General features: G+C 40.1%; 18 protein-coding genes across 29 annotated transcripts; 10 read left to right on the top strand and 8 right to left on the bottom strand.

The window, feature by feature from the left end:
- Positions 1–2,672: 2,672 nt before the first annotated feature.
- Positions 2,673–8,474, top strand: bloc1s4 (biogenesis of lysosomal organelles complex-1, subunit 4, cappuccino). The gene is made up of 5 exons (XM_085346532.1): positions 2,673–3,022; positions 4,677–4,748; positions 4,845–4,946; positions 6,458–6,592; positions 7,535–8,474. The coding sequence occupies exons 1-5, from the start codon at positions 2,681–2,683 to the stop codon at positions 7,631–7,633; spliced, it is 750 nt and encodes a 249-aa protein (XP_085202658.1). The 5' UTR covers positions 2,673–2,680; the 3' UTR covers positions 7,634–8,474.
- Positions 8,475–8,742: 268 nt separating this feature from the next.
- On the top strand, positions 8,743–11,588 carry LOC146609702 (nuclear transport factor 2-like). The gene is made up of 5 exons (XM_085346246.1): positions 8,743–8,808; positions 10,137–10,257; positions 10,349–10,420; positions 10,590–10,688; positions 11,472–11,588. Exons 2-5 carry the CDS (start codon positions 10,153–10,155, stop codon positions 11,586–11,588), a joined length of 393 nt encoding a protein of 130 aa, XP_085202372.1. The 5' UTR covers positions 8,743–8,808; positions 10,137–10,152.
- A 401-nt stretch (positions 11,589–11,989) lies between these two features.
- On the top strand, positions 11,990–17,606 carry rrm2b (ribonucleotide reductase M2 b). The gene is made up of 9 exons (XM_085345928.1): positions 11,990–12,101; positions 12,656–12,820; positions 13,009–13,125; positions 13,425–13,558; positions 14,680–14,774; positions 14,897–15,030; positions 16,050–16,154; positions 16,583–16,696; positions 16,795–17,606. The coding sequence occupies exons 1-9, from the start codon at positions 12,069–12,071 to the stop codon at positions 16,945–16,947; spliced, it is 1,050 nt and encodes a 349-aa protein (XP_085202054.1). The 5' UTR covers positions 11,990–12,068; the 3' UTR covers positions 16,948–17,606.
- Positions 17,607–18,839: 1,233 nt separating this feature from the next.
- Positions 18,840–27,333, top strand: mtdha (metadherin a). Of its 2 annotated transcripts, none has more exons than XM_085346035.1 (12): positions 18,840–19,254; positions 20,136–20,234; positions 20,488–20,599; positions 20,826–20,987; positions 21,246–21,308; positions 21,534–21,707; positions 22,634–22,711; positions 23,097–23,168; positions 23,263–23,390; positions 23,493–23,603; positions 23,688–23,787; positions 24,680–27,333. In XM_085346035.1, the coding sequence occupies exons 1-12, from the start codon at positions 18,880–18,882 to the stop codon at positions 24,745–24,747; spliced, it is 1,542 nt and encodes a 513-aa protein (XP_085202161.1). In that variant the 5' UTR covers positions 18,840–18,879; the 3' UTR covers positions 24,748–27,333. The 2 variants fall into 2 exon arrangements, with proteins under 2 accessions (XP_085202161.1, XP_085202160.1); XM_085346034.1 differs by having other exon boundaries at positions 22,628–22,711.
- A 5,428-nt stretch (positions 27,334–32,761) lies between these two features.
- laptm4b (lysosomal protein transmembrane 4 beta) lies at positions 32,762–42,814 on the top strand. The gene is made up of 7 exons (XM_085346452.1): positions 32,762–32,857; positions 34,155–34,272; positions 37,266–37,339; positions 37,434–37,556; positions 37,800–37,898; positions 39,528–39,623; positions 42,740–42,814. Exons 1-7 carry the CDS (start codon positions 32,765–32,767, stop codon positions 42,812–42,814), a joined length of 678 nt encoding a protein of 225 aa, XP_085202578.1. The 5' UTR covers positions 32,762–32,764.
- Positions 42,815–50,026: 7,212 nt separating this feature from the next.
- Positions 50,027–53,012, bottom strand: rpl30 (ribosomal protein L30). The gene is made up of 5 exons (XM_085346216.1): positions 52,954–53,012; positions 52,789–52,837; positions 52,186–52,331; positions 50,904–51,034; positions 50,027–50,112 (listed from the first exon to the last, which is right to left on the bottom strand). Exons 2-5 carry the CDS (start codon positions 52,807–52,809, stop codon positions 50,060–50,062), a joined length of 351 nt encoding a protein of 116 aa, XP_085202342.1. The 5' UTR covers positions 52,810–52,837; positions 52,954–53,012; the 3' UTR covers positions 50,027–50,059.
- Positions 53,013–55,664: 2,652 nt separating this feature from the next.
- On the top strand, positions 55,665–62,198 carry LOC146609697 (uncharacterized). The gene is made up of 4 exons (XM_085346141.1): positions 55,665–55,767; positions 58,368–58,646; positions 62,033–62,086; positions 62,185–62,198. Exons 1-4 carry the CDS (start codon positions 55,677–55,679, stop codon positions 62,196–62,198), a joined length of 438 nt encoding a protein of 145 aa, XP_085202267.1. The 5' UTR covers positions 55,665–55,676.
- Positions 62,199–63,371: 1,173 nt separating this feature from the next.
- Positions 63,372–82,043, bottom strand: rida (reactive intermediate imine deaminase A). Of its 5 annotated transcripts, none has more exons than XM_085345811.1 (6): positions 81,873–82,043; positions 81,029–81,134; positions 80,873–80,927; positions 80,717–80,785; positions 64,442–64,497; positions 63,372–63,523 (listed from the first exon to the last, which is right to left on the bottom strand). In XM_085345811.1, the coding sequence occupies exons 1-6, from the start codon at positions 81,935–81,937 to the stop codon at positions 63,437–63,439; spliced, it is 438 nt and encodes a 145-aa protein (XP_085201937.1). In that variant the 5' UTR covers positions 81,938–82,043; the 3' UTR covers positions 63,372–63,436. The 5 variants fall into 5 exon arrangements, with proteins under 5 accessions (XP_085201937.1, XP_085201941.1, XP_085201942.1 ...); XM_085345815.1 differs by having other exon boundaries at positions 81,029–81,130; positions 81,873–81,933; XM_085345816.1 differs by lacking the exon at positions 81,873–82,043 and adding an exon at positions 81,647–81,706 and having other exon boundaries at positions 81,029–81,130.
- On the bottom strand, positions 67,592–69,489 carry LOC146609696 (uncharacterized). The gene is made up of 4 exons (XM_085346791.1): positions 69,400–69,489; positions 69,141–69,231; positions 68,420–68,507; positions 67,592–67,741 (listed from the first exon to the last, which is right to left on the bottom strand). The coding sequence occupies exons 1-4, from the start codon at positions 69,401–69,403 to the stop codon at positions 67,592–67,594; spliced, it is 333 nt and encodes a 110-aa protein (XP_085202917.1). The 5' UTR covers positions 69,404–69,489.
- Positions 82,044–83,510: 1,467 nt separating the features above from the next.
- Positions 83,511–90,598, bottom strand: stk3 (serine/threonine kinase 3 (STE20 homolog, yeast)). Its single transcript, XM_085346901.1, has 11 exons — positions 90,479–90,598; positions 88,057–88,137; positions 87,803–87,931; positions 87,252–87,366; positions 86,770–86,934; positions 86,458–86,625; positions 86,225–86,362; positions 85,773–85,898; positions 85,478–85,679; positions 85,184–85,374; positions 83,511–85,055 (listed from the first exon to the last, which is right to left on the bottom strand). The coding sequence occupies exons 1-11, from the start codon at positions 90,499–90,501 to the stop codon at positions 84,897–84,899; spliced, it is 1,497 nt and encodes a 498-aa protein (XP_085203027.1). The 5' UTR covers positions 90,502–90,598; the 3' UTR covers positions 83,511–84,896.
- Positions 90,599–90,893: 295 nt separating this feature from the next.
- On the top strand, positions 90,894–93,167 carry polr2k (RNA polymerase II, I and III subunit K). The gene is made up of 4 exons (XM_085346903.1): positions 90,894–90,955; positions 91,157–91,225; positions 92,478–92,570; positions 92,753–93,167. The coding sequence occupies exons 2-4, from the start codon at positions 91,165–91,167 to the stop codon at positions 92,773–92,775; spliced, it is 177 nt and encodes a 58-aa protein (XP_085203029.1). The 5' UTR covers positions 90,894–90,955; positions 91,157–91,164; the 3' UTR covers positions 92,776–93,167.
- Positions 93,168–95,656: 2,489 nt separating this feature from the next.
- On the top strand, positions 95,657–104,510 carry spag1a (sperm associated antigen 1a). The gene is made up of 8 exons (XM_085346140.1): positions 95,657–96,011; positions 97,110–97,209; positions 98,293–98,445; positions 98,633–98,790; positions 102,684–102,825; positions 103,594–103,720; positions 103,831–103,968; positions 104,331–104,510. Exons 1-8 carry the CDS (start codon positions 95,657–95,659, stop codon positions 104,508–104,510), a joined length of 1,353 nt encoding a protein of 450 aa, XP_085202266.1.
- A 2,851-nt stretch (positions 104,511–107,361) lies between these two features.
- Positions 107,362–135,625, bottom strand: rnf19a (ring finger protein 19A, RBR E3 ubiquitin protein ligase). The gene is made up of 10 exons (XM_085346242.1): positions 135,503–135,625; positions 117,339–118,215; positions 113,584–113,792; positions 113,285–113,429; positions 112,994–113,156; positions 112,589–112,703; positions 112,256–112,414; positions 111,273–111,492; positions 110,527–110,670; positions 107,362–110,402 (listed from the first exon to the last, which is right to left on the bottom strand). Exons 2-10 carry the CDS (start codon positions 117,944–117,946, stop codon positions 109,616–109,618), a joined length of 2,550 nt encoding a protein of 849 aa, XP_085202368.1. The 5' UTR covers positions 117,947–118,215; positions 135,503–135,625; the 3' UTR covers positions 107,362–109,615.
- A 3,040-nt stretch (positions 135,626–138,665) lies between these two features.
- On the top strand, positions 138,666–156,788 carry ptpn2b (protein tyrosine phosphatase non-receptor type 2b). Of its 4 annotated transcripts, none has more exons than XR_014905063.1 (11): positions 138,666–138,871; positions 139,402–139,492; positions 139,581–139,681; positions 144,307–144,405; positions 146,187–146,324; positions 146,942–147,151; positions 148,872–149,033; positions 150,548–150,744; positions 151,378–151,473; positions 152,258–152,433; positions 155,895–156,788. XR_014905063.1 is itself a non-coding variant. In XM_085346373.1 (10 exons), the coding sequence occupies exons 1-10, from the start codon at positions 138,785–138,787 to the stop codon at positions 155,914–155,916; spliced, it is 1,203 nt and encodes a 400-aa protein (XP_085202499.1). In that variant the 5' UTR covers positions 138,666–138,784; the 3' UTR covers positions 155,917–156,788. The 4 variants fall into 4 exon arrangements, 2 of the variants coding, with proteins under 2 accessions (XP_085202499.1, XP_085202498.1); XR_014905062.1 differs by having other exon boundaries at positions 150,548–150,753; XM_085346373.1 differs by lacking the exon at positions 152,258–152,433.
- Positions 156,789–158,875: 2,087 nt separating this feature from the next.
- On the bottom strand, positions 158,876–161,657 carry psmg2 (proteasome (prosome, macropain) assembly chaperone 2). The gene is made up of 7 exons (XM_085346450.1): positions 161,470–161,657; positions 160,503–160,674; positions 160,150–160,208; positions 159,928–160,046; positions 159,667–159,846; positions 159,311–159,431; positions 158,876–159,211 (listed from the first exon to the last, which is right to left on the bottom strand). Exons 1-7 carry the CDS (start codon positions 161,524–161,526, stop codon positions 159,131–159,133), a joined length of 789 nt encoding a protein of 262 aa, XP_085202576.1. The 5' UTR covers positions 161,527–161,657; the 3' UTR covers positions 158,876–159,130.
- A 3,406-nt stretch (positions 161,658–165,063) lies between these two features.
- Positions 165,064–179,393, bottom strand: LOC146609688 (uncharacterized). Of its 3 annotated transcripts, none has more exons than XM_085346610.1 (7): positions 179,225–179,393; positions 178,972–179,093; positions 168,473–168,851; positions 168,207–168,378; positions 167,083–167,261; positions 166,912–167,008; positions 165,064–165,876 (listed from the first exon to the last, which is right to left on the bottom strand). In XM_085346610.1, exons 2-7 carry the CDS (start codon positions 179,086–179,088, stop codon positions 165,720–165,722), a joined length of 1,101 nt encoding a protein of 366 aa, XP_085202736.1. In that variant the 5' UTR covers positions 179,089–179,093; positions 179,225–179,393; the 3' UTR covers positions 165,064–165,719. The 3 variants fall into 3 exon arrangements, with proteins under 3 accessions (XP_085202736.1, XP_085202737.1, XP_085202735.1); XM_085346611.1 differs by having other exon boundaries at positions 178,978–179,093; XM_085346609.1 differs by lacking the exons at positions 178,972–179,093; positions 179,225–179,393 and having other exon boundaries at positions 168,473–169,815.
- Positions 179,394–195,344: 15,951 nt separating this feature from the next.
- On the top strand, positions 195,345–216,996 carry LOC146609687 (neurocalcin-delta B). 2 transcript variants are annotated; one of them, XM_085345798.1, is made up of 4 exons: positions 195,345–195,495; positions 210,932–211,362; positions 213,179–213,284; positions 214,808–216,996. In XM_085345798.1, exons 2-4 carry the CDS (start codon positions 210,985–210,987, stop codon positions 214,900–214,902), a joined length of 579 nt encoding a protein of 192 aa, XP_085201924.1. In that variant the 5' UTR covers positions 195,345–195,495; positions 210,932–210,984; the 3' UTR covers positions 214,903–216,996. The 2 variants fall into 2 exon arrangements, with proteins under 2 accessions (XP_085201924.1, XP_085201923.1); XM_085345797.1 differs by having other exon boundaries at positions 210,929–211,362.
- Positions 216,997–220,176: 3,180 nt separating this feature from the next.
- grhl2b (grainyhead-like transcription factor 2b) lies at positions 220,177–239,381 on the bottom strand. The gene is made up of 16 exons (XM_085345930.1): positions 239,362–239,381; positions 237,506–237,677; positions 236,901–236,968; positions 235,189–235,561; positions 234,522–234,580; positions 234,227–234,383; positions 233,337–233,448; positions 229,468–229,562; positions 225,686–225,844; positions 224,769–224,826; positions 224,453–224,592; positions 221,588–221,625; positions 221,358–221,449; positions 220,575–220,660; positions 220,381–220,445; positions 220,177–220,291 (listed from the first exon to the last, which is right to left on the bottom strand). The coding sequence occupies exons 1-16, from the start codon at positions 239,379–239,381 to the stop codon at positions 220,177–220,179; spliced, it is 1,809 nt and encodes a 602-aa protein (XP_085202056.1).
- Between the last annotated feature and the right edge of the window lie 7,695 nt (positions 239,382–247,076).

The following is a 247,076-nucleotide window of genomic DNA, read 5'->3' as shown; positions in this document are numbered from 1 at the left end:
CCTAGGCTTTTAGAAAGCAGTAGTCAGGCTGAAGGAGAAGATAAGAAATTAAGGTCTTGTTTCACAAAATAATTCACTTTAGACATCACAAAGTCAAGATGTAGACTATCTGAAGGTTGAATTCCTTGAGTCGGGCACAGCTTTATCATCATTTTGCTTTTGGCTACAGCCTCTGCTTCCAACCTAGATATGCAACTGGAATGCATGTCAGAGACCCTCCGGCAGCAAACATCTTTCACTTCTCTGCTAATGAATATTTTCCTCCTGTGTTTGTTCAGGGTGCCACACTGCTCATACATCTAATAGATCCTTCACACCCAACTAGTCAGCACTGTCAGTCAGCAGACTGTGGGTTTAGCCGGAGACCTGAAATCCTAACTGTCACGCAATCAGTCTTCACTATCTGTGTCCTTTTATCAGAGTCAGCCGAGGAAGGGCAGTTACAGTTAGAAACAGTTATGTTATGTTCCCCACATGTGATACAGATGTTCAGCTGATAGAATATAGGATTCAAGCGCACACCGATTAAAGCCGACAAACTCAAAATAAACAGACGTGGCCGCCTTAATGCTTTCTTGGACATGAACACGTCCAACTGAAGATCTGAGGTTCAGAGGGAATTATTGGAAACGTCTGCACAAGCCTGACGGATTTGACAGGTAATCCTTTTCATTGGATACTTTGTATGCTAAAACGTGTTAAACCCCTTTGATCATAGGCAGGTTTTTTTTTCTGCATACAAAACATGTTGACCTGCGTCAGACATCTGAACTCCCCCAAGTCCCCATGCCGTATTTCACTCTGCCACATGCTGGTCGACACTGGAATAACACGTACTGAAATGTTAAAAGTTACTGTTGTATTTTATCAGACCAGACAATCTTTTTTTTTTTTTTTCTATTGCAAGAGTCCTTAGTGCTTGTTGGAAAAAAAACCTACAGCACTTTCCACAACATAAATATTTAATCTTTTCCCAAAAGTAAACTACACTTGCCTCTTTTCAATGCTCTCGGTGTCAAATCATACAAGTTCATCCATGTAGAAATCGATTTTAGAAATTATTTGCTAACAGGGGTGTCACATCTGATTATGCTTATGCTTCTCACTGGCTACCCAACTGCCACCGATGCCCCTCCCAAAAATGGTGGCACATACAGGAGGTCGGTGGTCCGATCCCCAGCTCCTGCATCCGTATGTTAAAGTGTCCTTGGGAAAGATAAATACATACATACCATATGAGTTTGCATGTGTATGAAAGAGTTAAAGATGTGTCTGTGGATGTGCAGCTTCCAGTGTATGTTTATGTAGAGGGGAGAAGACTTGGATGGTAAGACAAAATTATAAGTTCTCACAGTGGATTAGTAGATAGTTGTGATCACTGCTGTGAAATTCAACTTAGGGTTCAGTATTGTGTGATTAATCTTACTAACTTGATAGCGGAGCACCACAGTGGTGCATCAGCACACAGGTTTAAACCTGTCCAAAGACCCCGTCAGGTTAATTGGGGATTCTAATTGGCTGTTGGTGTGATGATAAATGGTTATCTGCCTTTCTGTGTTAGCCTGTACCCAGCTTTTCACCCAATTTTAATGTTATGTCCAGTTTAGGCAGTTTAGATTAGGCTACCCAAACCAACTTGGCGACCTACAGAAAATACTCTAAGAGTAAAAGTATGAATTTTGCACTCTACCAGAAAAAGGTGAAAAAGCTTAATGCCCTCATCTCAAATCTGGCAGCAGGACAATGATCCAAAACACACCAGCAAGCCCCCCTCTGAATGGCTTACAAAGAAAAACAAAAAAACAAAACAAAATTAAGCTTTTGGAGTGGCCAAATCAAAGTCTGGACTTAAATCAGATTTTGATGCTATGGTATGACCTTAATAAGAGTGGGCCAAAATACTTTCACAGAGATGTGTAAGACTCGCTGCCACTTAGCACTAAGGCTTGATTGCAGTTCTTGCTGCCAAGAATAGCACAACCAGTTATTAGGTTTAGGGGAGATTCCTTTTTCACACAGGGTCAGGTAGCTTTTTTTCCTTAATAAATGTAATCATAATTTTAAAACTCCCTTATTTTATTCACTTTGGATATCTTTTTCTAATATTAACATTTATTTGATAATCTGAAATGTTTAAGGGTGACAAATATGCAATAACAAAAAACCCAACAACAACAACTAAGAAATCAGGAAAGGGGCAAATACTTTTTCATTGCACTATAACAAATCTCATTGCAGTTATCTCTTTTTACTTGAAGTGTTCAAGTTGTAAGTTTGCCTTAATAGTTAAAAGCACTAAAATTTAAGAGTAAAACCTCTAAAATTGATCCAGTGGTTGGAATTCTGTTGTAAAACTGCCGTGTCCTAAGATGAAAATGATGGGAAATAAACTGAAAAACTTTGACATTTTTAAAACTCAAGTGGCTAATGGAATTTATTAATTTTGATGCATGAATCCAAAGGGGCAGACATGCAAATAAATGGCGCTTGTATCCACCATTGAGAATGTATTCCATTATATTCTATTTATTTATATTGTATTTTTCTTTATTTACATTTTCCGTTTTCTGCTGCACTAAAAACACCTTTGTCCCTTACGAGCTTCCGTCCATTGTGCGACACACGTGATCTAGTCATTTGACAAGGCAAAACACGGCAGTAGATCAGAAAGACAAGCGACATGGACCATCAACGGGTTGACAGGGTGGGCCTGCTGTCTCCCCTGGAGGAGTCCAGCGCTGAGATCAGCACAGACAGCGGAATCGTCTCTCAGAGTGCGAGCAGTTTGTCGATGGTGAGCGAAATCCTCAGCAGCGGGACGGTGTCGCAGAGCCCCAGCTTTGGAGCAGCGGCGGGGGCAGGAGTAGCAGGAGCAGCTAACGTTATTTCTCAAAGCCCGAGCCTCGATGAAGCTGCAGAGCCCGGGACAACCGACAAGCACGACCCAGAGCAGGACGACGAGGAGCTGAGGCACACCGCGCTCAGCTACTCCTCCTACATCAGGGCGACAGCAGGAGACGAGGTGCGTGCTGTTATATCAGCAGCTAAGCTATGTTTAGCTCTTTGTTTATGATTTGACTGTCAGTACCGCAGCAGCCCTACACAGTCTTCCTGTAAACGAAGTGTTCCACTTTCATTTTGAGTAACAAATAAATTGGTTTACATCGTCTCCATTAAGGACTATATGTCTTATTCTACCTAGCATTTTCTTATACAACAAGAACGTTCCGTTACAAGAAAGTTTCACGTTACTTTTGTCAGTAACTAGGACGGTGTTGGCAATGGCAGTTGCTAGGCGACACGAAAGTAGTGATAGGATTGGCTTTCCTCTTACATCAGCTGGCCTGTAAAGATGTATTGCAGAGGATTATGTCGGAAGTCCCAAATTAGGCCAACTAATTTCAAAAACAGGTACAAAGTAGAAAGAATTGTGTTTTAAATGCTCTACGAGTGCACTGGCGTAGTGCGGTCCACCAGCACCACATACTAAGACAGTGGCCCACATTTTACTGGGTTTAATGAGTCTCACAAGAAATATGCAGCCCCAAAAAGACACGTACCTGCACGGACTCTACTCAAACCAAAAAATTATAGGCTGTCAGAACAGCAGCTGGAGTAACAATTTAGCCCCTGATGAACTTTGATAGAAAAAGGGGAAATACCAGTATAAGTAGACTTTCGCAAACATTGAAGCTTACTTTTTAAATTGCATTAACGTCGAATCTGGCCTTCACATGACTTATGCCTCACCATTAACCGACAGGAAGTATGCTCTCGGGAGAAAGGGGATGAAAGTCAATGAAATCAAGACAGAATACATGTGTGTGAATGAGAGAGAAAGTGTAAATGTGAAGCTGCAAGGAGCAGAGATAGTGAAGGTGGATGAGTTTAAATATCTGGAGTCAACCATCCAAAGCGATGGACAGGGCACAAGTGAGGTGAGGAAGAGAGTATGGGGGAAGTAGATAGAGACAAGTGTCAAGAGGATAGCAGCAAAAGTAAAAGAAGATTTGCGAGGTGCTGCTATGATTTATGGTTTGTTCAGTTTGCCTCTGACCCAAAAAAAAAGACAGATGACAGAGTTGAAGATGTTCAGATTTTCACTGGGATTGAGCAGAATGGACAAGTGTTTCAGAGGGACAGCGCAGGTTGAGGAATTTAGTAGTAAAGTTTGAAGGGCTAGAGTTTGAGATGTGTAGAGATGGGATAGAGGATATATTGGACAAAGGATGCTGAATATGGAGGTGCCAGGCAGGAGGAAAACCACAAAGATGATTCGCTGCTGCCAGAATGATTGCTAGAGCATCTGATGGCAGGAAAAGTTTCTGAAAAGTCATATATTTACAAGCTTTTAATTCTAACTCGAAGGGCTTGAATCTGGGTGACGGTGCGATTAACTGCTGTTAAGGTCAAAACTGGGTTGTGGGATTTTTCATGTCACTTCAAAAGTCAGAAGAATGGCCTGAGAACTGATTCAAGCCCAAGCCATGTGACTTGAGTCTTAAGTGGATATGCGTGATACAAGGCATGTTACAGAGAAGCTGAAGAAGGAGCACAAAGGCTGCTGTGTTTTGGCCATGCAGTCTAAACGTATTGAAGCTTGTGTGTGGGCAGCATACCTATGACATATTTCACACACTCTGGGACCCTTACTTTAAAATCATTGTCTTATATAGATCCTGTGCTTGGAGAAAAGCTTGGAAGAGATGCTGACAAGAGTGGATGAGTTTGTTGGAATGCTGGATATGGTAAGCTCAGTCAGAATATAAAAGTGTGTCTTACATCTCATGTTTTAGATTACGCGGATAATTTGCTTCTGATATTCTGTCTTGTTTTGTCTACAGATCCGTAACGATACCTCGCAGATAGTGAATGAAAACCTACCTCAAATCCAGCAGAAGTCTGATGAAATGAGACAGATATACAGAAGAATTGATAAGCTGGAGGTAAAGCGACTGTTTCATACGGTTCATTTTGTTTTGTATAAAATATTCATTTGCCGCTTTTATAATGCACACGGATTCCTCAGAGAGGCATCCTGCCAAACTGCAAGCGGCATTAACAACTCTAATATGAAATGCGTGATTGTGAGTTGATGTATATTGATTTGTGTGCAGTGTTTTTATTCATAATTAAATACAGAAAGTATCATCCTCACAAATGGAGACCCTGAGCCACTTGTTTGTTTTTCTATTTCCTCTATTTATTCATTCGTGTACCGAAAAGGTAGAAGTATTAGTTCCTGTTCCTCATGTAAAAGCTTACCATGCATTCAAATGTCTGGTAATCTACCAGCAAAGGGGACCTTATTTGAAAAAACTGTTTATTTGAGTTCATACTCACGATTTCTTCAGCTGAATGTCATTAAATGTCTTCATCAGGTAACTTGTGATGAGACAAAAATAAAATTTACTTCATGATAAACAGTCATGTGAAATTTTTCAGAGGAACTTATGCAGTTCTGTGAAAAACTAGGTGCATCCCATAATTCAGCAACTTGTAGAACCACCTTTAGCAGAAATAACTTGAAGTAATAATTTTCTGTATGACTTTATCAGTTTGCAGCCATTCATTTATGCACAGCTCTCTAAGGTCCCGTCACAGCATTTCAATCGGTTTGATGTCTAGACTTTGTTTGGGCCATTGCAGCACCTTAATTCTTTTCTTTTTCAGCCTTTCTGTTGTAGATTTGCTGCTGTGCTTGGGATCATTGATCATTGTTGCATGACCCAGTTTCAGCCAAGCTTTAGCTGTCAAACAGGTGGCCTCACATTTGACTCTAGAGTACTTTCGAATATCCAACTTTGCAAACCTAAGGTGAACTTTCAGGGACGTCCACTCCTGAGAAGGTTGTGTTGACTCACACTTCGGTGTTACAGTCCAGCAAACTGCCAAACTGCTTTTACAGAGGTGCTCACACTTGCTGATGATCAGTTAATCAAGTGCATTTTATCACCTGACAGCTACTTGGGCTCATAATTCCTATTGAAGCGATAACGGTGTTCTTATGCTCATTGTTCAGCCCTTATCTCAGGTGGTGCACGCCAAGTTTAAGTTTGTAAGTTTTTCATAGAAGTGGATAGAGTGCTGTGTAAACTTCCTTTTTCACATGACTGTATATTAACTGCATAAACCTTTTTATATTAAGAAATTATCTATCACAATCTATAGTTAAAATTAAAGACACATTTGTTTTTGTTTTTCATTGCAAAATATGATTAATATTTCCTGATTTGTAATAAAGAGTCAGACTGGACTACAATTATTTGTGGAGCCAAGGTCGGCATCTGCATGTCTGCTTCATAACGTAACAGTCCATCATTGGTGTAACAGCACAGTCATTTTTGACTGGGGACAAAGCGTAGCTGTGTCAGCTGTCTTTTCTGTCTGCCAACCACAGGTAAATTGAATATTGTAACTTTTGTAGTGAATCTTAAATATGCTGTTGTGTCTGCAGGCCTTTGTAAAGATGGTGGGAGCCAATGTCAGCGCAATGGAGGAGCAGGTCACACAGGCAGAGGGAGAGCTAGGAACACTACCGGGTGCTTTCAAGAAGATCCTCCGCACAATGACTGTCCCAGGCTTCTTAAACGTAAGAGCCAATTTCTGCACTTGTGAATTATAAATTTTCTCCACTATCCACTGAGTTTGGTGTTTGCAGGATTAAACAAAAACTTATTATTTAGAAGGTTCCCAAACTAGTTCAGCTGTGGGCTGCCCACTCTTACTGTAGCAATGTACTGTAATAATCGGTTGCAGTCCAGAGCTTTTGCTGCTACTTGTAACAACCAGTACTTTTCACAATGTTTAAATTAATATCATACTTTATTTGGTTGTACTTTTCCACTGGAATGAAGCAAAGGGAGTGAGGTTTGTCTTCATAGCTTTTCTGTTACAAAGAAGAAGGAGAAGTCGAAAAATGCTTATGGATTAAAAAAAAAAATCTCCCAAAAGACCCATAGCTGTGCATCAAATGCATCTATCCCGAGATGCATTTGATGCATTTAGCCAGGATCCCAAATGCTGCTGATGGCTAAAACCACATGCCCTGCCCACTTTCTCCACATTGGGTCTAAATGGGATAGAATGAAATAGATTTGGGGAAATATTAGGTGCTCTCCTTTTAGACAGTGAAATATCTGCTGAGCCATTTATTGCCTCTGAAAAAGAAAAAAATTGACTGCCTCCACCACGATCATGGAGGAAACTGGCGATCTGCCGTTAGTGACCTCAGTTGCATCCACACAGAATTTGATTTGCTCAACGTTTGTTGTTTGTCCAGAGATTGGGATCAAGGCCACCCAGGTCATTTGTAGTCACTATCCAGACTTCATTGAGATCATTATGAGTAAAGGTTCAGATTTCATAAAAACAAAAACACCCACAGTGTTTTTATTTATATGTCTGATTAAGATTGATGGTGTTCAAGAACAGCATCATGCCTGCGGAGTCAGTGTTCTTTTTAAGGTTTCCCCCAGCAGTTGTAACCACACTTCATTTATTAGGTTTTTAACTTTTGTCTCTTTGCTTTCAGAAACCAGCCAGTCCAAGACGACCAGCACCACATCAGCGTCAAGAAGTCCCCAGCGTGTTTCGGACAGATGATTATTTCACGTCACAGCCGGAACAGTGACGCGCTTGAACGTTCAAAACATAACTCGGTTCTAACCTCAGAGGCCTGTTGGGCCAAACTGCACAGATGACTTTTACTGCCACCTATTGCAAGGAGGATCTATTGGTGCAGTGGCTTCAACAAAGCAATAGCAGCCTTTCTGAACAAGTCACTGGAAGTCAAGTGGGTGCAGACAATCTGTGCTCCTGAAAGTCCTTTCCCTGGCAGCAACAAACACTGAACTGTAGCAAAATTATTTTTAAAGTGCCTGAATGGGTCTTTGGTTTTGTTTTCACTAATGGTGAAGAAAATGTAAGATGTTAAATTTGTGGCAAGTCAGGAGGACAAAGTCGTCCCACTCGCCTGTAGAGCACTGTATAGAAGGTACAATAAGATCTTCAAATAATACACAGAGAAATAACCCAGCTTTGTTTTTATGACTTACATTCCTGTTGATAGTGTTTGTAAAGACCTGCACGCTGTTATGAACTGAGCTGTATTTCTTTGTCTCTTCTACACCCCCACCCGCCGAGCAATACTGATCTTATCCTGTTAAGCATTTAACGTCTTCCATTTCAAAGTATTCACTTTATTTCGAGCCTTATCTTACTGCCTCTCTCTGACACGAGGCTACGTCTTTGATTGCACCTTTTAGGAAAAAAAGCACATTATAGATTAGTTGTCACTTGCTGATTATGTTTTGTGCCAGTGATGAAGCTGCAGTCTAAATAGGAAGAAGAGGAACTTTGGACCTCATCATGGAGAGGGGAGCAACAGTACCTAACAGATTAATGCAGTGCGGCCCCTTTCTTGCAAAGTTTAGCCAATAATGGTCACAGCTTCAGCTCTGGTTCTTTGATTACTTGCCAAATTAGATATTAAAAATGTTTAATTTTACATGTATGTATTTGGTTTACGATTTTGAGATAATCATTAAAAAATATTTGAGACAAGCTCGTTTCTGTTTCATGTATGCGATCCTGAGTTTTAGTGTTTTAGAGGGTGGGACTCGGTGAGCAGGAAAAGCTCCTGACGGAGAACTGCGAGGCTCTCTCATTGGGCGGCTTGTGCTGACGTCACGCGTTAGTCACAAGTCGGAGGAAGCGGGAACTCCGGTCGCCTCGTTTTGACTCGTTTCCCCACGCCGAAACGTCTGCTGCTGGAAAAAAAAAAAGCAAGCAAAAATAGCGGACAAGGTAAAGTACTTTTTGAGTCAAGTGTCTAATGAAGATGACGGGTTACTGAGGCCTTTGTTGACACGAGTTTAATGAGGTTAATGTGGAGACAAAGGTTTTAAAAACAGTTCTCGGTAAAGGCAGCAGAGGCTAGCCAAAACTTTGAGACCGCAGCTTGGGTTTCTGGTTAACAAACGGCAGGATTGCGACAGCTCCGATTTATATTCTGCTTAATCCCGACTGCGTTAACTAATCTCAACTAGTCTGAAAATACCTGGACAGCAACTTGGTTAACTCCCAATAGACTTGAATCTGCTTCTCTTGCTATAGTCGCTGCAGCTGGTTGAAACTTTAGCACGAAGAAACCACACCACTTAAAGAAGCAGGCCTCATTTTCCCCCCAGCTGTGCAGTCACATCTGTATCCTTCAGCACGAGAGGCAACCCATTGTTTTTTCATTTAAAATATGAGTGGGGCTCTTTTCTTTTTTCTTTTTTGTAAAAGCATGCCTCTTTTAAGCTGTCCTTCTGATGTACTCATCTGTAATCCTGCTCACTCCCACTGAAAATCTTAACATCTTCCGCTCAGACTCCTGTCTTTCTGTCAGCAGGTCTCACTATCATCTTGTAAACCTTCCCTTTCACTTTTTCTTCTATGTTTATGTCACAAGTCACCCCTGACACTCATCTACATCCTGCCTGCAGTCCTTCGCAGTGGTTGAAAATAAAGTTTATTTAAGATGATAATATTTTCTTTTTTTTTTTTAAATCTCCAAAGTCGGGAAGTTGCTTTGTTACAGCAGCTTAAACTTAGGTTAAACACAACACACGTAACAAAATGGCATAAGAAATTGTGTGTAAATCAATAAAATATGAGTCCTATTCTGGAAATGTTGGGACACTGTGTAAAATGTGAACACAAACAAAATGCAAACAGTGATTTCCAAACCGCATAAGGCTGTATTTTATTCACAATTGCAATTTTATGTACCCTTTTCTTAACAATGGCACTTTTTTTCTGAGTTTAAACATTAAATATGTTTTATTGTGTTCCTTTTATGTATAAGTTTTTTGCGATTGAGGTTGTAAAATACAGTGACAAACATCTGAAGTAATCCTGTCTGTAATAATATAAATACATTAAATGCAGGGTTAAATTAGACAGTACCTTTGTTGGCAATTTCAAAAGGCTGTCCATTAAGATAGTCATTTAACTGGCCCTTCATTTTTACATACATATTTTGTTTAAGTCACATTAGACACCAGAAAAGTCTTATTTAAGTGTAAATAATAAACACAAGTTTCTTCTCATTTCTTGACTTATTTTACTTAGCTTGTCTTCTTTTACAGATCCAAAGCTGCAAACATGGCCTGTGAGAAAGAAATTTGGCAAAAGATTGGAGAGGGCTTTGTCCAGGAGTATTACAACCAGTTTGACAATACCAATAGGATGGGACTGGGTAACCTTTATGTAAGCTTTCCAGATGTCTATTCAGTTCCATCATGCTGGATGTTAAAAATATTTTGAGCCTATAGTTATGAAAGAAAAAATGTTTCTGCAGTCTCCTGATGCCTGTCTGACGTGGGAAGGATCACCTTTTCAGGGGAGAGAAGCTATAACTGGCAAACTAGTAGTAAGTATCTTGTTTTAGCAGGTTGTTGGTCCGGCATGCACAAAGAAACTCCATAAATGCTGCTTCTAATCCAGGTTATGTTGTGTCTGTGAATTTATTAATAATATTTTTACGCCTCTCCTTTCATCAGCACATCAGTCTAAACAATAATATTGTTCACAATTCACAGAACTTGCCTTTCAAGCGCATTAAGCACATCATCACAGAACAGGACTTCCAGCCCACAGTAGACAGCTGTATCCTCATCATGGTGTTTGGACAGCTACAGGTATTCTATGATTCTTCACATTTTATTTTATGTTTTTTATTCATCTGGCTGAAGGACTGATGAGCTTACACCATGTCAAGGCATCTGCAGTAAAATCACTTCTCCGACTACAGTTTTGGTCAGAATTTATTCAAATGTACACAAAATGTTCTCACTAATGGGTCTTTTTACCCAATTTGTGCTCAGTCAGAAAAGATGAGGAGGAACAAATATCAGTGGCATTGTGTATATCATGTGACCTTGTTCACCCCAAAAAACAAACAAAAAAAATAACATTTACATTTTATTCTAAAATCATCATTCAGACCTGCAGGTGTCATTGTTTTGAGTGTTGGGATCCAATACTACTCTCTCTGAGAAAGCAGCTTTTGTAGATTGCCCCCTTGTGGTTGGAAGAGTTACATTTTTAAATCCAGTGAAATGCAGGGTGGCAGGGAAGTTTTATGTTTATTTTCATGATAGTCTGGCTGTGGCAGGCTGCACTTTCCCAGTACAAATGACTGTTTCACTTTCTGAAGAGCATGTAGATAAATGATGTGTTGCAGTTCATTAAGTGTTTGATAGAGAACTTCTTACCAGTGTGTGTGGGTCTGCTGTTTTTACTCTGTATGTTAACTCTGAACAACATGTATGGCTTCTACATTACAATACAATGTGCTTTATTATCATTACTGCAGTGTTTTTAGAGTCCTAATGAGTTATGCTGATGTGATTTAAGTTTATATTCCTGCCAACATTACAGTTTTAGTTTTTCACGATTTTGCTGTTAATTATTTCCAACAGGTAGATGATGATCCACCGATGGCCTTCCATCAAGTGTTTATGCTGAAATCCCAAAACTGTGCGTGGGCATGCACGAATGATGTGTTTCGACTGGGGATACACAACATACCAGTGTAGTGATTTGGATTAGTAGGTTCACATTCACTTGTATCCAGTTCTGAATTCACACTGCGGTGTCATGCTGCCACTTCTAGAAAGATATTCCACATTTTTTTGGTGTTTACAATGCATGTATTAATAACATTTCTATTCAAATAAAGAATTTATTACTCTAAACTACAGTTTTGTCTTGCCTTCCTGTAACAAATAGCTTTTTTTTAGTTTAATCTCTTTACTCATAGGTGTTGCTTGATGTCTAATAGTGCAAGTGAGATGAGTAGGTAAAAATCACGGTATTAGTCATTTTCGGAAGTTTTATCGTGCTACCCGTACCACGTGTTGTTTTAAAGGTGAACTTCTTAGTATTTCCGCTAGGGGCGCTATACCCCCGTATGTGGGGATTTAAAGTGTCAAATCAACAGAGCTACAACTACGTCCGCAGGGTTATGGCACCGAGTACAAGCTAGCTAAATAAAAAACCCAAATCCAGTCCTCAGAATGACTCCGACGGTGAAAAAGTCATCTTCTCAGGTACTGGAGCTCATTACTATCGGCCTGAAGCACAGCTAGCTTAAACGTTTATTGTTACTGTGTGTATCGAGGACGTCGGTTGTGTAACTGTAGGTTTGTAGCTGTGTAGTAACCTTATCCTTTATTGAAACATGGGGAGCTAAAGCCTTTGTAGCTTCGGAAAAGCATATTTTTAGCTAAATGTGACAAATAATAGGGTTTACGGCAAGTTTTAGCTGTGAAAGTGCTTTCCTGCTCGTGTTAGCTGTCAGTCACGGTGTTTGAGGTTAAGGAAATAACGACTATAAATAAATAAATCAACTAAAGCGTTTAAAATGTGTATGGAAGGCGACCAAAAATATCTTGCTTTATTCATTTATGTTTTTCAAGTGGACACGTTAATGTTATGTCCTTTGTTTTGTAAAGAGTTAACGCGCAAGCGCAGTGCTCCGTGTTGTAAGTAAAGGGACAATCCGTAAAACGAGTTGTGTGGAGCGAGAGAAACAGCGACTAGGAGTCAAAAATGCAACAAAAACGAGACAGACACCAAACTAAATGTAAAGGATTGTTTGCAGAACGGCTTCAGAGAAGATGATACAGCCTGCCAGAATGGCTTGGAGACGGAGGAAGAACCTCTGCTCCGAGAGAACCCCAGGCGGTTTGTCATTTTTCCCATCCAGTACCGAGACATCTGGAAGATGTACAAACAGGCCCAGGCCTCTTTCTGGACCGTGGAGGAGGTGGGTACTGTACTTTGAGTGGTTTACTGAGTGATCTTAGGAAGAAAATATTGAATGCAACAATGTCTAACCATCAGGTTTTGACAGTTGCTGCTGCTGCTACTTTCCACTGTGCACATATTGATATCCACACATGAAATGAAGGAACTGAAACAGGTGTGCTTTTGATGGTTTTTTTTTTTTTTTAGGTCGATCTATCCAAAGACTTGGCACACTGGGACCGTTTGAAGGCAGAGGAAAAACACTTCATCTCCCACATCTTAGCCTTCTTTGCTGCCAGCGACGGTATCGTCAATGAGAACCTGGTGAGACTAGTTTGCAGGCCTCTAAAGAAATTTCAAGAATATATATTTTGCATGTAGATTGAGAACAAGCTCATTTGATGCATTGGCAGCTGAACTGCAAAATTAATGAAACTGATATTACTAGAAGCCCTCAAAAATGAAGTCACACATCAAGAATGGCTATCAAAAGATAACCGTACTTGATGCGTTAACATAAATGCAGATGGCACTCTAAATTTTTTTTTTTTTTACTTGGTGTGGTTCAAGTGTTTTGTGGGACTTGCACGCTTCATCGCAAATGTTTTTAATCTACACAACAGGTGCAGAGGTTCAGCCAGGAGGTGCAGGTCCCTGAAGCGCGATCCTTCTACAGCTTTCAGATCCTCATAGAGACTGTCCACTCAGAGATGTACAGTATGCTCATCAACACTTACATTAGGGACCTGAAGGAGAGGTCAGTTACTCGTGGTGGCTCTGTTTTATTTATTTTTTATTTTAGCAAGTCGGAAAATAGTTTTTGTGTCGTGTTTATGTTGTAATGAAAGTATGAATCCTTAACCCGCTTCTGTATGAGTTGCTTTTGTAAACTTTCTGGAGATTTACAACAAACTGTAGCACCTGGGGTTTAAATACAGTAGACCTAAAATTTCAACGCAGAGTGTGTTGTTTACAGAACAAAAAGAGGAAGTTGAGGAAGTTAATACACAGCCTGTCAGATTTTATTCAGCAAAGTCCAGCAAATCATCATTTACCCAGCTTTATTTTTTCATAATGGATGATAAAACTTGAATCCTATCACATTCTGCTTATAAATATTATTCATGTAGCACCATGAAAGCATGCATTAAAGATGCCTTGTAATTAATCTTTGATTGTAAAGTCAGTCTCACCTAGTAAGAATGTTTTACATCTGTTTTAAAAAGTCTTGTTTGGCAGCATTTATTTATTATATTTCAAGACATGTAAGCAGTTCAACAGGAAATGCTTCCAGAATATATTCAGACTGCAGCCTTGTCTCACTGACAGATTAAAAGCTGATAAATAGTTCACTGCATGTTCAGAGAGTCTAAAGACGTAAACGTAGGCAAATGAGTGCTCTCCAGTTTGTGCTTTGAATGAGGAAACTAAATAGTTTGTCAGACAGCTGTGTCAGGCCCAGCAGGAGGGAAAGGGTCAGAGAAAGGCAACTACCTGGTGACTGATCCACTGTTTAAGTTACCTTTATTAGGTGTTCAGAGTTTTCACTGAGCCTGGTTTCTGGAACAGACTCCTGCACCTGTTTGTCACAGGTTAAGTCGAGACCGTTCTGCGGTAACTGCCGTTGTTTTCCCAGCTGCAGCAACTTTGATGTGCCTTCAAACAACAAACGTCACTCATCAACAGACTGTTTACAGATGCTTTTAAGTCTAAACACTCAGCAAACTCCATGAGTCTTGTTGCATTATTTTTACCCTGTTCCTGAGTGTCTTTGATTAAAGACAAACAAAATAAACTATTCCCTACATATTGTTACTACAGTATAATTACACATTAAAAAGTCTTTAGTTCATGTGTTTTCATGTTTGTGTGTTTTAGGGACTATTTGTTTAATGCCATTCAGACCATGCCTTGTGTGAAACGGAAGGCAGACTGGGCCCTCCAGTGGATAAACGACAGCAAATCCACATTTGGTAAGGGAGAAACAAAACTTGACAAAAACACGACAACTGAAAACTAAATATAACATCAAACTGTCCTAGAAGGAACCTCGTGTTTGATCACTTAACAGTCATTTTTGACGTTTGTGCCCCAGGGGAGCGGATTGTGGCTTTTGCAGCTGTGGAAGGCATCTTCTTCTCTGGTTCATTTGCTGCTATCTACTGGCTGAAGAAGAGGGGGTTAATGCCTGGCCTTAGCTACTCCAACGAGCTCATTAGCAGGGACGAGGTGAGACTAATTCACGCACAAAAATATGTGTTCTGATGTGTTGAAAGTATCCCTGAGTTGTGAGCGAATCAGACATACTTGTGGGTAAGAGAAGCAGCTCATATTTAAAATGGAGGTGTGGCATCTATGTAATTATTCCTTTCCAAATGACAGCGTAGCACAGAGTGTTTTCCATCTAGCTTTGTCTGTTGTCAGTCTTATGTGACTAAATGAGTAGATGCACATAATGACCATAAGTTTGAACTGCTGTGGAAAACCTTCAGAAATAGAAACAGTATGTCTGCCCTTACCTGCATTGTCATGCTTATAACTGGTATGACTCCTTAACTTTGTGCAGCAGCCTCAGCGGCCAAATTCATAAGAGCTGTATAATTCATATATGCTGTAAAGACAACATTGGTCTTTAAAAATAAGTCAAATGATAAGAATAAACATGAAAGATTAAACAGCAATCATAAACACCAATATACTGTCAAAGCTGGCAGCAGAGTCATGACTGCACATTCACCTCGCTCTTTGGAAAATGCCCTCAGACAGATATTTCCCTGTTATAGCAAACACTGTACAACAGCAGCTCTGCACTGGCTGTTTTGAGAGTCAGATTTTCAAAATATCTTATTGTTATAAAAAATCAAGAGCCTCATATCAACTAACTAGTTAATATAACAAGTTTTTGGTCATTTATGCTGACTGTATGGTGGCAGACTCTGAAAACACTGCTTTTACATCTTGCTGACACCCGGTTTTCTTTCACTCAGCATTCACTGTGTTGAAACTAATCATCACCCTATTAATTAACAATTACAAAATAGTAGTTGTTGGACATGCAGTTCTCTTACAATTCACCAGGGGGTGCTGTATCAACCATGACCATCATTGTTCTTCCTTGAGATCAAGCTGATGTAATAAATGCTGTTGTGTAAACACAAGTCTCCTAAAATAAACCTGGGACTAAGTACACCATGAATACACATTTTTTCAGATCAGCTGTTCTGACATGTTTTTTTGTTCTTTGCTAGGGTCTGCATTGCAACTTTGCCTGCCTGCTGTATAGCTACCTGGTGAAAAAGCCATCAGAGGAGAGAGTCAGAGACATCATCACCAAAGCTGTTAGCATCGAACAGGTCAGCTAATGCTACACATTACATACATTATATGCTTGCTTGTTAAATGCTATTCACCTCATATTCCTGTTCATTTTGTCTGCACTAACTCACATTGCAGTGGATCAGTTGTAGCTTTACAGCAGGGGTGGGGGAACTCCAGGCCTCAAGGGCCGGTGTCCTGTAGGTTTTAAATGTGTCCAACACAGCTGATTTAAATGGCTAAATTACCTTCTTAGCATGTCTTGCAGTTCTCAGGAGGCCTGGTAATGAGCTAATCATTTGATTCAGGTGTGTTGATCCAGGGTGATATCTAAAACCTGCAGGACACCGGCCCTTGAGGCCTGGAGTTTCCCACCGCTGCTTTACAGCATGACATTCTGAAGCAATAAAATCTTAATAGGTCGTACCAGTGCTATAAGTCACTAATCGTTATTATTCATATACAGGAGTTTCTCACAGAGGCCCTGCCAGTAGATCTCATAGGAATCAACAGTTGCCTCATGAAGCAGTACATCGAGTTTGTGGCTGACCGGCTTCTCACTGATCTCGGACTGACCAAGGTAATGCTAATAATCATTCGTTCAAAACCCTCTGCACACCGGAATGGGTGAAATTAAACCTATTTTTGTCTTTTTTCCTCATTTTTTTTTAATCCAAGGTTTACCAAGCTGAAAATCCATTTGACTTCATGGAGTCTATCTCACTCGAGGGGAAAACCAACTTCTTTGAGAAACGGGTGGCAGAGTATCAAAGATTCGGAGTCATGTCGAGCATGATGGACGGTGAATTCACACTAGACGCAGACTTCTAAAAACTGACATGGCATGTTACTGTAAATTTGTTACATTCGGTCAACCTATTTATTTATTTCCATACAGTTATTATACAACAGAGGTTTTCAAGTCTTACTGTAATACTGATACAGTGCTACGAAGTGAAGGCTGTACTCTTTTTTTGTTGTTATTGTTTTTTGGGATGTTTTTTTTGTTTTGTATTAGAGATGGAGAATTATTTAGCAACCAGTACAGTTTATAAGTAGAATGGGTGAGCATCAACATTTTGCCATCATGATAAAATAATGAGGGAGGTGACATAAATAGTATTTCTTTCCTCACTGAGCATTGTGGATAATAAAAACACAGAATATATTTTTACTTTTCTGCTTCGTGTTGCTTGTTTCTATGGCAAATTGCTTTAATATTTTCTAACTTTTAAAATACAATAAAAAATGTTTTGCCAAATATGTGTAGGTGTTGTAAATGAATGCAAGAGGTAAATGTTTGTACAGCTGAGAACCAACAACAGCCTTATTCTCAAATGTAGGTGACAAGAAATAAATGTGATGTGGGTCATTTTATGATTGGTGGACAATGTGGGCTTCAAAAATTCAAAAAGGACTCTTTATTTTCTAAATTTCTTTTATGCATGTAAGAAGAACAAATAATAAACCATCCAAAAAAAATTATTTCAGCTCAGGCATCAAAGCTACACTTTTTATGCAATACTTTGGTTGCTGTATGCTGTGACATGAAAAAGTGGATTTTATAAATATTGTTTTAGAAATTATTAACCTTTAAATTAAAGATAATCACCGTCATACTAAATATTCATACAGTTTCATTCATTTAAACAACTTTCAGAACCTACCTTTTTTTGTAATTTTAGTATTTATCTTTGAGTGTTTGTTGAATACATTTTTTTGTACACTTTTCAGAAAATAATTGAAACTATGCTACAAAGGCAATAGATTACTCCCTTGTGAGCTAAGAAAAACATTTATGGTTATTTTATTCAAATTATAAAGCACCAGGGTTAATATTAGAGTAACAGTGTTGCACAAGATAACATGGATGAATGGATTTTTTTTTAATTCACAGATTATGACATAAGTCTAACTCAAACAAAATACTCAGGACCACGGGTGTATTGTTTAATAATATTCGGTATGTTGTTAACATGTTTGTACAGTAATGTTTTATATGTGCACTCACGGGATTTCGAGCAGCTGGGTTGCAAATCAGTGCTAATATTAGTGTTCTCTCAGAAATAAAACGTGAGCTGTGTAATGTAATAACGCATGAAAGTGAAGGGTAAATGCAGTTAAATGAAATAAAAGAAAGAAATTTCAAAAAATTAATTTGTTGTCTTTTTGTAATGTGGGTTAAACTGGTTAGAGTGACACAATCTAGACATAAAGATCGGATAAACACAAAATTTGTCAAAGATTTAGTGTTTTTGGAGTTAACACCTGACTGGATTGTGTCACTTCTTTTTCGTCTCACTGTTTTATCTCTTTCTTTTAAGGCTTAACAATTACAAGAGTCTATCAACACAAAGCAGAAAAAGTGGGTTGTAACTGATTTTAGTTGTTATATTTTTAAGTTGTTATTTTGTATTTTTAAATAATTGTTTGGAACCACTTTTTCAACAACTACGTGTACATTTAACCTCAGGACAGGTGTCATTTATATAGCATATGTGTTTTAGTATTTTGTGCATGGGTAATTTTCAAATTCATGGGTAAGACAGAAAAGCTCCTGTTCTTACAGAGCGGCTCGTGTAAGTGCATGATGCTGTCCTGGACAAACCTGTGAGTGTGAGCTTTTTAATACTGAGCAGATGTAGTATTGATATGCTGCTGTTTGTAGCCTTGATGTTAACAGTCAGATTAGATTAGCCACTCCTCCGTTAGCACGGGCGCTGGAAATGATAGCTACAGCTAGTGTATGCGCAATTTTGAAAGATGGCTGGAGACTTGCGAGGTCTTGCGCTGGAGAAAGCCGAGCTGCTTTCCAGCCACTTGAAGGAGCTGCTGTCTTCGGGACAGGGATATGTTCGGGCTCGATTCGGGGTTGACTTGGGTCTGAAGCCCGAGCTGTACCCGACGTGGGTCATCCTGTCCACGGCCGCGGCGGGTCTTCTGCTGCTGATCAGTCTGTCGTGGGCCGCTGTTTGCGGCGGGCTGCTCGCCGGGAAAAAGCGAGGATCCCCGGTCACACACGGCAGCAGCAGGAGCAGCAGCAGCGGCGGCGGCGGTGAGCCCCTCAAGGCCGGTTTCGCTAAAACTGCCAAACCAGAAGAGCAGAAGAAGAAGAACAAAAAGAAAACGGTAGAAAAGGTACCGCAGGCAGCCTTTACTTTTTTTTTTTTTAAACTAACTTTATTTAAAGTAAACAAGTTTACATATAAAATGCACATACACATACAATTACATATACAAAACCATGAGCACATACAAAAGGGAGAAACAAGGAGGAAAATCTAGCATCTGAGTCCACACAACGTTCAGCAGCCTTTACCGAGCCGTCTAATCACAGCGAGTCAGTCACAACACGCGCGGGTGTTCATTTAAGTCCTTAACCTAAGTGCTCCCTCTGCAAAACAGTTCAGTTAGACACTTATTTTATTATTTTATTAACAAAAGCGGTTAAGTTTGGCGTTAGCTAGCCAGCTAGCTACCTGGCATGTATGAATTGACGGTCGTATAGCTCGTCGTATACTTTGTTTACACAGCACAAATTAGGCCATCTAGGGACAATTCCACGACCCACTTACAAGTGACAAAAATAAACCCGTAATCTAACTGCATATGGATGAAGGTAGGGTATTTTATTAAGAAAGGGAAGGTGTTATCGGTGTTTGCAACCACCTGATACTCCTGTTTAGCTAGCTAGTTTATACGTCATCGTTAGCCACCTGAAGCTTCAACTTTCGCTTTGATGAGTGAAAATGGTTTTAAAGACGTCCGCAACCCAGGCGCGCTTCTTTGAAGCTCGTATTTAGAAAGCGATAATCTGTTTAACCTGTTAAATATAACTTTTAAAACAAGCTAACAGACAATAAGTGTGTTATTAACCAGTCATATAAGGCTTAATAATTTAGTGTTGACGCAAAAACTGTCGTTTTTATTTTAAGTAAGTTGATATTTTCTTTAGCACTCCCTGTTTTTCTGGGTTGTCATGCTGTATGTTTCTTATCTGTGTCTTTTCACCCCTCCAGAAGTCTCAGTCCAATGGGCAGCCAGTGACTGTGGCTCAAGAGGAAGTTAAAGTGGCTGAGGCAGTTTCTAAGCTGCCAGCACAGATCAAAACTGAGAAGGTATGATCAAAATTAAGGAAATGTGAAACCAGTGGTGGGCAGAGTAGGCGCAGCATTTCCCTGAATTGCTCAGTTTTGTTGATGTTTTGCAAGATAGTTTTATTACTGGTGACATACTGCTAAAACTCCACTTCTGTGCAGTGAAAAAATACATTTGGAGACTACTGTTGGGATGATAAATAATAAAAGACATTAAGTGCAGTAAAGTTGTTATTATGAGGTAACTTGATTGTTCTTTTATTTCTGTCCACAGAAACCGGAGGTGCAAGCCCCGGTGCAGGTGAAGAAGAACAAGAAGAAGAACAAGACAGATGTGAAACCAGTTCAGCTTTTGTCTTCAAACGATGGGAAGGAACCTGATGACGGTACAGCTCAACCGTTGAGGCGGAAATGTCACAATAGCTTCTCATTTTCAAAAGGACATTTTAATATTATGCAGAATGTGCTTCTCATGCATGTCCTGTCATTCTGATTGCAGCCAGACTCTTTAAAATATAGTAATGAGCAAATATCCTTCATAGTCCGATATATACCACATTCCCTTAGAATGTCGTGTTATTTTTGGGGTGCATGTATGTGTGTGTCATCCAGGTGTGTGGGAGACAAAAGTCAGTAACCGAGAAAAGAGGCAGCAGCGCAGGAAGGAAAAGGGTCCTGAGGACTCTGGCGGTTCAGGAAGTGTGGAAGCATCAAAAACGCACGTGGAGGCAACTGTACCAGCAGCAGTTAACAAGAGGAACAGAGGAAACCATGGTATTCATGTAGAAGGAATTCACTATGTTTAAATATAGTCACCACCCACTCTTTTAGCTACACCTGTTGAGGTGCTCATTAACACAAGTATCTAATGAGCCAGTCACATTGCAGCAACTAAGTGCATTAAGGCAAATGTATTTTATTCTAAAATGACAGAAGAAGGTAGCATATTCAGTATGCAATTTTGATATATAGTCTACCCGCATTATCACACAGTATTATGTGGTAATAACCCTGTTTCCAACCCTGTTTCAGAGTCTTTTCATTCAAGAACCACTGGAAAGGGAGATACAGCCAGTGAAGCCGTTAAAGACAAAGGTAAACCATTTTTTTATGAGGCTCTCTTAAACGTGAACTTATTCAGAGTTTTAAGGTATCACAGAGGTGATTTTCAAGCTGCTCAGTCCAGTGAAATTTCAATATTGCTCGTAAGTGTTGTTTTCTTGTCAGTGAACTGGTCTGAACTCCCCTCCTGTGACATATTTTGAACAAAACTGTTACTGAGGGACTCTGATGGTCTTTCCTGTTTGCATGTTCCCTCAGTTTCCTCCAGCTGGAGGAAGGAACCTTCGGTCAATGGTGGAGGCTGGAATGATATGTCCTTGAAGATCCCAGGTCAGATGAGCACTATGGAGGGAAACAAGTGGAGTGCTATCTCAGCAGCTACACATTACAGGGGCCAGCCAGAACCCCAGCCGTGGGCTCAGGAGTCACAAGGTACCATCTAGATCTGAGTAAACCTTTTTACACCACAAATGTAGATATTAATAGTTTGTATGACATAAGAGATTCTAGACTGAACATACTGGAGGAGATTTCTCTCTACACGAAACATTAGAGCTGATAATGAAATGAAATGACCTTTGCCCCTTTTCCACTAGTGCAGATTCTGGTGGTCAATCTAGCATCAGTTTCAGCAGAAGAGAGAATAAAACCAGGTCGAAAAGCTGGCGCAGGCATAGCAGTTTAAACTCAGTGGCTGTGAGAGACCCTACTGCAAGAAACTCATCAATAATTGGCAGATGTAGCCCACAAATCCTCTAAATTCTATGTAAAGATCATTTCTTAATGCTTTCCAAGTGTGGGCTAGTTCTCAGAAGACACTGAGACAGAACTGGCTTTGTCACAGCACTGGCACCACTGACATAAGGTCAGGGTGTAGTGAAAATAAAGACAGTCTGTTAATGAAATTATAACCTGAGCTAACATTTAGTAAGCAGCTATGACAGCAGGTTAAATCTTTGAAAATTTAAACTTGAGTTAACTGCTGCCTCAACAAGGGCAGCCCAAGTAATAACCCGGCTTGTCCTGATGGATTATTGTCAGACAAACCTTGTGGATGTCAAGCTCACTGTAAGCCTGCCAAGGTAAACACAGTGCATTTATCATGAAACTGAGCAGGATGTTTGGTAAAACTAGAGTAGACCTTTCTTTGTGTATAATGTGATTTTGATTTATTTAGTTATTTTATCTCCAGGAGACTGGATTTCATGCTGTGAGGTGTTCAAGAAAACGTGCCAGTGGAAAAAAGACAAGATACTCCAGCCTCATATTAGAAACCATGCTGTTAACGTTTAATCTCCGCTGCAGTTTGTTTGCATTCCACCAGCATAACCTGTCTTTCTGTGTGCTGTCAGCAACAGCGTGGAGTGGCATTGATGGCCGGATAAAGCCTGACCTCAGCCCAGTGTCCTTCTCCATGCTGGGACTAAACACCACAGGTTTGTCACCCAGTCACACACCAGACCTTTCAGCTGTGTCCACACTGGAAGCGAGTCGGTGACACTCGGGAAAATAAGTGCTGCTGCCAGCACAGAGTGGGCGGGACCCAGGATAAGGCTTGCAAATGACGGAACTGAAGTGACTAACAATGAAAGCTCGTGATGCCGTTGATTGGCATGTGACCTGGCAGTAAATACATTACAGGGTTACCAAGGCAACTAGATACAGAAATGTCTGCAAGCAACCAGCCATCAGCTTCAAGGCGATTAATCGCTTCCAGTGTGGATGCTTATTGATTGATTGATAATTGTCATGGCTAGATTAATGAGTCTACGTCCCTCATTAAAATAAATAAATTAACAAATAACCTTCTGTCTCATACAGATCCAATTTCAAATTCAGTGGATCTGCAGTGGGCAAGCCGCCCTAAGGTTAATGATGAATGGTCAGGATTCAGTAAGTAGCTATGCATCAAATCCTCCTAAAAAGATTCTTCAGGTTTTTACCATCTAACTATCTTCCATCTGTATTGTGTGATTTGTTTTTTTAGATGGGATGGCAGCAGCAGATCCCAGCTCTGACTGGAATGCCCCAGTGGAGCATTGGGGAAACTATGAAGAGCCCCCCGTGTTGGTGACACCAGCTCCTGTGCAGAAAGAACAGCCTGTCCCCAATAAGGTTTTTGTTTTGTTTTGTTTTGTTTTAATTCTGGCTTCTTACTGTATTGTTTCTATTATAGGCTTCACATAAATTGATCTGTATGTCTTATTGTTGCGTCAGGTGTTGGAGGATGAGAGGGACACAGAGGATCCGTCCGGCGGAGAAGCCAAATCGAAAAAGAAGAGGAAAAAGAAGAAGAAAACAGAAGAGGAGGCTGCATCTGACGCTCAGGTAATAAACCAAACCAAGCTGATAAAATCAGGTCTTCAAGTGAATATTTAACCTGTTGTAATATAATCATTTCTTGGGTTGTAGACGGTGAGCACGGCGCACGTAGTCAACACAATACCCAAACCCCAAGAGCTTCCTGCACTGCCCTCCAAAAGGCAGAATGCCAGCATAACCTCCACTCAGAGTAGGTTTCAACATCTCTGACTCCAAATCTGTGTTCACTGTGTTGTAATCATTTCTAAGAGCGGCTTGTTTAGGTTTCATTTAAACACAAGTCACTATCTGTGGGTATATACCCAAGGTCATTATTTCATAGTTATCACGTGACATGCCCACCTGGCGGGCAAAAGCAGTACTGCGGTCCTTTGCCCTCCAGCCATCCATTGAACATCTTTCAGTTTCACTTAGCTAAAATCCCAGAGAGTTGCTGTTCTATCGGATGCACTAATCAGTACTTCTTTACAGCTGCCAGAAGGGCGGCACCAACTTGTCAACACACCTCTCCTAACCCTGCCTTACAGGCCAACCCTGCTTTCCCACAGCAACCCAGACTGACAGTGGCAGCTCATTTAAACTTTAGGAGAGATTTAGCTTACATTGGAAAGACACTTGGTCAACTTTACTATAATGACACGTCGTTAATGTGACAAATTAATAATACTGAAATTTTTCTGGCCCAACACTGTAAAAGTCCCAAGTTAAGAAAATGTAAGATTTAACTTTGGTTGACTTTTTTTTGAAGAAAAAAATCTAAGACCGTTTCTGTTTTACTCTGTCCAGCTCTTCTTGTAATTACGGTAGGGTTATTTTAGCAGCCTGTGCAGCCTTTTCCTTTGTCTCTACATTAATGAATGTACTCACACAGGAAACATGCAGACCAGCTGAGTGTATTGTTAGTCATCCCACATGATGCTGTTCAGTCAATCAGATCATTTATTCAGAGCACGTGTGAAAACCGAATAATACACATTGTTGAAACACTGTTGAATTTACTTTTGTTTGAGGAAATGTTCTGTAACTGGATGCCCTTAAATTTCAATTGAAAAACTTTTTTTTTTTCTTTCATCTCCGTGCAGAGAGGTCAGAGCAGATTGCGGAGCCTCCGAAGTTCTCCCAGAAGAAAAAGGTCCGAAGGGAGACATGAATTCACCTCACAGGTCCAGACAAAGCATATGCAAATGATTGTTAAACGTGTCACATGCAATAATTACCAGGTACACAGTTCAGAGATCAGTTTCACAAACAAAAAAGTAAACAGGTGGAAGGTATCACCTGCTTGGCGAAATTCAGAGATGAAATGTAGTCCTATGGACTGAAAACTTAACTAATTTGCACTATTTGCTATACTGCAAACAGAGTGGAGTTTGGGGTGAGGTGGGCTTTTAGTGGAGGTACATATTTAATGACAGCAAAGGTGTTTTGTTTTGAGACTTTATTTGCCCCCTCTGAGAGTGTATGTAATTGTTAACCCCAAAAAATAAAACGGGTTTTAAATTTTTATTTCTTTTGTGATTTTTTTTTTTTCTTTTCTGTTTTTTACCAGAACACCACACTTTTTGGTTCCACACAGTGTTGCACTTTGTTTTGATTTCTGTGCAGCAGCCCCCTATGAGTTATTGAAAGGTTATGGAGCAGAGAAATATACCTATCTCACTCACATGCCCATATGTACACTGACAGATTAAGATACTCCTGCTCTTTATACTGGGTTTGATGTGACATCCGTCATTAAGAGCTGTAAGGGTGTTCAGGTGACTACTACCATTAGACACATTGATTGGTACTGATGGGTGCTACAGGACAGTGATGTAGCTGCAAAATGATATAGGCACTTGGCAACTTTGCTTTTATATAGGAATACAACCAGGTGAAAACCAGCCTAGTCAAGTCCTATACTGGAAAGAGTTGTGTCATCGCCATCAGTGCAGACTGACTTGGATTAATTGCAACATCATTCTAAAACCTTCAGCAATCTGTCTGAGAATAATGATGTTTGTTTGAAGACACATTTGCGAATGAAAGTGGTCGCCCAGAGGCTGAGGGTGTTCCATGCTCAACTTCTGGGCGACCAGTTGGTCACCACAACTACTTGCAGTCGTTACCAACATAAATATTAAATAAATCCAATCACCAGGCAACCCTAAAAAGAGGCTGCTGTCCTGTTTTTTTACTCTTGCGTGACTGAACCACAACTCACGGCTCTGTCAGCATACATATGGCATGTGAGTATTGTTTTGAGATAGGTTTGTGTATTCTTTTGTCTAATATTTCTGTCATTTGAGTGAAAACACTCTGCTGTAGGGTGTGTAGTTTGTGCTTTTAATGACTGAATGAGTGGCAGCTGTGGTCAATGTCAGTTACACTGGTGTGAAAGGCATCTTAGCCATAGAAGCACAGCCATTACTGTCCAACTCCTAACTGTACACCTGTCTAACTGTATGCACAAAACCCAGCTTTGCTACAAATAAATGAAAACACTTCTGTCTGAGCTTCAGGGTGTCAGAAGGGAAATGTTGGGAGGCTGAAAGTTAGTAAATGATATGATATATAGTCTTTTTGAATGACAGATTGGATTTTTGATATTAAACAACTGATTCTGGATCCCCATTGGAGACTTAACTGTACATCTAGGCTGCAGTAACTGATATGAACCACCGGGAGGCACTGTATTGTGAAGTTACTAGTGGGATTAAACTATACTGCAGTAGGACTACAAATGTGTAATCCCTGTACTTTTATAAACAATATCGCCCTGAGTATGTCTGTCTTTTATCTGACTGGATTGTATTTAGATTTTTTTCCATACCTAATGATCACTTCTGAACTCTTGTGATTTTTTTTTTAAACATTTCTTCCACTTTTGTGCTAGAAAAAGCCATGCCATATGTACAGATTGTAAGGGCTTTTTCCAGTTCTGTAATTGCACTGTGCAAAAGGCTGTATTTGGTTCCTTTTGATTTTGAAGAAATGTTTTTATCATCTTTTGCATATTGTGAACTATTTTAATCTTTTTAGTTTGGACCTTTGTTCCAAGATGTGTGATGGGCTAAATGTTTTTGACCTAAACTGAGAATGAGGATATACTTAGAGATATGACGTGGAGCAGCTTTAACTCCACATCTATTTGATTTTAAACAAGACACACACACACATACATACACTCACAGAATTACAGACATATATAAAAGGAATTTAATTCCATTGCCTTAACTTGTAGTTGTATAGAAAGTGCATTGGAGTCCTTTTTATAGTTTCCATCCAGTTGCAAGTTTTGGTGTCAGAATTTGATTTAATTTTGCATGACTTTGATAATAGAATGAGATAAAGTGATCAAACTTTTGCTTTAAATGTTAGTACTTGGTCCACTCATAGTACCACTCAGTATCTATACTGTAATAGCTTTCTGTATGGAGACGAATTGCAGCTTTCATGTGGGCATCCAGTTTAAGGGGACATTACCATGTTTTTGTGAGATGTAGTGCATCAAGGCGTCGATCAGCTGATGGTGGTAGTTGTTGGTAGACCTGGTAGATTGCAGAGGATAAAGTGATATGTCACTGTGGTTTCAGGTGCCCTTTTGTTAAATTTTTACTGATGAATATGATGATGACTCAATCAACGTATTTATATACTTGTCTCTAGGAAATGTTTTTTTGTGAAGGGTTTTGTTTAATGAGGAGATAAAAATGAAATTTCTATGTTTGTTTGGTAAAGATGAAAATTAAATGAGAAGTGCTTGTATCACATTGTCATGGAAATGTTTTTTTTCCCTTCCCTTCATATCGTGAAGAAGGTTTTTGGTGTTATTAACTCTTTTAAAAAGATTCTCCTAACATGAGATTCTCATGTGAAGTGTATTGTTGATTTGATCGATTACCTGTGCCTTAAACAGCTGCTTTGCCACTTTTCTTTAATATGTAAAAATTAACCAAATGCGAAAACATACCATCCCTGGCCACTTTATTAGGTACACCTGTTTAACTCCTCATTAACACTATCTGATCAACTAGTCACATGGCGGTAACTCATTTACACATGTTGGAATGGTCAAGATGAGATGTCAAAGTTCAAAATGAGTATCAGAATGGGGAAGAAAGGTGACTTTGAACGTGACATGGTTGGTGGTGCCAACCAACTATTCTAGGGTTTACAGAAGATGGTTCAAAAAAAGAGAAAATATTCAGTTAGCAGGCCAGAGAAAGACAGGCTCAAATAACCACATTATGACCAAGGTATGCAGAAGAGCTTCGCCTCAAATCTCACAGCAGATGAGCTACAGCAGCAGAAGACCATGCGAGGTGCCACTCCAGTCAGCTAACCAAAATAACCAGGGTCACCAAAATTGAACCAAAAAACACTGCCTGATTTAATAAGTCTCAATTTCTGCTACGGCTTTCAGATAGTGGTGTCAGAATTTCATGTAAACAACATGAAATAATGGATCCATCCTGCCTTGTATCAATTGTTGAGCTGGTGATGGTGTAGTGGTGTGGGATATGTTTTCTTGGTATACTTTGGGCGCTTTAGTACCAACTGAGCATAATTTAAATGCCACAATTACCTGAGTATTGTTGCTGACCATGTTGAGTCCTTATCTCAAACATATAGAGAGCACCTTTGAGGCATAGTGGAAAGATGGAGTCACATCATGGATGTGCAGCCACAAAATCTGCAGCCACTGCTATCATGTCAATAGGGAGCAAAATATCTGTGCAATGTTTCCAGCACCTTGTTGAATCTATGCAATAAAGAATTAAGACTGTACAGGAGACAAAAGAGGGTCGCACCCAGGACTACCAAGGTGCACCTATTGAAGTGACCAGTGAGTGTATGGCATCATGAAAGAAGTCTATTGTATGATTCCATAAAACAGTTTGCATGGTTACCAGGAGGCTTGCCTTAAATTTATCTTCCACATTTAGCCAGGATAGCTGTTTATGCTTCTTGTAAACATTTGTACAGCAAGAATAATGAAGAGCTGGCTGCTCTGTTCAATGCAATTTCAGGGTTTTATTTTGGAGGGGGTTTTAAGATGTTTTTTAAAAAGCACTTGACCAGATGATCAGCCAGTAGCATGCTCCAGATCTGATATATATATATGAACTATATAGTATTATTAATTTGCAGCCTTTTAGTAATGCCTTGCAAGTCCAACACATAAATTTTCCTTACTACTAATTTAGGTGATGCATATGTTGCATCATCAACATGCATACTTTTTTGACATTATCTTCAAAATACTTTTCAAAAAATTGAAAATAAAAGTAGCCCTTAACTACTGCCTTGTGGAACACCGCAAGCTTTCTTTTATAAAAACTGCCTTTAAAAAGCACTCACTCTGCCAGAGAGCTAAACTTTTATCCAAGTGCAGACTTTGAGAAATGTCATATTTCATATTAGCAGTTAATAGTTTATATACTGCTATATGTAGCCTATACAGATGGTAGTCAGTGACACTGAAACATAGAAATAGTATTACTAATAGTGCCATGTTAACCATCAAGTATGGAATGGCTAAATCAATAAGTAATGTTCAATGGTACCATTACTCTGTTTACTGTTGTTAACAGTTGTTAACAGTTCCCTGTTGTTCGTATTTTCTTTCTAATGTAGTTTGTTTGCCGTCAAAGTAATCCCAATTCTGGCATGATTAAAGTGAGGACTCACTGCTTGCTACAGTACAAATCTGTGTCACTAGTCAGGACTCTGTCAGACCCTGGCTACAGTGACCCTCTTGCGGCCAAAACACTGCATCCGTCAATGTGGTTAGGCAGTCGCGTGGCACGCTCACAGAGCCTGACCTCCTTCGCTTCATCTCTCTCCATCCTTTATCTCTCAGTTCATTTAGGATTTGCCGGCTTTTAATCTCTCACAATCTCTGGCTCACTGTCCATTCGCATTCACTTCAGTGGACCATCATGGTTTTTCCCCATTCTTCCCTTTTTTGGGGGGATTGTTGTGGGGTTTTTTCTTCTTTTTTGTGTGTGTGTATGAGAGGCAGATGTATTAATAGAGAAGGTCACTCTGTAATGGATGGTACTGTGGTTGCTAAAAGCCTTGCTATGAAAAGCATTTGCTAATGCTGCTTTAAAAAAAATCTATCCCTGTGTCTGAAATGCAGAGGTCTGATTCAGCTACAAACTGAAACAAGAACATAGCAACTTGCTCATCTATTCTAAAAAAGAATAGACAGTTGGACCGTTCCTTTGTATAATAAAACTTCCGACACACTCACAATTAATATGGAAAATCTATTCAGCCTGGAAAATGGGACCATGACTTTGAGATTTTGTCTTATTCCAGCATGTCTGATCGGTGTTAAGTCATGGCAGCAGAAGAGGAAAATCCCCTAATGTGCCGATGATGCTGTCCACCCACTGGAGCTTAGCAGAGCTGTGGTCACTGGCCCATCTGTCAGGCTTGGTCTGTGATGTTTGCACAGACAGAGACAAAATGGCACAAGATTAACTGGAGTTTCATGCTCTTAACATTACAAAAAGCACATCAATCTATAGGTTTTTGAGGCTTTTGTTTAAGCAAGAAAAAAATGGTGCAATGAAATTATCTCTTTTGTTTTCAGTGTTAAGCATATGGTGTCAAAAAAGAGGGCCGTGACGGTCTCTCTTGACCTGTTGTTCCTTTTTCTGAACACAATGCTTTTTTGATTAAACAGATTTAGTTAGAAATTTATATATTGAAACCTGAAATAATGAAAAAATATTTAAAAAAACAACAAAAAAAAAAACAAATCAGTGATGAATCAGTAATGTTTTTGGCATAGCCACACTTTTTTTTTTTTAACTTTTTTTTTTAAATGGTCGTGAGCAATAGGCTTTCTGATGGTTTTTCAAAGTTTTTATTTGGACATTGGGTGCATTTTCTCTTTAAGTCCATTCCTTGTACCTGACCATGTTCAGAGGAATGTTCTTTGTTTGTTAATTTACTTAACACTGACCTATGAATCATTTAAACACAAAAAGGCACATAACTCAAGGGATGAACCTGAGCTGTCTACACATAACATCTTACCAAAGAAATAAATTTGAATTGTATCTGTTGATTGTACTCTTTTACTAGCAGTATTACTGTAATACTAGCAGTCTGTCGTAAAAAACATCATTTATCATCAATAAAAAAACAACTCAGTTTGACATTTAATAGTGAAGGGAAACGGGGACAAATGGCTGAGGTATGCCAAAAAAAAAAAAAAATCTGCAATCACAGATCCTGTGGTGAATCCATATTTGAAATATCTGATTTAAATCAGTCATGGATTGGCCTTCCCAAAGCTCAACATTATTGAAGCAGTGTGGGACAAAAAAAGGTAACAAAAGGTAAGAAAAGGTAGAAGAGCTTTAACCCTCTGATGCATGAATTATGAAAGCCTTGGTCAAGATTTTTTTCTTAAGTGCTTTTATTCTTCTCAGGACATGAAAAAAAATGTTCAACTCTTTTTTCCCCAAAAATATGTTTTTTTATAAAGTTATAAACTTGTCCACTCCAGTGGACTACATGCGCCTGAGCACTTAGCATGAAATACTGTGAATTTACTATAAAAATTAATTACCTTGTGTTCTATTGTAAATATACAAACACTTGTTTGCTTGTATCCTTTGAAAAACATCTCAGCAATTTTTTTGGAACTTTCAACTCATAAGGCCCCAATGTTTAGACGTAAATAACAAAACCAATCAACAGTCCTAGCTGTGAATCCTACACCTGAATATGGCAAACTATCTCCAACAAGAGCAACATTTTTGAGTCTACACAGTTCTATAACGATGCAGGACAGTATTACCAAGCCCTTAGTAGCATGCTGGAAGAAAACACAAACTGACATCTTAGTCTCTGCATCTCCAAACACTTCTGTGTTCATCACACCTAGGCTGTCCGTAGTTCCTATGTCTCTGTTCTGCTCTGGCAGCCACTCTCATCATCACTGGACTTATCAATGAAATCATCATCACTGGAGCTGGATGGAATTTCCTGGACTATTCTGTACACTGCCTTATTCTTTGCTGCATTTGAAGTCTACAAAATATGATAAAATAATTATTATAGTAACTCAAACTACAGCTGATCTGCACAGAAATATACATTTTAAATGAGTAGCTTATAAATGTAACAATTATATGCTTACTTATAACCAAAACAGTCCCAAAAAACAGTGAGACAATTTATGACTTATGTTAAAAAAATATAGTGGGTAATGCATGATGTCCACTACAGTGGACACATGGTTAATCGTAGTTTTCTACATATTAGACATAACAATTTCTTATTCCAAACAGATAATATCCTTCCCTAGATGTTACTGCATATCATCATATTTTTTTTACCTGTTGGGCTCTTTTAGCATAGAAGGATTGACAGGATATGCCAGCAGTGGTCGGCAGGGGTGACAGTTTGCCTGCCATCTTTGATTCAGAGGAAATTTACTTGCAGTTGCACTAACTGAACACTGAATTGACCTCAATGGAGCATGGCAGCAGAGAGCACTCTAGAGGCTAATATGCAGTTCCACCATAGAAACCAATGCATTAAAGAGATATGTACGTTTTAGTAGCTGTCCACTCCAGTGACCACTATGCATCAGAGGGTTAAAAGGCCTTCAGGAAGCCTGGAGAACTATTACTAAAGACTACTTAAAGACATGAAAAGAAGGTTTACCTAAGAGAGTTCATGGCTGTGTTGAAGAATATAGGTGGCTGTTCTAAATATTGACTTTTAAGGTCGTTGAACTGTTGAATTGTTTTGTTCTTATTTTTAATGCTGAGCTTTTTCTACTTTTTTTCTATTACTTAACGTTTTGGTTGTTTTAACAAAGGAAATAAAATTAAGCTATATGTGTCGTGGAAGATAAAACTGGACAAACAAAGAGCTGCTGAAACATTTCGTGATTATGAAGCGTTTGCATCCCGGCCAAAAAAAAAAAATCCTCCCGTGGTCACGTGACTCCGGGTGAGCCAGATTAACGGCTCTCTGTTTCTGTGTTTCCCACTTGCTGAAACATCTCCTCAAACAGACGCTGGATGTGGCGGCGGTCCTAGCAACGAAGACGTTATCTTTCCCACCTTTTTTCGGTTATCGTAGCCTTGACTAGTCAGTTGTTTTCGACGGCATTCATGAAATAACCTGAAATTCAGTGTGTGGACAAAAAGATGATTTCGCCGTGGGACCGGTGGTACTCGACGAGCTGCTGCCTCTGCTGCCATGTACGAACAGGCACCATTATTTTGGGAATATGGTATATGGTAAGTCCTTTTTTTTCATCTCACGTCAGGTCCCAGACGTGAATGAATATGGCTGAATATGTGGGACAAATTCTAAAAATATTTAATAAATATCGAGTCATGTTAATTAGACAGCTAACTCCATCTGTTTTCCATGTTTTTCACTTATGTTAAAAACAGGGTGCCAGCGTATGAAATAATTAAAAAATGTTAGCAAAATAACCTTTAGCATCTGTTGGGGGGTTTTTTGTTGTTTTTTGGCTATATAAGCATATAAACAAAGTGTCTAACAAATTCGTTTCTTTTTTATTTTTGTGTTTCCTCCTAAAATAATCCTAAGATTACAGTTTTAGGCTGTTGATGCCTCCTTTTCCATCTCTACACATGTTTACCCAGTTAAATATAGTTTGTCTCCGATATTTCCCACCCGAAAGGATAACTTAAAGTCATAAACATAGTTCGGTAAGACTGGTGAAATCCCCGATCTTCATAAGCCTCCCTTATTTTGAGCTACTACCGATCAACAAGGCCATAAAAAGCAACAAAAACCTCCATGAGATGTGTTCACATGAGGTGAAAGTGGTGACATAAGACCGATGAGCTTGTTCTCCCAGTCCTATGGTTTTCTGTTGTATTGAATTCCAGTATGTTGTATTGAAGCTGCTCAGCAGTACATCAATACCACTTTCCTTAAATTATCCATAACATTAGAGCTCTAACAATCAGTGATGATTATGAGGAAAGAGGGGAGAAAGCAGTTTAGATATATTGCCTTGTTTTCTATTGTCTGGCAATTGTCAAACTGGTCACCAATCTTTTTGAACACCTGTCTCCTAAATATATCTGCACCTTGTCCTACCTCTAAATGATACCTCATTCAGGACAGATAAATAGATATTTAATTGATCCAAAAAGGGAAATTATTGTGTTACAGGAGCAGGATAAAGAATAATCAATAGTACAGTCTACAATAAATAAACAATAAATAAGTCCCATAGATCCGTAGGGAGGACTTTATAGTGTGAGGTAGAGGTAGTGCAAATATTTTTATATATACAAAGGTGATTACAAAATAAAAAATGAGGTTAAATTAAAGAAAAGATTTTTTAAAAACTGATATTGTGCAAGAGAGTAGTGCAAGTTGCATTAATAAATAATACAAGAAGGTGTAAGAGGAAAACAAGAGTTATTTTATAGTTGCCTGACTCGCTCAGTGCATCTTAACTTATCATTACTAATCAGCTGTCACATTATCTGAGTTATATTACTAACTGCACGTTTTTGTTCAACTGTAATATCGATTCTCCTGTCCTCACAGCTCATCAATGCGGTGGTCTTACTTATCCTGCTGTCAGCTCTTAATGACCCAGTTCAGTACCGCTACCACCTTACCAGCTCCGAGCTGGGAACTGACATCGACGTCATGGACGATGCGAGTAAGTTGCAGCTAATCCTCCCGTTATTAAAAGATAAATGTCCTCAACGAAGCATTCAGACTGTAGAAAGTCAACCCATGCCTTGTTTTAGCTCTTCCAGTTTAAGGATTTACTGTTGTGAAGTGATTGGCTTTGTGTTTGGGGCTGTTGATTATATAAAACAAGACAATTTTCTGATATTTTATCCACAAGGGAACTGATTGATTAATTTATTAGTGGATATATAGGAGATTTAAAAAAAAAAAAGTTGGTTGCAACTTTAAATCAAACATTTCTGGTTGTTCTAGATGTACCACTGAATATTAGAAGTGAATGTTAGGGCCTGTTCTTGTGCTTCAGAGATTGGATTTCACTGATTGGATTTCTTGCTGTCAGCCATATCCAGAAAGGGTAGAACCAAAAACGCTTGTGTGGATTTTTACTTTTTCTCATTCAGAATGAGCCTGTAGAGAGTGATTATGCATGTATTGGTTTATGTGTAGAAAAGCTAATGTGTCTGTCTCTCATTATTTAACAGACTGGAAATAGCCAAACTAATGTGATGTATCAGCAAATAAAAAAAGCAGGCACAGATGTTTATTTGTTGTGTAAATTTTGCGTTGACTAAATTTTGGAAAACAGTGTGATGAAGAGCTGAAAGACTTTGAAATTGTCTGTATTTGCTCCTGTTGAAAAATAAGAACAAGATAGAATAGAAATATCCTTTTTTGTCCCTCAATGGGGAAATTCACATATTCCAGCAGCAAAGTAACAGACAGATGGAGCATGCAGAGCCATACAAAAGTGAAGAATATAGCATTAAAAAAGAAGAAGACTGTACAGAGCAAATTTACAACATAAGAAAAAATGAATGCTATACATTTATTAAAAATAGCATACTCAGGTTCAAAGAAATATGCAGCTGAGAAGGATAATTTTTTACAAAGACGTATAAAAAGTGCTGTATATTTGTGCTTAAAAACAACAAGGATAGACTATATCAGTATTGACATTGACCCAGAATTTCATATTTTGTGTCTGTAGGAATTTCCTGTGATTTCTGACCAAGTAAAAGATGGTTGGTTAGTGGCTAACTAAGTTATACTATAAAGGAATAGAAAGGAAAACCCGTGTGGTGTTTACTTTACTCAATTCCTCTCCTTCCATGAGAGATTCAACTGAAAATGTTACCTGAGAAGCTAGATGGCAGCGCTAGAAGCAAGTCATTTTTCGGTAGTTTTACGCATATAATTAAACATTTATTTCTGCAAAGTTGAAGCCAAGAATGATTATGATCAGTCGATGCTGAAGATGTATCAGCAGCATCAGTTTCGTAGCTCATTAACAGTAGTATATGAATGTATGCTGGTGTTCGTTAAAAATCAACTGTCATGTCCATGCAACTCCACGTGTTTCTGCAGCTGTAGCATCATCTGTCCTTTCTGCCAACCACTTCGTTTCTGAGAACGCTGCTCTCAGCACAGACATAGCTGAGTAAGCTGGGCACCGTAGAGAACAAATCAGCGTGCATGTGTATTTTCAGTGCTTCCCCTCCAGCAGCTATCATCATCACAGTCGCCTCTGGAGCACCACAGATACTGTCAGCGGCTACTCTGATTAAAAATGACTGCTCTAATTCTCTTTCGGATTAAAACGGTCATCTTGACAGAGTCTCCTCTCACAAAGCTTATGTGGCACTGGTTAGAGTGGTAGTCTGTTTATGTATGCGTGTATTGTTTATTGTTTATATGCAGTATGTAAGAACCTCTGTGTCTGTGTTGCTTAAAAGCATGTCTTCTGTTCCTGGGTGTTACCAGGGTGAAGCTTGTGAAGTTATGGAATAATAACTAATATAGTTCACTGTCAGTACAAGCACTTATTAGTCAGTATAGCGTCTCCCAGTAGTGATCTGGGATCCTTCTTACACACCATCACATACACACAGATATCCTGGTTCGGCCACATGTTAGCGATGTTTGTTGAGAGCTACACTGATAGCGACTAGTGTTGCATCGGGATTCTCACAGCTGTAATGTGAACGTGAGAAGGACAACTCTTGCATAATGATACCCACATGTTGATCGTGTTGTGTGATGTAGATACTAGCATGTGATCTGTGGTGTTTGGAGTCATGCTTGGTATTGAAAGGTGTACTTGTTCTCTTGTTTGTTGAGTTGGCTTCAGGTAGCAGGAAAAGTGAACAGGAGTCTGGCTACGTTGATAGTGCACCGGAAGACTGATAATTAACATTGATCTGTATTATTGGATATCAGAAATATTTTCTTTTGTAAAACATTTACCGTGACAACATTTCATGACATGAATATATGTTAATCTAAAAAATTCCAGCACACCTCAGCAGAAAAGCCTTCACCCCAAATGGATTTCACGGAAACAACCTGGAAAAGGTGTAGGAGTCTATAAGAGTGTTAACACATAAATATTTCTTTTTAACCTGTAATATTACTCACAATTGAATTTATTCCTAGCAACCCAAATTAATATTAAATGCAGCGATGTTTTTAATTTTTTTTTAAAGTCTCCCAGCTACATTTTGGTGTGATGCCAGATATTCATTTATAATTTATAAATGTATAAATATGACTTTTTTACCTGTCACTGTTTTCTATGGTCAATTTTAAAGGATTGCAGTGTGGATAGTTTACTTTAATGAGGCCACAGGGTAATTAACGTTGCCTATTAATTGCAGGATTTATTGTGGGAGCAAAACAAGTCATCAAAAACTCCTACAGATAAAAACGAACTCTGATTAGCTGGTCTAATCTAGTCCTACAAAAATCAAACAAAGCTAATCTGCCCCTTTCAACACAGTGTGTATAGTTCAAACAGAAAATTTTCATATATTTTCTAACCATTATACCATCAGAGCTTAATTGTAAAGTAGATCAGTCACTGATCTGATCACCAATGAGTACAATGTCAATGTCTTTCAGAGAAAGCATTAAAGGTGACATGTTCTCATGCCATTGCTTTGTATGTTTATCTTTCCTCAGATATCTGCATAGCCACTGCAATATCCCTACTCATGATTCTTATATGTGGCATGGCGACATACGGTGCTTACAAGGTGAGCGAACAAAAGCAAATGACATTCAAGCACAAATCTGAACTTGGGAAAACTAACCGAGTGTTTTTATCTGATCTGAATCTCTCCTCTATAGCAACACGCTGCTTGGATCATTCCATTCTTCTGCTACCAAATATTTGACTTTGCCCTTAATACACTGGTAGCCATTAGTGTGGTGGTTTACCCCAACACGGTGCAGGACTATCTCCAGCAGCTGGTGAGGACTGTTTCATTCCAACTAAAATATCCACCTCAACAGCTGTCTTCATCTTAATGGGAATTTAAGATGCTTAGTTATTAGCTTAGGTGCTAATATACTGAGTAACTGAGATTTTTTATTTTATTTTATATTTCTTTATTTATGTTTTGAAGGGCCAGTTGTGTGTTTTAGGTCCAACATTTCTCTTTGCTTTTTACATTTGACTTATTTCATCTTCTCCTGTCCCACTTTCCCTTCTAGCCGGGGACATTTCCATACAAAGAGGATATCATGTCCACCAACAACATGTGCCTAGTCTTTGCAGTCCTCCTCTTCATCGGCTGCATCCTGTCCTTCAAGGTAAGGATAAATATTCTAGCATAGCTTGCTTTTGTATCTCGTATAAAACTGTACAAATACACAGAAAACAAATACTCCAGAACACTCACTGAGTATTTGTTCACTCTGGAAACATCCTTTTTTTTTTTTTTTTTTATCATTTGTTCCTCACATTGTAGTGTAATTAAGGCAATTAAGTCTCACACTGTGCTCATCTCATAGCTGAATCAACCATATGGCATGTTTAATGAATGTGCTATTGTAAATGCTCCTCTTGAGCTCATCACACAGTCAGAGAGCAGCGGGTCAGGGACAGCAGGAAACCAACTCCCATCAAACAAATTCTCCTTTAATGCTTGGATGATTTTCCAGGCGGAGCGATGCTCTGGGGCTCTTGGACGAGATGGGGCATGAAGTTGCAGTCATCTGTACAATCAAATCAAGTTGTTTCCCTTCTAAGCTGAGATTAGAAGTGTTCTCGGCAGATATCCAAAGCCGGAGCTGGAATTTTATGACAGGAAGCAGCCACTGGAAGACACACTAGTGGACTCGCAGGCAAAAGAGTTATAAATGTCATGTCTTAGAATCTTGAGCTTTCAGTGTGTGGGATAGCCTGGCTGCTTATTCCCTGAAAAAGTCTGCTTTAAAAAGAGCTTATAGATCTGTGCCGTTTGCCAAGAAAAATGGATTGAAGCTCATTTATATTAATGGGTTGAATGTGCAGTATGTATGAGCTGCTGCCTTCTATGTAGATCATATGTGAGTCTGCTGGAAAGACGCCAGATGTGAGTCCTCAAGGACACATTCAGCTGTCAGAACATAGCAAACACTTGCTAAAGTCCCTGCTAAAGCCAACATCCTCCACTTGACTGCATTTGGCATAAATGTCACAGGCAGGAAGAGGAAAAGCTGGAGGGAGAAAGGAGCTGAAGATGAAGCAGCAGAGGAAATGTGAATGGATGAATGTTTCTGTGACTAAAGAGAGAGAGAGAGAAGAGGCATACAAAGTAAAAGGACAAGATAGTTAACTGCAGATTTTGCCAGGCCACTGTGCAACTACTCATTATTTTCCTCATAAACAAACAAAAAAATATTGAATAGTGAGCAGAGAAAAAATGATAAACAAAAACCCAATAAACATCCTCGAGGAGTAGAGCTAGCTGTGCTGTCAGCATTTTAAATATATGTAGATTGCTGCTTTCTTTGAGGAGGTCAGCTCAGAAGATGCTAAAGTAATTGGCTATGCTCTGCTTGGCTTTCTTGTTAGTTGCTCTTACTGCTGGCAGAGGACTCAGCAGGCTGCTCACATACACACACACACACACACACACACACACACACACACATACACAATGGAACTCCTTTTCCTTTGCCAAGCTGAACAAACCTCAGTGCAGGCAAAGGCTCAGAGAAGCTTTTGGTCAAATGTTAGAGGCACATCCAGGAAAATGTCCAAACATAAAACTGTCTTAATTTTTAACAGCTGAATTGAATCACCATGTGTCACCAGTCTGTAACAGCAATATGATGCATCTCTGCCATCGTCATGCCTAATGTTGATAAATGGATGAGATCACAGCAAGCAGCATCTGTAATGATGAAGAGTGTTTCTAAAGGTCATTGTGTGTTTGCTCTCACCTCCTGTGACAGGCCTACCTGATCGGCTGTGTGTGGAACTGCTACAGATATGTGAGCGGCAGGGGCACCACGGAGGTCCTGGTTTATGTCACCACAAACGACACCACGGTGAGTCCGCTTAGCCACCCACCAGCGTCTCACCTCAAGGACACACTAACAGTCCTTCTGCTGTCAGAACTTCATTTTATTGCATTTGCACAGCATTGATTTTTACACTTTGGTTTGAAAGCTCTCTGTTCATTATATTAGCAAAAATGTACACTTAGAAAAGTCACTTTCATCTCGTTGTATGACACATTAACTTCACTAAAATATATCAAATTCTAGTCTCGACAATAATCAGGGATTATTTAGCTGCAATAAAAATACAAACTCTTCACAGAAGAGCATTTTAGAAGTTTTTCATAAATTCAGAATGAAAAAAATCAAAGAACTCTAAGTCGCTTTGATTTAAATACATAAACAAAATAATAATATGGACAAAATAATGTTTATAGATTGGTTACTGGTCATAGATTTTAAAGTGTAACTGTTTAACCTCAGATTTAGATGTTTTCTTCAGTGTCTGTGTTATTTCAGTTAAATTATCTATTAAAAAGAATGCAGAAAGCAAAGTGATCCATTCATAAGTGAACTTATTGTCTCTTAAAATGTTTTTGCTGGCTGTACATGAAGCCAACTTACAGTAGCACCAAAGTGAACGTTAAAAATGTTTCTTTAAATACGGCAGTAGTCATTTTTGTTGGATAAATTTGCCTTTTTCAAAGATGAAGCTGGTATGTGTTGAGCATAAAATCTTGTAGAGTCCAACTTTTTATATAAATACATAATTACTATATAGTAAGGTTTAACCAGTGAGGCGCTATTATATTGAGAAATGAAAGTGATTAAGAGCCTTCTGGTTAAAATGTATAAATTGTCTACATGTGTCACATTATGTACTTAAGTTGCATTGCAGGTTATACAGTGGCTAGTAATTGTACTTAAATTCTTTAATGTTAGTTTATGCTGTATATAGTCAGTGATGGGACACTGTATCGTAGACCCTGTAGGTTGTCCTGAGGTGTGATTGGCTAGCTTTTTAGAGTTAGGTATAGTCCACTCCACATGCTCCCCCTCAGCGATCACTCACAAGGTTTTTGAAAGGCTTTACCATAGTCACGGTTTCCATTTGTCCGTTTGTAATCCTCCAGGATGATACACAAGACATTAATCTGTCTCACAGCCGCTGTCGTCTCAGTACGCAGCACTTCATCTGTCACTTTGTCCTTGTGCCGCCATGGCCCTGCTGCACGCTGCTGACGTTTTTCACCTTGTGAAACAGACTGCACACCCGGCAGCTAATCCAGCAGGGGCTGAAGTCATATTGTGTATCATATGGCCTTTTAGCAACTATCAGATACGTGCCAGTCACTCTCTCCACTGTCAAGTGTGTTTATTTCAGTGTAATTAAATTAGAAGATTAAGAAAACAAGCAAATACTTAATCTAGAATTATACTGACTCTTAGATATATTCGAAGAAAAAAGAAAATAATTTAGCAGGTAAATGTAGAGTCACTGCCTTGATATTAGACTTCTTTATGTCCCCAGAAACGCACATGCAAATGTGAAGTAGGTCAAGGTCAACACAGAGAGACACGTACAGAGATTCCTTCATTTATTATTTATAAAATCAGTGAAAATCCTGTGAAAATCACAGTGAATGTATGAATATACCTAAACATCTAATTAAATACAAGAAACAAATCTAAAAAGAAACACTCTAGTTGGCTAATGTAAACCAAAACATCTCTCTGTGTATATATAAATGTATTAATTTATCATTGTGTATATAGTTGAATAAATGTAAAAAAAATCCAAAAAATTCAAATATTTATTCAGAATATTTATTTTTCTTTAAAAGAAAGACTTGAAAGCTGAAAAACCTGAAGGCTGCCGCATAAGCATTGTGAATTTCAATAAGAGAGCTATGTGACAACAAATGGTTTAAGTTCAACAAATATTTGTGTCACATAAAGAGGTTAAAATAGCTTTCGTTGGCCTTAATAATGATGTGGATTTATCGCTGTGTTTCCTGTGTCCACACACAGCTGAATGGAGCATTGCGTCTATTTTTACTGTTATGGAGCTGGAGGTGTGTCTAAATGGCTTTTTACAAGCACCAACATCAAGTACCCAGCTGTTTATCTGCAGTGCTTTTATATAAATGCCATTAAAATGCACAAGGGTCGTTTCTCTCTCTCTTTCTCTGGGATTTTTTTCTGTCCCTTCTCTTTATATGCCTCTGTCCTTCCCCTTCTCCTGGACATGTTACATAATTGTCTGCTTGTCTGCTTTATTTCAAACCCTCTCTGTGATATGTTTGCCGGCCATCCCTGGCTGTTTCACAGTTCCATCCCCTCGGAGCGTATTCTTTTTTTTTTCTCACACTTTCACTGAATTAGCAGCAGTACTGGTTTTATAACACCATTTACAGAGAAGGAGCTCTGATAGAGAGAGGAGTGCAGCCTGGCCTGTAAAGCAGGGCCCTGTGTGTGTGTTTGTGTGTTTTTCCTCTTTCCTCTACAAACTGTACAATATGAAATATTTACAGTACATTTTAAATGTAAACTGCTTTAATTGTTTGTAGCTTCATTTGACTACAATGAAGCTCTTTGTCTATTAACAACAGCATAAACACAGCATCCCATGGACCAGTTGTTCACATTTTTGGCCCCCTGCTGTCAGTAAATGGGTACAACATGTAGGCTCTGGACAGTACCAGCACATCGCTTTCAGGCTCTGGTCACACAGCCTTAGAGACCATTAGCAACCGCCTAACAATCACCAGTTGCCAGGGAAAAAATGAGTATTTGTCAACTGGTTGCTAGATGTTGCTGGCAGTCGCAGTGAAATCAGCTGCTAAAGCTCAACTGACACAGGCTCTAGACACTGGTCAGTGATCCCCTGGTGCCCACTGCTTGCTAGGGAAAAATATGTATTCCCCACTGGCTGGTGAGTGGTTTTGTGAGGCTTCATTCTGTATTTATTGTTCAGAGAGAAGTCTATACTGCCCTGAAAACTCTTTGCATGGGTCACCTAGCATTTAGGTGGTCGCTCACAGTTTGTATGGATGTTGCCAACTTGTGTGTAAGCACTTGCCAAGTGGAAGTGAAAGCAAAGAGTGCCAGCATGTTTTTAAGTGATTATTTGGAACTCAGCTACTTTTGTTTTCTTACTTCAGGTTCTGCTGCCACCATACGAGGAAGCTGTTGCCATCCCACCAAAGGAGCCTCCCCCACAGTATATGGAGGCATGAGATATACCCTCACTGCTGGATTATGTACCCCAATCCTCCGACCACATCTCCTTACAGCAGTAGGACTCCAATGCTGGCTGCATCGTGTTGGAAAAACAATGTCTTAGATGCTGGTCCAGCTTGGATTCCTGCCAACTTTAGAGTAAATTAGGCCGACCTGAGCCAGTATTGCCATAAACTCTACTCCCCTCCTCCACCACCACCCTCCCGGTTGTTGTGACATATGCCCCCTCTTCTCATCCCCTTTGTCCTCTTCCAAGGACAGCATCACATCAGCTTTCAGACTACAACCCCACCGCCAACGCTAATTCAGCCAATCCTCTGGGTAGCTGCTGTTCCTTGGAAGTGACTCCTGCACGCCTTGATCACCTGACTTAATGTGCACTTTTCTTCACGTGAAAAGTGCAACGGTTTGGCCACCAACTGTTAACCCACATTACTGTGAACCTCCTTTGCAGTGTTTTGTCTAGAAACAAACTACCTGAATAGAGACAAAGCAACAAAAATAGCGAGAAGGAAACTTACATTATTAGTTATACAAAAGCACTTTTTTCAGAAATTGAAAAATTTCCTTAGTTGAATGTAAATTTTGTAAGATGTTTTTGTATCACAGTAAAAACTGAGAGAAATCACACGAATACTAAAAGGATCTCCTGTTCTTATAAAATATCTCCGGCGTGCTGATGTTGCTCGTCCTGCTGGGAAAGTGTTTCAAGAAAGGTTTTGCGACCGCTAATTACTCGTCTTCCTTTTGTATCCACAGTATGTGAACCCATAACCCATCAACTGGCCGCGTAAACCCGTTCGCACCGTTGATTTAAATCCCAGTATTCCATTTTGCCTTCCTCGCCGCCTCCTTCGTATGTTCAAAATTGAAAAGGTTTGTGATAATCCAGTGAAGACCTTAGCACAAACCTGACACACATTCAAAAACCCAATACACAGAAACGTGTGTGAGTAATGATAATGATAAATATGTGGAAATGTTCCCATCTGTCTCGTGTTGTGGTCGAGTTTTGGCTGCAACAGCATCGACTGCGTCTTTGTTTGTTTTTTGTACATGGATCATGGTGTGTGAGCTGATCTTTTTAGTTGAGCTAACTTAGCTGGGCTGAGGGCATTTCCTATAAATATTCTGTGACATGCTGCTGCACATGCAGATTCTATGTGTGTGTTTACATTTTTATGTGCGCTTGCCTGCGTGTGACATTATCATGTAACTCCTAGGTCATGTATGTGTCGTAACATGTAGTTTTCCCATGCGGCGATGAGATGTTTCCTGCGTTGGTGACTTTCTTGAAATGAAAACATTGGATGGGACTCTAAAGCAGTAGTTCAGCATAATAACACAAAATCAGTATACATTATATGACGCTAGTTAAACAGTGCAAATGCTTGTCCTTTGTCAAGAACCGTTTAGGAAAACAGTCAGTAGACAGTATATAATGTATTTAATCAGTTTACATGGATTACATTTTATTATTCAGTCTATGCAACAGTGCATTCACCAACTTGTTAGGCTTGGAAATACAGATGTGGTCAGAAGTTTGCATCTACTTAGAATGGCCTGGTACTTTTGGGCTTTTAATGATTTCTTTGAACTCTTCTTTATCTGGGGTGGAATGATTGCACAACATACATCTTTAGTTACTTTAAAAATACAAGAACTAGATGCACAATTTATCTTGAATTTTCTCATAGCCTCGGATGTATACATGCAGCATTAGTATTTGGTTAAATGTCTCTTAGCAAGTGGTACCTCAACTAGACGCTTTTGTTAGACAACAGTAAGCCTCTGGCATAATTCTGGCTGGATATTTGACCACTCTTCTTGGCAGGAAAATTAATTTAAATTGGTTGGTTTCCTGGTATGGAACCGACTTTTAAATGTAGTCCATAGATTTCCAATAGGGTTGGGGTCAGAGCTGTGGGAAGGCCATTCCATAAGCTTAAGGTTGTCCTGCTCTATCCATGTGTGTTTAGGGTCATTGCCCTGTTGGAACAACCCAACTGTGTGACAATTTTAACTTTGTTCTTGTTTCTAATGTCTCTGTAAAGCACTTTGAATCACCTTGTTGTTGAATTGTGCTATACAAATAAACTTGCCTTGCCTTGCCTTGCCTTGTGCAAATCTACAATTCTCCTTACAGCTTTACGGAGTTAAGCTGTATAATCATTCTTCCCTGGAAAAACAACAGCTCAAATATATCATTATAAAAGCCAAAACTTAACCTAACATTCATGTTCAAGATGAGTGTGTGTAAACGTCTGACCACAGCTGTATGTGCACCATGAAGTAGTTTTGTTCTATTTGATACTAATACTGTAGTCCACAGTGTAGCCATGTGTCAGCCCCTCTGTCCTCATCCTTGTTTGTGTGAATTATGGCCTCTGCTTCTGCAAATCCAACAAAGCTGAACATGAAATTGCACTTTAAACTCAGTGTGCGCTCACTGAAAACTGCTGTATCTGTGGTTGTTTTTGTGTTTTCCATCTTTGTTGTGTGATCTGTCTGCAAAGTTGCAGAGGTGAACATTTTCATGAGTCTGGAGAATTTCTGCTAAGTTTTGCAGGCTTTAATGCTTGGACAGTGTCTGGACCAGTGGATGGCTGATGGCTCTTTTTTATTAGTCACTATGAGACTGTTCTCCTCTGTTTTCTTGTTGGATCTGCATGAGCTCACGTCTTTAATTCTGAATAATAAAAAAGCTAAAACATCTAGTCCGTGCTGAATTTGAGTCTGTTTTCGAGGGGGAAATTATTTATAGAGGAGCTGTTATGCTTTAACTTAATTTCTTCTTTTTCCAGGAAGTGTTGATTGGTTTTCACCTAAAGTAAAAGCACCACAGAAAGCACTTTTACAACCAAAAATGTATAATAATAGAGATATCAGGCTCTAAATAGTTTAAACAGGGTCCCCAGCCTAAGTCAAATAGTACCCTATGCCATCCTCCAATACCCAGCTTATGCTCACTAACCTCTTGTAGTAAGATGCTCTTCCCTTCGGCAAACAGGCTCTTACTTGTTAGTACGTTATTGTTACTCATCTAGCAGGAAACCCTAGAATGAGAAACATTAGTCCATCTCTAGTTTCAAACCTAATATCTTCATTCTGATAATACATCAGACCAATACCTGTGCAGTTTATCATGTGACCTGATACAATGAGTATCATCATACCTACCGGTACATTCAGCCACGTTGGTGAGAGACAGGGATTGAAATTAAATTAAACATCTTAAGATTCTCCTTACTTTCATATTTTCTGTCAGACATACATTTGTAGAAGCTTTTTTCACAGTTGTGCATAATGAGCTCACCCTGTTTGAAAATAATCTCTGCATTGGGTTTTAAACTGTTTCTCTCTCCTCTTGGCTCTGATTGATGTCAGTGGCCATCTGTTTACAGAGAGCAGCCAATCAGAATAAAGTTGGCTTTAATGGGAGGAGCCGAATGGAAGGAGCTCAAACTAGTTTTATATACTGTGATGAATGGGAGCCCAGTGTAACGGGCTTCTTTTTTTTTTTTTTTTGTGAGGTGGGAGTCCATTTAACATGCTGATACAGAAAATTATCAAACCGGTGCTTTTCCTAAGGCATTTTTTTTGGGAATCACTGCAGCAAGTAATAAACTGAATCATATATCCCAGCTGATTTCTAGCCTCGTGTTTCTATTATTGGATTCCAAAAATAAAAACATGGAGCTGAAACTGAACATAGCCAGCTAATTTAAAGAAATACTGTTATCTAAATAAAGTGTGGAATATGTCTTTTTATGTCTGTGTCTGAGCTTTTTTCAAACTTAGCCAGCATTTTTTCTCCTCATACTTCAGCAGCAGCTCTAAACCTTTAAGCAGCCTTGTTTTGAGACTACTGGGAGGAAAAAGGTCCTCAGAGCAACTGTGTACAAACAAGCTGGCAGATGAGAGCGGATTTAAAATGCTTCATAATGGTGGCCGGCATTACCTTGGGTCTGACGGTGCGATCCCAGACAGACAAGCTCACCTACTTTCTGCCACTGGGACGCTGACAGAAAATAAACTGGGTCACATTCTGTCCCTCTTCTTGCTGAACTGCTTGTCCAGGGCAGGGCTGCAGCACTGACATCTGATTCAAAAGGACTCTTTGAAAAGGGACACAATAGCCAGAAAGGGTTTGTTTGTTTTTTTGTGTGTGGGGGTTTTTTGTTGTTTTTTTAAAAAATATTTTTCTTCAACATCTGGCAGAAGGATTTGTACAGAATGACTATCCTGAAATTCTTCACCAAAATGTTTTTCAGGATTATTTTAACCAGATAAAACAAGTAAAGATAGATTTACTGAATTAGATACAAAAGAGAGACCTAAAATAGCTCTGTATGTGCAACCAGACAATGAGGGAAGTGTAATGGACAAAGATCCCAGTAAATGTCCACTCAGATTTAGAGTAAGTGATGCTTTTTACCACTGAAAAGTAATCAGTATAACATACAGGGCCTGCCAATGTGACGCAAAGAACTTTATTTCAGTTAAAAAGTGACATCCCAGAAAAACAAAAACTCATGTTGATGCCCCCAAAGTTACGCCGATGTCCTTTGATATCGTCCTCATTTCACACAAGGCACCTGCTTCATTAGAATGATATTACCAGAAATTATTTCATTCAGTTTAATTGGGAAATGAGAAAATGGCTTAGAGAAACAATGAGTGGAAGAAAACTGGGCCAAAGCACTCGATGGATGATGGACAGCTTGTATCTCTCTGGGTCATTGGGCAGGTGCAGCAAACTTACTGTTACAGCATCTAAGAGATTAATTTATTATATCATTGGTATCTTTCAGCAGGTTTTCAGGCACTGCACTCAGCCCACATGCTCAAAACATTCAAATTTGCACTAAATAGTACATCAAACACATTTTCCCAATGCACGTCCATTCTAAGTTCATGTATGCATTTATAACTGATGTCACCAGTTTGATTATAGCTTTAAATTGGTCTCATGGTATACACAGCAGTAAAAACAAATAGTTATTTCAGTAATTTGATTAAACATGTGAAAGATCACAGTCCCATATTTCCCACAGTAAGTAAATGTATTTTAAAGCACCTTTTAAAAGACAAACTGTGACGTGCTTTATATCAGATAAAACCAACAAAATAAAATGAATGAATGAACTAACCTTATGAATAAAATAAAGTTCACTATCAGTAACATCATAGCACCCACCCAGCTGAATAGAAACTCTGTCATGCTAGCTAGTACACAGTATGAGTTATTGTAACTAACTGTAAAAAGTTGGCACAATGAAAATAAACTACACCTAAACTTAGACTGCAGGTTATAACTTCTCACCTGAAGTTCAGTTCACCTGACACTCGGACCGGCGGCTGCCTCGGGTCTCTCCTCCTCCTGCCTCCCCTTTCCCTCATCTACCCGCTGGCATCTGTGGAAGCTCCACCATAGCCACCACCAAACAACGGAGTTATTTTTACACATCTGCCAGCATCTGGCCAATCCACCACCTTTCACTGTTTATACCCCCGCCCCCCAAAAAAAACAAAACCCCAAAACAAGCAAACAACAAAAAAAAGACCATTGGCCATTAAAAATGAAAAATCGCCAGTCCAGCCATGCTGCTTTGTGAACGAGTCCACTAAGATTACAGGTCACAGATTGATCTCCACAACTGTAAAGGTTTTGTCTCCATTAGATGTAGGGATTGATAACAAACCGCGTGCCATTAGAGCCCTCTTGCTCGCTGATGCTCACCATTCAGAGTGCTAGAGGTCAAAACCAGACCTGTGAATTGAATTCTGATTTTAATGGGGAGCCTTGATCAGCAGAGGTGTGATGTCTCAGTCCTCAGTGAAACCCATGGATGTCTCACTTTGAAAGGCATCTTTACTAGTCTGCTGCATTCAAGGCTCGAACCAGAGCCAGTTTTTATTAAGCCCTGGCTGCTGGGGATGTAAGATATGTGTGGGGGTTACCAGCATTTTTAAAATTATTATGATCAATGCTAAACACATATGGTGATGTTAAAGTTTAAAATCACTAAGTTGGTCCATGCACATTTCCATTGTTTTAAGAAAGATTTGGATACTTTGTTAAAATCTCATTTTTAATGTGCCGTTTTCTAAAAATAGGTCTATGGGAGATAAACCCAGTGTGCTCAGAGCCTTAAGATCACATCACATGGTCATCCTCAGATTGTTTTCTCTGCTCCTCAGGCAAACTTTTCTTTATTCTGTCATATGTAAGGCCCCCTGTCTATCTGCCATTGCTCTGAATTGTTCATGTTTCCCTGAGTGGTTCTCTCTCAGATGAAATCCTGAGAGCAGGCTTCTCCTTTTTAATACAACTGATGCAACTGCTACAATTTAGGGCACCAAAAAAATAAAAAAGGCCCGAGTCAGCCTCAGTCTGACGTGCATCAGCAGTTAAACATGAAAGGATTAATCAGCTTTATCCACCCACGCTACCAAACTGCCCTTCAGCAAGGCATCCGCTACAGCAGAGGATTTTTGTGGCCACGCCGTGACCTCTGTAGAAGTAAAAAGCTACACAGAAACTCCACAGCCTCATGGATTGGTTAACACCAGTTATGCGTTTCAGTGACTGCCGGGAGCCCTACTACATGTGAACTCACAGCATACAAGACTTGTCCAACACACTGACGTTACACAAGCGCTGAGAAATGATGCTGCTCATCACCTACACTTGTTCATGCCGGTTAAAATCTCCAGATGAGTTACATAAAAGATTACATCGACAATATTAATCTGAGGCTTTTAAAGAGTGACTGACAACCAGGAGGCTAAATTTATTAAGTCTGCATTTAGAGAAGGGGTTTATTTTAAAAATCAAGTCAGCTATGTTTACAAGAGACCTGCACCACTTTGTTTTTGGTTCTAGCATTGAAGATCCAGAGGACATCAACTTTATGTGTAACAAATGTAGCCAACACCTTTTAAAGCTTTTAATGCCTGTGACTGAAGTGTCCTTACTCAAATACAGTCACAGTGCAGCACACAGTCATCCCGAAGCTTTATGTAAGTGACGGGGAAACAAAATAAAATGGCATAATTTTGACTGTGTGATAAATGGTCAGATCCTGGTGGTTTATGAGGTGACAATCCTATGAAGAAAGACCTCTTTAAACAGCTTCCTGTAACTGTCTACACAGGAGAGAAAAGGCTACAGCAATCAGAAATGAAAAGACAGCAGCTTCTTTCTGTTAACACCAACTTTATTTATAACAACAAATCTACTGAGCAGGCTGCTGCTGTTCCGGCATGCTCCTGATGATGTCAGAATCGCCTGAAGAGGAAAAGAGGAGCAGAGTCAGAGTCACTGCCACATATACAAAGACGCACACTTATACCGCCTGAAGAAATGCTGCATGTCTTTAAATGCCCCACACAAATAAAACAATAATGACACTGTGAGGATAAATGTTGCCACTGGAAGATCTCTATATAAACTGACTGTAAAGTGCTGGCAGTTCAACTAAAAGCTCTGACTAGCATTCATCTAGCAAACCACTAGTCCTGAGTGGGACTAGTGACAGCATCTGCCTCTAACAGGCTCAAGAGAGGAGGGGGGGGTGTCAATCTACTCCCCAGGGAAGTCCACCATATCAGTGTCAGATCTGTCACTTTTGAGATATTTACTGTCATTTTAAAGCTTGTTTTGAATGTTATGTTGATTCATGGATTATGGTCATTTGTCCCAGTGGCTTTTCAAACTAAGAACAGGGTGCTAAAACAAAGACCTAAAAACAATCATTCCCTCCTGGCTACTCTCCATATTATGTGTTAAATGCTGTCCCTCTAGTACTTGTTAACTAAGATAGTTACATCTGGAACGTTTAATATCTCCTAGGGAACTAAAATATTGTTTTGGCTGAAATTCTTTTAGATTTATGTTTGTGAACTCGCCGCCCACAAATCAATTTAACTTGCAGGCAGTGATGCACACCAGCTGGTGCCTCAAACATCCCACTGGGCTTTTTTAACACTTTCTCCCACAGCGTATATAACATCTAATTCCTGTGGAGGTTAAGAAGTGGTTCAGTGAAGATAGGTTTCACAACAAAAATGAGTACTCACCAGGGTCGATGATAGCCAGTGTGCACACCCTGTAGTATTTGCCGCAGGCTGTGCCCAACTCGATGTTGTTTCCACTGTAGTGGTGGACACCAGTCTTGGCCAGCATAGCATAGTATTCAATCTCAGATTTCCTGGACAGGTAATAAAGGTAAATGTGAGCCAAACGCACATGTGGTCAAATACTGCAACAAAGGGTAAAGCTGACACAAGACAATTTAAAATATAAAGAAACAAGTGCAGATAAGTACAGCCATAGATCCTTCTAACACTTGATTATACTGACTGTAGAGAAGTTTCTGCACATTGTTTTTTTGAGTTAACCACTTTATAATCAACATTTAGATGAAATTTGTTAAAATTGTAATGAATATCTCAGCATCTTCTACAAATCAATATTGGAGACAATTAGTGTACAATAAATAGCAGAGATCCCAAACTTTTCTGAATTATGACTGGCATCTGCTAGCTGTATCACATGAGTATGATTACATCAAACATGTAGCTGTCCTTACCTACTGAAAATTAAGTTTACACATGTATACTTTTGTGCCTCTGCACTAAAAGACAGCGCAACAAGTACAACCTTCCAACCTGCACAGAAATTACAAGGATGGGACCAACTATCTGATAGACCACCTGCCTCACGCCTGCATCCAAGCAACGTACGTTAAACCAAACACACACAAACGGAAAACGTATCACCACCTTCACAGGAAGATAATAGATATGAAAATCCAAACAACTGGGGTGTATAATTTCTAAATAACCTCTCCATGTGTGACGATGTTTGTGTAAAATTTTGTTCAGAGTGGCAATGGAGGCAGGGTACATACAGACATATATACATACACTATGATCAATGCAGTAAGATTTAGAGAAAGTGTTGATAATTGGTCATTTACTTTGCAGGTACACAGATTCTTACTATTGAAAATTAGTTGAACTATTTATGTTTTTGCTCATTATTACGCCATCTTTGAACATTTAGCCTGAATAATACTGATGTGAAACAACAAACAATAGAAACATTCACTGGTGAATGTCGTCTTATTCACTAGCACATATGTAGCAGCTCAATAAGGTAATACCAATTTATGTTTGCATCAGTGCCCTCCCATTAATTAACCTCACTTCACTTAAATTTTTTTTTTAAATAATAAAGAAATAAAGAATTCCTTTTATTGTTAAACTTGTCATAGTTCTTTGTAGCACACTGAATCCCTTTCAATTCCTTAGCTAAAATAGTGTATAGAAAAATATATTTAGGAAAGTCTTAATATACCTGAGAGCTGGGCAGTTGTTGGCCAGGATAACCAACTTGGCTTTTCCCTGACGGATCATCTTCTGGGACTGTTTGTAGCCCAGGACGTATTTTCCGCTTTTCATCACCAGCTGGAGACGGGAGTTGATGGACTCCATAGACTTTTTCTGAACACAGACACACACATATATCAAAATCTGAAGTCGGTGACAGTACAGGAGCTACACACCTCTCACACTCCACTACATATCGAATATAATAAATATGATAACTATAATAGGACACATAAAAAGCGCACACATTTAAACATGTTTTAACTTTATATTAAAGGGGGAAGGGTCCACGTTGCTGTCGTCATTTTCTATTAGATTTTATGAATTAGCATTAGCTCTACTGCCGGTACAGTTAAACATGAACTAAACGGGCGGCCACTAATAAACACTGTCATAACAATCAAGTATTTCATAAGATTTAAAGCAGCAAAAAATCAACACTAAGTGACACTGAGTAGAAATATCAAGTTTTAAGCGGAGTACTACAGCGCTAGCTAGCAGGCCCCGGCAGTTACACGTCTCCACGTGAAGCCTGGCCGTGCAGTAGCGCGTGCACTCCGGCCTCGCTCACCGTCTTCTTTGCGGCCACCATGTTTGCGGTTTAGTCCGGACCGGCCAACCTGCGGGCAGAAGGAGGATAGCAGAGGACTGTCGTTAAAGAGTGGGTCACAGCAAAATGTGAAAATGTGGCGAAAATCATATTTATTTTATAAATAAAACTCGGAGCTCGTCTTACTGTGAGTTAACTCCAATATGGCCTCAGAGAGAAAGGAAGTCCCATGGTGCACTGCGCTCGTATCACTTCGGCGAGCATGCGCAGAACAGGACTGGGCAGGCGGCTAAGGGTCGTTTTCAGATACTTCTGCAGTGAGATATATAGTGGACAAACGCGTCTATTTGAAACATTTTACTTAGCCTTTTACTAAAAAATTAATTAATTAAACAATATGTTATAGCTAAACTTAAGCAAATCTGTGGTGTTTTACATTAAAAAAATGTGTATTATGGTAGTCTTTAGTATGCCTAAATATTAAAAGCAATACATAAATGGATTCATGCAACTAAATGTCATTTGCATAATATAATAAATAATAACTCAGAAGATTAACTATTTTTAATCAGTGTTAAAAAGCGATGTGTTGTTTAAAGATTGTACTTTACCACTTCCGAACGGTTGTGCTTTTATTTTGAAATTCGCTGCAGCGATCTAACTGAGTCCTCTTCACCCAGTGTCCTACTTTTAATGTAATTAGGCTGCTTTAAGTCGATTTTTAGTATCAAATCAATCATCGATTATTAGTTTGGTTTGTTATGAATATTTTCTATACTTCTGACAATCAAATGGTGAATGGAATCTTTTTAACTCCGTAATTTGCCTCGAGTTCATTGAGTTCAGTGCCATCTTCATGTTTAAAAACTAAATGCTGACATTGCTCCCCCAACTCTGGAATAGCTTGCCACACCTCATAAGAACTTCAACAATTTAAAAAATTAAATCGGCTCTTAAGACCAACATATCTGATCCCATCTGCCGGTGGATCACTGACTTCCTGACGGACAGGAAGCAGCACGTGAGGCTGGGGAAGAATGTCTCGGACTCCCGGACCATCAGCACCGGCTCCCCTCAGGGCTGTGTTCTTTCTCCTCTGCTCTTCTCCCTGTACACCAACTGCTGCACCTCCACCCACCAGTCTGTCAAGCTAATCAAGTTCGCAGATGACACCACCGTCATTGGGCTCATCTCTGACGGGGATGAGTCTGCCTACAGGAGGGAGGTTGAACGTCTGGTGTCCTGGTGCAGCCACAACAACCTGGTGCTGAATGCCCAGAAGACAGTGGAGATTATTGTGGACTTCAGGAAGCACACAGCCCCACTCCCCCCCATCATCCTGACTGACACCCCCATCACCTCTGTGGACTCATTCCGCTTCCTGGGTACCACCATCACCCAGGACCTGAAGTGGGAGCCCACCATCACCTCCGTCATCAAGAAAGCCCAGCAGAGGATGTACTTCCTGAGGCAGCTGAAGAAATTCAACCTGCCAACACGGACGATGATGCAATTCTACACTGCAATCATCGAGTCCATCCTCACCTCCTCCATCACCGTGTGGTACGCTGGAGCCACTATCAGGGACAAACAGAGACTGCAGCGTGTTGTGCGCTCTGCTGAGAAGGTGATTGGCTGCAGACTCCCATCTCTGCAGGACCTGTACACCTCCAGGACACTGCGGCGTGCAGCCCGGATCTCAGCTGACCCTTCTCACCCTGGACACAGTCTGTTTGACCTGCTCCCCTCAGGCAGGAGGCTCCGGTCCATTCGCACCAGAACCTCTCGCCACAAGAACAGTTTCTTCCCCTCTGCTGTTGGACACATGAACAATAACCACATGACTGTCCCCGCCACTCACACATGACCCTACGCTGTGTCACTGCATCATCTCATGTCTGGCACTGATCACCACCTGCACTCATGTATATATCCTTCTACGTAGCACTCTTAATCCTTATTCTCATGTATATATCTCATGTATATCTCATGCACATATCTCTTTCTACATAGCACTTTAATTCTTATTGTTTGCACTGAAGCACCGCAGCAAATTCCTAATGTTGTAAACCTCAACATCTGGCAATAAACCCATTCTGATTCTGATTCTGATTCTGATTCTGATATTTTCAGTTGCTTTTGGTCAAGTCTGAGGTCCCGCGTGGATTGGTCACACAAATGTTTTCTATTATTTTGACTGTTTTTATATATATATGTTTTTTGTTATTATTTTTTAATTATCCATTTTATTATGTTGTCTGTTTATGCAAATGTAATTATACAATTAGGCTCTTGAGACCTGAATTACAGATGTGTGCGCCTGTTAAGCATTTTGGGTCAAAGACCGTCTGCTATATAATTAAAATGATCATGACTTAAATTCTAATATTACAGTTAAGCAAGCTAATTAATATAAAAAATGACAAACTCAAGGCTAAATTAAATATTTTGTAAGCTATACCAGCATTAGGGCTATTTACTATTGATGTTTGCTCAGTGGCACGTCGGCAGTAGAGCTATTTGTTGGTGTGGCGAGAGCGTCGCGCTTCACTTTCCCCGCCCCAAGAGGTGGCCTTTGCGCTCTGACTGAATAATGTATTTTCGTCCCTGAGCCAGCCTCAGGGAAACAGCCTAAGTTACAGTACACAACAAAAGCCAACATTTCACCTGCGTGCCCAACTGGAGACCTGCAACCACAACACAACAACCTGAAGTCGTTTACTGCAGGAAATGTGCGTAATTACGCACGGAACTGAAGGAATTTAGCGACCAGACGGTGCGTTTAGGCTGTCCTCCGAGGGTTTCTCATTTTACAGAAGCGATATATATGCACGACGTCATCAGTGCAGGCACAGTCAGTCCTCACCTCTTAACTTTGAGCTCACAGTCCTCTGTGTGCACAGGGCAGGATGGGATGCTCCACCAGTACCCAAACTTCAGCGGTAGATACGACTCGACCAAGCGCTAAGCTCGAGGAGAGCAACGGAGCCAGCACTACAGGTGAGACAAAGAAAGAAAAAAACAAAAAGAACAAAAAACATTTATACTTGTAAAGTATATGATATTAAATAAAGGTAGTGAGATTTCTGAAAACATAAACATCTGTCCAGTCGGGAGATATGTGCCATTCACTGCAAGTATCTTGCAAGTGGACAAATTTGATATTGTTTTATTTTGTCACAGTAAATATGTGAGAGTTTGACTGGAAACAAAGCTCTCATCCAAAAAAAAAACGACATCATATAGTTAAAAAATAACTTTGCATCTGTTTCTAAACTTACTTTCTATTGAATTCAGATTTGTTATTCAAAAAGGGTTTGATTAACAAATTTATATGGTTATTTTCATTCAGTCAACACAGTAAATAACTTTCTAACATGCTGGTAGGAATGTTGCATCATCCCTTTAATTATACTGAAGTGAGCACTGTTCTGATAAGGACTTGGTCTAAATGCAAATGTACAGCATCTGATGTCTTTATTTTTAATGAGGCAGAGCTCCACTGTGACAGGATGGGAAAGTTTATTGTCATTATTTAACGGTGGTTCCTGGCTCTGTCCTCTCTTCGAGAGAGACGGGGGCACGAAAGCAGATTTAGTGACAGTCTACAGTTTCATTAGGAAATGGAGAAGCCACTCTGGACGCTCCTTTGTTGTAGTAGGTCAGCGATGGCCCCGGCTGTGGTGCGTTTCAAGATTAAAAAAAATATGTTCAATTTTTTTTAAGTGTCATTTTTTACAAAACTTTTGATGCATTTGAATGGTGGAAATGTGAGTGTGCAGTTCTGCAGGCTTAAGCATTGTTTGACATAAGTGAAAGAAAAACTGGTAAAAGATTCACTAAGTGAGACCACCTCTGAGCAAGTGTCTCTTTGCACTCATTACAGGCTGCTTACTGCCCTGAAAGCATGGAGACACATACACAGAAGTCAGTACTTTCATGGACTTAGCTGATAAACCACTGACCCTGTTAAAGTGACAAGGAGAAATTTGCTTAATAAGTATGTGAGTAAATTTCCCAGCAGCATGGAATTAAACAGCTCATTCCTGTTTGTGACTCCCGCCTGTGCTCTGGAAATAGTGTCTTAGAGGTCACATGGAAATCCATCAGGATGTTTTCTTAAGTTTGCATGTGCCTGACTCGTTTCACTGAAAGTCACTTGTCACTCCCAACAGAGGAGGAGGAGGAAAAGTTTGTTGATTTAAAGACAAGTTATTTCAGTGCAGACAGACATGGCAAAAAACGAACAGAGGATCTAGTCTAGAATTAGGCTTGATCAGTTTATCCATCTACATCCAGGATATATTTGTATTGTTACTTGTTACAGTTATTTGATATCTCTCTTGCTGCATTGAGCATGTGTATGACAAAAGAATTTCCCTCGGGATAAATAAAGTTCTTTTTATCTTATCTTATCTTATCTTTTACATGCAGTCTATGTGGGCTTTATTGGTCCCCTTAAATCAGCAGCCTTCATTCAACTTTTCCAATTATGACCCAAAATCACAAAGACAGCATGTAGAATAATGTTTTCTGAAGTTTTATGTTGTCGTCACTGCTCCTTCGTGACACCTGTTTCAAGAAGTAATTTGCTTCTTCGCCAAGCTTCGAGGAGCTTTGAGAATATTAAAAGTTGAGAGTTAAGACTTTTGTGATCCATGCAAATACCTGCAATGCAAATTCTTCCGAAAAAAGTCAACAGGGAAGTGATGCACCCTGTCACGCAGCAACCTGTTTATAGAACTGTGCTGTTTGAGTATTTAAGTGTTTATTAACCTCAGTAATAGAAACATTAACTTCCTGTCAGGCTCCTTTTATGTGTGAGCATTGGTTCTTCGTGCTGTGTTTTGTTTTTTTTGCTTTTTATACTTTAGCCCTGTGTTTTAGAAGCAGTGCATGGATTCTCAGCTCTTCCTGCTTCCATGGTTTGCATTCAAACATTCACAGTCAAAAATAAATAGAATTAGTTATCCACTGTTGGATGATGTTAATAGAATATTTGTGGCCTAACATGGGCCGGTCACAGATGAACTCTTCCCTCTGGTTTTGGATAAGTGACCTGTGATGCCATCATGGAGGGAAAACAAGCAAAAAATAAACTGAGGCAAAGGAAACACAATATTGATCCTACCAGAGTATCACTCAGGAATGCTTGTTCTTAGCAGATATGCTTCGTTTTTTAGATCTCTATATTCCACCGTGTCCTCAAATGACTTCTTTTGAATTGGTAAATTAAACTTAACTCAAGGTCCACTGATTTCAACGATCTGTGAGGTGAAACAGAAAGCTTTATATGACCCTGGTGTCAAACTGTGCTATACGAGGCTGTGGCTCACAGTCACTGCTCGGGACTTTCACTCTTATTGTACATATATGATATAAACAGAGTTTTTTGTCAACATTGTATCATATTTTCACTAATATTGATAATATAAATACCTTATAATATGTCTGGCTTTAAGTGAAAGCCATTATTACTGTGTTTAAACTATATATCTACTGTAATCTATATTGCAGCTGTAATCTATAAAACTAGCTGTTCATATTATCCAAATAAACGGCCTGAATGAATGTTTGCTCATGCTTTTTTCTGCTAACAGGAGCGGCCAATGAAAATGGGAATGTAGCTGAGGACAGTGAAACTATTCCAGACCAGACACCTGCTGAGGGAAGCGATGCCAAGCCTGGAGATGAGCCTGCTGAAGAGCCTGCCGTGACAGCCGCGTCTGCAGACACCACAGCTGCAACTCCACCAGCAGCAGAAGAGTCTCAGGATGCAGCCAGCAGCCCGCCCGCTGAGACTTCAGCAGCAGCAGGAGACAGCACCGCTGAGACAGCAGCAAGCTCCTCAGAGGCTGAAGCTCCTGCCCCAGAGCCAGGTAGGCGGGAGTCACAAACAGGAATGAGGTTAAATACTCACAAAAGGCCTTTTACTACATATATTCTTAGAATCTGTAATGTTTTAATGTTTTATTTTGAATTCTTCTGCACATGACAACACCACTGTATCTTCAGTCTGAGCTTATAAACATGCACATTATAAATGCTCGTTGTAATTCATGCAAAGGTGAACATTTATGGGAATCGCTGCTCACATCCTCGTGAAACGTATCAGGCAGACAAGGACAAGAACCTGTGTGTGCGTGCATAAGTTGGGTTACTTAAAATGACACTTCAGAACATTTGGAGTGGAAGATTTTCTCTCTTGACACCTCTTGAACAAGTTACCACAGTAGTCGCATAATTAATGTGTCCAAACAAGTGATGGATAAAATGTACAACAGTAACCTGAGCGGTGCTATTCCACCTCAACATGGGATGCCGCAGTACAAAGGTACGTAATGTCTCTTCCGTTTTTAGTTCCTCCGCAACTGTAGTAACTACGCAGTATCCAACAACACACTGGCATGACTTTGGCCTCTAATGAACACACCGGGGTGGCCACAAGAATGCGTTTCCAGGTCACACCTATGATCAGTACCTATTAAAGGATCTGTCTGCATATTGCACAAGCTTAACTGATCAGGTTAAATTTTCGTATGAATTCTTTTAATTACACGCTTTTGTGTAGTCGTGGATTAGACTACTTGTTGAAGTTTCACTGACTGAAACACACACAAAGCGTGATGTTGTTGAGGGTTTACCTTGTAAAATGTAACATTTATTAAAACCTGGCAGCTGTCACTAAAGGGATTTGACATTTTGATAGAGGATAAAAAATAGCTGATAGCTTTTGTTTGGCCAAAAGCATTGAGGATATTTGTGTGATTTAAACTTGGAAATAAAGCATTTGTTGTGTTTGCTTTGCCTCCCAGCCCTCTGCTGTGAGTAGGACTCTAAATTAGAAATTTCTGCTGTAACTTCCAAGACAGCACCTCAGCAGGCTCTTCAGACCTGCATTGTGATAATAGCTCTGCATGCCTGTCCGCCAGCGATCATCTATACATGGAAGCGCTCTGTAGGAAGCTGCATGACAAGAGCAGCATTGCACTCACTGCTATCACAAAGTTACTTAGTGATGCAAATGACGAGCAGGTAGCAAATGATGATGAGGTCAACTTCATTTTCCTCTTTGTCTGATGCAAAGTGTTCATTGCAGTAAAGCGGGCCGAGCAGGGTGGCAGGTTAAACATCAAACACCAAACTTTTTAGAGGTTTTAGCTTCTATGAGACTCGATGCTGCTGTAGTGGGCGAAATTAAGTGAATGTTGCTTATTTATAAAAATGTATTCTTGTGTCTTCAGTCTAAGATCTGTGATGATTCTTGGAGTAATTTTTAGCCACAAAATAGAAGCATGAATGCCCATGTCTCAGAGCAATGCTGAAAAACTGTTTTATGCATGTGCTACTTTCAGACTTGACTATTGGATTTCCTTTTCCTTATCAGGTTTTCCTAAAATTTCCCTGAAAAGCCTCCAGTTGATCCAAAACACTGCAGTGAGAGCGCTAACAGGGACTAGAAATAGAGAGCATGTTTTTCCCATATTGGCTTTTTTTCACTGGCTCCCTTTTTAATCCAGACTTGAATTTAAAACCTGTCTCCTCACATGCAAAATCATGAATAATCAGGCCCCATCAAATGTTAAAGACCTCACTTTGTTCTCCGCCTGCTGGCTTACTTGTGTTTAATAGAGTTTCCTAGAGCTGTCAGGGTTTAGGAGACAGATAGTCGCTCTACTTTTAAAATTAATTTTAAAAATTTCCCTTGTGATAAAGTTTATTCTTAGACTTACATTCATAGTCCTAGACTATAGTGATATTTTTACAATTCAGATTGTCTAAACACTCTGACGGTAACTGGAAAGAGAGACAATATTAGCGTCTCCAGATCCAAAGCACTGATTGCTTAGTCCCCATCATGACTATAGACCTCATACAGCCATATTATCCCAACAGAGCACTTTGCTCTCAGACTGTAGGCTTCCTAGAGTTTCCAAAAGTGGAATAAAAATTGTACAAAAAATATTCATGAAGTAATGCTACCATAAAATCTTCATGGATGTGTCTCACAGATTAACTGTTCATCATTTAATCATTATAGTTAGAAAATCATGATCTTCACCCCCTGCGCCATCCAACTTCACTCACTTTGAGTTCAAATATGGCCACAGCCCTGTGTAGAGATGCTGGATGGAGCATGTGTTTGTGTTGCCAACACTTTGTTGTCACTGTGGTATCATTAAGATGCAATCTGAGTCCACATAGAAACTAGAGCGTTCCAACACATATAGGGCTTCCACCAGCGACGAGCGATGTCGGGACGGCTGAGCCTCCACGCCTCCATTTCACAGCCAGTGGAGAGAGAGGATCGAGTGTCACATAAGCAGAGCTGACAGAGCGGCTCGTCCACTTCTGACGCAGCTACAGGTTGTTTTTAAGGAACGACTTGCTGGAAATCTGCTATTCCTAGTTCTGCAATATAAGTTTTAACACCTTCAGATTAAAGGTGTTTGCATGGAGATTAATTTCCTTTTCTGTTTGGGAGGGAGGCTTTAGTTCAAGTTCATGCAAAATCTGCACTTCAGACTACAACAATACTTTGGGAGTGTGCTGTAACACAGTCAGATGTTTTGTTTGTTTGCATGCAAACATGCTAACACTTCAACTCGGTTCTGGTTATTGTGTTCATTATGCTGCAAGCTGGAAATCTGACAGGATTAGAGTGCTAAAACATTTGAAAGGGGGTGATTTATGTTCACAGTTTTTCTAGCTCTATGTTTATATTTTTAACTCTAAACTACAATAGCTTAGCACGTCTTAGTCTGTCGCAAGGTCAGTTACTACATGTCTTCCTCCCAGTTTTCCTTTCTTCTTTCCACTGTCCAGTCAAAATATGGGCTTTAAATAAATATATTTTAAAAATGTAATCATAAGGCAACCGAGAATGCTGGCAGCAAGTATCCTAACAGTCCATCGAGCTGTTTCACATTTCTGACTTGGTGAAAGAGACAAAATACCTCAAACCTGGAAAAATACACTCATCTTTGTTCTTCTGCTTGAGCCCACCACACCTGGACAGGTGGCCAGTCTGTCATAGGGCTAATAAACCTCACATAACATAACCTGATACCTTAAACAAACTGATCTAAAATGTGTGTGTGTGGTGCAGTAACACTGGGGACAAGTGTTTTCAGGAGAGTTTGTACCAGCTGTGTGGACAGAGGAGGACAGTAGTGTTTGGTCAGCACCTAAAGGCCAAAATAAGAAGAACACAGCTTAAATATGACGGCTTGTTCGTGTCTTAATTTGCTGTCTTTCTAAACAGAAAAAGGGGATGCCGGAGCGACTGACTCAGAGCCCAAAACAGACGAGACACCTGGTGAGCATCCCGGCAGCTTCCTCTTTATGTCACATGATCCACAAATTGGTATTTGAACTCTTCCAATATGCGTCCTCCTCTCTGCGTTTCTTTTCCAGCTCCCAGTGAGTGACGTGCGACATGACCGACTGCACAGAGGAGTTTATCTGCACGCATGAGTGAAAGTATGTCCGTGTGTGTGTGTGTGTGTGTGTGTGTATGAGAAAGAAAGACATTGTCTTGTTGCCAAGATCCAGACCCCGTGGAAACCACTTTGAGTCCGGGTGCTCAGTCACCACTGTGCCTTCTTCCTCCTCCTGGATGTCTGCAGTCTCTCCTCTTTGACTGTGAATAGAGTTCAACAGCACTTAGGTTTCTTTATCTGTAACAGGTAGTAAACAGCTGAGAGAAGCTTAGAGTACTATTTATTATCTGTAATGAAATAGCACCATAAACTGTATGTCCTTAACTTATTCTTGAAACCTAAGAGTTTGTTTCTGTGAAAACGAAAGCCAAAGTATATTAGATATTAGAAGATATTATATTTCTTTTTTGGGGGGTGAGGGGTAGCTAGCTTTGATTTTATTATCATATTTAAAGTAGGCGTAAATCTAAGAGGGTTTTTTCCTGATGTGTCATGATTTTTAGTATTCCCAAAAATCTGTAATTAGCAATAAGCTGTTGAAAAATTAAAAAGATCTTAAAATAAAACCGAGTACACATATTCTCTGTGTTTTAATTCGATGCAGGATGAAAGCAAACATGTCACACTGTGATACAGCATTTTTTTTTTTTTTTTAATGAGTGAAATTATCAAACCAGAAGCCAAGAGGAGGTTCAGATGATGTTGGGGCTTTTCCATCTGAGTGTCCAGTCCCACTGGATCCCTACTCTTTGTTTAATGAGCAGCCTCTGAGGTGTTAACAACTGAATGTGTGGACATCTATGAATGTCCACACAGTCTCCAACATTTCTGTGGACTTTGTTTACTTATAATTTTGGGTGTAATGAAAAAAACGCGTCAAATTTTTCCAGCAAAATTCCCTCCGCAACGGCGAATTCGTTGTACTGTGTTGTATTTCACACATACTAACCCATCCCTTCTCTGTTATGGTCAGTTCAGCTTCCCATTTCTTTTTAAGGTAAAAGGTTGTATCCTGTCTATCTTCTTCTAATGATCTGTAGAAGATGGAAATTGCTTTGAATTGTTCATAGCAATTGTTTACTAGTTACAACTCAATGTTGCTCTGTTGTAAATTTAAATATTGAAAGACTGAAAAAGACTTTGGTGAAATTCAGCGTGGCTCTTCAGGTGTTCTCTGGAAATACAATCAGGCTTCCACACTGAATCTATAATGACACTTGGTGGTGCTACAGCTTGTTAATGATGTGGCCGGCTAGTCTGGAGTCAGAGAGAGGACCGAGAACAACAATTGCCTCAATTTCCACCAGCCCACCCTGAGGAGAAAAGGAGGAGACGCAGATTGAGGCAAAATATGAAATGATAATATTGTCCAAAGATGAACACACACAGTCATTCAAAATCCCCCGCAAAAGGTTTTTGTACAAATCTCTGTAGTCCTATGAAAAACCAAGTGATCCCCATGACTCTGTAATTGTAGATCCACCTTTAGCAGCAATAACTTGAATTTGGCCTTGTTCTTTTTTCCAGCATTGCTTCAGTTCATTGAAGTTTGCAGGTATTTGTTTATATACAGCTCTCTTAAAGTCAGACTGATAGGCAGCATTATTTGCTTCTATAAGATCATTACAAATGTCCCTGCTTGGCATTTTGATAACACACAGCTGAATGATCCAAACCAGCAAACCGCCAAAACTTCTGCTTTTACAAAGGTGTTCACACTTGCTGATCATCAGATAATCCAGTGCATTTGATGATCAGCACCTGTCTGCTATTTACCCTCTGCATTCTCTGAATTCAGCTTCTCTGAAACTGTGAGGATGTGCTTTTTCCCCGCACAGCTGTTTCCCTGGCGTTTAATGTAAATTTAACCCAAACTGAACAAACAGTGGAAAAACAGGACTGAACATGAGGAAAATACGAGTTTAGCTTATACAATTTGACCGAATCCAAAAACGGCATTTGCAGTACATTTACTCATTTGTCCAAATAGCAGCAGAGTCTCCGCTGTGTGACAGTGTAAGCAAATTAAGTCCGGAAAACATGATTAATAGTTTAATTTGTGGTTTAAAATAAAATGCAAATCCCTCCTTTTTCAACCTTTCCGTTTCTGATCAGCATAAAAATGAAATTCATGACATCATCCATATGTGCACAGTAGCAGTGACTTTAAAGTGGGTGTGACATAATGTAATACAATGCTAAAGGTGTGTAAAGCTGTGGTTAACACTCACTCTGGGGAGAGCAGCGACTTGGTAGGCAGCTCTGGCAGGAAAGTTACTGCTGAAAACTGGGGAGGGAAAACATTTTCATTAGATTTGCATGCATTTGCAGAACCACGGTGAAGTTATTCACTTCCATCAGTGAACCCATCTATGAATCTCAATTTGAATGGTTCATTTCAGCTTCTAATAATATGAAAGGCTTTATTTATGAGTGGTTAGATTATTTACCCATGTATTATAGATAAGCAATAAAACAACAAGCACAGGTGCTTTGCAGCTGCTGAGAAGAAAGTTCCTTTGGCTGGTGTATAGCAGCAGCTGAGGATGGCTAACACACACACACACACACACACACACACACACACACACACAACCTGGAAAGGCACTTTTTTTTCTTAACTTAAGATTTATTACTCATTATTAAAGCTTAAATGCAATTTACAATAAGCAAAACCAGCATCTACGGCTTAAGACATTTTAAAACAAGGCAATAATGCGCTGCCAGTATTGCAGCTGCATTTAGTGGGGGGTCAGCCATTATTCATTTATACACCAGCTTTCACTTATAGAAGGAGTTATAGTTGTGTGAAGGTTCACTCTGTACACGTGCTCTTAACCGGATGTCCTTTAAACCAGTGTTTATAAAGCCTGACTTTAGAGGATCAAAGTTTTAGTGAAACGTCTCCTCACCAGGGTCAGGGAAAGTAACCTGCCTGTGGTTTAGGTGGCAGTGCGAGAGAGAAAGGTGGGAGTTAACATCCATTGCAGCAATGCCTGCTGGGAGAGGTTCGGTTACACTTGTGTGCCTGCACAGTGGTGTCTATTTACAGCTCTCTGGGTGCCGGAGCTTCCATTACACCTGACTGTTATGATCGGCGAGGAGGATGTCATCAGGAAGAATTACACACTTTTAAAATTTTATTTAAAATATGCACTCACTGGCCACTTTATTAGGCACATCTTTTCAACCGCTTGTTAATGCAAATATCAAAATCAGCCCATCAGCAACTGAACTTAGGGATGTAGACACGATCGAGACGACCTGCTGAAGTTCACACTGAGCTTTCACAAACTGCTTTTCCACCAAGGTATGCTGAAGAGGATCTCTGAACCTGGGCTACAGCAGCAGAAGACCACACTCTGGGTGTCAGTCAGTCAAAAACAGGAAACTAAAGCTAGGACTTGCACCAGCTCACGAACATCCTGCCTTATATGATTAAGGCTTCTGCTGCTAGTGTTGGTGTAATGGTTTGGGGGGGAAATGTCTGTGAAGGTTCTCAGTCATCCGGGTCATCGTAGTCAAAGGAGCTTGCAAAGAAAAGCGTCTGGACTTCTTTAAGTTGCTTGAAGACGTTTCACCTATCATCCAAGAAGCTTCTTCAGTTCGGTTTGGGGGGAATTTTCTTGGCTTGCTTTGGGCCTTTTTAGTGCAAAGTGGCCACAGGATATTGTTTTTTTCCTCCATTAGATCACTGATAGGCTCCAGATAATTTTATTATATGTATTAGGGACAGTAACAGCATATTAGTATTCCTGTAACACACGCCGGGCTTCATAAATAGGAATGTGTAAACATGTCCACAAATAAAAACAATTTGAGGTGAGTTTCAGTTTATTCCTCTGATCATTTAAAAGTCCTCTGAAAGAATCATTCATCATCTGTTTTACTTCCTCATTCCACAAACTCTGGGAGACATTAACTGACTTCCTCAAAGGTCCTTAAGCAGGCCACACACACACAGAGGAGGGAATTCACTTCCTCACTTTTAAGAGCAGCCTCCTTAATCATAGCCTCATTACCATAGTAACGCACCAGGACGCAGAACAACCCACCGATCTATCTAAAACACTCAGCACTCTGTAATTCAGCAGAAAGTCTCACACTGACCTGAAAATGGACCACAATGAGCTCTTATATAATTTAAATAGAATAACTGGCCACTGATTTGAGGAAAGCTCTGACCATCTTGGCTCAAAGCTGCCCCCTTGTGGCTACTTTCATGAAGAAGTGCATGCAGCGCAGTTTTTTAAGGCTTCATTAAGACTCCAAATTAATAAAGAGGCTTTTTTAACTACCACGTGACAGCATGAAATAAAGGGAAATCCTGCCATGTGTGTGAGACCTGTATGCAAGGCCAGCTGTCATAAGAAAGCAGACCACAAATCTACTACACATGTTCATTCATAAATTCCTATAACATCTCTATTTTTCTGGCTTGGATCCTCAACCCGTTGATAGGCAGCTCTGAACACCACATCCAGAACACCTTGGATTTTGTTGAGAAGGTGAGAGATGTCATTATGGAGGCAGATGAAACAATGGTCTTGTACAATGTTACATCTCTCTTCACTTGCATCCCAGTCATGGAGGCGTTGGAGGTAGTTCGTAAGAGATTACAGGATGATTCCAACCTCAACAACAGGAACACTCTCAGCATCGACCAAGTGTGTTTGCTTTTGGAACAATGGGTCAGTTCCACAGGCAGAAACATGGGTGTGCCATGGGTTCCCCAGTTTCACTCATTGTGGCCAATTTGTACATGGAAAAGGTGGAAAAGAGGGCTTTGTTTTCCTACCATGGAAACACCACCAAGTCATTGGTTCAGGTATGTGGATGACACCTGGGTGAAAATCAAATCTCAGGACGTACATCAATTCACGCCATCACATTAACTCGGGAGTCACACAGAAAATGTATGCTTGACGACTCACCGCCAGTCCCTGTAGAACTCCCGGTCTCCAAACTGCAGCAGCTCTGCCACAAAGTTCAGAGAGGAATGTCAAAACCAACAGAAGAATATATTAGATGGATAGAAACCTGGGAGGAGGCAGCCAGGGGGAGGATTAGAAAAGGAGAGAGGAAAAGGTGTCTAGGTTGGTAAGGTTGAACTACTGTTGCTTAACAAATGTAACTCTTGAGACAGTATAAATCTCACTTCAAAAATGTTAAAACAATACAAAAAACAACAGGCAACAACACCAGAATCAAGGGATTAAGTCAAGTATTTAATTTAGAACAAGTCTGACGTATAAATGAAAAAGTCTCTGATGTGCAGTCTTGATACTCACAGCTTTCAGCAGCTGCTCCACCATCCTAGAAAGATCAATTTCCTTTAAGAAGTAACAAATAAAAGGATACCTTTTCTTTATAAGCCAAATCTAAATATGTTTGAAGGCCGCTCCAGTTTCAGGCAAATATTTCTTGACTCTTGCTTTATTCCTGGAGCCACTGTGAGTGATGCAGTTAGTGTCTCTGTGTTTACACACCTGGAACAGTTTCATTGAGTTCTGAACACTTGGGATCCTCCACTGGAAGACACAGACTTAGGTCAATTTTTTTTGCTGAGTATATTTTTCACAATATACTCAAAGAAGTAAAATGTTCTAACTCGGCATATCACAATTTCAGATTTTCACTAAAGAATCTTAGAGAATGACAGATACACAATATTCAACTACAAAAAACAAACTATAAGTCAAATCTAAATATATTTATTGCAGGCAGCATTTTGAGGCTCAAAGGTTTCAGCATGTGGTAATGAAGCAGAATGGCAACGGCTATACGGGGCATATAGGAGACATTGGTGTTAACTGCTGACCCGTTGGACTGTGCCACAATTGCACCTCAAAAAACACAGGCAGAGGAATAAGGACAGCAATTTAAATTTCAAGTATCATTTAATTTTAATTTGTTCATTATGGTGTATTAAAATGAATCCACAGTGATATAACTACAGATCCAACTTTGATCCATGATCAATTGAAATAGCTCCAGCTTACAAACACAAGGAGTTGTACATGTTAGTATGCCACCACTAGATGGCAGTACAGTGAGTATTGAGGCAGAAGGAAAGACTAACAAGGACTGTCCAGACCTGTAAGATTTAGCTGAATGAGGGTCTTACTTTCTAAATCTTATGCAGTTTTGGAAGCCACGCTGGTGTACATTTTCATTTCTGCGTGGACATGTACTGAGGTTTAACTCACCAGCATGACAACACACCAGTTGAGGATCCCTATGTAGTTGCTGTAGCCGCTGGCTGAGCTCAAGAGAGACTCCTGTAGATCTTGACATCTGCAGAGAAGCACACAGTCGGAACGTTCACCGATGAATTTTAGAATATAATCAAACGATATCCACTCTTTCCTGTCTCACTCTTTTACAGTATCCTATCTCTGGTTTTGCCTTCTTTCTGTTTCTGGTGTTTATTTTCCTTCCCCTGAGCCTGCAGCCGATCTCTTTCACCTGTTCATTCTTTTTATACATTCAAACACTAATACAGACACAGTCGGGGCTTTAAGTCCATGGTTTAAAACAGATGTGAAAGAAAAATCATGATTATTGCATAAATGTCTTTTTGCCTTTACAGAACATTAACAGAAAAGTTTGTATTTCTTTCTAACTTAAAGTCTTAGAAGACAGGAGCAGCCAGACAATTTTCACACGTTTGTATCTTGTTTAAACACCCTCAAAGTTCAAACCTTCCTAGAAAAATAGGTGCAGTATTATAGAATGAAAACAAAGATCAAACCCTGTTTTCAGGTCCAGAACATGGGAATAGAACAGCTGCGAGATAATTCAACATCAATGGTAGCTTACGGAAGTAGAGGAAGCAAGAAGAATGAATTGAGTAAAGTTTGATTTGTCTGACTGTTTTCTTTCACTTAGTGTGCCTTATAATGGTCCGAAAAATACGGTAACTTCTACCTTCTTTTAGTATGTCCAGAAGTCCAACTTTTTGTGCTATGGTTACCATCTTCCTCTGCCTTTTGGGTTGTTGTGTTTGCTGGGGAGAAAACTTACAAACATACAGTACAGCACTTCAGAGTCACACTGGTAACAATCAAAGATTTATGTAAATTTGACAAGCTGAACGTATTCTGTACTGTATCACAAAATCATGAGGATGTGTGCTAGTCTTCCAGCACCACACAGTATTGAGGAGCAAATATCAGTCAGTGTATACCCATGATAGAGCGCAGTCCTGTCTCGGCCACATTAAACCAGTCAAAATACCAAACGAGGCCAACAGTGGCTCAATAAAGCCATTCTCCACAAGGACTTTCCATGAAGTTCGTCTTGGATCGCCAAGCGAAGAAGAATCAAACCAGCCAAGAGCAGATGAAGTGGATGAAGGTGAAGCAGGGCAGCACGGAGGCGAAAAGAGCGAGGGCAGTGAGGCGAAAAGAGATGAGAACAAGGTTCTCAAAAAGTAGATGACTGATGAGGTTATGTTCTGGTTTTCTTTGTCAGGCAGGAAGGAGCCCAGCGGGCGATGGTAGGTCATCACAGTGAAGGCGATAGCCAAGGCCGAGCCGACGGCTTTTAGAACTGAGGGAGAACGAGAGGCAGAGTTAGAACAAGAAAAGAGAAATGTTGTGAAGTGTGACACTCCACATAAAGCCAAACCAGCAGACTTTTAATGTATCATAACTTTGGCATATTTACAGAAATTTTAGGTTCATGTTGTGAATATATTGACCATTGAAGTACAAAAAACATGAAGAGAAAATGATCTAAATAACCTAGCCTAATGGTTGTGTGATGTATCAGTGAATAAAAATATCAACTGTAAACATAATTAACTGGCACATAGGTGTGGAAACTGACTGAAATTGTCTGTGGAGATTAACAGTAATTTTAAAAAAGAGCTATGGGCTAAGATATTTAGATCATTTTCTCCTTCTTTGTGTTGGTAAAATGATCAGGGGAGCTACTGGAATTTTGCTTGACCACGTTTTTAAGAGAAGCCATAGTTACCTGTTCTTTCATAATATAGTCTGTTTCAGTTTAAGCGTTGTTTTCAATAAATTGTATGCTCAAAAAAAGCTTTATCTCAATCCCATTGCTTCTTGTTGCATGTTGAAGCTCTACTTGGAATCTTGTTAAGATAAAACCATGTTAAATATATATTGGTTTGCCAAGTGATCTTAAACGTTTGATAGGGGCTGTACACTGGCATTCAATTCTCTGTATAGAGAACACCGGTTAGCTAATGGTGTCGTCCAGTAGCCTAGCACTAGCAAAAAAACAGGAAGCCAAAAGATAAATTCATGTATGAAATCCAAATAAAATATGTATAATGCTTACCGTCTATTAAAAAATGTAATATAAGATTAGAATAGTGTTTATTTGTCTGCTTATTTATAAGGAACTCCATTAGCTTCCACAACAGTGGTTGCTAGTCTTCCTCGGGACTAAACCATCAAATACAATCAATTAAAATATTACACAATAAAGTGGATGCAAAATATCCACAATTTGGCTCTTACATCCACAGTGAGAGTTTACAGTTTTTAAAATAGAAGCATATAAATATCAATAACACTGAGGCAAAACACACCAATAATGTTGTTTAGATATTCTACTTTCCATGTTCCAGATCCCCAGAATTGATATTTTCACCGAATGGTCTTTTCTGTCTGCCAGTGTGTCATGCAGATTTCAAGATTAATAAGCTCTGACACTCAACCTGACAAAGTGTGAATTTGCCAAGGCCACTGTAACATACTTGAGCAGGGAAGTGGGACGTGGTCAGGTGCGGCCCCTTAGCGCCAAAGTGGTGGCGATTAATGAATATCCCACACCTAAATAAAGGACTTGAACTGTGCAGATTCCTGGTAGGTTATTACAGGAACTTCTGCAAAAACTTCTCCTCCATAGTCCAGCCATTAACTGATCTACTTAGTCCAAAAGTGGATTTTATATGAAAGTGCAAAATTCCTCCTCTGCCACACTCCTGGCTGTAATCTAAAGCACAGCGTTAACATAACTTTATGGCAGTTCAGGTACTACCATAAACAAGGTATAGCGTCACATCAGCAGTGACAACATCAGTGACATCGCTTCACGTCCTTTATAAGATTTTTTTTCCTGATGTGTCATGATTTTTAGTATTCCCCAAAATCCGTAATTAGTAATAAGCTGTTGAAAAATAAAAAGATCACCTTAAAAAAACCTAGTACACATATTCTCTGTGTTTTAATTTGATGCAGGATGAAAGCAAACATGTCACACTGATGTGTTACAGCATTTTTCTTTTTTTAAATGAGTGAAGTTATCAAACCAGAAGCCAAGAGGCTTGATGTTGTGTCCAGTCCTACTGGATCCCTACTGTCTGTTTAACGAGCAGGCTGTGAAGTGTTAACAACTCAATGTTGCTCTTTTTTTTGGCACCTGTTAGATGTTTAGTAATGATGCTGGATTCGTGATTCCTTGCAAGCTTTGTTTACTATGTAACTGAGAGACATTAGATGCAAGCAGCTTGACTCCCGGGGGCGGGTCTAGCGTTAGACGTTTTCTCACTGGCTGCGTGCGCAGAGTATTACTTTGAACAGGAATAGGAAACAAGCATTAATGAACAATACTAATCAGATGTTCTACAGCACCTGAAACATTTGAACAAGCTAAACAAACACTGGATGACTGAATAAAATTAGCACTAAATCTGGTACTTGAACACAGTGAAATCTCTTCATTTCTAACATATTTATGGCTGCGATGAACACGCAGCGCTCTGAAAATGGGCTTAGGTTAAATTTAGAAGAGGGATGAATTAAAAACAAAAAAAAAACAAAAACATATTTCAAATTAATGTATGAATTTAACTGAAAAATTCTGAGAGCCTGTGGGCGGGACCTATTTTCAATGGGCGGGACCTATTTTCAAACATCAAAGCAAAGAGAATCAGGCCATGACATCACAGTCACCAAAATTCTATAAATAGGGGTGAAACAGCACACTGGTCAAGCACGTTTCTTACTTACAGTCACGAGCGATTCACTAGACGAACTTTTGTTCTGCTACAGCCAACTTCAAACCCTGATTGACATCTGAATATCGAATTCACATCTGAATATCGAATTCACATTTGAATATCTTATTTAGTGTAACACGCTAAATTTGTTTCAAAGTTAAATATCAAAAATGAGCAATCAGGAAGGAAAACCAGAATTTGTCTTCACTCTGCCAAAGAGTGCACTCGACAACCTCATGCTGGTTAGGAAAGCCTTGCAAAACTCTCTGACTGAAAACAAACTTTTAAAAGAGGGTGAAAGTAGAGCCAGACAGCAAATCAAACAGATGATGACTCAAATTTCAAACATGCGCACCAAGCTGGAGCTGTATGAGAACCAAGCTGCAGGAGTCACTGACGAATCAGTGTCGCGCAAACCGCAGGTGAGCAGCGCCACCAAAGAAAAAGAGGAACAGACGTGTTCAGATCAGGAAAAGGTCAGCAACCTTGACCTTGAGATGAACCGTCTGAAAGAGCAGCTTCAGCAGAGGGACAACGAAATCCTGATGCTGAAACAGGAGAAGGACACTCTGTCTGCCAAGTTCACGCAGCTCCAGAAACATGAAAGAAATCTGAAAGAAACTATGTGGAATGCTCTGTGGAAAGAACAAACACTGAGAGAGAATCTGGAGCAGGAGAAAAAAGTCCTGGAGGAACAAATTAAGAAACTCCTGGAAGAACAGAAAGTGGTGAATGACACAAAAGAAGAAGTCAAAGAGGCCATCACAAAATGTCAGGATGCAGAGAAAGAACAGAAAGAACTGGAGGAGGACAAGAAAGCTCTGCAGCCACAGAGTGAGGACTCCAGCGAGATTAAAGAAAGTCAGGCAGAGACAAACATACCAGAAATGCAGACAGAACTGGACACGCAGAGAAAAGAATTAGTAGAGTCTCAGACTGAAACACAGGAGACGGCAACCCCACAGTCGTCCTCATCTGATTGTCTGAGTGGGGAAAAGTTGTGTGTCAACAAAGTGATTGAGTTGGTGGTTTCACAGGCCATAGAACAAGTCTCCACTAAATACAAGCTCTTCACAGAGCGCCTCACTGCTGACTGCATCAGCGATCGCCTGATTGAAAAAATTTGGCCTGAAATTGAGCTGAAACATTTGGATCTATCCCCCAAATGTCTGAAAAACATAGACAAGGCCATTCTCAAGGATCTTTGCAAAAGACACAACTGCAAGGGAAAACATCTGATTTTCAATCTGAGGGAACAGCTTGATAGTATTACTGTCCCAACCTTCACCAAACACCTGTTGGCATTACCAACAAGAGTACTTAGTGTCTCTAAAAACAGGGAAGAGTACCAGGAGGCTGTGAAAAATGTCACCAAAGATCTGGTAATGCACGCTATGAAGGGAGAAAATGAGGCAGCTACATGGAATGCAGGAACATCAGAGTTTATTGTACAGAGGCTTTCCCACAAGATCTGGAACAAAATTTTGTCCAAAAGCTACAAAATGTCCATGGAAAACATTGAACAACTCGGCCTGAAAGTATCCAATGATCTCCGTGAAAAGTGGCCTTCTCCAATACTGTTAATGAGGTCAAGCAACCCAGTGGTTGACGAAGCAGTCGTCAGCATATTCAAAAAACATGCCAAGCTGAGGAGTCAAAATGTCATCTTGAGGGTTTTCTCATGTGCACGTTAAAATTGAACTGAAACGTGCACGTGATTATGTTACAAAACTCTTAAACTGGCGTCAAATATTCTTTTAATTCAGCAACCTAAATTACATTTTAAAACCCCAACTTCCTTCCCTCATCACTAACTGGCCGAGGCAGATGGCCACCCCCATCTCAGAGCCTGGTTCTGCCGGAGGTTTCTCTCTTTTAAAAGTGAGTTTTTCCTTCCCACTGTCGCCAATGTGCTTGCTCTAGGGGGTTAGTTTTTGTGAATTATTGTAGGGTCTTCACCTTACAATATAAAGCACCATGAGGGAAGTGTTGTTGGGGCTTGGCGCTGTTTCTTATCTCAAAATGTCCAATTACAACAGGACATTTTACGTTAAGAAACAGCGTCAAACCACAAATTAAAATAAAAAAATAAAATAAAAAAAAAACAACTGTGACTTTGTGCTTTGTTTCATTTGCTGTAAATTTGCTAAGAATGTAATATAAGATTAGAATAGTGTTTATCTGTCTGCTTATTTATAAGGAACTCCATTAGCTTCCACAACAGTGGTTGCTAGTCTTCCTGGGGCCTAAGCCATCAAATACAATCAATTAAAATATTACACAATAAAGTGGATGCAAAATATCCACAATTTGGCTCTTACATCCACAGTGAGAGTTTACAGTTTTTAAAATAGAAGCATATAAATATCAATAACACTGAGGCAAAACACACCAATAATGTTGTTTAGATATTCTACTTTCCATGTTCCAGATCCCCAGAATTGATATTTTCACCGAATGGTCTTTTCTGTCTGCCAGTGTGTCATGCAGATTTCAAGATTAATAAGCTCTGACACTCAACCTGACAAAGTGTGAATTTGCCAAGGCCACTGTAACATACTTGAGCAGGGAAGTGGGACGTGGTCAGGTGCGGCCCCTTAGCGCCAAAGTGGTGGCGATTAATGAATATCCCACACCTAAATAAAGGACTTGAACTGTGCAGATTCCTGGGAATGGTAGGTTATTACAGGAACTTCTGCAAAAACTTCTCCTCCATAGTCCAGCCATTAACTGATCTACTTAGTCCAAAAGTGGATTTTATATGAAAGTGCAAAATTCCTCCTCTGCCACACTCCTGGCTGTAATCTAAAGCACAGCGTTAACATAACTTTATGGCAGTTCAGGTACTACCATAAACAAGGTATAGCGTCACATCAGCAGTGACAACATCAGTGACATCGCTTCACGTCCTTTATAAGATTTTTTTTCCTGATGTGTCATGATTTTTAGTATTCCCCAAAATCCGTAATTAGTAATAAGCTGTTGAAAAATAAAAAGATCACCTTAAAAAAAACCTAGTACACATATTCTCTGTGTTTTAATTTGATGCAGGATGAAAGCAAACATGTCACACTGATGTGTTACAGCATTTTTCTTTTTTTAAATGAGTGAAGTTATCAAACCAGAAGCCAAGAGGCTTGATGTTGTGTCCAGTCCTACTGGATCCCTACTGTCTGTTTAACGAGCAGGCTGTGAAGTGTTAACAACTCAATGTTGCTCTTTTTTTTTGGCACCTGTTAGATGTTTAGTAATGATGCTGGATTCGTGATTCCTTGCAAGCTTTGTTTACTATGTAACTGAGAGACATTAGATGCAAGCAGCTTGACTCCCGGGGGCGGGTCTAGCGTTAGACGTTTTCTCACTGGCTGCGTGCGCAGAGTATTACTTTGAACAGGAATAGGAAACAAGCATTAATGAACAATACTAATCAGATGTTCTACAGCACCTGAAACATTTGAACAAGCTAAACAAACACTGGATGACTGAATAAAATTAGCACTAAATCTGGTACTTGAACACAGTGAAATCTCTTCATTTCTAACATATTTATGGCTGCGATGAACACGCAGCGCTCTGAAAATGGGCTTAGGTTAAATTTAGAAGAGGGATGAATTAAAATTTAAAAATAAACAAAAACACATTTCAAATTAATGTATGAATTTAACTGACAAATTCTGAGAGCCTGTGGGCGGGATCTATTTTCAATGGGCGGGACCTATTTTCAAACATCAAAGCAAAGAGAATCAGGCCATGACATCACAGTCACCAAAATTCTATAAATAGGGGTGAAACAGCACACTGGTCAAGCACGTTTCTTACTTACAGTCACGAGCGATTCACCAGACGAACTTTTGTTCTGCTACAGCCAACTTCAAACCCTGATTGACATCTGAATATCGAATTCACATCTGAATATCGAATTCACATTTGAATATCTTATTTAGTGTAACACGCTAAATTTGTTTCAAAGTTAAATATCAAAAATGAGCAATCAGGAAGGAAAACCAGAATTTGTCTTCACTCTGCCAAAGAGTGCACTCGACAACCTCATGCTGGTTAGGAAAGCCTTGCAAAACTCTCTGACTGAAAACAAACTTTTAAAAGAGGGTGAAAGTAGAGCCAGACAGCAAATCAAACAGATGATGACTCAAATTTCAAACATGCGCACCAAGCTGGAGCTGTATGAGAACCAAGCTGCAGGAGTCACTGACGAATCAGTGTCGCGCAAACCGCAGGTGAGCAGCGCCACCAAAGAAAAAGAGGAACAGACGTGTTCAGATCAGGAAAAGGTCAGCAACCTTGACCTTGAGATGAACCGTCTGAAAGAGCAGCTTCAGCAGAGGGACAACGAAATCCTGATGCTGAAACAGGAGAAGGACACTCTGTCTGCCAAGTTCACGCAGCTCCAGAAACATGAAAGAGATCTGAAAGAAACTATGTGGAATGCTCTGTGGAAAGAACAAACACTGAGAGAGAATCTGGAGCAGGAGAAAAAAGTCCTGGAGGAACAAATTAAGAAACTCCTGGAAGAACAGAAAGTGGTGAATGACACAAAAGAAGAAGTCAAAGAGGCCATCACAAAATGTCAGGATGCAGAGAAAGAACAGAAAGAACTGGAGGAGGACAAGAAAGCTCTGCAGCCACAGAGTGAGGACTCCAGCGAGATTAAAGAAAGTCAGGCAGAGACAAACATACCAGAAATGCAGACAGAACTGGACACGCAGAGAAAAGAATTAGTAGAGTCTCAGACTGAAACACAGGAGACGGCAACCCCACAGTCGTCCTCATCTGATTGTCTGAGTGGGGAAAAGTTGTGTGTCAACAAAGTGATTGAGTTGGTGGTTTCACAGGCCATAGAACAAGTCTCCACTAAATACAAGCTCTTCACAGAGCGCCTCACTGCTGACTGCATCAGCGATCGCCTGATTGAAAAAATTTGGCCTGAAATTGAGCTGAAACATTTGGATCTATCCCCCAAATGTCTGAAAAACATAGACAAGGCCATTCTCAAGGATCTTTGCAAAAGACACAACTGCAAGGGAAAACATCTGATTTTCAATCTGAGGGAACAGCTTGATAGTATTACTGTCCCAACCTTCACCAAACACCTGTTGGCATTACCAACAAGAGTACTTAGTGTCTCTAAAAACAGGGAAGAGTACCAGGAGGCTGTGAAAAATGTCACCAAAGATCTGGTAATGCACGCTATGAAGGGAGAAAATGAGGCAGCTACATGGAATGCAGGAACATCAGAGTTTATTGTACAGAGGCTTTCCCACAAGATCTGGAACAAAATTTTGTCCAAAAGCTACAAAATGTCCATGGAAAACATTGAACAACTCGGCCTGAAAGTATCCAATGATCTCCGTGAAAAGTGGCCTTCTCCAATACTGTTAATGAGGTCAAGCAACCCAGTGGTTGACGAAGCGGTCGTCAGCATATTCAAAAAACATGCCAAGCTGAGCAGCCAAAATGTCATCTTGAGGGTTTTCTCATGTGCACGTTAAAATCGAACTGAAACGTGCACGTGATTATGTTACAAAACTCTTAAACTGGCGTCAAATATTCTTTTAATTCAGCAACCTAAATTACATTTTAAAACCCCAACTTCCTTCCCTCATCACTAACTGGCCGAGGCAGATGGCCACCCCCATCTCAGAGCCTGGTTCTGCCGGAGGTTTCTCTCTTTTAAAAGTGAGTTTTTCCTTCCCACTGTCGCCAATGTGCTTGCTCTAGGGGGTTAGTTTTTGTGAATTATTGTAGGGTCTTCACCTTACAATATAAAGCACCATGAGGGAAGTGTTGTTGGGGCTTGGCGCTGTTTCTTATCTCAAAATGTCCAATTACAACAGGACATTTTACGTTAAGAAACAGCGTCAAACCACAAATTAAAATAAAAAAATAAAATAAAATAAAACAACTGTGACTTTGTGCTTTGTTTCATTTGCTGTAAATTTGCTAAGAATGTAATATAAGATTAGAATAGTGTTTATCTGTCTGCTTATTTATAAGGAACTCCATTAGCTTCCACAACAGTGGTTGCTAGTCTTCCTGGGGCCTAAGCCATCAAATACAATCAATTAAAATATTACACAATAAAGTGGATGCAAAATATCCACAATTTGGCTCTTACATCCACAGTGAGAGTTTACAGTTTTTAAAATAGAAGCATATAAATATCAATAACACTGAGGCAAAACACACCAATAATGTTGTTTAGATATTCTACTTTCCATGTTCCAGATCCCCAGAATTGATATTTTCACCGAATGGTCTTTTCTGTCTGCCAGTGTGTCATGCAGATTTCAAGATTAATAAGCGCTGACACTCAACCTGACAAAGTGTGAATTTGCCAAGGCCACTGTAACATACTTGAGCAGGGAAGTGGGACGTGGTCAGGTGCGGCCCCTTAGCGCCAAAGTGGTGGCGATTAATGAATATCCCACACCTAAATAAAGGACTTGAACTGTGCAGATTCCTGGGAATGGTAGGTTATTACAGGAACTTCTGCAAAAACTTCTCCTCCATAGTCCAGCCATTAACTGATCTACTTAGTCCAAAAGTGGATTTTATATGAAAGTGCAAAATTCCTCCTCTGCCACACTCCTGGCTGTAATCTAAAGCACAGCGTTAACATAACTTTATGGCAGTTCAGGTACTACCATAAACAAGGTATAGCGTCACATCAGCAGTGACAACATCAGTGACATCGCTTCACGTCCTTTATAAGATTTTTTTTTCCTGATGTGTCATGATTTTTAGTATTCCCCAAAATCCGTAATTAGTAATAAGCTGTTGAAAAATAAAAAGATCACCTTAAAAAAACCTAGTACACATATTCTCTGTGTTTTAATTTGATGCAGGATGAAAGCAAACATGTCACACTGATGTGTTACAGCATTTTTCTTTTTTTAAATGAGTGAAGTTATCAAACCAGAAGCCAAGAGGCTTGATGTTGTGTCCACTCCTACTGGATCCCTACTGTCTGTTTAACGAGCAGGCTGTGAAGTGTTAACAACTCAATGTTGCTCTGAATTTAAATCTTGAAAGACTGAAAAAGACTTTGGTGAAATTCGTGGCTCTTCAGGTGTTCTCTGGAAATACAATCAAGCTTCCACAGTGAATCTATAATGATAATAATTGGTGGCGCTACAGCTTGTTAGTAATGCAGCCGGGTAGTCAGGAGTCGGAGAGAGGACCGAGAACAGCGATCGCCTCAATTTCCACCAGCCCACCCTGAGGAGAAAAGGAGGAGACGCAGATTGAAGAAATGACTGCAGAGGCGAAATATTAAATTATAATAGTGTCCAAAAATGAACACACGCACACAGTCATTCAAAAAACCCCTGCAAAAAGCTTTTATACACATCTCTGCAGTCCCATGAAAAACCAAGTGATCCCCATAATTCTGTAGCTTGTAGATCCAACTTTAGCAGCAATAACTTGAATTTGGCCAAAAGCAGCATTTACACTACATTTACTCATTTGTCCAAATATCAGCAGAGTCTCCGCTGTGTGACAGTGTAAGCAAATTAAGTCCGGAAAACATGATTAATAGTTTAATTTGTGGTTTAAAATAAAATGCAAATCCCTCCTTTTTCAACCTTTCTGTTTCCAATCAGCATAAAAATGAAATTCATGACATCATCCATATGTGCACAGTAGCAGTGACTTTAAAGTGGGTGTGACATAATGTAATACAGTGCTAAAGGTGTGTGAAGCTGTGGTTAACACTCACTCTGGGGAGAGCAGCGACTTGGTAGGCAGCTCTGGCAGGAAAGTTACTGCTGAAAACTGGGGAGGGAAAACATTTTCATTAGATTTGCATGCATTTGCAGAACCACGGTGAAGTTATTCACTTCCATCAGTGAACCCAACTATGAATCTCAATTTGAATGGTTCATTTCAGCTTCTAATAATATGAAAGGCTTTATTTATGAGTGGTTAGATTATTTACCCATGTATTATAGATAAGCAATAAAACAACAAGCACAGGTGCTTTGCAGCTGCTGGGTAGAAAGTTCCTTTGTCTGGTGTATAGCAGCGGCTGAGGATGGTAACACACACAGACAACCTGGAAAGGCATATTTTTGCCTTAACTTAAGTTTTAAACCAATTTTTATAAACCAGTAAAGGCTGAGTTTAAAGGATCAAAACAGAGTTTTAATGAAACATCTTCCTTCCTTCCTTTCACCACGGTCAGGGAAAGTAACCTGCCTGTGGTTTCGGTGGCAGTGCGAGGGAGAAAGATGGGAGTAAATGCCTAGTGCAGCACTGCCTGCTGGGAAAGGTTGGGTTACAGTTGTGTGCCTGCACTGTGGTGTCTATTTACAACTCTCTGGGTGCTGGAGCTTCCATTACACCTGACTGTTATGATCAGCGAGGAGGATGTGAGTAGAAGGCTGCTGTCGAGCAGCAGACAAAAAGCTAAGTGAGCGCATCGGTCAGGTGACTCCTAAACTTGTCACACTGTCATTTTCCCTGCTAGTGTGGTCAAAATGAAAGGAACAATATAGTGCTGGCTTACATGTCTTGTAGACCTCATTGACGTTGTTGAAGTCATTTATATCTGCGAGTAACACAGTAGTCTTCACCACTGAAATGAAAGGGTTTATGTGCTCTGAAAGCTCGTGTTTAAATTTCAGAACATGTGAAACATACGAGGAGAAGCTCAGTTTCTCACCGTTGCTGTAATCGCAGCCGGCAGCTTTAAGGATCTCCCCAATATTGATGAGTGCCTGAAGGACACGATGGGAAAGATTTGTTCGTATTTTAGGAATCTGTTGTGGATGCAACTTCTGCTGTAGCTGATCTAAACACTGGCAGAAGTGAGTTTCACCTGTTTGGCCTGAGCCTGCACTCCTCCATCTACCAGCTTCCCGGAGGCGACGTCCATCCCCAGCTGACCGGAGATGTACATGGTTCTGTCCACGATCACCGCCTGGCTGAGGACGACACACACACACGTTTCTTTCTCAGGATGATGTTTCAGCAGGAGAAAGTGAAACAAAAGGCCAACAGTTCCAAGAAAATATTTCCTCACACCATTGCACCACCAGGCTGAATCACCGATACAAGGCACTTCCACTTTCCACACTTTCATGTTGTTTTTGCCGAATTTTTTTTTTCTTTCTTTATTCAAATCAGGCAACAAAGTATATATCTCATTTACATTGACATAGTTTTTTTTTCTTTTTTCCCCTTTTCCCTTCCCCTCCCCTCTTTTCCCCCTTCCCTTTTGCCGAATTTTGATCGAATGTTAAAGCATAAATCAAGACCAGGATACATTTTTCCAATCTTCTGTCCGGTTTGGTGAGCCTGTGTAAACTAGAGCCTCAGTTTCCTGTTGCTGGTTGACAGGAGTGACATCCACCAAATAAATGATAAACCACGTGAACTTCGATCGAGTTATGATGGATTTAGAACAAGTCCCAGCACTTTCTTCGGGACACCTTACCTGTATATTCCCTGCCTCACAGGAGCTTTTGGTGTGTAGATGATTTGGCGACGAATTGAAGCCATTATAAGCCAGCTGCTTGTCGACCTTACTCGGTTTCCTGCTATGCTGGGGCCCCTTTGCCCCACTGAGAAACTTTTAACTTTGGTTCTCTCTGTGAGTTCACTGAACTGTAAGACCAGGCCCTGATCAAACATCGGACTGTCCTTGTGCTCCCACGTCTCACCTGTATGGGCCGATGGCAGCCGGGGCCGACGCAGTGTTAACGATCCTTCTGTTGAGCGCAGACATGCTTCCCAGATTTCTTCAACTTGCTGCCAACCTTTCCGAAGAGCTGTGATTAATGCAACTGTGCAAGAAAAGCTGCAGAAAAAGAAGGAACACTGTTTCCGTAAAGTCTACCGTACCGCACTGAATAGAGGAGCAGCAGGCGCGCTTATAGCTATAAAAAGGCGTTAAATATAAAATGAAATGCGCCCTTGGCAGAAGAGTTACGGTGAAGGGCGTCAAAGCTGCCTTTATGAAGGCAAAGATCAGCGGTACTGCCCGAAGTTTTGATATCGATCCGAAACCAAGTAAATACAGGGTCGATAACGAGAGCCAGTGGGTCATGATTTATGCAATTAATCAGATTTAATTCACCACTAAATCACAGCGATTTTTATTTTCCACATTAGTTAACACAAAACATACTATTCAGCTTTTCATGGGAATTTTTTTCATATTTTTTGGCATCCAGGAATGTAAATGTACCTGTCTCTCTGTGCTAGAGGCTAAGAATAAAGCAGATGTGACAGTCAACACAAAAACTTTCATGCACTTTTCATAGTGTGTGTTTGTTGTATTTTTTTTTTCAATTCCAAAAAAAGTAACACAAGTCTACATAATGAAATCAGAGTATCTAATCATGTCATGTTGGTATTAATCCATCCACATCTAAAGATTAGACCAAAGCCAGCTCTGGTTAACTATAAGTGACTTTTATTACTTTTTCAACATTTTTGAAACTTTATTAAAGTATTACAAACAGAACATAATAAATTAAATGCTTACATTCCACTCTACACCCTTCAATCTTTACATAAACCGAATAAGTGAAGTAAATGAAGACAAAAATCATAATGATATAGCAAAAGGTGGCTTTAGGTAACTGTACATATTACAGCCAGTTCTAAAGAAACAAAACAAAATCATAAAAAACCCCAAAACAAACTATTGGACTTTTCAGTGTTCAATAGTTTTTAATTAAAGCAAAATTAAAGGAAGCCCACATTTTCTTCTTAAACATTACTCTTTCCTTATACAACAGCATTCTACTACAGAGCAAAATTAAGTATAAACATGCATAGTCCAACCACATTTACATGACCAAGGGCCAAAATATTAACAGCCAAATCAGCCACAATATTTAAACCAGTGTCACGAAAAGAAAAGAAAGCAGAGCGGTTAATAAATAAAGTGAATGCTTGTGTGAACTGCAGGCTTAATTCATGAAGGGTTTCCATCTGCTTCACCTACAAAACACATTCATATGTAACAGCAACCAGCAGATTCACTGCACGTTTTTAACATTAAGACAGGATGAATTCATTCATTCACAGGGTCATTATTAGCGCTTAAAAAGTAACACATACTTTAGCAGAAGAGCTGAATTAGAGCCAGAAGCCAGATACATAGACAAAAACAAAAAATGTAGTAACCATTCAACAAGCTTAATGATTTTTGGGAGTAAAAACCTACAAATTCTTTCCTTCTTTTCATTTTTTGATTAAATTCCTTTGAATTTGGTTATTAAAGTGGTCCAACAAGCATATGCAGCGTGTGGGAAATTTTACAGCTGACTTCATTTATGATAAGAAAGGAAAACATTCCTCACTTATTAAAAATACAGGGGAAAAAGCCTTCATGTTCACATAAAAGAAGCCAAAGCTTGTGTCCCAAAACCCACAAAGCACATTTTTTGTCTTTTTCTCCCCTTCAAATATCAGGAAACAGAAAGCACTCTCACTGATAGCTGAAAAAAGCTGCAGGGTAAAAAAAAGAAAAAAAAGAAAAAGAAAACTTGAACCAATGGAGGAAAAATTATCATCTAAAAATAAAAAGAACAAGTAGAAATCACGTGTGTGGCTGATGTAGCGGCTCTGGTTTTAAGTACAACCGTTACGTCTTTCGAGTCTTTTTTTCTCAACCTGATGTGTTTTTCCTAAATTGGAAAACAGCAATTAAACCATTTATGCAATAATTCAGGGTCTGGCCTCGTCACTCAGCTCTCTTAATGCTGCCTCAAGTCAATCAGTCAAAGTGGAACAATCAAAAGAAATCAAAGTTATCTAAACGTAAACATTTAAAGAATGCTGTGCAGTGTTTAGGAATGACTTTCACCTTTTCCCCCTATTTGGAAATTACGTTTGTTTAACGTTTCAGGGTGTTGAGGATGAAGAGCAGTGAGGGAGTGTCGTGTGTGTTTACGAGGCACTAAAAGATGCTTCAGATCTGCCACTATAGACTGTGCACTGGGTGTATAAGGAAACCCAGAACGTCATACCTGAAAAACACCTAATTTAAATAAAAGATAATGCAGACTAAAGAGAAGCTGGTCCACAAAATAGCTGAAAATATGCGCAATCTGTTCTTTGACATTCACTGGATTTTTCTAAGCTTTCAATAGTCTCTCGTCCAACTCTTCTCCAGCTGAGGAAACAAACGTGACCATCCAAAGACTCGGTCGTTTTACTACATTGCTTATGTTGAAAAATCAGGTTTCAAATATTTTAAGGCAACTTCATCATCAACATCACCTCGATTGTCTTTGGTCATGGATGAACCTCCACAGCTTTTGTCGCAGGTATTTCCAAACTAGGCTCTATGTTTTATTTACAGTGAAGGTAAAAAGTCTCGGGGAGGTGGGGGGTGGGGGTAATGCCATTGACCTCGCTCGCTGCTCCTGCTGAAGAAAAGGCTTTTTGCTGATTAAAGAGGAAATTCTTTGTGTGACTCTCAGATGTGTTACAGCCACAGCTTGGTTCTCCTTTTTCTTTTTTTGGAAGGGTGTGGATTCCCAGAACCAAACAGACATCATCCAGTAAAGGAAGCATCTTACTTCACTTAGAGGTCAGCTAACAGGCGGCCAGAACAGCAGAGGGCATCCAATGAGATTGTTTTGGTTCCCCCGAAATCACTGGACAGAATTTGTTGTTTACCGTGGCTTAGGGAAATCCAGATTAGAGGAGGACAGGGTCAGAAGGGGCATTTAGAAGTTCTGTTGTCGTCTCTTCTTGGCATCCATTGCATCCAGGATGGGCTGCCTTTTGGCAGTGTAGCGCTGCCTGAGCTCCTCAATCTCCCGCTCCATCATGGGATCCAAGGCAGTCAGGCGTAACTGCAGCTCCTCAAAGTCCAGGTTCTTCAACTGAGAGGCAACACAGACAAACAACAGACGGAAAAAATGAGTCACAACACTCAGAGCTGCTTCTGTTTTGCTGCTGTAAACATTTCCACAATGAATAACACTACAACAGAGTCACGGATGACACTCACAAAGTCAAAGTCTCCGTCCTGAGGCACCTTCCAGTTGTCAGGGAAGACGTTTTTGGACTGGATATGGTAGCCTTGCTGCTCCTGTGCCTGGTTGTGGTTGTAGCTCTCCTGCTGCTGGCCCGCCTTGTTGTCCTGCTTGTCGAAGTAATCCATGAAGGAAGGACGAATCGGCTGCTGGGGGGTGGCATGTCCTGTGGAGGAGGAAATGGGTTAAACTCGAAGGTAACAAAATAAACTTTCTGGACAGAATATTTTGGAGACAGTCTCATTCAGGCAGACATCATATCCGCTCACTTCTCATCGATCCCTGGTCTTCCTCCTCGTCTTCATCGTCACTGTTGATGACCATAGTGCCAAGGTCTGACTCAAGCATAGTGCTGCCGTGCTCAATCATTGTCTGCGCCCCGTCGCTCATAGTGCTGGTGGCGCGCATGGTTCCGGCGCCCTCTGAGCCCGACTTAACCATAGTGTGAGAATCCACCTCAGTCTCTTCCTCCTGGATGGAATAAAGAACAGAGTTAAGACATGCAGCATTACATCTGAGGTTTCTTCACCCCAGACCTTTCTGTGAATAAATCACCACACGCACCGAGTTGTCATCCTCCTCTTCCAGCTCTCTCTGCTGCTCCTGCTGCCTCTTGGCTTTCATCTCCATGGCTTCAGTTATCAGGTCTCTCAGGATCGTAACTGGCTTGGCCTGGCTGATGAATGGATGCTGGAGATTCACAAGACCAAAAAGATAAAAGTTATATGAACTATATTTTACATGCAAATGTATTTCCATACGAGTATATCCACCCAGCATCATGTGTTACACCCTCTGATGTTTCTATGTGCCTGAGGCGGCATTAAATTTTCCATATTTACAAATCTCCAGGGTATCTGGGGAAGACTATTTGCTCTATTTTATACGTTTGCTTTCATCTTGTATCAGTTATTTGAACAGGGAAGGACACTAAGAGCAACTTAGTGTCCTTCCCTGTTCAAATAACATAATAATAGTAGTAATCCATGTATGTGGTGGCGAGGTCATCTTCTTACCTGTAGCAGCTGTGTGGCCGTCGCTCTCTGCTCCGGGTTCTTCACTAAACACTTCTTGACAAAGTCTGTAAACTCGTCTGACCAGAGCTCCGGCTTCCTGAATGTTGGAGGAGGGTTGGTCGGGATCATAAAGATTGCCTGCAGAAACACGATAACAGGATTAGGGTGGATTAAAAAAGAGGATAAAAGTTTTTCACAACACATTTAAAACAAGAACAAATGTTTCCACTCACTCTCATTGGATGAATGTCTGCATAAGGAGGTTTACCCTCTGCCATCTCTATGGATGTGATGCCCAGGGACCAGATGTCAGCTACACAGTTGTAGCCGATCTCCTGAATTACCTCGGGTGCCATCCAGAATGGAGTACCGATCACAGTGTTTCTCTTTGCCATGGTGTCCTACAGAGTGGGAATATATATTACCCCCAGACTTTTAGAGCATGACAGGACCAAGCGAGAACTCCTCAGAAGCAAATTACAAACAGTATCATGCTGGCAAACATTACTTCATCTTATCACTACTGACATATGCTGCAATTTTACCGTCAGCTGTCCAGCAACTCCAAAGTCTGCCAGTTTGGCGTGTCCCTCTGTGTTAAGAAGGATGTTTCCTGCTTTGATGTCCCGATGGATCTTCCTCATGAAGTGAAGATACTCGAGTCCCTTCAGCGTCGACTTAAGGATGGTTGCAATTTCATCTTCTGTCAGCTGAGAGATTGAAGATTAAAAACCAAACATGAACAAACAGACCATTAACTGCTGCACTTGTCTGTAGTTTTTTTTTTAATCATTAGTTCGCTGAGTTCAGTTAAAGACAAGGTCAACCTGGAGATCTTTTCACTTTTAAGTCGTAATAAATACTGCACTTTGAATTGAAACTTTATCAAAAAATATTTTCTTCCTGACACAAAAACTAGTGAATTAAAGCCACCATTGTAGTCGTTACTGACAACAGGTCAAAGGCACTTTTAAATAAAGTTTTAGCGCAGTTGCACACGTCGCTGCGGCTCAGCGTAGACACCCACCGTCTTGTTGCGCAGTCTGATGATGTCAGAGACAGAGCCAGCGCCGCAGTACTCCATCACAATCCACAGGTCTGTGTTCTTGAAGTAGCTGCCATAGTATTTCACCACATAGGGGCTGGGGAGGAAACGCAACATGGAGTGGTTATCAAAGGAGAAGATATAGAGCAGAAGTGAGAAAAAAAATCTCATGGATCCAGACACGAGAGAGCTACATGGGCTATGATGATGATGTCATACTTCCTCCTTTATTATCTCTGTAAAATGTCTTTTGAGGCTTTTCCTGGCTCAGAATGGACCTTTGAGAGAAGGCTGGCTAAGTGCAACTGGTCTGCGTACAGTTAACACTAACAGGCTCTTATCTAATTAAACAGAACTGTGCAATTCCCTGTTATTTAGGGCAGATGATAAGCAAAAATGTATTCTGAGTCTGCAAATAAACAATGATTTTCTCTCAAACCACTTTACTGGATGCCACATTTTTTATATTGAGGAAAAACCTTGCTTTCAAGGGCAAAAATGGGCGTATGGTATGAGACATACTGCTGTCCCACCTGTCACACTGCTGCATGATGGAGATCTCTTTGATGATTTCCTGCAGATCTGACTCCACAGGCACCTGCTTGATTGCCACCACCTGGCCGGACTCCTTATGAATGGCTTTAAACACGCTGCCATAGGAACTAAAAACACACACAAAGCTTAAAGTCACATGTATGGCTGCAGTACTTTATTACAACTGACAGCGCTTAAAAAACGATTTATTATGCAATGGTCAGCTGTAAAAATGGAAGTTAAGACTTCTTACCCTTCACCGAGTTTCTCGAGAACATCAAACACTTCCTCTGGCTGTTTCGTCAAACTATCTTCACTCAGCTTTTTCAGCTTACTGTAAAAAGGGAATAAGACAGCAATATAAAAGTGAAAGCAATGATAAGTGGAAAAGGCAAATCTAAACATTACAAAACAGGAGACACGGCATCGTTTCAGCATCTGTAAATAAATGAACGGCTGTGGGTGATTTTTAGTCTGGACATAAATGTCAAACACACTGAGACTGCAACCTGTTATTATTTCTGTTTGCTGTCATTTAAAGATATTTTTAGGCTTGTGTATCGGTGCTTTCAAACACCAGAATATGAGGTAATACTTCTTCACAGATAAAAAAAAAAAAAAAATCAGCACCGCAGCCAAACAGGAATAAGTCATTATTAGTTAAGTTCAAAGTGATCGACAAAAAAAGTTATTGTGAAAGTGAAAACACAACCCAGCATGCACTGTTCACTATTTTCTGACTTGATCAAAAATATTATCACGTGCAATACGAGACTAAAGGAGGTTGTTTCCCCCTGAGCAACGCAAGCTTCAATAAGGTTCCTCAGTCTGGCTCTAGTGAATAAATCAAACACAATGAATCAATGATTCAGTCATTTAAAAATGATCCTACATGAGCTCTGACTAAGACAACAAACAGATTGTGTGTGTTTTTCCTTTAAAAGGGTATTTCTATACTACCCCTTAGAAAAGTTTGCACTATATGAAGCTGGAAAGGCCCTCACATCCTGCTGTTCCTGTTAATTTCCACTAAGCAGAACAGAAACGTTCAAGTATGGTGTCCTCAAAGTCTTTCAGAGAAGCTTTTTACTGAAGGTGAGAGGAGCTGAAAACATTGCCGTTTTTTCTTGAATCCAAAATAAAAAAAACTTATTCAGTCTGAATTTCACATAGTGTTTTATAACTATTTCAATACCTATTATTATATTTATTATAATAATTATTAATATTATCATCATCATCACTTATTTTGCTCAAATATTTATTTTTGTAGACTCATTCTTTAATTTCATTGTACATTTATGAATGTTATAGTAAACTTTTAAGCACTATTTACTTTATATTTGTATTGTCTTTATATTACGCACACTTAATTTTATTTTTGTCAATGATTTCCAAAGCAGTTCTAATTTCTTTTGATTTTGTTATCATTCATTTAAAAATTTTTACTATTCTATTATAATCATGTTATTTAAGATAAAATGTTTTTATTGCTAGTTAGTATCTCTGATTATGTTAACTACACACACATAGCTTAAATAGGAAATCTTTCCTACCAAACTCTGTCAACCTAAATGTTTAATAATATTACTTTATTATTATTATTATTATTGTTATTATTCATCCTTTATAGTGTTGTAACAAAAGGGTTGCTCATGGAATGGAATAAATAAATATTTCTCATCTGCACATCTGAACATGTGTGATCTCATAATTTAAAAATAGTACAGCAATCATACAAAGACTTCAGATCTGTCGCCTTGTGGTTAAAAAGCTATTCAGTAAAATTAACTTGCATTGTCTTTTTTTGAGCCTGTGAACTCATGAACCACCACAGAACAGAAACCAACTAAGTAATCAGTAACGTGTAATACTGGTTTGTCTTCAGGAATCGTGCCAAAAAATACCGTGTTCGACATTTAAACAGTTCTAAATGATGGCCTGTGATCTATCAAGCATATATCTCTTATAAAGGATTTCAAGTCACTCTGAGCAAGCAGTAGAAGCTGCAATCAGTATTTGGCAAAGTGGCTTTTATATATCTTTTATTTATTTGGATAACATTTTTTTACTGACATTCAAAATGTATTTTTTTTTTAATAGAGATCACGCAAAGAGGCAAGCCAAAACATGGAGGACCTTTAACTTTTACAAGGACATTTTACGTGTCCAAGAAAGTCAATAACAATAACGCAGACTCATAAAAAGAGATCACGTCTTTACTATATATATATGTCTAACCCCTTCATAAAGCCTAATAACTAAAGCCTGTTTACAAATACAGTCAACAATATTAGACATAAAAAGACACAGTAATTCAATTTTTGCAGGACACTCGGGAAGCTAGAGACTGATTCAGTGCGATCATTCATGCGATTGAATGATATTTCAAGTGCAAATCTAACCACTGAACAAAACACTCTTACAGAGACTTGGGAACATAAAACGACCACATCATTAGCCAAATCTATTAGACACTCAATTGAGGGCTCAGGAAAGAGCGCCTCTGTGTGAGGAACGGTCTGTACATTCGTGAACAGAACTGAAAGTTTGAGAGAAGACTGGCAACGATAAGTTAGCTTAGCATCAGCTAGCTCGGCGACATCCACCGAGCGTTAGCTGTTCGGCTAGCTCGTTAATAATAGCATTTTTAGCGTAGTCAAATTAACACAAACCTTTTGGGCGCAGACGTCTCCATGATGTACGACTTCAAAACTAAAAAGAAAACACACTAATAGGGACTCGTGGCACTTTTGGGACCAGCAGTCAGGACGAGAACATTGTCGACTGAATCGTTGTTGTCAAAAACTAAAGCAGCGCCAGCTGAGGGATCGTCAGATGACGGTGTTACGGCCTCAACGCAGCGCCCCCTGCTGGAGCGGAGTACAAACAAAACGGCTTAAAATACTCTCCTTAGAAACATTGAATAATTTGTATCAATTAAACAACTGAAACTTGTGAATAAAATGTTACTGATAATAGAGCTGTTCACAAAAATACAATTGCTTTCTCTGGTCTCTTTCAAAGACATCGTCCGACCAATCACAAGCGACTTTGCTGTGAGGTGCACGACTGTTCTACGCATGTGCAGGCAGGAGCCTTGTGGAGTATGAAAAGAGAGGTAAACAGCTAACAGCTAACGTGTTTAAACGGTGAGAAACCTTGTTATTATCTTTCCATCCTGTGTACTCCGTATCTGTTAGGTTTATGCAGCGTTTTTAGATACTTTAAAGATATTTGTTGTTTGCTCTAAATACCGGTTGGGTTGTTTTAGTCTGTTTTCGGGCAGTACCATGCTGTTTCTGGTAGCATGTTGTTAACAGTTATCTCTCTGTCTCTATTTTTTTGTTAAGAATCAGAAATGGATACGCAGAAAGATCTACAGCCGCCCAAGCAGCAGCCTATGATCTACATATGTGGAGGTATGTTACAACGTTTACTTTAGTAATACCACCGCTGGTAATGCAAACAGTACGATTTTACCTGCTCTAATGCAAACCTTTCATCACTGCCATCACGGCTGCTTCTCCTCTGGATGTTTTTCTTACATTACACCGCATAGACCTTACATATTGTTCATAATGTTGTTCCTTCATAGTAACAATTCTCTCATAATAAGTTGACAAATAATAAATTACAGCTCAATTTAGAGTGTATAACTAGCCTCTCCGACATTAATAAATTAAGGATTAATCCGTAGTTAATGCTTCAGAGATCGCTAAGAGTGTATTTTTCCAGGTATTACAACACTAGTTTTTAGAGAAAACCGTCTAGCACACTATATCATGTCCTGTTTTACCTAATACATGAAAATTCGCATAACTACCGTCTGTAATTATAAATATGAGTTCAGTATTGGTACTAATTAACACTTGGAGCCCAAAACTTGCCTATTGTAAACCGGTCTGTGCATTCAAAGCTGTGATACCTGGCATGTGTGGAATTTCCGTTCACTGAAATTACATCTCAGGTGCCTTTATAGCCTCATGACCCCTACTCCTTTTCTAATCTCTGTTTTAATCATAGTTAGCTTGGGATAAGTTGATTGTATTGTTCTGTATGTATGTATGATGATTTTCTTTTTCTTTTTTTTACCTTGTGGGTATTTGTGCTTCCAGGTGCAAAACACAAGTACTAACTGAGAGTTACATGATGTTCTTGTGTTTGAATAGTGTCTTTACTACTTAATCCACTGTGGTGGAGACATCTGGAGGACATAACATACACATTAGGCTCACTAGATGTTTACAGTGGGAAATATTAAACCTCCTTTACAGTCTGATACAATGTTACTATTTTGGAACCAATAATAATTATTTCACCATGATTACGTAATGTTGGTCATCTTGCATCTGGAAAAAGAACCACCCTGATTTTAGTTCTAATAAGTTTTTTGGCAAGGTGTAAAAACTCAGTAACAATCTGAATGAACTGAAATGAATACATCTTACACATTATGGACTAAATGTTGGGCCACACCTCTTTGAATTCAGAGGCGTGCGCTAAGTGAATAAAAGTTACCAACACTCTGCTGACTCAGTAGCTGCATAGGTCCAAACTTTCTCTGTCATTAACATCAGCAGAAAAACTATGTGAGGGGGTGTTGCCCGCTGCTCTGCTCTGCTCAAACTGAACTTGACCACATAACACCATGTTTTCTCTCGTCACTTGCAGAATGTCACACCGAGAACGAAATCAAAGCCCGCGATCCGATCAGATGCAGAGAGTGTGGCTACAGGATCATGTACAAGAAGAGAACAAAGAGATGTATCCTTTTGACTTTGTGTGCATGAAGACAACTTGTGAAAACATTAAAAATGACCAGTTGACTTGTTTATTTCAGATGTGAGTCTTTTTGCTAAAGAGTGTTCAAATATTTTGATTTTGATTGATATTTTATGAATTGGTTGCTACGTTTGCTGTGGATTTCCTTGACTCTCTGATTTCAGTGGTTGTATTCGATGCCCGATGAAGAAGAGGAGAGGAGCAGTTTTGACTCTGTTTACTGTTTGTAGTGTGGGATCATGTAAATAAATAGACCTGGCTTCAGATTTGTGAACTACTCATTTTATTCTCGGTCTAAACAATACATTTGCTTGTCAAAAATGTATGAAAGTTTGTTTTGGTTTATTAAATAATAACTATTTTAACTGGTCAAGACTGTTTTTTCCCAGTTTTTCTAACTGATGAGCTGATTTAATTACCGGTAGTAGCATCTCCATGACGACAGGAAAATTTGTGTTTCAGCTCTTGTAGACTTTTCTATATTCATGTAGTCACGTGTAATTGGTCTGTTGCTATGAGATGTTTGCAGCTTTTCGACCCCTGAAATGGACTCTGCCTTTCAGAATAACAAAATGCAGCAGGGGGAAGTAACCTGATTTTGTGTAATGCAAACTGTTTTTTTGGCCTTTTTCATAGTAATAAAGATTAAATGAGACTGCGATGTTTTCTTCCCCTCACCCCCAAAGGTTTTTTTTTTATTGACTTTGACTGTAGGATGGTTATTGGTACCAGACAGGCTGATCTACCAGGATTTTCCCACAGCCATCTCCCAAAGAGAAAAAATATCCAGTGAGTGGCGGTTCTCTAGGTGAAATTGCATCATTGACGCCAGAGAGGATTGGACAGAGTTTTGAGACGATTAAAAAAACAAAAGAAAGAAAAAAGCAACAGTAACTCAAATGACAACTGCTTACAAGCGACTTATTCGGAAGAGCGTATCTGAATGCACAACGTAAAACCCTGAAGGAGACCGGCTACAGCTACAGAAGACCGCATTGGGTCCCTCAGTTTCCTGTCCACAAAGAACAGGAAACATACTGGCTCACCAAAATTGCACAATAGAAGAAGAATTAAAGAGTTAAGGTAACTGATTGCAAAAGGGGGACCAACCTGTCACGATCCTGGGTCTTATGACCCAGTGTTTTGAGTTTTAGTTCATTTTGATGTTTATAGTATGTTTAAGCTCATTAGGTCTCCTATGTTCATTTGCTTATTAGTTCCCCCATGTGTTTCCAACCCATGTTAAGTCTCCCCTGCTCTTCATGTGTTTCATGTCTGTGTCTTACATTGTCAAGTTCTGGTTGTCATGTCTGCGTCTCATTATGTTTCCTATTTTATTTTGAAGAGATCTTGTGTTTTTATATTATGGTTTATGTTTTGAGTCCTTTGTTGTACTGTTTCTTGTTTCCATAGGTCTGTTATGGTTATCATAGGTTTAGTTCTTTGGCTTTGTCATATGGCTTCCCTGTGTTCCATGTTATGTCCACTGTGATGTTTTGTACCATGTTTCAGGTTCCTATGTTCTGTCTCCCCAGTTGCTGTTAAGTTTGCATGTTTAGAATTCAGTCAGTGTGTTTCCTGTTTTACTTTGAAGGTCCATGTCTCATGTGAGTATTTCTAGTTTTGCTTCCCTTGTCTCGTCCAGCCTGATTACTCCCAGCTGTGCTCTCCTTCTGTCTCATTCCCTCGTTATCCCTCTGTGTATTTAAGCCCTGTGTTTCTCTTTGTCAGTGTCGTAGTCTCCCTCATGCTGTGTGTGATTCTCCCCGAGTCTCCTGGTATACTTTATGATTAGCTTTCCCAGTTTAGTTTTGTATTGCCTGTGTTCTATTTTTCCAGCAATTAAAGCTGTGCTTTTGAGTTCAAGTTCTGTCCCCGTGAGTTTGCGTTTGGGTCCTCTCCTGCCTGCCACACAGCCGAAACATGACACAACCCAGTACAAGCAAGGTGTACTTAAATGTCCATTGAGTGTATTTTTGATCTAAAGCAGCACTATGATAGCTTTAACTTCTTTAAATTACACTGTTTCCCCAAGTTTAGCTTTTAAGTTGATTTAAATCTAAATCTGTTTTTTTTGTTCATTTAGTCCCTTAATATCTGCATGGCAACTTTTTAGTTTGGCTTACCACAAAGATTTCAAACTGTTGCGCTCTCTCTACTCAAAGGTGCAAAAAGGTGCATATTACACAAATAAGACACAACAAATAATAGATAATAACAAAAAACTAAAATGATGTGTTTCATTAAGATGAGATACCAAATCAAATAGCAAACAAAGCCTTCACTGGGATCATTACTTGCACTTGGGTTTAGCAGCTATTTCATTTCAAACTTCCATCTTTAAAAGATTCTAATAAAACATTTGTGTGAACCTGTGATTTGATGTAATTACATGCCAAAATGTTGACCAATAGAAAATAAGCCTGATTTAATTTCCCGGTGCTGGACAGAGAGCTGCTTCCAGCTAAGATGCTGCTGAGAGAGTTATGAACAACGTGTTCTCATCAACAAAGTAATTACTTTGCTGAACTACCCTTTAGGTGACAAACAGGACTGGATTCAATGATTGTTTTCATTACTGGACTGAGTTTTCCATCAACAAAATGTAATTTTACATGATTAATATTCTGTTTGTTTGCTGTTGATCAGATTTGCAGCTCACTCCAATTATCCTAAGAGTAATTAAACATTTATATCTTTCCACTGTGTCAAAATGTTGCCTGTCAGTTACTTCTTCTCCAGTAATACAGCGTAAATCATGTATAATCGAAATTATAATGGTTTTTTTTCTTACAATTTGATGAATTAAAGCATCAAAGTGTCTCGCATGTGTGTGTCTGGTCCAGGTTTCCTCTGCTCTGAAGTCTAAACTGAGGCTCTCCCTTCAGAGCTGTCCTACTGCAGCACTGCATCGCTGTGGCACTCCCCCCTCCCCCTCGCTGACATCACATCTGACGCCTCATGTCGGGGGTGTGTCCAGCAGAAATCCCCCATCCAGGCTCAGATGTAGCTGCGGCTCTGAGAGAGGTAGAGGCAGAGTTTGAGCACACTGCAGAGGAATTGCAGCTATGGGGAACGCGCAGGAGAAACCTCCGGGCGGCGGAGGAGGGGCAGCGAGCGCGGATCAGGCCACAGCAGGGAGTGGGACACGAAGCGGGGGTGGAAGCAGCGGGGGAAAGCCTCACATGGCTCCACAGAAGGGGGCGGTCAATGGCACTCAGAGAGAAAACAGCCCTGCTGGTGGGCAAGAGAAGAAGGAGGACAGCCCTGCAGTGGACACAAGTTACCTGGATGCTCCCGCCGGGGCCCTACCTCCTCACCTGGCCCGGCTCAAGAATGAAGGGAACCATCTCTTCAAACACGGACAGTTTGGAGACGCCTTGGAGAAGTACACCCAGGCCATTGAGGGATGTGCTGAAGCAGGTGGGGGGTGACATGAGCGGTTTCTTTTCTCTTACACAGCATGTGATCCTGGGATAAACAAATCTGATTATAGCCACGATACTATAGCATAGTTAGAGGAGCTTTATCTAACTGCTAATTTCTTGATTCATTGATTAAACCATGTATAGTTTTAGAAAATAACAGTAATTTTGCTACCAGAAAGTTATTTCTTGTTTATTTTCATCCTTGGATTCCTTGGAGTAGCTTTTCCACCTCTGTGACTCAGTGTAGAGTCGCCAAAAACAGCAGATGGGTGTCACAGAGCCTGAGAGACACCCTCTCGTAGCATCTGTGACTTAGCCCTGGTAAGGGTATCACAAACAAGTTGACTCAGTGTCACCTGGTTCCACAATCCAACGTATCCCGTGTCAGTTTTGAATGCATTATACCACTGTTTTTCCAGTCAGCCTGCAGGATGACTTCAGGTCACTTCACTTTTTAGCATGAAGCAGAGACACAAGGCGTCTCTGCACCGGTGATTTGTGATTGCAGTGGAGTGTTGGCACAAGACAAGTTGCTGTCGATGGAAGTCGTGTGCTGATGCATGGGGCTTTTACGTGAGGCTCAATGCCACGCTGCACAGAGAGCACTCAGCTGACTTTTACTCTTGTAGCTGGCAAGTGTGAAGGCTTTTTCTGCACTTGCACTGTAGCCAGATTCCAAACGTTTAGACTTGATTAATCATAGACTTCAATCAGAAAGCTGGTGAGAACAGTGTATGATAATGATGATGCGCTGTGGGTTGTGGAAGCTGTACATAAGACTGATGCTCTCCCAGCGGTTATGAAACTGCACTAGAGTGGAAAGGACAGTGGAGAAAATGACTCTACCGAGGGATCTCTTAACACAGCCTTTTATCTGTCTGCCTTTCACCCCTTCAGCGTTTCTGGACACTTGCAATTGAACTGCTTCACTTCTCTTGATTTCGCTTCTCTCTCGAGCACTTTAGGCCACAAAGTCTAAAGAACTGCTGGTAATATGGATGTGTAGCATGGCCTTACACCTGCTTTTCAGATCACAAGATGACGTAAATGAATCTGGTCTTTCAGAAATGTGATTATGGTTGTCCCCTTGCAGGCATTGATAGTCCAGAGGACCTGTGTATTCTCTACTCCAACAGAGCAGCCTGTTACCTGAAGGAGGGAAACAGCACAGACTGCATACAGGACTGCAACAAGTACGTGACTAGTGTCGGTTTTATTACTGGTTATAACTTCCAGGTTTGAGAGATGAATCCACAGATCTGACATCACACCCCAAAACACTGTCAGATCACAGACTGTATTTAAAAGATGGCCAGAACCAGAACCGTTCTGGTGTCATGGTCGTAACCATCTTGTGGAGTGCTAAGTTTATGTGTGATTTTATTTGAGAGATAGCTGGTTTGAAAAGGCTCTGAATGCCACAAACAATTGTTGCCACTTTAATTTTCCCAAAGTGGCAACAATTACAGCCTGATTGGAACATCTACTCTTACCAGTACCAGCTTATAAAGAGAGAAACGCATAGATAGAGATTGGGCTAAAGAGATCAGCCAAGAAAACTTATGAATAACTTATTAAAGGGGGACTTTTTGTGCTTTTTTGTCTTATACTCACTATTTTAACAGAGTCAAAAGTGGGAGACACAGCAGGAACAAATCAGGGATAATGAGACAAGAGAATATGAATTAGATACAAAGCACAAAAGACAAAAGACCACCAAAACGAAGCAGGAAATAAGATACCGACAAAGGCTCGAACATGTGAAGTTAACAGTGAAAGACAAGAGACAGAGACAAGACTGGAGGGACACAGTGGGATTAACAAAAGGGAACCAATAAACCTTAAGTCATCTACAAGCAAGCAAAGAACTATAGGGACAAATAAAAAAGCTCATATTAAATAAACCATTAACAGAAGACCGTGAAGAATACTGAACTAGAACAAAATCATTTCTCAAAACTAGAGGAAGTCATGAACCTGCAAAACTCAAAAGCTGACATTACCCAGTTGGGGACACGTGGGCTGTGTTTTATTTAAATTCAATATTATTTACATGAAAACTGAATGACAAGCTGCTTTTCCACACCCTGATTGTAACTGTTTTCTCTGTAACTGTGGAACACAGCATGTAGATCATCCACAGTGATGCAGTTTTGGATCCAGCAGCTTCCTGCTTTTTGTTTCTTTGCTCTAAAGGCTGCGACAGCCTGTCGGTCAAATATTCATTCACATGTTCAGATCCCTCGGTCTCCGCCTCTCCTCTCTGATCCTCTTAGGGCTTTGGAGCTGCAGCCCTATTCCTTGAAGCCTCTGTTGCGTCGAGCCATGGCCTATGAGTCACTGGAGCACTACAGAAAGGCCTACGTGGATTATAAGACCGTCCTGCAGTTAGACACAGGGATACAGGCGGCTCACGACAGCATCCACAGGTCAGCTGAACACAAAAATCCAAACACGGGAAACTTCAGCCGCTTCATGTGCTGGTGCATGTTTAGTCAGATTTTACGTAACACCAAGTCGTCTCAGTCATTTCAGTTTCCCTTTGGGTCCCTGCGCGAGTCTTGCTAATGCGAAACACTTTGCGATACTAGTTTCAGTCTCTTTGTTCTCTGACAGGCTCACAAAGATGCTGATTGAGCAGGATGGGCCCGAGTGGAGACAGAAGCTTCCAGAGATTCCCGTCGTCCCCCTGTCTGTGCAGTTGCAACACCGAGAGAAACCAATCAGCATCGAGCAGGCCCAGGCCAGGGCCGCCAGAGCAGCCCAGGAGGAAGGTGAGGAACAACCATTCCTGTGGGTTTAAGTGGTTAAATGTGATGAGCACATCTGATGCAAACAAAGAAGCCTTTTAAAGAAATCCAGATTTTCTTGACTAAAGACAGTTCTTTGGGTGATTTCATTCACGTAGCATTTTTAAAAGAAACAGTAAATAATTGAACAATAAAGCAGCAGCAGAAGTCAGTGAGCAGAATCAGCGTGCAAATGCTGAGTAGTGGTGAAGGTGCTCCAGCTGAGAGACTCTGTGTGTGTGTGTGTGTGTGTTTGTCTGGGTGTACTATCAATAATGCAAAGTAAAGACGATCCACACAGACTATAGTGCTGCTGTAATGGAACAATCCAGGTCAAGTTTCCTCTGCGCTCGAACTGCTCACAAGAACCAGGAGACTCCAAATGTGCCATAAATGCAAATATATGTAAATAGTTTTGGAGCAGTATAAGGCTGTAAAACTCACAACAACACTAACAGATAAATCTGTTTACTTGTACTTGTCTAATGAAAAACTCCAAACACACGATCTAACACATACAAAGCTGAATGAATATGAAGCCAGAAACAGAAGGAGACAGGAAGTGATCGAAGTTGTAAGTGTTAAAAGCAACATGTGTGCTGCTTAAATTTGTCACAGCAAATACGCAGCACTGTTAATCACTACCTCCTACAGTAATGCATTTTGTTCCATCATACTGAGGAGGAATGACGCCATGCCAACAATAAGAAATGTAAGACAGCATCTTAAGTTATTATAAACTGTGGTAAAATAAAGTTGTGGCCAGAAGTTCACATCTGCTCATTATGAGCAAGAATGTGGTGGTAACTTTGAGGTTTTAATGAGTTAATTGAACGTTTCTTTTTCCAGGGTGGAATGATTGTACTGCACATATCATAATGTCTTTAAAAGATAAGGATTGGGTGATTGGATTGGTTTGAATTTATTTTGAATTTTCTCTGATCCAAACAAGGTCAGCAGTATATATACATACAGCCCCATTAATATGTGGTTACATGTCCTTTAGCAAGTTGCACCTTGACAAGATGTCTTTGGTAGCCATCAGCAAGCTTCTGGAATAATTCTGGGTAGATATTTGAGTGATTGTAATGGCAGAAAACTTAATTTAAATTAGTTGGTTTTCTGGCTCAGAACCAGCTTTGACGTGTATTACACAAAGTTTCAGCGGGGTTGAAGTTTAATGTTAGCCTGCTTTATCCATTCATAATGGGAACGGGATCATTGTCCTGTTGGAACATGCAAATGTGTTCAGGTTTCAAACATCCAACTGTTGTGGTGAAGTTGAAGAATTTGGAGGTAGTCCTCCTTCTTCATTTTTCCATCCAACAATACCATTGGCAGCAAAACAGCCTCATAGCATGATGCTACCACCACCATGCTTGACAGCTAGTGCAGTCTTCTTAGGCTTGAAAGCCTCACCTTTACTCCTCCAAACATACTTCTTACCATTGAGGCCAAATAGTTTAATATTTGTCTCATCTGACCATTAAACTTTTCTCCAGAAGGAGTTTGCAAATTTGAAGGTGTCGATTTTGGAGCAGAGGCTTCTTTTGTGATCAGCACCATCTCAGTGTGTGGTGTAAAACTGACTTCACTGGACAGTGATGCTGGTGTCCCAGTAGCTTCCAGTTCATGGCTTGAGCCTTGTTGGTTCCTGAACATTCAAATCAATTTCCTCTCATATGAGGGTGACAGTTTGGGTCTTCTTCCGGACATTAGCAAAGTTGTGACACATCTGAATAACTTGTACTTATGTAAAATTGGACTGATGATCTTAGAATCTGCAGTTGTTTGTGTACATCTACAATTCTCTAATACAACAAGTCAATCTGAGTGTCTCAAATGTTCAATTCATTCATTCATAAACTCACGTTTGTGTTGTTTCTGTCTTCATGTTGATTTCCCCAAAACAGGAAATAAAACCGCAAACACGCAACACAAAACAACACCAAACTGTGCTCCTTAATAAAAGAGTTAAAATGAATTAAAATTCTGACAATTATAATTTTATCCGTTAAAACAATTAGACTTAATGAAGCCTCGAGTTCATTAATATGTTAATATGCCTTTAATTGCAACAACACAAGTTAAATGAGCATTGCATTTATTAGTTGAGCTAGCGTTAGTGGCGATGATTAAAGCTATTGCTCTCTCGGCATTTGCAAACACAGCTGTGTTATCCGCCAGAGGAAATTACATATCTATTGATGCTTGGATTGAAAAGAATTAAACACAACCTCTACAGCAAGCTAGCATCAAAATAACCCTGTAATCAAAGATTGCACAAGCTTGTGTTATTATTCTCCCACAGCCCCGAAACCTCCTAACCTGCCACTACGCTTCAGCGCCGGTGCCAGCGCGTCTGTTTTGACTGTGTTATTGGTAATGTTATTAGATTGTATCTGTTAAATTATCTCCTTACAGCTTGACTCCCAGCTTGTATCAGCTTCAGAGGTGATTGATCTCAAATACTCATGCTCCACATATCAATTTAGTTTCCCAGCAACAGAGCACTGAGTGGTTTGTGGTATCGACGGACGTCTCAGCTAAAGGAAAAAAATAAGCTTTCAGCACCGAGCTGCTTCAGAAAGCATGCAGGCCTTTTCACTTTGTGCTTTGGTTCAATTGTAAATGGATGAAAGTAGAATTTTCTTGGTAGAGAAAAATTAAAAAGAGTTTCAAAAGCTGGTTCAGGCTTTTTAATTCAGTAGTTTTATAGTGCTTTGGGCCTGAATGCTTTCTAAAGTAACTCTGTCTGAACACTTTATTAGTTATACTTTGTTATTACTGGGTTGGACCTCCTGAACTGTTGATATAAGGTGGGATTGATTCAATGCTTTCATGTATTTTTTCCAAATTCTGACCCTGACATGTGAATGTTGCAGCAATAATCATTACTCATCAGACCAGACAGCATTTCTCCAGTCTGTCGTCCAATTTAGGTGAGCCAGTATGAACTGTAGCTTCAGTTTCCTGTTTTTAGCTGACAGGAGGTGTGCTCTTCTGTTTCTGAGGCCCGTCTGCTTCAGGTTCCTCATTTGTTGTGCATTTAGAGATGCTCGTCTGCATGACTTGGTTGAGACAAGTGGTTATCTGAGTTACTGTTCCCTTCCTTTCAGCCTGAAGCATTCTCCTCTGACTTCTGACATCAACAGGCATTTTCTCCAGAGAACTTTGGCTCAGTAGATGTTTTCTCTGTTTTCTTTGACCATTGTCCAAAAACTCTAGAGATGTTTGTGGGGGGAAATCCCAGCTGGCCAACAGTTTCAGAAATACTCAGACAGAAAATCACTCACATCACCTTTGTTTTCTGTATCGAATCTTAATTTGAATTTCAGCAGGCCGTCTTGACCACATCTAAATACCTAAATGCACTGAGTTGCTGCCATGTGATTGGCTGATTAGATAATTTTGTTAAAGAGAAGTTGAACAGGTGTACCTAATCCAGAGGCTAGTGAGTGTATATTACTTTTAATGCCTGCTGAGCTCGTTTTTTCGAGAGTTGGCAGTAGTAGCTGTGTCATTTGATTAATGTTATCTTTTTGTGTACCTGTGAGTCTGTGTTTATGTTTAAGTACCGCTGCGTGTGTCTTTTCCACAACTCATTAGCCGCATTGGCTTTTTCAGCACAGCCGATCGCTAACTAAGGAGGAGTTGACTCATCTCCGCTGGTCCACAGAGACTGCTGCCGACAGGCTGGATTTATTAAGGCCTGAAACGGTGTGAAGAAATTGTAGAAGAGGCTTGTTGAAAGACAAACCATTCAGTACAGTCTGCCCCAGATCTGTCTAACCAATCAATAACTTGCACTGAAGAAAATGAACTCTTTATGAAGTTATCTTTTTCAGTTGGAAAAAAAAACATTTTTCTGCCAACAGCCAGAAGAAAAGAAGCCCACTTCACTTTGCTTAAACAGGAAGGCAACAGTCTGGTCAAGAAAGGCCACTTCCAGGAGGCCCTGGAGAAGTACAGTGAATGTCTCGCCATAAAACCTGACGAATGTGCGCTCCACACAAACAGGTATAAAAAAACAACCCAAACAGACGCTAGAATTGACTGGTCTTTGCAACAAGAGCGCCTGAATTACTTTACAAAAGAAACACTGTTTGAAAGGTGGGTAGTTTGATCGCCACCCCCCAAAAAATAACAGAATAGCTGCCTACATCAAGTAAGAAGCTTCAGCTCAAATATTGTGTAAAAATCCGCTGAAATAATGCCAGTTTCTCTACTCTTGCAGCAAAGGCTTAAATGAGAGTCGTTCTTCACCTTCACATTCCCCCAGTTGCTCGTCAGTGTCACAAGTTTTCAATGAAATTGCATGTTTTGATCTTACTTTGTCAGCACAGAAAAATGGCCTCTCGCGGTAGGGAGCTAATTCTCCATTTACAGGTAGACAGGGGGAACAGTAGAGGGCACCATATGACCACCTGGCATGTCAAATCTGATGCACTGCCAGTTGTTGCTCTGGATAAAGCCCCATGAAGGTGTATCGGTATATTTGAAAGGAATTTCAGATGAAATATTGTGTTGCAAACATGAAAGCCTAAACTGCTGGACACATGTGGATTCCCTGTAAATATTACATCCTGCAAAAATCTCTATATTAACAAGATATTGTGCGAAATGTTGGGGAAAATGCATCTGTCCCTACTCTTCTACAGTGCATATTTTGAAGATTTTTCATTTGTATTTGAAACAGTGTGGAGTAATCTAACCATGCGTAGCCTGATCCTCATACTGATCATCACTGACAGAGACCGTCTGACAAATCCTTTACTTCTCCTCCAGAGCCATCTGTCTCCTGAAACTGAATCGGTTCGAAGAGGCCCGGCAGGACTGCGATTCGGCGCTGCAGCTGGAGCCGAACAACAAGAAAGCCTTCTACAGACGAGCCCTGGCTTTTAAAGGTTTACAGGTGCCGGCACGCCCCCTCATAAACCTCTTCCTTGTCATTTTAAGATAATGCGTTGGATTTTTCTTCCCCCTCCCATTCCTGATTTCTCTGTATGAATGACTATCCTCTAGGACTACCTTTCAGCTAGCAGTGACCTCCAGGAAGTCCTCCGACTGGACCCAAACGTCCGGGAGGCGGAGCAGGAGCTCGAGGTGGTGACGGGCTTGCTGAGACAGAGCCTGATGGACAACACCGTGCACACACCAAGGGTAAAACAAGTTCATCATGTCGCCTTAAGCCCCTCAATTACTAGATTTAATTTTCATTGTAGTTGTCATTATGCAACACAAGGTTATAAAACTATACTGGAAGTTCAGTCCCTTTATGCAAGGAGGAGAGGTAGTGAAGGTGGGTGAGATTAAATACCTGGGGTGAACTGTCCAAAGCAAGGCTGCAGGCAGAGTGGAGCGGGTGGAGATGAGTGTCAGAGGAGGGTGTTTTGGGAGATTTAACCTTTTTAACTTGCTTTCTTATGCTTCTTTTCCTTTAAAGGTGATAGCGGCACATTTGCCTCTTTCATTTTACTTGTTAATAAAAACCTTTGCTTTATTCGTTTGCCTACTTGTCTCAGTTTTTCAATCTGGACATGCTTCGTTATTTTCCTCACATCCCTCGGACTGTTAGGGAACGTGACAAGGAGCAACAGCAAAAGGGAGGTTTAGATGATTTGGAGACAGTGGCAATGGCAGGAAGTGGAGCTCGAGGTGATGATAAGCTATTCATTGCGAGTGACCACAATGAACAGGATTAGAAAGAGTAGAGTGCATCAGAGGGACAGCTCAGGCTGAGCGGGTTGGAGACAAAGTTTGAATGGTGAGGCTGAGATGTTTTGGACATCTCCAGAGGAGGGATAGTGGATATATTGGATAAAAGATGTTGAATATGGAGCTTTCAGGCAGGATGAAAAGAGAAAGACCACAAAGGAGGTTCAAGGATGTAGCGAAGCAGGACGTCCAGAGGGCTGGTAGGACAGAGGAGGATGCTAGAGACAGGGTGAGATGGAGGCAGGTGATCTGCTGTGGTGAACCCTGAAGGAAACAAACTAAAGAAGAAGAAGAGTGTGGAGGATTAATTTGACGGTTTTGAAACCTGAAGAAAGAAACTGTTCTGCTGGTACGGCAGCTGATACTTGGTAAACAAGTATGGGATGCTTTAATCACTGTAGTTGACAAGCCTCCAGGTCTGGATCCAGACATATCCCATATGTGTTTGTAACGTCTCCAATTAGTTAGGAACATGGCTTTACCACTTTATTATCTCCAGATAAGGCTTCAAGTATGTTACAAACTATTAAGACAAACAAAACCTCATAGAAAAGGCTAACCTTTGATGATTTCCTGCAGGTTTGATGTCTCCTGCTGGTTCACATGTGGAGACAGGTGTGGACACTTACCATACTGCTGCAGGACTTTTAAAGCAATCGGCTACAGCAAATAAGCAGCGTAGAAATGCAAATGACTATTTTTGAACTCCTGGGACGAGAACCGTGGACGACCAGCTTTTCAGCTCTGCTTCATCTGCAATGTGTGCGAACCACACGTAACTCCTGAGTACACAATCTTACATAACGGTAAGCTTTATTTAAAGAGGCTAATGTCAAGGTACTTGTGACCCGCTCGCACTATAAATCATTCACGTTATGATGTAATGTCCAGTTTCATGTAACAGGCTCCAGAGCACTCTTACTTGTTAAAGAGTGTTGAGAGAGGGGAAAGAGAGTGCGTATCAAGCGTGCCTTACTGAGATTTTTACCACAGTTAGGATGAAATGCGCCAAGATTAAATGTTTAATTTTGATTGCGTTTTTTTTAATCTGCTTTGAAAGGAATGGATCAGTGCAGTGCAGGCAGTGTGTGTTTGTGTGTTGCACAGCAAGATATGAAAGCTTCAGCTATTTTATTCCAAAGCGTTTGTTATTGTTTACATGTAGTGTGATAAGAGCTGCTATTAATTTAAATAAGAAGCCAACAACATCACATAAACTATCATCACTATTAGTGTTGGGAAGTGCCCTAAAAGGCACTAACGTGAATTTAAGCTTCACCGGTTAGATTAGCTTAAAAAAAAGTCTGAGGTCAGCACTTTAGAGTGGACCCATGATGCTTTTCTTTATTTCATGCCTGATAAATGCTGCTGGAATTTCATATTACCACTGTTTCAAAAAATTACATCATCTTTTATAAAGTAATCATTGTGTTGTGTTTAACACTAGCGCTGAGCTGATGTCAGCTCGGAATACCCTTCCTTATATGGTCAATCAGCTCTAGCTATGTCTGAATAAGGAGGCGGAGCTAACAAGCACTGGGTTCTGTTTAGAAGCAAGTCGAAGGGCAGCCAATCAGAATTTGGGCTTATAGTGAGGGGGAGGGGGGGGCCTTAAAGAAACAGAAACTAAAAAGACTTGTTTCAGACAGACGATAAAAGACCAATAAGATACATAACGGTCACTTAACTGCAAATCAAATAATGTTGAATAAAAATTTTGAGTGAGTGGGACATGAACTAAAAGTCCCTTTTAAGCGACTTTTAGTTCACGTACCTCTCTGGGTTTAAATATCGCCCTGCTTAGGTTAGTGTTACAGTTTACAGAACAATGCACTGTACTGTAGCTCAGTAATTAATGTAATTAATGACTGTTTTGTTTTTGTGTAGGTATATAGTAGTTAAATTAAAGCTAATGTCCGCATGTCTGTGCCCTTATTGCTGCAACAAGACCCCCGATAAGGCTCTGATTAAACACCCAGATATATTTATCAAAAACTGTCATATTACAAGAAAATTATTTATTACAGTGATACAAATGTACTTTATTTAAGTAAAAACATCAATAACTCGTTTGTTTGAGTTGGGAGCCTAGCCTATAAGAGAAAGCAGCAATGCTTGCAAATTGAAAGCTTGTTTCCACCAATTTTGGGGGGGGGGGGGGGGGGGGCGAGAAGCTCTGAATAAAAACAAAAAAAAAACTTCATATATCTCAATTATTTACCTGTTATCTCACCCCCCCCCCCCCCCCCCCTCCCCAGTTTCAAGTAATTAATTGAGTTAATAGGACTTAAACGAAAATTTTGACTAATGTACCGTAAATTTTCTTTGGCAGAAAAGGCTTCCATGGAAAGTCATTTTTCAGCTTCCACCCTCAGGCTTGTCATTCTCCCACATTTCAGCCTGCGTTTGTGTGCAGGCTGAAATGTACTTTTACACACGTTTGAAAAGGACAAATTAGATGCTTACCAAGCTTTGCAAACATAATTTATCACCTCTGTCAACTCTCCACAGGAGCAGAAGCTTTTGAAATCACCCACATCCGCTATGTATTTCTTTAAAATGTAGCAAACTGTGCCACAGTTTATTTTGCAAGTATAAAAATATTAGGTTAGTTTTTTCCAGTCTTGTTTTCCTTTGTGTTGTAAAAATAAAAGGCTTATCTTAAAAAAAAAAAAAAATCTTGATGTAAAGCTTCATTCATGAATGTAAAAGCATGTACTGTATGTAAATAGACTGAATGCAAATGTAAATAAACTGCTACAAGAATGCATTAATGTGCCTGTGTTTTTTCAAATTGAAACACGAATAAATGAACACAAAACGATCACAGCAAGCTTGATTGTGAAGTTTATTAAACGATATGCATTTGCATGCACATTATAAAGCAAATAATTAGGTAATACATACTTTTTAAAATATCATAAGCTTATCTGACCCAATTAGAAAACACACCTGCCACTCGTCTCCAAATAATAAAACCTCGGAGGATCTATTTGACTCTGAAGTTGTATCATTTTCAGCAGCAGGTAGGTTACAAAACGGAGGGAATAACCTGCAGCTAGAGGCTTGTGAGGTTTACCAAAACATTTTATTTATTTATTTATTTTTAGCAGATAGCCAGCTCACCACGAGCTGCCTGACGTCACAGAGGAGCAATCTGTGGTCGGGCTGAAAATGTGCTCCAGCTGCTGAAAGCTACCGTAGCCTGTAGTGTCACTGTGCTCACGATACTCATGATGCCGACTGCTTTGGATTAAAGGGATCTTATTGCCAACTTGTGCATGACATAAACTTTAAAAACTTTGGCTACTTCAGGGGAATATTAAAAACAAATAATCCTAACAACGATTTAAATTCAGATAAACATTTTGGTTGTGAGTACTGGGTTTAATCCAATATTTTATTGCTCTGATTTTCAATTTCTACGCACTAAAGTAGATTGCTTAAAAAATTATTCTGTCACTGTTGACGTGTCCACTGCAGCGGCCTGAGAGCGGCTCTTTGGTAGTTAACACCAGCTACTGCGACAGTCCGCATTAGCATTCTGGGAATGGTGTTTATCAAGTTTTGGTGCATTTTATGTGGCAAATATAATAACTATCAAATTGTTTTTACATTTATCATTTGATGAAACACACAGAGAACAAAAACAAAACACAATAAAACCCCTCCCCCTCCCCCGAAAGGCACTGTAGGTTCAATAATTATAAAATTATCTGCATTAATCATTTGCAAGGTCTTCAGAAACATCACAAGAACATGTTGTAGTTAAAATACACCCAAAGCTCTGAATAAAAAATAGCTTTTTGATTTATATGAGGGGAAAACAATTTAACATTACTACTGTACATTCGCTACTGAATACTGATTAAGATTTATGTGCTCGGATAAACTTCTGACTGCAACTTGCTGCGGTGTGCCTGACACGCTTGTTCTTACTGCGTGGGTACTTCTAGTAGTTCTAGTTTTAAAACAAGTCTGAAATGCTTGTTGAAATGTTGGGATCTGCTTTGTTTTGTTTACAAGGAACAGCTTAAAAATCCCTTTTCTTAAATACGCCGCACGATTCAATTCAAAGCTTGCAGTGAAGGTTTTTATATCTGCACAGGTGCAACCAAAACAACAACAAATAAAAAAGGAGAGCTCAAGGGATGAGTATTTGAGTATTTCTGATATCACAGTTCCCACCCGCTTATAATAAACAGTTGGACCCAACACAGGGCTTCAACATTAAAACCAACTTTCCCAAAATGGAAAATAAAATAAGCAAACACATGACAGGAATCACGTTTTAAACAAAAAGCAAAGATAATATTTTTCTTATATATGATTGCAGACCATAAAATCTGCGGGTGAATAGCTGGTCCCTCTAAAGTGTAAATGCTTGGCAGACGCCTCCACGCTCCTCTCCGACTCCTCTCCGGCGTTTCTCGCTGCCATTTAAAGAATTCACAGAAAGAGCTGGTGGTGGACCACAGCGGGGACACATCCCTCTGGTTTTTGCTCGTTTTTTTTTTTTCTTTTTTGCTAATGTGCTCAAGGAGAAGTTGGTGTGGATTTTTTTTCTTTATAGCAGCTCAGTTTTGTCAAGACATTTTATTTGCTCTTATCCGGCTTTTTCAGTTCTGCTTCTTTTCTTATTTGGGGAGGGAAAGGGTCAAATCTGGTTTGTGGGATTTGGAAAACCCACCAGGACTGAAAAGAGTTTGCAGATCATCATGAAAGCTGGACCTTCTGCACCACCTGATAACTTGCTTTACACACCTGTCCCCGTACATGCAACTCTACTTACTATAGGCCTTGAAGCACTGCTGGGTGCTTTAACATCTCGCTTAGATGTCACACATCTGGTCATGTTCTTGTTGCTCCTGAAATCCATCCCTCTCTCTCCATCTCTGACTTAAACCTCAACCCTGACATTCAGATATTTCTAAAAATATATATATATAATTAATTTATAGCCTTAATCCTGATCACCAGCTTCCCAAGATGCATGGAGGGTAGGGACGGTGCCTGCGTTTAACAGTGGCACTGGGTGATAAGGCTAACTGAGCTTGCTGTGTTTGTGCAGTATCATGCCTGAAGAGCTCCTTTAGATGTCCGTTTGTATACAGCGTTTTCTCGTTTGGTTTACAGGCTGCACAGCGCTGCAAATGGTCTCCTTCAAGCTCTCATCCTTCTCTGGCTCTGTGTCACCAACACTCTCCTCGCTGATGTACAGAAACGTCCCGCTACTTCCCTCTTTTGGCGAAGCAGGTGGAGATGAAGACAGCAGGCGGCAGGTGAAGGCTGAGTGGCTAATCTGAGGCGGGAAGTGCTCCAGGCGGTCGTGTTCCACCTCTGGCATGGGCGTGATGGTGACGTCACTGAAGGCGCTGATGGGATTATGAGGGTGGGCGTCCATCGGGGGAGAGCAGGGTGCAGGAGCCGGTCTCGAGGTCTCGGGGTCTGAGCAGCTGAGCTCAGATGAGAAGTGGCTACAGTGCGACTCAGCCACAGAAGGAAGGCTGCCGCTCAGGGACGGAGAATCGAACTCTGAGGAATTAGTGCTGCGCTGCTCCAGAAGCTGAGTGTCCATGTCTGTTTGGATCTCGTTAACTTTTGCCTCTCCTTTGCTGATGCTGCTGGCTTTTTTCCAACGCTTGCCCTTGCTCGTTTTGACCCCAGAGGTGGAGGCATCCTTTGACCACGGCGGGCAGGGGCAGGAGTGGTTGGCTTGCTGAGCACAGCGACAGGTGGAGGGACACGAGCACGTAGCTCCTTTCAGGCCAGCAGAGCTGCTACTACAGCTGGCTTCATCCAGGCTGCTGCTGGCGCTTCCGTGTCTCACCTTCTCCTGCTTAGACTCCACGTCTGCCTGCACCTCCAGACTGTTGTCTCTGCAAAATCAAATCACCTACATTTAACTTATTGGATCATAGGGCAGCTGCCTACAAGTCTAACAAATCTAGGTCACCAAATTCCTACTAGAACAAGGAGGATGTGTATAATCTGAGTGCTGACCTTTCCAGAGACATGTAGGCGTTGAGGATGGACCCCGCCATGGCTTTTGTGCTTGCGTTGTCGCTCATTGTCCCCAGACTGACTGTGGCAGACTCCCCACTAAGGCTGCAGCGTTCCTTCTGGACGTCGGCCTGGACTTCCATCCTGGAAAAGTAAAAGCAGTCAAAACAACTAGAAAGTCCAGTTGACAAGTGAACAACAAGCCCATCGATGTAGTTTCAGTCCTAAAACATTTAACACTGATAAAATGGTCTAAGGAGCTTGGAAAGCTCTAAGCTACACAGACACTGATAACATTGTGCGACTGCACCATTTGCCACTCACATAGAAGTGCAAAATTTCTACGATGAAGAGAAAATAATACAAAGAAAAAGAAAAAAAAAGACTAACATGCTTTTTTCTTTTAAGTGATGAAAGTAAAGAATGACGTCTCATAGCTTTTATTTTGAGTGCACTGCTGAGTTAAAGAAAGGAGTTAAGGAAATTTAGGAAGTTAAGGGTTAATTTTAATTCATCTGTCTGTTTTCTTAACCCCTTATATTCAATTTAGGGTCACGAGAAGGGGAGCTGAACCCTATCACAGCTTTCATCAGCTGTCAGCGAGAAGTGGAGTCCATTAACAGGGCCAACAGACACCCATTCACAAGTACGACCAATTTAGAATAGCTATTGGATTTTCCCTCAGACAGTGTTCTGTTTGGGCTCATCTGGGCGTGCTTATCACACAATCAGTCCAGTCCATTTACCGGTTGTAGCAGCTGCCCGAGAGGCTTCCGGTGATGCTGGTCCCAGCGAGGGCTGTGGTGCTGGCATTGTCACTCATGTTATCCCGCTGGGTGGAACTTACGCCGCAGCGCTCCATGTTGCTTCCGCTCACACTGAGGCTCAGGCCCGTCAGACCACCAACACTCGCACCATCGCCGAGGCTGGCGTTGTTGAGGCGAGTCTCCGCTACTGAGGTTGTGTCTGACCAGAGAAAAGGGGGACACAGTGTGAGCTTTTATTAGGCTACAGAATAGTTTGATGGACAAAACTAAAGCAACAATGTGGCTTTCTGATATAGTATTACTGTATCCTGTGACTATAAATGCCCAAAGAAGTGAAACTAATACAAATGGAGCATGGTCAGTAACGTCAAAGTGGACACACATAAGTAATAAACTCAGGAGTGAACTTGGTATGACTTTACCATGCATCCTGGAACAACACATCATTAAATTCTCATTGGAATCAAAAGGACATCATCACGTCTCACACCTTATGTTTCTGAAAAGGTCAAAGTCTTCGCTGTCATCTGTACTAATAATTATGACTTTCATTGATGACAGAAGCTGCAAGAAAACAACACGTCTCGCCGTCACGCAGAGCCCCTAGTTCATCACAATTGCTGATATCGTGCCAGTCATTTCACACAGTCACACGCCCTGAATACTTTTCTGCATCTTCCATCAACAGCCCTTTGAGTAATGAATGTCATGCGCATAAAAACAAAGGCATGGCCAGATGTAAGAGTAATGACTGGTATGCATTCCTAACCGTGAGAACAAACTCATACAGTAATCTTTTCTATCAACCCTGTTAAATATTTAACCTGAAAATTGACCTAAGCTAAATGCAGAGCACCATGGTGCTTAAAACAACATTTTTAATTATTCATTAACGGATCATTATTGTCTGAACTGTGACTTTAAGTTCTTCCCATAGCCTGTGTACAGTATAAGACTCTCACCTGTGGCTGCAGCACCGTTGCCTATGTTGTCATTTTCATCGTCAAACTCAATTCGCACTCCTTTCCCATTGCCGGCAGAGACTCCACAACCTCCGCTCCGGCACAGGGAGATCGGGACAACACCGTAGACGTACGCAAGCATGATGGGAACGCCAATTCCTAAATAACACAACATGAACAAAAATTATTATGACTGACACTTAGGTAAGGTAAGCAGATTAACTAAGAAAATACTGGTGGGCGAAACATGTTTAAACTCAGTGTGTTGGTACAAGCAAGGCACAATATGAAGGCACAGATGGTGAAACAAAACAAAAAGACATTTTTCCTCACCAACAGTGACCGCGGCAACCACAGGAGACACGATCACAGACAACGTCACGCCGCCAGCTATCACCAGGTTCCTCTTGTGTTTGGAGATGTCTTTGCCTTCATAGCGAGTATGAATCTGATGGGAATAATTGTTCAGTATGATTTAACTTCACACGCTTTGCAGTAAAGCCACAAATGATGAACACACACCTCCTTTTGTCCCCACATCTCAAGGCTGACATTTGACAAACTTGTTACATGCAAGATACTGTACTAGGAACACAAAACTGGTACAAAAAAAAAAAAACAAAACAAAAAAAACAGGCATAACACAACCTCTCTGTACTAATCTGCAAGATCTTCACCACTTCTCACTTCTCTGAATACACACATTTTGTACCCCTGTTGCCTGCTGGGAGCTCTCACCTTTCTGCCCACATAGACAGGGATGCCAATGATCATTGCAGGGATGGCGATGCCAGCAATAAGGGCGATACCCACAGGAGCACCCACCAATGTGCCAAGCTGCCACAGGATCTTCTTCTTTCTGCTCCACGGCTTCTTCCCCCAGAAGGTGCAGCCCGATGGACTGGGAGGAGACAAGAGAGATCAAATAGTTTCACAGGGCTAAGACAAAAAGAGAGCTGTAAATATTAAGCTGTAAATATTAAAGGAAACCTAAAAAATAAGAAAAGCATAGGGCGGAGGAAGTCTTACCTTAAATAGTGCAGATCAGAGATCTCCTTCATGCAAAGCCAACAGAACTCACAGCCGCAGACGGCGCAGGTCATGTGATTGCAGCTTCCATCGTTCATCTTGATGATGTAGGCTGCACAGCGAGGGCATGGTTTGATGTCATCACCTGGTGCAGAATAAAACAGACTGAATATTGTGCTTAAAATGATAAAGCTTCTGTGCACTGTGAATTTATCACAAGTGTCCTTTAATGTGTAATGCCAAAGAACAGGTCAGGTTAATCTGAGAGCTTTGTATGGTAGCACCTATCTGTGGGCTACCTGCAGCGCCGCTCTCCTGGCTGTAGCTGAGTGAGGACGACCTGAAACTCCTCAGCCGGAAGTGTTGGGCCCTTTGCTGCCGTGCGGTGTCGCACGTCTGGTTGGGATGCCACAGCTGTTTGCAGTGGTAGCAGAACTCTGTCCCGCAGCCCTCACGCCCGCAGGTGATCTTTGGGCAGCTGGCACATCCAAATGCAATGACTGCATAACTAAAAAGAGAAATGATGGTAAATAAAATTTGGTGAGACAGAATGGACTTGCCGCTACAGGTATAATCAAATCTGGAGGATGGCATATCACCATAGCAACCTACATCAGTCATCACAGTGGCTTATTAGAGGGCTTTTTTTGTGGCAGGAATGTTTCTTTTTATAAATGAGCACATAAAACTTGACAAAGTGACACCATAAAAGCCCGTTGCTGCAGCAGTCATTTATATCCCATCACAACTGCTGCTTTAAATAACCTGCTTTTATATCAGTGACAAGAATATTATGAATGGTAGTGACTGTTTCCCCCGAGCTTGCTGACTCAAAGCCCCCCTCGTGTCCCTCCAGGGGTGAGACATGGGGGATGGTTTCTGTGTTAGATACCGCAGCAGATATGACAGCTTCATTTAAACTCAGAGGCATTCAGGATCCTGCATGATGGTTATCACGGGGACGTGAGGAAAAGCAAAAACAGTGCGACAGCAAGCAGCTTGTAAGGAACTCTTAGTTGCTCCACTCAAACCCTGATCATCTTCCACATTTCTAAATGTGATTGTGTGAGGAGAACATGGAGGACGAGCCTCTTGCTCAGTTTAGGATGAATTCCCAAGAAAAAAAGACAAAAAAAAAAAAACTCAAATTAAACAGACGCTGCAGCACCGTCTGACGTACACAGCTGTGAGTCAAGATCTTTGTTAACATGAGATGAGCATTTAATCTAATATAGCCGTTAACATCAGCTGACAGCAAGGGAGCAACAGCAACTGCAGCTGGAAACTTAAAGAGGCACGCTATTTGGTGGGAATCAATGGGATTTATAAGTTAGCGAATGAAGCAAAATGATAAGTTTGGAAGACAAGTTAGTCATACTAAACCCTTAAGGCTAACCTTACAAAAGGTAGATTAGAGTTATCTTAAATGCAAAGTTATATAATTACATCTAACATTTCTTCAAGGTCAGTGGAGGAAGGAGGAAGTTAAAAAAGAAATACAAAAAAATAGAAGCAGTAGAGTAAATATATAAAACTATTCATCACATGTCAAGTTTCTGATGAAAGAAATGAAAGTGAATGTAAGCATTAACAGATAAACTCTGTTATCCTCTTATTGACACATTTGACAAGCAGCAGTAGAGGCTGAATGTGAACATGTACTTAAACAAAACAGCCAGTCTGCACAGTTTCTAGACAGTCTACACTAACACCTTGGTGAGGTGAACCGATGGCACGTTGTAAAAAGTGGTAAAATATTGCCAAATGGCCTTTTGGTATTATCCCCATCTTGTTTTCCTCACATACATTTTACTGTCAGACCATAATTCAACCAGTTTTAACTGGTAGTGTAACACCTACAGTGATATACTTGGGCTCAACTTTTAAAAGAAACCCCAAGCTTGCCCAAAATAGAAAAACTGTTTCGGTTATGCTTGCATGTAACTAAATAGGACACCATCCGAAACTGAGCAAAACTTCACTGCATAAAGATGATTCAGCTGTTTATTTAAGGAATAATGAGGACTCAAATTTGACAAACTTCACAGTTGAGCTGACCAACAGAGCCCAGTAATTTGCACAATTATACAACAATAAAGACTGAGAGCATTAACCAGCGAGGAGAGTGGCAGCAAGCCAGAGTCGAGCTGTTTGTAGCTGAGTTGCAACAAACTCATGAAAGAGCCATTATTCCAGCAGACAAGGGTCAGCACTGTTGATGCAAGACGATCATGAGAGTGAGTGAAGGGTGAAACCATTTCTGAAGCAGACAACAACAGAGCTGAACTGATCATGGCTGACTGGAGCAAAAATATAAAAAAACAAAGCAAAACTTGGCTGCAAAACGAGGCAACACTATTTCAAGATGCAAAACAACCATCCAACTAAAGAGAATCTTAAAAGCAAGACAGCCATCCGTGAGGCTGTTCACTGGCCTCTGTGTTAAAGCGTAACCACTTCTTTGACGTTTAAGAGTTTTCTGGCAGACTGCAGGCATTTTCTCAGGCGTGTCTTCTGTGCCTCTGAGTGTGTGCATGCTATTATTCTCACATAGCTGCATGCTTTCCCTCGAGTGTGTATTAGTCAAGTGTAGGCAAAAAAAACAACAAAATAGTGCAGCCAGCACCTGGAGCAAAACCAAATACACACTGATGTAAGGGTACATTAGCAGTACACGTATGCTGTGTGCATGGAGGCAGTCACGGCCTAATGGTGCAATGAGAAGCAAGAGACGTATGGAGGTCAGTTCAGGACCCTGTGAGCAAACTATTGAGTCCCTCCCGGCTCGAAACATACAAGACCCTGAACTGACCTTAACCCAGTACTGCCTCTGACATATAAGAGAGAGAGAGAAAAAGAAAGATTTCCAACTGCAAGAAACAGCAGTTTATTAACATTTTTAGGAGGTTTGCAGAGCTCGTTTTTACCCCAAACCAGCAACTTGCAATACTTGCAAATTTTTTCCAACTTTAATAATTGAAATAGGGTTTTTGTTTTGTCTTTTTTCATTCAGCTTATAACTTGTTATTTTAGGTTAAATAACTTTTCGCCTTATTTTAAGATTATTATCACTGAAGGGTGTGTTATGCTTTCCTTTATTTTCTGTCACATGATGCTGAATGTTTATACTAAAACACTGCCATAATTTCAGATAATCTGGTCCGCGTATATAAAAACCTTTATACTACTCAAAATGCTTGTTGTGTGGTGGGTCTTCTAGTCTGATGTCAGCTGATCATGAATTTCCTTATATGGTCATTTAAGGCACAGCTACACTGATGGGAGGCGGTGCTTAGAAGCACAAGGTTACAAGCTAGCCAAGTACAGCCAATCAGGAGAAAGAAGGACTTAATTGTACAGAAGCTAAAACGGCGTGTTATTGGCCAGTAGAGGACATACAGTGCACAGGCCAGTGAAGAACAAGTAAAATACACCTGATCCAACCATAAATTAGTTCATGTATTGTTCAGACTGTTATACATGCTCCTTCATTTGTGGCTATATACTGAATATTTGCTCATTTACAACCTATTTGCAGTCTGAACACAGCGGGCATCATCATAAACTGACTGCTCGCTGCTTTTGACTGACAGAATAAATGCGGCTATTATTGCTACGAGTTATTTTTAGCCGAGACATCAATGCAGAAGCTGGAGTAAACTTCACAGGGTCAGATTACAGTCTTGAAATTTCCTTGATCTTCTGCCTTAGTGTGTTATTTTAGGAGTTGGGCACTGGTTTAATCAAAGTTACAGAAGATCAGGCACATCTCAGGTAATTAAAACTAAGATTTTGGCCCATATGAATTTGCAGGTTTTTCAGGATAATATCACAGGCTTAAAATTTTGGAAGCTGTCTGAAATTTACACGTGCCTTGTTGTAATTAGTGCTGCAAATCTCAACTTTCCTTCCTACTCTTCAGTTACATTTGAATGTAAATCTAAAAGCCTCCATTTCCCAAGTTTTTGCCTTGTGTATTATGTTTGAACTACACCAACTAGTCCTGTGTGTTATTCACTCAGGGGCCATCTAATCCCTCAGCTGTGGTTCTTACCCGCAGTCAGGGGCTGGGCACCAGCGGCAGTCAGGTTCAGCCACCAGCCACCTCCTCAGCATGAACTCCTCGTACTTGTCCATGAGGGCTCGGTCTCCCAGGATCATCCTGATGTCGTGGGGGTTGAAGCGCTCAGCACACTCGGGGCAGCTGATGTTGACTCGTGACTCTGAGATCTCGATGCGCAGATACTGTCGCAAGCAGTCTGCGCAGGAGCGGTGGTGGCAGGTCATGATGTCTGGGAAGTGATCGCGTGCGTGGCGCAGTAGGCACAAAGGGCACTCCAGCAGCTCTGACGAAGACCCTGGCACTGAAGAAGTTGACGCTACATCTAATGGAGAGTTGGTTGCAGTTTTATCCTGCAAAGTCTCTACCTGTGCAGTTTCGAGGCTGACGACACCATCCACCCCAACTTCAGCTTGCAGAGCCTTCGCCTTGCGCTTGGGGTCACGTTCGGGCCGGCGTCGGCGCCCAAAGATTGCATGGAGAGAAAGACGGCGCTTCTTGGGAGTCTTTCTAACTGTGGGGAGGCTAACAGAGGAGCCAGCAGAGTGAAGATCTCGCTCTGAGCCTGTGCTGCCATGATGCTGCTGGTGCAGGCTGCTCATCACGCCAAACTGGGCGCCACTGGTGCTGTGACCAGCAATTACCACATTGGGATCGGGGATTAGAGATGGTACGGAGAAGGAAGACGGAAAGAGGGACTAGGGTTTAAGGAAGATGCTCAGGAAATAGACTGCTATCTAGGACATGGTGGCAGGAACCTGATTTAGGAGGTGTGCAGGTGTGTGAGATGATCTGCCCTTGTTTTAAGTCACACCAGTTTAAGGGGTTCCTTTATGGCCAAGATGAACAAGTTCAGATGTAGGCCACAAACCTGAGGAAAAAAGAGAGAGAGGAAAATATCAGGTGCTGTGCTGAAGTCAAATGCATTAATTTTTAATTATCTGCTGCAAAAACAGAACCACTTGGCTGCAAAACGAGGCAACGCTATTTCAAGATGCAAAACAACCATCCAACTAAAGAGAATCTTAAAAGCAAGACAGCCATCCGTGAGGCTGTTCACTGGCCTCTGTGTTAAAGCGTAACCACTTCTTTGACGTTTAAGAGTTTTCTGGCAGACTGCAGGCATTTTCTCAGGCGTGTCTTCTGTGCCTCTGAGTGTGTGCATGCTATTATTCTCACATAGCTGCATGCTTTCCCTCGAGTGTGTATTAGTCAAGTGTAGGCAAAACAAGACAAATCCTGCGTTTCCACCATAGATCTCAAAAGCAGCCACAGCTGTGCCTGTAGTTCTCTGCAGCCTCACCTAGCCTTAAGTACTTTCACTGCTTGTTTGCACAACTTAAGCATAAGCTCTTCACCTGTAAAAGCAGCGTGAAAACGCACTTGTGGTGGATGTGAAGGGTTTAAGGGTCAAAATAACAGGCATAACAGAGGCGAGTCTTAAATTTCATTGACTAATCCAATCTAGCAAATGAGATCAAAAATGCTTCATGAAGTTCTTTTAATCCTAACCACCTTCCACCTGACCTGGCCTATTTTTATCCAATCCATCCAACACAAAATTTACCATGATTGTTTTGCTTTCAGCAAAATATGCACGCTCTTCTAAACACAATTTTGTTTCCACACCTTTATCTTCTCGCAGTATTTAAAAAAAAAATACATGAATAAATAAATAAATAAATAAACAGAATTACAGAAATCAACGCTTTCCAAGTTTGCCCTCACTTGACATGTCCTATATAACTGTGCTCATGTTTGTATAACTGTGCTCATGTTTGTATCATGAATTGCAAAGTATTTTAAAAACCCTAAAGCAATATAAAGGACAAAAGGGATTTCTACTGGCTGCTGCAGGCTGCAAACTTGTGTTTGCCATTAGGGACTAATTTCAGGAAAATTCCAGCGGGAGCCAAAAGGTGACTAATTAACAAGCCTGTTGCAAATCTAAACTGGGACAAAGCAACCATATGCACTCTCGTAACCTACAAACCTCAGTCTGACTGGCTGCTGTTTTTCCACCTTTAAGTACCATGGCATGTAGGCCGAAGTCAGCATCAACTACTTTAATGTTGGGGAAGGCTAAAAAGAAAAAAGTCTTTAGTTGCAGAGCCTGAAACCAGATTCAGTTCGGCACCTAATAATAACATACACTCAACTAAATTAATGTAACATTTTAACACTTTCAGTGAATCTGGTTAGTGGTTTGATCACGAGCTTGAAGCATTTTAAAAAGGCCATTAAAAGATTATAAATGCAATAAAATTCAGAAATGCGGTCTTTCAGGTGCTCACACTCAGCTCTGACTGACAACACCCAATAAAATCTGCAAACATCCAAAAAAAAAAAAAAAAAAAAAAAAAAAAAAAAAAAAAAAAAAGATGCTTGGATCAAATGACTCTTGATCCCAAACTGCCATTTTTATCTCCCAGTTTAGCAGCAGGCAGGTTCAAAAAAAAAAAAAAAAAAAAAAAAAAAAAACAACTCAAATGCATCCCAGTAGCCTTTTGATGCTGACTGAAACTAAATTCGGCTGACTTTTTGCACATCTACAAGCTCTAAATACAGCCAGTAGTCTGCAGACAGTGTCACGGCATAAGAGTCCCATCTCTTCAGAGACAAATATCCTGAAACGCACGTATGAACATGACAGATGTATGCAATACACTGGCAAACGCACATCTGACAACACATAATGTATTAAACCAGATGCAGGACTGTATCTGTATTACTGTTGGGACAAAACTGATAAGTACCTACCATTAGCATATGCCCTCATACCTAATGGCTACAATGTAAATGTTATTATAATATAAAAGACTTTAATTATGGTTAATAGCTGCCAGTTTTATTTACACAGCCCTTCACCTGCAGTTAGATGCTCCTTGCACATTCCCAGTTGTGTCATTAACATAATGAATAATGTAAATAAGGATAACCCTTAGTGCATAAACGTTCATATATATTAATGATAAGCTGCTCCTTCTCACACACACAGCAAGGGGGAAGTTACTTTGATGTTTCCGTTGTTGGGAAGCTTTTACTGCATTACTGTAATATAAAGTGTTGCCATCAACTCAATGAATAGTATTTTATTTCACTTATCTCTTGGCAGCTCTACATATGTGTGTGTGCGTGTGTGTGTGTGTGCGCGTGTGTGTGTGTGCATGCGTGTGTGTTGAAGAGGAGAAACTATGACCGTAAATGACAGCAGTATGCCGCAGTCTAAAGACATAAAAATCTAACAGATAAACACCAATAAATATTTAACTGTTCATTGTTTTTATCTGAAGTCTGTTGCCATTTGTTAGTTTAATAAGTAGAGTTATATATGTTTATCTGATGTACAAGTTTATTACACCAATCAAGAGACTGGCTGGCAACCCTTTGGCAACCTCCGGTCATTAGGGAAAAATGTGTAGTGGTTGCTGGAGCTTGCTGGGTGAAATTGGCTGCAAAGAGGGTGCTGCCTCTGGTTATTGCTTTGGTTGCTCGCACATTGCTGTGGTCACCTGCAGTTTGCATGAAAGATGTCAACTTATCTGCAGACACCCACAAGCTAAACAAGGTGTGGTAGTGAGACAAAACGTTTACTTTCAAAGTAAAAGTTGTGCCCTCCCACTGAAACCAACATGTATCAAAAACAGTGCAACTTTTACTTTAAGTTTAACTGTAGCCTTTACTGGTTTGCAATGCACTCTTCAGAGTTTCACTATTGCTTGGTGAATATTTCCCAGATGGGACTGCTCTCCAGGCCTACATAAATGGGGCTTTAGTAACTTAGTATTTACTTACTAATAATTACTAACTTTTGACTCATGACTGGTGGTTGCCAACTGGTCTCTAGACCTGTGTGACTGAAGCCTTCAGTTTACGTGCACATCAGCTGTACTGATGTGTGAAATCCCCCACAAACGATAGTTTTCTCAGCACTAAAATCCACACAACAATATTTGTGTAATGGTGGGCTCAATCTTTTCACTGAAATCCATGTGGAATCATCAAGATTTGGTATAAAATAACCGGTCTCAACAAATTCATCACTGGAGCCTTTAGAAATAGAAATGTTGAATTGGTCCAGCCTTAAATGTTAACAACTGTTGTCATCATATGACACAAAATATAGAAGTATTTCTTTCTGTTTTAACCACTTGGTTGAGGTCAATAATTAAACTTTATATTTGTTAAGTACAGCACTTCAGGTTGCTAGGAAGAAATTACAACAGACAGTGTGCAGAAGACTAGACGTTTCCAGCAGACATTTTTTCTTGACTTTACCTCATAAGTATTTTTAATGTTACGTTAAGCTGTGCATTTAACTGTCACATAAAGATAAAGGAGAAAAAGCGTGCCAACCATAATTGCATCTTATTAGGCTGTAGCATTGCAGCCAAAGAATGAAAGTTGTAAAGAAGAATACACCTTAACTGGTGACTCCATTTTTTTTTTTAACTTTCTTTAAATAAGAGATTCTGCATTTGAAATTTAAACTATGAAAAGCTGCTGTGTGCAAGGTGACACATGCACAGTGTGTCACTGACTAACAAAAGCAGTAAATCTTCCATATATAGGGCTTTGGAGCGTGATGTCACGGGGGTGGGCGTGGAAAGGATTTTGGCCCGATCCGCCATTTTGGGGGTCTAGCGCAAGTGAAAAGGGAGCGAAGGCACACACAACAGCCATGGTTCGTATTTGCTGTGTGGTCGGCTGCAATGTTCGATCGCACGACCAGCAAGAAAATAAGCTTGAAAAGGGTTTATCTTTTCATTCTTTCCCAACCTGGAAGCAACATGAGGCAGCTCGTGTATCGATGTTAGCAAACGAAGGCGTCCAGCCTGGATAGCAGCTGTGAGACGAGCTCCAGTTCTCTTCCATCTCCAAATATCTGTTGGTGCTCCAGACAGTTTCATTCCGGTAAGTTCTAAATATGTTCATATCACTCTTTATAGCCTATTAGTTTCATTTTCAATGCACTCTGAGCTCATAGCAAATTAGAACAAACATCCTACTGAGTGATTTTGCAGAACTACCGTCTATTTATAGAGTTGCTAATTATTTGGCATTATTGCAGCAAACCAGCCTATGAAATGGATGAAACATCGTGACTGGGTCCCAGCGCTACACGAGGGACCTGCTTCAAACAAACCACCATGCCAATCAGATTACTTCTTCCATGTGAGGGTGAAGAGGTGACCCTCCTGGATAAGATGGTGAAGGTTTGCTGCGTTTGGTGAACAGTGTGATAATAAAACCAGGGAAGAATGAAACCTGCTCCTGTTAAATGTTCTTAAGTCTTGTGCTGTTATTTTTTCAAAAGATACAGTAAATAAAGTAATGTTAGTAGTGGGTGATATCATGTAAACACTCATGATTTTGTGTAAACATTTTGTCATTTGTAAACTGTAAATGATATGGATTTTACACTGTTACTGATGTGATGCTCTATAAGGTGGTTTTAATAAAATAAAAAAAGAGGCAAAAATTAGTTTGTTTCTTTATTCAACTTTTGAACAGTGGGACTCAGTCAGTACATATTCAGTAAATGCAAATTATTTACACGGCAGTGCACTACAGGCATACATCTAGACTCCTCCACAGTAGCAGGTGGGATTTTCCTTTTTTGAGGACGGCTTCTTTTACCTGTCACTACGGATGGTCTGTTTATGTTTTGATCAAGAGCCTTTTTTTGGGCAGCTGAAGAGGAGAAGTCTATCTTATGGCCAACCTCTGGCTGTATCTTGGTCACATTACCCAGCAAAACCCAGTAAGCAGGTTCATCTGTAACAGTCCTTGTGCCACGATCAAGACTGTTGCTTCTACTTTAAACAGAAGAGCAGCGACATGGCTGCAGTTCTCTGCGACTCCGGCCATACAGCTGCAGTGGGCGACTTCAACCTTCCCTGTGATGCTCACAGTGACCCATGGCTGCAATGCTGGTTCATTCAGTCTTTGAGAGTGCAGCACCTGAAACACACACAGACAAAGTTCATTTAAAGACAAGAACTAATGAGCCATGGCCGACATAAATGTGTTTTATCTACTTTATCATAAATGTAACAAAGTGTTTAGAAAGTTAGCACATACATGTGATTTTTCATTTCTTTATGTGTCCATCGCTGCATGTTAGTGTAAATCTGTCTGTTCTCTGTCAGAAACCTGCCTGCAGAGAATGAACCTAAAGTATGTAATGCAAGGATGTCATCACTTTAGAGATGGGGAAAGCATAAAGTGACAATTATGAATCACTTAATATGATAAGGAGATTCTGCAGGTCATTAATCAATGTATAAAACTAAAATAAAATGTATTTTTAGTGACACAGGATACAAACATGGAAGCAAGATGTATAATTAGGATTATTTATAATAAATATGAATAAATTAGTGCAATTTCTTTAACCATAAAGAATAACTAAATCCTTCAGGACAATGTCACATCAATGCACTGAACTCACTGTTATCCCTCTAACAGCCTCCACATGTTCTCACTGTAATTTCCCCTCATGAATGAATTTATGCTGCACTAATGTGAATGTTTGCAGGGAAATCAAACGCATTTCACACGCAGTACTCGAGCTGACTTACCTTTGTTTGAATGACGACTTGTACGCGCTGACTCCACAGACAAGGTACGAAAATATGTCAGGCTACGTCAGTAGCGCTAGGTGTTCGGGGTTTCTACTCCACGGCTGTATTTCATACGGGTCCACATTTCCAATGCACGCTATTTTCTGCAAGTACCGCTGCTTCGCCTCTGGACGCAATCGGTCTCTATACAGTTCACTCTCTTTTGAGCTGCTTTTAAGCATCTTTCTTGTAGTCGTCGTTCCAACACAGTGTGTTTTTTTGATTCGTAGACCCCGAAAATGGCGCTGCGCTCCCACAATGCATTGCGGCGTGACGTCAACTCCAAAGCCCTATTAGACTAGGGACCCTGAAGGCAAGTTATCATACAGCAGGCGAACCGCAACATGGGAAGCACAAGTGTAGGTGATGCCTGAATCCTGCAGTCCTACATTATAACACAATGTAATGACACACCAGGCGAAGTAACCAAGACATGGAGCAAGAGGAAATTTTTACCAAGACAGAAGAGCAATTTCAAGCAAACCACAAGTCAACGTGAAATTACACCCTCAGGCATAATTAAACTGGAAAATCCTTCCTCTTCTATGTGCCAAGCCTGAGCGGGACTTTCCATGTGACTTAGGTCAGTATGCACGATTGTGCGAGCACACGCACATGCATGTATTCAGGTTTTGTGGCTCAGGGGCAATCACATGCAAGCGAGGCTTACACACTGGGATGGTGTCCCAGTTCTTGAGACAACCTCAGGGTAAAAATCCTATTGAGATAGAATAAATGCTTTCAGTCTTCAGTCAACTCTTAAAGGAAATCGCCAAGTTCGCATCAGCTCATGCAGTGTTATGACTACCATCGTGAGATGATTTAATCCCATGGTTTTCAAATGAAGATGCAGGTCAGTGTAAGGCCACATAGTTGCCTTTCATTTGGAGCCACACTATAATTTGTGTGTCAAAATGAAGAAGGGGAAATAGCAGTAAAAAGTGTCACTTGGCGTTACCGCGGTAATGGTTTTAACACGTAAAGCTCTTGAGACCAGAGCAATAACATGTTGGCTGCTGAGCTGCAATAAAGGAAATAAATCCAGGTTTCTCTTGCCTGTAATTTTGCAAAGAGACAATTAGGTGCACAGCCAAACTGCAATGGAACATTTTACGCTGTTGCCCTGTGAGTGCATGCTGGCACATCAAGCCTCAATTTCATAAATACTTTTGGTCATTTTTGAACTATTGATAAGTTATAAACAGAACCCCTGGCCCTCGCCCAAACAAACATCCTTTTCCAACCATTTCCAGTACCATCATTACAAAGTGTTTCTTCCACTTCCAAAGGTAAACAAGTCCATCAGCTTAAAAAAAAGCATCTAACAGTCAACATGTCGCTGATGATGATTCCATTCATTTAATACCATGTGCTGACCCGAAAAATCACCCTGATCTATTCAGCGGTAAGGTCACACCAGTGGAACGCTTCATCCCCTCGAATCCAATCAAAATGTCACCACTGGTTTTACAGACATGTGGACAAGCTCTAATCTAATGTACATATTAACTGATATTAAATGTTTTCCATATGATATAATATTTTTATTCCAAAAGTAGCTCTTAAACTCAGATAAAGTGAAAACAACAGGACACATATCAACCTCACCAGAGACCCAATGATACAATATTATCACATTTAACACACAGCAGAATATGAATTTTAGACTGAATTTTGATATTAGCATTGGAATAATATTTTCATGTATTGCAAGTTATCACCTTTTATCAACTTCAATTTATGTCCTTGGAGTTAAAGTTTGTCATTATCTGTGTTATGTAATAAGAAAGTCCAGCGTCTCTTGTGTCTCTTTCTTCAGTAGCTCTTATTGCTGTAATATTGCTTTGTGAAAAAGACAGAATGACAAACGGCTTCACTAATAACAGTCATAAGCATTGCCTGCGCCTGACAAACCGAAGTGTTTGTATTACAGTCTGGACTACTGTAGTACTGCAGGTATTTTGAATGTGACACACTTGACTTATAGATTTTGGGTCATAAGCTGCTTATACAGACTTGGACTGCACTGATTCAATATTTGAATCCAATATCAGACTCACGAAACTAGATCAGATATCAGTGACAATGAAACAATCCACAGGACAACCCTTTCTAGGTAGTTAGTACGACACTTTCTCTGCATTTCAGTATAAGCCTTGCTCAGAACCCATATGGAAAAGATATATATAAATCTTATAAAGTTTGTATCTGTCTTGTATGAAATTTGTATGAAAAGCATACAAGAGTGAAAACACATATAAGATCCCTTGAAAAATTATATAATGAAACTTGTATGTTTTGTATACTTACTAAAAAAATATATGAAAGTAATGAGAAAGTGCCACTTTCATGAGTAATCACATATAAGTTTTTACTATTTCTTTTCCATATGGGAAGTTTTTACTGCACTTACAGTAACATAACTTATTGCTGTCAACTTGATTTATTTATTATTCCACTTGGTCACATGAGTGCCGCTCAACAAGCTGTATACTACATACAAGAAGAGCCATAATGCTTTATTTATGACACCATGATCTGTTTGTGTAGATAACAAAAGAAAAGGGAAAAAAAAAAACATGAGATGTGGACTGGTACATATATAGCACGGTTCTACTCAATTTGGGCACTCAAAGAGCTTTCTGCTACAAGCCTCATTCACCAAATCTCACACACATTCATACTATACTAGGGCTGCTCAATTAATCAAATTTTAATCACGATTACGATCTGGGCTTTCAACGATCATTATGACTGAGCCGATTATTAGCCCCTCCCTCATTTATCCGCGACACCTTAAAGGCCAGTCCGTGAAAATATTGTCGGGCATAAACCGGTCCGTGGCGCAAAAAAGGTTGGAGACCGCTGATTAAGAGGACCCGAGGGAAGCTCGGAAAGCTAAGCAGAAGTTATTTGGAGAGGAGAGTGACTGCCGTTGGTTGAAAAGAGAGGTTAAAAAAAAAAAAAAAAAAAAACTTCAGTGGTGTTGCACACTATTTTATATTATTTTTTAAAGTCATTGTTAACCCTTTAAATCCGGTCAGAGCAGCATGCTCCGTTTTGTGTAACTACTTTTAAATCCCTGTAGAATCTGAACCACGTAAGCTAGCGCAATAATTTGTTTTGCATATGAAACCGGGGGAGTTGTACTTACAACTTATGCCATCAGCTTGTCCTCGGTCACGGTTTCCTTCCACATATAGCTTTGCAAAAATTGCATAAAAAGCGCTTGCAGGAACAAAAACATAATATTCCAGAAACACGCTTTGCCGATCCGATCAGCTGTTCGTAACACTTCCCACAGTTAAACAGACGTCAGCGCGAACTGTCTCATGTCTGCCATTTCCTGGCCGAAACCGGAAGTGACGTCATTTTCGCGGAAATGTAGTTTTTTACTTGTAGACCTTAAAAACCTCTACTGGTCATGTTTGACTTTTCTGAATAGTTTCTGGGATGCTTAGAACTCGAATTGCACTGCTGGAAATAGTTTATTTTGATGCACCTGCTGTTTTCTTTGCAAATTTGCATCATAGGATTGTTTTTTTTGTTTTACCTGCAGTGTATATAAAAATTGGTGTATCTCCAAAATAAAACTATGAAGACACTCAAAATAAATTTCCTGTTGTTGTAAACTATTTTTTGCAACTTTTTTGTATTTAAAGTTTTGAAGGATAAGCCTCTTAAATTTCTCCAAGTAGAAATATATGTAAAAAAACAAAACAAAAACGATTTTCAATTTTTTTGTAGTTTATTGCACTTTTTTGCAATTAATGTAGTTACTATGGACTTAATGCATACATATTATTAAAATATGGGCTATAACAGTTATTTAGCAACTTGAAATGCTCCCACAAATGGCACTACAACATGTAAAAAAATAATATAAGCTCTGGCGGACTTGGTTCTATAGTAGGTCTTAAAGGGTTAAATAAATATCGTCAAATAATCGCGATCTCAATTTCAGTGAAAATAATCGTGATTATCATTTTTGCCATAATCGAGCAGCCCTATACTATACTACACTATACTCTACTGTATCTAAGCACTTATACCCAACATTCGGATACACTCACACACCAACATTTTGCTCAAGGGTAAATGGGCAGGATGTGCCAGGGATCGATGCACCGATCTTCCAATTGGTAGAGGACGCGCTCTACGACCTGCGTAACAGCCCCCACCTCAAAGATTTAAAAATAAATAAATACATACAGCATGAAAAGCGCAGACAGTGGACAATGCTGATGGACCAACAACTGGACAAGCGACAGACCGGTTGTACCACATAGTTTTGACACACTGCAGGTGAATGGGCAGTTCAAAGCTGCCCACAAACTGCCTGCTCACTGCCATCGTTGAACCATAATTACCCCAAACGAGGTGCACTCAGACTCAGAGAGGAATTTTGTCACTTATTTTACTAATAAATAACAATTTAGCTAATATTTGGGGCACATAAATCTGTAATGTTTGCTGATGGACAGCACACTAGACACTCTAATAGAAATACTGTGTTGATTAAACTGGCATTTATATATCTGTTTCACTGAGTGCCTAGCTGAATTCTCTCACCTCCCAACCCAGAGTCACACACCCTTCATAATGAACCAGAAAACATTTGTTTTGTGCCTTGGGAATCTAGGCTAACATAATTACGGTCCTGTACTTTAAACAGCTAAGCTGTCAACCCAGATGTGGCATTTCCTGTATCATGAATTGGCCAGTTTTTGTTTTTATAATCTACTTTTTCTATTTTTGAACCGAACCCAGTCCGTCACATTTCGGCTCTCATCATCTGACGCCCGTCTCATGTTGATTTAAAATAGTTTGCACTTGACTATGGGTGCTTTTTTGGTAATGTGATAGCATTATGAGGAAAACCTTTGGCGGTGAGTTTGGTGAGTCTATATTTAGGTAAAGATGATGCAAGCTCCCTGGGATATTGATAAAAATACTTTTACCATCCCAGACTGGAAATAAGTGGCTCTGAATGTTCCTCAGAAAAGTGTTTATCACGTACGCCAACTTCTGGTTACATTCTAGCTTGAGGACAGATTTCCTGATCATGACAATGCATTCAAAGTTCATGGCGTGGGGCCAGGGGACAGCCCAGAGACTAGATGACAAACGCTATAGAAAATCTATTTTTTGTTTTACATAGCTGTGTTTACATATCACACCAAGAAGAAATAATTTAACTTTTGTACAGCTGTCACTGCTTCTATCCACGGGATCAGACGCATGGAAGCAAATTCAAACTGGTTATTGTTCAATTTCCCCGCACTCATAAGGTGTAGGCCAACTTTCTCTCAGCTGGACATCGAAATAAACCTGAAGGGTAATGACTCTATTGAGCCCATTATTTGCCAGACAAATATAATAATAATAATGTCTGACATTAAACAGAGAGTGGGGACAGGCTGTACATGAGCGAATGCCTCTGATGCTGCACTATTTACTAAACAGAGTCACAGGCAACAGGGCGAGGTACTTTTCCACTGTATCTGCTACACAGTGATGAGACAACAGCTTCTTTTGAAGTGCAATGATTGCGTAGCAAAACTCTATCATGTCATTATGACATTCATCTTCATGTATCACCATGGAGACAGCAGGGAAATATGACTTTCTACCACCTAGGACAGGAAGTGCTGATATCATTTTCCTATTTCACAAAGGGATATCTATTCATCTCTGTGAGCTTCAAACAAAGATAAACGAGAAAAATGAACCATTTAAATTTCACAAGTCAAGACACAAAACAAAAGACATAACTATTTGCAAAGCTACATTATAAACAAACTTTTCTTTAAGCTCTACATGCCAACACATTGTAATATAAACACAGTAAATAATAAGGCTGTGTTATAAAGAATGGACATTAGACACTGAGTGAGCTCTGCTTCATCCAACCATAAACGGGAAATAATGAACCCAACCACGGAGCTGTTGTGCATCGAGCTTTGCGTCAGCACGGTTAATGCCATATACCGACTGAAATCTTAAGCATTTCCAAACAGAGCTGAGAGCAAATTTCTCTCTGCAGCACAGCAGGGTTGTGAACTCTGCCATCATAACCACAGGGTTGTTGAAGAACTTTCCAGGCCTAAACTCCCCTCTGATCAGGCTTATGGTTAATTTACAGTGCTATGGTTGTGTCTCTTTGTGGAGGTATTGGTCTACAGAGAGCCTCTGGAGAGGGGTTTTCACCCTTAGCAAGCATGCCCTCGTCCAGTCCTCCATTAAGCATCAGGGAAATATGTATTTTAAAGACGTTAAAAGGTTTGTGTTAAAAGCCTGAACGAACAGAACCAAATAAAGTTTTAAAAGTAATAAAATAAAGAAATAACCAAGTAAATCTTGTAACCTAACAACATTTACTTTAGTTGGATGTTGACAATGCCCATCTTTGGCTTTATGCCGCTGCTTTTCATTTCACACAAACAAAACTGAAATTATGCCTGCCAGAGCCTGCCATGTAGCCAACGCCGCTGTCAGCATTTATACTTATGCATGGTTTGCCCGCACTGCCGCCAAAACACTGGTTAGCAGTGGGATATCTCTACTCGAGGTGATCCTTTCTCTTCCAGTCAATTAGAAAAATGGCAGAAGAAGAAACAATGCAATCAATCAAAAGGATATAAATACCATCACGAATGCCAAGTTGCTTGGTGATTTCTATCCAGATGCTCTGAAAATTCAAGTGTTAACTTCCAATAACGTTTGTGAAATTTGTGGTTACTTTCACAACTGACTGGCTATGGCAATGCACGTCTGTGTCACTGGATGCTGTGTACACTTCAGTTTCCAACATGACATATACTCCAAAGTAGGGCTGCCACGATTAGTCAACTAGTTCCGATTACGTCGACTATTAAAATCGTCGACGACTAATTTAATAGTCGACGCGTCGTTTGAAGCTTTGTAAGATCCCAAAAGACGCAGGAATAAGTAGTAGAATTTAAGAGTGTAATAACGGACTGAAACAGAAGATGGCAGCACTGCATGTACAAGGATGCAAGCTGCCGTTAAACCCCGAAGAAGAAGAAGCTGTGTCCCAGAATTCATAGCGCGGCCCAACGCATTTGTCAACAATGGCGGCAGCTAGTTAGTTTTAATATTACTCTTATTATTCTTTCTGGGTCACAAAATAAACATTTAACATGTTTTCAGGCGAGAATGTAGCTGTGTAAACCTCAAATATCTGCTCAGTTTATCAGGACACCACATATTTTCAAAAGCGCTCCGACGTTTTCTGAGACGTCTGTTACCCACCAGCTCGATAGCTAGCCGGGGTTCAAGGCTCACTCGAGCCTGTGAGAACACCGGACTCCCGGCAAATCGTTTTCAAACCCACCGCCGTCTTTCGCTACTCAGGTTAAACATTTAATATAAGTCACTTAGATAACTTAAAAATGTTATTGTTTGGCTTTTTTTTTTTATATTTTATTTGTTCCTGAGTAAATCGGTTTGGCTGAGAAATAAAGTTATAGTTTTTACACAGCTGAATAAACGTCAAGCAGACAACTGATTATCAGAAGTATGAGATACTCGAGAGTATACTCCGGTGTCCTGTTATATTTTAGATAGCAAGGAGCAGACGGCTGAGTTTATTAAACTCCACCGAAACAATCTGGAGATGTCATTAAAATTTAATAAACTATCATCTTGTCTTTATTTTTAGTTAGCGCATACCTTAAACACTTCAAGCTGTAAGCTAATGATAGTTATATAAGAGCAGATGCATGCTGGTGCAATAAACTGTATGTTTTACGTCCAATGGATGCATGATCTGATTATTCGACTAATCGTAGAAATAATCGGTGACTAGTCGACTGTCAAAATAATCGTTTGTGGCAGCCCTACTCCAAAGTAACCACATTATCAGATAGATACAGACACATATGAGCTACGACAGACGCGAAATGTTCAGCGAGCAGATTTTTCAAGAGATCACTGTAACAAACGTGATACTTGCATTCAGTTTTAGTCTCCAGTTAACAAAGAAACCAATTCGCGTTTTGTACCTCACTCCTTAGCTGGTGTTTGAGGGCTAGTGGACATTTGATGCTCTGACTGCCTAAGTAACTCTCTAATCTATCAGCCTGTCACATGTCAATCAATTATATCCATACCATCTCTTAGTTTGGACGGGGACACACCACCTTTACGTGGCCAGCTGTTATTTCACTGGTTGTCACCTGAAATCGCTGAATATCATTATCCGCGTCATTTCTGGTTGCTGCTAGTCACATCCTGTGTCGCCGCCCCTTTAATTCTCAAATATGAAACCGCAGTTAAATATCACCCAGGTCTTTATTTTAGAAAGTACCTAAAATATTTTACAGTGCTCAAAACTGACACAGTGGTGTTTGACTTATGCAAATATTTAACAAGAAAACAGCTGTTATACTTAGCAACCAGAGAGGAAAAAGAAATACAAACTTTAAAATAAACCTACTTCAAATGAATGGCAGTGTTCTTCTATAGTTGAGTCACACTCTCTTAGGAAATACAGCATATTTACTAGATGCAAGTCATGTTCTTCCCTTTCTTTGCTGATGCATTACCATCATTACGGGTCAGTGGATTTGTATAAAGCCATTGGCAGGACATGTATTGTGCCACAATGTGACCATGATTGGAAGCAGAAAGGAAACTTTTCAAGGGAAAAATAATAACTATATAAATAAGAGAAAAAAAAACCTCCTTGTGCTGAATTCACTAGACCGGTGATGCTTTCCTAAAGTGTTTGGCATACGTAGGTCGATATTTAGGATTCCAATTTTTGGTCCACTGTTAGTTACTAATTTATAGTTCAATAATGACTTGTTGTCTGAAATCGAGTTATTCATTCAGTCTTAACTGTCCTGCTCTTCTTCCTCCAAGAATACCACAGAAGCTCATGTACCCTCTAAATCATCTGAGTTAACAGCAAAGTTGGTGATGAAGACATAATGCCAGCCTGATGTAAACATTACAAAGCCAAAGTCTTACAGCAAGTGAAAGGGCAAACACAGATGTCATGAATGATGTCAAGAGATTCCCAGGAACGAAAGTCATATTTTTTGGGGGCCAACACTCATTACTTTAGGGCAGAACAGGAGACATTAGGGGAATCCACTCCTTCAGTTCTCCACATTGTGCATCTCATCATCAATACATAACATAACAGTCCCTCCACTGTCCGCTAAAGACTTTTCACTATAAACAGCAGGAAGCAGATTGGTGAATTTATGGGGGGCAGGGGACAGCACTAGCTATTTCTGTTCTACAATGAAGGAGGAAAGAAACCCCCATAAACAACGACTCACAATTCACCAGCAGAGATGAGGCTCACTGTGCAATATATGCCATGGACACACTGATTTCACAGCCTCTAAATTTATTTGGCTGAAATTCTACTGCCAAAGTCTACTAAAGCTACAGTAGAAGGGATATAACAGAACTAAGCTGAAGATTAAAATATGTCCTGCTTTAAGACCAGGATGAGTTTTATGCACATTTACTACGATATTCTTCAGAAGTCTATTTTATGTTATCTGGATTCCTGGTTACATAATCATAAACACAAAGATAAAGCTGTAATATAACCTATTACTGTTCCCACATAACAAAAGACTCACATTTTAATCATTTGTCACAAGCAGAAAACCCTAAAAACCCTATTAACCCTATTTGACAGTAAAAAAAAAAAAAGATGTTTAAATATTCTCTGTCAGTTCCCAGCACATACTTATTTGCTAGTTCATTCAACAAGCCACAGAAAAAGTCAACATACGTGTATCATTCTAATAAGATAAGAGGGAATACTGCAATAGAGCAAATGTTGCTTCAGCTCAAGGGTCTTCTGTGGCTCGGCCACAGGTTACTAATAAAATAAAATAAAACCAAGAAGCTTTGAAGGAGTTTCATTTCAGCAGATTTGACAATTTGAGACTAGTCATCAGCTGAAACCAGTTCTTGTTTTCTGTCCCCAAACTTGGTTAGCTGCAAATAAAAGTTAAATGTATTATATCATAAAAGTACAAGAAGAACATTTTAACCTACTTTTTAGAAACCACCAATACACCTGTCAAGGGTTTTACCTAGCTAAGAATGTACTTTTTATTAAAGGCAAGGCAGGCGAGGACACAATGAGTCGGTGTTACCTTACCTGACAGAAACCTAAGGTGTTCTGATCATGTAATAAGGAAAAATGCAAATCATGCTTGAGTAAATAAAGTTCTCTGATGAATTTCCACGAGGGGCTGACCTCTATTAGTCATCTCTTTATTTATTTATACATTTTTTAAAAACAGATTTTCTCATCCGAAAATAGCAGGTGCATAAGATATGTGTAATATTTCTTTTAAAACAAATTCCTAGTTTCAAGAGATGTAAACAATAACATATATTTATGTGTAACATGGCAGTAGTACTACAGCAACAAAAAAGCTGACTAACCAAGTCACTTGTGCCGCTGAAAGAATAGTAAAGTTTGAGTTTCTACATTAAAACACCGAACTGACCAAGTTTTCCTAAAGCTACAGCACAAATGGTTTGGTTCTGTGTACAAATCCCAAATCTGGAATTAATTCTGTTCAAGTGAAATGCTACAGGGGATCAAGAGCAAGCAAAAGCACCGTGACTCACTGACGGAAAGCCCCAGTGAAGATGCCCTGAATTTATTTAACATGCATGCTTTAAAAGTCAGCACCGCCATCGAGGAAGGACTGAGCAACTGATATGCTACTACTAATTAAAACAGTGATACAAAGCGACAGCAGTAAACAATGTACAGAAGTATCTGTATTGAGATCATAATGTAATAGTTAAATTGATTTTACATGCAGGTTACTTAGTGTAAAATCATTAACCTTCCCCCACAACCCCCAAAACAGAGAAGTAAACCGTCTTCACTTATAGATATATATACATACATACACACATACATACATGTATACTATATATGTATACATATATATTAGCCTAAATGTCTAACAAAACACAAAAGCAGAAGAACTTTGGCTAAAGTTGCATATTTTCCGAAAGTTCAACTGTGGCCACGGCTTTTAGAGCCCTAAACTAAAAGCTGGAAAGACCCAGCTCTGTCAACTTATTTTAAAAGTAGTAAAAACGTTCATGCATGAGATACCTTACTCGTCGTGTGGAGCTCAGCGCAGAAACGATCTAATATTGTTTACAATTTCCACTTGGCTAACCAGGGTTAGCCTGCTAGCTACGGGTGGCTAGTGACTTAACTTTAATCGCCCAAAGAGTTGCTGAGCAGCTGAGCCGAAGCCAAATGCTCACTCACTAACAAAGACTTCAAGTGGGTGGTTTATATAAGCACCCCTTCGCGCTCGTAAACCTTTATTTGGTGTCGGATAAAGGTTTCTGTCGACCACCACTTTAACAAGGAAATTTTACAAGCTAACAAAGCTAAAAAAAAAGAAAAAAAAAATTGCTAGCATCCCAGCAGCCTCGAAGAGAAGGAAGTTCTGATCTTACAAAAGCTCAGCTGGTTCGAGCTACGAGGTGAAAACTTACCGTCGTACAACCTCCCCCTGATTTTCCTTTACTTCACAGCTGAAGTGTACACCGTTGTCTCCATTTCGCAGGAAGCAGTACCTGAAAATGTGTAGCAGCAGAAAAAACCTGGCAGGACAGCCGAGGTACATTCCCCGAGTCTGATTACCGCGGTCAAGTTAAACACCAAAATAAAACAACATTCAAACTTCCGATATGTAATATGATAATTTCACAATAAATGCTTTTCACGATAAAGGCTTTTCTAATAAGCGGTGGAAGAACCGATGTAAAGCAATATATATATATATATATATATATATATATATATACATACATACATACATACATACATACATACATACATACATACACATGCAGCTGCTCCTCTGCACATGTCCAAACTATCTCAGTCTACCGTAAGTGTCCACACCTGTCTCTATATGTGATCCAGCAGGGGATATCAAACCTACAGGGAATGATCAAACGTTAGCCTTTTCTTTGGGGTTTTGTTTGTCTCAATAATTCACTACCTTTACTCCTTGCAGCTTCACTGTCTCACTCTCATTCACACACATAAATGGAAGTGAGAACACTTACATCCTCGTTCAAATCTTTAGCAATTCAGTTTCTTCTTGTTTTCTAAAGTCTACAATTTCTAATAGCTTTTTAATAGGTTGCAGCAGAGTAGGACAAACTGCATTCTGCATTATGTTCGACACACAATACAAAAAAGTGCATGACATAAACATTTGTGGCACTATATGTCATACAAAATTATTGATGATTATCTTTCAAATGAAAGTGTTATTTAATTTGGATGAATATTGTATTTGTTTGTTTGGGGTTGTTTTGTTTGTTTGTTTTTGCAGTGTCTGTCTACCATTTAATGTGTGTATCTTATCTCTCCCAAATTGTCTAAAGTTTCTTTAATTTGTAAAACTTACAAATGGCAGAAGATGACACTTTTATCTTGTCAGATGCTTTTTAAATAAGCTGCCATCTAAAAATAAAGAATTTTGTTTAAAAAGGCTAAACATATTAAGAATTTGGATTAATTTGTGCTAAAATGTTATTTTCTGATAAGCTCTTATGAGTAAAATAACATATTATTTGCAAATCCAAATAAAATCACCTGGACAATTTTACCACCTTTAACATTTTACTCTTACTTTTTTACCTACTTTTACTTTTCCCGGACGAAGCTTTTATTTGTGAAATAACTCACTGAGTTAGAAAACTTCTTCCTTGTTGCAGCTGATGACTTGACACGTTGACCATGCCTGTGTTTACGTAGCAGAGGAAACACTGTCCCCCTGCGGACATTGCTGAGTAGTTTTGTAACACACCCACAACTCCAGCATTCAACTTCTTTTTATGAGTCATCCTAATCGAAAAATAACACTGACTGTATTTTTGCCATGACCACTAACAAGTCTTAACCCAAATATTTAGTGGTCGACTACACGGAGAACACTTTTATGTGTCTGGTCTCAACACCAGGACTTTCCTTTACATCTGCTGTACTGTGGGGGAAAAAGAAAGAAAGAAGGGAACGTCACTGTAATAGTAGTTTTTTAAAAATGTTGTCTTAAGAACAACTTTCTTCTTCTCAAAGCAAGCTGATATTTGTTAGTTGTTGATAAGTAACATGTCTTAACATGACCATGACTGCCCAACTTTAAAAAGTTCACTAAAGTTTGTGACGGTGTGCAGACGGTGTACATCACAGTAACTATATAAATTGAAATTCTGTGGTCCTCTATCTGATCCTTCATTCCCTCAGAAACAAACAAACAAAAAGCCAGTTGAACCATTAGCTTTGACAAACCTGCTACAGGTGAAAAGGGAAATGTGAACCTCTGTAACATTAGAAATGCTTCATTTGACCCCTTTGCTTACTTTGACTAACAAGAATCAGGTTACCCAAGTGTACTTTGTCCTCCTGGGAGTTTTGTTTTATTTAACAGAAACTTGTAATTGTTGTGTTGTTTTTGTTTTCTGTCATTGGTGTAATATATGAAGAAAAATAACTCTGCTGTAATAACTCATTGCTAAAACGCCATTCATTAGTACTCCTTTTGCCTTCAAAGTTACCTTCATTTTCTTTGGCCTAGATCCAACAAGGTGCTGAAAACATTCCTCAGAGTGTTTGATCCATATTGACAAAATATTATATTATTAATTCTCCCATTCCAACACTTCCCAAAGGTGCTCTATTGGATTGGGATCTGGTGACTGTGGAGGCCATTTGAGTACAGTGAACTCACTGTGATGTTCAACAAACCAGTTTGAGCTTTGTGACATGGTATGCTATCATGTTGGAAGCAGCAATCAAATGATGGGTACCCTGTGCTCATACAGGGATCATTAGCAAAAACATTCAGATAGGCTGTGGTCTTTAAGCAGTACTTAGTTAGTAGTAAAGGGTCCATAGTGTGCAAAACAATATCCCCACCCCATTACACTATGACCAGTTATAGTCTAAATGCACTAAGTTGCTGCCATGTAATTGTATTATTAGATATTTTCTTTAATTAGCAGTTCAGCCGACATATTTGCTTAAATGAAAATGACTTTATGCTGAAACTTTAAAAATGTATTGCTTTCTAAAAGTGTGGACACTGTTATTTTCCAATTACATAATGTAATAACAATGTATCTATGTCAAAGATACATTTGCTTTTTGAATCATTGTTAAAATGTTTTAGTTTTAAATACTTTAATAAATACCCCCCCCCCCGGCCCCCCAAGCAATCTTTATTTGCCTGCCAGGCTTTTAATTTATTTGATAGAGGTAATAAAACGGATTATTTGCCATCAGAGCAATAGATACTGAATGAAGCTTTAGTGGCATAGAGATATTCTAATAATTTACAAAATACTAATGTAAAACACACACACACACGTACACACAACAGACAACTTATAAAAGGGAGCATGGTTAAAAAAAAAAAAAGCTTAAAAAAATGCGCACCAGTGCATTTTTAATATGAAATTAGATAGAACTCCGTGGATGTATACTGTAAACTAGTCCTTCAGACAAAGTTTTCTTGGAGTTTGACATCTTGTTTGTTCGCTAAACATCTTTGATGCATTTGATTCGTTAACCGCTGGAGGGACCTCTGTGGCGCATGCGCACCTTTCTCACTTTTGGATGACAACTGCGGCAGAGAGATAACGGACAAACACTCAGCGAGAGCTCCGCGGCGAGGGCAAGGGTTCACTGTTCGGGTAAAGGTTTCTCTGTCCTAAATAAAGTAATGAGGTAGAAAGTCAAAAAGTTAACCAACCCAACCGGCTATGGAACAGATTGGCACGGCTACGGTGAAGATGGACCAGAAGTTTGAGGAGATAGATTCAGAGGGCCGGTGGCAGAAACTCTACTCAGTAAGTCTGTTAGCATAGCAACCGCAAAGCTAACGCGGATTGTGAGTACTTAAAGCGCGCATTTATTGGAGTAAAACTAACAGTCCGGAATGCATTTACTATAAAGTTATAACCGTCTTTCCTAAATAATTTCCTTTGTAGCTCATTTTCATGATTTGCGTTATTTTTAGAAGTCGCTGACATACTTTACTTTTAATGTTACCGAAAGCTTAGTCAATGTCATAAGCCCGTGCATATGGTTGAAGCGATTAGCTACATTACATAGCTACGGACTTGTTTACACTGTTAAATCCGCTCTATCTCGGGAAGATCCTGCTCTTAGTTCATATGTAATGACTGCCGAAAGTTACCGCGTGTGTTTACGAGTAAACCAACTGGTTTTCTGATTGCTCTCATGTGATAATATATGCCTAGTGAAAATGCTCAGAGAGGGGCGGAACTGAAAATGTAACCGCTTGAATTTGGTACACGTAGTGATTTGTTTCATTACTTTTTCTTTTGTGTCGCTAAACCTTACTCCCGCTGTCCAGGAAATCAGGAACCAGTCCCACGAGTGTTCCTACAAAGTGGCAAAGTATCCGGAGAATCGCAACAGAAACAGATATCGGGATGTCAGTCCATGTAGGTAAACATTTGTATAAAGGCCAGACTGTTTACCTATCAATTCACAGCCCATGCCCAAATAACATTTCCCTTATCCCACTTGCAGTCGATCACAGTCGGGTGAAGCTGAAGAACACAGAGAATGACTACATCAATGCAAGTCTGGTAGTGAATGAGGAAGCCCAGAGGAGTTACATCCTGACTCAGGCAAGTCCAAGGAGTTCTACACCATGGTTAACCCTCTGAGGTCTAAGTCATTATATGTGCTATCTCCTAACCCTAATCCTGCCCCACAAATGGTGCTTGGAATTTTATCAAACTAAAGCAAATACCTGAATCCCAAATATCTGTTGAGATGTTCAAAATATAACGCTGAATGTGATTCAGAACACGTTTTGCTTTTGTATGTACTATTTTACGTAGTTTAACAGTATCATTAGCGCATCATAAAGTGTTTAATAAGCTTCCACAACATGGGTCCACAAGATAGACAACATAATCATGGTTATTTTGTTGGCTTCAATCTGTTTTTGTGCAGTAGGACTTAGATGCCTCAAACTAAAACATACTTTACTGCTCTGTCATGTTTTTAGTTTGAAGTCTGCGCTTTTGACACAAGTTGAAACCTTAGACTCGGTGAGGATAAGGTTAAGATGCTAGGTCATCTTAAATCGGTCATGTAGTTTGGACACCAGAGTGTTAAGGATCTTGCTTTTAGGTCCATATAGTCCATTATTTATTAACACTGACTGATTATTTAGGCCCTAAAATATCTCTCTATATACACTTTTAGTTCTGTAATATTTATATGAATGTGACTTTTCCCCCCAGTTCTTATCAAACTGTGTACATGTGGCTAGTTTGCATAATAGTTTCTGCATATGCCCTTCTTCTCCTCATAATTATTTATTATGTTAACCTGTGTACAATTACCACCCGGTTTGTTATTTAACCTCAGCCTCCAATTTCTAAAAATCCACAAAACCCAAACTAAAAGAGCTCAAAATAAATAAAGCAGGTTGGATGTTTCATTTGCTGTTAGACAGAGTTATTTGCATGTGGAAATAGACATAACACGGCACAGCAAATCCCTGAGCTGAGTAACTCAATCTGTTATCACAAGAAAACGAACTTCCAGGTGAGAATTTGACTAAGGGCGACCTGTTTAGAGATATCGACTCACACTTTTACCCCCATTCTCACATCAAAGAAGAAGCAAAGAGTTAAAGTCTGCATTAAAGTGGGAACATTAGGATTTTTTTTGTAATATTCAGGTTACTGGCTTGACTTGGCAGACGTGAATAGACCTGTTTGTAAGAGGTTATTAATGAGACTTACCTCTGAATGTAACCTAACCCTGTTTGACAAACAGAAACTGAAGTGGTCCTTCTTGCTTCCAGCGCCTCCTGAGACCAAAGCTCTTGTTCAGAATACAATTTTAATTTCTCCTAGTTATTTTGGATTAATTGGACCTGACAGTATAAAAACTAAGCATCACCAAACAAAGTTGTTTTTTCTTCTTATGGGGACACTTGGTTTGTTTTACACCATAAGACAATACAGTTACCAGTGTTTGACCCTTTAATCCCCAATTACTGTGGCTGTAAAACTACAAAATAATTCTGATCTTTGAGCTGGCATTTGAATTTTCTCTCTATCCCAAAATGTTTGATGAGTTATGGTAATGTGAAGCACACATGGTAAAACCTAGGCAGAGCTGATTTCCCTGTCTGTATTCAGACTACAGTACCTTGTAGATACTACTGTGTTGCCATGATACATCAAATATTGCCATAAAGTTGGTTTTCTCTATCTTCCGGATCAGTTTGAATTTTGTCTGTAGGACAAACAGTGACAGAATTACAGTCAGTTAAAGAGTGGCTGTGAAATGGACTGGCCGCTGAGCCGATGGTATATAAAGGGTGAACTTTATTGAGCAGAGTGAAGTATAAGGTGCATTATAGCTAAAAAAGTAAACCCCCCCATATGAGGAAAGCTGGTCATAGGAAGTTCCATAATGATCCATATGTGCTTATTCAAATCCTTTACACACATGGCACACCTGTGGCGGCTTCATTTATTATTTTAGCTCAGTTGTTCCTGATATGGAGATTAGCAGTCAGAAGTAGACAGTTAATCAAAATCCACATTGTTGTTACTGAGGCAGCTGAGCTATCATATGTCTGGTTGCACAGGTTCTGAGGTCCATTACACAGATTTAAAAATACTTCTTAGTAATTCTGTTCCTTTTACTAATTCAGACATGTTTTTGTTGTTAGTTTTATTGTTTAGTTTAATTTGCTTTGCTCATCCAGCCAAAGGACCGTGTCTAATGCCACAGCAAGTTCTTGTGAACTGTGGCCGTCTCTAACACAGTTCACAAGAACCACTATTCCTCTGAGTTTTTGTCATATTTTAGTGAAATAAAATATGCGCGTGGTGATTATCTAATAGCTCTTCACTTAAACTGTGCTGAAAGTCAAGGTCACATTTTTTTGTGAGTTGTAAAGGATTGTGACGGATGAGCTACTGTGTCATTGACGTTATGGCCAATTTAAATTCAACGTCATGAAAGTCCAGTAGTGCTTATTGTATCAATATTGTGCTAATAGATGTTTACCAACACTGTCATGACCTCTCTCATCCTTTATATTTAAATTCAGGACTTTGTATTAGCATGGCAGTTTGTATAAGATATTAATATAACACTAAGATATGGTATATATTAATTATACTCGGTGTGGTCAGTATATCTTCTGTGGTTGTGTGTTTGCTAGTAACTCAAAGAACAAGATATGGCAAAAGACATCCTGAAAACTGTGGAAATATATTTAGTTACATCATAAGCTGTGGATATTACACATGAACTGAAGCTTTCGTGTTTAAAAACAATCGCTGAAATACAGAGATGCTTTTGGAAGCAGCACGTCTCATCCAGCTTGCAGGCTGGCTGCCAGGGTTGCTGCTTGTCGGATAATGATGTCTAAATCTCTCTACCACCGGTTGTAATTGCAGTTTTGTTGAAAATATTTCCTTATATCACTAACTCTGTCAGTGATTTTTTTTTAGCCTTTACTAATTAAATCAGAATGACTGCAACAACATATTATATAATGACATTAAGATAAAAGTCATTTGAAACCTAAGAAATACCACAAGTTTGTGAAGCGAGAGAAGAGAGGTAGGCTAGAAGCTGTGAAACACTCACGTTAACAGAGTTTTATTTATCAGAAGGAACACTGATCTTTTATTGCTTCTTGAAAAGAATTAAAGGGTGTTTTCACATAATTAGCCTTTGAAATTCTTTTTATTGCTACGTTATCTGGCGTGACTAATAGTTGTTGACATTTTGAGGACACAGTTATTACAAATATCAGCTGAAATTCTCTCTTTAAGAGTCAGGAATTCATGCCACAAGAGTTGTGGTGATCATGTGACGGGTTTCAGTTGGTGCAAAACGTTGTATGAAACCAAAACCTTTACCATTGGTTCTTAACCAGACGTGCATTCTTCCTACACAGATTTGAATATTTTCAAGTCTTCAGGAAATGAAAGGACAAATGACTTCAACGGTCATCACCACAGTTAAACAGCCCAGGCTGATAAGACTCTTTATTTATGATTCTGCTCACCATGCACTGACTGCTACCTCGCTAATTTAAAGCTACTGAGCGTTTTCACGATTAAACACGACAACCCTGTATCGCGTGTTTCTCACTTCAGTAACAGATTGTAAAGAGTTGGGCCGGAGGATATTTTTGAGATGTTGACTAACAACATTTTTTAGTCTAGTCTTACACACTTGAGTTCTGTCAGTCATCCATAACATCCAGTGGGTTATTTTTTTTCACACTTTTTGTTTTCTTGTATTGCTTCTTTGGAGATGAGTCATCTGTGGTTTGTTAAAATGTTACAGCATCCCACTAGTCTGATCAGAGTCAGCTGAAAGTAGTTACACAAAGCAATCATTACACATTTAAAACTATAACCAAAATTGCAGCAGTTACTTTCCACATCAATAAATGTGATGATGATTTTTTTTTTAAACTTTTAATCCTTTAATTTTCTTTCTTTTTAATCCCGTATGTTATGTTTTCTTGGCTGTGATGATGGGCTTCTCTGTGGCTGACGACTGAAGACCGCGTAAAATGTTCCTCAGCATAACTCCAGAGAAATGGCTCGTGAGGTCAAGTTAATTCCTGTAGCACATTTAAAAACAAAGTGCTGTAAAATTATCAACAGAGTTTGAAAAAAAGGCATCATAAATTGAAACTCATTATGATTGAAATGCTGAAGAATAAAAAAGAGTTTTCAAAGAGTTTTGAATGTGTCTAATGTTGGAGAGGTCCTGATGTGAAGGAGCAGGGTTTTTTTAATATCAAAGAAATGAGCCGGTCATCTTGATGTTTAAGCACTTGTATTTTTTATTTCTGTTTAGCAGGAATGCAGCAGAGACTACTGACTACTGTACCTCTGTCTTATGTATTCTGAACATAAAGGCAGACTTTTAAGAGACTCATGAAAGACCTTTGACATTTTGATGGTTTTCAGCCCACCAATAATTTACTCAGCTCAGCCACATGGTAACCTTTAGCAGTTTTGATCTTTAACTCTTGCTGTCATGCGGCAAATCTCTGCGGCATGCTGACCATAAGATTAGAGACCAACCTCTGTGTGTTGCATGGCTAATATATTGAGTGGATCTGATGTTATTGTTCAAAGCATAGACATCACATGAATTTGTTTTGTGGACCTCCCACTCTTCCAGCTGTGTAACTGATTGAAGCGTTTGTTTGTTTTTCTGTTTATTTATTTATTTATTTTGTCCACAGGGCCCCCTCAGGAACACCTGTGGTCACTTTTGGCTCATGATCTGGGAGCAAAAGACCAAAGCAGTCATCATGCTCAACAGAGTCATAGAGAAAGGCTCGGTGAGTGTAGAGTACAGCAGATACAGATTACACTCTCTGGTATGACTTCTGTTATTCGACTGTGTGCACCCACACACAGAAATTTGCAGAAATATCAAATAGACCACAGAAAAACTTGTCAAGAGATCGACTGTTTTATCTTCAGCCACACACACACACACGCACACTTACTTGCTTGCTGGTAGTGTGAAATAATTTAAGCACTTTTTAGTGCTCATATTAAACTTTTTAAATGGTCAGATGTCAAGTAACACACCACATTTACATCCACGATGAAATATCCAATAATCATGACTGCATCCATGGATCCAATGACGTTTTCCTAAGAACTTCACAGCGAGGTCTCACAGTGTTTCGGTTTGATGTGTATTTGCAAAGGGTTCAATTTTCCCTCGTCTCATCACAACAGTAGAGAAATTCCCACATCCAAGTCTTGACTTGACTTCAGTTGTTAATTACTTTTAAGCTGGCCCAGGCCCACACTCTCTGGTAAATATTTTCATTCAAATCCTTCACTAAGCTTTAAGTAATCCTGTTAATAAACAGGGAAACAAACAAATGGACAGACCTAAGCATCACGTGACCTCCTTGGCAACAAAAAGCCAACATTTGGTAAAAAGAGGCAGTCGGTGATGGCGATGGATAATCTCAACCCCCCAACTGAGGCCTCACAGACAGCTGTTTACTCAACAGGGTCGGTTCCTTACACATCTTAGTATCGTCCTTTTCTGTAGCGATTTTAAATCTGGCTGAAAATGCAATCTTTTGTTTTTATTTTCCAAACCAGCATTCCTGAGATGTCACAATGTGATATTAAGCCCCTTTTTTTCATAATCACAACATTATCTGATAACAGCTCTACTGTGTTTTTTTTGCCTATACTGGCATGAAACCTGAAGGAATTTGTTTTTCTTACAACACTGGCCGACAGACCTCGCAAGGATGGCTTAAGTTGTCTTTTTCGACACGCTCGTGTTACTCTGCACACACTGAAACAATAACCTGGCATCCTTATATTTACACACTGCAAAAGCCATTTTGGAAAAGCTCCATTTGAGTGGGAGAAATGTGTTTTTGTGTTTTTGTTTGTTTGTTTTTTGTCTGGATGCAGAGCTGCAACATGAAACGTGAAAAAATGTGGGTTTATAAATTTTAGAGGCTTAATCTGTATGTACTCTCGCCCTCCTCCTGTCAGCAGGATTACTGGAATTCAGTGTTTTGACAGTGTGTTCACACACAGATGTATTGAGTGGATCTGGGATGCAGCCAAACCTCTCAACTCCTCTAACTCCAGTGATCCTGCAATGTTCAGATTAAACACGCACACTAAAAGTCTGTCGTGCAGAGCAGCTGTGACCTCTCTGTTTCTCCGTAAAGCAGCTGAAGTGGATCCTGCTGGGTCATGAGATTCACTCTGTGCCGGTTTTCTTTGAAATGAAAGATACAGAGCACCTAATCAACAGATATTTTTAAACTCACAAGGATCTTCTCTGTAGATTGGCAAAGTTGAGTGATAAACTTAGACTTGCTGAATTGGAATTGAACAAGGCTTTACATTTGGCAGGGACTAACTGACATAAACGTCTACAGGAAGGAAGTACACAAATACTTTTTTTTACGCAGAGTTATACATGTTTTGTGTCATGTGACGTTAGCGTCAGTGTCACCGGGTAGAATTAAGAAGATATTTGACCGCAATGTGTGTAAAGTTATTATTCAGCGTCCCTGAATAGCCGCTTCTACTTCTCCTTTTAATGTGTGTGTTTCCTCTCATGTGATAGGAAAAGTGTGCCCAGTACTGGCCCACAGCAGAGGAAAGGGAGATGGCCTTCAGAGACACACGCTTCTTGGTCACACTGCTGTCAGAAGACACCAAGTCTTACTACACCACCAGAAGGCTGGAGCTGCAGAACATTCAAGTAGGCCACAGCATTACTCAGTGTGGGGAATTACCAGCAAAAGGTGGCGAAGGAGAAGTAAAATTTAGAGGTTTCACACCAAAGATTTGCCCTTATTCACTAATGACACATATTATTATTATGTTTTGTTTTTTTATCAGATTTTTACGAAGCTTTTCTCCCACGCAAACAAAGGTTTTGCAGTGTGGAGGTGGGAAGATGTCGATGGAAAATGTAAATGAGGTGCAAACGATGCAAGAGAGCAGTCTGATACGTTTTAAATAAATGGCAAATGCACAAAGTACAGCGTAAAATCAAATCATTTAATTTTGAGTTTCTGTAATCCTCCAGCTACTTGTTTCATCATATTTAAAATGAGCGCCAAAAGGAGCGTTCTTAATGGAAATTTACAGCCAAGTTTATTTTGCTGGATTGGTGTTTTTTCAGGAGCAGGTTTATTCAACAAAAAGAAACTGAAAGTGTTGTTGCTGACTTGTTTGCCAAGTCCAGTTCTTAAACTGAAGTAACCTCCAGTTACCCCAGTCAGCACTGATAAAGACAACTGAAAGTGTAAATACACATAGAGCAAAGTTTTAGAGTTTAACTGCTAGTGAGCCCTGCTTTATCTCCTTTCACAGACAGGGGAGAAAAGGGAGCTCTACCACTTTCATTACACAACGTGGCCCGATTTTGGTGTCCCCGAGTCCCCGGCTTCCTTCCTAAACTTCCTCTTTAAGGTGCGGGAATCTGGAGCACTGGGCACAGATCAAGGACCAGCTGTGGTGCACTGTAGCGCTGGAATCGGACGCTCAGGGACGTTTTCACTAGTTGACACATGCCTGGTCCTGGTAAGTCCTGGGTCTTTGTTCTACGCAAGCTCCGACTGAATGCGTTTCATGTATTTTTGCTACCTCCACCAAGGAGATTATTTTTGTAGTAGTGTTTGCGTGTGTGTCATTCTGCCTGTAAGCACAATAGCTTGAAAAGCTTTGAATGAATTTTGATAAAACTTTGTAGGGGTGTAGAGTGGGGTCATGTTAATGGTCCATTAAAATTTGGCTTACATCCACCAATGTCTTCAGGGTCAACATATTGATTTAATGGTCGAAAATTACTAAAAAAGCTTTATAACTTAGAAGCTACAAGTCTTAGAAGCTTGCAGTGTATTGTCAACATATAGAAAGTATGGTATATAGAAAGATTTATCATATCATGCCACATTTGACCTCTGATCTTTCCTTCACAGTCAACAGATTGAGCTAAAGGTCAAAGAGATAATAATGCTATATAGAGATATTTTAAAATGTGTTTCTTACTGCCATTGTTTGTATTGACAACATAGAGGCAGTGCTATATGGGGATTCTAAGTATATGGTTACTTTGGACCTCTGTCCTCTTCTTCAAGGTGAAATAAGGTCAAACCGCCATAAAAGATCTTTTGTGTTTAAAACTCTCCTTAAATTCTGCTGCCTTTGTTTGTATTGGCAACATTTAAGAAATGAAACTGATACATGGGGATTTTAAAAATCACTTTATAGTTTGGATCGAAGTTTAATTGTGTCAGGTTTGACTTTTGACCTCACTTTTACATTTCACATATGCCTTTCCTTCGAGTTGACCTCAGAATCTGTTATTTTCAATGTACTACACATTTTCTTATTTACGTTGAAAAAGGACAAAGAAAACAAAAACAAAATGAATATATACAAAATACAATACTGTTCTCTTAAATGTAAATACTGCCCAGAGGGTGCGCTGCCCTGGGTGAGGTTTGCCCTCTTTGACCTGTGCTTATTTTAAAGATTAACACACAAGTTATTATTTGACATTTGTATGTGCACTTTATGTTAAGAAATGGCATGAGCTCAGTAACTTTCGTAATGAATCTATTGGCGCTTAAATATGAAAATAATTGTGTTTGAATGTCTGACTGACGCACCTTAAGCACATAGATATAAGAGAAAAAATGCCGAAAAAATAAAAGTGAAGTACATTTACGTTTATCCCACACTCCAAATACAACACAGTTTTGCATTTTGAGAAAACGCAGTGTAAGGGTACAAAAATATTTTTAAAACTTCTACACTGAAATTATGGCTGTCTTTGCTTGCCCTTCCTCCTAAAAGAGCACAGTAAGGTGTAGCTTTAGAGGCAGGTTTTGATAGTTTATATAACATCCTGGAAATAAAGCCTGTTGGGAAATGTCAGAAAGCTCCTTTTTCCTCTAAACCAGCTGGCAAGCTGTCACTGTGTTTGTGTTTCATTGACAGAATCTGGCAGGCTTCCAGAGTGATAATGTTGTACTGTAGTTAACCATTCACTGTCCTTATTTTATGTGAGAGTTTACTCACTATAGCCTTCCAAAACAGACAGTGCTTTGAATAAATACAGGATTAACTTAAAAATACAGACTCAAACATTCAGGTTATTTACAAGTTTATGCTGTAGATGAAAAAATAATGGAGATTAAATTGATTTGGATTTCCCTTTGAAAACATGGGTTAACATAAAGAGATTTGGGATTTCCTTCTGGTTAATGGAAATGTGTATTATTGCTGTATCTTCTAGATGGACAAGAGGAAAGACCCCTCATCAGTAGACATCAAAAGCATCCTGCTGAACATGAGGAAATACCGAATGGGCCTGATTCAGACTCCTGATCAGCTGCGATTCTCATACATGGCTGTCCTTGAAGGGGCAAAGTTTATCATGGGAGACTCATCTGTACAGGTAGCTGTTCCAGACAGGAATAAAAAAATAAAAAACAATTAGGTGACTTTCTTTCTCAATCCGTTGTTCGTGTGTAAATTTGGAGGCCTGTGTGTAGTCCCACTTTTTTAGCAGGAGTTATTTTTTTCTGAAAAAGATTTAGAATCAGCAGACTGCGAAATATTTTCATATTTTACTGGGGGCTTACTTTGTGAATTAGTCAAAGAGAGATGGTGGAATATTTGGGGATTGGAAAGCCAGGCTGACAACTTGAGATCTGAAGGCTCAAACAAAGTATTATAATAAGCCCAGTGTGAATTACAATGCAAGAAAATGATAACTAAAACATTGGTATTCTGTTCTTCCATTTAAACTCAGACTGTGTGTTGAGTCTGAGCTTTTCTAGGACACATAGATAAACACAAGTATAGCAGTAAATATAAATCAAACGCATGGTATCTGTTTACTTTATATGGAAGGAATATTATTTATCTACAAAATCCCCAAGTTGTAAATCAAGGGAACTATATTTGTCAGTAAGGGAGCCACATTATGGCCACACTGATTTGGTTGGTGTGCATCACTATGATCCTGCTGGGTGCAATGTGTTCCCAAGAAAATTATTGCTTTTTGCTTCCTGCGCACTTGTTGAAGTAGTAAACATAAATTTTTTGTTGCGCAAAAGGGCGAGTGTGCAATTGTAAAGCGCAAACTGCGTCCAGGATGGAAACAATTGTATTATACTGCTAATACAATATATGCTAATACAATACAACTTTGACTCTTTGCAAACATCTGCACAGACAGCATGCAAATGCTAAGCTAGGCAAGACTCAGAGTGATGTTAAAGCTGAGTGCATGCAGTCCTCAGCCCAGCACCCAGAGCCTGATCTTCAACACGTAACAAAGGAAGTGTTGAGCAGTCAGACTATACCCTCCATTACTCCCTGTTGATGTTTCTACAGTAGAATCACCATGGCGATTGCCATGTAACGTGTAGTGTAACTAATTACTCCCTCGAGGGAGTAGTTAACTAACAATAAATGTGTAATACATTACCCCAACACTGCTACAAACCGAATACAAAGTCAACTTTTAGTCTTTACTTACAAAATAACTGTTTCCGTCTTTGCTCTCTGTCTTCAGCAATTATTGTGGAGATGAAGACAAGAGCAGACAAGGACACAGCAGTAATGTATTCAGAGCTAATAGGTTTAGAAGACTGCGATACACACTACCAAATTCTTCTTAAAATTTAGGTTTTGTTTTCTTTTGAGAGTCCTAAAAGGTAGACAGATTTTACATTGTATTGTCTTTGAATCCTTATCCTTGAAAAATGCTATCTGAGACAGTCCTTTACATGCAGCACCAGGCGCTCTGCGTTGTATTTACGTATTTAACCTCATAAACCTAACCTGCTCTATATACTTTTGTTGCACAATGTCATTTTACAGAGTGGAAACACACAGAATGTTTTGTCACTGGAAAAAAGTACTGCTGTTCCCATCCTGTTTGCTGTCAATCTTTCCGTGTAGAATCAATGGCGGGAATTATCCAAGGAAGATCAGGAGCCGCTATCAGAGTCTCCCCCTGCACCTCAGCCACAGGCCAGGTGTCCGACGGAGCGGCACAATGGCAGCCAGCAGGAGGACGGAGGGGACTACAGACAGGACGGCAAAGCGCCTGCACAGTCTCCCTGCAAGGAGCAGGAGCTCGATGGCAGCACAGCACAGTCAGTACAGTGAGTCTGATAAACAAAAAGCGTGTGTAGATTATCAGCCAATAATCAGCTGATTGACCTATTACTGGTTCAACTTCTAACAAAGTATGAATGTCAGAGTGAGGATAGATGTAAAGTGAATCCGATGAAACCCATAAAAAATAGAAGAAAAAATTAAACTGGGATTAAAAAACCAAACAAAACAATGAAATTAACTGAAATGACACTTTGTACTTAAATTTTAAATGGCAAACTTAGAGGAAACATCTTTAGTTTTAGACTTTTTCAGTTTGGTCACATTTGTCAGCACAGCCGATTGTCATTATAAAGTGTGTTTTAAAACTGGTCTGACTTCTTTATTCTATCCCAGGCAATTACTTCCCACATTATAATAACTGAAAATACTGAAACTTACACTGATTCTAATGAGAACCAAACTGAAATGAGAAAATCCACTCTGGAAACAAATCTGAGAAAAACTAGAATCTATAAAACCAGGAGTAAAAACTGATGACAAAATGTTAAACTATACCGTCTCTGTTTGGTGTCATTTGGACTTGGCTACAGGCTACATGTGTAAAAAAAAAATTAAATGTACCGTTGTTACTAAACAACTGTTTACCTGCGTTCCTCCTTTCTACGCAGAAAACGACGCAGGGAAGACAGCATCTCCAAATCGAGCACAGCCAAGACACCCCAAAGCAAGTCCAGGACAAATGACTCTGAGAGGAAGAGAAAAAGGTGATTAAAGTTTTGGTTTAAACCACTTTTTACTCTCTTTTTTGTTTTTTATAGTCAAATCATCAAGTTGGTGTTCTCTGGGATGATTTTTCATGCACCATGTCAGTACCTGCTGAAATTTGGACTGCCAAGCGTTACATATGTGTGTAAAAAATAATCAACGTGGGCAAATTTAGGTAGTCCATTGGGGTTAATTACCCCAATGGAAGTCAGGTACACCACTGTGTTGTATTTAATAAATGGCTTTAGCAGTAAGCGAGGTGTTAAAATGCATAAATTGAGGCATCGAATGATTTTGCACTCTCTTAGGTCTTTATTTTCTTGTAGACAGCGGAGAAGAATTTTTATTTGACCACTGTTACGATGTCAAATACAAGAGGATACAAGTCATTTTTCAGCTACACTTTAATTTACTTTAAGGGATACACAGGCTTTCCCAGTGTGTGACTTAAACCTCTAATAGCAGAAGTTACCCCAAGTCGGTCTTGAAACTTCATTTTTTTTAGCTTTTATAATTTTCTGTTTCTGTTTCTCATAATTCTTATGCATCGACTCCTCTAGCCTAGCCAGCTGACACACAGCTTACGTTCTCATGAAGGCACAGGTTGACACCTTATTTCTGATGACAGTGCACCTCAAGAGAAAAAAAAAACTGCTTCTCACTGAATCACTTCTGAGAAGGCAGCCTTTGTTGTGTGACATGTCAGCGTTGTTCCAGTAATACAGGCAAAACTGCGCCATTTCTGTGAAGATCTTACACTGTTGTTGTGGTTCTCCTGGACAGTTTGGGCTGCATTTGCTGCACATGACAAGAGCTCGGCTGTCCGGCGGGGGGCGGTGTATCTTTACCCCCCTCTGAGGCAGCAACGACAACCACGGAGAGCGCGTTTAACGGACGAAATTTACCCGCAGCTTTAAAAAAACAAACAAAAGAAAGAACACCCACTCTTGTACATGGAGGTCTGTGTGTTTGCGTGTGTGCAGGTGTGTGTATGTAAGTGTGTATTGCTGTGTTTTCTCTTGGGGTTTTGTTCTTCCTTTGATGATTTGCTTGGCTCTTGTGGTTTTGGAGTTGTTAATTTTGGCTGCACTCTAGCATGCTGCGCGAGTGTGAGTACATTTGTGGTTGTTGGTTTTCGAAACTCTGAAATGTCAGGTTCGGTTGGAACAATGCAAAATGCTAATTATTATTATGCATCATATATTTGAATTTGCCGTCAGCGTTTTATCTCTGCAGTAAACCCTGTCAAGAAAGTGGGCGTACGAAAGATTAATCAACAACCTCTGCTTTGAAAATAAAAGTCATGCAAGGAAGGAGGCCTGGAAAGAGAAGGCAGAAGCATAGATTGTCCCTTGGCAGTTATAGAAAAATACATCAGTGATTGGACCTTTGATGAAGCCCTCCATCCTGCCGTTCTGACAAATGAGGAGTGGGTCTGACTGAAAACCCAGCTGAGTCTACTGATGGTCAAACGCCCACAGCTTCAGTTTTAAAATCTTGATACCTGTGCTCCAGCGGAAATCCACTCGGTGTTTTGTCAGTCGATGTATTTCTGAAATATTCGGTTGTTGTAAGCAGCTGAAAGTGCGCCTCTATGGATCAAACGCCACATCAAGATGCAGTCAGCGCTAACTTTTGAAAAATCAGCAGTCTTAGCTGCTCACAGCAGTTTGCTTTCTGTTTTCACAAAGCTCATTTTAAGCTATTTGCTGGCTAACACACAAAATAAGCAGCACTGCCAAAGTAGCAGTGAAACACCAGAAAAGCTTTTTTTTTTAAAAAGGCTCTGGTTCCAGATGTGAATTTCCCCATTCATTTTCTCTATTTACTTTTCCTAAAATCCTCATACTGAGAGTTTTAGGCCTTGATCAAAGCCAAACAACCCATGAGGTAAAGCATGACCATAAAAATCTTTGTTTGGGATCACAAAATTAAAGGAAAACAAAAGAAAAAAGGTGCATTACTGGGTACACAATTAATGGTGAAGAAATTACTCGTCCCAATAGTGCAAAACCTAATCAAACTGAATTCTTTTCATTTCTGTATTGCTGTAAAATAATAGTGTTGTGTGTGTGTGTGTGTGTGTGTGTGTGTGTATATATATATATATATATATATATATATATATATATATATATATATATATATATATATATATATATATATATATATATATATATATATATATATATATATATGTCTGTGTGTGTGTGTGTGTGTGTGTGTGTGTTTGTGTTTAGTAAAGGATAGTGTAGTTGTGTGTATGGTACAGTTCTTTGTTCCCGATTGCAGTGACAGCTCTTGCAGTTTCTGAACTTTCTTCCCACTAAGCAATCTGCAGATTTAAACATTGCCACGGTAACACCAGCCTCCACCAATCACAGACGTTGCCGATTCAATTTAAGATTGTGGGTAGGCTAGTTTTGTTTTTTTGGTTTTATGGCCCATAATCAAAAATCCTCCTGGAGAACATGAATGGGATTTTTACTTCTGGAACCTCACCTGTGTCATTGTAACATTTGTGAGAGGAAGCAGCCAGAAGTGCATCTCAAACACACAAATCAAAGAGTTCAAAGATATATTGATGTATTTTCAGGATGATAATTAAAAAACAGTCTAAAGAGTACACAGCTGATTGCAGCTGCCTGTGGCTCTGCTAAGGCGTACCCTGATTTGTGATCCTTTTTCTTCTAACTTAATGCAGACAGTAAAATATATTAAAATAATCTTGTTGAATTCGGAAAGCCTCCCTAAACAGTTGCCCCCCACATAGAAAGAATGCAGGTTTAAAGAACATCTGCTTTGGCTTAACTTTTTAAAATAATGAGTGGATATGTCTGGATTTGCTGCATGTTTTTTCTATCTTGAGGACTTTATTGTGTCTGTTTTCCTAGTGGATTTGTGTATTGTGAAGTGCATCAATTGTGTTTTGGACTTTATAAAGTTTGAATATTAAATCAGCAGCTTTTCTTACTTAAACAGGCTGGAAGATCAAAAACACTTCCTGTTGCTCAACTAACAACTAATTTTTAGATCCTTTTCTTTTCTTTTCTTTTTTCTTTGCTTGTGTGTCTGGAAATAGTTGAAGTGCCTGTAAGTTACGTAAAGCGCTTCAGTGTTTACTTCTATCCAACCAACAGTCCCAGACCTCAAAACGGAAGAGGCTGAAACTACACACATGTAGTTTGATGTGTTATTAAAGCAGTCAGAGTTAATGTAAGTGTAATTTCAGGCCCGACTCCAGCTCTACAGCAGTCATCTACGTTCTTCATTTTAGCACTGATCATTAGATCTAATGGAGAGGGCAACTTTTGCTTTACTTTACAAAAATATTGAACATTTCTCTGAGATGTGGGGAAAAGCTTGGCTGTATCCGTAACATACCATTGTTGGTTGTGATTACACTACGTCTTTACCCTTGCACGTTGGAACTGGAGGAGCTGGTTTGGTAGCTCACTTTGACTCTATGACTACATACTACAGTTGTGTGCAGGGCTTTTCCTGCCTAGAGGAATTTCTGGCACCCTCCAGAAAGTGCAATAAAAATCACTGCCATTGTTTGTTGAAATAGAATCTACTCGAGCATGATAGACTTGAATTAACACAGACTCCTTACCTTTACTGTACTCTGGGTGCGGCTGGGTACTACACTGTAGCATTTCTGTATACCTGAACTTCAGTAGTGTGTTGGTAACGTTCCCCACAGAAGCACAGATTCATACAGTACCACAGCCAAGTGTACGCATCATCAGCAGCACAGGGCAAACCACACCAGCAGTCGAAACACGAGCAACTTCAGCAGCTGGATACTGTTGGCGGTTGGCCTTTTAAAACAAACACTGGGCACTGAAATATCATATTGGTATCTAAAGTCTTTCACATGCAAGGCAATGCAAAGCTAGTCCTAAAAGCAAAGAACGAAACAGGGATGTCTTTGGACGCTTTAAAATAACGAAACATTTTCGTGTTTCAGCTGAAAGCTTCTGAACCACTCGGGGGTTTTCCTGGCTCTCATTGAGCCTTTGGAGGGTACATAAATATGATTGGTTGAGACAAAGACCTCAAGTTACAAAAGGTTACTATGGTATTGCTGGCCATAAACAAATAAACAGTTGTGGTGATCTTTTTCTTTTGGGGGGGATTTTTGTATGCAGGAAACCCCCTGTGAGTGTGACGAGTTTTATTAAGCATAACAGCTGCTTTTGCTGCTCTGATAGTCGGTCTGATGTTGATGTGATCAAAGTGATCTTTAGATTCCTGCTTTCTGCGGTTTCATCACGGCAGCTCGGCCAAGCCTAAGATACTAACGGGATTTTTCGTAGCACGGCTTCCTTTGATCACTCTTAAGCTTCACTGACCGACAGAAAAAAGTTTTTTTGAGTTTAACAGGAACTTATTTTTCTTTATTTTCTTTTCACAGGGCGAAAACCAGCGACTACTAACCACCTCCACCTGTAGCCACAACTCTGGCAGCAAAGCCAACATCGGCAGGGAACTCCAGCTCTCTCCCAATCTTCCTCACCTCCATGTCCTCAGCTAGCGCTCCTTTTCCTTTTCATTGCTTGTGTGTCTTTTTTTTTCCTTGCATACCGGCCTATCATCATTAGTTAGAGCCAACGTTTCTGTTTCTTCTACCATCAGGAACACATCACGTCCACCTCCGGCTCACCTTTCCGATCTCTCATCCTCATTGTTTACAGTGGACACTTTGACATTCGTTTAAAGACAAGCACACCAGCGCTTTACCCCTCTGGCCACACCTCAACCTTAAACTGTCAATGCTGCTTCCGGAGTCAAAAGATTTGTTTTTTCTTTCTCTCGCTCTCTTTTTTGGCATTAATAATATTATTTTGCAGCTTTCTCATTCTTTTACGCTCATTTACATTCATGAAATTCAGACTGAAAATAGGGGCTATGCATTGCCAATTTGTAATGCTGTTTATATGTGTATTTTTGGAAAAGGGTAAAAAACATTTTTTCAGAGGCAAAAGTAAAAAATGTTCTATTTTTTATAATAAATTACTTGAAGTTTTTCAGGTGATGTGGGGCCGGCTGAATGAAACACACTGTCTCGCTCCCATGTGAGAAATTCAGTGACATGTAATGTTTCCATGATGTACATAGTGTTCTTCTTTTTTTTTTTAAGAGAGATGTGTACAAAATGACATATTTTTGCTTGTAAAGGAAACCCTGAATACCAAAAGAAGAAGAAAAAAGGACGAAAGCTTATGTTACACACCTGGATAAAGTAGAAAGCTGATTTAAAGCTGACTTGTTCTCCTTTTGAAACAAATTGTCTTAAGTTTGTTTTTGTTTTTTAGAGTGTAATCTGTAATTAAAACTGGTATCATCTAGTTTACATACAAACTGTTCTTCTGTGGTTATTTATCTACAAACCTGTTGGTTTGGTGCTATATTAATTAAATATAACAATAATAATAATAATATTAAAACAATAATATATGTCTTCTTTTGGATGAAAAGAAGTTGGATAAATTGGAAGAATTAGTATTTGGTTAGCTAAAATTATCAGTTGTAAGCTAAACGAAGATTACAAAGACACATAACCATCCATAAAATTATATTTAGTCATTTTTTAAATGTAATTTTATGATGATTTGGTGTTCAAGATGTAAAACTAAACATTTTTAGTAGCAGGAGGATAGATTTTTGTCAGTTTTTCCTTTAGTTTTCATACTAAGCTAAACTAGCAGTATGTAGGTTGTTGCCCACAGTGGTTGTAAATGCTGAGACCCAGTAAATATAGTAAGAGCTATACAACAGAAAAAACCCAGTTTAAAATAGTTGTGTTTGTCCATGAACAATTTATTGTGTTCAAATTTTATTCTATGTTGTATTTTGTTGGTTTACTTCCGTGGCATCTTATAATCTTCTATCTAATTTCAGGATGTGAGAGAATCCTAAAATTTAGGATAAGAAATATTGTCAGTATTAAAATATTTGAATTAAAAACCTGAATTAAAACTATATAGAAAACAAAATGCAGCTTCTTGCTTAAGAAATGGGACGACTAATAAAAACAAGACTTGGAAGTGGGCGTGGTCAGCACCAGAAGCAGTCTGAACTGCTGATGACAGGACAGTTTTGACTGTCTCATTGTTGCAGCAGATTCATCAGACCAGGAAATATACTTCCAAATTTATTCTATTGTTTAGTTTTGAAGCCTCAGTTTCCTGTTCTTGGCTGACTGGAGTGGCACCCAGCGTGGTTTGCACTTCTGCATATCTCATTTGTAACCAGTAATTCTGAGTTACTACTGATTTCCTGTCAGCTCAAAGCAGTCCTCTGCTTCTCCTCTGACACCAACAAGGTATCCAGAAAATCACTGGATATTTTATCCTTTTCAGACCATTCTCTGGAAACTCTGGAGATGGCTATGTGGGAAACTCCCAGCAGATCAGCAGTTTGTGAAATACTCTGACCAGCACGTCAAACAACCACACCACATTCACCAGTGGCTTAAATGATTTTTCTTCCTCATTCTGAGGCTTGTTTTGAACTTTAGCATGTCATCTCAAGCATGTCTACATGCTTAAATGCACTGAGTTGCTGCCGTGTGATTGATTGATTCGATTATTAGAGCAATTGAAAAGGTATAACTACAGAAACAGGTGAGTATCTTTTGTACCCTAACAAAAAAATAACCAAAACAATATTATTTTTTCCTCTTCTTCAATGTGGTCAATTATGCCTATCAAATAAACATTAAGTGGCTTGTGTGTACATATTTAATAACTTATTTATGCCTAAATGGCACTTAGTAGAGTGCTTTTATTACAAAAAATGTTTTGAACTCCTTAAATCTGCCCCTGATGAATACCCCCATATTAATTTAAAAAGATATAATTAAAAGTAATAACTTGAAAAATCATTAGCAGTAAAAACTGAACTGAAATGAGCAAACAAAAGTGTGAAAATGAAACTGAAAACAAATCCAAGATACAAAACTATACTAGGAATCCTCAACTGCTTATACACCATTTTATTTAATGTCCTCAGTTCAAATTTACTTGTTTCTTTCAAATTATTCAGATCCAGGACTTTATTTTATTGCTCTCCCTTAAAAAAAATCTCTGCTGTCAGCAGGACATTCCTTTCCCACAAGTGGTCTACACACAGAAAATGATTCAGACTGAAAGGAAAACCACAAAATGGCTTGAATCGGAGCGTTGTGCTGTTGTTACCATTATAGGTTGTAGAAAAGAATCAAATTACAGAGAGGTGGGACTGCCAGGAATACAGCATGGAGCCTGGCCAACCACTTTCAGTTAAGTGGGTGGAGGCTTAATCCAGTGATCCACAATCAAGATGAATTCACACCACATTCCTGTAGCAACTTTTTATTAGAAAAACATTTTTTTAAACCAGGAAATAGCAGTCCAGAAGTGAATGTTTGGGTCACATCCTGTATTTGTACATTTTATTTTGTTATGTTTGAGTTATTTAAGATACATTTCCAAGACGGAGGAGATTTATGTGGGCAATTTCCATCTTTCTATATGTCAGCGCTGCCATCAGTCACCGGGTTTGACCCCAGTCGAGAGTTTGCTGAGGTCTGAAAACGACAATATGTGGAGCAAACGTCTTGCATTAAACACAAATTATAGAGGGTAAAAAACTAAAACACTATACATATCAGAACAGTGCAGGCGGGATGCCGTTTCCAAACAGGAGACTCCAGGAAGTCGGGATCTTCCATTTGTTGGGCTGTTTGCTCTGAAAGGAGAATTGGAGAACAATGATTCTCCTCACAGTGACATTACCACTCCTCTGAAACTTTAGGTTGCTTTAATGCTGCGCCGTGGTGTCACTTACATTATCGTCCAGCAGATGGAGCCAGTCGTTGAGGTGGTTCGCCAGAGCGAAGGCATCGGGGATGTTGTCACCTTCTGAACAGAAGAGCAGCAGCACAGCCAGCGGGAGGTCCTCTTTGCAACTGTGCAGCACACGTGATCACACAAACACAAATAATATTAACAAGGAAGTCTTACTGAGGCGTTTCAACATACTGAAAAAGTGTCTGAACACACCTTTATTGTGGTTTATATTGGAATAATTATTAAACTGTAACAGTGACCCATGCTCTTACACACAAAAATAAAAATTATTTTAAAACCAGCTCCCTGTGTTTTTGATGATCTTTTGTCTACCTGCAGGTCTCCTGTCTCTACCTGTCTGTGTAAAGTCCTTTGGTGATGCCTCCTCCGGGGATGCAGAGTCGTGGTTCCGTGTTTCCGTCTGTGAGTCCGGGGAAGGCCGGGACTCGCTCCATTTCCCTCCAGCCCAGCTCCTTCAAAGCGTCCACGCTCCCTTTCAGCAGGGACGGCGTGACCAGGTACCTCAAAGGAGTGCTAGCAGAGACACGTGTTTGTTGAGCAGACATGATTGAAAAATGCAAAAGTGAAGAAATAAGGCGATGGCGTCGTACTTACCCCTGCAGCTGCTGGTCATCTCTCTGGTAGGCGTGGCTGCTGGAGAGGACGACAGTCCTGGAGAAGCCGCTGGATTTGATCCAGGACACGAGCAGCTGACGAAACTTTTTGGTCTTTGACTGCAGTTTAAACAAAGGTAGAACAAAAGAAAACAACAATAGGCATACAGTATGAAAGGAACTCAGAGAATGAACTGACGTCATACTGATGACTGATTGTTACCTGAAGAATTGGTGCTCTGATCTGAAGGACCGCCAGCTTCAGTTCTGCTGCTGCGTAAACTGTGGATTACAGAGGGTTACTTTTCTTTTGACTTCACAGCAGCTGCAGACAAAACTGCTGATCACCTGACTGATGGTTGACAACAACAGGACTAATGTCAACTAATAAGACAGTGCTGATTAAAAACAACCAGAAGATCACAGTTGGGATAGCGGACATCCCAGCGCACAGCAGTAAAGAGACAGTAGACTTGAAGGGAACATTTCTGAGTTGTTTTGTTTTTGTTTTTAATTTCTGATCAGAAATGTCGACATCTCTGTGTTAGACAGGCACCAGCAGTGACCCAACTGTACCTTCAGCAGGAGTGTGCAGCTCCTCGCCATCTTCTTTGCTGCTGGCATACGGGTTGTTCCCGGCCATCGGGATGAGACAGTCAGTGTGTATGTGGCCCACCCTACTCATGTTCAGAGTGGACACGATGAGATCCACGGCCAGCTGACCCACGTTACCTACAGCCACCGCAGGCTGGAGGAGGAAAGAGGGAGAGAAGTAACAAAAGTAAAGAGAAGGCGAGAATCGTTTTAATCACTTTTTCCTTTTCCTGAGCACATTTTAGTTGTGCAAAACATCTGATAAAGAAAAACATGCGTTAGAGAGGTCCAGTTTTTACTAGGCCTCTAAGTTTTTTTCAAGTTTTAGGACAGTTGCAATTTTTTTTGTAGTTTTATTGCACTGTGCAAGTTTAAAGTCACCCCTTATTTCTTTATATTTTGCAATAACAATGGAAAACAGGTGCAACAAATTGTTCAAACATACATGGAAATACAGCAGGCAAAAACAAATTTGTACTATTATTCTTTAACATTTTCCATAGATGTAACTAAAACAATGGGAATAAACGTTGCCATGCATTATCGTGACAGGGTGCGCGTAGTGTCATGTGTCATTCATTCATCCCTTGAGTTAGGTGTCTTTTATGAGCTTGAATGATTCACAGGTAAATATTTAGTGGCTTGACACACAAAAAGACTGCTCTGAAAATACAAAGAAATAAGGGCTGGCTCAAGACTGTGCCTCTGCGTCCCTCCACAGTGGACAATAAGGCTGTAACCGTGGCGCAAACACCCAGCTTGAATCCAAGGGGTTTAACAGGACTTTTGCATTACACGTGTAGGAATTAAAGGTATTTTTATACACAGCCAGTTTCTTGGATGAAAATCACAGAAGTGAAGCTTTTGTTTTCCCCTGGTGATTACACGAGTCTCATATGAAAGCATGAAGCAGGAACTGATGGGAGGATTATTTTCGTCCGTCACTCACCATGACGAGGGTAAAATCTCTGAAGGAGGGTCCTGAGCTCTGCGAGGAGATAAACATGGTGCTGTTCAGCCAGCAGGCACACACGACCCTACAAGCCTTCAGATAAACAAACTAAATTAAAAGTTAGACGTCTAAATTACAATCCCAAGGCAACTTTCGCTTCTATTTTCATTCCTCGCGTTGTGGACCTGCTCGGCTCTGTGTCGACTGTTGATGACGGTTTCAGTACCACGCGGGGATGCCCAAGTTAAATGTTACAGTGAAGCTTTGTTTGTTTTTTAATAGTTTTAAGTAGACTTCTTTAACAAGCATCCACAGATTTGTTTAAAGCTCCAAGTGTTTTTTTTTTTACTTACTGTCATTTAAAGTGGTGTTTTATGTGTTTCTATTACGATCAGGCATGTTAACGGTCAGACTGTAGCTCTGCAAAGATTTACTGCGCGTTAGAGATCCTCAACTCTGTTGCCTCAACTGTGCTGTGTTCATTTATCTATCGATACATACATCCATAGATCCATCCATCCACCCATCCGTCCGTCCCTCCTTCTGTCCTTATATGTACTATTGTATGTGTGGTAAAAACATACATAATTTATTTACACTCGGCAGAATTGCACATATAAATATATATACATGCTTCACAGAAGCATCAGGAGTCAGCTGATGTTCATTCACGCTTCCTTTCATTTTTATTCTATTTTTATTTCTCTTTAAATGAAGGATGCCTTCAAGGATGTGGTAAAGGGATAATATATTCCTCTCCAGCTTGTTGTGCTTAAAGTAAGATTAAAGGTGGTGTAGAAGATGAAAATTGCATAACAATCAGACATGTAAGTTACTAAAGAGAAACAGCTTTAATTAGTCAGTTTGCAACAGGTCAGTAACATGGTTGGGCATAAAAAGAGCACCTTAGAGTGGCCGAGTGTCTCAGAAGTAAAGATAGCCAGAGGGTCAACAATCAAGTTTACAAATTCTGGAACAATTTTAGAATAATGTTCCTGAATGTAAACTTTATGAAGATTCTGAGAATCTGTAGGAATCTCTGGGCGCAACAGACAAGGCTGAAAAATCGATACAGGATGTCCGTCATCTGTGGGCAAGGCGTTAAAAGCAGGCCTGATTCTATCATGGATATCCCTACATCTGTCACAGGGTGGAAGTAATTTTAATCTTTTATTCTGTGAGTTTCACGGTGTCTGCATGCTTTTATTTTGAAAGTGAACTACTTCCAGCCCACATCTCCCCAATTAAAATAATGTCTTCGCTGGGCTAAATCTAATTTAAACTGAACTGAGGCAAAGTGAAAAACTGTTCTATGGTCAGACGAGACAAGATTTGAAATCTTTAAAGTCAGATGTGGTAAACAAATTATGAAACCAACTGAAGAAGATTTCAATGTAAGGGTCTTCAAGCAGCTTTTTAAACTTTTTTAATGTGTCTGAAACAAGCAGAGCATCATTTAAAACACAACTTAATGATTCTGTTTACACTGTATGCAAGAAGCCATTAACCCTGAGTACCCCACATGTAAGAGTTCATCATTATTATTATGTGATGTACTGCTCTGGCTGCAGAGCGTGGGTGTCTTCAGAGACATATTACCTGGGTAAAGGTTCAGGATGAGTCACATCTAAAGCTGCAGCTCGAATTTCTCCAGACTGCAGAGCTTTGACTAAAGCATCCTGATCAACAACCAGACCTGAAACATGAAAAGTCACAAAATCAGGCTGAAAGCACAGAGACTGGTGAGGACTCGCATCTCTGCTGACGTTGACCAGGGTTGCAGTGGGTTTCATGAGGGACAGCTCCCTGTGGCTGATCAGGCCTTTGGTTTCAGGGGAAAGGTTGACAACGAGCACAACAAAGTCGGCCTCCCTCAGCAGGTCATCCATGTTCTCACAGTAACTCGCCCCCACTGACTGCTCATCTTCAATTCTCCTGAACAATACACACACACAAAATAATCACAAATGTACAATAAACACTGTATTAACGTCAGATTTAAAATTGGGATATTTAATATATATTTAAACAGCATCAAGTCAGTTAAATTTCTGGTATATTGATCAGTTGAGTAGCAGAGGGAGTTTAATCAGTATCAAATGCTTTGGTGATGATAAAAATTAACACCAGGTGCACTAAAGTGGCAACAATGAGACAAACCTTAAAGCAGGAATTGGTTTTACAGGCGGAGGCTAGTGACATTTTTCTCTCTTCTTCTTTTCAAACTGTTTTGTCCCTAGTTTTGCATTTGGCTAGGCTCAGTGTCACTACTGGTATCATGATGCCTGGACCCTACAAAGGCTGCACTAGTAGTTGCCAGAAGATTTGCTTCCAGCACAGTCTCAAGAGCATGAAGGAGCTTCCAGGAGACAGGCAGTTACTGTAGGAGAGCTGGAAAGTCCTTAACTCATCAGCAGGACTGGTATTGGCCTCTTAGTGCAAGGAGGAGCCTGATAAGCATTGCCTGAGCTATAAAATAACCTCCAGCAGGCCACTGGAAAGAATGTCTCTGACTAAACAATCAGAAACAGACTTCATTAGGGGGTTCTGAGGGCCCGACATCCTGGCCCTGTGCTCACTGGAGCCTGGTTATATTCAATAGAATACCAGAATTGGCAGGTCCAGGGTGGGCGCCCTGTGCTTCACACTGAGATCTGATTTAATTTTGTGTTAAAGTGTTCCTTTAATTCTTTTGAATAGTGTGTATTCATTTCACTATAGCAGGATATTTTCGATCAGTTATTACAGAATTTTCTGTCGCATAAACTCATAAACTGTCCAAACTGTGCTTACCTTCTGTTTCTGTTGTGATACAGGATCTTCATATCAAACCCTTTGCTTCTCCGAGCAATTCTGTATCCGATGTGTCCCATTCCTATGATCCCCAGAGTCGACCCGGTGACTTCGACTCCCATCGGGTTTTGTGGTATACTGGTAGTATTGGGGTCAACAGCTATTTGGTGACCTATGAGAAACATTTTTCTGCTTGTAATAAGGTTGCTTTTCTGCAACCTTATTACATTATTACCACTAGCGGCCCAGCAAATTTTAGGGTTGCAGTTATGCTGCAGTAGGTCTAAACTGCTGGGGGATTCCCATTATGCACTGAGTTTTTCTTCTTCAGTCAACTTTTTCACTCGTATTCTGTTTATACACCTCTCTACATTAAATTATTTAATTATTATTAATCTCTGGCTCTCGTCCACAGCGTGTCTTTATTCGGTCTTCCTCCCTTAATCCCAACCAGTTGCGGATTAAGGGTGCCGCCCCTCCCCGAGCCTGGTTATTCTTCTTGTTGAAAAGGAGTTCTTCCTTCCCACTGTCACCAAAGCACTTGCACATATGGGGGCCATATGCTTGTTGGGGTTTTCTCTGTTTTCTTTCTTTTTTTCATTGTAGGGTCTTTACCTTACAATATAAAGCACCTTGAGGCAACGGTTGTTGTGATTTGGCGCTATATAATTTTAACATTAAGTTATAAAAATTGAATTGAATTAAAAAGTAGGCAACACAATGGCCTCAGTAAAAGAAAGAAATGAGTTCCAATAGTGACCAGTAGAAAACCACCACATTCACACGGAAAATAGGGTACACAAGATTTATTTTTCTTTCAAAGCTGGAGATGTAATTCTGGCCAGCAGTCCAGGGCATAAGTGCACCATGGTCAGAGTTATCAGCCTGGTTCCAAACAGGAAAAGATGGTCACTCATAAGGACAAGCAGTCACATATCAGCCTTGCAACTTCCCCAAAAAGACTTTCCACCCACCTAAAAGGCCTTGTGTTAGTAGGAAGTGAGTAATAATAATGAGTAAGAATTATAATAATAATTACACATATTTTCCACTGAAATGACATCAACATACTTTAAAAACATGTGACATGTAAAAATAAGAAGTTTTTTTTTAAAAACTCGATTAATAAACTAAGAGTGGTTGCATTCAAGCTGCAACTTTTCTTTCGTTCTTTGACTTTTATTGCAAGTTTTTTGCTAACGTGAACATGAAACAGTTTTTCCTCAAACGAATTAAAGTTTCAACAGTCAGTCAGAGATTCAACACAGTTTATCCTATAGCAGGAATATTGTCCTATTCTTCACAAAAACCTACGTTTTTACAGTTTGTTGCCCAACAAGTGTCCACAATAAAACCAAAGAGCCAAAAATAAATCTCTAACTAACACCAGCTCACCTTCTTTTATAGGAGGGACAGAAAAAAATAGAAAAAATTCTTGGCAATATTAATTAAAATCATTTCAACTTGACTTCATTGGGAACAGGTAGGCCATTCACAGCTGCTACGGCATTATCCACCATGCACTGAACCATCCGTTTTATTGTAGCATAGGTGTAGGTGCCAACATGGGGTGTGATGAGTACATTAGGCAGGCTGAGGAGAGGGTGATCCCTGCACAGAACACAGCAAGAAAAGCATCAGGAGACAGCTGATGTTCATTCATGCTTCCTTTAATTTTCATCCCATTTTGTGTGACTGCATGCACAGGCTGGTAAAGGGGGGATATTTTCCTCTCCAAACAAAATGAACACATCAGAGAGAGCGAGGAAAAACGGCTCAGACTGAAACACCACAGAAGACAACAAAAGTGCATGATGACAGAATCATTTCCATTGTTAATACCTAACCAAATCACAAACACTCTCAGGGAGGTAGGTGTAATATTGTCACAATCTACAATGAAAAAATACTCTCATGAATTTCTCAAGGCAAAAAAATGGAATACTATTCAATGGCCAAGTCAGTCACATAATCTCAACCCAATAAAAGATCCTTTTCAGATAGTGAAGACAAAACTGAAAGAAGAGAGACCCACAAACCAGCTGAAAAAGAAGGCGGATGCAGTAAAGCTCTGGCAGAGTAGAAAACACAGCATCTGGTGACACTCATTGGTTCTAGACTTCAGTAAGTCATTGACAGCAGAGGATTTTTAAACAACTGTTGAAACCCGTCCTTATATTTAGCTTTTGTTTTTAGTTTTTCCAATTAATTTTGAGTGTCTAAAAAATGTGTAAATGTATATATAAACATGTCTGTAATTCCTAAAGAGTTAATCTATTACTTCTGTTGAACCCCTTGAATTAAAGCTGAAAGTCTGCGTCTTAATCAGACTGTTTGATTTAAAATCCACTGGGTGGTGAACAGAGGGAAAATTACAAAGATTTTGTCTTTGTCTGACAAATAATGGACTTAACTGTACATCTTGAAAAAATATTAAATGTAAGATTCTTCAAGCGTCACACTGAAACCAGCACTGCATGGCTTAAAACACAACTTAAAGGCCCTGTTTTGTTCTAATAAGAGTCTGTTTACACTGTATGCAAGAAGCCATTAACCTTGAGTGCCTCACATGTAAGAGTTCATCATTATTATTATGTGATGTACCGCTCTGGCTGCAGAGCGTGGGTGTCTTCAGAGACATATTACCTGGGCAAAGGTTCAGGATGAGTCACATCTAAAGCTGCTGCTCGAATTTCTCCAGACTGCAGAGCTTTGACTAAAGCATCCTGATCAACAACCAGACCTGAAACATGAAAAGTCACAAAATCAGGCTGAAACTCAGAGACTGGTGAAGACTCGCAGTCACAGTATCCTCACCTCTGCTGACGTTGACCAGGGTTGCAGTGGGTTTCATGAGGGACAGCTCCCTGTGGCTGATCAGGCCTTTGGTTTCAGGGGAAAGGTTGACAACGAGCACAACAAAGTCGGCCTCCCTCAGCAGGTCATCCATGTTCTCACAGTAACTCGCCCCCACTGACTGCTCATCTTCAACGCTCCTGAACAGCACAAAAAAAAAAGCAATCACAAATGTACAGTTAATGCTGCCACATTTATTAATGTCAGATTTCTTTAAAAGCTGGGATTCAAAAACACTATAGTGCCAAAAGCATTTGCTCACAAAACACACGATGACCTCAAATGAATGTCGTGTTTTTAATTCCGCTCCGGACTCGTGAATCTCAACCCAGCAGCAGCGGTAACGTTTGCACGTCCTCTCCCGTTAATGCGGCAGGTGAATAATCAACTAACAGTGCATATTATGTTAGCGCGATCTGCCTTATTACAAAGCCTGCCATTACTGTGCATTTAGGTGACCATGATGAGAGAGACAGACAGAGTCTGGCTGGCTCAGATGCTGGCAGTTCTCGCTGCAGTCTACCGGTAGCATCTCCTTTCGGGCCAGGATAGACGAAAGTTCAGTAAGTGAATGTGTTTAATTGTAGGCAGGGACATTACTGGATATTCTTGTGTAATTGCTACAGAATAATTTATTTTATACTTTGTTATTGCTACAGAAGAATATTTATTTTATTATTTTACGTTTACAATTTTTTTTCCTGGGGACCCTGTGACACCCCATTGAAGAGCCATAGGCTGGATCTCTTAAGATCTCACTGTTGGGTTTGTAAGGCCATGTTACTCCTAAATTTCTATCTTGTTCAAAGAGAAGATATAAAACAAAGTTCTAAGCTAATCGACCTCAGTGTTCTCCTTTTTTAAAAAGAATTGATAAGAGAATTGATAAAGAATCGAATCATTAAACAGAATCGAAAACGGAATCGGAATCGTGAAAATCTTATCAATACCCATCCCTATTTACAACGCTACATCTGAGTTTTGCATTGGGTGAGTGAATACTTCTGGCAGTAGTGAAGTACTGTGTATCTATTCAGGTCACTTTAGCAGGATTTTTTTGATCTGTTCAATGAATTGGTGCTTACCTTCTGTGTCTGTTGTGATACAGGATCTTCATATCAAACCCTTTGCTTCTCTGAGCAATTTTGTATCCGATGTGTCCCATTCCGATGATCCCCAGAGTCGACCCGGTGACTTCGACTCCCACCAGGCTTTGTGGTATACTGGTAGTCTTGGGGTCAACAGCTATTTGGTGACCTATGAGAAACATTGCCATATTTCCAGTTTAAATATCTTTGGGTTTTACTCAAACTGCTCCACCCTGGGATCAGATTTCAACCTTTGACCTCACCTTCAACTATCTTTCTTGCGGATGCCAACAGCAGACCCATAGCCATATCTGCAGTGGCGACACTCACCACGCCGGGCGTGTTGGCCACTTTCACCCCGAGACTGGTAATGTACGGCACATCCAGGTGGTCGATGCCCACTCCTCCATTGGCGACCACTTTTAGTGATGGAAGCGAGCTGAGCAGCGACGGCTCGGCTGCAGGGAAGGTGTTCCACATCAGTATGGCCTGGATCTTTGGGCCGTGCTGCTGGGGGTTTTGTAGAAAGTCTCTGAGGCAGATTATGTTGAAGTGTTGTTTTATTATGTCAGTGACCTCTTCGATGAAACCCTGCTCGCCCACCTCTGAGATCAGAGCCCACGGTTTGTCCTCTGCCATCGTCTGATTGGATAAAGCACAGGATTCGTAAAGGAGAGGGTAAACAGAAAAGAAAGGCACTGGGACCAGTTCCCACCTGTTTCCAAACTTTACACTACGATCTGGATTATTGCCTAGCATTGACATTAGTTAAAATCCAGTTTTATCTTTTTTATTATCCCCAAATGTATCATCCAGATGACTAGAACCACTGACAGGTAAAGTGAATGACATTGGTAACCAATGCTACGGTGGTACCTGTCAAACGTTGACGTGTATTTAGTATTAAGTACATAAGAATTGCTTTTTCTAGTCCATTTCCTGAACATTGTAGTTTCACTACGGCAGACCCACGTCATTGACAGCTGCCGTGACACCATTACGTAGCCAAGCTCGTAGTGCATGTAGCTTGGGAAGGTTTCTAATGAATCGCTGCATTCTTAAAGATTTTGAATTGAGTCAGGTGACCAAACAGAAAAAAAACCTTTTCAAATGGAGTTTAAAAAAATGGATGTACATGGTTGTATTTTCTGTGATAGTGAGTTGGCAAATCTTTTATTTTAGTGTATTACAATGCAGTACTTATGGTTGCAGGCCAGGGGACTCATCCTGCCCCAGGATGTGAAACAACTGTGAAAATAATCAAGACTGGAATCTGTTCAATGAATACTACCAATTTGCTTTTAACTGAAATATTTGTATTCACAAATGCAGAATTTTCAAGGCTAACCCTGACTTGACTGGAAGAATGATCTAAATCTGTTTAGTAAGTTTCCGAAGGTATTTAAAAATGGATCAGCCCTTAAATTATTCTCATTACTTAATCATTTTAAGTTAATCTTACTGAGTGACCCAGAATTATGAAGAACAATTACCAATTAACAAAAAAGTTTCAACTAATTCCTCTTGTGGGACACCCACACTGTATGTGTGCAGAGCTTCAGCTCCATGCACTCAATGACTTTGGAGAAATTAAAGGACATAATAGTTGACATGAAATTCTCAGTTGATTACTCTACCTGTGTGCCAACATTCACAAAGATGCCGCAAGATTCCAGAGAAATTAAAGGAAATTTCTTCTCAACTGCAAGAAGATTTGACTGAATTTCCAATAGAAGTAAATCAAATGAAAAATTAAAAAACATATTCTCTTCATATCCTCATTTTCATTTCTTCATTTACACACACACACACACACACACACACACACACACACACACACACACACACCTTTACTGTGTCTTCAAAGGCACACTATAATAAACGTAATTCTGATGTGTCAATCCTTTTTTTTTAGTCTGTTGAACAAAAATAAGCAACGAAGGAGAAGCGCTACCATAAAACTTAGTGCAGGAGCGCAAGAAAATTTAAGCCGCAGATAAGCGGCGGTTAGCTTCACGGAGACCATTTTAAGGTCGTTAGGATTCTCAGCTCTCTTTTCCCTACTCCCTTATGTACCATCCTACTCTCTTTCCTTGACCTCGATGACATTTCGAAGTCAAAGAAAAGTTGTTAAGAAAAGGCGACAAGGTGTACTTTTGGAAGGTATAGCCCTAATGTTTTCTTAAAATCACCACGTTTTTCATTAGCTCAGTGTTTTAGGTTAAATGCTCTGTGAGACTGTCGGTCACAGCCAAATTAAATAAATAAATAGGTCAAGATGAAATAAATAACTATGTGAATAAATAAGACACAGATATGTAATGTGAGAATGATATTGTGAAATAATGGAACACATTTTGAAAAAAATGCTCATTATTGTGAAATATATTGCATTCTGCTATATAAATTTACTTATTATTGTGAAATATTATTTCATGGTCATTATTTTTCACAATAACAGAGATTATTCCTGAGGCATTTTATTTATTTCCAGCCGTTTTTAGTCCAAAATGACCTTTTTTCAAAGTCAGTCTTTATTTCAAAATCCCGTTTTTCCCGATGGTCTATTTATTTCATAATGCGACTTTTCAGCAGAATGACTTTGTCTGTCAATCAATGTAAGTGGGCTGGACCTTTGCACCTATTGGCTTATCGTTTACCATCGACTAGTTTTCCTGGATACCGGCTCCGCGGACGGCTACTGCAGCTAGCAACAGCGTGCTAGGTCAAAAGTCACGGAGGATGGCGGACTGGTGTGAACTTCAGCCAGTTCTGCTCATTTAAGCAAATCAGATAGAGAGGGATCATTTACCTGTAGATACTGTTTTGAGTCGTTTAGATGTTTCTGAAATGCTTGGGATGATAATTGCTCTTCAAGATGTTCGCATCGATGACAGCATTGTCAAAGGTTTAAGATCAATTCAGCACCGTGTTCGTTTGGAATACGCCGAGGAAGAACAGTCTTCAAATGTTGGCCGTCCACGTCTAGAAATCCCGGTGCAGCACTCAGGACTTTAGTGCTGTCCGGGATAACCGTCGGGGTAATTGCCGATACATTTTCTGTGTCTCCGAGCACAATTAGGAGGAAAATGACGGAGGATGGTCTAAGGTAAGTTTATGCTGTAATTGAGCACCTGTGTGATTCTGTACACAGCATTGTTTAGGTGTTGACCTTAATTATGACGTTTGACAATGAATTATTATCGCTTACTTTTTTTTGTTACTGTCTAAACTAAGTGGGGCAGCTACGGCTAAAGCTATCGGCGCCATCTCGGCGTTGAGACACGTTTAGCAGTGTTAGCTGTTAGTGTGTTAACTCGGAGACTGGGGTCAGTGGAGCCTGTAGGAACCTTTTACACAGAGAGTAGACCCACCAGCTTTCCACAGTCTACTTACTTATCACATCTTGTTAGACAACAGGGTCATTAGTGCTTTAAATAGTACATAGTTGAATGTTTCATTGCTGTTTGCAGTTGATTGTTCTCTGATAACGCATAACAAGGTTGATGTTAAATAGCGAGTTTATTGAAATGGTTGTGTCTATTTCAGCAGCATTATAGATATACTTTCTCTGGTGTCTTCGGTAAAGCTAAAACAAGAATACATTTACATCCTTGGTTCTTTCAGCATTAATTGGAAAACTTTGAGATTTGCTGTGCGCCTCCCAAGCCATTCTCTTTTATCCCACCTGTCAGGTATAGATGGCAATACTTTAAACAAAGTTAAATTTGTTATACCTGAAGAGAACCAATCCTGACCTAGAATGGGTGAATGAATAATTAGTTGGTAGCCAATGCCTAAGCAACTCACATAGGCCCTGGCAGACTCAATAAGTCCATCTAGGAACAGCTGCAGGAAACACCTCTTCAGTTTAGATTTAAAACATGTGCATGCTCTTTCAGGTTGATGAGGATTATGGTGTGGACTGGACAGGACAACATAATCGCTGCCCATCAAATGAGATCACCATTCCTGAGATTCAGCTCCCAGATGCACTGAATGAACAAGACCCTGCTGTGCTACCAATACTTCAAAATCACTTGTAGAAAGACATTATTACATTTAATCAGTTTCTATGTCAGGAGGATTTTTTTTTTTTTTTTTTTAATTTCTACAGCTTTGTAGCTAATACTGACTCAAAACAGCATAACCAATTTCATTTTCAACAAAACAGTGAGTGGCTATAAAACAGGATTTGTTTTATACAGCTGTCACTTTAATGATATTCATTTCTTGGTTGGATATACAGTACATGTCAACTCTGAGCAGATTTAATACAATGAACACAGTAGAGTAGTGTAACATCTTAATTCAAATAATTTTTTCTAGAAATTTTTTTTGTATCAGTAGCGAGTATAAACAAAACATACTGTGTAATTTATAATGTACAGTGAACAACTGATTTTGATATCTGAACTCTTCATCAGTTTATATTAAAAAAGCCATAAATGCACACCTGTACTCTGTATTTTTCACTGTCAAGTGTATTAAAAAGAACTAGAACTCACTAGATTGTCCGTTTCTTTGAACACCGAGTACAGTAATGTGATGCAAGAAAGAAGAAATGGTCTAATTTTACCATGTGGTTATGGAATCAATCGTAAACCAGACCAAAACCTGAGTCAGTAGAGTTGAGACACACCTGAATGTCCATTAGAAATGACTCATAGGTACAGTAGTGTGCAGGAAGACGTAGTACTTCAAAACCGGTGGAAGACTTTGGAAGATTGCTGTTGACCACTTCCACAGTCATTTCTCGGCAAGACTTCCCATCCTGTCCAAAACTTGATGAGGGCTTTTTGTTGTGCACAAGATGCTGCAACAGAAGATTGTTTTAAACTATAATGACATCCTATATTCATTATTTTGAATCTTTTATGGAGAAATACCATAAAAGATGACCACTTACATACAGGGCACCAGACATTTTTGCCCCACTCAAATTGCTGTTGTAGCTTTTATAGATATTTTTATGTTAACAAAGCTAAAAGTAGTCTACATACAATTCTAGTGCAACTGATAATGCCACCACTCTTATGTATTGCATGGAGCAAATAACAAAACAAAATTATACTATAGCGTAGAGCTGGGCGATAGAACGATAACGATATGTATTGCGAAATAACTTTTTCTCAATAGAAAAATTAAACTATTGCGATAGACCTCACCGCTCTTGTCCTTTTTATAAAAAAATAAATAAAAATAAATATCGTGATATGAAAAAATCTCATATCGCCCAGCTCTACTATAGTGTACTTTGTTAATGACCCAAGATCACTGGACTGTATGTAATTTACCAAAGTATAATCAGAGAAAACCAATGGCAAAATACCTATCGCAGCAGACTTACCATTTTCAATGAAGGACCGAAGGTAACCTGCCACTCTGCATTTATCCTCGAGAGCATTCCTCTTCTTCCTCATCTTCATCTTCTGTGGCAGGCCACAGTCATTTTATAGCTTTACTTATCTTGTAGTCTTAAGAGCATCAGCAACATTAGGTGTATTTTTATTAAATGTAACCCAGCTGTTCAACTAACCCACGCATACAAAACAGTATATTGGTGTTTTGTGTCAACAATTAATGTTCATCCTTCATAAATTAACCAAATAGCTTTACTATTCAGATGTTAAAAGATGTGACCTGACCTTACCTCACAACAGGGAGCAGTCTCTGATTCCCTTGGTAAGAAAGGAGGAATGATGTCTGATCTTTCTGTCAGAAGCGGCCATACCATGGTTTCCTTAAGCCCTTTCCTCAGCTGCTTGACTTGACGACTTGTTTGTGTTATGACCTACAACGGTGAGACCAAACCAAAACTGAAGTTGGAGTCTGTAAAGTGACACACACTTTAAATGTTAAATATTTAAAGAACATCCACTGTACTAGTAAAAGCATTTAAATTATACCCACTTACAGAATCACTACGTTGAACTAAAATTGCTTTCTTTTCTTTCACATAGATTACTTGTCTTCCATATTAGCACAGAAGATAAGCCACTTTAAAACAGTCATGAATAACTATTACCTACAACAATGTAAATAGTAATACAGACATTAACCCAGAAGACAATTATTTTCTCTTACCTAATTTATAGAATTCTTTGCTATGATAAAAAACAGTATTAAAAAAAATCTGTGACTAAACTGATTAAAAAGCTCATATTTGGCAGACAGACAGACTAACCAAGCAATAATAACATATCGTTACTTACCCTGAACAGCGTTTCGTGGAGTGGAGCTAGCTGTGATAGCGTTAGCATTTGCTAACGTTAACACTGTGCGGTTGTGATGAGAACTTGGACCAGGGACCACTTCATCTCCAGTACACTGCTGCAATACGCAGACTGAGGTGAAGACGTTCAATCTAAGCGGTTAGCAACTTCTCTGAGTAACTCAGAAACGGACTTGTTTCCTGCAGCCATGCCCTTCACAAGAATTGATACACCTGTAACGTTATTCGCGCCCAGTGTTTTGCATTTGTCGGTGCCTTAAGTTTATTTTGAGCTGCATACTGCCGCCAGCTGCATAGGAGATGCATTGCACCATTAAACCTAAATCGACAATTCATGTGCTATTACTTATGTCTGAGTAAAGGAGCAACCAATCACACAACTGGCTCCGCCCTGTCTTTCTTGATTGACAGACAAAGTCATTCTGCTGAAAAGTCGCATTATGAAATAAATAGACCATCGGGAAAAACGGGATTTTGAAATAAAGACTGACTTTGAAAAAAGGTCATTTTGGAATATAAACGGCTGGAAATAAATAAAATGCCTCAGGAATAATCTCTGTTATTGTGAAAAATAATGACCATGAAATAATATTTCACAATAATAAGAAAATATATATAGCAGAATGTAATATGTTTCACAATAATGAGCATTGTTTTCAAAATGTGTTCCATTATTTCACAATATCATTCTCACATTACATATCTGTGTCTTATTTATTCACATAGTTATTTATTTCATCTTGACCTATTTATTTATTTAATTTTGAACACTTTGGAGTTCCATAGGCGTTAGCTTCACGGAGATCATTTTAAGGTCGTTAGGATTCTCAGCTCTCTTTTCCCTACTCCCTTATGTACCATCCTACTCTCTTTCCTTGACCTCGATGACATTTCGAAGTCAAAGAAAAGTTGTTAAGAAAAGGCGACAAGGTGTACTTTTGGAAGGTATAGCCCTAATGTTTTCTTAAAATCACCACGTTTTTCATTAGCTCAGTGTTTTAGGTTAAATGCTCTGTGAGACTGTCGGTCACAGCCCACCCCTGGACCAGGCTCAGCAGCACGACCCACAAAACCTGTTTATGTTGTAAATTCACTCACAGTTGTTGAGCTCTTTCCCGGCTGCTCCTCAGAGAGGAAGAACTCTTTAAGGAACGCGCAGGATTTCAAAATAAGGGCTCTTAAAAGCAGTATGACTTGAAACGACAGATGTCTCCTTAACATGGATTTCTTATTCAAACATTTAAACTTAGATCATATTATTACATAACTGGACGTCTTTATTTACTAAAAATGACAGCTCACTTATTGTTTTTAATCTTTTTTTTATATATATATATATATATATATATATATATATATATATACACATACACATACACATACATACATACAGTGGGGCAAAAAAGTATTTAGTCAGCCACTGATTGTGCAAGTTCCCCCACTTAAAATGATGACAGAGGTCAGTAATTTGCACCAGAGGTACACTTCAACTGTGAGAGACAGAATGTGAAAAAAAAATCCATGAATCCACATGGTAGGATTTGTAAAGAATTTATTCGTAAATCAGGGTGGAAAATAAGTATTTGGTCACCTCAAACATGGAAAATCTCTGGCTCTCACAGACCTGTAACGTCTTCTGTAAGACGCTTTTCTGTCCCCCACTCGTTACCTGTATGAATGGCACCTGTTTGAACTCATCATCTGTATAAAAGACATCTGTCCACAGCCTCAAACAGTCAGACTCCAAACTCCGCCATGGCCAAGACCAAAGAGCTCTCGAAGGACACCAGGAAAAGTATTGTAGACCTGCACCAGACTGGGAAGAGTGAATCTACAATAGGCAAGCAGCTTGGTGTGAAGAAATCAACTGTGGGAGCAATCATCAGAAAATGGAAGACATACAAGACCACTGATAATCTCCCACGATCTGGGGCTCCACGCAAGATCTCATCCCGTGGGGTCAAAATGATCATGAGAACGGTGAGCAAAGATCCCAGAACCACACGGGGGGACCTGGTGAATGACCTGCAGAGAGCTGGGACCAAAGTAACAAAGGTCACCATCAGTAACACACTACAACGGCAGGGAATCAAATCCCGCAGTGCCAGACGTGTTCCGCTGCTGAAGCCAGTGCATGTCCAGGCCCGTCTGAAGTTTGCCAGAGAGCACATGGATGATACAGCAGAGGATTGGGAGAAAGTCATGTGGTCAGATGAAACCAAAGTAGAACTTTTTGGTATAAACTCAACTCGTCGTGTTTGGAGGAAGAAGAATACTGAGTTGCATCCCAAGAACACCATACCTACTGTGAAGCATGGGGGTGGAAACATCATGCTATGGGGCTGTTTTTCTGCCAAGGGGACAGGACGACTGATCCGTGTTAAGGACAGAATGAATGGGGCCATGTATCGTGAGATTTTGAGCCAAAACCTCCTTCCATCAGTGAGAACTTTGAAGATGAAACGAGGCTGGGTCTTCCAACATGACAATGATCCAAAACACACCGCCCGGGCAACAAAGGAGTGGCTCCGTAAGAAGCATTTGAAAGTCCTGGAGTGGCCTAGCCAGTCTCCAGACCTCAACCCCATAGAAAATCTGTGGCGGAAGTTGAAAGTCCGTGTTGCTCGGCGACAGCCCCAAAACATCACTGCTCTCGAGAAGATCTGCATGGAGGAATGGGCCAAAATACCAGCTACTGTGTGTGCAAACCTGGTAAAGACCTATAGTAAACGTTTGACCTCTGTTAATGCCAACAAAGGTTATGTTACAAAGTATTGAGTTGTATTTTTGTTATTGACCAAATACTTATTTTCCACCCTGATTTACGAATAAATTCTTTACAAATCCTACCATGTGGATTCATGGATTTTTTTTTCACATTCTGTCTCTCACAGTTGAAGTGTACCTCTGGTGCAAATTATTGACCTCTGTCATCATTTTAAGTGGGGGAACATGCACAATCGGTGGCTGACTAAATACTTTTTTGCCCCACTGTGTATGTATATATATATATATATATATATATATATACACACATTTCAAAGCTTTAAGCATTATTAATACCTCAGGCTCTTCATGCAAACAGAGTCAGAGAGAGTTATTTCGATCACGTTTGTTCATAATGTGATTGTTTACTTATTACCGTAACAACGATAATAATCAAGTAACAATTAAAAATTAGTAACGAGGCAATCCTTTATATCTTAACCCTTATGTGTAACCAAATTCAACAGGTGTAGACTTATTAAACAACGCGTGCGGACATATATGACAGTTATAGACAGATATACTTGACAAAAGGAGCTTTAACAACAACAGCAACAGCAATAAAAGCAGCTAGCATTCAATATTATTATCTTATTTTTTTTATTCATCATTTCATAAGAAGCTTTTAGTTAAGGTCACTGCCCCACTTGAGTGGCTCCAAACTGTGGTGGTTTTACACACTTGCCTAACAAGTGAAAGACGCCCAGAGACGCAAATCCCTTTGGGGTTGTGTCAGGAGCATTCCACATAAAAATAAAGAAAGAAATTAAGAAATCATCCTTAAGGTGTGTGGAGAGGAGCAACAAAGTAGTGAAAAGAAATAGGTTTGCATAAAAATTAAGAATTGTTGAACAGAGGAAAATAGATACTCCTGCTGAAAAATAGTATTATCACTGTTTAAGGAAGTTAATTTGAAAGATCATATTTGTTAAGCAAAAATACAGAGAGACTGAAAGAGTCTGGGGCAAAACTGACTAGAAGAGAATAATAAAATAGGAATAAATGGGGATAGTAGATCCCTTACTGGATTATCAGCCTAATAAAAGATTAAAAGCTAAATAAGTTGAAAATGGAGCTGATTGAATTGAATACAAGTGCAAAAAGGATGAATTGGATCTGGAGCATAAAATAAACTAGATCATAATTATAATATATACAAATTAATAATAGCAATAATAATTTAAACTAATATTAATACTATTAATAATAACAGAGCTGGGATGAAAACCAGATAAATAAATCACACAAACACATAATAAATGAAATAGGGAGGTTTGTGTGGTGTTTGGCAAATATAGAAGGTAGTGGTGATGATCTAAGAACATCTGGTGTGGAGGGTGTGACAGAAAAATAAATAAATAAGAGCATATTTTGGTTAGAAAGAAGATACGAGAATCAAGATGCCATCAACAAATAGATCTAAGTGAAATGCAGGAGTGTAGAGGATAATAATAATGGCTCAGAGATTGCATGTCAAATGTACAGTGAGGTTTAGTTATCACTTAGCTTTGCTATGTGTTGTCTTGCTGTTCATATGACTCGGTTTAATAAACCCTGTTTCAAGAATTCTGCTCTTTTCCAGAGGATCTTTGATTTTAATTGGATCTAAAAACTTGGTTACCTTGTTGTCTTCAAAATTTCTGACCCAACATCATTCGTTTCCATCATTTTCCTCGCTGCACACACACAATCTGATACTAAATGATACAGGTCACAGGATCTCCTGAATGTCTTCACTGTAAATGAGAAGCTGGACAATACCATTACTTTCTTTAGCTGGCACACAGGTTTGTGCGGGATCGTCGCCTTAAGAACCCAAGAGGCAAGTGCTGGAGCCCACAGGTTCCTTACACGCCGGGTATAGCACAGACTGCTCATTCTGGCTGAAAAGTTAGTGATATTATGCATATTAATTACGAGCTCAGTAACAAAGAGCCCGTAGGCTGACAAAATTATTCCAAACATTCCTGTGTGCTTGGAGAGCAAGTGTTTTTAAAATAAGTAAGAGAGCTACCTTTCAGCTGAAACCTGGGTGGTTTGTCTCTGCTGCGTCCTCAAACTGGCATGAAGAGCGAGCTGGTGGGAAAAGAGCTTGTTCTAGAGAAATATTAAACACATAAGACCTTACGAGGATTATTTCTTTGACAGCACATTGTGACATGTACTCCCTCCAGCACGGAGAAGAGAGAACGGGAAGAAACCACTGTTCCCAGCGACTGGGCAGGTGGCTGTTTCCTGGATGCTGATTGGTGCACCAGCCTTAGAGAACGATCAAAGGTCAGTCGCCACTGTCCATAAAGAGACAGTCCATGAAACTCAAAGGAAGTTTAGAGTACATTTGGTTTTGTGACCAGGAGATATTTTATTTTGTATTCTTATGATCACAGTTATAATTAGAAGTATCAATCATTAATCATTTACCATTGTGGAATCTGAGGACAGTATAATCTTTGTTTTATATCTATGGTAATCTGAGTAAAGATTAATGTATGCAGGTTATCATCATTGTAATCAAGTCTCAAATGGTATCCACAGCATTGTATTCACCGTCCATAACTGGAGGGTCCAGCAGGACCTTGTTCTAATTCATTTGCAGGCCTACATCAGAACAGGCACATAGAGAGTTATGTAAACACGCACGTTCACCCTTATTTACACAGGGAGGTCATGTCAGGACATTCTCTAGTTAGACACACAGGCTCACAGAACTGCACAACATGACATGTCACACACTTGTTTTTCTCTAAAGTATCATCTGATGTTTGTATAAGGAGAACTTTGGACTATGGGGAGACTTATCATTTCCAGTAAGGTCTAACTGTGTGATGTCATCATGGGTTTAAATGAGGATGGGGAACGGTCCACTCTTTGGAGATCTGTGGCTGTACGCTTGTCTTCCCATGCTTCTGTCTTAGAAGTATGTAATAAAATCACTATGTTTGTCACCTACACGGACTCGGCTGTTTTTCCTTCTTACCCAAACTGAACCAGACGTAACAACTTGGTGCCGAAACTCCGGTTGGGGAGGAGGGGAGCTTGCAGCTATCGTGTGGGTGACAAACAGGGGCGAAGGCCAGCAGCCTATCTGAGTGCCGCCAGGCGACATAAAAAAGGTGAGTGCCGCCTGTTGATTTTTATCCAAAGGCGCTATATTGGAAGTTAAAACTAAATTTAATTAAATAATATTCACTCAGTATAGGCTTCTGGCGTTGGTCCATAGTGATCTTGAGTAATTAGTTTTAAAATAGGGCATAGTAGTCTGACTAAATTCATTGCTGTTTATTTTGGGGGTGAATTTTGAGTTAAGAAGTTATGTGTTTAAGTTAATACGGTTTAAGGTGTGTGGAAACAAATAAATACGGTTTAAGAGGTTTAAATGTGGGTTGACTGGGAATGCCAGCCAGTCAATCGGTAGTGTAGGGCATTTGGTTTTGATTGGGTAGCAAAAACGCGGTTTTGGGCTTCAGATAATTAAACGGGGGGGCTGAGAGCTCACCGTGAGGCTTTTAAAACAAGTAAATTTATTTAGGACTGGAGACGCGGTCTCCTAGGAATGCAGTTCGTCCAGCAGGTGGCACTGACCCCTAATCGCGGACGCGTGGTTAGGTTTTAGCCCGGAGTTGGCCTTCCGCGGGGATTCGGACTCCCGTCAAAAAAAGGCTAGACAATCAATGGGTGATTGTCTTATACTGCATTTTTTGATCGACAGGGTCGCGGACCCGGCCGTGACCTTTTAACGTGGCTGCCTTGTGAGTTTTAAGTATAGCTGAAGGCGTGGGTTTGATACTAGCGCCAGAGGTGGAGCTCCTTTCCAGCTGCGGGAAACGGTTATAAATTAAGTAGAATTTAGTAATGTGACCGTTTTCAAGGCGGCGTACTTGAAACGTTAATTGACCAGCAAGGGCGCGGCCCTGGGCTATAGATGCTTATAAATCAGTCTAAAGTATAGGAACACCGCTAGAGAAACAAACGAGATAAGTGGTTCTGGCATGCGGTGTGTTTATACGGGCCCGTGTGTATATTGTATATAAATTACCCGTGTGTGTGTGTGCATTTAAAAGTGTAAATTGTATAAACTGTCTTGTGTTGTTGAATTTCTTCTGTGTGGATCCAGAGTGTGAAAAAACGATTTGATTTGAGAACTTTGTGTGATTGCTGGGAGATTTTTTAGTTGGGTCGTATTTCTTCTCTACCTGGAAAAGGCAGAGATCTGTGCTTTATTTGATGTTGTGTAAATAAAGCTTTTAAAAGTTGGTTGAGTCTCTCGTATAAGGAGGGAAAACGGTGCATGGTAGATTGTCTGGATTATTTTTCTATGTGAAAACTTTGTAGTTGTTAGGGAAGTGAATGTGAGAGTGAATTTTCGCTGGCTTTGCGTGCTTAAAACTGTTGCAGTGGACGTTTGTGAAGTTTTGTTGTGAAAGGACGATTAGAGTGTGTGTGTGTGTAGGTGTGTCTGTGAGAGAAAGACAAGGTGGGGGCCGAGTGCTGTGTGTGTGTGACTTTCTGCATGACAGAAGAGGAAGGAGAAGTAGGTCAGTTGATTTTCTGTGAAATAATAATAGTCAAGAAAAAGGGAAAACAATAAAGTGTGGAAGTGTGAGTGAGATATTGTCTCTGACTGGGGAAGCAGTGAGAGTAGAGGTCACCTTATTCCCCTGCTGGACACAAGAGAGAACATGATTTGGAGTGTTGTGGAGGAAAATGATTAGTAATAACATCAAGCAGTTTTTGTGTTTGCAGTCAAGAACATATGAAATTTTTACTTGTGGGGTTTAAAGTTAGTAAAGAGTTAAATCTACCCTCCTCAAGACTAGGAGTGAGTGATAAATACGGGAAATGAAGCAGGATTTATAAGGTCTTCAACTGATCCTTGGTTCAGTTCAATAATTTAGGCAGTTATGTTTATACAAATACTAAATGTATGTTTAGTGTCTTCATACAGGTGTTTTTTCTTAACCTGGAAACCTGAGTACGGCAGCAGAAGACAGGCCAAGCTTTGGCTAAAAATTCACGGCTGGACACCAGAGTTGTCCCTACCCCTCCCGGAAAAAAAAAAAAAAAGAGAGAATGAAGTTTTAGGCAGTTGCTGAACTGCTCTGGGTGCTGTGTCCCTGAATCTCACCAGTGTTAACCTCTGGCGGAAGACATGGAAAAAAGGAAAAGATGTTCCTGGTAAATGACTGAAACAAATAAAACCACACACAACCAGAGAAAGGTATGAGAAGTGTGAGGAACAGACACATGTGCGTGTTAGAGAAATGCCTCATTTGAGAAAAAGTTAAATTAACCCATATACAGACGCACCCATACATGCAATGAAGAAACAGCTTACATACATGTGCACGTACATGCAAGATTAAAGTAGCGACACTTAACATACACCTGTTTTTAAATGATATAGTTTATACATTACTGACAAATAAACTCTCTGGGTTGCAAGACAACAACTTAACGTCAAAAGACAAAGGCACTGGTCTGATGATTAAGTGAGGACACGACAAATTTAGTGGTTAAAAGGGTCGAATTGGGACATGTTTTGTTGATTGTTTGAGACAAAGGACTACTGAATGGTAGAAAATTCCTTTTTAGGTTTCTAAACAGGATCTTAAGAATTTTAACACGTACCTGTGTTGTCCTGTCAACTTGGGGGGTTATGAGTTGATTATATGGTGAGAAAAAACAAAAAAAAGGGGGGAAGGGAGATCTCGTTGTTTCTCCCCTCTCGGGATAACACAGCCAACACAGCACAGCCAACACAACATCATTTTCCTGTTCGCCTGTTTTGTTTTGTTTTTGTTTTTTCTGAAAGCCGAAGCTGACCTGGACTCCTACCCTCCCCTCTACCATCGTTGCCCTCTCCGCGACCATCTTTGACCCTTTGACCCCTGAAGGCCACAGCAGCTGGACTCACAACAACAACTTGAGGATGTCAACAGTGCTGCAAAAAAGCGATCTCATGCAGCAGAGACGGAGAGCACTAAACCTAAAGCCCGTTTCACTACACGGGGGAAAATTCCCAGACTGTGTCAGCTGACAGAGCTGTGACGAGACGCGCATTAAGCCCGGAGGAAAAGGGAGGGTGAGCAAAAGAATGCTGACCTCTGAGAAGAGCCGAACAGCAGAGCTGCAGAAGGCCGTGGAGCAAAGTAAAGACAACATAAATAGACTCCGATCTGACGTGGAAGGAAAAGACTCTGAGGTTTTTGCCCTCAGTAAGAGCTTAAGGCATCAGAGCAGAAACTGAGCATGGCTCCGGAGGAGCTGGCTGCTAATTGAACCCATCACTCAGATTTGGAGTTTCACGTACAGGACTTGAAATCAGGCGGAAGCTTAATGGAGCAGGAGGTCGCCAGACCTGACGCAAAGCTCCAACAGCAGGAGCAAGCCCTGAAGGAGCTACAGAAGCAAAAGGGTCAAGTTACAAGGAGAAGATGCAGGCAGCTGCAACAACGGATGCAAACAGACCCAAAGAGGAGGGCAGGACCTCAGGGCAGGCTTCAGGCCGCTGGTTTACCCAAACAACAGAGCAGGAAGGTGATGAATACAAACACACAAACACACACTTCTGCATCCGCCGACTTAGAATGAAGAGAAACACACACATGAACACTTATGCACTCGTTGAGTGAGTGAAAACTGATACACACCCATGCACCAAAATCAAAAATGTTGATTCAATTCACTAAGAAGTGACACACAATGCTCCAGCTGCTGCAATGAAGAATGCTTTATTAACAAAGGCTCAATGCTGCACACAACAAATCCAAATACAGAATCTGTTACAATAATAAGCCCAGAGGGCATTTGTGTGGTTTGGGGAGCAGAGTCCAGAGCGGTTTGGTTATGAAAACGATGCCCGTGCGAGATATCTGGGGCTTAAGGCCTCGACTCAATTGTTTACTGTACACCAAAAAGAAAAGAAAACAGCCTGAGCAGTGGTGCAGAGTGAAAACGATGAATTAACAGTGTGAGTCTTATTTCAGAGCGCCACATCATTGTGATGGAGACTTAATAAAAGGAGGAACACACGGACAAAGAAGAAGAGAAAGGGGGGGGGCAGCCCTTGAACACGATTGCCTGAGGTATTAAAGTTCTGTACTAAATTCTGGTTTCCAGTGTGAGAAAAGTCACGCAGTGCCAGTAGTAGAGCTAGGTTGAGTGATGATTCTAAATTACTGTAAGTAAATCATCGTACACCCGTTCAAGTTTCATGATAACGGGGATCTAGACTTTGTTGAACCCTAGGCAATTTGAACAGGTAAAATTTGAGTGACCAAGTAGCAGTTGAATAAAAGACATTGAATAAGTGTTGAAATAAACTGGCAGAATTAAGAGAATTAAAACATTTTAAGAGCTCAAATTACTTAATATGGAAACGGTTCTATTTTGTTTCACGAACGCAAAACATATAGGTTTAGGAATAGGAAAAGGTTGAGGTGGTGTTGATTTGACTCTGTGTAGGTTTAGGTGGGTATTTTTATTGATGGGAGGAATATTCAGTGACAAGTCCTAAGACCCGGGCGTTGGTATTTTTGTTTTTGTTATCTTTTATTTTATTTTGTTTTATATTTTGAACAGTGCACTGATTTTTGTTTGTGAATCTTTTCTTTAAGCAGATCTGCACATCGGAAATTACAAGCGTTACACGTCGGCGAGAAAATTGTTGTAAGTGAGTTTCTCCGCATTGAAATTGGCTCTGGAGGAAACCACTTATGGGGACAATTAGAAAATGAGAGTCCCTGCCCAAAAAAGGATTCAGCGAGGTAATCCGATCTCAAGTTCTTCTTTTTCTTTTGAAATGACGTCATTTTGCTGAGGGCGGAAATCTAAATGCGGCGATGGTTTCCACTATCAGCAAAGAAAGAAAAATGGATGAATGAATGAATGGATGAAAGACTGGAAATAAAACAAACGGACTGACTGGTAAAAGCTGACAAGACTTGACTACGACTTAAGGTTAACCTCCACCGAGATAGAACAAGAGGGTGGATGAATTTATGTGTGATTCTTTTTACAGGAAATCTTTTTATAGCACCTATGGGATGTGGATGGCTGACTACGGTCAATATGCTGCTAATGTTTGCTTTGCTTTGGTGAGAAGGGTGCAGTAGAAAACAGACAAGTGACATGAAAACAAGTAATAACAAATAACTAATTTGGGGACAGTTTAACCTAGAGCCCACTAACTGGCCATTAGGGGCTCTCTCTCTCTCTCTCTCTCTCTCTCTCTTGGAGTAATATTGCCCAAGTGTGAATAAAACAAATTGTGGCAATAAAAGTGATTTAATGATTGGAGAAACCTGAACATGATACTTGTCTGTTGTGCTGAATCTTTTATTACTCTTATGATTTGCAGGTGGTTGTAAATAAGCTGTTTACTTTAACAGGTTTGCTTTTTAGCTGAATTGCAAAATACAACTAGAACAATTAATTGAGACTAATTGAAACTAACCTGAAACTGAGGAGGTTCTATATAAGGAAGAACTAAAACAGGTATAAAGTGCATTTGATCTTTAATTGCAGGTTGTTGCTCATTATTGAAGTGTGCTCATAAAGGCAAAAGCTATATAGGGGGTCTATGATTTGGTCTGTGTTTTAATAATTTAGGTATGGCAAAATTAAAGGTTTTTAGACAATTTAGGGGACCAGTGAGAAGCATAATTAGATGATCAGAAACTGAGTACTACACTCAAGTTAGAATTAAGAATGCCCAATTTTTTTGAGGTCTGTTGTTCATTTTTATACACACATTGCAAATGTGCTTATAAGGAGCTGGCACTTAGTCTGTGAAGGTCAAAAGCTTCATCCAACAACGGATCGGATTGATATATTGGAGCTATTGACTTCACGTGCAGAGGGTTAAGTGCATGCACGCTTACACACATAAGCATGGCATAGGATTGGAATAAACAAAGTCAACAACATTAGGTTAGGAGAGCCAGCGCAGGAGAGGTGTTGGCTTTCTGTCTCTTGCAGAGAAGGGAACAGACACCAGACGGGGACACGGAGATATGGGGACCCTTCACAGCAACTGGGGTCAAGTGTCATGGCCTTGGGGCTCCTTGAGAAGATGGATCCCATAACCACAGCGATAACCAGGAAGGGGTTGGCAAAAGCTAGGAACACCAGAGACCAACGAGATCTGTGTAACGACTGAAGTCGAAGAAAGAAGATTCCGAGGGCGTTTCTTCACTCCAAGAGGAGGTGGTGAAGGGGCCTGAAGTGTGACAGGCTGAAACTCGAGTCTGAAGCTAAAAGAACAGCTGGGTTGTGGGAAAATTGGAAAACAACGGAGGTGTTGGGGTTGATAAGTGTCATAACGTGTTTGTTTGGTTTGGAGACAAATCCTGGTGTGAGTTGGGCTGGCAAGCCAGCCCAAAGAGGAGGAATGTGACCAGGAGATATTTTATTTTGTATTCTTATGATCACAGTTATAATTAGAAGTATCAATCATTAATCATTTACCATTGTGGAATCTGAGGACAGTATAATCTTTGTTTTATATCTATGGTAATCTGAGTAAAGATTAATGTATGCAGGTTATCATCATTGTAATCAAGTCTCAAATGGTATCCACAGCATTGTATTCACCGTCCATAACTGGAGGGTCCAGCAGGACCTTGTTCTAATTCATTTGCAGGCCTACATCAGAACAGGCACATAGAGAGTTATGTAAACACGCACGTTCACCCTTATTTACACAGGGAGGTCATGTCAGGACATTCTCTAGTTAGACACACAGGCTCACAGAACTGCACAACATGACATGTCACACACTTGTTTTTCTCTAAAGTATCATCTGATGTTTGTATAAGGAGAACTTTGGACTATGGGGAGACTTATCATTTCCAGTAAGGTCTAACTGTGTGATGTCATCATGGGTTTAAATGAGGATGGGGAACGGTCCACTCTTTGGAGATCTGTGGCTGTACGCTTGTCTTCCCATGCTTCTGTCTTAGAAGTATGTAATAAAATCACTATGTTTGTCACCTACACGGACTCGGCTGTTTTTCCTTCTTACCCAAACTGAACCAGACGTAACAGTTTATAAGTAATCTGGAAACCATTTAATGACAAGGGCAGAGTAAAAAGAAAAAGCGTCATTAGCACAAAATCAAATAACAAATTTTTACATTATGAACAGTGTTTAACCCCCTAAATATTATGCATTGTACACATGCAATTCATCCTAATTAGCATAACTGGAGGCTATAAAAGCTTTATTTTTTTCACCAAACAACCCACATATGCTCAACCATAAGAATATAAGCCAGTGCATCCAGTTATCCCAAATTTCTAAAAGAGTTCAGATGGGTCACGTTCACATCAGTCATGATGAAAGTCCTGAAAAACTGGTGAAGTCAGAAAATTTAAGGAAAACTGAGGCTGTGGGAGATGAAGAAGATGTTACAGTAACTCAGACATTTTTTTCTGCTTATCCATTTCAGGGTCACAGAAAAGGCTGGAATCTACCCCAGCTGTAGGAGGGGAGGCAGGTTACACTTATAACAGGTCACCAGTCTGCCTCGGGGCTAACACAACTGCTCCTCGACTGGCTCCTCGACTGGCCCCACAGCAGCTTGTGCTCCCACCCTTACATCATTTACCCTGAAAACACATATGTGTCAGAGCCGGATGGAAATAGGAGCATTTTTAAACATGCAAGACTGGGACCAGTCGCAGTTCTCGATGATTTTGTTGAACGGTGAGATGAGCCCAAACTTCAATTAAACAGTCTGACACAATGGTCACTGCTTTCAGAAAATGCACTCATACACAAGAAGTCACGTACTTTAAGGGACGGAAGGCAGAATTTTTTGAGTCTAATAAATATCTTAAAAGATTTACTGATTGAAAGCTGAACTTTGAAACAAACTATGAAGCTGCCAGCAGAGGAAGAGAAACTGTCCTCTTTGTACTGACTAAGAGCTCTTAACGACCAAAAGCTTCTTACAGCACTGAACTCCTCTCTGAGCCTCAAATACTTGGATTTCCACAAGGACACAGATTACTTTGAGCATGCAACCACTAGGTGGCAATCAGACATTAATCTGTGACTCTGGCGTGGAGTGGAGACCTGCTTGAGACTCTGCAACAAATTAAAGCTATGAATCTTCAGGCAGCAGCCATGCTCTATCACGCAGTTTGCTAAATATATATGTAACATTATATATATATATACATTTTTAAAGATTTTATTACATTTTTAAAATCTCTTGTAAACAACTGTTTTTTAGGGAGATAGAAGATATGCTCACTTAGCAGTTTAGCCTCTTAAATTTAAAATAATGACAAAGTACATGAGCGGAGAAAGACTCTTGTTCTAAGTCTGCATGTCAGTAAGTATAGTTAGAGAAAGGTACACAGACAGTGTGAAATACTTACTTTCTTACTAAAGAAAGTAAGAAAGTAATGCATGTATTTTGGTTTGAAGTGTTGTGAAATGTTGTGTCATCACATGATTTCACATTACATCATTTAAAACTATTGATACTTTTTAAATAATATAAAATGATCATTTTCAAATTAATGCAGGGTTTGTAGCAAAATGTAAGAATGTAGTGTCTTGTTTTGGTTTGATATTTTTTTATGTGTATATGTGTGCGTGTGTGTGTGTGTGTGTACACTTGCATATGGTCTGGTTATGAATCAGTGAACAATGATTTGTAAATTATTAAATAGTATTGAGCAGTGTAGGATCACATAAGTGTAAACATCACCCTACTCTTTTTCAGGCATGTAAATTGTGTTGTATAAAAAAACTCAACGTTGTATTTCTTTTGCTTTGTTTATTTTCTGTTTTCATATTTACATGTCAGAAATAAAACATTTAATCAGTCAATCAGTCAAGTATCACGCTTGTCATAAATACACAGTGATAACACCCCTAGTTTGGACGGTAAAATATTTGCAAAGCTTGCATACAAAGCTTGTCTAACCACCTGTCATACATGCATTGTAAGCAAACACAAGTTTGCCAGGAATACTGCTCTGCAGCTGTAGTTCTTTGAGATAAGGTAGAAATGCTAAAATTGAGGAGGGATATTTTAGGGCCACTTTTCTTGTTTGATCAAACACATTTTGTAGTGTTGCTGCAGAGCTTTACATATCACCCTCACCTGATGAACCTGAGGTGTTTGCTTTGATGTAATTGCCTCTGTGTGTGTGTGTGTGTGTGTGTGTGTGTGTGTGTGTTATGCATCAAAGCATCAGGGAAGGTCATGTGTGCAAGGCGACTGCAGATCAGCAGCTTTCCTGCTTTTTACTGTTGCATAATCTCAGGCTCTCCTCTTCTTCTCCCTCTGTCCTTTCACTCCTCCTCCACACCTGTGTCTGTCTTTTTCTTTTCTCTTTCTCCTCTTCACCGGCTCCTCCCATCCAGCTCAACCTCACCCTTAAGCGTGTACGGAGCTGCAAGCTTCTCTCTTTCTGTGGCCAAGAGTCATTTAGGCTTTCATTAAGCCAGTTCAGATCTCCAGCCAAGCTCCACTTCCATCTGCTGCCACATCTGACAGCAGGTGGCCTTTTAGCAAAGTGTTGACTCACATGGTAAACGCAGCGATTACATCTCCGCCTCATTGCACAGCACTTTCAGTGCTCTTCGTCTCTGATCACGTGATTCGTGTCAGATGAGAAGGTCAAAGGAGAGTTTGGATTTTTGGGGAAATACCAGTTCTTCCAAATAAACACGTCACAATTCATTATGACAGAGTTTGTGGCCATGCATGTTCGAATCTCATGTCTAAAGAAAGGTGACAGGTGTTACAGCTGGCCTTAGGTGTCACACTTCACATGACACAGCAAAGAGAGAACAGAGAAAGGAAAAGTCCTTAACTACACTGCCTGTAATAGATCGCTGACATGAGGCCCATCCTTACGGTGGCCCCTAGAGACAAAGCACGTACAAACTCCAAAACACTTACAAAATCCAAAACACGTGCAAAATCCAAAACACATGCAAGCTCCAAAACACTTACAAAATAAAAAACACATGCAAAAGACAAAACACTACAAAACACATGCAAACTCCAAAGCACTTACAAAATCCAAAACACGTGCAAACTCCAAAACACGTACAAAATACAAAACACATGCAAAATACAAAACACGTACAAAATACAAAACACGTACAATATACAAAACACGTGCAAAATACAAAACACGTGCAAACCGTACATCCTTACTCTGCTTATCGGCAGCACACAGCTCTGAAGTCGTGCCTTTTTTTCTCTGTATGAGCAGATAAAAATAAAACAAAAAGCCATGGAGAGGACACAGGACTTTTATATTTATTCAGTGCTGTCTTATCTACTTCAACATTTTTTATTTTTGTTTTTCATGTATATTTGAAATGTGGAGGAAAACACAAAAATGTGCTTCATTTAGATGATTTTTTTTCCCCTTGCATGAATGTACCCACGAGGGCAATTAGTGGACTTTGATATTACCATGTGAAACATAGTCAAGAACTAAAGCGAAACATAAAGCTCCGGCAGTAAAAAGTTCACATTTGCACAGTTTCTTCTAGATTGTAAGGTGCAAAGGTTTGTGTTCATTTAAATATAAAAAGAAATGCAATAAAAACTCATATTTACTCTTAGATTTAAAAGCTTTTACCATTTATTCAAGTTCTGTCAAATAAATGTTCCCAAAGTTACACATCTCAAAGGTGCTCTACTGGATTTAGATTGTTGTTGAACATTGTAATGTTCAAGAAACCAGTTTGAGATGATCTGAGCTTTGCAGCAGCCATCAGATGATGCAAGCAACATTTTTTTCTAATCTTCTGTTATCAAATTTCAATCAGCCTGTGTGAACTGCAGCCTCAGTGGACAATGAGTGCATATTGGCCCTGTTACCTCACGGCACAAACCTTCTTTACTCCCTGCATGTGCCTGGTGGCTGTAGGTGCAGACATGAGCTTCAGTGAAAAATCTGAGTGGTTGGTGAGGCCAGAAAAGCAAACCCATTTCCAGGTGTAATGAGTACCACATACCTGACCTTTATTTAAAGGTCAGTTTTTCTTCACTTACATTAATGATCAAAATCCTGGAGACTTATCTCTACAACGTACAAACTGCAACAATGCAAACAAGTACATCATATCGACTGTACTTTTAAAGGTACAAAAAGATACTCCACATTGTTTCACTACTATTATTTGAACAAACAAAAGTATCTGATTATTTGGCTGTTCAATTCTAAAAAATGAACAATAACTGAGTAAATAAATAAATGAAAACAGATGGAAGATCTCACGGCTAATTAGGGTAATAGTGACATGAACAAACGAGGGAGGCAGAGACTGACAGCTGAGAAGAAAGGATAGGTTTGGCTTCATCGCTCTGTGAATAACTACACGGGGGACAAAAGTTAGTTGTGCGTGCATCAAAATGAAACTTTTTATTGGTTAAACAACAGGACAGTTTTTCTTAAGAAGTGCTCCTGAATCCCTACTGAGATTTCCATCACAGGAACATGTTTGTTTTTAGTACCATTGGTATTGGTTTCGGGCCTTTTCTCTTTCTTGCAAAGATTTCTCTGTATTCTCTAAATCTTGGTAATCTTATGATGACAAATATTAGGTTGGTGAAGTGTTTGCATACACAGCGGCAAATCCCTCCTGATAGACTTCTAATATTGCACTTTATCTTTTGTCCCCAAAATTATGTTGTTGGCATTAAATTCAGAAATCCATCCACAAATAACCGATGTGCTGACTTTGTGCCTAAAATAATTTACAAATCACAGCATTCTGTTTGCATAAACTGTATATTTTACACAAGATCCAGACAAGTCTGTCGTTGCTAGAGGACATCTGCAATCCATTTCTCTCAGTAAAAAGTTGGACTATTTCATATATATAAAACACCTGTCTTCAATGACTCAGGCCACTCTGTGAAGCTGGGCTATTCTTTCAGAGGACATCCCCTCCTGCAGGTGCTGATGTCGTGCAGAAGCAGAAACCACACACATACATGCAAAGCTGACACCTGAGTCGCTGTGAAGAAGCCTGGCACGCAACGTGCATCGTGTTCTGGTTGAGAATAAATTCACCTGCTGGGTAATCCAGTCAGCCTGAGCATTAGCCTGCCGTGCATGACGTACAGCGCAGCACAGTGAAGTCGCAGGTCAACTCAGTGAAGCTGCTTTTGTGTTCTCATTGCTTCTCTCTGAACTAGCATTTGTCTGCAAATACAAAGACACATAAATAATACTTGGAAATCAGACATGTCTATACAGCATCAGTTTGTTAATAACTTTTCGGACCAGTGCCGGGAGAAATTTTTGAAAATAAGAATATAAACTCACTGAGCAGCAAAGACATCATGATGCAATCCTCCATGAGAATCTGAGTGCAAGTTTTTTGAATGTGCAACTTTTCCTTAATAAGATAACAATCCTCAGCCTAGGGACGACTGCCAAACAGCTTAGCTCACCTCCAAACTTTGGCCACACTCCTCAGCAGGTTCAGCAGCTCAAGGCTGGCTCTGTCTGATTAGGTAACAGATAATCATTAAGAAGAGGTTGTTGGGCCTCTGCTGTGCTGCTCAGTGGCTTCTCCATCCAGAACCGCCTACTTAGCCTCATCCGTAAAGCCGCTGTTACCTAATGATGGAGCCCGTGTAGAGCCATGGGCTGACTGATTTAGAAAGACTCTTTGCTGTTTGAGCTGGGGCACACCAGGCTTCACTAGTGTGTGTGTGTGTGTGTGTGTGTGTGTGTGTGTGTGTGTGTGTGTGTGTGTGTGTGTGTGTGTGTGTGTGTGTGTGTGTGTGTGTGTGTGCAGCTCTTCAATGGACAGCCAATCAGATCAATGTTATGCAAACCTATTAGTCAGAGGTTGCAGTGTTGGCTTCACACAATACTCAGGGACTCTAGCCCCGGGTCAAACACGCTGATGAGCTCTCACCTCAGTTAAGAGTAACAATCGGTTAAAGGCAGCAACAGAGAACTGCGGCTTTATATCATCAAACAGTGCTAGAAAGACATTAATGTCACTGCATTAACTGCATTTTGTCCTTAAACAAGCATTCGTGTTTAAATTTGTACCATTTTCAAACTTGAAAATTGATGCATTGAGATTTTAGCAGCTTTTCCATCTGTCTGTATGTTTGCATATACGGTTAAAACCCAAACTTTTAAATGCAGTCTAATTTTGTTATATTTTTGTACAATCACATTTCCAGAAACATGATTTCAATCGAAGATTTCTGTGTAACGCATAGTTAATAACGCAATGCAATGATCCAGATGTGCAGTGGGTGGCAATGTTCTTATAGAGTGCAATACTATCTTAAATGATTTTATTTCACTTATCATTGTGACTGTTTCACTATAATCACTTATAAAATTGTGATTTTCTGTGTGTTTGCATTGGGCAATTCACAATAAAGGAATCTGAACCTGGACCTGATGTGACTTTGAATGTGATCTACTGGGATTTTCCACAAAAACATTTCTAGAGTTTGCAGAATATGATCTGAAAAACAGAAAATAACCAGTGAGAGGCAACAGGGACTTAAAAAACCCCCCACTTGTTACAAAGTATGCAGAAGAGCATCTCTGAATCACAACATCATGAACTGTAAGCAGCGGGCTACAGCAGCAGAAGAGCACACTGAATGCCACGCCTGTAAACTGGTACAGGAAACTGAGGCTACAATTCACAAAAACTCACCAGAGTTAAACAATAGAAGACTGCAAAAATGATGATGAGCCTTTATGTTTGTTGTTTTTGCTAAACAGCATGAAAGCATGGATCCATCCTACCTTGTATCAACAGTTGAAGCTGCTTATGTTGTGATCATACTGATTGCACAAAACTGTATTTGTTAAACTTTGAATGATCTACTGGGTGTGCTCGCTATCTCCCTGTTTCAACAGATGGTGTTTCATGATCAGATTTTGTTGTTGCAAGCACCACCGCTATGTTTATAAGCTCATCTATTCAGGAAACAAAGTTAAGTGAATCTGAGCAAGGGAGGCCATCACCCTGCTGAATAATTATTCTGAATTCTATTGTAATCCTTTATTACATATTTCAACACTAGAAAGAGATCAAAAGAAGCTGAGATGATTCCTGTGCATGGATATGTGATTAATGTTCATCGAACATTGTTTTGTACAGGTAATGGATTGCTGTGATCAGTGTGATGAGCATTTTGCTGACTCGACAGGAGGGAGGGGGTTCTCGGTGTACTTCATAAGGCCATTAAGAATATACTCCCTGGAACACAGTCTGAATAATCCCTGTGGCTTTGACTTCCTTTAATCATCTTAGCCAAAGCATGGCTCCCAATGTGCCTGCATGGGAACACCTGTACTGGGCCACAGCAAATGGATGGTGGTTATCATCTTAATCACCCTCCTGTTCCTCATGCAATACTCAGAAATAAGCAAGCGCATTTATGCTGATCAAGAGAATGCAAAACAAAGCAAGTAAGCTGAACTTTAATGCAAATGACTGAAAATGTAGTCTTAGTGTCAGCTGTTTATCTTTATCATTTGAATCCATCCGAAGGTCTAGTTTGCACACATCCCACATTAGGGGAGAAACAAACAGTACGGCAGGTAAAAGATACAGAACGCATGCAAAACTGGAGAAAATGTTTAAATAAGAGCCGGAGCTGCCATAAACTGTGTAAATATTTAGTAAAAGGTGGCGCTGTATGTGCAGCGTTATTTAATTTTTTTAATGGTAAATAATTTGTAAGCAATTAATAAGTAAATAAAAGTATAAGTTATTTTAATGCTTTTTAAATTATTTTAAACAGGTTCTTGATCTGTATTCTTGTGTATGTGCATCAGGTGGCCATTAGCCACAAAATGACTTATAAAACAATTACTTCTATATGTTTATAGACCATTATAAAACATTAATAAACATTAATAAGCACATAGATGCTATTAAATACAGTGGGGTTATGTTTCATTTGATATACTCTTTAGTAAACGAACAACTTGTGGCTACAGTTTTTAAATGCTAATCGCCATTCAGGTGCCGGGCTCCTGTTGCCAGGAAACCGTGGCTTCCCATTGGCCGCTGCCGCTCCACGTGATGCCGAGCCTTGACGTCACGCCCAGAGGCTGTGGGGCTAAACAGAGTGTGTGCAGCGGATCGGGAAAAGAACCTGGTAGAGTTTGGACTGCGAGCACCCGGGAAACTCCAGCTCACCTACCGCACAGCTCTGCTTCCTCTGAAACGTTCACCGTCCTCGTACTAATAATGGACTTCTAAAGAGACTCCTAACGAGCCCCCCACAGCAACTTGAAAGCGAGGTAAGCGGTCGCTGATGTTGTGTTCGTCTCTTCCTTCACAGTTTGCCCGCTTCCTCATACTTTGTTTCCCACCCCTCCTCAGTTTTCCCTCCCCGCACTCAGGTGAGATGACTTTACAGGTTGAAGAAGCGTCCTTGTACCGCTTCCAAAGCGCTTGCCTCCACTTTTATTCGCTTGTCTTAAATGACCAAAACAAGCAGCCTTTTTTGCACATGTTTTTCTAACATAACTTTGCAGTTGCAGAGGTATTTCGCGACGCTAGCAGCGGATAAAGCTTTACCTACATTTCTAATCGGATGAAGGTGCTTCTTGTCCTAAATGAGCCCCTGAAGAGAAGAGAGGTGTTCGTTTTCAGTCTTTGCACTCTCCATTTGATTGAAGCAGGAGTGAGAACAGGAAGTGAAAAAAGAAGGGAGTCCTGCTACCACACAAGGCTGAGTGAAGCAGGGTATCTCATTTCAGCAAATGCACATCAGTTAGCCAGTGGATTAAAGCAGGGCAAGGGTAGCTTTACTGGACTGGTGGTGCTGCTTCACCTTTGTCAGGTGAGTGGGCAATCTGCTTTCTGCAGAGTTTCTGGTTAAAGTGTGGGGTGTCTGGTCAGTGCACTAATAAGCTGTTGGAAGAAGACCCAGAAGGAAAACGCACAAAAAGGAAAGCCACTGAGAAACCACCAGAAAGCGTTTCAAATATTTGCAGGCTTCTGCTTCTCTTATCTGAGTCTTTTGCTTTTTGTTTGTTTAGTGTAGTTGCATGCACTGCAGACCACATGTAAGCCTGCTTGAGCTGCATATACTTAAGGCAAAGAGTCTCTGTTAGCTTAAATAACAGAAGTCTGAGCATTTTGACAAACATAACGTGTATTTTAATTTAGGATAAAATAAATCCCACTTGTAGAAGCTGTCCTTTTGATTTCTTTTGAGGGATGGTAAAGGCTTCAATTTTATATAAGTAAAACTGAAATGAATTGAATCTTTTGCTTTATCAAGAGACTCTGGCTTAACCTGACACAAATCATGTTTTGTTTTTCCTATAGAACACACATAAAACATCCCTCTCACTCTTCCTGAGGTTGAGCAAAAGTAATTAATAAATTTAATGCGAGTTAAATGGGTATGGATTGATTAATTTGGTTAGCTCATAACAAAAAAGCTGAATATTTTTGCTGTTTAATAGCAATCAATTGGTAGCAATTGGTGCCCATTATGTGAAGATTTCCTCCCAACAGCATGTAGAGTAAATAATTAATATATAAAATATTGACTCTGTTGGTTTCAGGTTTCCATGAGACGGACCAGCAGCTAATGTAGGATTAAACTGACTGAAGCTCCATCTCCAAGTAGCTCCTCCAGGCTTCAGTTGAACTCGTGCAAATTTCTTTCTTTTTTTAAGGCGTCTTTTTGGTTTCATTTGTTGATGTAAACACTGTGGTGCATTACGGTTGAGTTTCCTCTGATGGTTCCAGTGAAGTGGCCACGGGGGGATCAGACAGGGAGGTGGTGTGAGGGGGAAAACATTAACGGACACAGAAGCCGAGAAATAAATCCGAGAGTTCAGTGGTCCAGAAGAAATGGGAGAAAGGAGGGTCATTCGCATGCAAAGAAAACAGAAAACACACTCACACACGAAACCTCTAGCTTCCAGACTTCTGATTCGATTTTAGTAATTCAACAGCTCGAGCGGCCAATACAGCATAACAAGATAATTGAAAGACCTGTGGAGGGTGGAGTCGAGATAATGGCCCCCTTGGTGTCAAACGCTTTCAGGATGCTCACAGATGTGTGCTAAATTTGAACAGATGTTCTATTTTCACCGGCGTGGGTGTCTTCTCAGTTTGTTTTGGGCCAGACTGACCGCACTGGTAGCCTGGTCTGTAGTTAGGCTTGTCTGAGCAGCAGTCTGCGCCTCTTTAAATTGAATTACACTTTTTTTAGAGAGAGTAGACTGGGGGGGGATAAAAGGAAGTGAAGGAGAAAGCTGGAGATAACACGAGAGAGAAGAAACAGATTCCGACCTGTCACATGGACTGTGTTTTGGATAGAAAGCCACATTTCTGGCATGCAGATATCTCTGACTGAGAGGGGTGGGAGTTGTTTAGTCATCTGATAGATTGACATTTCCATCTCTGTAGCCTTTTGTCTTTACAACAGGCTGTTTCAGGGAGAGACTCACATTTAGAGACTCTGTGCAAAAATAAGCGGCCCTCTCATGCAATCAGTGGCATTTTGCTGTGAGTGTGTGATGGCGTTTGTCCGTTCTGCAGCTCTGCCTCCTTTGGAGTCGTCAGAGACGCTCCTTTTTTTTTCTTCTTTTTTTCGTTTTTATCTTGTTCTCATTCGCTCCCTCATAATGGCTTCGGTGTCATGATTGTGGTTTTCTGCAGCGCCTTGACGCACAACGCTGTCTCACAATGGGAGCTCATGTGCGCTGAATTATGATGAAGTTGTTGCCGTGGGAAGGGAAGAAGTCGTTTTTGACATTGGAGAGCAAAGTGCACGTTAAGCATATGTCGAACGCCAAAAGGTTCGTCGCGCAAGCATGAAGTTAAAGCTAGAGGAGCAGATGGATTAACTGTCTGTTCTGTATGTCCATTAATAAAACTGTGGATATGTTTCAGCTAGGCACATAAATTTGGTTTTATTTTATTTACTTATTTATTTTCTGGGGATTTACCAATAAATTGCTGGAATATTGGCTCCCTTGTCTGATATGTATCCTTGGAAAAAAACAGTAGCTGTTATTTTTCTGTTATTTCACATCAGATTTGTGCTCGCTGAGTTTTTAAAGAGTATGTGGTGAAAGGCAGAAGGACTTTCTTTTGTTTACATGAACAAATGAGAAAACAAAATGGTTATTTAAAACACCAGCATCATCCCAGACTTTCACAGTCAGAAGCTGGAGCTCCTTCAGAGACATAATGATATTCCCCCCCCCCCCCCGATGAAATGACACACCGGTAGTAATAAATGCATTGTTAAGATAAACACAAACAATAGGGGGTGTTAGAAGACAGAAGTGGCTAACTTTAAAACTTTAAAGCTGTTGCTCACGCTGAAGGTTAGTCGCTAGGCCCAGGTTACCCTGGAAACCCTCTGATGTATTTATATATCTTATCATAAGTCATCACCAGTATCCTGTCATCGGCAGTGGCTTCATTTATGCGTCTCAGAGTCAAGAAAAGCGTTTCATTATTTTCTTGGAGTTGAAGGTTGTTGACTTTCAGCACTCTCTGGTTGTCACGTCACTGAGAATCACTTCCTGTGTGGATGAAGAGCTTTAGTTTTTGTTTTAAGAGTAATTTGAGTTTTTGTCTCGGTTTTAATACCAAACTTTTACATTTTATGCAGCGAGCGATTGTTTTCATGTACTCTGAATCGTTTCTACTTTATTTGATGATTAAGACGAATGATTAAGGGTCTGTGTGTTTTGACCAGTGGTCTATAAATATGTTTGGGATCATGTCACCAAGAAATTCACGAAGTGATCAAATCTGAGAATCCAAAGTCAGAACATTTCAGCTGAATAGTCATTGATTCAGCTCTGGATGATGTTTCACATGTAATTGGAGTTGATTAAGTTTACCAACCTGCTTTGACTTTTAAGTTGTTTCACTTTTCCTAAACCTAAACCTTGAGTCGCTGTCGTACTAAGTTACTACAACTGAGTTTCACTGTTGGTCTGTGCATCCTGTTTCACCGGCAGAAACCCAGTGAAACCTCACTCACATCCTCAGACTGTGTTGGATAATCAGCAGCAATCCCACTCTGACCTTACGCTAAATAACACGGCAGATAGAGTTGCTCGGAGACATTCAAGGAGCTGCTAAGGCATGCTGCACCGAACAGCCGTCGTCACTTGTAACGTGAGTGTGTGTGCTCCCAGAGCTATGCGGCCTGCAGCAGATATCTGAGGTGCTTTGAGATGTTCGGGATCATCAAGCATGTGATCGCTGATGGATGGTGGCCAGAAGATGTTTATATTTATGTGTTTTAACCTTTGACATGAGCGAAACCTCACTTTTCCAGCTGCACGAGACTACCTATGATGCTTCAGTGTGTCTTTGCGCTTCGTTTCTCCCATTAAAAAATGCAGGAGTTTGTCGGCTTTGCACTTCACTCCGCTGGAATAACTCCGAAGTTCATCTATAACTAAAACTGCGCTTGTAAATAAGGCTTTCAAGGCCTTGTTGTTTGCTTTCATACTTCATTTTCATGCACCAAACGTCAGTCAAGTTGAACTCAACAAAGCAAACTGGCAGCGAGGATGAAACGAATTTAATAGAAACAGAAAGGACGTGAGATGAAGAACATTTTAAAGCTGCCAGCTGCTTGAACCTCGTCCAGTATTTCCCTTTCATTTGGAATATGTGTCGCAGCCTCCTCTTGGCACGTCTCCTGCAGAAATAAGACAGTTTATTTGTTTGTTTTGTTTGTCTTGTTTGTCTTGTTTGTCTTGTTTATCATTTTTGCCTCATGCTTCATCAAATCACCTGGTAACATCTTTGACCATTTATCCATTAAAGTGGTGGATTTACGTGCTAGTTAACGTGGACTGGCCTGAATTTTTGAATATGGAAGCACTTTAAAAAACCCCACCAAAAATAACATGGGGACAAAGATCTGTGATTTTCAGGTTTGAAGGTCGTACTAAAGCCTAGAAGGCAGCATATATAAGAGTTTTAAAGAGTTATACAGCCACAATCATCTGATCACAAATTCTTTCAAACGCAGATGAAGTGGAAGAGAACTGCAGATAAGCTACTCAAAGACGAAAGAGGCTGGTTGTGACGTCGGTTTGCCGTTGCGTAAACCGAGCCTCTGGGGGCGTTCACATGTGTCCTCGTCTAATGTGAGATGGTAAAAGTGTCATTTTTAATATCTTATCACAGCTGAGATGAAACAAACTTTTGAATTGCGGGTGGAGATCGGATTGCCGCCCCCGTAGGTCTAATAATTGCTTGCTTGTTAGGTCAAGGATAGCCGCCCTCAGCTCTGCAGCGCGGGCACAGATGCATCATATTTCATTATGAATGTGTCATTCATAAACTGTCTATCTGCGATCGTGTCTCTTTCGGCCTCTCGCGCTCTCCGTTGACCTCCTCAGATCTGTTCTTGGATTATCTGTTGGACTGTGGGGTTAAGATTTACCTGCAGGATATAAATGGAGCCTTGTGGCTGTTGCGTAAGTGGGCAATGAGATGTTCTGGGACGAATGCCATGTGGAGGCCCTTTGAGTCAAACAGCACGAATGAGTCAAGTGTAGTACAGTGCGAAGAGCTGTCTGCATACTAGGGCTGTGCAATTCGTTGGATTTTGTTTTCAAGACTAGAAAAAGATAAAACGGGGATTGTGGTGATGCTCAAATCCAACTTTACAGCAGCGGCTTTTGACTTTCTCTGAAAACTAAGCCCACTTGCTGTCAGACTGATGCATTTTAAGCATGTTAAGATCTATTTTATGCCAAAAAAAGGTTAAATATGTGTGTAAGTACTGAATCTTCCTTTCTACATGCGGTTGATTTCGGTGTAGTTCTTGGTGGATTTAAAGGTGTATTTTCTCTTCTCTTGGCTTTGATCCTCCTGTTGGTGCCACTGATGATGCTGGTGCTGCAGGTGTGCAGTTTGTTTGTTGGGCTGTTTTTGGAGTTAAATCTGCCTGGAGGCCCAGCAGGTGTATCCCGTCTTCTGCTAAAGACCTCAAACCTCGAACACTAAAGCTCATGGTGGCTGTGTGTGCACCGTCAAGGCCGCACTGAAAGAGACAGCCTGTTCTGGAGAGCTTCACTAACACCTGTGCAGGCTGAGGTCAGCGGCTCTATCTCAGGCCCGTTCTCCCCTCCTCGGGTTAGACTAGAGTCACACTCTTGTGCTGACCTTATGAGATGGTCGAGGGAGAGCCCGGCTAAACCGCAAGATCCGTCTACTTGTCAAAGCATTAGTTATGTAACGGTGCCATCTAGGGCTGCCACAAACGATTATTTTGATAGTCGACTAGTCACCGATTATTTTTGCGATTAGTCGACTAATCAGATCATCATCCATTGGACGTAAAACTACAGCTTATTGCACCAGCAGCATCTGCTCTTATATAACTATCATTAGCTTACAGCTTTAAGTGTTTAAGGTCTGTGCTAACTAAAAATAAAGACAAGATGATAGTTTATTAAATTTTAATGAAATCTGCAGATTGTTTCGGTGAAGTTTAATCAACTCCTTGCTATCTAAAATATAACGGGACACCGGAGTAAATTTTCCAGCATCTCACACTTCTGATAATCAGCTGTCTGCTTGACGTTTATTCAGCTGTGTAAGAACTATAACTTTAATCTCAGCCAAACCGATTTACTCAGGAACAAATAAAATACTAAAAAAAGACAAACAATAACATTTTAAGTTATCTAAGTGACTTATATATATTTAACCTGAGTCGCGAAAGACGGCAGTGGGTTTGAAAATGATCTGCCGGGAGTCCGGTGTTCTCACGGCGCTAGTGAGCCTCGCCCCCGGCTAGCTATCGAGCTAGTGGGTAACAGATGTCTCCGAAAACGTCGGAGCGCTTTTGAAAATATGTGGTGTCTTGATAAACTGAGCAGATATTTGAGGTTTACACAGCTACATTCTCGCCTGAAAATATGTTAAACATTTATTTTGTGACCCAGAAAGAATAATAAGAGTAACATTAAAACTAACTAGCTGCCGCCATTGTTGGAAACTGGGCTGGGCCGCGCTATGAATTCTGGGACAGAGCTTCTTCTTCTTCGGGGTTTAACGGCAGCTGGCATCCTTGTACATGCAGTGCTGCCATCTTCTGTTTCAGTCCGTTATTACACTCTTAAATCCTACTAATTCCTGCGTCTTTTGGGATCTTACAAAGCTTCAAACGACGCGTCGACTATTAAATTAGTCGTCGACGATTTTGATAGTCGACGTAATCGTGACTAGTCGACTAATCGTGGCAGCCCTAGTGCCATCGCTGGTCCGCCTGCAGCACCAGGTAAGAGCCTTACCGGTTAATTGTTGGCAGTGATCTCACAGAGCTAGAAATAGCGGAGTTCTTAGGGTGACTGGCTGAAGAGATGTTCAGCTTTTTTCCCATCAGTATTTCTTTTAAAATACACACAGACCTTCAACCGAGAGCCGTTCCTCTCGACTGTCTCAGAGGGCTGCATGAACTGTGCATGATAGTGGAAGAGAGAGAGCCATCCATGCCTGAATCGAAAACACATCATTAATGGCAAACCTGCTGCAGCTAAGCTTTAATTTAAGTTGGATTTAATTACATCTGATTAACTGAGGGAGACGGGGGTCAGAGCAAAAGGTTAATGTAACATTAGCGATGTTTACATGTGCAAAATTTCTTCAGTCTCATTAAAGCTCAGATCAGATCTTCACTGTTTACACGGACCCTAAATAAAATGATCGTGACCCATCATGACGTGCGTTTACTTGCCAAATAAATTGTTTTGACATCAGAATTTTCTAACCATCCGGAAATAGTAGAAGAAGTTGTTGATGTCCGATATTAAACAAACACCACTGTTTAGATTTCTCTGGCTAATGTAGCTCCTGCAGTTAAAAATGTAGTGCCACAGAGATGGTTTCAGATGCTTGTGAGCAAATAATGATGGTAGTAAACTGGGTTTGTTTGCAGCTGTAACTCCTGTGGTTACCCATAATTGCAGGGTGGTGTGTAAACGGCCTCACACATCATCATAGGAGTAATACTGTGCATTACTAAATACTTAGAATAACTTTATGTGCTTAAATCTGTCTTGTAGTTTTATACATATGTTTGTATGAAATAGTTTGTTAGTTTTTTATGAGCGGTAATAAAAAGGACAGGAAAACATTTGCTCTAATTGGCCTGTGCTTACTTACCAGTTAAACTGTAAATCATCTCATCAGTCACAGATCACAGTGGAGAGAAAAGAAAAACGCAGAGGAGATGCAAACTAGACACAGATAAACCTAAAGTTAAGTTTTCATTATATTAATTATTTGGCTCGTAATAAGTGTGCAACATGGCTCTGTGAGAGAAATGTGCAAATACAAATTAGACTGGGACAAAGGGGATTGGAGCATTAATTCATAGCCTCAAAGCAAACCGTCTAATTTTTCAAGGCTGCTGTGTCCTCATCAGCCTTTGTGCCATTCGAAGTTTAGTCTGCTTTTCGCTGGAAGATGTGGTGAAATCACTGATTTTATGAGTCTGATAACTCTTTGTCATCATCACCATCACTTTATTTCTAAAGCACTTAAAAAACTCCAACATAACAGCTGACCAAAGCGATGTATAAAAATGAGAGAACCAGAATAAAACAATAAATCAGCTATAAGTTAATTCATAAAAGCTAGTGAATTAACTAGCTTTTATGAATTAACTTATAATTGTATGTACCTGCGTATGGTACAGGTACATACAAAGGGCCAGAGTACAAGACAGATAGCAGCTCACACTGGGTAAAAGCCATGAAGTTTTAAAATCGACGAGAGATGGAACCTGTCTGGCCTGGCTAATTCCAATCAAAAGACAGTTAAAATAATCCAGGCAAGAGGCATGGATCAGTGTCTCTAGGTGGCTTCTAGACAGGATGGACTTGAATTTTGATAGCCACCTCATCTGAAAGATAGGCGACTTAACCACAGCAGGCCTCTCAAAATTTCAAAATCCCTGGTAGCCCTTCGGGCAGGGACTCTTCAGTTTTTGGTAGCCCAAAATAAATTTAAGTAGCCCGAATAAAAAAGAGAGCAATTTTTTGATTGATGTTTTGTTTCCTTTACAATATTATACTTTAATGTATAATATTGTAAAGGAAACAAAACATTAATCAAAAAATTGTTGAAAAACAAATTACAACATTGTATAAAAATTACAATCATCAACTCAAATACTTGGTTCTAATTGAACAGAAATTTATATGAACTTGTAAGAACTGTGTAGGACATGAATCAGTCTGTGTCAGATCCTGAATTTGAAATTTCCACTGAAGTCACGGGTAAGAGACAAGTGGAACCAAGATCTAGCTTTTTGAAGTTTGCAAAGACTGCTACATTTTGCCAGTGGTAGTTCACTCTTTGCAACATAGTACGCTGTTCTAAACAGATTTTTCAGGTTTATTTTTAGTATGTTATTTGCAATTGGTGTTTGTTCTGGGAAAGATATTGCAGACTGAGCAATAATGCATTTCTTGCATTTCTCATGGGTTCTAATGGGGGCCTTTCTTAAAATGACTGGTCCCAGTAACAAAGGCGCTTGTCGACTCAGAAATCGAGAGAAAACCAACAACACACCCGGCAGAACATTATGTTATTTACACGGGTGCACATAAGTGGTCCGCATGTGCGCATTCGCTGTCAAAATAAAAGACGCGCACCAGATAAGGAGTTGCAACGCGCGTTTGCGTCCATATAAAAAGCACTGTTTTTGTCCGCTAGAGTGGGATTTTCACGGCACATTCCGCACCACATCTCTGTGCGTTCATCATTTGTTTGAAGCCAGCTCACCTCCTGAAACCACTTTTCCGAGAATACGTGCTTCTTTTGTGGTTCGGACTCCTTCTGACATTTGTTTGGAGGTGGAGGAACACCAAAGTAATTGCTTAAAGGAGCTTCTTCGACATCTTTAAGAGTTCTAAACAAATGTCTGTCCTCCTCCTGAAAATCTTATGTATGCAAACACGCGTTGCAACTTCATATCTTGTGCGCGTTTTTTATTTTATTTTATTTTGACAGCGAATGCGCACCTGCGAACCAGTTATGTGCAGCCCCGGTTATTTAGCTCGTCATATTGCAGCCACAGAAATTCTTTTGTCCAAGAAACCATAAAGCTGCACTTTCTTTTTGCCTTATAGTCTGATTTGTCATAACTTTTCCGTTTTGTGGTAAGCTTTTCTTTGGCTGTCACTTCTTCACCCTGACCTGTCTTATTTGGCTCAGCAGAACTAAAATATATATCCTGCTGCTTTTACACACACACACATAACGGTCAGCGATTCTCTGCGCGATCAACCTCTCATATGTTTAAGCTTGCTGCAGGAGATTTCACTTGTCATGTTTGCATAGTAAGCTAACGATTGATAAGACGATGTCAGAGGAATTGGTGCGCAAATTATCATCACTCACCAATCAGTACTGTCGCTCTCTATACACAGTTCGCGCAATTGCAAAGTGAAAGCAAAAAAACAAGCGCAAATTCAAACGCGATTTCAATATGTCACATATTGACAGTGGCTCACCGATGCCAATTACATAATTACCCAGCTACATTTCCAAAAGAATGCAAAAGCATTGACATATATTTTTCCTTCCTACTATAGCCCAACGGGCAGGGCAGAGATAGATTTTGGTAGCCCGACTGGAAAAATCGCTAGCCCCGGGACGTCGGGCTAGCGATTTTGCAAGCCCTGCACAGTGTTGACATGTGACTCAAGTTTTATACTTAGATTAGTGATGCTGGATTTTTTTTTTTATGTGGGGCCAAAGAAGAAAAGTCAAAGGTAGGGATACAGCTGGAGCCACAGGATTTAAAAAGGAGGACCTCTGTAAATTTCTGTAAAAATTATGGAAATTCAGCGCTGTCCATCCCCTGATGTCATCAAGACAATCAAGAACCAATAATTTAAAGGAAAATAGATTTGACAGTCAACAGCATATAAATGAACACTTTCAAAATTTGATATTCATTCAGGAAGGCCTTCAGCTGGGTGTAAATAGCTTTTTTCCCCCTAAGGTAACTTGGAGATCGGCCTAAAGTCTTTCAATGATGAGGATGTACAGATCCTGAACAGGGAGGAACACTGGTTTGAGTTGAGTTGCCAGTTTTGTCTCTGCTATATCAGTTTATTCTTCTGTGATTATTTCAGCTCTTTAATGGTATGTACGGAAAATTAGCAACAATAAGCAAATTTTATGTAGAGTGAAAATAACCTTAAAAGCAACACATAGACATATTTAAACTGTCAACATGCTTTAATCCACCTCTGCTCTTTCCTTTTTTTGTAAAGCCATTAAGGGCAATACTAATTAACCTTCCCCCTCTGGTTTAAAGTAATGGAGAGAGGACGTATTAGCTGCCTCAGTTCCTCCATATTAATGTTTAAACAGCAAAGCTGGAGGGACTCTGTGTGATTAGGACCGCAGCTAAAAGCAAGCAAACTAACAAGCCATCAGTCGTTGTAGGAAGTGCCGTTTCATTCTTTTCTGACTAATTATGCGCTTTTCTTTTCTTGTTTATTTGGGCCCACTCACAGCGATAAACAGGAGTGATTGCAGGGTCAGTCGTCATGACTACGCAGGACCAAATAATCAAAAAAATGTACCCGAATCCATCGAGCAATTAAAATGCAGATTCGAGGCTGCGGTGGCACCAGTCAACGCGTCAGATAAGGGATGAGTTTATGAATGAAGTGGAAATGTCAGAAAATGTAGGAGAAAAATAAATGTTCAGAAAGGCAGATAAGCTAAATATATAAGCTTATATAAAAGATAAGCTTCTTGTCACAGTCGAGCTGAAGGAAAAAACAAAATAAGGAGCAGCTAAACTAGAAGTGCAATATATATATTTCAATATCATGCAATACTTTTCCATACCACAGTCAGTTCACAAGTTACTGTTTAATACTTGAAATGACTTCATATTGTCCCACATATTTGAATTTATTTGGCTTTGACTCTAATCTCTGCCCAAGATTTCTGTGTCCTCGGTGTATGTGTACAAATGGAAAATAAAATATTTTATCTTATCTTTTTAAGCTGAAACTAAACTAAACCAGAGGGTTGGGCACACGTACGTAACAGAAGCTGTGTTTTTGTATGTTAGGCGTAAAAATGTATTTTGGATGTGATAAGATTTCTTATAAAGATGGATTTTAAATGTGGGGTTCAAAGACACTTGGGGGTCTGGAATTCATAGCGGGAAATGATTTGATGGGGGACTGTTTAGACCATTAATGGGTACTACTGGTTATTAACATTGATTGCCTTCAAGTTCCAACAAACCCGGATCATCTATTCACTCGGTTTGCAGTTGTCTTAGCAATCCTGGGTATGCAGAACTTGCTTCTTAGTCCTAAGCTGTAAATACTGTGTTATCTTTTCTTGGATGATAAAATGTCTGTAAGGAATCACTACTTCTTGCGGGACAACCATTCACTGAGGGGCAGAGTGACTGCTTCATGACTCTTTGGGGTCGTACAGAAGTGAACTAACAAAATTAGCCTTTCAGTATCGCAGGATGTTTCTAATTTTAGAGATATTGCACTCTGATTCTTACATGTGAATCAGTAACATGATGTGAGGTTTTTATTTTTGCTCTAAATGCGGTGAACAAGTAAAACAAGAAAATAAACAAAATAAGCTGATATGTTTTTTGCAGGCTCAATAATTTATGAACTGACACCCTGAAGGTTTAATTTCATACAGTAACTTTTAGGACTATTAAAGCTTATTAGAAGTATGATAATGAACAGATGTGCCTGAAAAAGGAGAGCCGTAAAGGTCACCAGACTCACTACAGGAATCACTGAATGCCCATAGGCTGTATATAAAAGATGGTCACGGTGCCTCAAACCTGCACTTTTTTTGATGTCCAGCAGGGGGCTGGTGCAGATTCCACAGAAGTCTGTGGGGAATCAGACTTAATGCTTACTTACTAAGGCTTCAGTGGGAAAGGGTTCAATCTGTATCCTCATCCTGCTTTTTTCACACTCAGTTTCACTTCACCACAAAGACATTGTGACTTCTGCCACATCTCCAGGGGCTGAGCTGAAGGATCAACAGCAGTACAAACATAAACAAGAGCAGCCCACATTACCAATTGGTCGAGGTGTTTTTGCCCTCATGTAACCAGACACAGCTAATGTGCTCTGTTACTTATACAACAAACACTGGTAAAATTCTGTGTAGCATACACAGACTACCAATTTTCCACAAAAACATGCGGTCCACAGCAGGCTATAGCCTGCAGGTTAAGCAAAAAGCAGCATTCCTTAAAATCCGGTTTAAAAAGAGTTAAAAATAACGCCAAAGATCTAGAAGACATCCTGCAGATACCAGCAGAATCCTGAGGAGTGTAATGTTTAGGGAACGGTGTCCTCAGATTAGTGTGTGTCTTTAATGGGTTTATGAAAGGATAAAGCCCCCCTCTCTGTCCATATATCAGCTATACCCTTCAGCTCCAGACTGTTTGCGTCTGTCTAATTTAAAGGCACAGACTCGCTTCCCTGTCCGTACATCCACCGTGCAGTCGGAGACCCCCTCCCCTCCGTGTGGCGTTTTGCTCCAGGATAGGTGTGTAAACAGGTGCTAATCTCTGTTCCCGCTGCCGCAGAATGGGAGTGAACTACTGGTAAAACAGCAGGGAGCTCGTCTGAGGTGGCTGCCGCACTGTCTGCGCTCATTGTTTACTCTGAGTTAATTAGAGGATTATAGCCGCCTGTTTATGGAAAATGTGTGAGTGTGAAATAAAAGAAGACGAAATTGGATTTAAGAAAAACCAATAAAAACACAGACTGTTTAATTCAAGGCACGCGCACACACTTTCACACTTGCTGCAGGATTACTTAAACTACTGTCACTGCTAAATGAACTGATGAGGGTTAAATCTGTTTCCTGCCTTTTTTTTTAATTTTATTTTTTTTCTGTAGCAGAAGTTTGACTTAATCCTCTTAGCTATAAGAGCTCATGCTGTTTCCACAGTGTGTATGAAGCTCTGTCAATGAATTAATGGATCAGCTAAATGAGCAGAAAACTGTCTGCATACATGATGATGATGATGATTAAGAAACTGAAGACTGTACCTGTATGTTTCACTCAAGAGCTTACAATAGACTAACGTGTAGTTATTGTGAGCTAATAAGTTCACATGTGTTTGTTTTTGCTACATTTTATGAGGTTTACAAGTTTCATTGTCAAGATTTGGAATAGGAAAAAGGCCAAAAGCCTGAGTGTAAACAGAGAGGTCCTGGAACTTTATTACCCTTCCTGGAGCAAAGTACCTCCACTGCTTCGACCCGACCTGACATTGCTGATTGTATCTGTCATTATCCTCGGCTAAGCTTTTTACAGCTTCCCTCTTTCTTTAGCCTGAAGAACTCAGCAGCAAGCAGTGTGACAAGGGAGGGTGCTAAACAAATTAGCTACAGGGGAAGACGATGGACTTTGTCCTCTGCTGAGTTTCCTTTCTGCACCAAATTATTAGTTATGGAGGAGTGCAACATTTGTCACACTGTGTTTATCTTACTTTCCTCAATCAAAATGAAAGAAAAGCTGTCAGATGTTTTGATACCAGCTCAATAAGCCATCTCGGCTGCGATTACAGAGGATGTTGATAGCTGTGTCTGCGAATGAGCCTCAGAGTTCATGCAGGAAATGAAAGATGCATCTGCAGAGATGCATGCACAGGCAGAAAGGCATGTTATAGGTGTGGTTGTGCATCTGTCGTAGTGCTACACCATGAGAACATACAATGGTCTTGTGTTGCAGTTGCTTGTGCACAAGATCAAGGTTATGCTTTCCTTTTATCTAGTGTGTGTGTGTGTGCGCGCGCATTTTTCCATTTAATCAGCCACCAAATAAATGAAAAAGATAAAATCACATAAGATAAGAGAGCATGTGCTAGTTCAGCGCCACATAAGTGATTTCCCTGCAGAAAGATAAGAAAGAACAGTGGAGAATATAAACAGATTTAATCAGTGACATTAATTTAATCAAAGGCATTAAATAAAATTTATAAATGGTACAAATTATTATTATTATTATTATTATTATTATTATTATTATTATTTGTATACTGTTTTTGTCCTTCCTATTTCTCATTCTTTCTGACCCTTGTGCTGCTCTAACATGTGAATTTTCTGGGTGTGGGATTAGTAAAGTCTTCATCCAAGGGAAAAATTATAAATGCACATTTTACCAAAGTTTGTTTGACATGAGCAGCACAAGTAAATGTGACGTTACAATGCTAGGACATGCCAAAACACCTTAAGGGATAGGTTTACTGCAGTTTACTGTTTTTTGCTCTCATCAGGCTAATTTCTGGCTGCAGCATGCACCGATAAACACAGAGGGAGACCAGCATTTAGCAGATAATATTGGACTGGATGTTTATCAGCTGATGGCAAACTCGACTCAGCGAATGAAGCTGTTGTTCCGTGGGTGATGAATGTATATTGAGCTATTCACTCACTCATATGACAGAGCAAAACCGTTTTTCGGCTGTAAAATGTGGATTTATTGCCTTGCCTAAAAATAAAAGCTTGTGATGAATGGTTTTATGTAAATATGAGATATTTACGCGGAAAAGTTAAAGTGTGAAAATGCATTAAGCGCTTTTATTCCCATTTATATCTGCTTCCCGCCTCCTGTCTCAGTAAGCCTCGAGGTCACTGCAGATGATTTTCTAACAACCTTTTAATGTCTTCTGTTTTCCGCTGTCAGCAGTCTAAAGCATCGCTGCCCTCACACCGACTACAGCCTCAACGCAAGCAGTGACCATGGGTAAACAGAACAGCAAGCTCCGTCCCGACGTCATGCAAGACCTGATGGAGAACACGGACTTCACCGAGCACGAGATCACCGAGTGGTACAAGGGCTTCCTGCGGGACTGCCCCAGCGGCTCTCTGTCCATGGAGGAGTTCAAGAAGATCTACGCCAACTTCTTCCCTTACGGTGACGCCTCAAAGTTTGCTGAGCACGTCTTCCGCACATTTGACGCCAACGGAGATGGGACTATAGACTTCAGGGAGTTCATCATCGCTCTGAGCGTGACCTCACGTGGTCGGCTGGACCAGAAACTGAAGTGGGCGTTCAGTATGTACGACCTGGACGGGAATGGGTACATAAGCAAGGCCGAGATGCTCGAGATCGTAACGGTGGGTCTTGCTTTGTTTTTTTGTTCCTTTCTAACTTTATTTCCCTCCATCTTTCTGCTTCTCTAGCTTTATGTACCCCTCAGGCTTTTTAGAGGGAGCTGCATGCCATCATGCTCCCCTGCTCATAAAACTATTCCTGCAGTGGAGCAATATTTTGCTCAGCCATCCATACCAGCTGCTGCATCATATCTGCTTTTGTGCTCTGAACCATTTCACTGCCCACAGCGGGGAAAGCAACGATGTGTAATTTAAGAAACCAGCAGTTCCTCTCTGCTTCCCTAAAAAAGACTCTGCTGCGATGTGTGGTCCACCTTCTGATTGTCATATTGGCTCAACACTAGTTGGGACAGCTGCGCACTTCCCCATCGTTACTCTACAGGAAACAGGCTCCTCGCCTTATTGGACGAATGCTTCAGACGTCAGTCGGAGCATCACGTACGCTCTCACACAACCCAGCAATCCTGTACACATGTTGTTACATCACACGTTGCGGTGCTAAATTGAGCCGAGTACCAAAGAAGGTGTAATCCCATTCTCCAAAGTCGGTGTTTATTTAAAGCGCATGCGGAAGGTGAGATGGAGCCTATATCTGGACATAATCCGATACATTAGCTGTTCCACGCAGGCCGAGTTTGAATTTAGTCTGTAAGACACAGGGTGGCTGTGGCTACAATGTAGCTGCCATCACCAGTGTGTGAATGTGTGTGTGAATGGGTGGATGACTGGATATGTAAAGCCTTTTGGGGTCCTTAGGGACTAGTAAAGCGCTATAAAAATACAGGCCATTTACCATGATGAATTAAGTTTCTTTGTAGTAAAACTGTTTAAAAAAAAAAAAAAAGTTATAGTCATATTATGAGGAAAAAGCGGTGAACTAGAGATTTTTAGCTAATCCAGTTGAAGGACCTATTTGTCCATCCATAAATTACAAGAACCTCTATGCTTTCATGACTCATCCAGTGGGAACGCTTTCTGGCCAATCAGCGGCATGCATTCTGTTGACGTCACATTTGTGGGTTGACTCAGCTCACCTGGAATCCTGGCAGAGATAGTGGGGGGATACCAGGTTCTGCCACCTCATGGCACACCCTAAAATGCGGGCCGAGTGGGTACTAGTGGAAAAGAAGTAGCTTATGAGATGATGAAATTAATCACCATCTAATTTTCAGTTGCAATGATGAGAAAATTCCTCACGATAACAACAAATGTTTCACTTGTTCTCCCATTAAAATCATCCCATGCAGAGATGCAGGAATGAAAGGAAGGTGGGGGGGGGGAAAAAACCCGCCACCCACAACCCTTCAGATTTAACAAAATCTGAATTAACAAAAGTGATTTTCATATTTTTTTAACCTTTTTTTTTTTTTTTTAATTGTGGAAATTTTCTTCTGCTCCATATATTTAATAAAACCTAAAACAAAAATGTCAAAGAGTATTTCTTTTCTTTTGTTTGTTTTTTTTATTTTATTTACATGAACGCTTTCTGTTTATTTCCCTGCGGTGAAATCAGGCAGCAAAGAGTGAAAAATAAATGAAAGGGCCACTCTATCTTGCTTCTTCCCTGCAGAGATAAGTTGATCAATGGGTCACTAAGATGATCTTTTTTTGTGCACTTTGCAGTTGTGCTTAATGGACTCCAGTTTTCCACTGAGATATCATCTGTTTGTAATGCATTACAGCCACTCTTAGAAAGTTTGAACCTGCATAAAAGGACATTAAGGTTATTTTGTTGTTCAGTGCACGAAACACTATTTCGGTACTATTTTTCCCTCAAAATGTACATACTGAAACTGTTTTTCCCCCCATCTGTCTTCAGGCCATTTACAAGATGGTTTCCTCTGTGATGAAGATGCCTGAGGACGAATCCACACCTGAGAAACGCACAGATAAGATTTTCAGGCAGATGGACACAAATAGAGATGGTAAGGCTTCCTTATTATCTGTTCTTATTATTTCCATTTATTAATGTCAGCAAAGGATGCTCATGTTCAACATTGCAGTTTTCAAATAGTTTGTCTACAATACTTATACATACTCAGCGTGAGTATGTATAAGCTCTGGTAGTGGAGAGAGGACACGAAGTTTTATCAAAAGCAAGCACTTTATTGGCTGTTTGTAGTCCAAATACTACACTAAGTAAGTATTTGAAAATCAGAAATCAACACAGAAAACGTGGACAACATCAATAGATGATCTGCAAGGAAAATGGGACTGTTTATACACTGAGAGCTGATGGGGAATGAAACAAATGTGAAGGCAATCAAGACGATTGTAAAGGCGGGAAGTAAAAAGGTCGAAAGCAAGGAATTTAAAAAAGGGTGAAACTGCACTTCTATAAGGAGGCAAACGCTAAATAAGATCTAAAGAGGAAGAAGAGCCACAGGGTTGAACAGAGGGAACTAAAAAACCCAGGAAGAGGAATTCAAAAAACCAAGAATTCAAAACTGACACTAGCCCACTAAAACTCCATAAATTCAATAAGAAGTAAAGCCTCGTCCAGACAGGAAGTGATTCCCTCATCGCCTATCGCTCTGAAGCGGTAACCCTGCAACCTATGCATTACCTTGCAGTCGCTTATAATCTGTGCCCCAATGGGTAGACGCTTGTATCGCTCGCCTTGTAGTTGAGAAAAGTTCATCTTAGGATCTGCCCCCTTTGCATTGCCATTTAGTAATTACAAATGATTTCCTGTGTGGACGCAGCCTCACGATCACATTTACAAGTATGGAAACCCTCAACCTGACAGTAACAACAACAACAAAACTAGCAAGTCTTAAACAGCAGTGAAACTAAAGAGAAATCACAACTTAATAATAACATTAACGGTGATGTTAATAATAAAAGCAAACAAAAAAGCTCAAAATCCACACAGAACCCTGGAATCATGACAGGATCTCCCTACAATGAGATCAGTCAGCTATGACTGTGTCTACAGCAGCCCCACCCACCTTCTGTTCAAACCTTCTGTTTGCATGGGTTGTCTAATAAAGAGAGCCAGATTACGACACCACCCCACACACACAACGCACATCTAAATTTTGAAGGTGCTCTTCAGATTTAGAGGAAACTGTTTCACTGGCAGCAGCAGCAGTTATCAGTCTTTTTAACTGCTTTGTTTTAAATTGCGCCATTACAGGAGAGGAGGCCTGTTACTTCATGGCTCACTGCTTTTTCCAATTTTTTTTTTTTTTAGTTTTATTGCAGCTACATTTTAAGCACAAATCCATTTCTTGATTTTTCTGTGTCTGTCCTTAAAAACTGGTTCCCACTCACAGTTGGTGTGGTTGTGCTTGTTGTCTCTTCCTCCTCCTGCCAGCTTTTGCAGCAGTTCATGGATTATAAAAAAGAGCTGAAAAAATAGTGAATATATATTTTTTGAAGCTGCTTTTTAAAATTGAACTATTCATATTGCAGCACCTGTTAAAGTCATTTATGTCTCTCACAGGTAAACTGTCCCTGGAGGAGTTCGTCGATGGAGCGAAGAACGATCCCTCCATTGTCCGACTGCTTCAGTGTGATCCCAGCAGTGCTGGGCAGTAAAACGAAAAAAGGACTTTTTCCACTGCAGTTTAATAGATTTAACACATTTTCAAAATCTCTCCCATCTGACACACCTGAGATTTTTCTCTTCCACATGGGATACCTCGAGCTTTAGAGGCACATGAACGCAAACAGACACAGATTAACATGCACATGCTACAAATAGTATATAATCTTTCAGATTCCTACATGCACACACGGCTCATGCGCCTCTACGCCTGGTCAAAAACTCCAGACAAACACATGTGGGTTATCTCACATAAGGTACAGATATAAGTCAAAAGAACTGAAATCCCATCAAAGACTTGTGAAACGCAGAGTGAAAGCTGTGCTTTCTGTCTGAGAGGACGGCCAGTGAGGATAATTCAGCACATTTGTGAGGTACTCTGAGCCAAATCAAGTTTTGGCTGTTTGTTTTCCTCCCCTTTGTTGTTATTGAAAGCATTATTCCTGATGTAAAAGGAGTCATGCTGGCTTTGTTCTGTGTGACTGACTGACTGGGTGGTTCTTTAAGTATTGCAGTGTAAATCCATGTCAACACTGGAAAAAATGAAGTAAGTAAGCGTGGGCCTAAAAGCGTTCTGAGCTTACAGTAGACTGAAGATCTGGGAATTGTAGTTTTTAACCAAAGAGTAATTGTAGATGGGGATGAAAGATTATTATTTTTTGTTTATTTTTGTCTTTTGTTTGAATTTTTTTTGTACATTTTGGAGGAATGTTACATGGAACCAAAACTGACTCAGATGTCTAAATGAAGGGGAATATCGTGACTACAGATTACAACCATCTGCTTCTTTGAAAGTGACTTTTCATGCCAAGTTCTGTATCCACACCCACACATACAGTATGTACACACATTAATTTTAACTACGAATACACGAACTTGGCATATGCATAGAAACCGAGCTGTGATTCTCCTTCAACTATAGTTCAACAAGTATATAATTTGAAAATCAAAGATAGATGTTATATGAATATATATAGTACGTACTTATATATTCTTTTACTCTGTGGTAACATTGTAGCAATTCGCTGCAATGGAAGAGATTCATTTTAAAATGTTGACATATAAATTATTGGAATGTGATGATGAACATTTTCTTTTTCTTGACAAACATGATGTGGAAGAAAGTTGTACAGTATATTCACTCATATTTATGCTAGAGATGTTAAAAAAAAAAGGAGAGGACCACACATATTGCTATGCATTCAGCTTTGAATATCATCTGCTGCATTTTAAAACTTTTAAAAGTCTCCTACACTGACGTAAGATAATAAAATGCCGGCAGTTAAGTTTTTCCACTTCTCAGCGTCGATGTTTAAATTCCAATGTAATCTTACATTCTTGCGCAAATGTGACGTCGTGTCCTGAACGTGCAGTTTTTGTCTCACGTGCAAAAAAATAAAAAATCAATCAATTTCAAATTGATGCTGTGACAGATGTAAATGATAACGGTTGCTTAACTGACAGGTCGATGCACTGACGTTACCGTACATAACCACCTTTATTTGTGAAGCACTTTAAAATGACCACAATGGACCAAAGTGCTGTGCGGAGGAATAAATAATACATAGTAAAGAACTACAACACACTAGCTCACATGAGGTATAAAATACACATTAAAAATACAAGTGAAATTAATAAAACACACAAAACATTAAAAGTAAAACAGCCATACAATAATACAGATGAAACAAGGGTGAAATAAAGTCAGCATCTCTCAAGCAAAAGGTTTTTTAGGATTTAAAGCTGAACATGATGTAAAGGAAGTCTTCTTGTCTGGATAAATGTGATATTAAGGTGGAAAAATGATAATAATTTAATTAACACTGTTAACATTTCAATGAGGCGATTGGTACTACAGTCTCACATGTCATTTCAATAGCATCTTGTGGTCAAGTGCCAAATGTAGAGGAATTTTAAAAAAGGAAAAGAAAAAAACACAGTATTGTATCTGTTTATACTGTACAGCTGTGACCTGTCGAACAAAAAAAATAAAATCCAAAAAACTGTCATTTTGTAGATTTTGTATTGTTAACTTGCAAAATGTGTTCTGTGTAGGATGTCCATTTTGTTATTAAAATAAAGATAAAATGGGGAAAAAGGCTTATTGTTTTTTCACTGTCTTTAATGATATTTAATTTGAAGACACACTGTTAAGGAAGTTGACTGGAAAAAATGTCTACGTCCATTAATTACTTTGTAATTTTCTCTGCAGGCACCTCCACATGGGTTATGTTTGTGATGTTATGACAGCTACAAATACATATTTCTCCACAGGATTAATTAGTTATAATTTGTGGCCTTTTGACTCCTCATGCCATAGCAGTCTTATAATCCCCAACAGATTATATACAAGGCTTAAAAAAAGTGGAAAACAATAATGCTGGATATCTGTATTCATATGGTCTGGGTAATGTGTTAGGAACTAAAGAATGCCATATTGTTTAATGGAAATGGAAATGACCAACCCACAGTGGGCCCCCATGTGGTTGTGCGTGTGCCTGACAATGTCGGGGCATGCTACTAATGAGTTGATGGATGATGAGAGATCTCCTCCCACATCTGGATCCGGGCATTACTGAGCTCCTGGACAGTCTGAGGGGCAACCTGGTGTTGTCAGATGGACCAAAAAAATAATGTCCCAGAGGTGTTCAGTTGGATTTAGGTCAGGCAGCCTTGGGGGCCAATCAGTGTATCAATTCCCTTGTCCTCCTGGAACTACCTGGATACCCTCTCCACATGAGCCCGGGCATGATACCAGTCCTGCTAATGGGTTAAGGACCTTCTAAGATCCTTTTCAGCTCTCCTAGAGTAACTGCCTGTCTCCTGGAATTTCCTCCATGCTCTTGAGACTAACTTTTTCTAGAGGACTGCAGGTGCAGCCTTTGGTAGGGTCCAGGTATGGCCTCATGCTACTACTAGTAACACAGATCCTAGCCAAATACAAAGCTAGTAAAAACAAAACAAAAATCAACAACAGAAAAGATGAGGAATGACAAAAATGGCCTCCAACTGTAAAATCACTCCTGTTTTGGAGGTTTGAACAGAGGGCCCTTTATCATGTTTCCACTAAGTGCAATATTTATTGGTGATGTAAAATGGGGAAACAGAATGACTCCAACCAATTTATATAAAGTCTTATTAGTTTTAGTGTGTTGTTTGTGTTTAGTTCTAATTGGTAAAGGCTAACATGGTGATAAACTATGAGAAAATGACATGCTAGCATACCTGATAGGTGCCAATACGAATGCCAAAATGAAATAATTAATAATTAATAGAAAATACAAAGCATCATGAAATAAACTGTCACTGCAATTCATCAAGACCCTAACGTGCTGGTACCCTGCACAGCAAGTAAAGGTAAACAGATCCCAAATAAAAGACTAAAGCAGAGGACATCAGGTAACCAGTTGTCCCAGAATGCATTCTTATTTAAATCACAATGGTGGCAGAAAGTACTACAAACTATATGTGATTTTCTTGTGTTTCTGTGTTGCCAAATATACTTTCAAGATTTGTTTTTAGGTGACAATGTAGTGGTGTGACCTTTAAACATCTCTTGGAATTTGCAAGCTAGCTATTTGCAAATGTGCTCTGATATTTATGGAGATGCAAAGTCTTGCTGGCCTAACAGCCACCTTGCCTTGCCAACATTCGGCTGCCCAGGCGGTTGGAATTAACAATACTCACCGAGAACAGCCTGGTCCGGGCACACTGTGTTCAAGACCCCATTCACTGTAAGGACTTCTGTTAAACTGAAAGCATATTCATGAAAACTGTTCACCAAGTCACAGCAACATCTTGGACAGCTTTCTTAGCTGTTATGAAACTGCAATGAAACTCAAACATTTGGAGCCTCTCTGAGAACAAAAGTTGAACTAAATATTTTATAAAAAAAAAATATCAGTGGCTCCACATTATAGTTTATACATTCACTGAACAAGTTAAAAGAAAATGCCTGGATCAATCCTGGGAGGAGAAATAAAATCCCTTTAGGATTACATTAAAAAGAGTATCTGATGTAAGAATGAAGCGCGAAACAGTCGCTTTGGTGATCCCTTGTGAATAAACTAGCAGCTGAAAGCTTAAATATTATTTTAATAAAATAAACTCTTATTAGCTTTAGCTAGCTAGTGTACCGCGCTAACTGGAAAATGTTAGCATACTAACATTCCACATTACATCCTCTAGATTACAAATAATAATAGTTCAAATGTAGACAACTCACCTAAATTTTAAAAGCTTTAACATATATATATATATATATATATATATATATATATACATACATACATAGCATAGTACAGCTCTAGCTGCTGTCTTTGACTCCAGTTCTATTCATTGTGTTTAATGTTGAGCTGCTTTAAAATGCACAAAGAAAACACACTTGTATATGTAATTTATTAGTTTGGCAACCAGACTTTTCTATGTTTAGTCTAACAGTCTTTCCTTGTGTACTAGTGAGCATGCTAGCATTTAACTCACAGACTCCTAATCACAGTTTTGCCAAAAAATGATATCGCCATACCTTTATTAATTTTTCAACACAACCAAACACTTGAGTTTCCAACAACAACAGCATATCGCGTGTCTCCAATGAGATTGTTTTTAGTCTTCAAATGTTATTCTCATTTAGGACTAGAAATCATATTTATTTTGACCTGTAAATACTACAACACGGCTGAAATGAAGGGATATGACATTTTAAAACTTAACGAGTACTGTTAAAGAGTACTAGTTAAAAGTCACTAAAATGTAGCACTTGAAATTCTTGGATAAATTGCGAAATTTAAAATCTCATTAAAGCATTAATAAATAACATCTAACAAAAAAAGGCCAGCATGCAAAGCTACTAAATTACTTGGGGTAAACTAAATCAAGCTGCAGCTAAATACAGTACATCAGGCATTTCACAAGTCTACTCCTGATGTGTTATTTGGCAACATAAAGTCTGTACAGAATGAGGTTAAGCATACATATTCTTTTATACAAAACAAACATGCTGTGAAACTGGAGAATACGAATCTGTGGTCCATCATCTAACCCCAAACCAGTTCATAGGAACGTCCTTTCAACAAGACAATCAGGAAATGCAATTTGCTTCATAGTGTAACAGTGTGGGAGAGATATCACGTGTTTCCACGTTGACCTCAAAATATCTGTACAGCTCCAGTGGACTGTCTCCAGTAATGCCAGTCAGCTTATCAACCAGTCACAGTGTCTCTTTTGATTTTTTTCCCCCACAGTCTCTTGAGTCAGTTAACAAGCTGTCAAATCTCCGTCAGCATGATCTTGAAGGCGTCTGCGTAGCTCTCGATGCTGAGGATGAAGGTGTCTTCGTTGGAGTAGTGCTCGATGATGTTATCGTCCATGTTCACCAGGATCCTGCCGCAAAAACAGCAAAAGTTTGATTTCGTGTGGAAAAAGTTCAAGCTCCAAGTTAGTTTCCTCTTCCTTTTGTTTGCCTCACTCACCCTTTCTTACTTTTCTTGTACACCTTGGCTATCCTCTCCGTCGGCACGCCATATTTCTCTGATATCTACCGATGAGAAAAAAAAACAGAAAAGAAGCAAAAATAAAAAAGCAGCTTATGAACAGGCGCTCGGGCTGCAAACAAACTGTGCCTTTGACATTAGTTCCCACGTACAAACAGAGAGGCATCACTCACAGCATCCATCAGGCCTCTGAGCGTGGGAGACTTCAGCATCAGAGCGTCGAACACCTCGTCTGTCTCCTTTCTGACATACAGCAGCACTGCAGACAGGAGGGAGGAGAGCAGGCCACCTTTTAGTTTATATACATAATAATGTGCCTATGATTGGAGTGCACAGACGGAAGCACTTAGAGGTATAAATCCTTTTACTACTTTTCATCTGATGTCAACAGTCCTTCGGGGCCACACAAACACATTTTGTTTTTGTGACATTTTACAGACTAAATAAGCGCCGGGAGGCTGCAAAAGGAGGTGGTGTGACTCAGTGAACCTTGCAAGGAATGAACTTTCAGTCTCACAGAAGAAGAAGAAGAAGTGCTTGGAAGAAATGGAAACGTAAGCATCTGTGAAGCTCCAGAACAGCTGCTAAATGTACCTCTATCTGCTAACATACAGAAGATTACCCGGTGAGACAAATCATAGATGCTTCTGAGAACGGTTTCATGTTGCTTATCCAAATAATCAGTTAAATCAAAATGATCGAATTGTTACTAAGCGTAAATAGTGCTGCTCGTGTTACGTATGATGGAAAATATCTGGATGGAAAAGGTTCTGGGCACGGTGTTTCCCTTTCTCGGGCCTGATTTGTTATAAATTGCATCGTTAATCATTAGAAATGTCAAACTCTCTTGCGTATTTCCCTGCTCTCCTTCCTGGACTTTGTCATTTCTAGAAGGTCACTTAAAGAAGACAGAAGAGATGACGTCCAGGTGTAGGAGAAGGCGGCCGTGCTCGTACCTCTCTTGTGCGCCTCCTCTTTGATCTGCTTGTGAGGAGACGGGCACAGATCTTCATCTGACGACCTGAACATCCTCTTCACCACCACACTCCTGTAAACACAGAACAGCGTCAGGTCAAGCGCAAGCACGTCTTCTTTTTTCCATTGCGGTGATGTGCACTTAAACTGCTTTCATTTGCATGACTTATATTTGTATGAAAACAGGAGTTTCGTGTTGACGCGTACTCACCCTTCTCTCTCAATCTCCTCTGTGTTGAAGGTAAACACCTGAAAAGGAAGCTTTAGGTATTAGTGGCAGAAATTAATCTTATTGAAAATATAAAAACACGCAGAAATAAATCTAAAAGTCTTTTCTATATTTCTGCACATATACGATTTACATGGCTCCTTAAAAAACAGTTAAGCAAATGAGACGAGAATGTTTTGCTCGGTTGTTTTTGGAGAAACTTCTCGAGTAGTACAGATTTCTGTTGGGGTATGTATGTGAACCTTCTAAGATGACTTCACCCCGTGTTCGAGGTGACTGATCAGGTGTAATGCTCAGAGTATATTTAACTCCACAATGTTGATGGATTTCTGAATATAAACTGGACATTTGAGGTCCTTACACAAGATTTCTACTGGATTAGGAACTTTTAGGACTTGGATAGCAGGGCTTAGCTCAAGCCGTGTTCAGTTTGGGAGGAGAACCTCTGACCAAGGAACTCCTAAACCCTGCCAAAAGTCCTCTGTGAAGAAGGAAGACTTTTACAATGGCAGAGGTTGCTGGGGAAGTTAAGAAGCTGCCCAGTAGCAAGGCACCAGGTTTGGATGAGATTCTAAAGGCAACAACTGGTGAACCATCTGGTTCTTATATAGCTTTTCTAAACCTGCTCATTCACACAAGCCCTTCTTCTATCTAGGATTCACACAGATTCATATTCCGATGGATGCATTAGATTGAAGCAACCAGGGATCTAAACCACCAGCCTTCCAGTTAACAGATGACCTGCTCTACTTCCTGAGCTACGGCCACCCCAAATGATTTTCATGTGCAGGGAGGCTGGGCTGAGCCTTGGGGATAGGGTAAGGCTCTTGAAGGAGCCTGGAGTAGAACTGTTGATCCTCCAGGTCAAAAAGAGTTTGTCGATATGCTTTGAGATTTTGGTTAGAATGCCCCTTGGGGGCCTCCCTTTCTAGGTTTTCTTGGAGGAAGGGGCCGTAACACTATTATACAGGGTGGTGTATCTTGCAGTAAATTTTAAAATCCATGCCGAATGTAAAGTTTTACATGTAAATGTGTAATGTGTCCCATTCCAGACATGCAGCATATGTCCAAACAATAGTCAAACTCGTCTCGTGCAAGTATGTCTGGAGTCACGGCTGCTGTTCTGCTTCCCCAGCAAAGAGGACGTGTTTTGATCGTTACTGGTTAAATGGCTGAGGAATGAAAGCACTTTGAAATCGGATTATTCTTTTTGATACACCCTGTATATCTTGTCAACCCTGGGAATGCCCCAGGTTCCCCCAGGAAATACTGGGAAGTGTTGCTGGAGAAAAGGATGTCTGGAATACTGACTTTCAGGAAGCAGGTTAATTTTATTCTTCTTTGATTGTATAATTTATAGTTATAATTTGCTTCTTATATTCATTGTTTCATCCTTCCGGGCACAGATCCAGCAAAATATCCCAAAATATCCCAAGCCATCCCAACAACAGACTGTTCTCTCTGTTGAGGTCAGGAAAGCGATTCCGCTCCCTGAAGACCAACACAGAGAGACTGAGGAGGAGCTTCTTCCCGCAGGCGATACGGTCTCTCAATCACACCACCACACAGTACTGACCCACACATATGGTTCTTACACACACACTGGACTTTCTGGACATTGTTTTTGCACAACACTGGTCACTATATTCTTCATTTCCAGTTAATACTTGTACAGCTGCTGTTATTGTGTATATATTTATTTATATTTAGATTTCTTCATACATTCTTATATAGTTCTATATTGTGTATTGTGTATTTTGTTGTACAGTTATTTTATTTTCAACTTTAATTTATATATTTTATCTTATTCTTCCCAGTTAAATTTACCCTTCATTCTAATTTGTGTTGTACAGTTATTTCATTTTTAACCTTAATTTATATTTTATTCCTTCCTAGTTAAATTTACCCTTTTTAATTTTTCATATTTATTTCCTATCTTATTCATAGCCTTTCCTTTTTTTGTTTTCTTTAGGTCACGAGCAGTTGTCCAAGCATTTCACTACATATCGTACTGTGTATGACTGTGTACGTGACAAATAAAATTTGAATTTGAATTTGAATTTGAAATATGGAAGGATGTTGAATTCTTGCGTGTTTGGATTCAGTGTTTTCATATCTCCAAACATAATGCTTCTTATTTATACCCTTAAACTTTATTTTGGGCTCCTCTGGCCAAGAGCAGATGGACAGCAGTAGCGTTCTCTTGTAGCCTTCTTGTGCACACCTTTGTTTTTCAGTCTTGTGCTACAGCTTTTACACATCTGGAGTGATTTTTATGAACCCACCGAGTCTTTATTTGTGTCTGACTGTATATTGATGGAGTTAAAACTCCTCAGAGACGCTTCAGTAACCTTTTCCAGCCGTAGAAGCAACAAAAACGCTTTTTCATAGGTCTTGTTTGCTCATGCCACGATACACTTCCTCCACAATATTAAAAAGATCAGACCTTGATCCTTGCTCGCTATATAAAAACATGGTATCACTTCACACCCAATTCTCATTTCACCTGCTAATCCTCAAGGTTCACATACTTTCACCACTCACAGATAATATTAATGACTGAACATTTTCATATATTTTCATCTCTTTTGTTTAATTCTGCCAAAGACAGACTCGAGGTAAGCTTCCTCTCAGCCTGTAGGCTCTGCAGGCGCGCCATTATTTGTTCCTTTTATCCAGTTTTCTTAATAGGTCTTTGTTTATCCCATTGTGTTTCCTCTTTCATGTTGCCACCTACTGAGTTGGGGCTCTCTTTATCTACTCTAAGGACATGTGTGAAATTCAGATATTTTGGGTTACATTTTTGCAAAAATACAAAGTTTGCTTGAAAAAGAAGAGGTGACCTACCTGTCCGGCTCTCTGCAGGTTTCCAAAGTGAACATCGGGGATGAAGAGCACGGGCTGGGCATCCAAGTCGGTCATGGTCTTGAAATAGGTGGTGTCGGACTTCTTGGTGGCACTTATCACCCCGACGCCTCCGTCTTTCCCTGGAGATAAGTCCAAATGAAAAAAGCAGAATATGAATAGCAACAATTATTACTTATGAAGGGGAGATATATTCACAGTGATTTGCAAACCTCAAACTGAACCCTGGAGCTATAATTTTCTCTGATTATTTTTTCATTTTCATTCAAAACTAAATTATTTCTCACTCGGCTCGTACCTTTCGACTTCTTGCGTAACAGTTTTCTCTCCTCATCCCTTATTTTCCTCTCAGCTCCCTGGAAACAAAAAGAAAAGAGACATCAGTTTGTGTATACGAACAAGCCTCAGAAAAAAAACACATCTGTGTGTGTGTGTGTGTGTGTGTGTGTGTAAGCTTCATTTTGTGCAGAGGATGCATAAACTGACCACTAGAGGGAGGACTGATGTCATGATATAACTGCCTCACTGCAGCTACCTGTCTGAATATTTTACAGTGAGTGCGCCTCTTACTGGTAACTCCCAGCAGCTCAGAACACACAAGTAACTTCAGCTTAATGACTTCACATCAATGCCACATGAACTGAGACAAAACCAGACAGCAGTTAAACTCACAGTAGCGTATTTCTGTTCAAGCTTCTGAATTTAGTTCACTGTTTGAGCTGTTATGTAATCTGTACAGAAAATGAAGGCACGAACTTCATTTATAGTCCTTTAAACTACAACTTCTTTAAGTCACACATTTTAGGCGCCTTTAATTATTAAAGAAACAGCTCACAACAAAGATTAATGAGGGTTTTTTTAAGGAAACAGGTCACAGTTCATGAAAAGAGTTTTTGAGGGTATTTATTGTCACCCTGAGTAACACAAGGCAAGTGCATTTTTATATCCATTGTATTCAAGAAAAGGCAGACACCTGATATCTCCATAACTGGGCAACTCACACCAAAACAATCTAGATGGACAAAAACGGCATTATAGGCCAGAGGGTAAACATGCACATGTGCGATTGGAGTGGGCTGTCCCTTTAAAATCTCTCCTGAGAAATGAATGAGTCAAGAAAATAAGAATAATCAAACTTACTAAACAAATAAGGCGCATTTGGTTCTGGCTAAAGGACTCCACATATAAAGAAATACAGAAGAAGTGATCTATCACCTTGTCACAGAAGACCTTGATCTGTGAGTAGGCCCTGTGCAGCGGCCTGTTGCTGCGGTTGTTGTAGCTATAAGTGTCAATCTGGATCATCAGAGGAAGACCCTTCACCCCCTTCTGAGACGAGAAGTCTGTGCTCAGGCAGTTCACTGTGATGAAGATCTTCAGGGACACAGAACAAGGAAGGAGAGGTGGAAATGTTAAAATACTTTAACTCTGCAATTTAGGAATAAAAGTACACTCAGTCCTCACTTTTTTAGATACGCTGCTCTTTAACGCAGATATCCAATCGGCCAATCACATTGCAGCAACTCAGTTCATTTATGCATGCAGACATGGTCAAGACAACCAGCATCAGACAGCTGTCAGACAGTATTTCAGAAACGGATTTACTGGGATTTTCCCACACAATCATCTCTAGGCTTCACAGGATGGCATCACGAGCTCGAATAACTATCTTTACAACCAAGGTATGCAGAAGAGCATCTCTGAATGGGCTACAGCAGCAGAAGACCACACTGGGTGACACTTCTGTCAGCTCAGAACAGAAAATTTAGGCTGACCAAAATTGTACTCTGGAAGATTGGAAGAATGTCGCCCGGTCTGATGAGTCTCAACTTCTGCTGCAACTTTTAGATGGTGGAGTCAGAATTTGACATAAACAACATGAAACCTTGGATCCATCTTGTCTTGCATCAATGATTTAGGCTGCTTGTAGGTGTAATGGTGTGGGGAAATTTTCTTGGCACACTTTGGGCCCCTTAGTACCAATTGAGTATCATTTAAACACAATGTACCCATCTTCTAATTGCTGCTTCCAGAAGTATAACACGCAAAATCTCAAATCACCCCAATGAGTTCAGATGTACTCTGATGGCCTCCACAGCCATCACATCTCAATCCCACAGAGCACCTTTGGGATGTTGTGAAATGAGAGATTCACATCACAGAACGTGCAGCAACTGTGTGATGCTATCATTTCAATATGAATCTAAATGTCTGAGGAATGTTTCCAGCACCTTGTTAGAGTCTGTCCATATTTAAATCCCAAAGCGAGCCAGCATGTTTTAATTTTAAAACTCAAATGTTCGGCATACATAGTTTTGTCAGCTCTGAAACACCTTTAGTTAGCCAGTGGGAGCCTTTCCCTCCCTTTTTTTGACAGACACTTGGCTGTTAAGTGTCTAACAAACAAAATTCCTTTCCCCTGCGATGTGTTTTCTTCTCAGCAGATAAAAATCAAAAGTACAGAGATAACAGATCAGTGAGAAACTGTTTTCTTTTTCATGTGGTGGTGTTCCCATCAGTTAGAAAAAAAAAAATCTGTTATGTTTCTGCTTTTCTTGTTCGTCAAGCCTCGGCACACATCGCCATCAATCTTTGGTCTGTGTTATAAATGTGCAGTACAACAAAAGCCAAGGAGGTTGGTCATTAACTTGAACCATAAAAACTCCATTATCTACAGCAGCCAAGAGGAAAGCCTGTGGAGAAGAGGCAGGGTCAATGCTAAAGCGCCATTCTTTTATTATTCTCTGCTCTGCAGTACTTCTCTCACTTTTATTTTCTCTGATTTTTCTATTTAAACACCAAAGCTACAACCGTTAACTGCACCACCCGTTTATAAATACATGGCAGAGCAAGGTGAGCCGCTAAAAAGAAAAGAAAAAAATTGATAAAGATCGAGTAACTGTTTCTCAACAGCACCCTGTTGGAAGACTACCAGCTTAAATCCTTGAGATGTACTTTAGTGACATGTAGGAAGATTACTCGGCCTCATAAAATGAAAATAAAATATTACATGGGAACTTATGCTGTGCACTCTCTCTGGTTTCTATTTATGAAGCATTAAAAGTTTAAAATAATAAATAAATATAATAAAAATAATCAAGTACTTGTGCAAAGGGCTAACAAAAAAATCTCCCATTTCTCTCAGAGTAGTTTGTTTGTCTTCCCGTACAATAATAACTTTTCTCTCTAGGGGCTCTTGTGTCTAAATATTATGTAGCATTGGTCCATTTTTATGCTCGGGCGGGTCAAATCCTGCTGTTTTAACAAAGCTGTGTCTCTCTGATAGACACAAGGTGTTTTTAGGCTTCAGTGCCGTGACCCACGGGCATTAGAAAATAGTGAAACAGGTATGTTACTCTCAACTCATTACAAGGTGGTGCTTGCAAACGTCCCTGGCTGTCACTGGGCAGGCATCACTTTTCAGTCTGCAGGGATAATGGTGTAAACAACCATATTGTAACCCAAACCACAACCTCTTCTTAAACCTAACCAAGGAGTTTTTGGTATCTGCACCTAACCTGTCACTAAAAGCAAAGGTTAAACTGAATGGAAACAAATAAAAATTAATCTCCCAAAACTGGGACAAAAACTGTGATTTCTTGGTGACAGAACTGTGACTTCTGAATGCAGCTCAACAAAAGAAGGCCAATAACTCTTAATATTCGATATTTTCCACTGCTGATGAGTCAAATCAACAATGTCAAAGGACATGCTGACATGGGCACAGTATTTAAACGTTGCATCTGCAAGCCACTTTGCAACCCACCATCACCTAAGCCCCTCTTTTTTCTGCTGTGTCTGATGTCGCAACTGTTGTTCTGGGTTTTGCAGCTGTTTTGATCTCTTTAGGCTTCACACAATAGAACAGTATAACAGTTGTAATCTTCCTTTGACTAAAGCGGCCCCTGACATAAGTTTTTCTTCAAATAAAAAGCACTTAAAGCAGGAACCTCTGTTTCAGGCGTGCACACCATATCATTTGCGCTTTACTCTGAAAATAGTTCTATTGTGTTTAATTGAGGCTCAGCCTCTGGGTGTTGTGTTCTTCTTTATTGCCTTACATCTTATTCATTTGACAAGCAGTGTTTTTCAACTTGCTATCAGGCATATCAGGCGTGTAAAAACATATCATGGAAGTGAAAAAGACTCTGTCTCTTTAAAGTCCTCCTGGTTTTCTTTTAGTCCTGACAGAGACGAGCAAATACACTAAACTAGCAGGGCAGTACACCTGTTTCCGTGGTTCAACATGCATACGTTCAGGCTCAATAGTTGTGCAGATTCAGAGAGGCAAAAAGAGTGACAGAAGGAAAGAAAGACAGAAAAAGATGAACAGACAGAGCAAATATTTATCTAGAGAAGTGAGCTTGCATTTTCTCCAGCACTGTCTTTGTCCCCAGGCTGCTATTACAATGAAAGAGGCACACAACACGGAGTGATTCACACAGTCGCTGGTGCTCACACAGAAATGAGGGCAAAACAAACAACAGAGGGTGGGGACGGAGACTAGTGTGTGTGTTGGCCCTTGGGGGCACTCTGGAGTTCAAACACCGGCGGGGCTCCGTTTAAGGAGTGGCCACAAAGGAGGACAAACAGAGCAAAGCTACGCAACACTGCCCGGCAGTTTTATGACACGCAGTCAAAACCACTCCGATCACAGCGGCAGAAACCATTTGCCAACGTTTTAGGAATCAATTGTTGATTTCAAAATGAGCGCAAGAGCGTTAGTGATGCCTACGGGTCAGGCAGGTGCTTGCATCACATTCGAAAGTGCTTTTGTTTGCCAACAACTGAATCAGCTCAAAAAACCTGTCCCACTGCTTTTTCTTATTTCCAACACGCCTCCAGCAAGAGTAAATACTATGGAGTTTCTGGGAAAATTACAATGACATTTATTTCCTACACACACACGCACACGCACACGCACACACACACACACACACACACACACACACACACACACACACACACACACACACCCAGCCGTAATAAATTTGTACCTTGGCCTCTTCGTTCACATCCCAGGTGAAGGAGACGGCGTTGTAGGCGATTTCTTCAATGTTGCTGATCGTGTTGAAGCTCTCCTTGTAATCAGCTGTGGGGACACACGGGGACACGGTTCATTTCAAGTATGAGTTCTTCAGCAAACAGTCATACCGCCCCTCAAACCGGTCAATAAAAGCAGGTAGCTATTGTTATTTAAGATAAGCAATGAAATGACACGCTTCACTTTTGTGAGATAAAGCCTTATCGGCAAGAGCAAACAGAGACTCGGGCTTCAAAGGCAGCAGGAGGAAACACAGAAGACTATTGGCCGCAGAGGACCACATTAAAAGCCAGTCAGATGAGTGCATCAGATTCATATTGTTGACCTCAGACTTACAAACAGGATGGACTTGCAGGGCTGTGGTATGCTGGCATAATGACTCACATGTGGTCCGGGATTTTATTTCAATGTAAAGAGTGAATCATGACTATCATTACTGTAAGAATGAATTTACGTCTGTCTATTTTAGCAAAGAGATTTCACGCGTCCCTTCATTTTGAGGATTTAGACTGTAAAACTGCGGAGAGATTTGTGCTCATGTGGCCCATTTCCAAAGGTTTATATCGTTATTTGGAAGGAACGCCACAAATATGCAGATAATGAAGAAAGCATTGCCTGCCACACAATTTTTTGCCACTAAGTAAAGTATAGAATCCATCATCCATCCATCATCTCCAAGAAATAGCCTTGGAATAAAAATCTTCGTGTGGGAGGATGAGATCCAATTGTGATCAGTTCAATGCCCCCCGCCCCCTCTGTCAGTGACTGCTCATCTCCTCCCTCAACCTAACCACCGTTACAGCAATACTTCCTGCTTTCTGAACAGGTGCACAAAGCTGCAAGGCGAGCAGCAACAACATGCCTGTCTGCTAACAGCCCACTTTAAGTAGGCTCATTCAAATGATCCATTCTGTGACGCTGCCCAGGGGCACGACGGATCCCGCCTCATCCCCACTAACCCCCACGACTCGCTATTCACCTCAGATCACCGAATATCTTCGAGTTACCGCCGCGCAGTCTGAGCTAGCTGAAGCTGCACACCTATAAACAGAAACTCATTACACTAGCAAATGCCAAACAGGGTGTCAAAGAATTGCAGGCTGAAAAAGCTACCACACTTCCTCCAAACAGACGCACACATGCGATTACATGAAAACAGCAGTAAAATACCTTTAATTTCCAAGTAATCATGTTAATGCTGAGATGAATTCAAGTTCTTGCTTTGCAGTTATTTGAAGACTATTTATGTAATTTGATAATAAAATGTGCCATATAATCTTACTCTTTCTCTTAACTGTGTTTTCCTATGTGTCTATGAAGGGACCAGGAAAGCAGACAGCTACATTTGGTGCACCTGGGCAAAGCAGTCCTGGATGACAGAAACTCTTATGTTGGCTCATTAACACCTAAATTAGCATGCTTTCCCTTTAGTTAACCTCTTTTTTATTTAAGTTTTGCGACTCATCTCTCGTTTCATTTAGTTATAACAATCTCTTATTTTATTGTCGTCCGCTGTGTGATCATTTCTGCACTTATCGTAGTCTGGGAACCCGTCTAGAAAAAGTGGGCTCCTATCCAGGATCTGAACACTGAGCCCTTTTGCAAACTGAGGTTTTATCTTCTAGGATTGCCTGGGTGCCCTGTCACAGCAACAGCACAGTGGCTCTAGATCCCTTTAAAAGTACAGTTCAGCATTTTGAGAAATGTTGTTATTAGATGCCTCATATCACTTTCAAATCCGTGGTCACAGTCAGGAAACAGGAGGCTCTGTTTATCATCAAGACTACTATACTTTCTGTCTGTCCTGAATACACAGTAAACCAAACAAACACGACTAAAAGTCAATAATGGATCTTCCACAGGGCTTTAGGAAAACATTTAATGCCAAGATACTGAATCCTGAGTTGGCCCATGTGAATCCTAGAAAGTGCTTTGAGTGCTCAACTCAGTTGCTGCCTCTGCAAGCTGCTTTGCAACCCATCCTCCATCCTAGCTCCTTGTCCTCATGCTATAACCAAGTTGCTGTGCATACTTTTATCTCGGAAATCAGATGTCACTCCTGACCTTTGTGGGTCCAGACTTTATTTTGCTCTTGAGCTCCATGTGTATTTGTGACACACTAAATAAGCAAGCCACAAATACATAGCAGTGGTTGCTGTTTTACAGTTTTACTAATGTCAACATGCATTTGGATTGTGAAGTTGGAGTTGCTGGGATTTCTCCAACTTCCTGAGTTGGAAATTTGACTTGATGGGTGTTCCACTTGAAAATTCTGATTTGGAAGTTGGGATTTACCACTTCAAATTGAATTCTACTATAGCTGCAACCTTCAAATCTTCTTTGTAAAGTAAAGTTTTTAACCCAAGCTTTTCAGGAGGAAGCGTGCACGTCATTACGTAATAAAAAGCAAGGTGGATGTAAAGGAAAAAAGGGGAAAAGGTTATTTATTCCACACATAACTACAACTACAAAACAAGCCTCCAGTTGAACTCTTGATTATATGTTTATCTTACTAATATACCTTAAACAACTGTCAGAAAACTGTTGCTCCACATCGTGCTTACTTGCCTAACTTAATCCACGCATGCCGGGCCGGCCCAACCACACAGACCAACAGACAGACAAACAGAACAGACTCACAAAACCAGGGAGAAAAAATGGAGCTCAACATTTACAAAATCAGCTTAAAAAAATCAAGAACAAACATTAAAAACGCAACAAGTTAAAGCTCATAACATATTATTTAAATGTGACTTAATATATTCAAGCTAAATATTGGCCTGAATTCTCTATGACTACAACAGCAGCATTAATCATATATCTTTTGTCTCTGATTAGAGCCTACTTTCACTAAAGTGGTCCTGACACAACTGTCTTTGAAAATGTTCAGTTCTTCCAGTGGATCTACCCATCCGAGAGCAAACTGACCAATATTTTCTTGACTAAAAATGAAAGAAGTCCAAAATGTTAACGGGTTTGGCATCCTCTGGATCGTCTCTCCCGGCAGATGTAAAGATGTGTGTGAATTGTAGGCTGATTGGGACTTGTCTCGGGTTGTATAAATATAAGAATTAAGATGAAGATCTAAACTGGGGAAGAATTACTTCCAACAGACCACGACCAGCTAAGGTAACAGTGTGGCTAGCATTCCTCTCCCTGTCCTGACAAGCTGCCTATGTCTGTGTGTGCTTCTCCCATCGAATTCTCCCACATACCTCTACATCTCCGCTCTCCGAGCAGGCCCTAGCTTGTCAAAAGGCAAACCGCCTACTCGCTTCTCACACACACTCATTCAACAAGGCGTAGAAAAAGACGGTTCAAATTCAAATGCATCAACTGAAAATCGACGGCAGACAAAAGGTCAAAAGTGTGACGATTACGAGTCTTCAGATGAGAACGCGTTTACCCGTGGGAAACGCTGTGAGACGGAGTTTCACAACTTCAAGTTGAACCCTGCTTTGGATTATTGTTTTTCTCTCTTTTCACAATTATTTCTGCTCAGTCTCCCAGGTAATGTGAAAGAGATTAGAGGATTTAAGTGGTGGGTCTCAGCCATACGTAGACATTAGGAGACTCAGGTGTGTGTGCGTGTGCGACGGCCCAGCCTTTTGTCTGATGGTGGGCAGCTGTACGGCCACAGACAGACATCTGGGTGGAGGCTTGTTTGCTCTCAGTTTAGCAATGCTGTGTTTATTGGTTAAGCACATTCCAGCATAAATGTGTCATCTTGTCCTTTGCTTTGTGCGTTTTCATTCACTCATCTGTTCAACATGGGAAGGAACATGAAGACAAAAAGATGGAGGGAGGCAGTGAAAGTCTCACCGATGTCCAGGACTCGCTGTTTGGCCGTGTGCTGCCGGGAGTGCCAGTACTTCCAGTATTTAAGCTGCTCGTCTCGGTTCTTATCCTCACTGAACACCACCATGATCACACTCTGAGGAGGGAGACGAGACAGAAAACAAAACGTTAACACGACTTATGAGTCAGACAACACCAGTCCTATCTGACATTCATTTTTATATTACAGCTTGGCTTTTATTTGTAACTTTGGACTCAGATTATCTCCAGAGAGTTGCATCAATATAACAACAAAAAGGGGATGATCACCTCAAAATTTACCCAAGTTTTAATAAACTCTGTCTGAGTGATTAGGGTTAACTGTTTCCTGCTTATCCTAGCCAAACTGCTCACATCATAATGGCCAAGCTATGAAAAAAAAATCACATTTTATGAAGTTAAAGGCACATATTTTGCTACTTCACAGCTTCATACTGGACTCTATCTTAATCTGAGAGTTTATCTGCACTTTCCATCTGCAGCCAGAGCCGGGCCTTGAGATGACTACATTAGCGATAATACTCTTATTGACACCACAAAGAGAAAATAACAGAAAATCCGCTTTAAAAGTGAACATTTGGAGGAGCTTGAAGCCTTTTAGCTCAAGGGGATTACTCCTGCATATGGTGACCTCATTTGGGAGTTTGGAAATGTGTAATACGATCAGCAGCCAATCACATAAAATAAGGAAAAGAACAACAGATTCTCCTTAATTTCTTACCTTTGTTTTAGCTCTGTTTTTGATCTCCACATATTCTTCTGGGCAGTATCCGATTCATAACATCTGAGTTTATATTTTAGCAATTTTAGCAATTTTACTTGCTACAGGTCATAATGCCGAAAGAGAGATTAAAGACGGATGTGGACATGCTCACCCGGACTTTACTGATGGGGTGTCGGAGGCGCTTGTTGGCGCTGAGCTCGTTGAGCGTCACAGCGTAGAACTGGCCTTTGTTCAGGTAGGTCATCGGCCCTTCGCCCTGCTTCTGACGCAGCGAGCGCGTGGCGTCCAGCGTGTACTGGAAGCTGTCGCTGTACACACAAACACACCGAGAGCCCCGTGACTGGAAATGACAATCGCACCGAAAGGCTCTTCTGGTTACAAAATGGTCTGCATGTGAACATTTACGCCACAGCCACTGTGATAGCAGGTGGGCTTGAGTCACTTACATTCCCTCCTGATGAAATAAGAAGTCACCTGTGGCTAGAGAGGAAGGCGAGTGGTACTTCTGTTGAAAAGGCACAAAAACACAGAAAAAGAGGAAATTATTCAATATAAAGGCACATTTTAGAGGAACTGCTCAAACAATGCTGCAGGTGGAAAGACGTGAAGGTCCTGGTCAGCTGGAGACCTCCGAGCTACAGGGAGCACATCGGATGGACGAATGTAGTGAGCCTTTAACCTCTGAGTGATTCATATTTGTACATTTATCAGTCTCTGTCCAGCATATACAGTTCAAATCATCAGCAGTCCTCTTGTGTTACATTTCCTGTTTTAGTGCCTGCTTTATTTCTCTTCCCGGCATGCCTTCTAGCACCTCATCATTCATGCAGCGGTGGTTTATAGGATTATAATAACAACACAGCAAAAAGAAGAAAAGAAGCAGACCTGATCCTGTCATTGCAATGCATTGTGGTCTACTGAGCAGCTTTGGACAGTTGCTATATTCGCTGATTATCTTGTAGATTTACTGGCATCAACAGCACATAAACTACAATGCCCAACAAGTTTAGCACCAACAGTGTGCTTTTTTTGTTCAGTGTTCCCTTAAAAAGAAGCCGATTCTATGTTTATCTTCATCAGTGTCTGTTCATGTCACACTCTTTCCATTCTCACCGCGTCTCGTTCCTCTTCGTACGGACTGTCAGGCGGGCTCTGCTCGTCGTCTTTGGCGTACGAGTTGTGACTGACCGTGGTCACCTCATACGGACTCTGTTCGTAGATCACCCGCGCCGAGTCTTCTCCTTCCACCCTGTAGTGAGCCCCCCCTCCTGGCATGAAGACGGGCGCATATACCTCGGCCTTCACCACGGCAACAGCCGGAGAGCCTCCGTCCCCCGACCCCGTCGAGCCGCTGAACTGCTCCCGCTTGGTCTCCTGGTGCTCGGTGTTCAAGGACAGGTTGACGGGGACGGACTTGAGGACCTGAACGCGGTTGTCCACCATCTCCACCTCGCTTTGGCTGCTGGGGTTGTTCTGCAACATCGGCCTGAATAAAAACATGAAATTAATAGGATTACATGTGTTTCCTTGTGAAACGCACAAACTATTAGATAGTAAAATTATTGGGTGAGCTACATCTTGAGGTAAATGTCTGCTGCTCTCTTTACGGCCTCAACAAAAAAAAAAAAAAAATAATAATAATCATAAGTAGCCCTAAAACTGATGTTCGTTTTAGTAAAAGAAAGGTTCCCTGTGGTGTCTTTTGTGTGGGTTTGATGTACGCTAAAGCAACAAATGGAATAAAACAGGTAAAACATGCATTCACTATAAATAGATATCTGTATATGAATATGCAAAATCTGTCTGCAGGAGGCAAAAGCTTTGGCACTTCAGGAAGCTTTTTGGTTTATGAACAATCAGGTTTTGGTTGCATGCAGGTAAAAAGCCTGCATGGAGGGCATAAAAGGCTAAGCATTTGATGAACTGCGATCTCAAGACCACTGATTATAATCTGATGATGTTTAATGCAGGTTTTTGTAATTTATATGAATACAGCAGTGACTTAGCCGATTCCCAGAAAAATCACATTGCGACTGTATTTTGTGCTTCTTTGCTGTTTTTTAACTTCAGGGGGTCGTTTTTTGGCTTAACTCTAATAAACATGGTTACAGAGGGTCAATGCAGGTCTTTAAAAAAGTCCCCTTTTCATATTTTAAGATGTAAAAATGCGTTCGCCACTAAAATACAACACATGCAGGTTTATGTAGAAGAAGAAAACTCCAATGAGAAGCTGCTTTCATTTAAAGGTTAGCACTAATTTGCAAGTCAGCGTTGAAGAGCTGAAAAATAATAATAAAATAAATGTAATGATGCTCCCAGGCACAGTTTCTCTAAACACTCACGCAGCATGTTGTCTAAATGGAAATGAGGCGATGTTTCCCTTTTTACAGATCAGTAAGTAGATAACAGCAGTTTGCTCCCAGAGCCGGAGCGTATTATATCATCAAATCTTTTGTATTCTTCTTTTTTCCTCAGGGAGCGGGAGCCTTTCATTGGCTTCAGTCCAGTCTGGGCTTCTTTCTTTCAGTATCAGTGCTTGGAGTGAAACAAGACTCACTGATCTGTGATATTTTCACACGTTCATGCTCCTGGTGTTTGTCTCATATCACTGCGACCTTAGATTAGATGACTCGCTACTATTGTAACTGAAAGCAATTTTTGAAGAAATGGCTTTTTGTATTAAACAGTTTTCATAGAACATCTTTTTAACTGTCTACTTTCATTGCACTGAGCGCCCTTGTTTGTTTCCACCTGCTGCTGGAAACGTCGACCACCATGTTGGGTGTATTTTCGTGGTGTTTCGAACGAGGCGAGTGTTCACTGACCTCTTCTCCTGTTCCTCTGTAATTTCAGTGGCTTTGGAAAGTTGCAGAAGTCTCTTTTCTTTGGGCACCTACAGAGAAAAGGAGGACAGTCAAGTCACTCTCGGTCAAGCCTATAAGGGAGCTGTAGCTCCCAGTTTAGTGTCCCACATGCAACATGTCACCTGTTTACGTCAGACCTCTGTGCTGTGTAATGTTTCAGTCGATTCAGTTAAAACAATTGTCATTGTGGTCTGATTTAACTTATTTGACAAATCTAAATAGAAAGGAAATGTCCAAAATATGTTAATTAATATGCTGCTACATTTTAATTATTATTTCATCTCCTTTCAGCCAGCTTTCCTCTGATTGGCTGCCCCTCACAAACAAAAAGCTCTGATCAGCAGGTGAGTGCCTGAGATGACCATATTGGGGATATCTGATCTCAGTGACATCATAAACGTCAATCAGTAGAAAAACTGTGTTCAGAGCTTTTAGACAGGGCTTACTTGCACACACACCGAGTTCATTATCACTTTTGCTATGTTGAATGTTTCATTAATGGTACAGATGCATGAAAGAATCAAAGGCGAAGGACAACAGGTGCTCTTTATGAGGGTTTTGGGCACCTTGTAGTAGTCGTAGAGCAGACCCAGGGCGTTGGCACTGTCCTCGTCTCCATTGATGCTCATCATCGCCTTGGTGGCGGCTGTCAGCGGGTTCTCCAGGTACGACCGCCACGCCTCATCCTCGCTGGTGTACGCCCTCCTCTCGTTGGGGACCACCACTACCAGACGTTTGCTTGAGAAGCACAGGGATTTAAACACTGTTTTACACATGTACAGTTTTTTTTGGTAGGCGATCAAAAAAACATGACAACTGTTATTTTCCAGGCTGAACTGTGATGGATGAACTAATTAGCTAGAGCAGCGTTCACGCCTGTCTGTTTTTCTCTGTGTGTTTTCCTCTTTGCTCTTTAGGCTCACTTAAGATCAGATCAGAGACCAGTTAAATACACACAGTGTTGCCACAACATCTCTCTGAGCTCAGCCAATCACAGGAAAGGCTCCGAATGTGGCAACTTGCACAACGAAATGCTCCTGTCATGTCTGACAGTGGCCATTTTTCATTTGGCTTTCATGTTTGTGGCTTCAACACACTTCTAGACATTTACACAGGAAATATTAATGAGAATTTTTTTCTTTCATAGATCTCTGTGTAAGTGTATGAAAGATCCGCTTTCTCTATTTGTGCACTGCGACCAGTGATGCAAAAGCTTTATACAGAAAATAAAGGGCAAAAGAGAAGCTCCGCTGTGTCTTCCTTATACTGAATCACACAAAAAGGCACGATGGCATGCTTTCTTTACCCGGCTGCAAATAAATAATGCTCCTGCCTTTGGATCGAGCTTGTATTGTGAAAGAGGGTCGCCGGAAAGCAGACGTCTGAGCGATGTTTAGGAGTTTTGGAGCTTTAATCTGCTGGGTTTGAGTAAATGTTAACGCTGTGTGTCAAAATAGAGGCAGACACCTGCTGCTTCCACTTATGCGGGAGACAGCAGCTCTGCAGAAAAACTGGAAAATCAACTATGGGCAGCCACACTTTGACAACCATATTTGTTGCAACATATACTTCTAATAGTGATGATAATGGATGAAATAATAATTGATTATCGTGTTGGGAATGATCTAACTAAATGAAATAAGGCATAAGATTATTTTTAATGCAGTTAATCCCTGTTATAACAATATTAGACACAATTACAATTTAAATTACACAGAATTTGGAGAAAGCAGGACACCTGTAACATCTGGTCTGTATTATTAATATTATTATGATTGTTAAGGAAAAAATAACAATTTTAATTTTTAATTTTCAAGAGCAAAATCCTTCTGACTCTATTAAAATTTTAGCGCTGCAGTCCAAAGGTTGATTTCTTTAAAATAACTGTTAATAAATAAAGGAGTTTGTATATCCCGTTAGAAAACAACAGAAGAGACCAGCAGGCTTTACAAACTGTTCCCATTCACAAGCAGATCCAACACGCTCTCTAGGCCTTAAATAGGAGGAGGGAATGAAACGATGCAATGATATCCAAAAGCAGCACAAAAAAGTATATTTTTTTAGTTAAAGTGTTTAAAAATAACAGTCCTTGCACCCTGAAGGTTTTCCCATCAGTCAAAAATGGCGAATTCACCTCTAATGAAATCCACGGCGCCAAGCTTGTCAGCTTCTCCTCCAGGCCCTAGAACAGCTTCATATCTGTCATAAACAGTCCAAACGGAGCGAAACCGGTACGCGAGCCCCATTTTACACCCCCCTTATTATTATTATTTTTTAAAGTGTGTGTGTCCTAAACAAAGGTAATCCCGGGTTTAAAGCAGCTTCGTTTTAATAACAGACTCAAAAGAAAACACTTGAACAACTTTCTCCCCCCCGCATGTAGAAATCAGCAAAGATCCTCTCCTCTGGCTCGATCACTTACTTGTCTGTCTCCTGTGACATATTTAGCTTCCTCTACGATTCTTCCTTGTGAAACTGGACTTTCAAGTCGGAGCAGGTAATAGAGTGAGAGTCAGTTGCCAGAAGTTGGGCTACAGGTAAGTCGACTTTTTCTCGCCCCGCTTCTTTTCTCCCTGCCCCTCTCTCCCTCTCTCTCCTCTCTCTCTCTCCCTGTGTTTGTGTTTGGCTTGCCTCTCCTCCGCTCCTTCCACCTGGGCAGGTAAGGCAGCAGCCAATCCCTCTGCGTCTCTCTCGCTCACCTTAAACGTAGATTACGGTGACAAACATCAGCGTGTCATACTTAGCGCATTGCGATATTTGCCATGACTCTCTTTTAATGGCAGCCGGTCAACTTTGTGGCTCTGAATTCTTTCACAGTGGAACAATTGAGGCTGAGGGCGAGTCTGCCCGCTGATTGGCTGCTGTCGAGGGGAGAGGAGATCCGATTGGCTGCTGGGGGCAGGTAGAGGCCCACCTTACCTGCGAGCGAAGCAAAGACGCCGCAGTGACACAGAAAACGAAGACACACAGGAAACAGATTAGATTTACGGATTTTTACGGCTTCAGATATGATTTGATTCTGTTATGATTGATTATGTTTGAAACAGGAGGACTCGAGGCGTGACTGCACAGCCTCGAACTGGCCACTCACTGCCTCAGGCTGTCTTTCATTCCCCCATCGGCTGATTTTACTTCTGACCCCTCAGATTTCAATAGTGACTCGTGTGTGTGTGTGTGTGTGTGTGTGTGTGTGTGTGTGTGTGTGTGTGTGTTCCAGGTAATCTCAGAGCAGAGCGAAGGCAGGGAGGAGCCCTGTCATTAGCTGACACAATGCCATTGTCCCCTTAATGAAGCTATTGTATAAGGAGATCCCAGTGTTTAGGAATACCCTGCCAGAGCAAACAGTGTGTGTGTGTCTCTGTGTGTGTGTGTGTGTCATACAATGACTGTGGAAGTGGTCAGGTGGGGTGCAAACAATCTATAATTGCTGAATATAAAACTTCATTTTTCTTTTTTTAATGAAGACGGTTGATGGACACAAGTGTCCATTCACAGAGCAGAGACACAGCAAATAAAACTATACTATATATACTCAGTATATAAACAATATGTCGACTTGTTTGGTCAAAGAGAAACAGGATAAGTGGTAGGAAATTAATTATTTGAGCACAATTGTGATATATGTTATTTTTGAAAGCTGAATAAATGGTAAAATAGTTTAAGATTTTAAACAGATAACGCTGTAAACAGATTTACAGCTTCTTCTATTTTTAGGTTTTGACCCCCTGGACATGAGTTTTAATGTGTAATGCATTAATGAATTTAATACCATGAAGTCTAAGTAAAAGAGAATGATGACAGGTAATCTAACCCCATACTATAAGAATATCTCATTTCTATCTTTCTCCCAAGTCCTGAGTGTCAGAGAGTCAAACATATGAATCCAGCTGAAAATGATTTCCTTTTATTTGCACCCCCCTCCCCCCTTTTTCTTAGCTTTTCTTAGCTCTTACAGAGTTACTGAGTTACAAAGACTGTAACATGTTCACAGTAGCCTCACCATAATTTGCTTTTACATCAACAAAAATGAGTATAATTTAATTTACATTGTTACATCTTTTTGTATGTTTTTAGTCGCAGGATTGAGAAGTGTTTTATTTAAAATGTGCATATTTACCCACAAAAAATGCAGTGCTGTGCACAGTCAAAATCTGTAAAAATACAGTTCAGTGCACCAGTTTGAAGCATTTTTATCCATGCTACTTTTTTACTGTTAATTTTCCTGTGTTTTTTTAACCTCTCATTGAGTTATATCATTTACCATTTTGGGAAATTTCCATAAAAATTAGCAATAAACTGGGAGACAATGACTCTGTGCTGAGTGTTGCTCATATATAAGGAAAATCCCAGTAGACCTGTGATTCTGTTTAATCTGCATCACTGATACAGCTTAAAGTATAAAACTCCTTTATTTTACTCAAAGAGAAGTTTAAAGGAAGGACCTGTATATCTATATGTTATTATAGAGTATTAGTGGTATAAATATTTAAGTAAGCGTATAAAAAGTGAAATTCTTCTGCTGCCTTTGTTTTCTCCTTTGCATTTCAGGGGGAAACAAATCACGTTTCATCTCCTCCGAACCCGAGCAGTTGTCTAAGTCTGCACCTGAGTTTTGTTGAAGCTTGAGAAACGGCTGGGGAGACGTTTCCAAACTGGTTTGATGGAAGTGTTTGCATGACAACATGCCAGCCTTTTGCTTATGAATGCTTTCGGGCGCCTTTATATGGAAATCCAAAAATTACGTTTCAGATTCAGTTAAACCGTCAGCAGTGTGTGTGCGTGCATGTGTGTTCCTGTTTGTGTGTCTGAGGATGCGTGTGTTTGCGTGCCCTGTTGGTGATTACTATCCTCCCTTGTCCAATTTGTTTTACAGAGCACCTGGGCCTTGGCTGAGCTCTCTCTGTGTACGTGTGTGTGTAAATGGGACTGCTAGATAAATACAGGTGGGGTCCCTTTCTTCTGACAACACACAGACTGAGTGAAAGAGCAACAGAGAGACAAAAGAAGGAAATAAAAATGTTCTATTCAGCTCTGTTGCCTACCTCCTTCCAGCTTTATTGCTGCATTTTAAGATGCATGTGATTACAGAAGAAATAGATTCAACAACACCAGAGAGGTGCAAAATTACAGCGAGGGCTGTTACATTACACAAGAGCGGCTTTTACCTAAATGCACCCAAGTCTGTGTTGACTCATAATCCATGCACGACTCATTAACGCTGCACAGAAAACAGAGTGAGATCAAAAATAATGGTTGTACATGAGCTTTTCTCTTATCTTTACCTTCCCCTACATGACTCCCGCCTGCTGGAATCTCAGCCATGGGGCGAGATGACAGCTGAAATCGTGCGAGGGCTAACGTACAAGCTGCCACAAGCAGGCCAAAGCAAGACTGGAAAGTCAGGGGCCACGAGCCACCACATACTTTTCGTGTGTGTTTGTGTGTGTGTGTGTGTGTGTGTCCAACTGTGAGGTGAAAGGTGTATCCTGCATTCCAGGCGTTTTTTCGCAGGAGCAGCAGCTTGTCTGGACTTGGCTGGGATTTTGTGTCTGAGTCTACCTGTTTGAGTTGAGAAGCCCACAGCTGAGAAGGAGACAGGGGTGTGGGTATGTGTGCATGTAGGAGGGGGGATGTTGACATTCAGATGGAGGTTAGATCAAGAAGAGGTGGAGGGAGGGGGTGGATGAATGACATGAGGGGTTGCAAACACATGCTTGAACATGAATGAAGCCAAACATAGAGGATAAGGTTGACTGCAGCATGGGTGCTCGAATAATATTAGCTTTGGTGTCAGAATTAATACTGATGACATCCATTAAGCTTCTTCTGGTTATCCAGTTCAAGGTTTGGAGGGGATCATAGGCCTAAAGGGTACACACTGGACACGGTGCCACCCACAATTGAACAAGCAGTTAAGAAAATGGATGGATTGACTTTGTCAGTGTAACGAGCTGTCCCAGGTGTCTCTGTGCTGCTGATGCAGTGGGTGTCATTGATGCAGGCTCTGGACGCGTGGGTTTCCCTCATACAATCCACTGAGAGACTTCTCTGGTTAACTGGTGATTCTAATTTGAAGTGTTTCTTTGTCTTTGTGTGATAGACTCCCAACCTCTGCAGCTTGCCTAATGACATTCAAACTACTACTTTAAGTTGCTCCCATATTCACCAAGAGTCACCAGAGCAGTTAAGTCTGCATTTTTGATTTGGCAGGTTTTTGCACCAGACACCTCGCAGGACCAAATCGGGGCATTTTCACTCATTAGGTGAATGTGTGACTGTGCAAACCACTACACTGCAAAACCACAACAGAAAAGATCCTTGAGGTAACTTAGAAACCACAATTTCTCCAGCATTGCAGCTCTGATGGTCTGCAGCACATGCAGGCAGTCCAACCACCCTTAAGCCCAATTTTTCTCAGTAATGAAACAAAGCGTTGCAGTGGTACTGACACAGTGCCTTTTTACTCAATTCGAGCACGCAAAGTGCTTCCTGCTACAAGTCACATTCACCCAATCACCCAAACATTCATACACCACTTTTCTCTTTGTGTGAGCACTTCTGGTAACATTCACTCCTTGATGGATGCTTTAGGGGAAATTTGGGACTTCTGCCCAAAAGATACTTCAGTGTGTGAGCCACGGATCGATTCGCTGAATTTCTGATAACTCTGTAAATAACCAGCGCTCTACTGGTATCTGGTCTCTAAAGGATTATAGTTAATAAAACTGTCCAAAACTTTCATAAAAACATTTTGTTGTCCTTATAAACTGCTCTTCACATATTTCATTTTTTAATCCTTCAGTATTTCTTTGTGTGTGTCCGTGTGTGTGTGTGTGCCATAGTCTCCAACCTATTTACTTACCCTCTTTCTACCCTTTAATTAGTCTGTCAGAGCACTTTAAACTAACCGTGTGCAATGTACAAACCTCAGTTTCACATTGTCAGATTTTGGTAACTTCCAGGACCGTAAAAAAGATCTGCTTTGTCTGATAAACTACAAATTCCTTTAAATTTGTGCTAAAGCTGCCTTCCAGTGCTGCTGACTCCGTTCACCAACGGTCACAGTTGAAATATCAGAGAGCTGCTGCTGGTGAGCTGTCACCACCTTCACAATCAGCCTCTGTTTGACCAGCTTATGTCTGCCTGACCCAAGACCTCACCTCTCCTTCAGCTGCACTCTGCGAGGATGTAGGCGTGTGTGACTGCGCGGAGGTAAGAAATTAACTTCCCTCTCCCCGAAGGCATGATATGCCCTTGTGATGTGATTTCTCGGAATCAGTTTTAATGAAACAATGAACAGAAACACTCGTTTCCTCAGACTGGGTTGATATCGGCGGTTTAATCTTTAATCGGGTTGATGTCTCTTTCTTCTTTTCTTCTTTCTTTTCTTGCCGTGAAATAACCTTCCGAGCGCTTCCCGTGTTGTTTACATCAATAAAGCCGGGTTGCTGAAGCAGCAGTGAAAGTTGTCGGCTAGTGGATTTGTTGTGACTGTGTCACCGCTTGTGTACAGCCTGACTGGTCTGGCAACATTGTGGCATGTCACAGTGATGCGAGCCGTGGTGTGGACTGCGGCTAAACCTGTTGGTTCGGAAAAAAAGGGAAAGCGCGAAAGGGGGAGCAGTGAGAGGAAGTGGCTAATGGGGAAGATGAAATCCAACTTCCTCTACACTAAACAGCCTCCAGAGGAGAAAAGGAGGCCTTGTTCACCTCTGACAGGGGACGTTTCTCCCTCTGTGTGCGGTTTTGCTGCCAGCCTCTTTTATTTTTCTTCTTAATTCTGCTTAACCTCGTATAAAGTGTATAAACAACCAAAAAAAGTAAACATTTGACAGCAACATAGCAAAAAAGTAATTTACACCATGATCTGGGTGTGAGGAAGGAAAGCCCTCATGGTGGGAGGAGAAGACCCAAATGGAGGAGAAAAAAAACACATCTCTTGCTGTCTGTGGCAAACCCTGCTTATTCATACTCACAATGGACAGCCAGATAATATTCTCCTCCACTGTTGAAGCTGACACCTGGAAGATTTGCTTTCACACAGCCCCTAAGGCTGGAGAACCCCACCCCAAACCTAAGCTAGCAAGTCCCTGCACAACATCCTCCAGGGTGGGGGAATCTGAGCAATGTGTGGCTTTTGTCAACCCACCCCCTACACACGCTTTTCTTTCTTTTACTGTCTGCCCCCCTTCTCAAAGCATAATCACATCCTTCTCTCTTGAGAGATATTTCCCTCTTTTCACAAAAGACTGAAAAGATTATCTCTCTTTTCTTGGTATGGGGAGGTGGAGGGGGTGCGCAACAGGCCTGCTGGAGGCTTTTCTCACAATGATAATATTTCTCTCAAGAAATTCATGACACCTGTTGAGATGATCTCCAACAGGAATATGGACCATAGTGCCTGATAGTGGATAAAAATAGATCCTCCTCTCTCTCTCCTACCCAAACACAGTGGCTGGATTACTCTAATGTGATGAAATGAACAAAAACACACAAACAGCAGGTTTTTTCCTGTTTTTTTATTCACACTCTTATTAATAATTTGGTGTTATCGAGACAACTTGTCTGCATATCCATCGTGTGATGACTGCAGTTGCAGAACATTTACATATTAGCTGAATTTAGTCAAATAACGAGTGGCGGTGAACAGCTTCACTGTGACCAGTGTCAACGACAGAAGAGATAAACATCTAATGCAGCACAGTGAACCACATGATGGTGCGTACAGGCCGTGCTGCTGCAGTGTTTGCATAGCACTGCGTGGTTAAAATATGTATGATAAATGTAAAAGTGCAGCAAACCTTTGAGGTGAGATTGTTACGATGACACGTCAGGATGTTAAATTTTACTCCTGGTATCATGTGCGTTCCAGTGTTAGTGGACGCTGGTGGCACACTAACAAATTCCTCCACACATCATACCAGTGTTCACTGTGGAGCACGGCCGGTTCCTCCTCCAAAGAGGCCCCCTAGTGTTTTTCTGAGGGAGCTCATTTCTTTTACTGTGGAGATTTTGGGACTCTTTCTGTACCAACTGTTTGCTTGTGTAGCAAGCAAACGTCCACCTGTAATCCCAGTGAAAGACACAGAGAAGAGACAACACCAGTGATGAAACACTTCATAATAATTACAGCAAAATGAAAATATCACAGCTTACCCCTTTATTCTAGTGTAAGTATTTGAGTTTTTATTTTTTGAGTATTTAAGGTAAATATAATTACATTGTTATTTCAAATAAAGTGCGTTGAAATTCCATTTAATTACAGGTGAATTACGCCCTTAGTGATGGACCTTATTATGAAGTGTTACCTGACCTGACATATATAAAATAGCACCATCAGCACCACCAGCTGAAAACCTGGCATATCTCTGTATGGTGTGGAGTGTGGCCTCAACAAATTAGAGGAACCCGGATAAGTGGAGGGCAAAGAAGAAGTGGCAGACCTAAAAAATCTACAGGAGATGAGCAGTATCTGAAAGTCGTGTTCTTAAAAAACAGGAAGAAAATCCAGCAGATAGATCTGGACCTTCAGTTGATCCATCTGTTTACTGAAGGCTCATCAGAAATGGTCTCAGGGGAAGGAAGTATGGCTGAAAATCAGTGGTAACAGAGTTACAGACTGCTGAAATGTTTGATTGAAATCATTGTGACTGTACATAGATGAGGTCTGGATGAGAGTCCTTCAAGAAGCTGGAGAACTACTCCTCAAGAAATTGCAAGAAATTTTGGCTAAGAGAGTTCAGGCTGTGTTGAAGAACAAAGATGTTCATACTTTGGTATGAACATCTTTGTTCTTCAACTTACTGACATTCAATTCGATGGAGTTGTACAAACACTGTTTCTGCCTTTTATCTTGTATTTCCATATGTGTTTACAGATGTTTCAATAAATTGCTGCGCCTGCTTCCCATTTTCATAATTTTCACAGCTTAAGGGAAAACTTTACAGGGAAAACTTTTCAAGGTTGATGATTTAGAGTTGAAAATGCAGACGTTGATAATTATTCTTCATTTGCTCACAACAAATTAAATATTGTAAATAAAGATTTTCTATTTGAATATTTCATTCATCAAGATTTTATTCTTTTTGAGCAGTGTATACAATAGTAAGATTACCATGTGTCAGTACAGAGGAATAA

The sequence above is a fragment of the Diplotaxodon limnothrissa genome, linkage group LG22 (assembly GCF_057381915.1).
Source record: "Diplotaxodon limnothrissa isolate DT_005_m linkage group LG22, D_limnothrissa_male_GT1.1, whole genome shotgun sequence".
NCBI classification, from domain to species: domain Eukaryota; kingdom Metazoa; phylum Chordata; class Actinopteri; order Cichliformes; family Cichlidae; genus Diplotaxodon; species Diplotaxodon limnothrissa.
Note: the sequence above shows the minus strand (reverse complement) of the source record. Positions and strands in the feature narration are given on the sequence as shown.

What these genes read in the sequence shown, in the direction of transcription:
- spag1a (XM_085346140.1), top strand. Translation starts at nt 95,657, where the DNA reads ATGGGGAACGCGCAGGAGAAACCTCCGGGCGGCGGAGGAGGGGCAGCG. An exon ending in TGCATACAGGACTGCAACAA is followed by an intron (nt 97,210 to 98,292) that starts GTACGTGACTAG and finishes TGATCCTCTTAG; the next exon opens with GGCTTTGGAGCTGCAGCCCT. An exon ending in TGTGCGCTCCACACAAACAG is followed by an intron (nt 102,826 to 103,593) that starts GTATAAAAAAAC and finishes CTTCTCCTCCAG; the next exon opens with AGCCATCTGTCTCCTGAAAC.
- laptm4b (XM_085346452.1), top strand. Translation starts at nt 32,765, where the DNA reads ATGATTTCGCCGTGGGACCGGTGGTACTCGACGAGCTGCTGCCTCTGC. An exon ending in TTTTGGGAATATGGTATATG is followed by an intron (nt 32,858 to 34,154) that starts GTAAGTCCTTTT and finishes CTGTCCTCACAG; the next exon opens with CTCATCAATGCGGTGGTCTT. An exon ending in GCTGCATCCTGTCCTTCAAG is followed by an intron (nt 37,899 to 39,527) that starts GTAAGGATAAAT and finishes CTCCTGTGACAG; the next exon opens with GCCTACCTGATCGGCTGTGT.
- LOC146609702 (XM_085346246.1), top strand. Translation starts at nt 10,153, where the DNA reads ATGGCCTGTGAGAAAGAAATTTGGCAAAAGATTGGAGAGGGCTTTGTC. An exon ending in TGGGACTGGGTAACCTTTAT is followed by an intron (nt 10,258 to 10,348) that starts GTAAGCTTTCCA and finishes ATGTTTCTGCAG; the next exon opens with TCTCCTGATGCCTGTCTGAC. An exon ending in TGGTGTTTGGACAGCTACAG is followed by an intron (nt 10,689 to 11,471) that starts GTATTCTATGAT and finishes TATTTCCAACAG; the next exon opens with GTAGATGATGATCCACCGAT.
- mtdha (XM_085346034.1), top strand. Translation starts at nt 18,880, where the DNA reads ATGGCTGGAGACTTGCGAGGTCTTGCGCTGGAGAAAGCCGAGCTGCTT. An exon ending in AAAAGAAAACGGTAGAAAAG is followed by an intron (nt 19,255 to 20,135) that starts GTACCGCAGGCA and finishes TCACCCCTCCAG; the next exon opens with AAGTCTCAGTCCAATGGGCA. An exon ending in AGGCTGCATCTGACGCTCAG is followed by an intron (nt 23,604 to 23,687) that starts GTAATAAACCAA and finishes CTTGGGTTGTAG; the next exon opens with ACGGTGAGCACGGCGCACGT.
- rrm2b (XM_085345928.1), top strand. Translation starts at nt 12,069, where the DNA reads ATGACTCCGACGGTGAAAAAGTCATCTTCTCAG. An exon ending in AAGCTGTTAGCATCGAACAG is followed by an intron (nt 16,155 to 16,582) that starts GTCAGCTAATGC and finishes ATTCATATACAG; the next exon opens with GAGTTTCTCACAGAGGCCCT. An exon ending in CTGATCTCGGACTGACCAAG is followed by an intron (nt 16,697 to 16,794) that starts GTAATGCTAATA and finishes TTTTAATCCAAG; the next exon opens with GTTTACCAAGCTGAAAATCC.
- rnf19a (XM_085346242.1), bottom strand. Translation starts at nt 117,946, where the DNA reads ATGAGCAGCCTGCACCAGCAGCATCATGGCAGCACAGGCTCAGAGCGA. An exon ending in TGCCCAGCCCCTGACTGCGG is followed by an intron (nt 113,793 to 117,338) that starts GTAAGAACCACA and finishes TTCTCTTTTTAG; the next exon opens with TTATGCAGTCATTGCATTTG. An exon ending in CTGTCTATGTGGGCAGAAAG is followed by an intron (nt 112,704 to 112,993) that starts GTGAGAGCTCCC and finishes TATTCCCATCAG; the next exon opens with ATTCATACTCGCTATGAAGG.
- rida (XM_085345811.1), bottom strand. Translation starts at nt 81,937, where the DNA reads ATGTCTGCGCTCAACAGAAGGATCGTTAACACTGCGTCGGCCCCGGCT. An exon ending in TGCAGGCTCAGGCCAAACAG is followed by an intron (nt 80,928 to 81,028) that starts GTGAAACTCACT and finishes CGTGTCCTTCAG; the next exon opens with GCACTCATCAATATTGGGGA. An exon ending in CAATGAGGTCTACAAGACAT is followed by an intron (nt 64,498 to 80,716) that starts GTAAGCCAGCAC and finishes TTCCCTCCCCAG; the next exon opens with TTTTCAGCAGTAACTTTCCT.
- bloc1s4 (XM_085346532.1), top strand. Translation starts at nt 2,681, where the DNA reads ATGGACCATCAACGGGTTGACAGGGTGGGCCTGCTGTCTCCCCTGGAG. An exon ending in GAAGAATTGATAAGCTGGAG is followed by an intron (nt 4,947 to 6,457) that starts GTAAAGCGACTG and finishes TTGTGTCTGCAG; the next exon opens with GCCTTTGTAAAGATGGTGGG. An exon ending in CTGTCCCAGGCTTCTTAAAC is followed by an intron (nt 6,593 to 7,534) that starts GTAAGAGCCAAT and finishes CTTTGCTTTCAG; the next exon opens with AAACCAGCCAGTCCAAGACG.
- ptpn2b (XM_085346372.1), top strand. Translation starts at nt 138,785, where the DNA reads ATGGAACAGATTGGCACGGCTACGGTGAAGATGGACCAGAAGTTTGAG. An exon ending in GGTGGCAGAAACTCTACTCA is followed by an intron (nt 138,872 to 139,401) that starts GTAAGTCTGTTA and finishes CCCGCTGTCCAG; the next exon opens with GAAATCAGGAACCAGTCCCA. An exon ending in TTGACACATGCCTGGTCCTG is followed by an intron (nt 147,152 to 148,871) that starts GTAAGTCCTGGG and finishes TGTATCTTCTAG; the next exon opens with ATGGACAAGAGGAAAGACCC.
- rpl30 (XM_085346216.1), bottom strand. Translation starts at nt 52,809, where the DNA reads ATGGTGGCCGCAAAGAAGACG. An exon ending in TGGTGGCCGCAAAGAAGACG is followed by an intron (nt 52,332 to 52,788) that starts GTGAGCGAGGCC and finishes GTCTGTGTTCAG; the next exon opens with AAAAAGTCTATGGAGTCCAT. An exon ending in AACAACTGCCCAGCTCTCAG is followed by an intron (nt 51,035 to 52,185) that starts GTATATTAAGAC and finishes TTACCTGTCCAG; the next exon opens with GAAATCTGAGATTGAATACT.
- LOC146609696 (XM_085346791.1), bottom strand. An exon ending in TCTGGACATACTAAAAGAAG is followed by an intron (nt 68,508 to 69,140) that starts GTAGAAGTTACC and finishes GCTTCTCTGCAG; the next exon opens with ATGTCAAGATCTACAGGAGT. An exon ending in ACTGGTGTGTTGTCATGCTG is followed by an intron (nt 67,742 to 68,419) that starts GTGAGTTAAACC and finishes TGTGTCTTCCAG; the next exon opens with TGGAGGATCCCAAGTGTTCA.
- psmg2 (XM_085346450.1), bottom strand. Translation starts at nt 161,526, where the DNA reads ATGTTTATCTCCTCGCAGAGCTCAGGACCCTCCTTCAGAGATTTTACC. An exon ending in GAGATTTTACCCTCGTCATG is followed by an intron (nt 160,675 to 161,469) that starts GTGAGTGACGGA and finishes TTCCTCCTCCAG; the next exon opens with CCTGCGGTGGCTGTAGGTAA. An exon ending in GATGACCAGCAGCTGCAGGG is followed by an intron (nt 159,847 to 159,927) that starts GTAAGTACGACG and finishes TGTCTCTGCTAG; the next exon opens with CACTCCTTTGAGGTACCTGG.
- LOC146609697 (XM_085346141.1), top strand. Translation starts at nt 55,677, where the DNA reads ATGGGATGCTCCACCAGTACCCAAACTTCAGCGGTAGATACGACTCGA. An exon ending in CAACGGAGCCAGCACTACAG is followed by an intron (nt 55,768 to 58,367) that starts GTGAGACAAAGA and finishes TTCTGCTAACAG; the next exon opens with GAGCGGCCAATGAAAATGGG. An exon ending in AGCTCCTGCCCCAGAGCCAG is followed by an intron (nt 58,647 to 62,032) that starts GTAGGCGGGAGT and finishes CTTTCTAAACAG; the next exon opens with AAAAAGGGGATGCCGGAGCG.
- stk3 (XM_085346901.1), bottom strand. Translation starts at nt 90,501, where the DNA reads ATGGAGACGTCTGCGCCCAAAAG. An exon ending in CTCGAGAAACTCGGTGAAGG is followed by an intron (nt 87,932 to 88,056) that starts GTAAGAAGTCTT and finishes GTGTGTTTTTAG; the next exon opens with TTCCTATGGCAGCGTGTTTA. An exon ending in AAGAGGAGGATGACAACTCG is followed by an intron (nt 85,680 to 85,772) that starts GTGCGTGTGGTG and finishes TATTCCATCCAG; the next exon opens with GAGGAAGAGACTGAGGTGGA.
- grhl2b (XM_085345930.1), bottom strand. Translation starts at nt 239,381, where the DNA reads ATGTCACAGGAGACAGACAA. An exon ending in ATGTGAACGAAGAGGCCAAG is followed by an intron (nt 225,845 to 229,467) that starts GTACAAATTTAT and finishes GTGTCCCTGAAG; the next exon opens with ATCTTCATCACAGTGAACTG. An exon ending in TCAAGGTCTTCTGTGACAAG is followed by an intron (nt 224,827 to 225,685) that starts GTGATAGATCAC and finishes TTTTGTTTCCAG; the next exon opens with GGAGCTGAGAGGAAAATAAG.
- polr2k (XM_085346903.1), top strand. Translation starts at nt 91,165, where the DNA reads ATGGATACGCAGAAAGATCTACAGCCGCCCAAGCAGCAGCCTATGATC. An exon ending in TATGATCTACATATGTGGAG is followed by an intron (nt 91,226 to 92,477) that starts GTATGTTACAAC and finishes CGTCACTTGCAG; the next exon opens with AATGTCACACCGAGAACGAA. An exon ending in CAAGAAGAGAACAAAGAGAT is followed by an intron (nt 92,571 to 92,752) that starts GTATCCTTTTGA and finishes CTCTGATTTCAG; the next exon opens with TGGTTGTATTCGATGCCCGA.
- LOC146609687 (XM_085345798.1), top strand. Translation starts at nt 210,985, where the DNA reads ATGGGTAAACAGAACAGCAAGCTCCGTCCCGACGTCATGCAAGACCTG. An exon ending in AGATGCTCGAGATCGTAACG is followed by an intron (nt 211,363 to 213,178) that starts GTGGGTCTTGCT and finishes ATCTGTCTTCAG; the next exon opens with GCCATTTACAAGATGGTTTC. An exon ending in GATGGACACAAATAGAGATG is followed by an intron (nt 213,285 to 214,807) that starts GTAAGGCTTCCT and finishes TGTCTCTCACAG; the next exon opens with GTAAACTGTCCCTGGAGGAG.
- LOC146609688 (XM_085346609.1), bottom strand. Translation starts at nt 168,974, where the DNA reads ATGTCAATGCTAGGCAATAATCCAGATCGTAGTGTAAAGTTTGGAAAC. An exon ending in CGCAAGAAAGATAGTTGAAG is followed by an intron (nt 168,379 to 168,472) that starts GTGAGGTCAAAG and finishes TGTTTCTCATAG; the next exon opens with GTCACCAAATAGCTGTTGAC. An exon ending in CATCCTGAACCTTTGCCCAG is followed by an intron (nt 165,877 to 166,911) that starts GTAATATGTCTC and finishes TGTTCTGTGCAG; the next exon opens with GGATCACCCTCTCCTCAGCC.